Genomic DNA, 288,358 nt, shown 5'->3' with positions numbered 1-288,358 from the left:
GAGGAGGACACCATTGGCCAGGGAGAAGAGGGAGACCTGGTAATTGACTACGCTTTCCTTCACTCCTCACAAATGTCAGGCACACCCCCATTGCTGTTCTCCCCTCAGAACTCTCCGACAACGGCCCACCCTGCACCTACCACACCTCCTGCCAGGAGTCTGGTTGTGGCTACACTCAACCCCATCCAGGGAGCTGCGGGTCAGGCCCCGGCCACCATCACACCCACACCAGTGGCACCCCAGCCCACACAGCAGGGCGGCAGCAGCAGTACCCGGAGGCGTGCCATTTCCAGCACTGCAGCGCCGGCACGGGAGGGCAGTGTCTTCCAGGGCCTTGAAGGCAGCATGGTCAAAATCCAACGCCAACAGGCAAAGTCAATCATGGCCTGCCAGCGCCAGCTCCGCCAGCACAACCTGCAGATGGGCGAGATGGGCGAGATGGTACAAGGGTTCAAGGCTTTTGTAGACACAAACAAGGAGGTTGCTGCAGGTCTTGCCAGGCTGACCACAGCCATAACACAGTTATGCGGACGACTTGAGGAGCACGAGCACTCGCGCAGGCGGGATGCCCGCGTGCAAAACCGATCCATTAGCCGCCTTGCTGCTGCAACCGCGCAACTGTGTCAACGTGGTGCCAATATGGAGGCAAGTTTGACACAAAACACCGCCGAGGTCACCAGGGAAATGGCCCGCATCACAACAGCCATGGAGGCAATGATAATCTCCAACACTGCCGCCAATCCAGCCCTGGACCTGGGGGATGCTGGGGACAGCAGCAGCCGCAGCAGCCCGGCCAGCGCTGCGTCGGAGCCGCGCAGGAGCACCAGGCGCTCCGCAGAAGCCGCAGGATATGCGGAAGGGGGTGAGGCACACCCCAGTGGGGCTGCCAAGCGCTCCAAGAAGTAGGCTTGCCAGGGCGGGTGAGGCAACCGGGACCTTAGACATTTGTTTTCTTTACTTTTACATTTTATTTTGTTGCACATCAGTGCAGTAACGGTGTTGCAACATTATTAAAATTTGCTTTTCCCCACAACCATTTACCTGTCTGTACATCTGTACTCACTCAGAAATAGTTTTCTGTAATCTCCTCACGTCTGTATCTGCCATCACTTGGCGTAGACACCCCAGCTGGCTGTGTTAGTGGCACAGCATCGTCGTCGTCATGGTCCTCATAGTCAGACAACTCGACCTCAGTGCCCTTCTTCACCGCAAGGTTGTGCAACATTGCACAGACAGCTAAGGGCCCGATGTAGGTAAACGGGATTTTCCGATTTCAAAATACCGAGGCGGGCCGAATCGGTATTCTGAAATCGGAAAACGAGATGTAGGAAAAAAATACCGAATGAAAACCGATTCGGTCGGCATCGGTAATGAGATTCGGTACGTTCCGATTCAGCTCGGTCCGAATCGGAAATTACCGAATCGGCCAACAACGAATCGGAAAATACCGAATCGGCTACCACCGAATCGGATATTTCCGATTCGGCGAATACCGAATCGGTAAAAGCCGATTCGGTAAAAACCGAATCGGCAATCATAGACCCATGGCGAAAAAGCCCATAGGAATGCATTGCATGACCCGATTCGGCTTTTACCGAATCGGATAATACCGAATCGGATTTTACCGATTCGGATTTTACCGAATCGGTAAAAGCAGACTCGGCAATAGGCGATTCAGCCAATGAGGTGGCTCCCCCTCCCCCACCCAAACAGGGAGTGGCAACCCTGGCAGGTGCAGCCAATTAAGAAGTTTCTAGAAGTTTCTGGAAAGCCTGCCTGAGCCCAACACACAGTTAGCAGCAGTGGGAGAAGGAGGTTGCAGACTGAGCAGGAGCAAGAGAATATGGCAGATCAGGCAGGAAGCCAGAAGTCCTCCCAAAAGAGGAAGCCCAAATTCACCACCACAGAACTACAGGTGCTGGTTGAGGAGGTGGTGAGGGTGCACCGCCAGCTCTTTGGCAAGCTGTCCCTCAACGTGCCAGACAGCACCAAGAGGAGATTGTGGGCAGACATCGCCCAGAAGGTCAATGCTGCTGGAGTCACCCCCAGGTCCATTGAGGAACTTAAGAAAAGGTTCTATGACCTCCGCAGCCTCACCAAGAGGAAGCTGGCCGACCTCCAAAGGCAGGCTGGACTCACCGGAGGAGGCAAGAACCCGGCGCCACCCCTCACCGAGCTGGAGGAAATTGTCTCCAGCACCATCGAGAGGGAGAGCATTGTAGGGATCGGGACCCTGGACAGCACTGCGATGGCCACAGCTACAGGTAAGAAGCATGCGCATCATGACACACCCTACCAGACACCTCCCCATTAGACACAATGCATAGGCAAACACCAGCACTGTACTGTCACCAACATACAAGAGACAAGCATCATGGTACATGTAGTCAGCAGAAGTTAGCCAAATATGTCAGTGCAGAATCACAAGACAGGAAACAGTGTGACACGGTGTAAGGAGATGCAAGGACATGTGGAATGCCATAATTGTACTGACTGTAATACATCGGCACTCAGTTTACAAATGCTTCTTTGTACCTAGGGGCACCATCAGGCGGCACCACTGTGGCAGCAGAGGGAGCTTCGACATCACATACTGCAGTGGCAGGGCCGAGCACCAGCCAGCCTGGCCAGGAGGAGGAGGAAGAGGATGAGGAAGGAGACACCCCAGGGCTTGGAATGGAGGGAGTCCTGGTGATTGATTTCCAGGCAGTGCACTCCCCAGTACTGCCCAGCTCACCCCCCTTGCAATTTTCACCATACAACTCCCCAACAAGGCAGACCATTCCGCCGACAACAGCTCCTGCCACAACCGTGGCCTTGCCACCCGTCCTACCTGTCCTGGGAGCAGGGGCTCCGGGACCGGCCAGCACCACACCACCACCAGTGGCACCCCAGCCCACTCAGCAGGCCGGAGGCAGCAGTGCCAGACGCCGTGCCACCACCACCACCACCACCACCACCACTGCTGCACCAGCACGGGAGGGCAGTGTGTTCCTGGGCCTGGAGGGCCAGATGGTCAAAATCCAGCGCCAACAGGCCAGATCCACCATGGCCTGCCAACGCCAGCTCCTGCAGCACAACCTGCAGATGGGGGAGTTGGTGAAGGGGTTCCAGGCTGTTGTGGACAGCAACAAGGAGGTGGCAGCAGGGTTGGGCAGGCTGACCACTGCCATCACCCACTCCTCTGCCAGGCAGGAGGAGCATGAGGTTGCGCGCAGGAGGGATGCCCGGGTGCTCAACCGGGCCATGGCCCGCCTTGCAGCGGCGACCGCACAGCTGTGCCATCGTAGCTCAAATCAGGAGTCGGTGCAGAGTCAGCATACTGCTGAGCTGACCAGGGGGATGGCCAGGATCACCACGGCCATGGAGGCCATGTTAATATCAAACGCCGCCTCCAATCCTGCCCTGGACCTGGGTGATGCTGGTGACAGCAGCAGCCGCAGCAGCCCGGCCAGCGCTGCATCAGAGCCAAGGAGGAGCACCAGGCGCTCCGCTGATGCTGCTGGCCATTCGGAGGGGGCCGAGTGACACCCCAGTGGGTCTGGAAAGCGGGCCAAAAAATAGGCTGGCAAGGGGGGATGATCATACCAGAACCCTGGACTTTATTTGTTTTGACAGACTCCATTTTTTGATGCACTTCAGTGATGTAACTGTGGTGCATCACTATTAAAAAATTTATTTTCCAAGCAACATTTAGCTGTCTTTGCATCTGTACTCAGTCAGAAATAGTTCTCAGTGATCTCCTCACGTCTGTATCTGCCATCACATGGCGTACACACCCCAGCTGGCTGTGTCAGTGGCACAGCTTCGTCGTCGTCATAGTCCTCGTAGTCAGACAACTCCACCTCAGTGCCCTTCTTGACCGCAAGGTTGTGTAACATTGCACATACAGCTATGACCTTGCAGCAGGTGATGGGGGTATACTGCCTTGCACCTCCACTCTTGTGCAGGCATCTGAATCTACTTTTCCAGATGCCAAAGGTCCGTTCAACAACATTCCTGGTGCGTATGTGGGCACGGTTATACCTCCTTTGGCTGGGTGTGGAGGGGTTGAGGTAGGGGGTGAGTATGAATGAGCGGAGGGCATATGCACTGTCGCCTGGAAGAGAAAGGGGTCACATTAGACACATGCATACATGTATTACACCTACCTACTATGTGTTATGGGGGTCTGATGATGTGGCTCACCTAGGAGGTATCCTTCTCCAAAATCGCCAGCCATCAGCCGTGCATATATGCCGCTCTGTTGGAATATATAGGAGTCATGGGTACTCCCTGGAAATTTTGCTACCAGGTCTGTGATGGTGCACTTGGCATTGCAGATCACCTGCACGTTGATGGTGTGTGTCGATTTCCGATTGCGGTATATGTATTCGGTGTCCGCTGGTGGGCAAATCGGAATATGCGTGCCATCTATGCAACCGATGACTTGGGGAAAGTGTGCCATCTGGTAGAAGTCCGCTTTGGTTTGTAGCAGTTCTGCGTGGGTTGCAGGGAATGAGATGTATTGGTCCATCCTGTCTATCATGGCGTCAAGGAATATGTGGAAGAACCTTGACAGGCTGCTCTGGCTCACCCCTCCTGCTGCTGCTACTCCACTTTGATAGCTGCCAGACGCTACCAGGTGTAGGCTGCATAGCACCTGGACGTGCGCAGGGATGGCGTGTGCCCTTGGGGTGTGGTGGTCCAAGTATGGCTTAAGGTCCCTGATGAGCTCAAGTATGGTGTCAGAGTCCAGCCTGTATCTCTGTAGGATCTCAGCCTCAGTGAGCATGAACAGGGTTATCCTCTGTCTGTAGACCTGTTCATTTCTTAGCCATTCCCTCAGTCCTTCCTGCTGTAGCCGTAGCCGCCTCGCAATGACATAGAAAGCTGCCATCCTGCAAGTTGCAATGCATTTTGGGACTGTTTATATGGGTTGGAGTTGGTTACCACCTGATTGCAATCCATGGTAAATACCGAGTGAATTCTACCGATTTTGAGCCGATTTCGGTGTTTCTGTGCCTCCCTACATCTCCCCAACTGTCGGAATCGGGGAATTTCCCGATCGGAGATTCATACGAATCGGCATGTTTTCCGATTCGGAGCATGTCCGAATCGGTATTTTTTCCGATTCGGTACATGGACCGAATCGGTGATTTTCCGAATCGGTGTCACTAACGAATCGGTAGTAGGACCGATTCGGTGATTTTCCGAATCGGTGTCACTAACGAATCGGTAGTGGGACCGAATCGGTGATTTTCCGATTCGGTGTCACTAACGAATCGGTAGTGGGACCGAATCGGTGATTTTCCGATTCGGTGTCACTAACGATTCGGTACATGGACCGATTCGGTCTTTGTAACCGAATCGGTGTTTTTCCGATTCGTTACATATCCGATTTTCGGTATGTACGTATCGGATTCTTTCACATTCGGTACACATTCCGAATCGGTTTTCTATCCGATTCGTTCTGTTTTTGGTTCCCTACATCTCGATGGCTGTTTACCGATCGGTAAGGGCCAAAAATCGGTATTTTCGGCCGATACCGATCGGTAAAGCCCTACCTACATCGGGCCTTTAGATCTTGCAGCAGGTGATGGGGGTATACTGCCTTGCGCCTCCACTCTTGTGCAGGCATCTGAATCTACTTTTCCAGATGCCAAAGGTATGTTCAACTACATTCCTTGTGCTTTTGTGGGCCCGGTTATACCTCCTTTGGCTGGGTGTGGAGGGGTTGAGGTAGGGGGTGAGTATGAAAGAGCGGAGGGCATATGCACTGTCGCCTGGAAGGAAAAGGGGTAACATTACTCACATGCATACATGAATTACACTTTGCTACTTTGTGTTATGGGGGTCTGATGATGTGTCTCACCTAGGAGGTATCCTTCACCAAATTCGCCAGCCATCAGCCGTGCATAGATGCCGCTCTGTTGAAAAATGTAGGAGTCATGGGTACTCCCTGGAAATTTTGCTACCAGGTCTGTGATGGTGCACTTCGCATTGCAGATCACCTGAACGTTGATGGTGTGCGTCGACTTCCGATTGCGGTATATGTATTCTGTGTCAGCTGGGGGGAAAATCGGAATGTGCGTGCCATCTATGCAGCCAATGATTTGGGTAAATTGTGCCATCTGGTAGAAGTCAGCTTTAGTTTGTAGCAGTTCTGCGTGGGTTGCAGGGAAAGAGATGTATTGGTCCATCCTGTGTATCATGGCGTCAAGGAATGTGTGGAAGAACCTTGACAGGCTGCTCTGGGTCACCCCTCCTACCGCTGCAACTCCACTTTGATAGCTGCCAGACGCAAGCAGGTGTAAGCTGCATAGCACCTGGACGTGCGCTGGGATGGCGTGTGCCCTTGGGGTGGGGTGGTCCAACAGTGGTTTGAGGTCCCTGATGAGCTCCAGAATGGTGTCTGAGTCCAGCCTGTACCTCTGTAGGATCTCTGCCTCTGTGAGCATGAACAGGGTGATCCTCTGTCTGTAGACCTGTTCCTCTCTTTGCCATTCCCTCTGTCCTTCCTGCTGTAGCCGTAGCCGCCTTGCAATGACATAAAAAGCTGCCATCCTGCAAGTTGCAATGCATTTTGGGTCTATTTTTATGGGTTGGAGTTGGTTACCACCTGATTGTAATCCATGGTAAATACAGAGTGAGAAATACCGATTTAGAGCCAAAATCGGTATTTCTGTGCTTCCCTACATCTCCCTATCTGTCCGAATCGGGAACTTTCCCAATCGGTGATTCTACCGAATCGGTAGGTTATCCGATTCGGCTTATGTCCGATTCGGTGTCACTGCCGAATCGGTACATGGACCGATTCGGATATTTTCCGATTCGGTGTCAGTACCAATTCGGTAAATGGACCGAATCGGATAATTTCCGATTCGGTGTCAGTACCGATTCAGTACATGGACCGATTCAGTTAATTTCTGATTCTGTCTCACTACCGATTCGGTTCATGGACCGATTCGGTATTTTGATCCGATTCGGTGTGTTACCGATTCGTTACATTTCCGATTTTCGGTATGTACGTATCGGATTATTTTCAATTCGGTAGCCATTCCAAATCGGTATCTGTACCGATTAGGACGTTTTTCTTTGCCCTACATCTCGATGGCAGTATAACGATCGGTAAGGCCCGTAAATCGGTATTTTCGGCCGTTACCGATCGGTAACGGCCTACCTACATCGGGCCCTTAGTTTCAAGTGATTAAGAGTCAACCAGCTTTGTGTTTCCTAAAGAGTTGACGTGAGTTTAGGGACCTTATGTCCTCCGAGGAGGACACTTTCAGGCACATTCTGATGTGATCAGCACACATGTGGTAATGTTTGTTGGACAATTTCAAGAGTTCAGTTAGAGGCTCCATGAACAAGTTGAAGAGGGTGGGCGAAGCTGTGGATGCCTGTGGGACCCCAGAGTGAGGGGAATGGGATTTGACAGAGCTTGATTCACCTTAAGTCTTTGTGTTCTGTTGTGAAGGAATGAGGTTGACCAGTTTATCACAGTCCCTGATAGCCCCATCCTGAGAAATAGTAGTTCAATAAGGGTATCATGTTTGACTGTATCAAAAGCTGATGATAGGTCAAGGAGAATCAAAAGGCATGAATCATTTGAATCTAGCATTTGTAGAGCATCGTCAGTATGGTGAGTAAAAGCAGATGCTATGCCCCTGACAGAAGCCCAAATAGAATTGGTCCAGCAAGTGGAAATGTTAAATTGTTCAAAGTGGCTACATAGCTGGATGTATACGCATTTCTCTAAGAGCCAGAGTATGAATGTTAGAAATTGGGCAGAAAATGTGAGGGTTAGTGTGGTCTGCTGTAGGTTTTTTAAGGATGGAAACTGCTTTCCCTGATTTAAGGCAATCTGGAATCCTACCTTGAAGAAGTGCGGCATTCATTATCCTCATCCAAAGAGGGAGTATGGACAAACTGATTTCCTTGAAGAGGTTCGAACGCAAAGTATCACTAAAATGGTTGGATGGTTTCAGAGAGTCCAGAGTTTTGCAAATAGTGCTTTCATCCAAGGTTTAGAAACTGCTCCTAGCAGCATTGTTTTTTTTTTGGGGGGGAAGCCAAGTGGTGGGGGGAATCAATTCAATTCACGCTTTATTTTAAATATATTAATCATAAAAGCTAACTGCCATAAAATACAGTGTCCAATGATTCCAAAAATTAAAAACAATTTTTGTCATCAAACAATCCCATTAATGGAAATTACAATTCATAAATTGACAACACTATTGGGTGGGGAGAATCACTAATACAGAGGTAGGATAGGGGACAAGAAGGTTCTCCAAAGCTACACTTCGTTCCAGTTCAATCTTTGTGATATTTTCCTGGAAAAAGGCAGCAAATTCCTCACAGTTTGACTGCGCACATCGATCCATTGTTTGTGGATTGGGTTGGCTTTTAGATTGAAGCTTGATGAGTTCAAACAGTTTCCTTGGTCGGTTCATTGCTTGCTCCCGGTGCTTTCTGAAATAACTGGCTTTAGAGCATCTGATGCTTTCATTGTATTGATTTCTCAGTGATATCAGCTTAGTGAGTTGTTCGGGGAGGGAGAGGATCTCCACAAACGTTCCGCCAGAGTAAGATTTCTTCTTTCAGTATTTAAGCATCCATCATACCAGTGTTTAGAGATTTTGGAAGGAATTCCTTTTAACTGTGGAGGTGCCATTGAGTCTACAATGTTAGCCATGGAGCTATAGTAGTGATCAGTGAGTTCTTTAACATCGGACATATCCAAGGGTGGGGGCAGGCTATTTTCAATGTGTGAAGTCAGATCATATAGTTTAATGTTTCAAAGACTTCTTTGCCAGGGTCTAGGTTTCTTTAGATGACATTTATTAAGTCTCACCGATTCTGAGATGAGGAATGAGATGCAGTGGTGGTCTGTCAAGTCACATGGGGCGATATGTTCGAGATGGATAGTACCTCTCTTACCAATGACCAAATCTAAGTTCACTCCCTTGATGTGGGTAGAGATATCGCATATTTAAGTGAGGTCTGATAGGAAAGATTTGAGGCTGTTGACTGGCGAGTCATTCTTATCATTCCAATGTAGACTAAAGTCTCCAAGGAAGACCCGGGTGCCATGGCGGGGCACGTTCGATGAGATGATTTCCATGACTTGCACTAGGAAGGGGAGATTGTCTTGTGAAGGGTGGTAGAGCATGTGGAATTTACAGGTGTGCCTGCTGTTGCATAATTCTTCAAAGCACAGGTATTTGCATGATGGCATGGGGTCAGCATTCAGCTGTCCAACTGATATATTTTTAAGATGTATGCAAGCGATGCCTCCCCCTTGTCCACTGGATCTGTCAAACCTGATGATGTCAAAGTTACGGGGCACTAGCAAGTCAATAATGGATACAGAGGAGTTGTTGGGTCAGGTTTCAGTCAACACCAGAACCAGATCATGAGCCAGGATAAATGCAGGAAAGAGTGTAGCTGAGGAACCCAGACTTTAGGAGTCCGCTCGATTTCTAATTCTCAGATAGCTCAGCAGTGAGGTGTAAAAGGCTTGAGCAGGTGGAGGGTAAGCGTGAGCTCATCCAGTCTAGATTCAAAAACTGAGTGTGATCAGAAGTCTGATACTTGGTAAAGGGAGATATGCTGGTGGCGGGCTAGGAGAGGAGCAGATAGAAAGCTGAGTGGGCAATATGGGGATGTGAGGTGACCTATTACGTGGGAAGAAGATCTCCTGGTTTAGTAGAGGTGCAAGCCTGGCTTGGGGGAAAAGGGTAAGGGCGTGACACTGGAGTGGCTATGGGGAGAGACCTGGGCATAGTAGGCATGTCCACACTAATGAGCATGGGGTTAGGGAAGCAGAAGGGGTGAAGTTATGGCCTAATGGGTTGTTATACTCAAAGCTAGTTGCTCTAAGAGAGTGGTAAGCCTGATGACTCGCAGGGTAATGAGCGGAAAGGTATTCTTGTCCGAAAGATAAGATCACAGCATTGCTATTCAGACACCTGTCCCACTAGTGAAGCACGGAAGGGAAATGGAGGGATCATTTGATGTGCTGGGGCCAAGAGAGGCCACGAATATTGGATTTTGTGTGTTGCTAGAGGAAATAGGGAGATCATCAGAGGGTGAGGTTTTGTTGCTAGTCAATGAATTCTTGATGATGGGGAAGATGGAGTCAAAGATAGGCAGGTTGTGGGCAGATGATTGAATAAGGATGGTGCCATTGTTATATAGTAATGTTATGTTTCTATTGTGCACAGCGGCCCCAGCTAAGGGGCATCCAGGCGCTACCTAAAAAAGCAAAAGAAACAACTGACATCCAGCACTGCAGAGTTAACAACAGTGAGTTGGTTGCTTCAAGTTTGAAAGAGTGTGAGGGGGTCACTGAAAGTCTAATGCCATGAGGGGTTTTCTTGGATGTGGTGATTTGAAGGAGTGAGTCAAATGCCAACCTCCATTTAGTACGTCTTTTTGTAAAGTTCAGATCAGTTACAGTCTCACTGTTTCTCAAGCAGAAATAGGGATCTGAGACAAGGGTTTCAGGGTGTGATCTTAGAAGTCTGTGTTTGAAGTTTTTAGTTACATTGATAATGAGATTCGCATCCAAAAATAATTGAAATCCTGGCTCTGTAGAGCTGCTAAATCAAGGCTCGGACACTCTCGTAGTTCCTCCTCCTGCTTGCTGTAAAGCTGGGATGCCAGTTATTGACAGATGTGACCTCTCCATTTGTTTCACATAAAGACAGCAAGACTGACCCCAGGACTCATTTGTTGTGTTTAAGTTATCACTCAACACACTGCAGAGGTAGAGCGCTTACTCTTGGGGACTGCTGAAAGGACCTCCGAGCAGTGCCACTCTGTAATTGCAGTGCATGTAGAGAAAGGAATAAACTTAGTTCCACGTCCAATGATCACTTGAGTGCAGTCCTAAGGAAAGTGGTCAGGGCTATCTCGGTGCTCTTTAAAAGACAAATGCCTGCTATTGCAAATTTAAAAAGAATTATTCGCAGGAAAATATAGGTATTAATGCAGTCCATCCCCAATTCAAAAGATTTGGTGAAATTAACATACCCAAAGGAATTAATATAAACATTTCCTTTCCTTTTTCATGACAACAAAAACCCTCAAAGAAGGTTAATACTTTTTTGTAATAATAATACACAGTACTGGTGGGAAATGGGGTGAATACATGAGGGATCAGACATTGAACACCCCATCCAGTCTTTCAAATGTACACAATTCATTTGTTTAAATGTCTTAACTATATCCATTCTACCAGGAAAGCAGTCTTACACTTACACAGAATGTTTGACAATGGAAAACCGAAAGAAACTGTACAAAGTCCAGTAGAATCAACCATTGACTTTTAATTAGTAAGCATTTCAAATAAAAAAAATTAATGTATGTACCTTGACCCAAAGTATCAATCATATATTTTTTATTTTCCACAGGCAATTTGGTGAAACATGTATAAGAACATCCTTAGCATATGACTGCATGAAAGACAGCAAGTTGCAACTTGAGATAAAAAGACAAGTGGTTATTTGTCCCCTCAGAGCAAGTCGATGTTAGTCATGTTATTAATAACAAAATGAAAACATTTGTGAGGGGTATGTGAGCGCATCAAGTAAAAGTCTCTCTGACTCCCTCCTTTTCTAAAATGACTTCTCCTGCAGTTTACTCTCAGGAGCAGCAACTCTCTCTTTAGTAAATTACTTCTCGTTCGGGAGCACGAGCCACTGGACTTACATTCATCTCCCTGTGCTCCTCTCTCTTTTTAATTGCAGTTTTAAATTGCCATTTTGACCTGGCAAAAGCCTTTTGCCTGGCCCAAACCTTCCTGGGGGATACGTTTAAGTTACCCCTAACGTAGGCCCTGGTCAACCATGTACTTTAAAATGTTACATGCCCTGGTAGCGAAAAACTCCCACAGTTGTTTTTCGTTCAGCAAGGCCTTTTGATAACACTGGGAGAACCTTACTACATCTTCTAAGTGTAATTCTCAATCTGGAAGAGATACTTTTGTCACGTTTAGTGTCTCTGAACTCACAATCATGGAGAAAGTCCGATTTAAAATTGTAGTACTAAAAATACCACTTTAAGAAAGGTGGAATTTTCTTACTTTAGCCACTTGATTCCTGCTGCCTATCTCCAATACATGTCTGGGGAGGGGTGACAGCTGGGCTGTTGCATTCCCTCTAAATAGCCACACGTATAGGGAGCAGATGTGTGACTGATGGGCCATCCACAGCCTGATGAGTCTTACAGGGCATGATGGATGGGAGGGGATGACACTAGCACTTGAATAGGCAATCACCTGTCCCCACACAAAGGGCTGATTAACCCCCATTAGTGAGTATGGAGCTAGGGAGGTACTGGAGGACCTCTGTTCACTTTAAAGACCTTCCTTTAAATTATCTCCCAGTTTGAAGGCACAACTGGGTATAAGTACTGGACCTCTGACACTACCAATTCAGTACACGCTCCAGACCTGTGTATACTCTGCGGGGAAGAAGTACTGCTATGCTGCCGCACAGACTACCACTCTTCTGAGCTACTATACTGCTGGTCTCCTGCTGAGCTGTGTTGACCTGCTGGCTGCTTCCCTCTTGCCTTGAGAGTGAGAAATAGTGTTACCTTCATCTCAACTACCCAGAACACAGAGTAACTCCATGGGCAACTCACCCTGCTACAGCACCTGAACTATGCGTGCTGCAAGTCCTGCCCTTCCAAGGGCTGCCAACCCATTTGTGGGCCCTTAGAAGTAGTTATAAATTGAGGAATCAACCAGAATCCATTCATCCTCATAAATACCCCTGCATCTTCATATGTGCCTGAGTTGGATCTAGCACATCCTTGTCGATGCGTGGAGCGGAATCAGTGCATCACCTTCAGAACTAGAGCAGCGGCTTCAGAGCACCTCACATCTTCCTTGTTGATGGTGTATACCGGATCAAGGTACTTTGGTTCTGCAGACCCAAGTGGGCACTCTATTAGGCCGTGCTGGATCACGGTAGGCCTGATATTTTGTCCCGGTTCAGAGTGACCAGATGTCACATTTAAGCATAAATTGCTTCTTGTTGCTATTTTTGCATTTACTCTTTAAAAATGATAACTTCACTTCTACGAATTGAATTAGTTATTACATTAAGCTCTATTTTGTTTAACCAGGTGTGGTATATTGTTCTGTGGTGGTTTCACTGTTTTACCGTTTGAAGTGTTGCACAAGGTAATCTAGGATTTGTCTGTGACCTACCATAATTTGGATTGTGGATCCTGCTTGGACTGGGACATACCTCTGCCAATCAGAAACACAATTTCTATCATTCATTAACATTAACTGATGGGATTTGAAGTTAAAGTTCTGTTTCACAGCCCTCACTTGTTCTATTCCTATGTTTTTCCTATTTTGTCTCTGTTGATTTCTCTTGTAGGGAGAGGTAAATGCAATGCACTTGAATGCATAAGAACGGCGAACAGAATGTGTCTGCTTTACTTGTTGTGTATGTTGTATATGGACAACGATCCCAATTGATTTGGTTTGAGCTTGCTCATAGAGAAGAGTGAAGTAAAATAGACTGTGGGGCACATTTATCAAGGGTTTTTTGTCACCCTTGCACCACGCAAAGGCTCACAGGGTCACATAAAACAGAGAATGAGATGGACCAAGATATGCAGCGTTACCTTGTGTGGCTCTGAGTGGCTTGGTAAATCTGGAATAACTAAAGGTGTCCCAAGTCACTGCCTTGCATTACTCTGCTCCAGGGAGGCTTCCATGGGTGGAGTGTGAGCGTACCTGAGCACCCACCCGTGTATTCAGAAGCATTCCCAGATTTACCATCAGTGGAAGACCTCGGAATGTGTCAGAGTGTTACGACTTCCAAGGGGAGGCATAACGAGGAGAAATACCTCTATTTCAGCACACGCAGAAATAGGAAAAAGCCTTGATGGATTGTTTTGGTGCAGGAAGGTGTCTCCTCCTGCTCAAAAACAACCCTGTCTGTAAAGCAGGAACACGTGGACGGTGGTGCAAGGGTGCCTGTACTGGAGCTAAGCAGCCGTTTGTGCGACCGTGCAAGCAGAGAGCAGGGATATGCCATATCTTGATAGATATGGTGCATTCCAGCTCTATCAATTTCATGCTGTTCAGCGCGGCCAGGTGTGTTGTTACCGTGCATTGCATGAAATGTTGCTATATGTGACCCACAATGTCTTGAGAGCTGAGAAGAGGTTCACTGATTGTTACACACATTTTCTCTTGCAGTCCTGCATCTTATGGTTTATCTGCTTTCTCCAAGTGTTGTCCACTTGGTGGAAGGAGGAAATATCAGGGACCAGACAGGGATCAAGATACTTTTTTACAAGAAGCTATAATTAGACACTTCTGTTCATCTGATGAATTGTGAATATAAATGGCCAAACCCCATCCCAGTGGGTTTATGACTGACAGTGAGGGCAGATCCTACTCTTAACCCAGAGGAGACTGCAGTGAGAGGAGAGACAAGCAACATCACTCAAAGCGACAGATCCTAGTCTTATCCCCAACTGAGAGGATGCATATACACCCAGACTCTGATACGCACATCCTGTTATTACCCCTGACCGGGGACTAGCCTGAAAAATAGACATACATCTCTACTCACATGGATGGATCCTGGTCTTAACCCAGCAAGAGTTTAAATGCACACAACACCACTCAGAGACACAGGGTCTCACCACTCTCTCCTTACCTATGACAGGCGTCTTGCTCCGGTTTCTTCCTGTAGCTGATCTCACTCCGTGTCACTCCAGAGTAAACATCAACGATACCTCCGATATAAAGCTGCCCAGGTGTGGAGAGGGTTTCCAGGTCCGAGGACTGCAGCGTGCAGGCAGATCTCACCAGTGACTTTAAAGTGCAAAAGCTTAATATGATGATCAGATACCTATAGAGCTCCATTTCATGGGGTGCCTCAGAGCTGCACGTCCATGAGAATCCTCTCCAAGGAGGATGTAGGATGTGAGTTAGGCAGTAGTGTCAGAATGGCTGAAACCACCAAGTGAACCTGCCCTGATGCTCAAACCTTTTTTACTGCCTAACTTCCAAGATGTGCCCAATGTTATCTGCGGCTGGACCTTTCCACTTCAGCCTCAGAATAGGGCTGAAATGACACCACTCCCAGGTTCCAGTACAAGCATCTTATGAAGGCAAAATAATGACAGGTTTCAGGGCACCTAATGACACATTGGAGGTCCCTATTTTCCTGAGAGGGTAACACAGTTATTACAGAGGTGTGACCAAAACTCCCTTATGAGAAGTAACACTCACTTGAACTTTCCAGAAATTGTGGCTCTCACCTGGGGCCCTAGAAGTTCATTCTCTGAGGGGGATGCAGACAAGAGCAGCCCAAACTCAGCTGAATGTAGAGAAAAATCCATGAAGTTAAGGTAGATACATAAAATTGATGGCCAATAGTAATGAACTGATACTGACCTTTCATGCTGCTTGCACTTTGGTGAAATAGTGCTTTTGCTGATTTTATTATTACTATGAAGTCAATATCACCTCACCCACGCACCAGCATCTACATTAAGGGCGCTATTTATTGCCAGATCAGGCAGTGCAGCAAGTCACCTTTCTGCTGTGTGCTGTGTGACAGGGAATGGACAGGATTGCACTGTATTTTAAAGAATACGGTGCATTCCAGTCTTTTCCCTGCGCTGGTGCCATTTCAGGTACCAAGTGCCAACGGAGGTTCCCGTCCACCAGGGTGCAAGGTGCTCAAGTTTGTGAGGAGGATTATTTTGGTGCAAGAAGAATATATTTCTGCTTGTTACACCTCTCCTGGGAAAGTGTAGCAATCTGGCACAGTCCGTGCCTACCACTACCGGTAAATCTGGGAATATATCAAAATCCATGCTATATAGGAACACCCACACAACACTCAAGGAAGCAGAGTACAGAGTACAACAAAACAACGTATCCGTGTGCATCCGTGTGCAGCTCAGAGCATCTCTTCTGTGCCAGTGCCCGGCTGCCAGCCAAGCAGCACCGGTGATCGCCTAAATCACACCTGGTTCATTCATCAGCATCAACCATCACTCTACGATATGTGGTCCCAAATGTGTCATGAGACCTGCACCCACAAAAGTCCAGGACTTGTTAGAGACCTGCTTCACACCAGCCAGGGGACAATTAAGAAGAACGATTTACCATTCAACCCCTGCCACAGGTGTCGGGAAATTAAAGTCAAGCAGTTTGCAGATAGCTCTGCTCTGACGCCCTGTGAATCCTGAGTTAACAGTACACGCAATTATTGTTCTCATGGTATAGATACAAGGCTGATGATTGAGGGATGTGGTCCCAGGGAGTCCCAGGTATGCTGTAAGGGAAACATCTTTTACAACGCAAACCATTACAACGCATTGCGCTGGGGGGCGCTCTAGGATAGGGAATACATTTAATGTACTATCTAACACCTGCCCTAGTGTCCACGGGGACTGGAGTTGGAATAGTAAATTAAATTATTCACTATCCAGCACCCCAAAGCGCTATGCGTTGTAATGGTTTGTGTTGTAAAAGCATGCGTGGTAAAAGCATGCGTTGTAACGTCATACATCCATGCTGTAATCTTAAAACTCCAGCTCCTATGTCCCTGTTAGTGGCTCACCTGCTTGGTACTGCTACTGCGATGATAAAGCAAAGCCAAGCCTTCATTTCCAAAGTCCTTCACAAACCTTATTGTTTCTTTGTTTTCTCCAGGTGGCTTTCTCTGCAATGACCGTCCAGTGCTCTCCCAGAGAGGGAAAAGTCATCCTTGCACCCAGATAATTCCAGGTACACAGGTGCAATAACAGATAAAACACATTCAACAATGCCATACGTAGTCTGTAGGAACCTTGAAGGGCGGGCTTGCCGTGGAGGAATGTTCATTTGTGTTATAAAGCTAGGCACGTGTGTTGTTCATCTGTGCTGAGCATGTGTTGTTAAGCCACCAGAAAAGGGCAGCTGTGCATTTGTGTGTTAAGGACTCAGGTAGCACAGTGAGAATGTGTGTCAGCAAAGTGCAGCCAGAATCATTCCCATAATACTGGAGTGTGCTGCGTTCTCTCTCCTGGCATAGGTCCTATGCCCCCTTATTGCAAAACACAGTGTCAAGGTACCCAACACCTCTGGTCATGCTTTGGAAACACTGACACATGCATCCAAATAGGTTGGCTCACTCTTTAAGCTTGTTCTCTTGTGATGAGCTGCCCTTATGTCAATGTTCTTTTAGGTCAGTGTGTGATGGTAACTAGCACATCTTCTACAATATGGAATTTCATGAGGGCGGTGCTATGTAAATAATACATACCATTAATAACAACTGTTTCCCCACTCACGGAACTCCACAGAATCTTGCTGAGTTTTTAGGTAACACTGCTGAATTCTGTGGAGTAAAACCCTGCGAGTGCCACACACCACTAACAATAGCAGGTGTGTTTGGTTAACGGTTTCAACCAATTTCAAATGATAGAACCCCTCTTGACTGAAAACTAATTTATTAGGTTTAAGCTGAAACCACAGATTTTCCCAATAACTTTCAAATACTTTCTCTAAATACAATGTAATCATGTTTTTCTCATGGCCTCAGGAGATTTGTGTCTGGGGCTCGGGCGAGTGCACTGGCTGTAATGTATCCTACTGCGTAGGGCAAGTGATCGTCCTCTGAAGGTGTCTCGAAAGCTACCTTTAATAGCTGCTATCCTCCTACTTTCCATTTCATGATATACAATAATTTACAATGAAATGAAGTTTGAGGTTAAAGCGCACAGCATCTAGTTCAATCGTTAGCTAATTCAGAAAGTCTTCTATGTTCGAGCGTGCTGCCCGAGTGGCGCCTCTTGCCTATGGAGTCTTGATAATTGTAAAGAAAGTAGTGCTCACAAGTACAACATTGCGAGCATCCCCAGGCATACTGAACTGAAGTTCAGTTTCGGTTTTCCCGATGGCGAAAGCTTCTGCGATCCGGGAACAGCGTGGACTTGGTGCAAAGTCGTTAAAAAGGGAAGACATTCATTCGTTTGAGGTTCCGTGACAATTGTAAGTGGTGTTTTCGACTCGCACGAATATGGTCGAGTCTAGTATCTATGAACCGCAAATGACGAGTTTAGTAAGTGTGCGCAGTTTCGCTGTGCTAACTTAAACCGTTCGTTTGTTATGTGGGCTTCTCATCTGTACCCACGGGTTCCATCTTAGATACGGCATCCATTTTGTCTCTTGCCCTCAAGTAGCCAGCGAACGGACGCTGTCCGCTTCGCGACCCTGGGACTCCCAAGATATTTGCGGAAGACACATGTCCTTTGAAAGTGTCTTTATGACGAGGGGGTTGCTACTGTAAGGCAGGTGGCGCCGCTCGAGGCTCATCTTGCCGCACGGACTTATTGTCTCAGCCGTGCATCTCATTAGGCACGTCCCTTTGATGCCTGTATCTCGTGCTTCCCGGCACCTCCCCTTTTACACCCTTTCCGATCTCCCCACTGTCTCCGTCTTCCTCTGCACCTGTCTTCGTTCCTGTTTCGATCCACTTTACTGCTGATTGGAATTTGCTAATGGTGGGAAGATGGGTTTTTACAGTTGGGAACCGCCAAATGTTTCCGCACTTATGTTCCGGACCTTATATGTTTCAAAGCGACCAAAGCGACCCCTCTGGGAGCTCGATGTGGGAACTGAATTGTAAACCTTTGTGTTCAATGTTAGCCTATGGGTAAAAACTGTATAAAAGGAGCGATCCACAGAACCAATTTGAAGCAGTCTCCCCAAGTTGCACGTTGTGTGCTTGTCGTGACTTCTGTGTTCCCTGCAGTAAATAAACCTTGACTCTTTGACGCCGAAGGAAGTGTCCCGTGTCTCTGTGACTTGTACGCCGGAGCAGGTTACCCACGAAGGTTTCAGGTGTTGTGCCCTGGCACCGCTGGGTCCAAAAGAACCCAGTCCTTCAGTTGGCGCCCAACGTGGGGCTGCATCAGTGGTACCGGTCCAAGCCCGACGATCGTGAGGAACTTCGTGTGAAATCTCCGAGGGAAGGTGCACCCCGCTTCATCGATCCTGTTGTCGAAATAAGTGGCCCGAAGACTTTTCCCGCGAAGATTCCCGCCTCCTAACGGCTGCGACGGACTGCTGCCCTGACTGTAGACCTGTTTTGGCGCCTGGCGTAGACCTTGGTATAGCGAGACGATTGACGGGCCTTCCTGAGGACGCCATTGATCTTTGAGTTAAGTATTTGTGGGTCGCTCCCAGAATCCTTGGTTGTAGACACTTTAGCGAGTGTCTTTGTTGTAAACACTAGTGGTTTGTTGTTGTTGTACACGCTGTGTGAGTGTTTTTGTCGGTGACACTTTGCTAGCGTAACTTTGTTGTTGTATTTGTTTGACGACTGCAGCCGCCAAAGACCGAGGGTTTTGTTCTTGCTGGGACTTGGTAAATCCCGTAACCCTTGAAGTTTGTGAAACTCGGCTAGCGTGCAAGATGCCTGGTCGCAGTACTTTGTTCAGTTGCTTTAGACCTTGTGGTGCGGATTCCCTGCTGGAGGACTCGTGTCCGATACCTCCGGTAGGAACTCCTACTTATGACCTATATAGCAAACATGGGCTAGGCCCGATTGCTTTTAACGATTATTGGATAAAATATACAAAGAAGGACGGCGATCTTCGTTGGCCACCTCACGGTAGCTTCGAAGCGTCGATCTTAGATAATTTGGAAATAAAGTTGTTCGAACGTAAATCTAGGCCGGCCATGTTTGATGCCTTTCGGTTGTGGCGCAAAGAAGCCCGACAGAAAGAGATCAGACAGAATAAACGTAGTGAGCGAGATAATGTAGCTACTATTGTAAAGAAAGCTGAGCAGTTTCAGCGTGATAAGGAGGATAAGGATAGGGAAGTGTTTGAGAGGCTGCAGCGTATGACCATAGATAAATGCTATCCTGCTTTGCCTACGGAGTCGGATAGGAAGGAAGAGGCAGTTGAGGATCCTTTAATGTCCTATCTTATGAAGTCGCCACCTCCGTACGTACAGGGTACCGCAGCTCCTGTGGTCCCTGCCGTACCTGTTCTCCCTCCTGTTATTCCTCCGCCTATTCCTCAACCTACACCTGCTCTTCCGACTGTTCCTGCTCCTGTGCCTGTGTCTATTCCTACTGCTCCTCCGCTTCCACATACTCCTGCTCACACTACTGCTCCTGTGTTGTTAACCCCTGTCGTTGCTAATGTCTCTACTCCTTCTCTTGTTAGTCCTGTGTCTTATTCTTGTCCCTCTACTCGTAACCGTAGTTCTCCTATTGCGGCTAGCTTCTTTCAGTCGCTCGGACCTGTTTTTGGGTCCGCTGGTTCTGATGGCCCACCGCAGAGGCGTAGTCAGCTTCCTGGTAATAGGGAACGCGTTGCGCTATACAATATGGCGATGAGTTGGATAGACAATCCGCAGAGAAATCCACCCCGTGTTGTTCTTGAAACATTTAGTCAATTCAACATACCGACTCAGAGGTATGTGTTTGACGAAATGTGTAAACTTTTGCATGATCAGATAGCGGCTGTTGCGCCTGACGAGGTGCTGACCGCCCTGTCTAATCTTCGGCTTCAGTTCGCTACTGGACTGATAGTCGATACTAATGTCCGACGTGCTATCGAGCAGTTGCTGTCTTTCCGTCTAGCTCCTATTCCTCACGCACTGTTTGTAGAGGATCTTGAACGCCAACAAGCTGAGTCTGGCCAATATCCTATGCGTGAAGTTCCGCCAGTTTGGATGCCAGGTAATCCTGGGGCGAATCCCCCGGTTCCGCCATTCTTCCAGAGAGTATGGATACACCTCCCATGGAAACGATCGGAAGTGCTTCAGGTGAAACAAACTTTGCCTGATCCTCGCAAAAATCCTGCGGGGTATTACAAAGAATTATCACAGCTTGTGGATGCTACGGTAATGAATCTTGCCGATATCGACATGTTGTTCGGTAACGTTGTACCGCAACCGGTATGGGCGAAGATTCGTCAGGAAAATCACGCAAACGAACTAGGTGGTACTTGGGCGGCCATTGTAGCGGCAGATGGGTTGCAAGTCGGAGGCGCTAAACCTGAGCAGCTGATTGAACTTCTTCCCCAGCGAATCATTACATTAATGAAGACGCTTATGCCAGCTATGAGGGTAAATTGGGACAAATTGTCAGCCTGTAAGCAAAAGAAAGATGAGAGTGTTTCAGACTTCTTTACGAGGTTTGAGGAAACATTCGTTGATCATAGTGGACAGGATATGGGTACTGAGGGTGGACAACGGCTGTTTGTGGATAAATTTGTATCGAACTTATTGCCCGACTTGTGCAATAAATTGAAGAATTCAGAAAGTGCGTGGGCCGTTTCTACCTCAGCTCAGATTCTGGCTACGGCACAATATTACGAAAATAGAGAAAAAGAGGAAAATGATCGCGCTGATAAAAAGACGAAAGAGCTGAAAACTAAAGTGTTGTTACAACAAGCATATCCGCCGCGTTCTAATCAGAATGCGTCTCAGCAGAATAGATCACAGTCGCAATCGAATCGATCGCAATCGCGTAATGATTCCTCTTTCAACAGATCTTCCTTAGGGTACAACCAATGTGCTTATTGTAGACAGGAGGGACACATTAAATTTGATTGTCCTGCTTTAAATGATCGTAATAGTGGTAATTCGTCTAGAGGAGGCCGTGGTGGCTCGCAGAATGCATCACGTGGTAGAGGTCGTGGTGCTCAGAACGACCGCTCTGACAACTCATCAAATTCTAATAATTGTTTCGATCAACGTGGATCATCACAAGGACGATCTGCGCAGTACAATGTAGACGATTATTACGTCGATCAGGGAACTGACGACAGTAATTACTAGGACAGCCAAAGACAAGGAGAGGGAGTGGTATCAGTTCCGGTCGATCAGAGAGGGCCTTACGTCGCAGTTGCTACATCGGGCGTCGTTGAGCCTTTTCTGTTGGACACTGGTGCAGCGAAAAGTTGTATCATGCATTCGAAACTCCCTGGCGCACCTTTGTCTGGCTTAACAAATGTATCCGTTGGATTCTCTGGCGCCCCCGTTAGCAATCCAGTTTCGCGCCCTTTGCCCCTTAAAATTGGGCCTCGTGAGCTCGAAGCTCCGTTGATTTTAACCACTGGTTGTGGTGAAAATCTTTTGGGTCTGGATTTGCTTAAACGTTTGTATGCAACTTTGTATTGTTCTCCTGCGGGTGTAAAGCTTACGTTCGGAGAGAAAGTAGTCTCTCCCATGTATTTGTCCCTCGATAAGCTTCCACCGGAATTGGATTCTCTTCCTGCGTCTTTGTGGGCGACGGGTCCAAACGATGTGGGCCTACTTGATATCTCCCCTTATGTTGTTCAGTTGAAATCGAATGTGCGATTGCCACGTATTCCCCAGTACCGTATCTCCCTTGATGGTGAACGAGCTTTGTTAGCGATCATCTATGATTTGATCGAGAAAGATGTTATTGAGGAGACTCGGGGAAACGTGTGCAACAGCCCTGTACTGCCCATTCTTAAACGTACTGATCCTACCAAACCGCCTGTTTATCGTTTTGTTATCGATTTACGGGAGGTAAATAAAATTGTGGTTCCTCAATTCCCTGTTGTGCCTGACATCACGGCGCTACTGACTCTGATTCCAGCTACTGCTTCATGGTTTTCGGTGATTGATTTGAAAAATGCGTTTTTCAGCATCCCGATTGCCGAGGAGAGCAGAGACCTTTTCGGTTTCTCTCTTGGAGGACGTAGCTTCCGGTTCAAACGCGCTCCTCAGGGCTACTGTGAAAGTCCATCGATTTACAGTCAAGCTTTGAAGGGTCAACTGGATGCGTTCAGGTTGCCGGTTGGTGCGGCTTTAATCCAATATGTCGACGACTTATTGGTGGCTGCTGATACTCAGGCCATTTGCAAAATTGCTACGGTGTCGTTGCTGCAACATCTCTGTGAGTTAAATCACAAGGTGTCACCTTCTAAACTCCAATATTGTTGTCAAGAAGTAACCTATCTCGGTCACTTATTGTCAAAGGAGGGAAGGAGATTGACCCCAGAGAGAATTGCAGCAATTGCGCGAATGGCTGTGCCACAAACCCAAAGAGATGTGCGTGCCTTTCTAGGTATCACGTCGTACTGCAGGCAGTGGATTCCAAATTTTTCATTGCTAGCGAAACCATTGGTGGCTCTTACGTGCAAGGATGTTCCAACTCCTTTACCATGGACGGAAGAATGTCAGAAAAGTTTTTCTGAATTACGTGATTCATTGTGTTCGGCTCCTGTGTTAGGCACCCCTGATTACAGCAAGCCGTTCACGTTATATGTTCACGAGAGGGAAGGTTGTGCGTTGAGTGTCTTAACGCAACCTTTTGGTGGTAAGCATCGTCCATGTGCATATTTTTCCTCGACCTTAGACCCAGTAGCTAGAGCATTGCCGAGTTGTTTGAGGGCAACTGCGGCAGCTGCGGTCTCCATCCGACAATCAGCAGGATTGGTCATGGATAATATGCTTACGGTGATGGTTCCGCATGCAGTCGATACTCTTTTGAACCGAACGAAAACTCAGCACTTGACGAGTGCAAGGTTGTCTGGGTACGAATTGACGCTCTTGGCAAGCCACATTCAGATAAAACGTTGTAATGTCCTAAATCCGGCAACTTTGTTACCAATTAGTGCAGAGTCAGATGAAGTAGCAGAACATGACTGCTACTTGCGTACAGAGGAGGAAACAAAAGGTCGAGTGGACCTTAAAAACACCCCATTGGAAGACCCTGACGGCACCCTGTATGTGGATGGGTCATGTTTTAAATTGCCGAATGGTGATGTGACCACTGCTTATGCTGTTGTAACGTTGAATACTGTTGTTGAGACTGCGAGATTGAATCAGAATTCTGCCCAAGCTGCAGAGCTGATTGCTCTTACTAGAGCATGTGTATTAGCAAAAGGTAAACGTGTGAATGTGTACACCGATAGTCAGTATGCTTTCGGTGTAGCGCATAGCTTTGGACGGTTGTGGCGAGAGCGTGGTTTCTTCACGTCGCATGGCACGAAAATACAGCATGGCCAGCTCGTGAACGATCTTTTGGATGCATTGACTTTGCCTGCTCAAGTTGCAATTGTTAAGTGTAGTGCGCATCGCAAGGTGACGGATGATGTTGGTCGTGGTAACGCGTTTGCAGATGAGATTGCTAAGGAGACTGCCCGGAACCTTAGCACTCGAATGTATGTGACGAGTTCGGTTAGGTGGCCTACAGAATCGAGTATGTGTGAGAATACTATAGAGAGCGTGAAAGCAATTCAGAATGAGGCCACCGACACTGAAAAGACGAGATGGAAAGAAAGTACGGGAAGGTTGGATGCGAATGGTTGCTGGATCGATTTGTCGGATCAGAAAAGATGGATGTTACCGGATGCGTATGTACTAGCCGTTGTGACAATGGCACATGGGTTAGCACATATTAGCGCGAAAGGTATTTGCAAGTTGTTGGCTGATGTGTGGAAGAATGATGGTATTACGAAGTGTGCTGAACGTCTGGTGAAGAATTGTATGGTGTGTATAATGTACAACCCTGGCAAAGGAACCCCAACTCCCCCTGGCAGTTTTGCTCCTCCTTCGTATCCCTTTGAGGTGATTCAATTGGACTTCATCCATATGGAGCGATGCAATAACTTGAAATATGTTTTGGTTGTGGTTTGCGCATTCTCCCGATGGATCGAGGCCTATCCCCTCAAAGATAATACTGCTTTGTCTACTGCGAAAATCCTACTGAAGGAATACTTTCCTCGGTACGGAATGCCTAGAGTTGTGTGGTCAGATAACGGAAGTGAGTTTGTTGGAAGTGTGATGAAGAGTGTGTGTAAGGGCCTTGGAATTAATCAAAAATTCCATAGCGCCAATCATCCCCAGTCAGCTGGATTGGTTGAAGGTTACAATGGTACCCTTAAACTAAAATTAGCGAAGATTCAGGCTACGACTGGACTTTCGTGGCCTGACGCTTTGCCTCTAGCATTACTGTCAACTAGGGCGACTGTACACTCCCGAATAGGGCTTAGTCCCTATGAAATAGTGTTCGGCCGTCCTGCGAATGTGTGGGGGGTTCCTAGGCCAGGTATATTCGTTGATCTTGAGTATCCGATGTTGATTGACTACTTACATGACTTGACTGCTAAACTGAGGTTAATTCATCAACAGGTTTACGACGCCTTGCCGACGCAGACGGAGGGTCCAGGCCACCAGCTCCAGCCCGGTGATTGGGTTGTCACCCGTAATTTTTCGCGCAAGAAGAATCTGGACCCCCGCTTTGTTGGACCTCACCAGGTGCTCCTGGCCACGCGGACTGCCGTTCGTCTTGAGGGACGGAAGAACTGGGTACATGCTACCCATTGTAAGCGAGTCCCTATTCCTTTGCCGGCAGACCCGTGGGTGAGGAAAGGCATTGCGTCAACAGAAGCAGAGACATTGCCGGCGTTTGTACCTTTTAGCGACGCACAGCTTGTTGGTGAACACTCAGCGCAGCAGAAAGCCACTGTTGGAACATTGTCAGCAAAAGACTCAAGACCAAATCAACAAACTGATCAGCAGGACGCTGTCTCTTCAACGGATCCTTTATTTGACGAGCAGACACGTCCCGGGAAACATCGATATTCTTTGCGTTCTCATACTAAGGACAAATAAAATTGTTTTCTTGCTTTGCTGAAACTGATAACTGCAATATCCTCGTTTCCCCTGATCAACTTTGAACATTTCGTATGATTGAAAATTGTTTGTACATATATTGAGATTTTTGTATCTTTTTCCTTCCACAGCTGATTTTTGTGCTAAATAAAATACATATTGTGTATTGAGGGCCGTAGGGCCGCGCGCGTACTTCCTTCTGGACAGTAGGTCTTGACGCTAGGTTAAAGGCCGTCGGTTCCTAGGAACTCCTGGGGATTGACTATTGCTGCACAGAACGAAGTGCGTCAAGAAACGTTGCGGACGGTCGTAGGGAAATGGCATTTTCGAAGCTGAACGATTTGGAAGGAGCTCAGGCGTATAGAGTCAAACTGCAGAAACTTAGTCGTACTAAATGTGTTGTATTCCAGTTGTTTGTACTGTTTTTAACTGCTTCTGCATTCTTGGCGGGTGGGGTGTATTATGCTATGTCTTACTTTTTACTTCCTACCCCTACTCCTACTCCTTACTCTAACGTTACTCTTACTACTACTACTGCTTCTCCCCATTCCTTTCATATTTTACCGGAACACGAACAGGCTAGACGTGTAGAATTCCGCAACAATTCCTTTATCCAGCTCCACCATCAGCATCAGTTAGTGGTTAACACTACTAATTGTTGGGTGTGTGGGTTGATGCCACATACTACGGGTAAGGGAATTCCATATCTGGTGTTACCGTATAGTTCCCAAGGGTCAGCTCGAGCATACCAAACAATGCTTCGAAGCGCACTAGGTTTCCACCCCTCTTCAGAACGTTCCCCCAAACCGGGTCCTACCTCGTGGCAGTGGGTGGTATCGATGGCAATACAGGATTTGGAAGATGAGATCTATGATGCTTTTCTCATCCCTAAGGCAGAGGTACAAGCCTATAGGGCACCGGATAGAGGGGAATATAGTACGTTCACTAATGAAAAGCAGCTTAAAAGCTCGCCTCAGATATGGGTCGTACCCCACACTGGTAATCTTTGTATCGTGGGTCGTGGTTCGCAAGCCTCACTTGGAGTAAGTGCTTGCACTGAAAGTTACGTTCTGCCAATGTCCCCGATCCCTGTGTTTCTGGCTGCCAAGGGTACGTACTTCATCTGTCATGATCGTGCATATACATGGTTGCCCTCAGACTTCATGGGCTCATGTTTTGTTGCAAATCTGTTGCCTCCGACGTTTACTGTAGATGCCGATTACCATAAGACTAGAGTTGTACGAGGCGTAATTAGCGAAGAGGATACTGCCGGTCAAGAGGCAGGAGACTTTTTCAAGGGTTTCCTCCCGTTTTGGGGACCTATGGTTAATAGTAGGAACCTGAGACATTTGACTCGAGTGGTAGAATCGACAGCTAATGTTACTGCCAGTGCCCTTGGTAATATCACCACAGAACTTCAGGCGGAGAGACTTATGACGTTACAAAACCGTATGGTTTTAGATGTCGTCTTGGCAGATCGCGGTGGGGTATGTAAAGTGATCCATTCGAGCTGTTGCATTTTCATACCTGATAATGCTCCTACTGTCTATCAAGCCATCTCGAAGTTGCATAAGATCTCCGAGTCCATACACGTGGATGTAGGGGATTGGACGCTACTCGGTTGGTTTTGGGGCCTGATGTCAACTTGGGGTTGGAAGATTCTGACGATCATCGGGGTTGTGGTAGTGTTCCTGTTCACGTGTTGCCTTTGTGTGCAGTGTGGTCCTGCCTTATGTGGCCTCTGTGCTGCAACGTGTATGAGACAACCACCTGTTACCAAGGGGACTCGGTCGGACAGATCTATGCTACAACGACATCTTGATGGTCTGATGAATATCGAATATGATTCCGACTAGTGCTTGCCTACATGAGGGCAAAAGGAGCGTCTGAGGTTCCGTGACAATTGTAAGTGGTGTTTTCGACTCGCACGAATATGGTCGAGTCTAGTATCTATGAACCGCAAATGACGAGTTTAGTAAGTGTGCGCAGTTTCGCTGTGCTAACTTAAACCGTTCGTTTGTTATGTGGGCTTCTCATCTGTACCCACGGGTTCCATCTTAGATACGGCATCCATTTTGTCTCTTGCCCTCAAGTAGCCAGCGAACGGACGCTGTCCGCTTCGCGACCCTGGGACTCCCAAGATATTTGCGGAAGACACATGTCCTTTGAAAGTGTCTTTATGACGAGGGGGTTGCTACTGTAAGGCAGGTGGCGCCGCTCGAGGCTCATCTTGCCGCACGGACTTATTGTCTCAGCCGTGCATCTCATTAGGCACGTCCCTTTGATGCCTGTATCTCGTGCTTCCCGGCACCTCCCCTTTTACACCCTTTCCGATCTCCCCACTGTCTCCGTCTTCCTCTGCACCTGTCTTCGTTCCTGTTTCGATCCACTTTACTGCTGATTGGAATTTGCTAATGGTGGGAAGATGGGTTTTTACAGTTGGGAACCGCCAAATGTTTCCGCACTTATGTTCCGGACCTTATATGTTTCAAAGCGACCAAAGCGACCCCTCTGGGAGCTCGATGTGGGAACTGAGTTGTAAACCTTTGTGTTCAATGTTAGCCTATGGGTAAAAACTGTATAAAAGGAGCGATCCACAGAACCAATTTGAAGCAGTCTCCCCAAGTTGCACGTTGTGTGCTTGTCGTGACTTCTGTGTTCCCTGCAGTAAATAAACCTTGACTCTTTGACGCCGAAGGAAGTGTCCCGTGTCTCTGTGACTTGTACGCCGGAGCAGGTTACCCACGAAGGTTTCAGGTGTTGTGCCCTGGCACCGCTGGGTCCAAAAGAACCCAGTCCTTCACGTTGCTAAGGAAACCCACGTTGGAAATGACATTGTTAACATCATCTTTCAAGAGCCCGAGCAAAAAGCCCTTCACTCCCAAGAATATTCAATCTCATTTCCAGCATATATTAATTATTATCAGGGTCCACGATCATTGCACTGAAAATGTTTGTTGCAGTTTGGACGACTGTATCAGTTCAGTTGATGACATACTCATCGCAACCATTAATCCATCCTATTGTCCCCGATGAAGGGCACCGCCCGAAATGCATTGGACGAATTAAATTATGTTGATGGATATGAAATTAATATGATGAACTCAAATTGATTCTGATGATTTATGAAGTAAATAATCTCATTGGAAAACATGAATTTCTCGACTGGGTTGTCGATCATTTAAACGTGAAGGAATCCTGGTTGAACCCAGGAAATGATTGAGAAGTACGCCTGGGGATGCTCTCGATATTGTACTTGTGAACACTACTCTCTATACAATAATTTACACCATCAACAAGCGGGTGTTCACGTGCTCTGTCAAGAAGGTCAGAATGAGTAACAAACAGATTAAATTAAACAAACATTGGCATAGCCAATAGGTCTCGCCTTTGGGACTTTGTAAGTAAAAAAATAACTGAAGTGGAGACTTCACATTTACATTTACCTCACCGTAAATACGAAGTAAATGTAAACGTGAAGCCTTATACCTAACATTGCAAATAACAATGCTTTTTAAAACATAAATAAAAGTCATTGTCATTTACAATGTCAATAGCTTAAACTCACGTAAATGCGAGACCTATTACATTGCAAATGCTTGTTTTGCAATGTCTCTGGCCCCCTCACCCTGCACTCCCCATGCTTTTTATTCATTTATAAAAATTAGGCACGTCACTGCCCGCAGCTTAATATATGCAGCCTCTGGGTATTTACAGAGGGATTTTAGGTGGGTTACCAAGGTCCCTGGGAGCAGAGGTGGGCAGAGAATTTGAGGAATTGCTGGGAGTTGTTGCAGCTAAGTTGCAGAAGGAGGTGGCAGAAGGCAGTAAAGTGGGTCCATTCAACCACTGTCTTGATTATATCACCCCTGGGGGTGATGCCAAACAAGGAGCCAGGGAAGTAGAGGCTGATTCATCATCTGTCCTGGCCTAAAGGGAGGTGTGTTTATGACTTCATTGCCGAGGAGGATCCCAATGTGCTGTATGCTTCTGTTGACAATGTGATCAGTTTGGTGCGGGTGTGTGGGAGTGGTGCGGAATTGGCAAAGTGTGACATAAAGTCAGCTTTTCGCCTCCTCCCCATACATCCCGTGGATTTTCGCTACTGGGGATTCAGTTCAAAGGGGACGTCTTTGGGACAAGGTCTTTCCCATGAGCTGCGCAATTTCCTGTGTGTTGTTTGAGGCATTCAGCTACTTTCTGCAGTGGGCCTTTACGTGACGGAGCGGGCCTCGTGAGGTGTCTCACTACCTGGATGATTTTCTGTTCATCGGGAGAGCTCAGTCTGGTGAGTGCAGGAGGGCGCTTAGTCAGTTTCAAGTTCTGGGGCAAGACTTTGGGGTTCCTTTGGCACCGGAAAAAACAGCTGGACCCAGCTGCAGGATGACTTTCCTGGGCATTGAGTTGGATTTGGTCACGTGGGTGGGAAGGTTACCTGAACAGAAGGTAGCAGACATGCAGGCATTCCTGCTGCAAGTGATTGGGGTTTCTGAACTTGCGTGCCATGTGGTGCATGCGGGGAGGACATTTTTCAGTCCCCTCCACATGGCTATGTCGGGTGCGGTGCTGCCGCATCACAGAGTCAGGATCTCTATGCGGGTCAGGGCAGACCTACGGGTGTGGCAGAAGTTTGTGTCAAACTTTAATGGTGTTTCATTGGATTTTGTGGACGACAGGACGATTTGGCAGGTGCAACTTTTCTCTGACGCCCCAGGGGCTTCCGGTTTTGGGGTCTTCTGGGAGCGGTGGTGGTGCACGGGCCAGGGAATTGGTTGAGGCAGGGCAGAAGTATTGCATTCTTGGAGCTTTTCCCATTTCTGGGAGAGCTAGCAGCGTGGGGCTCTGAATTTCGAAACCGGTCAGTACCGTTCCACGTGGACAAAATGACAGTAGTGGACTTAGTGAACTGGCAGAAGGCAAGAGATCTGCATGTGTTGCGCTTGTTGTGAAGTTTTATGTTGTAATACCTGCATTTAAATGTGCTGTTTCGCACGCAACACGTCCCAGGTGCAAGTAATGACATTGCAGATGCAATGTCTCATTTGTAGTGGCAGCGCTTCAGACGTCTGGTGCCGGGAGCGGGTGCTTGCAAGACCAAGGTGCCAGACAGTATCTGGGCCTGGGGGGAGTGAGAGTAGTGGGCCTGGTAGAGAAATCCATAGCTGACTCTACGAGGCACAGTTACATGTTGGCGTGCTCTGAATTTGGCCTGTTTCTGGGATGAACCAGTGAGACATTGCACATGTCATGACAAGAAAGTGAACAGGGAGTCATTCATTTGGATTAGGACTGCATTGACAGGGGTTTGTCTCCAACTACGATTGTGGGAAAACTGGCAAGGATTTCTTTTGACAGCACGCAGTACATGGATTTTGATCTGGCCAAGAGAGAATTGTTGAGCAGGATTTTGAAAGGTTGGGGGGGGTGAGCGGGGTGAGGGGGGGCGCCTAGGGAGGCAATTACTTTTGACCTGTTGCAAGGTTTGTTGGTTGAGTTATCTAATTGTTGTTACAATGAGTATGAGGTTGCATTGTTTAGGTTGTGTATGATATGGATCTTCTTTGCGGATTTCCGGGTTTCAGAAGAGGGGTAAGGTGGGTAGAGTGTATAAGGACGTGCATCTAGAGGGGACGTGGTTGAGCATTTGGTTGGGCAATTCTAAGATGGGCCCGACTGGCATGGGCAAGTGGGTGTGGCTTGGTTAAAGTGGCTGCTTGGGGGAGTGTCCGGTGGAAGAGTGGCAAGGTTTTTGTTAGGAGACGCAAGGGTAGCAGGTGAAATTGTTTGTCATGTTTCCCAGAAGTGAGTGACGGCTTTTCAGTTACTGGCGGTGTTGCGAATGGCATTGAGGCATCTGGGCAAGGGCCCCTTTAGGTATGGGACACATTCCTTTCGCATTGGCACAGCAATGGCGGCGGCGTGCTTGGGCTAGTCCTGGGATAAGATACGATGGATTAGGCGGTGGAGGTCCCGCTGCTGTGAACGCTATGTGCGTAAATGAGTCAAGAGAAGGCTGTGGGGGTAGGCAGCAGGAGTGCAGGAGGGACAGTTGGGGTTTCTGTTCAGTTGGTGTGTCTCTTACATTTGATGCAATGTGATTTGGAGGCCATGAAGAACAAACTTGCAGGCACATGGGTTTGAGGCCGAAAGAGCCATTGCGGTTTCGTGATGATGGGGTGCACCTTTCACACATGGATAATGCATTCTACATTATGGAAATGAGGGACGTCATTAGTAAACTGTGGTACAAGTCCATTTGGTGTCGATGGGTTTGAGGGCAAAAGGTGCACCGGAAGATGGGTGGGACAGGAAACCGCCCCATGGGGGGTTCCGTGGTTGGCAGTACTTTGGAGGGGTGGGGAGTCTATGACAGGCATACTCACCCCTCCGGGGAGGCATATACAGGTGCATGATGGGGGCACGGGATGCAATAGTGCGATGGCTGTAGATGCTGGAGGAGGTTGAAAGATAAGTGAGGAAGAAAATGGAATAAGGGAGGAGGTCGTTGAGTGAAACAGTAGAGAGCAACATGAATGGATGATGGATAAAAAAAACTAAGATTTGGGACTGTTTATAAGTTATTGATGTTTGGTTAAATATTGTTGACAACCTTGTCCTAATAAAATGGCCTTTTATGCTAACATATAGGGTGGAGTGGTTATTGCACGAAGTTTGAAGGCAGGGAAAAGGCTACATTCCTCTCAGCAATCGACTCACTAAAGAGCCACATTGTGTCTACTTTCTCCATTGTGCATTACAGCCCCTCCCAAAAAACACAGGCCGAAGTCTACTAGTCATACTATACCACTGAAAAAGTTAAAGAAAGCTCAAAAGAGCTGCTTCTGTGCAGAGGCAAAGTCTGTGTTCTCCCCTCCCTCTTGGCATGTGTACAGGCAGTAAATCTGCCACGGGCATGCCTACGTGAAGCAGAGATGTGGCGGCATGGGCTCTTTCAAACACTCACACATGTTTGCACCCCTCATGGCCCAGGCACAGCTGACAGGATGAGTAAATGGAAACCAGGGAAAGGGGGGCGGCGGAAGGAGCAGTAGGCATAATGCTAATTAAACAGGCAAAACCCATCCATTCCAAACAAAATTTCACTTTGTGCAATTCGGCAAACTATAGTATTGATTAACCATATTTTTTTTTTATTTCGAATTCCATGAAAATGTCACTAGATGTCACTTTCAAACTGAAATGTAAAAAGCCTGCCTCTTGCATTACTTGTTTAACTGAGAAAGCCTCGTAAGATACTAGCGGGAGCCTGGTTCATAAGGAACATGTTCCGCAAACAGACATTTTCTACTCAAACCTGGTATCTCTCGACACACTGTTGCGCCCACCATTGATATCTGTGTGTGAGCGTGTGCTACAGTCCTACAATCCCATAGACCATGACATGATAAGAAACCAGGAGACTGAAAACTGTTTTGGATATGTAAAGAGGAGACTGATATTGTACAATGAGGCCATATCACATCTGTTAGTGCTTTACCCCACGCTCGTCAAAATCCATGCGGCCATTAGAATGGCATTTGGAACAAGTATAATAATAAATGGACATTCACGCATATTGTTTACAGTGCAATGGACAAATCCCATGTTCTCATCATATCACAATCACACTTCAGAGAGGGGTGCTTCCTGATTCAGAGATGTCATGTCAGGAACTTTAAAGATGAAAACAGCTAGGGCCCTTGTTTGCAAGGATTATTTTAATGCGAACTAAGGCATAAGAATGTTACAAAAATGAAAAATTATAATAATAATAGTGGAACTCCTGCAAGAAACATATAACTGGTTTATTTTTAAATACTACTTGTGGGTATTACCAGGCTCAGTGCCAACTTAAGGATTTTGAGAGTCAGGGCAATACACATTTTGAAGCCTTCGGTTTGGAACTAAACAAACTTGAATTATACGCTAAACTTCCAAAAAACGGGGTCATTCATAAACAAATGAAATATGTATTTGCTGAGGCCTGAAATATCCTCAAGACGGTACGTGTTATAGAGCGCAGGAGTCGAGGAAGGCAGGGGGAAGGAAAGTCGAGAAATAGACAGCAGTGGAAAAAAGTTCACTCTCTCAGGGAACCCCCTTAAAGGAGAGGGGCGCAATTGACCATTTACCCACTCCTTAAAACGTCTATGTCGGTAGTCAAAAATTAAATGTTTAATCTAATTGACAGAAGACGTGCTGGGGCCTCCACATTCTGCATCCCATAAATGACAACTGGTCCTGATGTATGACTTCCTGGTCTGCTCAAACACACATGTTTACGTCTTGGCCGGATCTTAAACAAGCATTTACAATGCAATGGTCTCGCCTTTGCAAAAGTTAGAGCTATTGGCATTGCAAATGACACATTTTTTATTTATGTGTTGGTTTTGAAAACAGATAAATAAATGGCATTGTCATTTACAATGCCAATAGCTTAATCTCTCGCAAATGCCCCACACAAACACACAGACCTACACACACCCAGAGCCCCACACACACAGCCTCCCCCACACACACACACAAAGCCCCCAACACACACACACAGCCCCCCCCACACACACATCTCCCCCCACACACAGAAAGCCCACCCCACACACACACAGCCCCACACACCCACACAGAGCCCCCCACACACACAGAGCCACAAACACACATAGCCACACACACACAGAGCCACACACACACACACACACAGCCACAAACACACACACAGAGCCACACACACACACACACAGAGTCACACACACACACACACAGAGCCACACACATACACAGAGCCACACACACACACACACACAGATTAATATTATTATTATTGCGGGTTGTATAGCGCTAGGATGAACTCCCGAAGGTGTATCTCTCTGCTGAGAAACAACAACAGCATAGGCCCAGACAATGACAATAATATTGCACCAGAGAGCACAAATTAGCTGAACTTTAAATATGTCATAACTTAACTAATTTTGGCTAAACGGGAAGGTTTTCAGTTGTTTTCTAAAAGAAAAATGATCGGAACACTGTCTTAGTTGGGAAGGAAGATCGTTCCATAAGATAGGACCTACTACTGACAGCGCCCTACCACCCAGTCTGGTCCTGCTGATCTTAGGTACCCTCAGCAGCCGCTGCTCACTTGACCTGAGAGTGCGTGTAAGAACACATGGAACAAATGTATTAGCCAAATAGGCAGGTCCCAAATCATGTAAACCTTTGTGTATAATGCAGCATGTCTTGAAATTCACTCTTTGGCGAATGGATAACCAATGAAGTTTATCCAACAGAGGTTTGGATGAGGATCTGGGGGGGGCATTGAGGACTAGCCTGGCTGCTGTGGTTTGCACCACCTGCAGTCGGTCCAGCACCTCTTCATTTGCCGACACCAGAAGACCATTACAATAATCAAGTCGGCTGATCACTAGAGTCCTTCTGATGGAGTCCGGGAGGTACGGGAATATCCTATGGAGGAGTCCTATTGCATGAAAACAGGACCCCACCGTAATATTTCCATGTTGTTTCATAGTCAGCTGTATGCTGTTCAAAACGCCAACACCAAATTTCATTTATCCTCATAGGCTCTTTAAAGCTAAATTCCGAATCCTGTGTGAACATTGCTCACACAGGGATATGAATTACGAAAAGGGCTGTTAAAAAAAAAAAAAAAAAGCCAGCCATGCGGAATTCAGTGTGTTTTTGCATGCTAAGTCTCATTTGCAAGTTAAAAACCCGAATTGAAGGAGTTTACCAAACGTGGTGAATACTTCAACGCATGAATAACTTTATTTATCAGCTGCTTTATATACCTCAATCTCTTCTGCTTAACTTGTAATGACGGCCAGTGTATCATATGGTGTGTGTCAACTCTATGTTCTAATTCAAAGGTATCTCAGGGAGCCTTTTGTATAGCTGAGACGCGAAGCCGGGGTAAATAATGTAAGAAACAAAGTACATTAATTCAAAAAGGAACGTGACAGACACAGTGGCACAACAGTAATGGGTAAGCAAGAGCAAAACTAAACGTAATGGTGAACGACCTAAAAAGTCTACAAGGAATGCTTCTTGGGGGAACTCGTGTGCTGTCAAATTGTGTCTTCTAATTCTGCGTAGTTGTATGACCAAATTTAAATGTTTTACAAACACTTTAATCTTATAGGTGCACATTTTAACTAGAGAGCTCATTAAAAAACTATCCTTTACTGTATAATAAAAGAGCATACTTGAAACAAACAGTGCAAACAAGTTTATTCAGCAGCATTCAGCACTGGGCCGCTCCTTCTTCAAAAAAATAGTAATACATTCAAACTGTCAGAAAGAAAGTCGGAAGGGTTCCGAGAATGGCATGGGGCTAGTGTACGGCTGCAAGAATCTCAACACCAGTAGCTCTCTAAGCTTGGCCTTTCAGTTAGAGCTTTATTATGCAGGTCACCTCATGTCCCACTGCGGAGACAAATGTGCTCCCTTACCACACCCACAAAGTAATCCTCCTGAAGGACCTCCATGAAAAATGGTTAGGGCAGGCAGCACGGGGTTCACACACACTGAGCTAATACAGGCAGGCGAAGGCTGATTAGAATCACAGATCAATTTATCCTTCCACGTCAGTTGCGCCGCGGAAAGAAGCTGCAGTCGAAGAGGTATGCTTTAATGTCAAGTATGTGGCTCCGAAATGCAAAGCCTCTCCCGTCACAAAAGACTGCTCAGAATCATTTCGGAAAGAAAAAAAAGGGAACCAAAGTGTGCACGCAATGGGGAGCCAAGAAGGGCTCTGACGTTTTGTAGAAAGAAAGGGCCTTACTTGTGTTCCTTCCTCATTTGTAAGGCAGCCAACACTGGCTACCTCCCTGCTCAGAAAATACGTTATTTAGAAAATCGCCACTCATAGCGTTGTTTTTGGGGGCATTTTAGGGTTGTGGTGCTAACATTCGTCCACAAAGGTTAAGGTGGCTTCCAATTTTTCACAACCCCAGCCTTATTTTTCTGACCTCTGCAAATGTCAACATTTATGTCTGAATTGGAGAACTAATTTGAGCTTTTGGTCTGACGCCCAAAAGGTCCACCTGGCCGCCCACCCAGCTGCGACAGATGAACACACAAGGGGACACCGCAGGCCAGCGTCTTCACAAGGACTGCCCCATGCACTGTTCTGAACTGCTTTCACTATTGCCTCACTGTATACATTCGGAGTCAAAGAAAGTGGAAGGTAATTTCAGTCCTGGAATTACTGGATGCATTCCTAGTAGGTTAGTCCTGCGCGAGTTATTATTGTCATCCTCTTAGTGATCTGTAACGTGTGTGTCATTGTTACACTTGGATGTTTAGATTTATGTTCGAGGGTATATTACCTTTGTTTTTTAATAAATAAACTCTTACAGGAATCTCTACATGGAAAGATGTGCCTGCTGCTGGTTTCCAGACTGATTGCTTTGTAAATCACGTGTTTTTGTGTCGAATCATTCCCTCCCTAGTAGAGAGCGTGTTAAGGGAGGATAGATTGCCCCGCGTAAGTTCTGATTTTTTTTCATAGGGGAAAATCTTTGTTTCCAGTTGAGAAACCCCTTTGCCTATCCCTAAACTACAAGAGTTGCTTATACTTTTAAGAACGAGTACAGTGTATTCCTGGAAAATTCTGTTTAGACTCTGGGCACCCCCATAGTTCGGTTTATTTCTAGGACATGAGATAAAACCGCCGTTATGCCTCCCGTACAAAAGAGTTATTGCGGCCGTGTGCAGCTTCTGGTCCAGAGCTGTGTGTGTCAGAACCAGCCCTCGCTGGCTGGTCCTGCACAGAGGAGCATTCAGAGTCGCAGCTGAAAGGCCAGCGCCGGGTTCCGGACAGTCGAGGGGGCCGTTTACAGCTCTGGCTCCGCAGTCAGTAAGTATGGTCTGCATAATTAAGGTAGAAAACCCCCCACAAAACCAATGATGCAGCTGGTCACGTGACTTTAATTGCATGTTGATGTCAGTGGGGACAGGCGCAGGGTGATTAGCGAGCACATGCCTGTGTTTTGTTAATGGCCCGTGTGAGCACTCGGCCAGCCATGTGAGGGCAGGTGAGCCGGGGATAAGGCACCCAAACATAAAGTTCTGGTCACGGGCGACGTGTCGGGCCGCTGCGCCCGGCGGCTGGCTTAAGCCGGGGCTTTTCTCATCCCCGCTCCCACTGGGACTGCTATTTTGAAGATTTCTTGCTGTTGCAGTAGGGGTTGCAGCGGCTGCAGCTCTGCCTGGCTCACACGGAGCGGCTCCGGGAGCCGTGGCTGCGCGCATGCCCCTCCGCCTGCCAGAGGATCCTCCGCAATGGCTGCCGGTGATGGCGAGTAGCGGCCGGTGGGCTAGTGGTTGGCGGGCGGCACAGTAATAATGTGTGTTTTAGTCACCCCAGGGCACAAGTCCTAAAAACAAGCGCTTTGTATCTAAGCCCCGTCCTTTTGCGATTGGGGGGCGTGTTTTTTTTACTTTCTTTCTCGTCTATAAACCCAGTCAAAAACACACCCCCCAGCCTGAAAAGGACGGGGCTTACAGACAAAGGGTTCCTCTTTCTATATAAGCCCCGTCCTTTTCAGACTGGGGGGCATGTTTTTGACTGTTGTTTATAGCCGAGAAAGAAAGTAAAAAAACACGCCCCCAATCGCAAAAGGACGGGACCTAGATACTCTGACATTCAAATGAAAGCAGTGTAGATACTCTCCCATGCAAACTAAAGAAGTGCATATACTATCCCATTCAAATTAAAGAAGGGCAGGCACCCGGGACCGGAGAATTCTATTGCTATGTAGCTCCTCACCAGCCCTGATAGTGCACAGTTGGCGCTATTGGAACATTGCTCCTGGCCAGATAGGTTACAACGGGACCTATATGGATCAAAGGCCATTTCCGCCCTCGCTGTCACCACATAAGGCACGCAGGACACTCTATTAAACGCTTCCCCAGCTCTGCAGTGCCAGAGCCGAACTTTGTTGGGGGGCGCGGCCCCGGGCTCCACATCTGCTTCAGAATTGCAATCTGATGAGCGCAGCTCAGCACAACAGCGCTTGTTTCTGGAGCTCATTGGCCCACCACAGCTATACCAGTCAGTGTCTGACATCAGCAGGCAGACACTGACCCATCTGCTGCGTACCATTGCCATCTTTAGCGGGGGTCGGGCTTCGGGGCGCTCACTGGCTGCTCTCCTCATAATAACGATCCACGAGTAAAATGCCAACCAGCGTGTCAATATATAAATCGCAGCTCAAATGAACCCTTACCACCTATGCCCACTGAGGTCCCTAATCTTTTAAAGGAACTAGCTACAGATGCTAGCCGAGCTTGGAAATATCATACCAACCCCAAACTCCGAGACGGCAGTGAAAAGGGTGGCAGAACAATGATTTGCTTAAAATTAAGTGGGATTGAGTAGGTCAAAATCCAGCAGCGAAAGGGAAACAAGCGCTCGCCGTGCTCTGTAAGCCCCGTCCTTTTCGGATTGAGGGGCGTGTTTTTCGGGGAGAGAAAGAAAAGAAAAAAAACACACCCATCAATCCGAAATGGATGGGGCTTAGCTACATCAAATGACATCACAGAAACCTCTTCTCCAATGGCTGGCTGCCGTTTATGGAGCCATCCAATGGAGAAGAGCGACGCGTTTAAACCTCCCTACTCTGGAGACATAAAATCACACCAGCAAGACTGCGCATGCGCAGCCTACGCTAGCCGAGAGCTAAAAAGGAAACACCAGCGAGAATCCTTAAGAACAGGAAGGCTGAAGTGAGAAAGGCAGCAAACAACAAAACTACACCTTCCTCCTCTCCTGCACAGGGATATTTGCTTCTCATTCATCGACCCCCAGGATAGGCTGCTCAGATGTGACGTTGATCTCCCCCCCTAGGGTCATCTGAGTACCGGCAGAGCTCGCAACACTGTGTGATGGTGTCGTGTACCCGTTATTCCTCTCTGCTGCATGAAGGGATGGAGCGCTTACCCGCTCCCCCTGCCAGCACCGTGTCAGTTACACACTAGTTAAAACCTGACTGGAGTGGTTACAGTTGCTCGCGACGTCCTGGTGAATGGGCGTACTAAACCGGCATGCTTGGCGAGATTCCTATGGATGAGCAAAGGCTTGCACACTGAGATCGAGGAATGACAGCTTTGGCTATATCAATTGTGAACGCTGATGCTAGGCACCATCAGCGTATATATTGATACAGTTGCGTGAGTAGGCAAGCCGCAGCACGATTCAAAGTTAAATGCCTAATAGAGACAGTTTTTGCCCTCTAACTATCCTCAATCATAACATGAAGCACTCACCCTCCTGCAAGGTCCTCTCTATTCTACTTAGGGCTTTCTTTACACTGTAGTCCATGGCAAAATTGGCCCGCTATTCCCCACTGGCAAAAGTGCACCAGGGCCAGTGCGACCGCAATCTGTTTCCATTTAACACAAACGCATGACTCTGGTGTAATAATTGGAAACTGATGGTGCTGCTGCTTGCTCCCGAGCTCCCTAGGTCAGGGAAAAGAGAAGGCGGGACATGCACCCACCTTTGCACAATTGCGTGCTGTCTTTATTAGTAAGACGCATGCAAAGGCCAATAGCGGGTGTGTTCAGAGTTTAAAGCCATTACTAAAAGCCTGCAGGGCAGCGCATGCTTGCTGGCTCAGGCGAGACCAGAAAATCACCTTAAATTACTTTCACTGAATGGTGTTTTCAAACAAATTACTTTCGGGGGGATGTTCTGTCATTATTAATTGAGAATAAGAATTTGTTGCTGACATGAATGTTTTTTCCCTTCATCAGAGTGCAGCACCTCTGTAGTAATCCGCATTATACAGAGAAACACATAGGACATTCGTTCTGTCACTCAGAATATGTTAAACACAATGCTAGACATAAGGTGCCAGCTGAGGTTTTAAGAGGACAAGCACAATCTGTTTACACTCCAAGGGCCTGATTACAAAGTTTACATTTGTTTTGCTATTCACAAAGTAAGTTTATGATTGCAGACACTCTGAGGTCGGGGGAAGAACTCTACACATAACACGATTGGAAAATCCAAACGTTTTACATGTGGTGTGTTCAGGGAGTTTTATTAAAGAAATCCGGTCACAGAACATCATCTGGCATATTTTCAAGATTTTGAATGACCTTTGCACCTTGCAAGGGGGTGCAGGGGTGATGCAAAACCTTTGTGAGATTTATCAAACCACGGAAAGCCACGTTGTGTGGCCTGCATGGCTTGATAAGTGTAAAGTAGAGCGAGGCAACGCATATTGAGTCCTTGCATTACTCTGCAAAAACAACAAACTGATGGATGGAATGATTGAATTAATCTCAGCCACTGCCAATAGCACCAAGCTCCATCTCAATCCAAAAATATTTACTCACCATGCCGCCTCAGTTTGGACCCAGACATATGCACATCAGTCTTGACCCTGCTCCTTATGGGAATAGTCAAGTATGAACTGCCAGGCCCGCCCGGAAGCAGGACACAAGCAACCCAGGTTTTGCCCCAGTTACAACTCTTCAGCCCGGCATAGCTAGGTTTGATTGCCTGGGATGCGACCCAAGCGATTGCCAGTGGATGATACTAATTCAAGCATTCCATCCGTCTCCTTGTTGTTTTTGTGTTACTCTGCAGCAAGACGGCGTTCCATGGGTCGATTTGGACACATTTCCAGATTTACCATCAGTGGTAAACCTGGAATGCGTAAAAATGCTACACCTCCCCAGGTGAGGCTTATAGGGAAGACATATCGTTATTTCTCGTTGATTTTTCCTCTTTATATGTGTGCTGCGTTCTGAGAGGAAAACGCCTCTCAGTGTCCCTTCCTGCACAAAAACTATCCTGCATACAATGCAGACACCCTTGAAACATGATGCACGGATACCTGCATTGACACAAATATGCACAAACAGTGACCCAGCGGTCCACCATCACTATGATGACTGGAGAACAAAGAGGGTAACAATTGGCGACCTTTCTCAATAATATTCATGAGGTAGGTTGAATTGCAACCCACTACGATTCAGCATATTGTGAACCAAAAAGTTTATAGGCTGGTTAACAACATACTACACTGTTCGCAAATATACTGGTCACAAATACACAAGTAATTGCACTTACTCATTTTGGTATTTACAGAAGGCACGTACTCATCAATGAGTGAGTGCCTTCTGTGAATATCAAAATGAGTACGTGCGTTCTGTGAATGCGAACATGGTAGTAAGTTTAGTTCTGTGAATCGGGTCCAGTGTTCCTGGGTCGCCTTCAAATCAGGATGACGAGAAAGTGGAAGAAGTTGTAAGTACAACATTGGTGAGTCTAGTCTTGTTGCAATTCTCTGCCAGGCCCTCGCAGTAGTGGGGTTGGCATCTCTCTCCCGGTTGTGCGTTGCTATGAATCCTAACAGTGGTGTTGGTCCCATATAACATGTCTCAACTGCAAGATGTGGCATGCATGGGGGGTGTGAACGAGAATGCCGCAAAGTGTGCCTGAGCACAGAGAAAATGCAACTCCAGGTCAGGAGCTTCAAACACACCCCGCGAGAAGGGTAGTGTAAGTGTTTCCAGCTCAATCTGGGCTGCTTACCTCCCCAGGTTTGTAAGGTATATTGATGAATAAGTATATTAGCTTAGGAATAATCACCAACTTCATCAGGGAGATTTGTCCCGCAGTAGACAGAGGAAAGGCAATCCATCTCATGACGGATGCCGTCAGGCTCTTCAGAGGCCTCCCATAATTAGATCTGATGAATTCTGCCCGGTCTCTAGAGCCGACTAACCCCAGATACTTCACCTTAGAGGGACACCATCTATTCATTCGGATAGTCCAGTGCATAAGGAAGGGCGGTATCCATGAATGGAAATATTTGAGATTTCTCCCAGCTAATATTGATCTCTGACAGTGCGCTAAAGGCTTTGAATTCATGTAGTATGGAGTTAAGACTGATCTGTTGTTCCCAAACGTATAAGATGGCATCGCCCGCATAGAGGGATACCAGAATGTGTCTGGAGGGGTAGCGGAGAGACCATTTGCGGTGATGATGATGTAATTTAGCCACTAGTGGCTCAATGGCCAGTGCAAACAACAGGGGCGAAAGCAGACACCCTTGTTGTTTGCCACATGTTTGCCATGCGTAAAAAGAAATGGGGGTGCATACTTCATTAATGAGGAATCTCACTGTCGGTTGTTGATACAGTAGTCAAATCCAAGATAAGAACTCATGTGGTATTCCCATTCCTTGGAGTATTCCAAAGAGTTTGTCCTACTCCACCGAGTTGAATGCTTTTGATGCATCCAAAAATACTGCAACAGCCACAATCTCTGGGTCAATGTGCGTAGATTATGCGAGGTAGCGGGCCCAGGAATAAAAAGCCAGCCTGGTCTGAGAGCACAAGCAAGTTTATGAAACCTGTTGGATAATACTTTAGCTGAGATTTTTATGTCAACATTGATCATAGAGCGGTCTATATGACTTACGTTTATTAGCGGGCTTCCCCGGCTTTAGTAACAAAATGATAGCTGCTTCTTGCATGGTTGGGGGAAGAGTTTCTACATCCTTAGCTTCCTCATATACTTTCTAGGTATTCGACATACGTTTTGTAAAAGTCAGCCTTTAGGCCATCCAGTCCTAAGGCTCAGCTCGACCTGAGCTGCATGATCGCTGCCCGGATCTCATCCTTCTCTATCTCCGTGGAGAGAAGCTCTTTGCGCCTCTTCCAATCAACCCATGGCTACCTGATCCAGATATGACGACAGTGCGACTGGTTGCTTTCTGTTTGGGGAGTGGAGAAAAGAGTAATAATTTGAAAATGTTTGGAGTATATCGGAAATGTCCTGAAGGGTCATGTCCACCGGTTCCTGAATTTCCAATACATAATTAGAGAATTGATTTTGCGTATCTGATCAGCTAATGCTCTTTCCGGCCTTTCCCCCTCGCCATACTGGAAGCCTGTGAACTATTTACCCCATAATAGTCATTCATGCTCTGAAGTATCCATCTACCTGGTCATTTTATCTCCAAGTTGTGTTGCTGTGGTCGGGGAATGAACAAGGTCCTGCTTCATCCACTTTATTTCTTCTTCTAGCCGATTCAGTGTGGATCACTGGTCTTTCAAGATCCAACTTCCCTTTGCAATGTAGCTCCCACTGAGTGTGACCTTAAAAGCCTCCCATTCTTGTATTTCTTGTGATGTCTCTGTATGTCTAGTAGTGCTGTTGGGTTTAGTCGCCAGGCCAGATTGGGGCCCATGTAATCGGGGAGGATAGTCTAAATTCCACTAGGGAGTAGTCTGAGTTTGTGCAAGCGAGATGTTCAACCCGAACAGCCTGGGGCTCAACCCCTTAGACACCACCCAATAGTCTAGGTGTGACCATGAAGAATAAACTGTGGAGTGTCGAGTCCCTTCTCTTTGCCCCTGGTGTAAGTGTCTCCAGTTTTCTAAAACGCAGTGTGCTGTAATTATACCTTGTACTTGATGTTGGGTGCCAGTGTAATGATGTGGTTTGGGGTACGATCTATCAAGTGCAGGTGTTAGCACTGCGTTGAAGACTCCTCGCCAAATCATATAAGTGGATCCAATGGCCATTATCTTGCCCCATAGGTTAGTAAAACTAACTAGTGTAACTGAACAGGTAGCCAGCTTGCCCCACATAATGCTGTAAATGCTCTGAGGATCTTGAAGAGAGGCCTTAGGTATGTATGTCATATGCTTTTTGACCAAGATCACCGTTCCTCTAGAGTAGGTAGAGCGAGAAGTGAAACACTAGTGAATGTGGGAGGTACCTTTGGGTTGAGATGTGTCTCCTGTAACATAGCTATACAAATGTGATGCCTATCTAGATGTGCTAGGACCCGCCTGCATTTGCGTGGATTTCCCAAACCCTGCCCATTCCAAGTCATAAAATGTATTTCTAGTGTCTTTTGTGCCATCATTACGGTATTAAGAGAGAGTATATATTTAAGCGTTGACAACAATGAACGATTTTAACATGTCCATGCTCCTGTTGATGCCATGTATTCCTGGCCACGTTTAACACTATGTATTCTAACAAACACTAACTCACGCCTTCCACACCAGCAACCCAAACTTCAGTCATTGTTCCCAACCCCCACAGAAGTGTCCACTAGCAACAGGCTAAGCAACAACCTCAACTCACCCTCCCCAGTCATAAGTGACAGGTAATGTTACTGCTAGGAATGCCCTAGGAGAGGGAGAGAGAGAAGGACACTGAGATTTAACCCAATAGAAGGGAAATAGAAGAAAAGGTAGTGAAGGATCTCCTGCTGAAGTAACACCAGTGGGCATCACAACCCATCCCCTCCCCTCCTGAAGATGAGAATAGAGGGGGTGGTTCCCGAGAAGTGTGAAATTGAATGCTCGATAAGCTAAGAAGGAAAGAGCAAAAATTAAGTAGCAATACTTAACACTTTAACATCGCCAACTTTATGCTCTTCAAGTGGTAGTCTGGCCATGGTGAGGCCTCATGAACTGTCATGGTAAAGTCAGGGTATACTACAAGGCTGTGACCATCAAACATTAGTTATTGTTTTGATCTGGCCAGCAGGAGGGCTGTATCGCGGCCACAAAAATTGAGCAGCCTGGTGATGATGGTTCAAGGGCCTGTTCCCGGGGGAGGCCGCTGCCCCAGTGATCAGTGTGCTTTTTCCAACATGAAGCGTGCAGAGAAGGCATCCGCTCCAAAAGAAACCTGCAACATTTGTTCAACATAGTTCTCAATTCTCCCAATGTTGGCACTATCCAGCAGTTCAAGGATACGGATATTGTTACACATGGAGAGCACCTCTAACTCTTCATTTTTGGCAGGTATAACCAATAATATTTAATAGATGGTCAATATGGGTGAATCGCATTGTTCTGGCTGTTGAAGTATCTTCTAAATCAGATATTCTCAGTTCCACTTCCCCAATGCATCCGTCATGTTTCTCTAACTTCTGAGTCATAAAGTCTATGCAGCTGCACATGGAATCCATTTTGGTTTCTATTGAGGTAAGGCTTTGATTGTTTTCAAGATGGTTTCAAGATCTTTATCTGGGGTCTGCGGGGCATCGGAAGACTGGTCAACCATCTGTTGATCACTATCTCCCTGAGTGCGGGCACTTTTCGGGGCTCAAATAGGAGTTTGGCCTGCTTTGCCTCTATTCTTCCCATCTTTTTCCGTAGGTCAATTCCACACTCCCAGTAGCCACTGTGATTGTAGTAGTTCCCCCTGTGTGTAGGCTCTCCTGGACAGCTGCTACCTGCATCTGCCGGGAGGTGCCTTTAGGGTATGTTTGTGATGTAGGCAGCCTTACCATCTGGCTAAAAAAGACCATCTAATTATTGTCCTGTGTCTGTAGTCACTATCGCAAGGGGTTACTTGGACTGACGTGTTCTCTCTAAATGCATCAGAATGTGGCTATTAATCCAAAGTAACTCAGCCTATATATCAAATGGGATGGTTAAGCAGGCTGAGATCATTAATCAGGTACCATCCAGTGTCAGGGATATGGCCCCCATGTGCTGCCTAAACTCTACACATCAGTGCTCCTCACCAGTGCTCGCTGGCCAATCAGTACTGCGGCCAGGCCATGGAGAGAACCAGGCCTCCATGCTGTATGTGAGTTCTGTCTGACCACTTCCCTGCAGTGGAACTTCCCAATATAGCTCAGTTCCTTGGTGGTTTGGGAAGAACAGGTGAGTATCTATTAGGGCCCTTCCAGCCTCACCCACTAGGCCTACTTTGTCAGTGACTTCCAGGCCACCTGTAATCTTAACCGGTCTCAGCCACATCAAAGGCGTGTCCCGAGCAGAGTTTGCTGAGAATAGGGCTATATCCTGCCTCTCGCCAGGAGGTCCTCTCACAGTGCACCAACCAGCAATACACTCTCACTCCACATGTTCCAGGGGGCGGTCCTGGAGTATACAGGAAAAATACTTGAGCTATGTGAAATAGCTCAGTTGTGGGCATGCCACACACACCTATTAGTGGAAACTACAAAAGTATGAAAACTTTATTAGCCAGCAAGGTACACAAGGATTAAGAGATCTGGGACATCTTCTTATACATGCCTGCTGAGTCCCCCAAGACTAGGTGGGGTGCTGGCCTAAGGCACGTAGGGTCAATGGGGGTGACAAATAGACTTCACATACCCTCGGGATTACCAAGCTCAGCCCCTGTTGCCACTCTGGCGCCTCACCGAGGGAAGGCATGGCACCAACCAGGTTGACCAGCATATTGTGGTTCATCCCGCCCTACCTACTGCTGAATGCGTTGCCCAAGTGAGTGACCATTGGAGGAAACTTGGCAAATAAAAATCCAATAGTGAGTTTCAAAGGTGGTTCAGACTTACATCATTTGAATCAGAACAATAATGATTATTTTTCACTTTAATGAAATCCTGTTATTAAGGCACAGAAGTCCTGCTATGTGATAAGGACACAAATTAGCCAGACAGACAACCAGCAAAGACTGATTGCCTCCCTGCAGCCGTCAGTTAGAATTGATCCTCTGATTGCATGTGTCTAATTCCCCTGGCTGTGAAGGTTAGCGCTAATCCTTAGCTCCTTGTGCACTGTTTCATAGGACAAATCAGAAGCTTTGTCCAAAAACTTCATTATAAACAAACAACAGAGAATGTTGAAAGGTCTATGCAGCAATTTTTTTTATTCTTTTGAAAGGAAAAACAATATGAAAAACACAACAATCAAACTTTGTAATTTAATAATAATGATTTTAAAACTAAGGAGCCAATAATGATGACGGGTGAACCGCCACCACCCAACTAGAGGTGGCGATCCGCCCACCATAACTCCCCACCCCACAGCGCTTTACCCCCGCCCTATTAGCATGGCAGGGGTACTGTGGTGGATAGAAAGACTGTCTGCCACTGTTCTGCCGCTGGGCAGAAAGGCACACAATATGGTAGCGGTGCCTTGCGGGCACAGCCATCCATATTATGATGTGTGCGTGAAGCATGCCTTTCCATGGTGGAGACTCTGCCATGGAAGGGCATGCAGAGAATGAATTTAGGGAACCATTGAGGGCACCCCAGGGTGTGGGGGGTAGATGGCTGCACTTGGGGGTACCCATGGTATCCCCCTTTATTGGCATGCACACGGTGATAGGCAATGTCAATGCACAACATGAATATTTTCATTGCGGCGAGTGCTGGTTACAGCACCGCCCACCGCAATGTAAAAGATGTGGGCTGCGACCACCACGGTGGCGGTTGCATCCTAATTGGCAGAGCGGGACCCCCGCACCTCTGGCGGTCGGTCCCGTTTGCCATTACTTTCCGCCCGCCATCGTAATGGGGCCCTAAATGTTTAGTTGTAATAAAACACCAGTGATATATTTACACAAGCTTATTATGGTTGTAGGAAAGAACAAGATAATGAAAAAAATTGTGCACTGATATATTGATTATTGCTTTTAATTATTTTATTAGCACATGTTTGCACAAAGAGAAGGTGTTAAAAAGAAGAATACATCATAGTTACGGAACTGTAATTTGGTTCTTATGGCTATTTTCAAAATTGTTTAATTTCCTGTACTTTCTTATTTGTTTATAAACATGCAAAGATTCCCCCGTGGTCAATTCTTACTTACTTATATGACAAAGTTCATCAAATTAGTCTGTTAGCCTTCTTGGTGACATAGGTGAGACAACATAAATACTTTCATTTTACATATTTTATTTATTTTCTTTTTCTGTATTGTATCAAAAATATATTTTTTTCTTTTTTAGATCATTTCTTGTGTATACATCAAGTTCATAAATATCAGTTCCAATTCAATTAATTTAAAATTTAGTACAAAATACCATGATTTTTACAGTGTTACTAAGACTTCAATCATTTATATAATACAAAGCAGTAGAACCCTGTCTATCACACATCAACCAACAAACACACTTACTCATTCATACATCTTCACATTTATTCCAATCCCAACAAAAACTGTTTCTAAGGTTGAGATGACACAGATATAATTTGTGTCTTTTCGACGCCAGGTCTACGCGCGTTTCGGTGGGTTGAGACCACCTTCCTCAGGACCAGATCAGAAAGAGTTTTATTCTCTCTTCAGCATGTGTGTGCAGGGTACCTAAATTACAAACAAAGTGTAATGTACCTATGACTTAACCTTTAGTAGAAGGACACATGACTTAATCTCTAATGCTTAGTGTGACAATTACTTTATACATTAGCTGTGAAACACCACATTGCACCAAGGATAGTTGAGTGTGGGGTTATGTACTTGTTTTTAAAATGTTCAGAGAACGAAAATGCATACAGGGTCATTTGAATAGAATCACATTGAGATGTGGCACTATCGCAAAATGCTTTATTATATCCTATAAAGGACACTAGTGACTAAAGGGACATGATGATAGTTCCTTCTGGGACATTTCAGGACATATTACATGTTTCTAATTCTGAGCTATATACAAAAGGTGTTTACAGTTTAGTCTCACCTTAGATTGAATAGTAACCTGAAGTATCTGGATTCGTTTATGTATAGGTATAGACTTATGTTCGTGGAGGGTAACTAAGCAAACAAAACCTGAAAAGGAAGGGGCGAGTATGAGTTTTTTTTATGGACCTCTTTTATAGCTGTGTGTAGCTAGTGGACCCAAATATTGGCACAAAGAGCACTCTTACCCCAAATTATATCACAAGTACCTCATCCGGGGAATGTTCCTTATCTTGATTTGCAGGGAGGAGGTAGGCGTTTTATAGTATGGCTCTCTTGACAAAAACGTCCTAAACAAAATAAGTTCAGATGTATCATATTATCCTACATTGCTATTGTTTAATGTTTATGTTACTCAAAGTTGTATTTTTTGACTGACCTGTTATTTTAGACGATAGGATGTGGTCTTTAATCCTCATTGATCTTCATAATGCATGTTTCAGGTCGATTCCTTTTTATATTCCTCACTTTCTTAGTAGAAATAGTCTACAATGGAAGAACTATATATTGGTATCCAGTCTCTAGATGGTTTACCATGCAGATTATTTTTTTCCAGTTCCATAGTCTTAGTCCTTTTCTCATATACACTCTAATTACAGATATACCCTTGTTTTCTAACGTATTTGTATCAATATACCGTACACGCTGATGGTTAAGATATGCATGTTGTTAGCACTCTCAAACTAACATATTTAAGAGATTGACGATCTATGTTGTCTATCAGATTATTATTCTTTAATAATGATTCGGCGTCTGTGAGCTAGTGTGACATGCGCGTACATGGTTTCGATATGCGTGTGATAAACAACCTCGGAATTATGCAAAGTATTGCCAGCAATATTACCATTCACGCTGCTGCTTTTTACCGGTGTCTGAGCTTGGCTATTGAGTTAGAGTTTCGAACATGGTGCTTCACAGGTATAGCTAAAGAACAGTGCTAACTCGTGTTATAAACAGTCTCGGATTTACGCAAAGTATTGCCAGCATTATTATCATTCACGCTGCTGCTTACTACCGATGGTAAAATTTCTAGTTTCGGACACGGAGCTTAACGGATATAGCTAAAGAGCAGTGCTCACACGGTGACATATTGACTACATGACAGACGTACCTTATTTTATTAGTTCTTTCGATGCGCATGGTCGTCTTGCCTCGTCTACCTTGCTCCAACAGGTATAAACAAGGATTCCAGAAACCTACTCGTTAAATAGTCACTTCAAATTCGCGCGTTTTGCGTTTGCGGGGTTCTATGAACCGGAAGTAATCCGATCCAACCCTGACAACCTATGGCGTTGCACTCTCGATTTACTAATGCAGTCGCCATTTGGGAGCAGGTTCAAAGTCATGCTATTTGGTGGTACATATATTGTTATCAACAGAGTTTGATTATTAGAGACAACATATAGTTCTTAATATTGCAATCCATAAACATATTTCTTGCTTCTAACTGAATTTGGACTTTCTGATAGTATGATAAAATAACACCCTATTGGCCCAAAGATGTTATACTTGTACTTCATGTGGCGGTGGGCGCCATCTTTGAGTGGAGTAGCGGTATAATTGTCAGATGATGAAAACAGGATTTTTATGCCTAGAAAAAAGGAGGAGGGATAAACTTAGTTCTTATTGAGCAGCATTTATCTCCTTAACCAGGGAAAGGCAGTTTAAAAGAGAAAATCAATTATGAAGATTTGTATATATAGGGTAAATCGAACTCTCTAATATTGAGTAGCTAGGGCTAACCAATTTACATTTGTTTCGTGACAAACCATGCTATATTTTCATTTAGCCCTCGACGTACACTATCAAAATGGAATATCCAGAAACTCTCTCGTTTTCTGCGAGTATGTTCCATGAGCTGTCCTGTTTTGTGTTGTACCTTCTCTAATATACACCACCGCAGTTCTGTTTCATTATGGTTCAAGTCTATGCAGTGTTGCACTAAAGGAGCTGATGTTTTCTTCATTCTCACTGCTGACGTATGTTCGCTGAATCTAGTGCGAAATTCCCTCCCTGTCTCCCCAATGTAGTCGAGGCCACATGGGCATAGGATGGCATAAATGACATTACTACTCCTGCAGTTTGTCAGTGATCGCGGAGTTACTTTATAGTTGTTATATTCCATAGAGTCAGTTATAACTGCGGCATCACAGGCATGGCAGGATCCGCATCTATGGTTGCCCAGTACTGGATTTTGTCCTGTTATAGATGTCTGTACACTGCCTGTCCTCTGTTTGTTCCTAGTATGGACTAGGTGATCCTTTAAGTTTTTATTTCTTCTGTAGGCCACTAAAGGTTTAGAAGTGAAGGTCTCACTCTCCTCTGTTTCCAGTATACTCCAGTTTCTGTTGATTATATTTTTGATCTTATAGTTCAACGATGAATGATTAATGACACAGGTTAATCTATCTGAGGGTTTCCGTTTGGTACTACTCAGTAGGGAGTCACGGTCATAGTACTTCGCTCGCTTAAAAGCGTGCCTGATCAGTCGATGAGGATAACCTCTATTGATTAGTCTGGTTTTTAGTGGTTCTCCATGGCGTTGATATTCCATTACGTTTGTACAGTTTTGGCGGATTCTAAGGAATTCGCCAAACGGTATTGAGTCCTTTTGACAGTGTGGGTGGAAACTACCGAACTGGAGAATTGTATTTTTTGCAGTTGGTTTCCAAAGGAGACTTACCTCTAATGCTCTACTAATGCCACTAATTTCTATATCCAAGAACTCTACCTTGTCTATGTGGTAATCAGAAGTAAATCTAAGATTAGAGTCGCTTGAATTTAACCACAATATGTATTCCTTCAAAAGGACCTCAGTACCGTGCCAAACAAAAAAATATCATCAATAAATCTGCGCCATAGGCGGACATTTTCAAAAAAGGGTGCCACCTCATTGTATATATTTCTTAGTTCCCCCTCGCCCATATAGGCGTTCGCTATGCTGGGGGCGCAAGAAGCTCCCATGCTGGTGCCCTTCACTTGTTTGTAGAGGGCACCATCATAGTCGAAAAAGTTGTTTAACAGAACAATTTCCAAACATTGCAGGATGAACCTATCTGGTCCATTTCCAGGGTATCTGTGTAACAAAGATGACACTGCTTGTAACGCTTGACATTGAGGGATGTTGGTATACAATGCCTCAATGTCAAGCGTTACCAGAATGTCAGTAGCAGCGTCAAATGCAGTGCCCTCTATTTTGGTAATCATATCTCCTGTATCACGGATGAATGATTCATATTTTTGTGTTAATGGGCACAAAAATGTATCCATGTATTTAGACAGTGGCTCCGTATTTGACCCAATCATGGAGATAATCGGTCGCATAGGGGGGCTGAGTTCATTTTTATGTGTCTTCGGTAGACCATATAATGCTGGAACTACCGGACAAGTTTTATTCAAAAAAATTAGTTCGTCTTCACAGATAAACCCTTCTTCAAAAGCAGTGTTAGTTATTTCTCTTATTGTGGCATTATGGTGTTGTAATTCCCTAGGGTGAGCTGGCCTATAATGTTCCTCAACACTCAGCATGTCTAGCATCTTTTTGTTATATTCATCTTTATCAGAAATAGTGATACCCCCACCCTTATCACATGGTTTTTTTATCAGATTGGTATTTCTCTCAATGTTTTTAAGGGCTAAATGTTCCTATTTTGATAAGTTAAAGCTAGATTTGTTGATACCTGTTAAGAGACGTGTGATGTCTTGTAGTACCCTCCGCTCAAAAATGTGGACTTCGGGTCCTACCACGTCTAAGGTGGGTGTGAAATTTGAGGGTGGTTTACAACCTGATAGATTGAGATTTTTTCCTCTCTTACTCTCCCTTCAAAGAATTTCTTAAGTCTGACTTTTCTGAAGAATGCAAATAAATCTTCATGAAATTTAAATTTATTCCAGGGGGTACAAGGTACAAATGATAACCCCCTACTCAAAAGTGTTGTTTCTTCATGACTTAGATTGATGGACAATGAATTGTATATTGGCATTATGTCCATTTATTTGTCTGCATTCATCTTATCAGTTGGGTCTACCAACAGTATTGTTGATTTCGCGTCTTTACATACTGTTGCTGAGGTTGAGGGCTCATCATTTGGTGTCCTCCCCTGTCTTGTTGCCAATGCACATTTTTCCCCTGTATGGGCCCCCCGACAAAAAACCCAGAGTATGGGTATTTTGATATCCTTGTCTGCCTCTGTAGGGAGGTCTGGCGTTATAACGTCCTCTACCTGCATCTTGGTAATTATCATTCTCAGAGTCAGAGGAACCAGTGTCTGAAAAGTTTGTGTAGTTTCTTCTATAGGTATTATCAGAATCGACCTGAAACATGCATTATGAAGATCAATGAGGATTAAAGACCACATCCTATCGTCTAAAATAACAGGTCAGTCAATAAATACAACTTTGAGTAACATAAACTTTAAACAATAGCAATGTAGGATAATATGATACAATCTGAACTTATTTTGTTTTGGACGTTTTTGTCAAGAGAGCTATACTATAAAACGCCTACCTCCTCCCTGCAAATCAAGATAAGGAACATTCCCCGGATGATGTACTTGTGATATAATTTGGGGTAAGAGTGCTCTTTGTGCCAATATTTGGGTCCACTAGCTACACACAGCTATAAAAGAGGTCCCTAAAAAAAAACCTCATACTCGCCCCTTCCTTTTCAGGTTTTGTTTGCTTAGTTACCCTCCACGAACATAAGTCTATACCTATACATAAACAAATCCAGATACTTCAGGTTACTATTCAATCTAAGGTGAGGCTAAACTGTAAACACCTTTTGTATATAGCCCAGAATTAGAAACATGTAATATGTCCTGAAATGTCCCAGAAGGAACTATCATCATGTCCCTTTGGTTACTAGTGTCCTTTAAAGGATACAATAAAGCATTTTGTGATAGTGCCACATCAAATTACCCTGTATGCATTTTCATTCTCTGAACATTTTAAAAACAAGTACATACCCCACACTCAGCTATCCTTGGTGCAATGTGGTGTTTCACAGCTTATGTACAAAGTAATTGTCACACTAAGCATTAGAGATTAAGTCATGTGTCCTTCTACTAAAGGTTAAGTCATAGGTACATTACACTTTGTTTGTAATTTCAGGTACCCTGCACACACATGCTGAAGAGAGAATAAAACTCTTTCTGATCTGGTCCTGAGGAAGGTGGTCTCAACCCACCGAAACGCGCGTAGACCTGGCGCCGAAAAGACACAAATTATATCTGTGTCACCTCAACCTTAGAAACAGTTTTTGTTGGGATTGGAATAAATGTGAAGATGTATGAATGAGTAAATGTGTTTGTTGATTGATGTGTGATAGACAGGGTTCTACTGCTTTGTATTATATAAATGATTGAAGTCTTAGTAACACTGTAAAAATCATGGTATTTTGTACTAAATTTTAAATTAATTGAATTGTAATTGATATTCATGAACTTGATGTATACACAAGAAATGATCTAAAAAAGAAAAAAATATATTTTTTGATACACTACAGAAAAATAAAATAAATAAAATATGTAAAATGAAAGTATTTATGTTGTCTCACCTATGTCACCAAGAAGGCTAACAGACTAATTTGATGAACTTTGTCATATAAGTAAGTAAGAATTGACCACGGGGGAATCTTTGTATGTTCATATTAATGTTGTCCTCTCTTTTCCCTGGTCATTACCTTAAATATAGAGGGGGTCCCATAATTTATGCGATTGCTTTCTTATTTGTTTAACCAATCTTTAATAATCTACATAAACCTGTATATTTTGAACCCACTATACATTTCTCATGTAATTAAGGGGCAAATTTAAATGTTTTCATTATCTTATACAAAGTACTTTTTTAATAAAAAAATGACCTTATATTTTTCCAGATAGCTCTGAATTCTGATATTGTTTACACAGCATATAACATAACGTGAATTTGTAAATTTCACTGCACACCTAATTGCATCTTTGGTGCTGAATATCCAATATTTATTGTCACCCAACTGATTTTAACAACCTTAGAATGATGAATGTCCTGAGTAAAGCAGAAATTTGTAAACATGAGGTTGAACACCCTTTCATTGAGTGAATGCATTTGTTAGAAATTGTTGGTTAACTGGGGAGTGAGTCCTGGTCAAGCAGCAACCACAGTCCTAGTCAGGGTGAGGCACAAGCAATCCCAAAACAACCTGTGCTTCCCTCTCGTTCTTGACACAGAGCAGTCAGGTTTAACCTGAAGGCAATGTGTAAAGCACTAGTGCAACACTTCAAACTGTAAAAACAGTGAAGCCTCCACACAGAGATCACTCACCAGGTTAAGAAAAATACAGTAGATTTGATTTTAATAATTAAAACGAAAAAAATGACAAAATCCAATAAGTTAGAAGACACAGGGGATATCTGGACTCTCTGGACCAGGACAAAGCCACAACTTCAGATCAACCTCAATGGAGCATGGGCTAGTGATGGGGACTAGGTTAGGCCTGCTGAAAAAAGTACCTTAAATCATAGTTGTGGAGAGTTGAGGGGGACTGAGGCAGGAACCATTGCGCAATCAAGTGATGTGTCAGTTCTGAGATGTGGCAATGCTGTAGTGTGAGGTCCTGAGCATCATTGTTGAGAAGTCTGGGCATCAAGGATGTGGCAAACAGCTGAGGTGTTGCGTCACCTATGTTGGCGGCAAGGCTGCAATGCGGAGTCTGATGTCATTGTCGAGCTGCCATGCTGTTGACAATGCTTTGGTTCTGAAGCTCAACATATAGGAAGGGGAGTTAGAGGATAGTCAGCTAGGTTCGTCCTCCAAACCATAAATTAAACAAAAAGGTTTCTGTTTCCAGATACCAAAGAACCCAGCTCAAAGAAAAAATATAGTACAGTCAGCACACAATGGGGTTGACCGTGCGGTATATGTTAATGTGTGTAAAAAGGGAGAATTGCTCCTTTTTTAGGTGTCCCCTCACTCACCGGGGTTGCCCCACGGTGACATGCTTCATCATTGGGGCCATCCCAGTCCTCTACGGGCTGGGGCATGCTACGACTTGCGGAGTTACGTAGGAGCACTTTTAAGGACTATGTGTGGTGCATGTGTTATTGTGGGGAGTGGACTATGTGTTGTAAGATAAAAATACCTGCCCAGTAGGTTGTCAATAAACTTTATTCTGGCCTCTAGGTGGTAATATTAAAAACGGGGTGGGGAGATAGGCTATCCTAAACTCAATGTGTTCAGATGTTCCTATCAACTCCTATCGTCGACATGTTTCGTGCGTACCCCAAGCACTTCTTCAGGACTACACAGGGACCAGCCCTGTGTTCGCCACTCCTTAACTTTCCAATTAGGATTTTCCAGAATTAATTTCTAAATGCAGCAAACTATATTAAGTTCATGCAAACAATACCTACGTATTTTGTTTCCAGAAAACACGTGGTTCTTTTCAAGAGACCTAACTGGGCCTCATGGAGTCGGAGGGGTATCGATATCCTAGCAACTTTGTGCACCGGATACCACCCGCATTCAGGCACCTACTTGTGTCCCTCCGGTCCGGATGTTGGGAGGAGCAATTCTCCCTTTTTACACACATTAACATATACCGCACGGTCAACCCCATTGTGTGCTGACTGTACTATATTTTTTCTTTGAGCTGGGTTCTTTTGTATCTGGAAACAGAAACCTTTTTGTTTAATTTTTGGTTCTGAAGCTGCCAGGGTTATGTGGACCTCCTGAAAAGTGCTTAATGTATGTAGCAGCAGCAATATTTGGTTCTGTTTGAGGATGCACCTCCAAGTAGATAAGATGTGTTGGTTCTACTGGTAAGCACCTTGGATCAAGAGACAGCCAACTAGCCCTTCGAGTCACTCTTGGTTCTATGTTTAAGAGATGCATGTCCAGTCCTTCTCACCCAGGCAATAGGGCAGCAGGTTGCAAGTCAGCACAGCAAAGCAGGAGTTGAGCAGAGTAGCAGTCCAGCAGCTTGGCAGTCTTTTCAGCAGCACAGCAGTTCTTTTTCCTGGCAGAGTATCCATAGGTTCAGAAGCGTACCACAGTGGTGGAGTCTGAGGTCCAGTACTTATACCCAGTAGTGCCATTGAAGTAAGGGAGACTTCAAGACAAGCCTTTGGAGTGGAAAGATGCCCTGACTGTCAGCACTGGCTCTAGACTAACTACAGGTGATAGGTAGCCCGTTGCATGGGAACAGGACACAGCCTATTCAGGTGTAAGTGAGGGTAGGTACAGCTCCTTCCTCCCATCCTGTCAGAATGGCCAACTCAGTCACACCTAAGCTTCCATTGTGTGTGGCTGTCTGGGAGGAATAGACAAAGCCCAGCTGCCAACTAAACACAATCATGTGATGAGAGACAGGCAACAGGTATCCAATGGCTAAGGCAAGAATATGCTAACTATCTAAAAGTGGCACTTTCAGAATTGTAATTAAAAATCCAACTTCACCATAAGTTAGAATTTTAAATTAGGATTCCATTGATAACAAGCTGTAACCAGGCATATAGCCCCACTTGGAAATTATTGAACTTATAACATGTGATAAGATATCCCAATGTTATCCCATGAGTGATATAGGCCTTGCTGTAGTGAAATACTAGGTTAAGAATTTCCAATACCAGGATATGTAAAACTTAGAATTACATTTACAGATTTCTAAATAGATTGAACCCTACCCTCTGGGCCTTCCAGGACCTTCAAGAGGGGTGACGTATATGTATCAAAAAAAAGATTTGGCCTGGAAAGAGGTTTAACTTAGCAAATGCTTGCTTACTTTGCCATTGGATTCAAGCTAGCCTGGCTGATGAGTAGTGTTACCCCAAAAACTGTCACAAGATGCTTCTTTACGGTCCAGGGAAGACCTGGCTAGGCAGTTCAGCCTGCACTGTTGCCATGAGGGACAAGACTGATTTCAATATGGCTGGGTCTGAACTAGGGTAACAAAATGATGAATTAAACCCGGGTCTGGTGACTAGGGGTGAGTGCCTGAAAAGTTTCAGCGTGCCGCCCATCATCTTATTGTGTTTGATAAGATATTTAACTTGCTTGGTCTACGTGGCAGTTTAGAATCAATCATGTTTTTTTGTGTGGTAGCGGATCATTATACACAGCTTAGCTGCCTACATCCAGGTGCCGGCAGAGCGTTATGGTATGGTTGATGCACAGCGTGTAGGTCTACAGCCCGGAGGGCAACCCCGCTAGAAAATTCAGACCACAGCGCATAGACAAGTCAACTGGCTAAGATACCAGGAACATGAAAATAGACAAACATCCAAACCCTCTACCCCACAATCCACCCCACCATCGCCCCTCTCCGCATCAGTCTCAATCCAGGATTTATAGGTATTTCGGGTACATGACTTCCCTCATTTCTTTTGTAAGGAGTTGCAGGAATGGGGTCCATACCTTCGCATATTCCGAAACCCTCCCATCGATGCTAAGCGAGAGGCGCTCCATTGCAAAATGTGCCAAAACCTCTGGATCCAGTCCCACGGGTCAGGGGTGGCTGAGGAACCCCAGTGTACTAGAATAACCTGTCACGCTGCAAACAATGCTAGGGCAGTATGCTTACCCCTCAATGAGCGTAAAGGGACGGACTTAGGATGGGGAAGTCCCAACAGGTGCCCATGGGAATGTAATCTGAAATGCAGCATCAAGGTCATCAAGAACCACTGTCCAATATTGACACTGATTTCGGGCAGTGCCACAGTGAGTGTATCAAGGTGCCAGGACGACCGCACCCCCGCCATCAGAGGCCTGACTTAGTTCCATCCCAGGATTTGATGCGCGGTGGGGTATAATACCAATAAGTGACTACTATATAGGCGGATTCCGCACCCGCGGTATTGGAGGCAGTGTGGTGTGCCCGGTAAAAGATGTGCTCCCATTCTTTGTGCGTAAAAGGGCGGCCTAAATAAGTCTCCCAGCGGACCTGCGCCTTTGTACGCTGCTTCTTGGGGTGCGCCATGATCATCGCGTACAAATCAGATATGAGCTTACGGTCATCCTTTTTGCAGACCAGCCACTCTTCAAAAGTGGTCAAGGGGCAGGATATTAGAGAAAAATTGGAGGGTTGGGTCACCCAGTGTGCAAGCTGTGTGTAATAGAAAGCGTCGGACTCTGGCAGATCATAATAATCCTTACGCAGTTGAGAGAATGGAATCAAGCCATCAAGGTGGAACAGGGAGCTCACCCTTTTACAGCCCTCCTCCCTCCAACAATGAAAGACTGGGGAGGCCCATCCTGGCGGGAAATCAGGGTTGTCCACGAATGGAGTCATAGGGGAGGGAAACTTAGTCCAGCCTCTGTGTTGCGCTAACTGATCCCATACTTTAAGAGTCGGTGAGGTCACCGGAGAGGTGTAAAGACCCCACGCTCTGTGTTTGTGCAGAAGCCAACGATCACGCCAAATATTACAACCAGCCACTGGTCCATAAAGTTCCAATGTTTGCTGGACAAGGGCCTTTTGCACTCCGTGATGTAGCGGAGACAGGATGCTTGATAATAAGCTCCCACTAGCGTGATGCCCATTCCCCACTCAGCTTTTGGCGAAGTGACGAGTGATAATGCGAGCTGCAGTTTTTTATTGCCCTACAAATATTTGTTAAGAAGCCCCTGCAATTTCCGAAGGGTGCCAGACGGAGGGCTCACAGGGAGCATCTGAAACAGGTAAAGGATACGCAGCACAGTCATTTTTACTGCTCATACCATGCAGGACCAATCAGACAATGCTTTGGTAGTTTGATCCACCAACAATTTATAGTTGAGGGTAATTGTTTTAGCGATAGATGAAGTCAACCGAACGCCCAAGTACGTAATGTTGGTGTGCACCCACTGGAAGGCAAAATCCTACTGTAGGTCCTGGACCTCATTGATGGAAATATTGAGAATCTGCTATAGCGAAAAGTTTACTTTAAACCCTGCGACCTTTCCAAACTCGAGGAGCTTTCCCTCCAGGCACCACAACGTAGAATGGGGTTCTGTGAGTGACAGGATGACATTGTCCGCATACATACTAATTTTGTGCACCGAATTTGATGCCTGTAATGTCCAGATTCGACCGTATGCGTTGGGCAAAAGGCTCCATATAGAGCACGAAAAGCAGCGGGGACAAGGGTCACCCATGCCGCATTGTCCTAGAGATGCGGAAGAGGGCTGATTTACACCATACAAAGTTATCACCAAATCCAAAAGCCCATAAGACTGCAAACAGCTACTCCCAATCAACTCAGTCAAAGGCCTTCTCCGCATCGATTGAGAGCAAAAAGGCCTTAGTGCGAAACCGGTGAAATAAATCTATAAGGTGGAGGAGCCGTTTGGTATTGTCCCCTCCTTGCCTTGTCAGAATAAAGCAGGACTGGTCCGGGTCAATAAGGCCATCCATTAAGGGGCTAAGTCGTGCTGCCAAGATACTCACGAAAAGCTTTGCGTCAATGTTCAGGAGGGAAATTGGCCGGTATGATCCGCATTCTTCCTAGGTTTAAGGATAACCGTAATTGCTGCCTCTGACATTGAGGGAGTCACCCCCCCTAGCATCGAGGAAGGAATTAAAAGGTCTTGTTAAAAGAGGAGCCAGCTCCACGCAAAAGGTTTTATAAAACAAAGTGGAGAAGCCATCCGGACCCGGAGATTTGGCCACCTTCAAATGTGCTATCGCTGATGTGACCTCCTCTATGCAAACAGCGGTATCTAAAGGGTCAGCCGACGATTTAAAAAGAGGAGTACCACCACTAGATTTGAGATAATCCTCAATAGCTCGCGGGCTTGTGTCCCCCCTGTGTACAGGCACTGATAGAACAGACGGAAGGTGTCAGCAATAAGAGTGTCTGTGGTATGCTCCACCGCCTGTGAATCCCGGATTGATTGGATAGCTGACATCTGCGCTCGTGCCCTTAGCCTATGCGCTAACATCCTTCCTCCCTTATCCCCGCTAAGGTGAAACTTATGTTGTAAGCACAGCAGGGCATGCTCTGCCCTATCTGAGTCTAAGTGTTTCAGCATATGCCGCTTGGTTTCCAATTCCCTTCACACTCTTGGGGCTGCCGTCCGCTTGTACAGTGCTTCTAGGGCTCTCACCTACCTCTCCAACTCTGCATGCTTTTCTTTGCATAACCGCGCAAAGGATGCGGCAAACATAATGAACTCTCCCTGCACTACTAATGTCAGGGCTTCCCATACCGCCGCAAGAGGTGTACCCTCCTGATCGTTGTTGACAAGGTAGTTAACTATAGTGTCTCGGATTCGAGTAGTGACCGACTCCAAGTGTAGCAGGGAGTCTCGAAGACACCAGCTGGGCGGTAGTGGACGCTTGCCATGAGAGGTAGGTAGAACCGAGATGAGGGACCGCGGGGTAATATGTGCTGCATGCAGGTGGGGAGGAGAGAGGATGTAGCTAAAAAGTGGTCTAAGCGTGCATAGGTTTTGTGTGCCGCAGAGTAGTAGGTGTAGTTGCACTCATTAGGGTGCTGGATGCGCCGCACATCACTCACTCCACCATCAATCAACCATTGTTTCCCATCCTGCGATAGTGCTCCTGCCTGATGTGAGCGTTGCTCTGTACATGGCAGTTTAAAACTGCGCACACAGGCTCTGCAGTGGCTGGCTGGAGACATATGTAAAAGGCTACTTAATTGGGGTCACAATCAATGCTGTAGGCCTACAGGCAGTGCATAGTACTAAGGATTTATATGTAGATTAAATAGGTAATATGTAGATAAGCCAAAGTTACTATGTAAGGAGAGAGCACAAGCAATTTAGCACTGTTTAGAAGAGAAGTAAAGTGCAGAGTCCTAAATCCAACAAATATGAATTCAGCAAAAAGCGGAAGAAGTTGGCACAAAGTTTGGGGGTGACCCTGCAGAAAGGGCCATTCCCAACAGCATTAGTCCAAAAAGCCACCAGACCAAACTGCAATGCTGGTCCCATCTGCTGCATACACGACAAGAAGAGAGGTTGTACAAATAGAATATTTTATACATTAATTACAGGTTTTTTTTTCATTTGGAAATAGGCCTTTGCATTAAGTACTGTTTTGTATTCATATCCGGCCTCCAAAGGATGATGTAACATTTAGGAATGAAGATACAACCCAATAGTCCTGCACTCGATGACAAGATGGCAAAGATCTCGACGGCCACCAAATACTTTCCATTTGTGCTGAGATACGCTGGGATGAAAGAGACCCAGACTGCCAGAAACACAAGCATACTAAAGGTGAGGAACTTGGCCTCATTGAAGCTCTGGGGCAACTTACGGGCATAAAATGCAACCACAAAGCTGACGGTGGCCAACAAGCCCAGATATCCCAACATCAGATAGAAGAAGAGAACCGAGCCCTCGTCACACTGGATGATGGTGGTGTCTCGAATCTGTATCTTAACTGGGAATGGGGGGTCAATAAGCAGCCAGACTGTGCAAATCAGGACTGGAGCAAATGAACACAGAAGCACCACTCCAACGGGCATTCTGGTCCCAAGCCACCTTGAAGAACGGCTGGTGGGATAGCGAGCATTGAACGCTATGATCACAGTGATGGTCTTGGCCAGAACGGTGGAGATGCTGATGGAAAAGATAATTCCAAAGGAGTTTTGGCGGATCATGCAGGTGGCCCTCATGGGATGGCCAATGAAGGTGAAGGACGAGAGGAAGCAGAGCATGAGGGCGATGAGAAGCACGTAGCTGAGACCTCGATTGTTTGCTTTGACAATTGGCGTCTCCTGGTACTTCTTGAAGATGCAGAGAACAAGAAGAGTGAGCAGCAAGAGGAGGCTGGTGAGGCATGATAGTGTGATTCCCAAAGGCTCCTCAAGGGAGAGGAACTCGACAGTTGTTGTATCACATCGGGTTCTCTCCGCATTGGGCCAGTGGTCTTCAGGACAAGGCCAGCAGTCAGCGGAATCTGATGAAAAGAAGAGAGTTGGTTACTGATTACAAAATCTGTACTTAAAAAGTCTCAGATGGATCTTAAAAAGAAACTGCAGTTTTTGTGACACAAAGAATCGACAATTAGTTGCCTTTGCTGTGTCTTCTTGGGGGTCAAAGAAAGATGTCTCATTAACCTCCCTAATGAAAGCTAATTTAAGAAGGAGGTACAGACTCAGAGTCATTGAGTAATACAATATATATCCACAAATCAATATTACATGTTATCTCAGTCGATAATTTTTTTTAAGTAAGGAGCACAATAATGAGTAAAGCGTTAGTACAGACATGCATTACTAAAGTAAATAATATTCGTAATGCATAAAACATTTATGAACATCCCCTATGATGCTCTGCTGTGATGAATGGATGTACCCAGGATCCCCTCACACCTTTCCATGCACATCTTCTCTAGGCTGAACAAAGCTTCTTAGTTTTAAGACAGTCCAGATCTCTGGTTATTGCTTTTTGCATTCAGAATGCTTCTTGACATAGTGACTCAAACCTCCTCTTTGCTGTCAGAAAGCATTGTCCTTACTCCTAGGTTGAGCCTCTCAGACAATGCAAGCTATCCAGTTGCAAAACATATATTATGAACTTAACAAGAACAGACTGGGGTTGCAACTCAACCATTGCCATCAATTGGCTTTGCTATCACATTCTTTTGCCTGCTTCTTTTTGTTCCTCCCATGGTGAATAGCCTCTTTACCATCTCTTTGATTGGGTCACTTTCACTCCTTGTTTTTAGGAGGCTACTATTTCCCTTTTTCTTTTTTAAGACTGCTTGAAAGTGCGTGTGTCTTCCACCCACCTCCCCTATATGCATTTCTCCCATCCCTCCATGGTACACTCCCTAGCAAATAAGCATCTCTTTCCCCTCAAAAACTAGTGATTTGACCCTTGACAGTCGTTACACCCTCTGTGGTCCATGTTATTCTCTTTCTTCTGTGTTGTTCTCCTCCATTCCTATGTGTTACTTGTCTCCCACGCCCTCTCCCAATCAACTCCCACAACCTGGCCATCATTTTTATTAGGGATCACGCCTAGCCTTGTAGCGTGCAGAACTGCTCACGCAGCTCAAGACCTCTTGTAAGGGGGTTTTAAAAGCTGACCACACGCTTGTACGTGTGGTTTTGCTCTCGCTGGCTGTCATTGGGTTTCGCGTGTTTTAAAAAAAAAGAATAACGATGTGCAATTGGGCAAAGGCGGGCGCATGTCCCGCCTTTGCTCTGCTCATTCCCACCAGTGTCTAGCACGCGCAGCAGCACACGCTTGCATCTCTGCCGCACGCCCTAGCCCCCGCTCCTCTGTGGTGCGCGTGCACCACTGATTTCTATTCCTCTATCTGAGAAGTATCTGCACTGTCCCAGTCCAAACAGTGGAGCCCTGGTTTGAAGTGCCAGTACTGTCAACGGAAGAGTAAATAATCGTGCTATCCGAGGTAACTTAGTGCCATTTGTTTAGTAAGTGCCGTAACTGCATAGAAGGACGGTACTACAGAGAGGTGCCTACGCCGCCCAAACAGCTGAAGTACAATCCTGCTGGCTGTTACTTCCACTGTGCTTGAAACTGTAAGACGGTGTTCCTGACAAGTGTTAGTACTGTGCCAGTGAGCGCAGTACGTACCAATACTGTACCAGAAAGGGTAGTACGTGCCACTACTGTGCCAGTAAGGGTAGCACATTCCAATACTGTGCATGTAAGGGTAGCATGTTGCAATACTGTGACACTAAGGGTAGTACTGCATTCCTGAGAAGTGTTGGCAGAGTCTCAGTGTCAGTAACACAGGACCGACCCAGTAACAGTGGTGCAATTTGATGAGAATAGCCTGTACTGTCCCAGTGAGAGTGGGTCATTTCTGCTATACAGAACTCACGCTGCCCCAACGAGAGCATGTCAGTCCCGCTAAAAAGCACTACACACAATAATAACACCACCCATCACATAATGTGGCATAACATATTTTCTACCTATGCCTCCCTAGTGTTTTAGCCTTGTCATTTTTCTTTTTTGAAAAATATTTTTATTGATTTTACATTCATACATACATGATTTGACACCCCCGTGCCACACGGCCACCAGCTGTTGTGTGTGCACCTCGGCTCGCTGCTGCCCGCAGCCTCGTAGAGCCTGCCTCTCCGCTGTATTTGCGTGTACTGTAGAATCTTTTTTGTTTCCCCGCTGTTTTTCCTGCATTTTGTTAATCTATTTTGTTTCCCTTTTGTTTTTCTTGCATTTTGTTATTCTCAGTGCTGTTGTATTGTCTTTCAGCCCCCCTGTGCTTGCCCGCCCCGCTCCCCGCTTCCCGCCGCCGTGCCAGCAGCCACGCCCCCTTTTCATTCTGTGCCCTCCCCGCTCCCGCCTCCCTGCTGCTCCTCCCTCCCTCCCACTTCACCATAAATGGTGACCGCGTGGACAGGCAGCGGGCGCGCCGATTGTGCGCCGAAGGCGCGCCAAAGGCAAGCCCCTCTGCGCCCATCCGTGCCTGGACCACGCCCAGTGCCAGGGCCCCTGGTCCCCAGCTATGCAATACCAAATGACGGACCTACGACGCCGCCACCCTCAACGCACTCAATGCCGGCCGGAACCCTGCCTGCTACCGTGCCGCCCCAAATCGCACCCACGGAACCTTCTCCTGCCAAGCCTGCTGATTCACCTGCCTCAGGACCTGCTCCACCCCCGCCAAGTTGAGCACCAGCAGTAACCACCTGAAGTGCATCCTGCTGAACACCCGCTCCGTCCAGAGGCACGCCGTGCAACTCTGGGACCTGCTTGACGCAACAGCACCGGACGTCGCATTCCTCACCGAAACCTGGATGAACGCCTCCTCAGCACCCGACATCGCCAAAGCCATCCCGGACGGATACAAGATCACCCGGAAGGACCGCGTTAACCAGACGGGAGGAGGCATCGCCATCGTACACAAGAACACCATCCGCATCTCAACCAACTCCGACGACACCTTCACCGCCGCCGAACACCTGCACTTCCAGATACACACTGACCCCAAGACCACCCTCCGAGGCACCCTCATCTACAGACCCCCGGGACCACGCACACAATTCAGCGAAGACATCGCAGACTTCGTCAGCCCGCACGCCCTGCCCTCCGCCAACTACATCCTCCTAGGGGACCTCAACTTCCACCTGGAGAACAACAACAACAGAAACACCACCGCCCTGCTGGACAACCTCGCCAACCTCGGACTCAAGCAACTGGTGAACACTCCCACCCACTACGCCGGCCACACGCTTGACCCCGTCTTCTCATCCAGCAAGCACATCTCCTTCAGTCATGCCACCGGACTCCACTGGACCGACCACAGCTGCATCCACTTCAGCTTCAGAAAAACTGCGACCCACTACCACCTGCAACATGTTCCCCGCCGGAGCTGGAGGAAGATCACCGTCGAGCAGCTCACCGCCTCCCTCAGCCAGAAAACCCCCACCAACACAACGGACCCCAACGAAGCAGCCAGCAACCTCACCAAGTGGCTGACCACCTGCGCCAACGACATCCCACCAATGAAGAACTCCCCCAGCAGACCCGCCAACAAGAAAACCCCCTGGTTCGCCGGCGAACTCAAGGAATCCAAGAAGAACTGCCGCACCCTGGAGAAAGCCTGCCGGCTCAACAAACCACAGACAACAGGACCGCCCTCAAGCACGCCACCCGCAAACACCATCAGCTGATCCGCGCCACCAAGAAGTCGGCACTCAAGAAACGACTGGACAACAACGCCCACGACAGCAAGGAACTTTTCAGCATCGTCAAAGAGTTCTCCAACCCCAGCGCCGGAAACAACGACATCACCCCCTCGCAAGACCTCTGCAACTCACTTGCCGCGTTCTTCCACCGCAAGATCGCCGACATACACAACAGCTTTGATGCACAGACAACTCACCCTATCACCGAACCAACGCCCGCCACCACCACCCTCTGCAACTGGACCCCGATCAGCACCGAAGACACCACCCGCACGATGAACTTCATCCACTCCGGATCACCAACCGACCCCTGCCCACACCACGTCTTCAACAAAGCCGACGCCATCATCGCACCCCATCTCCGGAACATCATCAACTCCTCCTTCCACACCGCCACCTTCCCGGAGAGCTAGAAGCACGCCGAGCTGACCGCCCTCCTGAAGAAACCAACGGCGGACTCCACCGACCTCAAGAACTACAGTCCCATCTCGCTCCTTCCCTTACCGGCCAAAGTCATCGAGAAGACCGTCAACAGACAGCTTGCCACCTTCCTCGAGATGAACGGATCCCTCGACCCCTCGCAGTCCCGGTTCCGAGCCAACCACAGCACGAGACCGCCCTAATCGCAGCCACCGACGACATCAGAACCGTGATCGACTACGGGGAAACAGTGGTCCTCATCCTCTTGGACCTCTCTGCGGCGTTCGACACCGTCTGCCACCGCACCCTAGTGAAGCGCCTCAGCAACATCGGGATCCGAGAGAAAGCACTGGAGTGGATCATCTCGTTCCTCCCCGGAAGAACCCAGAGAGTCCGCCTCCCCCCGTTCAGATCCGAGGCCACCGAAGTTATCTGCGGCGTACCACAAGGATCTTCCCTCAGCCCAACCCTCTTCAACGTCTACATGAAACCCCTCGCAGCCATCGCACGCCAACACAACCTCAACATCATCTCCTATGCCGACACCCAGCTGATCCTCTCCCTCACCAACGACCCCACCACCGCCAGAGCCAACCTACACAAAGGGATGAAAGACGTTGCCGACTGGATGAGGAACAGCCGCCTCAAACTGAACTCAGACAAGACGGAAGTCCTCATCCTGGGATCATCACCCTCCGCCTTGGACGGCTCCTGGTGGCCCCCGGCCCTGGGCACTGCTCCCAAGCCAACAGACCACGCACGCAACCTGGGCTTCATCCTGGACTCCTCCACTCGCACTTGCTGTAGTTCCCCGTATTAAGAAGGCACGTGTAGGCGGTCGGTCCTTCAGATTCCTGGCCCCCCAGTTGTGGAATTCTCTACCGCTGTCTTTACGGTCCACATCCAATCTGCTTGCCTTTAGTAAGGGTCTAAAGACTTGGCTATTCTCTGGTTAAAGCGCCTCTATCCTTATCCTCTGTTTCCTTTGTTATGTTTTTCAGTCTCCTTTCTGGGTCTGGAGCACAAAGCGCCGGGACACTCCTTTGGAGTAGCCGTTGCGCTATATAAGACCCATAAATAACATAACATAACATAACATAACATAACTGGGCCACCAGAAGTTAGATATTCCTAGATTACCTAGGGACTTGAAACATCAAAATCCCGCTGTAAAGATACAAATTCTATGAGCTTAGAGAGCCATCTAAGCTACTACTCGTCCTCTCTCCTCTACAGGGGTGAGCTAATCTAGTCCCCTTCACAGGAATTGATTTATATACAAAATGTAGAGAAAAACGTATTTCGAAGGACGTGTGAAAAAGTCCATGGGAAGCTCACCTGTCCGTCGGTGCCCCTGATGTAAAACCAAGCGGAAGTGGAGGTCCAAGTGCTACCGCCTCTGCCCCCTATATAGTCGCCGTTAATTGGGTCAATAAGCCTTCAGGATGTCTAGAAGGAGAGATCACGGAAGTAGAAGGGAGGAAAAACACTTCTCCCTCGCGCAGAGAGGTCGCCGGGTGAGGTGAGGTCTTCACCCACACAAAGCTGGGTGAGTATCACAATGAGGAAATGCCTCTATGTGATCGAGCTAATATGCTTTCTTCAATATGCAGAATGCCAATTATTCATGAATGTGTGTTTGTCTTTACGGGCCACTGTGTATTTCACGCGGCTGTATCTGTGTATTTAAGTGTTGTTGTAAATAATAAGACTCTTTCTCTTTTCATTAGGATGAAGACATGTCTTCCTCCAGTGGGCAAGACTAAACGCTCAAGGTTCCTGGCAGATATGTAACTCTTTCAAGTACATTTATTGATTAATTTCCTCACTTAATAAATAGTTTTTTCACTGAACACATTACGTGTATTTGCAGTAGCTGCTCTAAGTCTTAAGGTCCTGAAGAAAGCCGGGGCAATGCCCCTATGGCTGAAACATGTCGACCGTTCTGCATAGCGCTACAGGGTAGTCTTACTACTCAACGTGTTTTTAATCCTAGACACCTAGATTTCTTTTTCAATGTCACTAGAATCTATGTAGTCTATTTTAATTTTCATTATCATTTGAGCACTGCACCTTGTTCATACTAGTCTAGGATGAACACCAGAGCTAGACCACTGACATCCACTCCCGCACCGGCACTACATGGTCGGTTGCATGATGGAATGTTCAGCAATTTCTACATGACGCAACTTCCACCATAAGGGTGGTCTGATGGGAATCGTTCTAGCCTCTGTGTTTTCAACAACATCATGTTTTGAATCGCATTTTGTCTTCAACGGCACGTTTCTCACACATGTATCCAACTGTATCGCAGTCCGGTATAGTCACACACCATTCTCAGACCTGGTCTGTTCTATTGTGTATTGTATCTTGTGAGTAGGGGTTTGAGCAGACAGGTCATTAAATATTCCCCTTGACCCCCCACACTTAATGTATTTTCAACTACTGCACCAAGCACACTGGACCCCAACAAAGCTGGCAAAACTGAACCTCAGAGAGGATGGCCAATGTTGGAATTGCAACAAGGCAACAGGCGATCTATCCCATCTTATATTCGAGTGCAGCAAGGTCAAAAAATTCTGGGATAGAGTCTTCGCTTTTATTAGCCTTGTCATTTTTCATCGGTAAACTTCAAAAGAAACACGCGTAAAACCACGTTTCTGCACACGACCAACCATCGTATAGTGCGTAGTCTAAATAAATTCCGACCACGTCAGAAATATCTTCTGGGACTACTATTCATGAAAATACCCACCCACGAGCACAACTAGCCAAACCAGCTCCCGTGCTGCCTCGTTCCATTGTAGAAGAGGTGGGTGCTCAAACTGCAGCAAGTGAAGGGGGAGAGGTGCTTCTGTGCCTACTGCCGGGGTCTGGGGCTCCCTGTAGGGCTGCGATGGAGAAGTGTGGCTCAATGGTTAGAGCGGCAGACCCTGATGCAGAGGTCTGGCCTGGGACCAGGGTTCAATTCCCCGCCTCGGCGGGTCTTGGGCTCAAAAAATTCCACGGACCTGATAATTCTCGCCTCAGTGCCTATTCCAATCATGGAGTCCCACTCTGCAACTCGGGGCAATAGCTTGCTTAATCTCCACAACGTCCCCCACAACGCTAAGGATGCCTGGACTCCACCTTGGGGGTGCCCAGGAGTGGACGCCTCACAGGGAAAGCCAGGATGGGTTCCATAGCGGTATTCGTACAAGCGCCTTGAGACCCTTGCGGGTGAGTAGTGCGCTATACAAGTATCAATTTACATGGACGTTGACAGCTGCTCCTCTCCATGTATCGAGGTCAGCAGCGGGGCGCGTGGGTCTCGGTCGGTAAATCCGAAGACTGAACTCGCAGCCCGTGAGCAGCGGGGGACTAGTGGGGCGCTGCACATCCCCCATCTTGTTATTTTGGGTGAATGACCAGAGGGACAGCAAAAGGGTGGGTAGGGTGGATATGAGAACTACAGGTTTCTAGCAGGACAGCAGCTGGGGCATGTGAGGCCATGTTTTGTATGGCTCCTGAAAGGCTCTTCAATCCTTGCGCAACGGATGGGAGCAGGTGGATGGAGGCGGTTCAAGGGTGGGACATACATAACATAAAACTATAGATTGGTATCAGTTAATATCTGGAATCTTTTTTAACTCTGGTTTTGAGAGAAACCATTGACAACTCTAACTTCACAGTCTCCAATTTTAAATTACTCAAAAACACTCAATGGTTAAAAAAAACATAATCCACTGTTACTCATCTCCAATGGTTATATTTACATCAATTAATGTCAGAGGAATAAGTACAACTACAATTTTTAACTATAGGTGTAACTAATTTATTTATTTCATTTAGTTGAAGGTGTTATTAAGTGCATGTAACAGAAAGGTATTAGAGCACTCGACAAAGAACCAGTTTATATGAGGATGATGAATTTGGTCAATAATATAACAGAATTAACAAATAGATAAAGAAGAAAATCAGATTCAGAAAAAGAAAAGCCAGCCCTGGATTTTTGAATGAGCAATGCACTAACACTAAAGTATAAAGACAGTTTTCGCATCTACGCCTTCCATTTACTTGGCCATATACCTCTGCGGTGCTCAGGTCCTTCACCTTTAAACCACTTCTGAAAAAACAACCTTTTCTACCAAAACAATTAAACGTTTGGCCATGCATACCGTTTCTGGACTACCAAATCCCAAACACCACCCTAAGCAAGCCACATTCTATATACGCTCTAGGCCATGTAATCACAACGCGCCTGCTCAGACTTAAATCTTGGTGGCATGTAACCTTCACTCATTGACTACCTCAGTTTTGCCTTATTTTTCTGAAATAAATGTAGCACTTTCACAAACTGTGTGGCCACCACCATTATTTTATGGTTTCCCCGCTCTCTTGTAATTAGCTGCAGTGACCGGAATAAATACGCAGCGTAATAAACACTTGAATAATTCTTTAGGCTTAGGTGCTCTATATAGGCTGAAAAGAATGACTATATTTTATAGACATTGTGGGTACAGTGAGAGGACATAAAAAACACGCCCAAAATATTGAATCCAAGGATCAATTTTCTTTTAAATGCAATGAATAATTGTTTATAAGTACTACGCCTTGTTCCCCGCGCCCTCCCCCTGCCAATCTGGATGGGGGGAATCTGCATTACCACCAGGATCAGAAATAGCTTCTCTGATAGACAGGTGCATTTTTAGGTCTCGCACCTGGGATACAGGGTGAAAGCCCTGTCGCAGCGCGAGACCCATTGCTGTTGGCTCTGCTTACAAGGAGCAGAATCAAGCATCCTAGGAGTGCAAAAAAGATGGATTTAGGCCCAGATCTCTGTACTGGGGTGAATGTATGACATTGTTCTGCATTCTGTCCATCACCTGTGGTTTTTGCATTTGTCACCCCGAGTGGGATGGGTATGCTCAGAGGTGAGTCCCATGCACTCCACACCACTGGATTCAAGCAAGCCGGGTTGAAGACGGCTGGAATCCTCAGAAGCTTGTTTCTGGTCCAGAGAAGGCATGGCTTGGCAGTTCGGGCTGGACTGTTCCCATGAGGCACAGGGTCAGACTGATTTGCATATGGCCATGTCTGAACTGGGGTGGTGTGGAGTGCAAAAAACAATGGATTTAGGCCCAGATCTCTGTACTGGGGTGAATGTATGACATTGTTCTGCATTCTGTCCATCACCTGTGGTTTTTGCAGTAGAAGATGGTGGCATTACTTTAGGATGGCCAGCAGCTGCATTGTAGGTCGGTGTGGGCGCTGATGTCCCCAAAATGGTTGAGGACAATGTCTCCGGACATCATGTGATGAAGGTATGCACAACAGCAAGGGTCTGGTTAAAAACGTAGGTCACGGGACCACAGTGTAACCATGGGTTAATGCTTTGGCAAACCGGGTATAGTTGTTCGGGTGCTGGAAGAGTTGCTAGAGCATGACATTTTCCAGGAGGCTCTAGCTTTCAAACAAGGAGAATCCAGTTTGGCAATATTTAGGCCTCAACGCGGCATATAATGATTATCTCGGCTCCATTGGTTCGTAGTGCTAAAAATATCAAAGACTGTGTGGCTTATACGTTTTCTTGATGTGGATCCGAAACTGCAGAACAGCTGGAATTGATACATTGAGGGGGTCAGTGGTGACGGTCACAAATCGACTTCTCAGACACAGGCACTGGCTCTGCGCGTTGCAGGCATAGTAGGGGTTGGCATGGGAAAGCCTTATGCAGAACGCAAGCAGCAATGGGAGGCATCAGAGTCCCTCACGGTACCCCATCCCCATGCGGAGCACCAATGGGTTGCTTTTTTTTATAAGGCCATTGATATTGCGCTTCATTGTGACCCGTAGTTAGGCGCTTGAGCAATCGATGTTATTGGTATAGGTGGGATCTTGTGGCAGAGGAGGCTTGCTGCCATGCCTCATGTCATAGGCTGAGGTCAAGGAGAGATCTACGGCGGATTCCTTTGTCTGCCTGAGGAGCTGCGAGAATGAAAGTATTGGGACAGCAGTGTCTATAACTCCCCTGGGGCACCTGAATAAAGCTCGATCACCCCACCCCTGATCCGCCAGGCTCTCCCTGCACAGCGCCTCCCGCCAGATGAATGCTATTTCTGCAGCGAATGTGCCCCCTCCCGGCTCGCCCGGTTTGGAAATGACAGGCGATAGCAGCATGTTCCCACTCTGTGTTTTTGTTTATTTTGGGACCGCTACCGTTACCTCCTGGGAAGAACATTTCCAAAGTAATGTGCTCTTAAAAATTGAATTTTGAACTATTCAGAGGCCGCGTTGCGTGAAATTAGGATTTCTTTCTATTACCTTTCATAAATACTGTGTAAACATTGGGCGGGCAAGTGGAATTTATTCCGGCGTGATTTGAGGTTTACTACACAAGTTTGCATTTGCCTCACACACACACTATGCTGCCTCACACACACACACACACACTGCGCTGCCTCACACACATACTATGTAGTCACACACTGCTGTGTGTCACTCACACTGTCCTATCACACACACTGCGCTGCTACACACTTTGAGACACACACTGCACTGCCTCACACACACACACTGCACTGCATCACACACATACACTACCCTGCTAGACACTGAGCTGGCTCACACACACTGTGCTCCCTCACACACACACTGCCCTGCCTCACACACACTGCCCTACCTCACACACACACACTGTGCTGCCTCACACACACACACTGCACTGCCTCACACACACACTGTGCTGCCTCACACACACACATTGTGCTGCCTCACAAACAGACACACACACACTGCGCTGCCTAACACACACACACAATGCACTGCCTCAAACACACACAGACTGCGCTGCCACACACACACACACTGCACTGCCATACACACACACTGCGCTGCCTCACACACACACACTGCGCTGCCTCACACACACACTGCGCTGCCTCACACACACACTGCGCTGCCTCACACACACACACAGCACTGCCTCACAAACAAACACACTGCACTGCCTCACACACACACACTGGGCTGCCTCACACACACTGTGCTGCCTCACACACACTGTGCTGCCTCACACGCACACACTGTGCTGCCTCACACACTACGCTGCCTCACACACACACACTATGCTTCCTCACACATACACTGTGCTGCCTCACACACACACACTGCGCTGTCACACAGAACGTAGTCATACACTGCTGTGTGTCACTCACACTGTTCTATCACACACACTGCACTGTTACACACAAACTGCACTGTGAGACACACACTGCACTGCCTCACACACACACACTGCGCTGCCTCACACACACACTGTGCTGCCTAATACACACACTGAGCTGCTCACACACACACTGCCTTGCCTCACACACACACTGCCCTGCCTCACACATACAATGCGCTACCACACACATACACTGCACTGCTTCACACACACACACACACACTGTGCTGCCTCACACACACACTGCGCTGCCTCACACACACACTGTGCTGCCTCACACCCACACTGCGCTGCCTCACACCCACACTGCGCTGCCTCACACACACACTGCCTCAAACACACACTGCACTGCCTCACACACACACACTGCGCTGCCTCACACACACACACACACACTGCGCTGCCTCACACATGCACACACTGCGCTGCCTCACACACACACACTGTGGTGCCTCACACACACACACACACACTGCGGTGCCTCACACACACACACACACACTGCGTTGCCTCACACACACACACACACACATGCACACACAGCGCTGCCTCATACACACACACAAACTGCCTCATGCACACTGCACTGCCTCACACACACCCACACTGCGCTGCTTCACACACACACTGAGCTGCCTCACACACACTGCACTGCCACATAATTACACAGCTATCAATGCAACATACACTCCAAATACCACTCAGTGCCACATAGTTATATGCAACATAATTACACTGCACTTAATGCAACATACTCTACAAATACCGCTCAGTGCCACATAATTACACACCACATAATTACACTCTACTGAATGCAACACACACTCCACACAATACCACTCAGTGCCACATAATGACATGCTACATAATTACACTGCGCTCAATGCACCATACACTCCAGAAACCACTCAGTGCCACATATTTACACACCGCATAATTACAGTGCACTCAATGCAACATACACTCCAAATACCACTCAGTGCCACATAATTACACGCCACATAATTACACTGCACTCAATGCAACATACACTTGAAATACCACTCAGTGCCACATAATTACACACCACATATTTGCACTGTGCTCCATGCAACATACACTCCAAATACCACTCAGTGCCACATAATTACACACCACATAATTACTCTAATGAATGCAACACACACTCCACACAATACCACTCAGTTCCACATAATGATATGCTACATAATTACACTGCACTCAATACAACATACACTCCACACAATACCACTCAGTGCCACATAATTACATGCTACATAATTACACTGTGCTCAATGCAACATACACTCCAAATACCACTCAGTGCAACATAATTACTCTACTGAAAACAACATACACTCCCCATATTACCACTCAGTGCCATATAATTACACACCTCATACTTACAATACTCAATGCAACATAAATACACTCTATCTATTGCACTCACTATATCTATCGTCATCACTCTATCTATCTGTCTATTGATCTTTTGCCCTCCCTCTATCTATCTATCACCCTCACTCTAGCTATCTATCGCTTCACCACAGCATCACTCAGCACCACCACAGCATCACTCATGGGAAATACAACATCACTAGGCGCTACCACAGCATCACTCAACGCCACAGCATCTCTCATCGCCACAACAACATCACTCAGTGCCACCACAGCATCAATCTGTGCAACCATTCAACAACTGGTTCAAATATGTTCTCTCAATGTTTCAAGCTTTATTACAAATGTCACAAAAAGATGTTAATATTTCACTTCTGTTCTTGGATTTTCGTCACAATAAAATACAATTAACATAATCTTCACAAAAAGTATTTTAAAAAGTTTAAGCTATTGCCATTATAAATTACAATAACTTTTATTTAAGTATTAATTATTAAAAATGTAAAAGCCATTGTTAATTGCAATATAAATACAACACATATTGCATTATAAATGCTATAGGTGTCAAGTTTGCGAAAGTTGAAACTATTGGCATTGTAAATGACAACGCTATTAAGTTCGCTATTTTCAAAACCAACAGATAAATACAAAATGTGTCATTTACAATACCAATAGCTCAAACTTTCCTAATGCGAGACCTATTGCATTGCAAATGCTTGTTTATTTTTGGCAGAGCCTCCAGAACAAGCACCTCTGTCCGGTACACATGCACCACCTATTACCATTATGTTATGTTATGTTATTGCTTATTTGTATAGCGCCTATCACCGCCGGTCTCTAAGCGCTTAGAAACAGAACAACACAACACAGTGTTAACCCAAATCCCTCAGGCTACCCATCGACTATGCTGATGTCACCAATCTACCTAGAGACCTGCCCATTGACAAAGTGGCACCACACGTAAATGTCCACCCCTGAAGAGCTGCTGTCACATGGAGTCATAAAGTGAGCGGAAACTCCTTAAAGGAAGGGGGTTTCCAGTTTGCATGTGGAGTTTGGGCACCACTGAAGGACACTAAAAGGTTTGAAACCTTCCAGGGATATGGGAGAGGACTTCAGAGAGGAAGACGGAAGAGGCTGCTGAGGCAAAAACAGGCCTTATGCCCCACCCCTCGCCTTGGCGCTGTCTTGATTTGTTCTGCGCTCCGTCCATCATCTATGTGTCTTTCGCTTTCTCGCCCTAAGTGCGCCGGGTATGGCCAGACGTGGGTCCTGAGCTCAATGTGCCACTGGAATCAAGCTAGAAGAGCTGCTATGGGGTGATTCCCTGAGACCGGTCCCAGGATGCTTGCTTCTGGGCCAGTGAGGACCTGGCTTTGCAGTTTGGTAGGACTGTCCCCATGAGGCACAGGGTCAAGACTGATTTGCATAAGTCTGGGTCTACACTGGGGTGGCGGAGTGAGCTAAAGAATGATGGATTGAACCTGCATCTCTTGCCTGGGGGTGAATGTTTGATTTGTTTGAATCCTGTCCATCAATGTGTGTGTCTTTTGCTGCCTGTCCAACACCACACCACGACTGGTCAAACATTGACGAGGTGAAAGCCTCAACAATTTTTACAGGCCTGCCCCTTCCAATGCCCCTATTTTCTCTCAGTGACATTTGTGTTCAAAGTTGGCAGGTCTGTACCCAATGTAGTTCCCGGGTATGTTACCTGCCATGTAAAGTTGCAGAGTTCCCTATAGTAAAAAGTAAGAAGTGCAAGGTGGGATTATGTTTTTTTTTTTTAAACCAGCCAGCAAGACTCGAGTGTACTGGAATCATCATTAAGGTAATTTATCACTCTGGCTTTCCTTACTTCAAAACTCTCTAGGTAACCTTATTACATAATCCCAACAACGCTGGGAGAGGGAGATAACACATGCTAAACCGGGCTTCAGGCAAAGAGAATGGGCAGACTTTTCTGGACAAAGCAGCAACTTCACAGAAACTTGCGTTACCAGAAGTGCGGAAGGAAGCCAAACAGCTGCTGACAAAGTTGCGCATTGGAAACGTCACTAAATGACCATGACGTCTCGGAAGAGGATTAACCATTCATACCATATTCCAGGCTTACATTTGCACATTGCCAAGTTATGAAACAGCGCTGTGACCGTCCTGGCGCTTTCAGTAGCGGTCACTCCCCAAGCTCTCTGCTGCATTCCTGACATCGTTTGAGCTCCTTGCTGCACTCGTGGTATCGTTCAGCTGCGCTCTGTGCCCTCATTAGAGAAGTGCTCTTCTGCTTATAAGCGCGATATACAGAGATAAGCTTTGCCTAATTGCACCTTTATTTTTACCTTCAATCGCTCACTGTATTTGTTGACCTGACTCTCGAGTGTTGCTTTGCATTGTGGTAGCGCTTTATTGTTTGAGCGTATAAGCTGCTTTATTCTGGCTTTGTGCCCCAGCCTCTCGCCAGTTTCGTTTCTGTTGCTCCGGCCATTTTGTTGTTGTTGTGACCAGAGTCCGTCCCTTTCACCTCGCACCCGCTTCCCAGCTGATCCTCCATCCCACTGATCGCCTAGCCTGGCTCCCGCCCTCGGCAGCGCTGTGACCGTCCTGGCGCTTTCAGTAGCGATCGCTCCCCAAGTTCTCTGCTGCATTCCTGACATCGTTTGAGCTCCTTGCTGCACTCGTGGTATCGTTCAGCTGCGCTCTGTGCCCTCATTAGAGAAGTGCTCTTCTGCTTATTAGCGCGATATACAGAGATAAGCTTTGCCTAATTGCACCTTTATTTTTACCTTCAATCGCTTACTGTATTTGTTGACCTGACTCTCGAGTGTTGCTTTGCATTGTGGTAGCACTTTATTGTTTGAGCGTATAAGCTGCTTTATTCTGGCTTTGTTCCCCAGCCTCTCGCCAGTTTCATTTCTGTTGCTTCGGCCATTTTGTTGTTGTTGTGACCCAGAGTCCGTCCCCTTCACCTCGCACCTGCCTCCCAGCTGATCCTCCCTCGCCCCTCCCCCCACCATCCATTTATGACAGATGCATTTGCGTGCAGTGTTCACGCGCAGCGGTCGCGCCCCATGCGCGCCGAAGGTGCACCAGGGGTGGGTCCGTCTATGCCCGTCCGCGCCTGGACCGCGCCCAGTGCCAGACCCCCTGGTCCTCGCAAAACCCACTCCGCCCGCATAACGTACAACGCCGCCACCCTCCTACCCCTCAACCCGTGCGCACCCCACAATGCTGCGAGCTACCCCAGGACACACCCACGGACCATTCGCCTGCCACTCCTGCAAATTTACCAGCATCAAGACCCATACCATATCCAACAACCCCAAACGCAGCTCCGACTCTAACCACCTGAAGTGCATCCTGCTGAACACCCGCTCGGTCCACAGACACGCCAACGAACTCTGGGACCTTCTCGACACTGCCTCACCTGACGTCGCCTTCCTTACAGAAACCTGGATGAACGCATCATCAACACCCGACATCGCCATAGCTATCCCGGACACTTACAAGATCATCCGAAAAGACCGCACCAATCAAACAGGAGGAGGCATCGCCATCGTCCATAAGAACACCATCAAAATCACGACCAGCTTCGACGACAACCTTACTTCAGCCGAACACCTCCACTTCCAGATCCACACCGACCCTAGATCCACTCTCAGAGGCACCCTCATGTACAGGCCTCCAGGTACCCGTAAACATTTCAGCGAAGACATCATTGACTTCATCAGTCCACATGCCCTCGCCTCCGAGAACTACATCCTACTGGGAGACCTCAACTTTCACCTGGAAAAAAAAAATGACAGCAACACCTCCACCCTCCTCGACAACCTGGCCAATCTTGGTTTCAAACAACCCCCACCCATATAGCCGGACATACGCTCGACCCAATCTTCACCTCCAGCAAACACATCTCCTTCGAACGCACCATAACTCTCCATTGGACAGACCACAGTTGTGTTCACTTCAGCTACAAAACCACCTCGACCCACAACCCCCCACAAACTATTCCTCAAAGAAACTGGAACAAAATCACCACCGACCAACTCCTCACATCGCTCAACCAAAACCCTCCCGCCCTCTCATCGGACCCAAACCAAGCTGCCACCAAATTCAAACAATGGATCACTCACAGCGCTGACGAATTAGCACCCTTGAAAAACCATCACACCTAACAGAACAGCAAAAAGGCCCCCTGGTTCAACGATGACCTTAAAAAATCCAAGAAGCTATGCCGCACTCTCGAGAAAACATGGAGAAAAAACCCAACAACCGACAACATGACCACCTTGAAGGCAGCCACCCGCAAACACCACCAACTGATTCGATCCTTCAAGAAATCAGCATTCAAGAATCGACTCGACAACAACGCCCATAACAGCAAGGAACTATTCAACATCGTCAAAGATTCACCAACCCCACCGCAGCCTCAAACGACATCACTCCCTCCCAAAACCTCTGCGATTTGTTACCCTCCTTCTTCTACAACAAAATTGCCGACATACACAACAGCTTCAAAAACATTTCCAACGAACAATCCTCTCCACCCTCTCCGAACCTAAACCGCCCTCTAACAACCTCAGCGCCTGGAACCCAATCACCACCGAAGACACCATCCGCCTAATGAACTCCATCCACTCTGGCTCGCCAACCGACCCCTGTCCCCACCACATCTTCAACAAAGCAAACTCCATCATCGCACCCCACCTCCGTGATGTCATCAACTGTTCCTTCAACTCTGCTACCTTCCCAGAAAGCTAGAAACACGCCGGAGTCAGCGCCCTCTTGAAGAAACCCACAGCAGACCCCTCTGAACTTAAAAACTATCGCCCCATATCCCTCCTCCCATTCCCTGCCAAAGTCATTGAGAAAGCCGTCAATAGCCAGCTCGCTGCCTTCCTTGAATCCAACAATTCCCTCGATCCCTCACAGTCAGGCTTTCGAGCCAAACACAGCACCGAAACCGCCCTCATCGCAGCTACAGACGACATCCGAACACTACTGGACAATGGAGAAACAGTGGCCCTCATTCTACTCGACCTCTCCGCCGCCTTCAACACTGTCTGCCACAGCACCCTCATACAACGCCTCAACAACATCGGCATACAAGAAAAAGCCTTGGACTGGATCATCTCGTTCCTAGCTGGGAGAACTCAAAGAGTCTGACTTCCCCCATTCAAATCAGAGGCCACCGAAGTCATCTGCCGCGTACCACAAGGATCTTCACTCAGTCCCACCCTCTTCAACGTTTACATCCATCCGAAGCGCATCCATCGCGCTTCAACACAACCTTAACATCATCTCCTACGCTGATGACACCCAACTGATCCTTTCCCTCACCAAAGACCCTATCACCGTCAAAACCAGTCTTCACGAAGGCATGAAAGAAGTAGCCGTATGGATGAAAAACAGCCGCCTAAAACTTAACTCAGACAAAACGGAAGTGCTCATACTAGGATCATCCCTCTCCGCCTTGGACGACTCATGGTGGCCTTCGGCTCTGGGCACAGCACCCATACCCACAGACCATGCACGCAACCTTGGCTTCATCCTAGACTCCGCACTCTCGATGACCAGACAAGTCAACGCCGTCTCATCCTCCTGCTTCAACGTACTCCGTATGCTCAAAAAAATCTTCCGCTGGATCCCCTCCGAGACAAGAAAGACTGTCACCCAGGCACTGGTCACGAGTCGACTAGATTATGGAAACACCCTCTACGCCGGAATCACAGCCAAACTACAAAAAAAACTCCAACGCATCCAGAACGCATCAGCGGGACTCATTTTAGACATCCCTCGCCAAGATCACATTACCGGCTACCTAAAAGACCTCCACTGGCTCCCCATCAACAAGAGAATAACATTCCGCCTCCTCACCCACACACATAAGGCCCTCTACAAACTAGGTCCCGAATCCCTCAACACTCGACTATCCTTCTACACACCCACCCGCCAACTGAGATCCTCCAATCAAGCCCTCGCCGCTGTTCCGCGTATCCAAAGATCCACCATGGGAGGTAGATCCTTCTCCTACTTAGCGGCCAAGAACTGGAACTCGCTCCCCACTCACCTCCGCCTTACACAGAACCACATCACTTTCAGAAAAGAACTCAAAACCTGGCTATTCGATATTTAATGAACCCCCCCCAAGCGCCTTGAAACCCTCTGGGTGAGTAGTGCGCTATATAAATTCTTGAACTTGAACAAAAATCAACTTCACAGTTAAACAAGCATTTGCAATGCAATAGGTCTCTCATTTGCGAGAGTTTAAGCTATTGCCATTGTAAATGGCAATGCCTTTTATTTATGTTTTAAAAACCAACAAGTACATAAAAGGCATTGTCGTTTACAATGCCAACAGCTCAAACTTGAAATGCGAGACCAATTGCATTGCAAATGCTTGTTTGTTTAAGCACTTTTGTGCTGTGTATTAAAACAGTGTTTTTGTGATCCTTTTCTCATGGAATGAGCCATTTTGGTCAGGTAAAAAAAATATAAGAAACAACCACACAATTTTAAAGATGCATGCATCTTTTTTAAACATGTGTGTGAACCAAAAGAATTATATGTCAGGACCATAATCAATCTTTTTCTTCATAGCCATGCTGCAGAGCAGCCTTGATGCGACACAGAATAGCCAAAAAGGATTGGCAGAGTCAATTGGCCTATAAGTGGAGACCTATTGGATTTTGCAATGCTTGTTCATTTTGGCACATGGCAACTTTGCTTGGGGCTAAATGGTTAGGAGTGAAAAAGGAAAGTATGTATTATGACCTATGTCTTACTGAACATGTGGCAAGGCAAAGCATCCACTGCTTGATTTGTCAAGGACAGGACTTCAGGTAAGGAGTTGACAGTCGTATGTGAGTAGAGTTGGGGGCTGTTGATCCTAGCAGCTATTCTAGGTTACAGTTAACACCAAGAGTGTAACCATGATTAGGAAGGGATGGAAGGGCAGGATGGTAATTCGTAAAAGCAATATATTTGTCAGATGGTGTTTAGTTCATATTATTCTGAAATGTTGGCTAGGCAAAAGGGACTGGGGTCAAGCACACAGACAAGCGAGGGTGGGAAGGAGGAGTTGGCAGCAAGCAGATAGACAACAGAGGGTGATTGGGAGTGGCTGGGTCCAGCTCTCTTACAACAGAGAGGAGGCTGTGGGGGCGGGTCAAGCACACAGTCAGCAGAGGTTGGGAGGTGCATGAGGCAAGCACACAGACAATGGAGGTTTAGGCAGGGAGTTGGGGCAAGCACATGGACAATGGACATAGGGTAGGCATAAGAAGCAGGGACAAGGTAAATACACGGGGTAAGGTATACACTGGAGGCAGCTGAAAAACACCCATCCACCCCTGGCTGATGACGGCTGATTAGCCAGAAACCGGTATGCTTGTTTCCGGTCCAGGGAAGACATGGCTTGGCAGTTCCGGCTGGACTGTTTCCATTAGGCACAGGATCATATTGATTTGCATATAGCCATGTTTGAACTGGGGTGGAAAAGTGAGCTAAAGAATGTTGATGGATTAAACCCAGATCAGTTGACTGGGTGTGAGTGCTTGCAACGTTCAACATTCCGTCCATCATTCCCTTTGGTTTGCTTAGTACCAGCATGACACTGAGTGATGGAACGTGTGCATCACACACCTTGTAGGTCCAATCGCACACTTGCCATGTGTATCCCTCAATGACGCTTTCTTTATGTCCGTGATTCTGTGAAGGATACACCTCACGGGAAGTACACGTGGGAATTCCAGAAATGTTCAACACCCATTGGTCTTCTTGTTTTTGATGGTTGACAGTTAGAAGTGATCTGTCGGTTTTTGTTATAAGTCATTATTAGTCTTGTATGTTATTTTCCATAGAAATAGGTGCCCTCTTGAGAATTTGAAAAGTTATTGCCTTGCGGTCACTAAAACTAAAACAAACGAAAAAAGCACTGATTTGTTTTTTATTACTTTTAGCTGGGTGCTCCCCTAAGACAAAACTGAGGCAGGGAGGGTGGGATAAAAGGACTCAGGTCGGGGCAGCTGACAGGGGCGAAGAGATGAGGGACTTAAAGGACAGCAGAGGGTGGTCAGGAGGGGCTGGGGCAAGCAGATGGCTAATGGAGGATATGTAGGGATGCTGAATAAAGTTTTTCAGTCATGCATGGAATCCATTGTTGAGTTCTCTGATATTCAATCATGGTAAGGCCTGTAGAATGTGCACTGCTTATATTTAGAACTTTGGTTTACTGATGTACGCTGCTGTAAGTAAACAGCTTCTAATGTGGGGTTATCTCATGGACATCATTTGTGACTTGCAATTGCATATTAGCCCGGCAACAAGACCCTTAGGCACTGTTAGCACACCATGTATTGATGAGATAAAGCATCTACCTATGATTGGTTACTGCATTGCTAAAGCTTGGGAAAAACCCTACGGTCCCAATCTGGACACATGGGAAGGATGTGAACACCACCACCACCTTGCAACATGGAGGTAGAATGCAATATTAGCTTCTTCTGATTGGCTGTGTATCTAATAATTGTGTAACCTGAAATGTCTTGTTCTTGTGACATATAATGAAACGCCTTTTGTGGTTTAGGGGCAAAAAATATTGTGTTGAACTTCCACAGTTGGGACATTTAGTTTTTCCATCTCATGTTTTATGTTATATATATATTTCTTATTTCCGGTATATATGTATAAAGCTGTCTTTGAAATTCACCTGTGTCTGTGGTCTTTTTATTTAGCTTCCACAGGGAGGCCTGTGGGCATTTACACAGGCATCAGAGTGTAGGTGAGAGGGGTGTTGGCAAGCACAAGGATACTGGACCGGAGAGTCTGGGTCAAGCCGACAGACAACAGAAGGTGGTTGTTAGGAATGGGGGTAAGTTTACCCACAGCAGTGGGTGGGCTGCAGGGGTTGGTACAAGCAGAGAGACAGCAGAGTGTGGTGGGAGGGGCTAGAGGCAAGTACATGTACAACTGAGGGAGGGTAAAAGGGGCTAGGGGAGGAACACAGGGGCAGATAATTGCCAAAATTGAGAAAGCTGAAAAACGCGCACACACTTTTAGAGTGAACACAGTCTGAAAAAAGAGCATTGGATGGATACAAGAGCCAAGGTTCTCTGATCACAAAACCTCTGATTGGTTCAGTATGAGATTGCATCACTGTAAGTTGGTATTTTTCTTATTAGATTGCAAAAATGTGTAGAAACGCTCTGGTTTAGGAGGTGAGAGAGAAGGATTATTTCTGAGATCCTGCAGATGCTCTGTCAGTTCATATTTTGATTTCTTTCTGAGACCTCCATTTACAAGACTTTGCTGGTTACCTTTATAGTTTACAAGCTTCCTTATTCCTATACATGCTTAGGAGTATTAACATGCTGTCAACTTTGCTTCATAGATAGAGTTTGGGATTATTTACATTCTGTAGTTTGTATTATGGATTACCTTCATAACAACTAATTGTTCTGAACTACCTTTCTAAATTCTGAATGAATCTTTTTTGAGTACCCTAAACATGACTGATACAAAGATGTCATTTGATAAACTAACACAACAAAAGCTTTAAAGCAAGAGGTTCCTTAGGAAACTATAAAGACCTGCAAAGGATTATTTCCCCAATAGTATGAGACAAAAACAATGTGAAAACCTCACTCACCAAAATTGAAATGCTTCATAATATGGGATTCTACTCTCAAAGGAAAAACCTAGTTCCTTTGAGGGCTACAAACTCCTCTCTGAGAGGGAGGAGCTCTGTGATATTTTAGGTATCAACTCTATCAGGATATTCTAAATCCACATTTGATGAACAAAATAATGTGAGGGAGGGCACAGCACAAAGAAAATGTATACTGTGAGGAGAGTGAAAATAAAACTAGCTAGCGAGCGCAAAATGTAAAATTTATTCAGGTGCAGCCACTGCCAGGATTAAAAACAGTGCACCAGGGGTATGGATTTAAACTGCTTTTGTATGCTGAAAGGTGGTGGTCAACATGTTTCAGCTGGAATGCCCCTAGGTCGGGCAAGGCTTTCTATAGGACCTATATGGATGCTGCTGCTTAAGTGCACAAGTGAATAAACAAAAAAGGATATTGTTAGATCTGTATATACATAAAATGCATTCAAAATGGTTGTACACGAAAAGAGCATGTGTGCTGTATGCATTTTAAACCAATGTTTTTATTCATAGCAAATAGATGACATCTTTTTTTTTTAAACGAATTATGAAAATACAGTTTATGAAATGTCTCTTAAATACAGAAAAAAAAGTTGAGACCATTCTATATTAATAATAATAATAATAAAGGGCTTATAGAGCGCTCAGTAACGCCATCACGGCGTGTCCCCGCGCTAAAGCTATCAGTGAAGCAGCATAAAAACCCAGACTCTATGCAGAATATAAATGTGTTTTGAGCAAAGCCCTAAACCGCAATTCATTGCTCTCCAGTCGCAGCACAGGAGGGAGTTTGTTCCATTGTTGAGCTGCTTGGAGCGCGAAGGAACGTCCACCCATTCTAGCCTTCCTAATCCTGGGGACTGTCAACAGTCCGGTACCCTCTGAACGGAGGGTCCTAGTAGGTTCATAGCGGCTGACTAGATCCTTCAGATATGTCGGTGACTTGTCCCAGACAATACGGTGACATGAGGGGGGGGCACTTAAATAGCACACGCTTCTTCACAGGCAGCCAATGAAGCTCATCCAGCGCCAATTTCGAGCTGGCTCTCCTGGGTCTTCTTAACACCAGTCTGGCGGCGGAGTTCTGTATGACTTGTAGGCGACCTATGCTGCCCTCGGTTGCCCCAAGGAACAGAATGTTGCCATAATCTAACCGCGAGGTCACCAGTGCCTGCGTTAGTGTCCTTCTGGCCGATAAAGGGAGGAGGTCTAAGGTTTTGTTTAGGGTCTTTAGTACTCCAAAACATTTGCCCACAAGACGCCTTATGTGGCCATCATATGAGAGAGAAGGATTCATCCAAATTCCTAAATTCTTGGCCTCCTGACATGGTATGGGGGTAGGGCCCAGACATGAAGGCCACCACTCATCCGACCATTTTTCGCTTTTTCCCCCTACCACCAGCACCTCTGTTTTAGAGCCATTGAGTTTTAAGCAATGGGCATCCATCCACTCTGCTAGTGCCTGCATACAGGATTTAAAGTTGTTAGGGGTGTTGGAGGTGCTCTGCGATAGGGAGATCAGCAGCTGAGTGTCGTCAGCGTACGACACTAATTCCACCCCAAAAGAGTGTACAACTTTCGCCAGAGAGGCCATGTACACGTTAAAAAGAGTGGGGCTCAGAGCTGAGCCCTGAGGCACTCCCTGGTCTAGTGACATCTCCACTGAGCGGCAGGTCCCTTGCTGTACCTGGAAACATCTTTCCGTAAGAAACGATTGCAGCCAGCCCAGCGCAGGACCAACGACCCCAGCTTCGTTCAGACACCGTAGCAGGATGGAATGCGCTACGGTGTCAAAAGCCGCGCTTAGATCGAGCATGATCAGGGCCATTGTATGACCTGCATCTGCCCCCGCTCTTAAGGTCTCAGTGGCTCTTAGGAGGGCCGTCTCCGTAGAGTAGCCCGCCCTAAATCCTGATTGAGAGGGATGGAGTAAATTCCATTTCCATAATATATACATTGTTTGGTTGTAGACAAGGTCAAATATTGTCTTTTGGAAGTATTCAAATAGTTCTTGTTCTCTAAGAATAGTTCTACTTTAAGCAGATTACTTTGTGCCAAAAAAACTAAAAAATTTGGAAAAAGTCAAATCATTTATTAATAGAGTTCCAAAGTTAGAAGTTTGTTTTGGAAAGTGAAGGTCGAATACAGAGTCCCAACACTGTGTGCTAACTTCAAAAGTCAGTCCCATTGTTTGGAAAAAACATCAAATCTTCTAAGCTGGTAAAGAATTAGTCTACTACTGTAGGTGTAAGTTGGACTACCTCGTTAAGCAGATCAAGTGCAAAAAGATGAGAAGCATCGCCGTCAGCGTCAGCCACATCAGCAATGTTTGAATCAGATGGTACCTGTGCGCCTGTTGCTCCACTTAGCTCACCGTCTGCAGTTTGCGTCTGTGAGATCGCAATGAATGCTGTCATCAGAATTGGCAAGCTGCTGGGGACAACACAGTGCATGAGCCGTTACCGGTCCAAGCAAAGCATCAACATCCGTTGGCAGGACTGATGGGAGTGTCAGACAGATGTCTAGCACGCATTCTTTTCCACATAACATTCATCAGAGAACTGGTAAGATGCAATCTTGCCTGATTGGTCGGAATGATAGAAACCACGTGGTATTTAGATCTCTTAAATGAGCCAAACCCAGAATCTGTATCATGCGCTCACAACACTTCATTGCCCGGAGAGTGTTCTCTAAGGTAATCTGGGTGTCGATGGTGACTTGACTTGCCATATCGGAGCAGAAGGAACAAAAATAGTATTCCTGCTACTAGTCCCAAGATGAGAGGCAGGCCGCCGAACACAGAGTGCACAAAGTTTGGAAATATGCCTAGGACTGCTTCAAAGGGTGCTAAAAGTCCCTAAAAAATCGTCTTAAATACATATACAATACCACTCGTATCAGACATGTTTAAGATACGACCTAACATTTCTGAGACATGTATAGGGCAGTTTGTTGATAAAAGGGCATGTATCTCTGCAGAAGTCCTTGCAACATGCAGTTCATATGTTTCTATGGACGAGGTCAGTGGCACGTTTTTTTGTAAAAGAATGGCTTTTATTCTGCTTAAAGTATCAATTTGAATAAAAGAGATGTTCAGTGAAGGCCATAATGGCGACTCCCCATCTGTCTTGGTTTTAGGAAACAATACTTGCATACAGCAAGTCACCCTGGCTGACACACTTATGAGATAGGCTATTCCTGGCAGCATGCACAGCAGCTGTGATCATTCAACATAATATAACTTCCATTAGAAAGCTGCCTAAAAATTGGATATATCACTGCAGCTGGAGAACCGTGCAGGTGGCAGGATAAGTTGGTCGAAGAACCATCGCAGGCCCCGTGTAAGTTAATATTCTGAAATAAAAGTGTACCGCTTAGTGCGTTTTTGCAGTGTGTACCACTAAGAAACACTTGTTTACCCCCACTCCAACATCTGTGTGTATATGGTAAATCCCAGGTCGTCTTGATGTATTCTTTATCCAACCTTTCATATACACTTGCTGGTATATGTTTCACAGTACTTTTTGTGCCAAAGTGATTTGTTTATCTGTAAGGTTAAATTCAGAAAACAATGACGTGGTGTTGATTAGACGCCATGGCACATAGCCAGAACGAAGATTTTGTAACTTTCAGCCGAAAAGCATTATAGAACGCCATTGTGACTGTCCATGCTGTAACATGACCAAGTCATGTTCCATTTTGTCTATGGTAGAGGATACTATGCTGTCCAAAGAATACATTCTGGATGACAGAGTCGTTAACCCATTGTCAACTACAGAGAGAGATTTCTCTAAATTAATACAATACATTTCTCGAATTTGTTCTGCAGTCTCATCTTGTGTTGTTTTCCAAGCTTCATTGTAAATGGCATTGATACCAGCGTATATAAAACATTTATGACAGGGTTTTGCTGGTCCCTGCAAGAAGTCCTTTAAATCAATGCCATCTTTAAGTAAAGATAAGTGCTGTTTTACCTCTTTTAGTGTAGATTTTTTGAGCTATCAAGGCATAGTTTTCCTACACTGTATGCTGTTAATATCCCTGGATCTTGTCTCTGGAAAAATCTTGGATCTGGCCTAGTGAATGTGAACCCTTGTATTTTATTCAAAAATCTATCTTGCCAGTTGTTTGTGTCTGTGGGCCAGATTAACCATTTTTTCCAATCAGGATCAGATCTGTTTATAAGTAAAATTGTTTTTACGTCAACCACCCCCTCTGATGTGTTCTTATGATCAGGTGTAGGAATGGACGGTTTATTTAAATCTTTTATCTTAGCTAGGCCAAGACAAGATGTCTGCTGAATAGTGTCATTTAAAAACATTATTTGTTCTTGGATGATGCATGCTCTAAATAAAGCTTCCAATCCCTGCACCTACCAGTATTTTGTGCCCCAGACAGTTTAGGTCTCAATGTTGTCTTTCCAAAAGTCGATGCCTAAAGTAGACAGCTGAGCATAAAAGGCTGCAGAATAAATTTGCATGGCATTTGTCAACATACTTTTCATTTCTGTCTTATTAACATTTTTAAAGTAAAATGCTTCTGGATTTGAGACATCAAAACCTGAAAAGTATGAACATTTTTCATAAAATGTTTTTGTGCTACCCTTTGGTGGCGTTGGACAATGTTCCTATTGATTATAAGTGTAAACATTTCTAGAATTTACAGATTTGTGCAACAAATGATGACCAAAGTGATTATAACAGTACATTTGTTCATAATCTGATGAACTTTCTAAGTATTCATGATTTGTAAATTTTGTAGACATTTCTAAGTCTGACATCATATTATTAACAGTCTCAAAGTCCCAATCATCAGAAAAGTTACTAGATGAAACAAAGTCACTCAAGCAAACCTTGAATTGGTGTAGAATTTTTAACAGCTACGCCGGACCAAAGATGTCATAATCAGTTCTATACCAAGCTATACCACCTGGTATAGAAACGGCTGTGATGTTCACTGATGACAAGTCTCTTTTTTCACTATGAGATGATTTGTGTGGTTTAGGGAGTAAGTTGATGTTCTTACTTGCTGTGTCCTTTGTACTATATCTTCCATTTATCAACATTCCCAAAGTTATTACAAGAGTCACCCAAAGTCGAAGAAAAATTGTACCAAACACAACCCAAAGTTCAATCCATGGTGAAACCAGTTAAGTCTTTTCCAGTTCATGAACAAGTTCGGTTACTTGTTCTTTGAAAGTTCTTTTTGCTGCTGGCATTTCAGGTTCACTGGGATCCTCGGAAAATGTATCAAAGTTAATGAAATAACCAGAGGCAGTTCTGTCAATTGTAGGTATTGCATCAGGATTATTTGAGATCGCTGGAGCTTCTTCATCACTTGTCATATTAGTATAGTCAGATGCTAAATCATTGTAGACAGGCATTTCTTGACACACTGTTATTTGGGTCTCAAGAGGCACAAGTTCAATGGCTTTGTTGAATAGTCCTTCTTTTTAAACTTCAGATTCTTCAAAGGTGATGAGTCTCTCAGTTTGAACCTCTTGGATAGTAGCCAGATTTGGTCGTCTGCTACATCTTTGGAGCCCACTTGGCCTACTACTTATGATTGGCCACATGATGTCGTTTTTCCAGGTCGATAGATACGAACCTGTTCTCCTTTTTACCAGCAACGGGAGGCAGTAACACTGTTCTTGATCCATGGATTTCTAGTACAGGTACTGGTTGTCTGTAAAAAGGCCCAAATTCCTTCTTGTCCACGATTTTTTCTCTGACTAGACCCCCAATCTTGGAATCCAGGCAGGTCTTGCTGGGACGGGGGGTTCCCCTTCAGTGGTCGTGGCTTATGAAATGTGTTGCATTGACTTTTCCTTGTTTTATTCAAGTCCTGCAAAACAGCCAAACGGTCTTTGATATCAAATGTTTTTTTGTTCTACCACTGAAGTGTGATGATCAAGGTCCTGGACAATCATTCTAGTTCCAAAAAGGATTTCATATGGAGTTTTTTCACCCACAGAACCTCTTGGCAGATTATTAAGAATACATTGGACACTTATTAGATGTTTGACCCACCCGTAACCCGAACCTAATACCCTGGGTGTTATAGATTGCTTTATGTCCCAGTTTTTTCTCTCCACTACTGAATTTCCCTCAGGATGGAATGGACTAGAATACTGCAATGCAACACCCAGATTGGCCATGGCCTTTTTGTAAGCTTTTGAGCTAAACGCAGAACCCTGGTCAGAATGTAGCGTGCCGACTGCGTATGTGGCAATAAAGACTCACAAATCTTTTATAACAGTTTGGGAGTCAGCCAAACGCTGAGGCCACATCCAAATGAATCTGTCCTAATAGTTGTGGGATCACATTCGCCCATAGTGACGTCTGTGTGTAGATAGTGTAATGCTGTCTAACAATGGTGTCTGTACTTCCTGGCTACACAGGAGTCAGGTATCTGGTGGCGTTCTCTGCTGTGATCTCTATTGCAGTCATGGCAGTTAATTGCAAATGTGTGAATGTGACCATTCATCCCTGGCCACCAGTAAGTCTCTTTTATTTTTAATATAGATTTAAAGATCCCCTGATGTATCAGACCCTCTCCCAATTGTGCTTCGTGTATCAAAGCTACACTACGTCTCCTGTTTGGAATTACTCTATCCCCCACTCAAGGGATTCGAGTAAAAGAAACGGAATTGGCATCAATTATGTATGAATATTCGAGTGGATAACTTTGAGGTAACACTGCACCGCTGCCTTTGCTTGTCGCATTGACGGCTAGCATTAATTTGCTGTCTATTTTTGTTTTTGAACCAGTGATTGCAGCTACGGAAGCCGTTTGCAGAGCTGCCTTCGTGACTTAATGAGCCAATGAATTCCCGGCAACATGAACGCCATCACGTTGATGACTCAGTGTATGGATCACGTCAGTCTTTTGTAGTTCTTTTTGTAACTAAACTACTTGTTCCCAAAGCAACTTATGCTTGATTGTGCCACCTTTTGCATCTTTGAAACCGTTTTTAATCCAATTCTGAAGTATTTATTGTAATATTGAACTCAGTAATAGGATTCGCACACAATGAGTGTGGGGAATTCGTGATCAGTATTTTCAAGTGCCATCTTGAATGCTTGTAGTTCAGCTCGCTGAGCTGTACAATCTCTGAGAGATTGTGTTTTAGTGAAAATAGGTCAAAATTTACCATCGCGCCAGCAACCTTTAACGAACGCGCATGCAGCACTATAAGCTTGTTTGCCCCCAATTGCAGGCTGAGCTGATCAGTCTGTATAATTTGTTAATTCGTACTGTTCTAGAGGCAGAATCTCAGTGGGCAGAGGACATTCTTGTTTGTATTGTAGAAATTCTTGTGTTTTCAAATAGCGGTCAAAAACGTATTCAACGTCTGTTGCAGCAAGAGAATGACCCCATTGTATCCATCTCGGATGTAAAGCCTTTGCATTCGGAATGCTCTAAGGCAGGTACAAGAGTAACGACCATTATGCGCTGACCCTGTGCGAGGGCTCTCTCTTTTGCTACAGCAGTTTGAATCGCTGTCAGAATTTTTTCTGTAGAGGTGAATTTCATTTCAGCTTGTGTGTACAAGTTTGATTTATAAGCTATTGGTACCTTTTCTCCTTCATTGAAGGTTAAGTACATGAACCCGCATCTTCCTGGAATGATTCGGATTACAAGGTTGCGTACGTTTAGTGTAAATGTTTTGTTGCTAACATGTCTGTTTGTACTGAACACAACATTTCTGTGTGTTTTTGAGTCCAATTAACTGTTTTGAAATCAGTTTTGATTAATTCGTAGAGAGGTTTAACCGTTTTGTGTAATCTAGAATGTATGTTCTTCCGAAATTTAGTAAACCTAGAATTGACTGTAAGTTTTTCAGCGTTTTTGGAGGTTGGAGCAGCGCACACTTTTCTAAAAAGTTGGCTGCCAGGATTTTGCCTTCACTTGATAACTCATATTCCAGAAAAAGGACGTTGAGGTGGGCAATTCTCGATTTCTTAAAATTGAATTTGTACCCTTCAGAGGCGAATCCAATTATTATGGTATTCACTCTGTTCAAGTGCCTGTCCAAGTCATCGTCTGATAGATAGATGTCTTCGACATACAATAATGCCTCACCATCGTACATTTGTAGTAACTCTGTTACTCTGGCTGAAAATAACTCTGGACTATTCTTGAATCCCTGGGGGGAGACAACAGAATTGACAATGTGTCCCCATGATTGAGAAAGCGGTCAAGTACCTACTTTCTGGTGCAATGTTTTGAGAGGAAAAACTGTTCGAAATATCTAATGTGGTTTTATATTTTTTACGCACAATGTTATTCATTAGGGCTGCACTCTGTGCATTTTGTATTGCAAACGTTTTGCAACAAGAGTTTAGATGTCTGTAATCCAAAACGAGATGATATGTATTGTCTGGTTTGGATACAGGAAACAAAGGATTGTTCATTGACGAGGTGCATGTTTCAATCACCCCTTGGTATTCAAGTTGATCTAATATCTCCCTGACTTGTTTTTTAGCTTCTTGATCAACTGGGTACTGCCTTTGTGAGTTTTTAACTGGATTTTATGGTGAGGGGAATCTTTATCCAATCCTACATGATTTACATATAATGCAGGAGCCTGGGCTACAGCCCATTTTCTGGCATAGGTGTATTTGAAATGAATTAGAATATGATAGGAGAAGGCTGGCATAATGATGTCTTTGCCATGTGGGCACTCCCTGCCAAATTCAGGTGGCCAGTCTTGTTCAGCTAGAAGAATTTCATAACCCTTAGAGAGCTTTTCCCAAAAGGGTGCTCTTATTTTTTGGTAATATCCCCCTCCATCTGGAGTGTTACTTCACATAACTTACGGGGTACACTAACACTGGTATCTGCAGTTTCAACTTGGATGTACTCATTCAAGTCTACTGTCTGCAGGTGATCCTTCAAGATCTTGCGAGCTACGATTACTTCTGCTGCGCTGTCCAGCATTGTCTGAGCCCACTCCCCGTTCTTGAGTTGTGTCCTCAAGACCCTCTGCATGTCTGATTTTTAGACCTGCTACCTTCTTTTGGTGAATTGGGTTTTCTTATTTTTTTGTAACGTGCTGATCTTCTTTGAACTTCACGTGTTCTTCCTTTTGTTCTGACCGTCCTCTTCTTTCGAATTTCTGCAATGAAGTCTGAAAGGTACGAGAGGAACATGTATCAGTATCTTGATATCTATCAGGTTTTCTCAAATTATCCATGTTCCTGAGGTTATACCTTGTTTCAGAGGACTCATTTTGAGGAGACCTACATCGGGATTGAGAAATCTTCTCTTTAGAAGTTTGTTTAGTGTTCTCCCACTTCTTTTTAGGAACAGTGCAAGTGTTTTTATTAAAGACCTTTTCAGGTTTTTCAGTCAGTTGTGGTTTAACTGGTTTCACACCCAAACTGCCCATACCTAGTTCTTCATAGGATTTTTCAATTATTCTGGCCAGTTCATATGGTTGCTCAGTTACATCAAATTCTCTTAACTTTTGGCAGATCGCCACGGATGCTGCCTCACCTTTAATATTAGCTAATATTATTGTGGAGACCTGTTTAAACTCTTTCAGTAGTTTGATACCCAGATTTAAAGCAGACTCTGGCGCAGCATGCCATGTATTTTTGTGTAGATGGCAGCAATGACTGTACCTAAAGTGTCACAGTCATCCAGGTTAGATGCGATCCCCATAGGTAAACATTGTTAGAATTCTGTGTGTCTCATTAGGTTTAGTATCTGGAAATACTGCTTCTATTTGAGTAATTTTTTGAGCTATCCAGAATGGAATTTGTTCATGTATTGTGAGTAATTTACCAATGACTGGTTGTATAGTCTGTGGTGTAATTGTATTTGTGTTCCCCTGGTAAGAGGTGTGTTGTGGAATCCTTATAGGAGGTTGCACTGTTAGAGTCTGCATGACATATTGAACCAATTATCTATGGATTTTTATTAGTTGTTTTAGTTGAACTAATAGTTCTGCATCTGAAATGTTTTTAATGGCAGGATGTGGTGTATAGCTGGCTAATACCGGCCATGTTATGTTATGTTATGTTATGTTAGGTTTATTTATATAAGGCGCACAGATGCTCCAGCAAAGGAGTGTCCTGGCGCCCGACAAGGTAGCAACACAACATAACTGGTCAGAACAGAGCAGGGAAAATTCAGGGAAACAGAAAAGTTTTTAAGGCACGACGGAAAGAAAGCAGATCCCTAAGGGCATGAATCGCAGGGGCAAGAGAGTTCCACAACGTTGCGGCACGAACTTTAAATGAACGGCCGCCTGCCCTGCAGCGCTGGAAGCGGGGGACAACCGCAAGTTCTAAGTCCGACGATCTTAAAGCCCGGGTCGGAACATAGCGGGACAAAAGATTGGCAAGGATCATTGCAGGGGATCCCTTGAGGATTTTATAGGCTACACAAAGGACCTTAAACTGGATCCTTTGCGCAATCGGAAGCCAATGCAGCGTACGCAAGGTATTAGCAGTAGGGCAGAATCTGGGAAGCCCCACCACAGCTCTCGCTGCGGCGTTCTGAACACGCTGTAAGCGGGTGATTTCCGATTGATTAAGGCCCGCTAACAGGGAACTGGCATAGTCAAGCCTTGAGATCACGGTTGCTTGGACCACAAGTTGCCTGGTGGTGGCGTCAAAAAATTTGAGTATGGGCCGCAGTCCGCGTAGAATACCAAAACAGCAGGCCGCCGTGCGTTTGGTATGACAGACAAAAGAAAGCGTTGGGTCAAGCCAGACCCCAAGATTTTTTAACTCGATGACTGGGGTCGGTATAGGTCCCAGATCTGCCGGCCACCACCTGTCTCCCCAGAGTTCCGTTTGTTTGCCAAAGACCATCACCTCCGTCTTGCTGGCGTTCAGCTGGAGACAGTTGGACGTCATCCAGCTGGCGACCGCCCGTTTTCCTTTCTGGAATCTGGGGGCATCCACATCCGCATCCCCGCTGATCGTGACCGCTAGCTGGGTGTCATCGGCATATGACACCATGGTCATACCCCATTGCCTGACCACCTCAGCCAGCGGTCTCACGTACAGATTAAAAAGCGTGGGACTCAGCGAGGAGCCCTGTGGGACCCCCAGATCCAGAGGATGGAATTTGGACTGATGGGGCGGTACGGCCACGCAGAAGGAGAAGTTGGCAAGAAAGGAACGGAACCACTGGAGAGCAGTTTCCGTGACACCAGCTTCCTCCAGACGGAGCAGAAGGATGGGGTGGGACACGGTGTCAAAGGCAGCGCTCCTGGTCTACCTAATGGACCGAGCCTGGTAATGTGATTATGATGTTGTAGGGCACCTTTAAACCAGAGCGCATGCTCTTGGTATGTTAGTGGAATTTCAACATCCTCGAAAGGAGTGTATTCTGATGGAGGTTCCTCTTCTTTGTAGAAGTGAAACACATGTGTTACTGGATTTGCTTCTGGGAAGACAATCCATGAGCAGAATACTCCTCTCTGCCTATATTCATGTGCCTCTATGACAAAAATCACCCTACCACCTCTCAGTGATAGGCCATTTATTATAATTTTTATAGTCATGGTTTTCCTTAAATTGTTCGGGATGATTATAGCATCCGCATCGGTCTCTTAGAAACCTGTAATGTCCAATCCTGGTTAGGCTGAAGCTGCTGCGGCTCTACCGGTTGCGTTGTTGTCACTGTTAAGCGACACTGTTTTATGAAAGTTTGCAGAGCAAGTTTTCAAGGAAACAAAGATAAGGTGCACAATATTTTGGAACACTGTGTCCTTCAACGTTGAACAAACCAAAAAACGAATACATTGGATTTTCGTTCTACTCAGTCATGGCGGGTATTTTAACTTTTCACCCACTCCAGATGTCTATTGGAGTATTTTACGGGAAAAAGGGGTCTCTGTGAAAAGCACAACTTAGTTACTTTAGTATCTAGCGTTAAATTAGTGCCTTATATCCTATAGATTAGACGTATGACTGAGGTCGACTAAGTCTCTATCGAATATATTAGACTTAATAGTCAGTGCCAGCTAGCTCAGAGGTCACTAGAAACTTTCTTGAATTTACAAGAAGGGAATTGTTTCTGACAACCGCATAAACATGACAACTTTGTTTCCCAAGAATAAGAAATATATCTCTAGAGTCATGGAAACAATAGATAAGAATTTCACTTAGTCAATCGTTCATGCTTCGTTTCAACAGAGGTGCAGAGAAATAGAGAGACAGGCGTTTTCAATAAAAGGATTTATTGAACAGTCTTCTTTCTCATGCAAGTAAAGAGAACTGCTACAATTGTAATGCAGGCTGAAAAGTATAATGCGTACAGCGAGAACAATATTATAAAATAATACTGTAAAAGTATTGTAGGGTTTCTAAGCCACATAAAAATACATACATAAATACATTGACTAAAATACTCAACTGGTGCTTCTAAAATACGCCTACCACAATGTATCTAACTTAAGTCTAGTACGCGGATGGAGTAAGTATTGTGTAGCATAGGTTTTGTTTTTCTTTGCCAATAATCTATCCAAGATTTCTCTTAGGTTCTAATCAGCTCCATACCTTAGTTTGGAACGAAGGAGGTCTGGTATCTCTCGTCTTCGGACTTGTTTTCCCAACACCCCGCGAAGGGAGCTTGAAAACACTGGAGATGGATTCTCAATGAGAGATAGGACAGCTTTTCAATCAGTGCATCAGCTGGAGGGTCGGCTTCCTTCGGCACTTGCTGTAGCGAGCTGTGTCGGGCAAGTACATAGTCAAACTGCTCAGAACCACTCTGTCTTGCTAGAGCAAATGAAAACATATTTATACCTTGAAGGTGCCTAGTTTGACGTAAAGTCTGGCATAATAAAGTCATTAAAGAACCCCAAGGGAATAGTAGTTCTTTGTAAAGTACATGAGTTCTTGGACAAATCAATATTCAAGCAAGGGGAGGTCCCTGACTGCTTTAGCCGATTTTCCAAGAAATCGTTCTGACATTTTGGTAAGGGTAGAAGTAGCCATGCCTGTATTTGTACTGCATGGGCTATGTCTAAATAAGGGAATGATTTCTATGCCTATATTAGGGAAAAGTGAATTGTACCTATATAAGGGCACAAATCTGGAAAATGTACTCGGATCCTAAAACACCATGCAACAATATGTGAACCAGACTTGTTCATGGTTCGTCTGCTTCGTGAGGTAACTTTACCTAATGGAAACAGAACCAAATCAGATGATAGCAACCTATAGGAGAGTGGTTTAACTGGTTGATTTAATAATTACATGCAAAATGTGAGACTGAGAAAGTAAACAAGGAAGAAAAGAAAACTCTTACCTGCTACTGCTGGGTAAGGGACTCCACCTCAACCTGGTGACAGCTCAGGATGGGGGCACCGCTCTGAAAAGTAAATTAATAACGGTGCATGTGTCATTCACACAACATGTACCACCTAGAGTCTAATAGCAGTATTCCGAATTCATGGAAATAGGGTAGGCATGAATCAAGGAGCAGATGGAGTCTGGCAGTGGAAGGATCTCATAGGCAGAAACCAACCCACTGTGGCCTAACTCTCTGTAGAAAAATGATATATTAACCTGTGGGGATTCATAATTTTGGCATACCAGAACCTCTTACCTCTTGCCTCTTTCCGCACCTGAGTAGTCTTAGACCGGCCCGTTTGTGTTTCTATGTCAGATTTATTAGAACATTTATACAGTAGTCCTTAAGCTCAGCTTTGGGGCCTGTAAAGTGGGACATCCCGTGTTTTTCAACATGGAGGCACAGACACCACCTATATTGTGATGATCAAACAACTAGGATTTTTTGCGGCTAAGTCATATAGTGCTGTATGCTGAGGGTATCCTCAGTGGCTGCACCACCTGAGGTCTGGGGCAGATCATAGTAAGCTTCTAAACCTGGCCTGATTCAGGTCACTGTCAGGAAGTGTAATGGATCTCATAACCGGCATAAAAACATCTAAATAATTATTTAAACAGCCTGGTATTGCAGGTGGTAGTTGTTGGATTCCGCCCAGCCCGAGCACTGCAGGAACGTAGCATGCACCAGTCCCCTTCCCCTGCCCACTGTCCACTGACAGGACAACCACTATGAGTGCGCCAATGAACCTGAAAAGAGGGTGGTAAGGTTGAGGAGACACCAAGTCTTCCACCCTTATATAATGTTAGGACACAGCTCCCTCCTTCACGCTTCTGCACCTATGTAAAACAGGGAAAAAACACACCCTTCATATGCATATGTTCCACACCGCTATATCCCAACTCCAATGACCATGCCCTGTCACACCATTTGCCACCCCTCTTACTAGTGTGTAGCGCAGGCTCTGCTTCGTGAAGGCATAGGGCACAAGAGTAAGGCAATCAGGAAATGCAAGGTAATGTCTCTTGTATTAGATGGCCAGTCGGGAGTACGTAATGATTGTGTCCTTCGTTTTTTAACAATGCACCACGAGGGGAAAAAAGGACTTAGGACAGGTTTAATGATGCCAGAAAAAAAAACCTTCGTATTCAGTATGGGTGGCAAAGGGACAGGGACAGGTACGAGACGCTCGGGAATACCGAGAACCCTCAGAGTTTGTTTACAAGCCCTTCGCGGAATGACCCGAAACGTCACTTCCGCCTAAAACGAAGCAAAGAGGCGTCTAAGTAAAGACGCGCTGAAACGAAGCAGAACGCTTCGTTTACCCCTTACGAGCACACGGAAAACCTCAAAACAAGGGCACAATCAACTAGTGAGTGCAGCGAACGGGAGCCCCTGAACACCCAGAACCAAAAACAAACACTGGGGAAAATAAACAGGGGAGGGAAAGGGAAAGGGAAACCCCTTTGGAATGAAAAATATGGCCGATGATACGGGCAAGGAGGAGGGACGAATGAAACCCAACTGTAACATCTCATCGATATAACCTTTCAGATGTCTCTCTTCGGGTTCCGACAACGCGTAAACCCGACTGCATGGCAGCGGAACCCCTGGTACCAAATCGATCTTACAATCGTAAGACTGATGCGGTGGAAGACTTTGGGCACATCCTTTGTCAAACACATCATTAAAAGCTGAGTACTGTGGCGGGACCGTTCTCACATCAGTCACCGCACAGGACAAAGGGTTCACCGGCTCACCTGCCACGGTATAACAATTCCTCAAACAATGCACCGAGTCTAACGTCACCAGTCTCTGTACCCAGTCAATCTTGGGGTAATGCTTCTGCAGCCACGGAACCCCCAACACCAAACCAAAAGAAGGGGCATCAATCAAATCGAAAACCACCATTTCCGAATGCCCATTCTCACACAATAAGCGAAGGGGAGCGGTATGTCGGGTGATGCAACCAGATATCAGCTCCGTCCCATCAATAGCCCTCACTGGCTCAGGTTATTCTTTAAGGTGACACGGAACAATCAATTTCTCTGCCATAGAGATATCTATAAAGTTTCTGGTAGCACCAGAATCAAGCAACACCGACACAGGGACATGGTTCTGTACTGAAAGCAACAAATGGGCGTTGATAACAAAATGTCTTGGGGCTTGATCTAAGGCCTCAACAACCTCATACTGTTTGTTACGTTCTTCACCCGTACCCTGATCCATCTGTATACAGGCTACCTTTTACCCAAACTCTGCACCTGACGGCTTCACAGGACATTCCCGTGCAAAATGGCCTCCCTAGCCACAATACAGACACAGATTCTTCTCTCTGCTCCTCTTCTTTTCCTCCGGGGTCAGGGGTCCCCTTACCCCTCCTATTTCCATGGGTTCGGGCGCTGTCTTGCTCTCCCCTGTTGTCTTCGTCTCTGATTTCACATAACTACTCCGGGAAGTTTGAAACCGACTGCGTTCTCCACGCCGTTCCGTCACCCGATGATTCAACTTGACCACAAGGTCTATAAACGCCGCACAGTCCTCAGGTGGATCCACCACCTGTGACACTATGTCCTTGAGCTCCTCACAAAGACCCTGATAGAACAGGGACGTCCTTTTCTCGATTGGCCAATGAGTCTCGGATATTAACTGATTAAAGGAGGCTATATAAGACAATAAGTCCTGCCTGCCCTGCCATAATTTCAAGAGCTCTGCATCGCTCGCCTGCATAAACGCATGCTTAGCGAACAAACCCCGCATCAATTCCTTGAATGCTGAATAGTTATACAGCACACGATCATCACTTTCTGCCAAAGGAATCGCCCACTGGGCAGCGTTACCAGCCAGATAAGATAGTGTAAAGGCGACTTTCGCAGAGTCGTCGGGAAAGGCACTCGGTCCACACATGAAGTGCAGCTGACACTGGTTCATAAACATCCCGAAATTGTCGCTATCCCCTGTAAACCTCTCAGGGGGAGCTAAGGGCACTGCAACAGGAGTTGTTACCGTTACAGCTATTGGGTTGCTGCCACCAGCAGCACTTTGTCCCGCCCCACCCCCGTACTGAAAGGTGGCAGGCTGTATAACTGAACCCGTCCCCCTGTGTTGCGACTGCTCTCTGGCCCTTACCGCCACTAATTCTTGTTTTAAACCCACGTTCTCTTGCTGTAACTCCTGAACCCGTGCCTAAAGTGTATGTACCGCCCCCATTATGTCCTGCATTGAGGGACCACCCGTACCCCCACGGATTCCCATCCTCGTCCATGCTAGTCCGGGCAGTGCTATTTATCGTGGGCTTGATATTCTGTTGGATTCCGCCCAGCCCGAGCACTGCAGGAACGCAGCATGCACCAGTCCCCTTCCCCTGCCCACTGACCACTCACAGGACAACCACTATGAGTGCGCCAATGAACCTGAAAAGAGGGTGGTAAGGTTGAGGAGACACCAAGTCTTCCACCCTTATATAATGTTAGGACACGGCTCCCTCCTTCACGCTTCTGCACCTATGTAAAACCGGGAAAAAAACACACCCTTCATATGAATATGTTCCACACCGCTATATCCCAACTCCAATGACCATGCCCTGTCACACCATTTGCCACCCCTCTTACCAGTGTGTAGCGCAGGCTCTGCTTCGTGAAGGCATAGGGCACAAGAGTAAGGCAATCAGGAAATGCAAGGTAATGTCTCTTGTATTAGATGGCCAGTCGGGAGTACGTAATGATCGTGTCCTTCGTTTTTTAACAATGCACCACGAGGGGAAAAAAGGACTTAGGACAGGTTTAATGATGCCAGAAAAAAAAACCTTCGTATTCAGTATGGGTGGCAAAGGGACAGGGACAGGTACGAGACGCTCGGGAATACCGAGAACCCTCAGCGTTTGTTTACAAGCCCTTCGCGGAATGACCCGAAACGTCACTTCCGCCTAAAACGAAGCAAAGAGGCGTCTAAGTAAAGACGCGCTGAAACGAAGCAGAACGCTTTGTTTACCCCTTGCGAGCACACGGAAAACCTCAAAACAAGGGCACAATCAACTAGTGAGTGCAGCGAACGGGAGCCCCCAAACACCCAGAACCAAAAACAAACGCTGGGGAAAATAAACAGGGGAGGGAAATGGAAAGGGAAACCCCGTGACCAACTATCTACAGAGGGGATGGGACAGCCAAGACAGGGGGATGATAAATACTCCTCTCACGAGCCCGTGAGGAAGAAGGAAAAAAGACTCCAGAACAGCAGGAATCTTCCAATAACAGCAACCAGCAACCAGGAGACCAGGAGACCAGAATCCAAACAATGGCAATATCAAGCAATGAGGTAAAGGTAGGACCAGCATTTATCCTACTTGCCACAGGTCATGTGATGACAAAGCATGGTCACTGAGAGAGGACTAGCCCCAAACCCTAACAGTAGTGTGCTTCTATCTGGCCTATGGGGTTACCATCAGGAAATGTGGTAGATCTTCCCAATGAAGAAGACATCAATACATGACATAAACGGCATGGCATGGCAGTCTGAAAGTCAGTCATATCAATGATTTATAGTTGAACCTGCATTAAACCTGGATAGACAGCATCATAGACTTTTGGGAGGACCCGCTAATCCTACTTGAAGAAAAAGTGTGTGCAATAGTTAGAGGCGGTACAGGACCTAGGGGGATGGCATATTAAATTGTCCTCATAGAAGGACCCACAGAATCTCATCATTCAGACCTGTGTTGTCACTGTCTAGTGTGTGCACGCACCATTTCTCTTGTCTGTACAGATATGTAGCGATGTCAGTAATGTGAGTTGGAATAAACGGTTTTCCCAAAACTGTCCATCTAAGATCTTGTGGAGAGTGATTGGCTTCGAGAAAGTGACTGGTCAATTTAGTGGAGGATTTTCTACACCGGATAGTATTTTTGTGTTCCCGAATATGGGTTTTGACTTTACGTGTAGTCATGCCCAAGAATCGGAGTGTGAAAGGGCAAGTGATTATATAAATCAACTTCTCCCTATTACAATTTATATGGTTGGATAGTATCCAGGGTCTTGTTACGCCAATGTTAATATCAGTCATGTGAGTCATTTGCAGGCAAGCTGCACACAAGCTGGAAAATGTCCTTTCACAGGAAGAAGCCCCCAGAGAGTGTCATGTTGTCCTTTCTTGGTACAATGAGAACATGTGTGTACTAATCGATCTTTAATGTTGGTACTGTGTCTGAAAGCAAAAAGTGGGCGTGGCAGTGGTGTAGTCCCAATGCTCAATATCTTCCAATTAGAAATAAAACTCTTTTTGATTTTGATTGAAAAGCTGCAGAATGTGTTCACACAGGTCAATCTGTTGCGATTTTTCTTAGATTCACCAGGCTCAATAATGCTGCCCTATTATTATTGGCTGCTCGTTTTCTCAGATAGTGCCTAGCTTATAGCTGGACCGCCAATTTCTATGCATGATCCTGATATTTAGCAGTTGACGAACAGTTCCTCTTGATGGGTAAGAATTGCCCGAACGGCAAGTTATGTAGTAGAGCTTTAGGATTAAAGCTCTTGTATGACAATTGTGAGTTCCTGGCCATAGCTTTTCTATATAGCTCAGAACTCAGACCACCGTCCGAAGGAACAATTCTAACATCCAGGAATGGTAAGCCGGTCTTGCTATATTTGCAGGTGAAATTCAAGTAATCATTTCTGCTGTTTAGCCATGCTTTGAATTCAATAATTGATGTTGGTGCACCTCTCCAAATGCCCAGCACATCATTGATATAGCATTTCCATAGACGTATACGGTCTTTGTATAGTTTCTCACTGCTGAAAATGTGGTCTTGTTCGAAGATGTGAACATAGAGGTTCGCTAAGCTAGGGGTGAAAATGCTCCCCATAGAAGTGCCCCAAACTTGGAGAAAGAGTTGATTCTCATACTTAAAAAAGTTCTCTTTCATAGCCAAATGGGCACAATTGATGATGAATGACACTGGGGTGATTGTGTCTGGAACTTTATTCAACAGCAGTGTTTCTATGGTAGATAGCTTTTCATCTTGGGGAATACACGTGTATAGAGATTCCATGTAAAAAAACACAAGGAAATTGCACTTGATGTCAAATTGTATGTGTTCTACCAATCCCAAAACATCTTTTATGTCCTTCAAGTATGTTGGCATCTCACTTGCCAAGGTCCTCAGAAAATGGTCCACGAAGGTAGATAGTGGTTCGAGCAGGGAGCCCAACCTGGAGATAATGGGGTGACCTGGAGGCAGTCTTTGATTCTTGTGCACCTTAGGTAGTGCATAGAAATACGGAGTGACCGGGTGGGCTTTGGTCAGAAAAGTAGCTTCCTGTGTAGTTATCCAGCCATTCGTGCTTGCCTCTTTGACTAGTATTTTAATTACATTCTCTAGCCTCTTTGTTGGAACCTCTATCAAGGGTGTGTAAAAACAGGTGTTCTCCAGTTGTCTAAAACAATCTGTACGGTAGGAGGAGGTAACCATTATGACAATGGCTCCCCCCTTATCCGCAGGTTTAATTTGTATGGTGTCATCACTGGTCAGTGATTGCATGGCTTGACGTCCCTTCTTTGTCAGATTCTGGTGCTGCCTGTTGTTGTTGTTGTCACTGGCACCGATATTGGGGACTTGGGTTGTTATTGCTGTTTTACAAGTCAGGACCTGTGGAGAAATTTGATGTGAAAGGGGATCAAACATCGACTTATTCCTCAGTCCTGTGTTGGTTATGACCTCATCAGTGGCATCTTGCGTCTTGTCTCTGAAAAATAAATTAGGACGAATCTTATGAAAGAGCGGGCAAGTTCTTGCTTGACCACGAAAGTTTCACCTCGGTAGGAGGGAACAAAGCCTAATCCCTTATTCAGGAGGGCCTGTTCATCTGTATTCAATGTCTGACTACTCGAGTTTATGACTAAATTGTTTTGTTGCTCGATCCTGCTTGGGCTTCTGTCATGATCCGGGTAGACCGAGCTGGTGGATTGTCTGCCCAATGTACCTGGGCTTGTTGATTCTGACTTTTCCCTCTGGATCTGCCTCAGGCATACCCTAAAAAAGGCTGGTTAGGATACATCTGTGGTTGTTGTTGATGCAGAAACAAAAGTCCATGTGGGGTAAATTCGAATAGCCAAAGGGTCCTGGTGGCCACCTCTGAGGTGGCGGCGGAGGCGGAAGACGAGCTCAGTGACTCTCCAACCCCTTCTGTTCCTGCGGGCAATTCCTCTGGTCATGGGTTCACCAAGGTTAGAAGTGTCTGAGCATTTCTTCACCACGCAATATCTATTCTTCGACATTCGTTTTAAAATAGACCCAAGAATTTCACATTGTTTTTGTCATTTGATAAACTCCATGATTAGAATCGGAGAGTCAGTGGTATCGCGTGGGTGCCGGAGCAGAATTATTTGGGGTACATTTTGCACCAACCATGAGTGTGCGAATATGGGCTAAAAGTAATATTCACATTGTCACTGATTAGTATGAGTGGGTAACTTGTAGAGAACAATATAACAACATTATAACAATATAAGTTTGCAGCCATTATCGTGGTTTATGAATTTAAAAGTGCACATGTGTCAATTGTATTTATTTCATTCCCCTTAAACTTTCAATTATTTCAGTAAAAAAACTGAATACTTTTACCATACTACTAAATATACATTTGCCGAGATGCACCACTTTAGTTTTTTTTGTTTTTGTTTATCCTTTTTGTCTAATGCACTCCAAAATTAAAAAATTATATGATTGTATCTGAAAACTATTTTACAAAAACGAAAGCACCAATCTTTTGAAAGGAAATGTCAGAACTGTAGGCGGATGATGGGCAACCCATTCTCCTCGCCAATAAAACAGCTTGCCACATCCATGAAAGATGCTCCAAAGCTGCAACAATCAGAGCAGCAATGGCACACTTCTAGTTTCATACTGTTAAAGCTGAAAATACGTCATAAGTACTATTCTGAGTCTACTCAGAACAGATCACGCACTCTTCACTCACCACTTAATCACCTGCGTCTTAATGGTGCATATTCTACACTAGCTACAATAATCACTAGATTCGTCAATGTGTTCCTGCTGACATTTCCAACAGCAGCATCAATATGTGTCCTCATAGGAAATTTTACAAATACCCTGAGGAGATAACTAACCAAAAACATATGCCTGGCTTCCACACCATTGCTAACATTTCAGATGTGGTGGCCACCTCACAACATTCTGGTTACTTCAAGAGAAATTGCCTCCTTTGTGACTCTTAGTCTGATTTCAGATGTCATAGAGGAACCATATCAGCAGTAATGAACATCAGGTAAGATCTCTCTCACTCAGCCAAAAGCACCGATCTGTCTGGATTTGTCTGTAGCCTAAAAGGTGTTGAATCCCAATTGATCAAATTCTTCTTAGTCAACTGCGCTCTTAAGGTGAAACCTCTTTGCCTTCTGCTCAGTGATCAAAATGAGCAGATGGTTTTTAAAGGACTCTATAACTAAAGAACAACTAAAGACCGTGTCTGAAACCTTGGCATCATCTTGGGCAGGAAACTCACCATGACACAACAGATCAACACTGTCTCCACACTCTACTGCCACACTTTCTGCAAGCTCTGAAGAATTTACAAATGGCCCCCAATACTACCAGGAAACAGTCATGCAAGCCTTAATCAACAGCTGCCTGGACTAGGCAATGCACTGCATGCAAGTGCCACCAGAAAACTCATGAAGTGGCTCCATACAATACAGAACTCCTTGGCCAGACTGGTCCTCAAGCTGCCCAAACAGACCCACAACACCCAGCAGCTGAGTGACCTTCACTGGATCTCCATCCAGAGAAGATGCCAATCGAAACTACTGGCCCACGCCTTCAAAGCCCTCCATGACCAAGGACCAGGATATATGAACCACCAGCTAAGCTTCCACAAACCATCCAAAAAGATTTGCTCTTCCTCCTTCATCCTGGCACAGACACTGGGCATCTGCCGTAGCAGCAGCAGAGAAAGCTACGTCTTCCACCTCACTGCCAAGTACTGATTCACGCTCCCCCAGCACCTCTGAACATCTCCCTCACTGACGGACTTCAGGAAGAAACTCATGATCTGGCTTTTTGACACAGTATCTAAGTGCCTGGATATCCTCATTGGTGATACGCTGTGAGCTATAAGTACAGTTTAATTGATTGATTGAGAGTGATTAGGGAAGGAGGCTGGTGAGGAATGAAACTCTGATTTCCAAAGGATTCTCAAGGGGGAGGAACTGAAGATTTGTTAGATTACATCGGGTTCGTTCTTCATTGGGCCAGTGGTCTTCAGGACAAGGCCAGCAGTCACCGGAATCTTAAGGAAAGAAGGGATTTGGTTACTGATTACAATCTCTGTACTTGAGAAGTCTCAAATTGATGATGAATCTAGCTACTCGCTGACTCCCAAGCCTCTGCCTCCCATCAAACCCTTGTAAATATGGCAGCCGCATGGCTGTTATCTTTGAAAATGAATGCTCTTTCTCCTTTCAAGTTAATGCTGTGGCCACTAACTTCTTTTTGATGTTGTCACATACTTAGTATCCTCCCAGTACTGTATCTTGAAGAGCAAATGTATTTCACCTTAGCCACCTCTCTCTCTCATGTCGACTACTGTAATATAGTCACATGACAAACTCTAAACTCAGATCATAAAGGGCTCAACATCTGAAGGGCTCCTAAGATATCTCTCCAGTTCATAAATGTTTCCACTGACCGGCTATCAAACAAATAATTGGATTTTATACCCTTTCCTTGGTTTATAAAGCCTTTCTTGAAGTCACCACATTAGCTGAAGCATCCGGACATTGTACCTCAAGTACCATGACAAACCTTTCGAGAGAAGATCACTGCACCAACAAGACTTCGCCCTCTGGGGCTCTTTCCCAGTGCATATTCACCAGGAAATCTATTTTAAAGTATAGAGGTCTCCTTATAACCCTTGTTGATCATTTTTGAATCTGCTGAAAAAAAAGCAGAGAAAACTCAAGCAGTATTCATTCAAATAATTTAAACATATTATTTGTGACTACGATATGACTACATGAAACCTCTAAACCAGTTCTAAACCTTTGGGCCCCACTAGACTGCTCAATAATGGAGCTGTACCCAAGAAGAGAACACGTGAAGTCGTAGTGACAATTGACACATATGTTAACCACTTCACGTATTTTGAGGTAAAAACTTATTCCAAGACTGGAACTAGAACTTGGGACTCTGAACTCATATTATCTATCACCCATAGTATCTATCACCCACGCTATACCACCACATGTGCAGGTGCTCTGTAGCCTACCCATACTTGCATCTGGCAGTTACCAGGGGGTCATAGCTGCGGTAGGTGTTGTGTCACAGAGTTGCCTGTCCCGTTTCTTTAACAGCAGTTACCAGGGGGTCATAGCTGCGGTAGGTGTTGTGTCACAGAGTTGCCTGTCCCGTTTCTTTATCAAGTTCCTGGATGCCATGATGCAGAGAAGCATCACTACATAAGTTTCCCAACCACACAGAGACGAGTCTAGCCGGTGGCAGTGGCTGACTATCTGCTAGCGCTGTGTGACAAGAACTGCACTGCGAGCGCTGACTACAGAGCGTTTTCTTAAACTTAGCGATTGCTGCTAATTTTAATTTGTTGACAGTGAATTTCTTGTGTATTATTTTAAAACTTGATTGTGCTTCACCTGTGGGCTGACTAAAATTGCTCGGTGAATCACGCATTAGACTCCCGCCCCGGTCCGCCGCGTCCATAATGGACGTTTGAAGCGGAGGGTGGAGGAGGAGCCCAGCACCTCCGGGCTCAGGGCTACAAGGTCAGCGCTCTAGCAGCGCTGTATGCGAGATAGGATAAAAGACCTGCACTATCACACTCGCGGGGTGGAGACGAGTCTAGCCGGTGACAGTGGCTGACTCTATCTGCTAGAGTTGTGTGTGACAAGAACTGCACTGCGAGCGCTGACTACAGAGCGTTTTCTTAAACTTAGCGATTGCTGCTAATTTTAATTTGTTGACAGTGAATTTCTTGTGTATTATTTTAAAACTTGATTGTGCCTCACCTGTGGGCTGACTAAAATTGCTCGGTGAATCACGCATTAGACTCCTGCCCCGGTTCGCCGCGTCCATTATGGGCGTTTGAAGCGGAGGGTGGATGAGGAGCCCAGCACTTCCGGGCTCAGGGCTGCAAGGTCAGCGCTCTAGCTGCGCTGTATGCGAGATAGGATAAAAGACCTGCACTATCACACTCGCGGGGTGGAGACGAGTCTAGCCGGTGGCAGTGGCTGACTCTATCTGCTAGCGTTGTGTATGACAAGAACTGCACTGCGAGGGCTGACTACAGAGCGTTTTCTTAAACTTAGCGATTGCTGCTAATTTTAATTTGTTGACAGTGAATTTCTTGTGTATTATTTTAAAACTTGATTGTGCCTCACCTGTGGGCTGACTAAAATTGCTCGGTGAATCACGCATTAGACTCCCGCCCCGGTCCGCCGCGTCCATTATGGGCGTTTGAAGCGGAGGGTGGAGGAGGAGCCCAGCACTTCCGGGCTCAGGGCTGCAAGGGCAGCGCTCTAGCTGCGCTGTATGCAAGATAGGATAAAAGACCTGCACTATCACACTCGCGGGGTGGAGACGAGTCTAGCCGGTGGCAGTGGCTGACTCTATCTGCTAGCGTTGTGTATGACAAGAACTGCACTGCGAGCGCTGACTACAGAGCGTTTTCTTAAACTTAGCGATTGCTGCTAATTTTAGTTTGTTGACAGTGTATTTCTTGTGTATTATTTTAAAACTTGATTGTGCCTCACCTGTGGGCTGACTAAAATTGCTTGGTGAATCACGCATTAGACTCCCGCCCCGGTCCGCCGCATCCATTATGGACGTTTGGAGTGGAGGGTGGAGGAGGAGCCCAGCACTTCCGTGCTCAGGGCTGCAGGTCAGCGCTCTAGCTGCTTCTTCCTTCCTATAAATGTGTGTAGGACCGCGACAGCGCAGCGGACGCGTGCAGCGGGCGCGCCGGAAGCGCGCCGAAGTCGAGCCTAAGTCAAGCCCGTCTGCGCCTGTCCGCGGCAGAACGGGGCACGGGGCCATGAACCCTGGTCGTCCAGGGTTCCCCTATATACGGTATGGAAGACAGGAACTGCTGGATCTTTGTCCGGCATTTAGCTTACCCTGTAGGCACACTATGGAGGCGGCATCTTTGCATAGCTGCTCATTATGTCCTTTTAAACTTGAAGGAGCACCGCCTAATGACTCTGATAAAGGAAAGTTAAAAGCGGGACTGTTAAACTGTAGATCTCTTAGTAAACATAGTATTCAAATATATAACTTACTTCAAGACGAGGCACTTGACATCCTGTTTTTAACAGAGACCTGGCTAGGAGAACACGCTGACCCCGATATTATAGAGGCCATGCCATCTGCCTACTCTCTCTCCAGACTGAATAGGAAGGAGGGCAGGGGCGGAGGGATTGGAATTGCGATCAAAGCTCCAATGGAATGTTCTCTATCACACCTGACGATTGACCACTGTGAAGCTGGTTTATTCACTATTATACTGGGGCCTCAACATTCCCTATCGGGTATTCTGGTATATAGACCTCCTGGCAGGCTATTTGACTTCACGGCTTGCCTAGCGGAAGCCGCAGCCAACCTAGCCTTAAGAAAGAGTAGATTTATGGTGCTAGGAGACATGAATGTCCACTTTGACGATCTCCTCGACAAAGAAGCTAAGGACATCAGGCTAGAATTACAATCTCTACAATTAGACCTAAAAAACTGTGCCCCTACTCACAGACTTGGTCATTTGTTGGACCCTATCTTCGTGAACTGGACCGGAGTGCAAGTTCAGCCACCTTTACCGTTACCCTGGTCAGATCATTCCCTGATTCCGTTCCACTTACGGATATTAAAGTCTGACACAAAAAAAGACTGTGAACACCGTCACCAATGTGGGAAATGGAAAAACTTCTCTCAAGAAACTTTTAATAAAAAACTTGAGCTAGGAAGACCGCCAGGGGGCATGGATTGCGAAACCGCACATAGTAGACTACAGGATCACATTTTAACTGCTTTAGAGAGCACTGCCCCTATACGTACTATGAAAAACCCTAACAACAGGAAGAAGACCTCCCCGTGGTTCACTCCTGAACTACAGGCTGCTAAATCCTCATGTAAAAAATTTGAACGTGAATGGCGCCTAAACTTCTGCCCTACAGTCAAAACTCAATACAAAAAAGCTCAAAAGGATTACTACATTAAAATACGCACCACCAAAGCCATGCATTATAAATCTCGCATTGGGGAAGCAGAGAACTCCTCTAAGGAGCTATTTAAAATTTTCAAGGAAATCTCTGTGTTAACCAATGACAATACCTCCCAAACTGACTCTGTGGAAACATGTAATAAAATCGCTAACTACTTTTCTGGAAAGATAAAAGACATTTATGCCACTTTCTCTGGTAACCTGACATCTGGCCATGATTTTGTAGAAAGGGAAGGAGTTAGCTCCACAGAGATATGCTTACAATGTTTCTCGGTCCCCTCTCCAGAAATACTCAATAGCATATGTAAAAGCATCAAGTCAGGTTCCCCCGTGATCCGGCTCCTCCTAAGGTACTAGGAGCGAACTTGACAGTACTGGAACCATTCTTTAGACATGTGCTCCAAGTCTCCTTTGCCTCGGCCAGACTTCCGGAAGTATGGAAGAAAGCTATTGTTCTCCCTATTAAAAAGAAACCTAATGTGAGCCAAGATACCCTTGAAAACCTTCGCCCCATTGCTCTGCTACCCTATCTAGCGAAGGTGGCGGAGAAAATAGCCAACGATCAGCTAGTGGCCCATCTGGAAACCAACAATCTCCTTCACAACTCTCAGTCTGGCTTTCGGTCGGGTTACTCCACAAAGACTCTCCTTCTGAGAGCGACTGAAACCCTACGATTAGGAGCAGATGCGGGTCATACTATGGCACTCATTATGCTGGACCTCAGTGCCGCGTTTGACACTGTAGCACATTCCATCCTGCTACAGTGCCTAAACAAAGCCGGGGTCACTAAGTCGGCACTGGGCTGGCTGAAAGCGTTCCTTACTGACCGTAGCTTTCAGGTACAGAGGGGAACCTACTCCTCAGACATCATAGCCTTAGAACAGGGGGTGCCTCAGGGCTCTGCCCTGAGCCCCACCTTGTTCAACTTATACATGGCCCCTCTGGCAGATGTGGTGCAATCGTACGGTGTTGAATTAGTATCCTACGCCGACAATACCCAACTGCTCATCTCCCTATCCCAAGCTCCTACCACGGCAGCTGCCAACTTTAAAGCCTGTATGCAGGATCTAGCAGGCTGGATGAATCAACACTGCCTGAAGCTTAATGGCTCCAAAACGGAGGTATTAGTGATAGGAGGAAATGATGCAAGCTGGACAAGAGAATGGTGGCCAACTTGTCTTGGCCCTCTACCTACTCCATGTAAGGAAGCTAAGAATTTGGGTATCTGGATTGATCCCAAATTATCTTTTGATGGCCACATTCATAAAATAGTGGGGAAATGCTTCGGGGTACTGAAGACTCTCAATCGCACCCTGGACCTTATACCCTTAGAGGCCAAATGAACCATGACCCAAGCCTTAGTGACTTCCCGAATAGATTACGCCAATGTGCTATTCCTAGGAACCACTGAAAAAAACATCAAGCGACTGCAGGTTCTCCAAAATACCCCAGCATGACTGGTCCTTAGATTACCCAAAAGAGCAGCTTCCAAACCAACTCTGGCTGCTCTACATTGGTTACCGATAAAAAAAAGGATCTTATTCAAAGCGCTCTTAATGTGTTATAGGATTACATCGCACAGAGCCCCTCTCTATCTGGCAGACCTAGCCCTCACCTATGAGCCTAGCAGAACATTCCGCTCTAGAGGAACTGGCCTACTTAAAATCCCTTGTGTAAAAAAAGCCAGAATGGAGGCCGCTCTTTCAGAGTGTTAGCGGCCAACAAATGGAACTCCCTTCTAGTGAACATCAGGTTAGCGGATACTGAAACTAAGTTTAGAAAACTATTAAAGACCTATCTGTACACCCTATAGTTTTGGTCCCCGGCCACGGCTTCCTCTCTCTCCACAGCGCGGGGACACGCCGGGATGGCGTCGCCATGCGCTCTACAAACTCCTTTATTATTATTATTATTATTACAGGCGGAACTGCAGAAAACCAAGACAGACTTTTACCAAAAGGCACAGTTCCCGCATGTTATAGGGTGCATTGATGGGACACACATTCCACTCTGCCCGCCTGCAGCCAGTGAAAACATCTACTGAAACAGAAATTCCACCCACTCCATTAATGTGCAGGTAATCTGAGATGCAGCCAATTTATTCACTGACATTGTGGCTAAATTTCCAGGGAGCACCCACGACTCATACATTTTCCAGAACAGTGGGATCTACACACGCCTGGCTGTGGGAGAATTTATGGAAGGATACCTGCTAGGTAAATCACTGTGACACACCCTGATGTATACTGCAGATGAATGTGTTGGTGACTGTTATTAATGGCACTGTCTTCCCCACCTAGATGATAGAGCTTATGCTGTGCGGTCATTCATCCTCACTCCTTACCTACACCTATCAACACCAAGTGAGAGGATACAATGTGGCGCACAAATCAACACGCAAAGTTGTGGAGCGCATGTTTGGACTACTGAAAAGCAGGTTCCGCTGCCTCCACAAAAGCGGAGGCGCACGTCAGTACACACCCATCATCTGCTGCAAGATCATCGCAACTTGTGCTATGCTGCATAACCTTGCCACTAAGAAAGGTACAGCAGTTGAATTAACTGACTCTGAGGACCATGATGATGTATTTGCACAGCCAGAGCCCAACACAGCAGGAGAGGCGCCAGCACCAGATGGGAGACAAAGACGGGCAGAAATCACACGCAACTACTTTTGAGTAAGTAAGGAGACACAGCCAGTTGTAGTATTAAAATGACGTAGTTTTATATATTGGCACTACGACACCACATGAAGAGCTCAGCATGGCAGTCCTATTTGTAAACACCCTACAGTGTTGTCATGGGTTAAGTCACACAGTCAGCTAGACAAAGAGTGGCCTGCATTAACACCTGCGGCCACATGGAGCATAGCTGCCTACGCTTTGCAGACTGTTGTCACTGGCAACAGACCCAGTACCAGCAGCTTGACATCTGCTGCTCCTCCTGGACTCAGTTGCAGGGGGCGTTACACTGCCGTGACTTGTTGTCTCCTCACTGTCCCCCACATCATCTGCACCAGTATTAGCAGCCTGATAATTTAGGAGCACTACAAGTGCAGTGGTCACTTTCACAAGCCCCCTTGACACAGCACAGCTGCAGTGTGCCATCCCTTCCTGCATGGCCACCGAGCGCCTGCAGAGCAGAAAAGTGGTAGCGGAGAGCCGGTTCACAGCCTTTGTATGAGACTCCATTTTTTGCCTCTCCCTGCGCCGTGCCATCCTGTACTCATCAAGCTTGCTGTACAGCAGCCTCACTGACTGGGACATTTTCCTCATGCCCTCAGCCATGTCCTCCATGCCCTCACCCAATTTTGTGTTCATTGAGTAGATGCCTTTCTCTATATTCTGCATGTTTGCAGTCACGTGTTTCATCTGCCGCTGCTGGTGATGCAGGTGGTGGTGTTGATGCCGGTGGTGGTGTTGTTGCAGGTGGTGGTGGTGGTGATGCCGGTGGTGGTGGTCTGGAGTTGAAATGGCCTCCTCCATTCTCTCCCTCCGGGATGCCTTTTCTGCCTTGACGATGTCTCGCCTGTGGACACAAATTGTACATTAGCTCACTTGTCTGGCAGCATTTTGAAAAAATAAATGTTCATGTTTGCCAATCTATTTGACTGTCCTCTGCTTGCTTAAAACTGATGTGTGTCAATTGCCTTTGTGTTCAGTGGGATGACTGTTATGCTAAGTGCTACCCTGACTACATCTCCCATAATGCATTGCTGGATTTTACTAAAACATGTACTGGAGTGGGATTCTTAGTGCCTCATTGCGGATTGGGGTCAGGGAGTGGGGTCGCAGCTTAGTGTGCATGCATCTTACCTTGTCTGTTTCCAGCTCTGTTTGAGCTGTCTGCATCTCTGATCCCGCTGACGCTCTCAGGCTCAATGGTAGACTCCACCAACAGTTCCAATGGATTCAGCGCAGGTGCTCTAGTTCTTCCTCTACCTGTCAGGCTGCCTTGTTTCTTCCTTTCCACCATCATCTTCTTCTTTGCCAGGCTCCTGACGTCGTACCACCTTTTCTTTAGAACATCAATTTCACAGTGGGTCACTCCAATGGGATTAACATGTTCCTTTATTCCAGTCCATATTTTTATTTTCTGGGATTATGGCACTTGCAGTGACTTTTTCCCAAACAGCTTTGTGTGCTCTCTTGCCACCTCCTCAATCAGGACCTCCAGCTCCCTTTCACTAAATTTTAGTTTTCTTTTCCTTTCTGCACCTTTATTTTGGTTCTCCTTGTTGGCCATTCTGCAGTTTGTGTCAAGAAAAGTCCTTTCAGTTGCTCCTGTGTTCTCCTCTGCAATCCCTGCCTCTCCAGCAGATTCTGATTCAGTGCACCTGCATGGGTGTGCCCACTTCCTGGTAGGGAGGCGGTGTGGATGTACAGGATTGGCTGATTACTCAAGTGCAGAGATTTTGAATTACCGAATCGGTATTAAGGATTCGGGAATCATTTTTACGAATATTACCGAATCAGTAAATATTACCAATTTTTGACCTACATCGGAAATACTGATTTCTTAATATTGAATCAGTAAAATTCTGTATTAAGAAATCAGTATTTCACATTTACCTACATATGGCCCTGAGAATCAATTAGTGTACTTGCCCCAGACAGCATCTTCTTCAAAATAGTGGATCAGGCCTTACAAATTGAGCATCACCTACAAGAACGCAGAATTGGAAAACAAAGAAACCTCTCATCTTTCCCGACAGGATAATTCTCTGCAAGCCCCACTGAGTTTGTCTAAAACCCATAGAAATTGGTGTTGCCCATAAATTACTTTCTTGGTGTTGATCAGACATCATTAGAAGCATTGGCCGTGCATGTATTATGTGTCCACAGAACATTTAATTTGAGCCTGTTCAAAACTTAAAAGTACATGCCCAAGCTTTCAATTACACAGCATCCTGCCTTATGGGCTACTTAGGACCTGCATTAGGGCAACTTTATGTAATAAAAGGGGAGTTTGAGGCTTAGAAAGGGGTTTAAGTGCATGTCGACATGGCAGTGCATTGGCAAGCCTGGGACATGTTTTGAATTGCTACTTAAGTGGGTGGCACAATAAGTGCTTCAGGCCCCCCGGTAGTATTTACTTTACAGGCCCTGGGTATAAGTGAGGATTTAGGCAATATGTGGCCAAAAAGTGCTCTTAAAATGAGAAGGAAACAGGGATCAGCCATCTCGCCTATCCGCCTGAGATAGCTTGCCAGTTGAACCTTTTTGTGGCTTCTTGTGGGTTCCAGATCCACACTGACCCCACACCACCCTCAGAGGAACACTTGTCTACAGACCACCTGGACCCCGACCACAGGTCAGCGACTCCATCACCGACCTCATCAGCACCCATGCCCTCACCTGAACTTCCACCTCAAGAACAACAGCGACGCCAACTCCTTCTCGCTGATTAACAACTTTGCCAACCTCGGACTCAATCAGCTTGTGACGATACCCACCCATGCCGCTGGACACACACTGGATCCCATCTTCTCCGCAAGTCCCCATCTCTCCTTCAACCACAACACCAAACCCCACTGGACAGACCACAGATGCATCCACTTCACCTTCAGGAAACCCACCACACACCACCGCACCCAACAGATGCCACGCTGCTGCTGGGGCAAGGTCACCGAGGACCAACCGACCACCACCCTCGCCCTGGGAACACCCGCCGACCCCACCGACCCTTACACCGCCGCCATGAACTTCAAACAGTGGATCAACGACTGCGCCGACACCCTCACCCCACTCAAGACTTCCACCACCAATCACACCAACAAAAAAGCCGCATGGTTCACCGAAGACCTCCGGACCTCCAAGCGCACCTGTTGGAAGCTTGAGAAGACACGGCTCCGTGACCGAACGCAAGACAGCTACACAGCCCACAAGAACGCCACCTGCAGGCACCACCAACTCATCAGGACAGCCAAGAGGACCACCTTCAAGGGCCGCCTGGACAGCTTGGTACACAACAGCAAAGAACTCTTCAACATCGAGAAAGAACTCTCCATCCCCAGCTCCAACAAAAAGACATTCCACCAACACAAGACCTGTGCAACTCACAGGCCACCTTCTTTCACTGCAAGATCACTGACATCCACAACAGCTTTAACACCGCCACCCCCACATCCACCGCCGAGACCACCACCCCTGCAACCACCACCCGCACCAGTCGCCTAACTGCCTGGTCCAACGTCAGGGACGAAGACACCATCAAGACCATGAACTCCATCCACTCCGGATCCCCATCTGACCCATGCCCTCACCACGTTTTCAACAAAGCCAGCACAGCCATCACACTCCATCTCCCGAAAACAATCAACATCTCCTTCGAGACAGCAACCTTCCCAGAGAGCTGCAAACACGCCAAGATTAACGCCCTACTGAAGAAACCCAATGCGGACCCCAACGACCTCAAAAACTTCCGGCCCATCTCCCTTCTCATTTTCCTGGCAAATGTCACGGAGAAGATCGTCAACAGACAGCTGACCCGCTACCTCAAAGACAACAACATCCTGGACCCATCCCAGTCTGGCTTTCGCAGCAAACACAGCACCGAGACCACCCTCATCGCCGCTACCGACGACATCAGGATCCTTATGGACAAAGGAGAAACAGCCGCCCTCATCCTCTGGACCTATCAGCAGCCTTGGACACGGTCTCCACCACACTCTAACAGCACGCCTCCATGACACCGGAATCCAATAGAAGGCCCTGGCCTGGACCACATCCTTCCTCTCCATCAGAACCCAGAGCGTCCGCCTCCCACCCTTCCGCCCCAAGACCACCAAGATCATCTGCGGCGTTCCACAGGGATTATCTCTCAGCCCGACGCTGTTCGATATCCAGCCTTGCCCCCACCACCGTCCCACAGATTCGCAGAACCACCACGGGAGGAAGATCGTTCTCCTACCTAGCAGAGAAGACATGGAATTCCCTCCCAGCACACCTACGACTGACCCAGGACCATCTCACCTTCAGGAAACACCTCAAGACCTGGTTATTCGAGCAGTAGCAGCACCCCACCCTTTTCTCATTTTTCTCCAGCGCCTTGAGACCCTCACGGGTGAGTAGCGCGCTCTACAAAAGTACTGATTGATTGAATATCTACATGGCACCACTCGCCCACGTCGCACAACAACATTGCCTCAACATCATCTCCTAATCCGACGAGACATATCCCTCACCGAAGACCCCCACACCGCCAAAGCCAACCTCCACAGAGGAATGAAGAATGTCGCCGAATGGATGAAAGACAGCAGGCTGAAGCTGAATTCAGACAAGACAGAGGTCCTGATTCTCGGCCCCACCCCCTCAGCCTGGGACGAATCCTGGTGGCCAACATTGCTTGGAACAGCCCCAGAACGCACCGACCACACACGCAACCTGGGGGTCATCCTCGACTCTGCCCTCTCCATGACCAAGCAGGACAACGCAATCTCTGCTTCCTGCTTCAACACCCTCCGAATGCTCAGCAGGATCTTCAAATGGATCCCCTCCGACACGAGAAAACCGTCACCCAGGCCCTCGTCACCAGCAGACTGGACTACGGGAACGCCCTCTACGCGGGAACAATAACCAAGCTCCTGAGACGGCTGCAACGCATCCAGAATGCCTTGGCTCGACTGATCCTCGACGTCCCCCGATGCAGCCACATCACACCCCACCTGAGAGACCTGCATTGGCTCCCCGTCAACAACAGGATCACCTTCAAACTCCTCGACCACGCACACAAAGCCCTACACAACGCCGGACCAGCATACCTCAATGACCGACTCAGCCTCTACACCCCCACCCGCAGCCTCCGCTCTGCCAACCTCGCCCTCGCCACAGTTCCGCGCATCCAGAAAACCACCACCGGCGGCAAATCCTTCTCCTACCTCACCGCCAAGACTGGAACACACTCCCTACCCGCCTACGACAGACCTGCTGGCCTTCAGAAGACTTCTCAAGACCTGGCTTTTCGATCAGTACCAGCCCCCCCACCTTCCCCCCCAGCGCCTTGAGACCCTCACTGGGTATATAGCGTGCTTCACTAATGAAATGATTAATTGATTGATTGATTCTCCTGCCATGCTATCCTCCCCAAGATCAAATCCGTTTCAGGGGCCCTTCACCAAAGGGGTTTCTTATCTCGTGGAACTGTCTACAGCAACAGCCCTCAAAGTTACCCCATTCAAGGTTTTTTTACTTTCATTTTGTCGAATAGGTCTGAAGGTAAAAATCAGCAGCTTTGCTTCATGGCCATCCAACAGTGACATTCCCTCCTCAGACACTCCTGCAGTTTTGCCTCGCTGAACATCTACCTTCTCAGACATTTTTGTTTAGACATGTTTCTAAGTTAGAAGGTTAGGGCAGACCGGCCCAATTGACTTCTTGTATCTGAACCAGCACAGTTGGCTTTAACATTAGGCTTTGACCAAGTCTAGTGCAAACAGATATCCACAGTTGGTGCTTTGATCTTTTAAAGGCTACATTTCACTCAAAAATTTAAAAATGTATAACTCCTGGTTAATTGATTAGATTGTTGTCATGTTGATGTCAAAATAGTTAATAAAACTTTCTCTATAATTCTAAACTAGTTTGGGATTTTCCTTATGTTGTGTTTTCACTTTATTACTGTTTGTGTACTGCATAAAATCTTTACACTTTGCCTCTAAGTTAAGCCTGACTGTTTTCTGTGGCTGTAGCTTAACCAGAGCTCACACTCATTTAGCCAACAACCAGATTTTTCTAAATGTGCATATGTTAGCAGTGAACATATCATCTAAACTGCAAATCCCAAATGAGAATTAGAATATGACTCGTGTTGAAAGCACTTAGGATGAAACCATCAATAATATCAGAGATGAGGTGCTCATGTCAAGACTTGGCTATGGAAGTGCTCAACTCACAGGTACGCACAAGTTGCACATGGCTCTGAGAAGAACAACAAGACCGATTACAGAAGTGAAACACTTCGGTCACATCAACCCCTGGCTCCCTACTGAAGTCAGATGCATATTTAAAAGGACCTGCTTAACACACAAAGACAGGCTCCCTGCAGCCCTGAAATACAACGCCCAGAAATGAATCAGGTGAAGAGGCGTCCACATCTTTAAAACTCCAAATCAATTTCCTAGGGTCCACCATGACACAAAACCAGAGAACCAACTCTCATTCATTTTTGGTTCACCCCCTCGCAGACATTCATCGTACTCCTTATACTGTAGAACTGATGAGGAACAGCACTTAAGGGCATCACAACGAAGGGAGTTGCATCACTCTTGCAAGATTTACCAGAAGTTATAGACCTGGGATTGCCCTAGAAATGTTTTTATTTGTCCTTATTTGTTGCTCTTTCTATGTGTGTTGCAGTCTGCAGCTCATTTAGAAAGAGGAAACAGCCTCATGGGATATTTTTGTGTAGAAATGTTCCCCTTTCTGCACAAAAACACTCTTAAATGAAACAGAGACACCCTTACACCATTGTGAAGGGTGCCAATCAGGCCATTGTGCACCAGCATTGGGGAAAGGGCAGATGCGAGCCATACTTTGATAAATACGGTACATTCTTGCCCTCTGGGATGAAGGGTGGCAAGGTACCTTGCTGGGCTGTGCCACTTATCCATAAATATGGCCAACAGTGGTTAGTTACTCACCCCAGTCTACTGACTCTCATATGAGGCTATAGACGTCACTGCATCCTGTGGACCAGGCGATAATAGCTCAAAGACAAGAGGACATTTTGAACATGTTCCTTAAAGGTTCTAACTAATGCTTCATAGATACGGCAGTCTGACAGATGTTAATGTTACCTCCATGAACATGCTTGAGTCTTGAAATCAATAAAAATGCAGACCTTGGTCTTGCGACGTATGCTCGTCAGACTCAATAGATACTCACCTGTCTCATTTGAAATCTCACCAGCAGAGCAGGGAACACAGTCGAAGCAGCAGACAGGCCATCCTTTCCTCGCAGACTGTCTGTACCCAGGAAGGCAGCTCTCACTGCAGAAGGAACTGGGAGCCTGGGGAAAGGAACAGATAGAGAATGAGGAACAAAAACCATAAATCACATGATGAAAAATAAATGACACATGGCATGGTGCTACATAAGGATACTATCAGGTACTTAACTGTGCCATAGCATACCATAGCAAACCATACTTTTCCATACCACACCATAACAATCCATGCCATGTCGTACCCCACTGTATCACTTCAATCAATCAATCAATCAGGGAAATGCAAGCGTGCTACTCACCCGTGATGATCTCAAGGCGCTGAGGAAGGGGTATGTAGATCTGTCTAGCTGAACAGCCAGGTCTTGAGGGTATTTCTGAAGGTGTTCAGGGAGGGTGCATGTCTGCTGGTAGCTCATTCCAGGTCTGGATAGCTATGTGGGAGAAGGATATTACGCCTGCTCTGGCTCTGTGGATGCACAGGGTTTCAGCCAGTGCGAGGTTGGAAGATCGGAGGTTTCATTTGGGTACGTGGAAGTTGATTCTTTCATTGAGGTATTTGTGTCTGTCATTGTGTAGGCATTTGTAGGGGTGAGTGAGGATTGTGAAGATGACTCTTTTCTCCATGGGGAACCAGTGGAGTCTGTGTAGGTGTTAGCTGATGTGTTCGTGTTGGGGATGCCGAGAATGAGTCTGGCAGCGGCGTTCTATATTGTCGGGAGTTTGCAGACTAGGGACTTGTTGATGCCGGTGTAGAAGGCATTTCAGTAGTCCAGTCTGCTGGTGATGAGTACGTGGGTGACTGTCTTCCTTGACACAGGTGGGATCCACTTGAAGGTCCTGCAGAGGATGTTGAGGGTGTAGAAGCAGCTGGAGGTGACGGTGTTGACCTCTGTGTTCATGGTGAGTGATGAGTCGAGAACAAAACTGAGGTTCTTGATGTAGTCTGAGGGGGTAGTAGGGCTTCCAAGGGCATGCAGAAGGGGAGGTACTGAGGATGAGGACATCTGTCTTTTTGGCATTGAGCTTCAGGCAGCTGTTGATCATCCAGACTGCAATGTCTTGCATTCCTCTCTGGAAGTTGAGTCTGGCAGTGGTGGGGTCTTTGGTGAGGGAGAGAATGAGCTGGGTGTTGTCGGCCCAAAATACAATGTTTAGGCTGCGAGGGGAGCCATGTAGATGTTGAAGAGGGTCCGGCTCAGTGATGACCCCTGTAGGACTCCGCAGGTGTTTATCATGGGGTCAGAGAGGAAGGGTTGTAGTCTGATCCTTTGGCTTCTTCTGGTGAGGAATGATCAGATCTATCCCAGGGCTGTTCTTTCTATACCTGTATCATGTTGTCTATTGGCTAGTGTGTGGTGGGAGACAGTGTCGAAGGCTGCATTATAGGTCGAGAAGGATGAGGGCTTCATAGTGGCTTAGGTCCAGAAGGCTGCAGATGTCATCTGTGGTGCCCAGTAGGGCAGTCTCTGTGCTGTGGTTGCTTTGGAATCCAGATTGGGACGGGTTGAGGACTGTGTTCTCTTTGATGAATCGTATCAGGTCCCTGTTGACTGTTTTCTCTGTGAATTTGGCTGCAAAGTGGAGGAGCGAGATGGAAGATAGTTCTTGAGGTCGGTGGGTTCAGCTGTGGGCTTCTTGAGCAGGGCTCTGACTTCTGCGCGCTTTCAGTCATCTGGGAAGGTGCCTGTTTTGAAGGTGGTGTTGATGGTGTGGTGTGTGTAGTTCGGGTGTAATGGGGACTGTGGCTTTGTGGTTGATGTGAGGGGGCAGGGGTCGGTGGGGGCCCCCAAGAGAATGCCTTTCATGGTCAATGTGGTATCTTCGGCTGTGCTTGGTGTCCAATTGGTGATGGTGGGCTGGCAGGTGTCTCTTGGGGGTGGGGCGCATCTGTGGCACCCGGTGGATGTTTGACAAAGATGTCGTAGAGAGTTTTGATTTTGAGGAAGAAGTAGGTTCCAAGCTTGTCGCAGAGGTCTTGGGATGGGGTGATGTCTGTGGCTTCGCTGCATGGATTGGCAAATTCTTGAATGATGCTGAAAAGTTCCTTGGAGTTGGTGGAGTTGGCAAGGATTTTGTTATGGATGAAGTACCTCTTGGTGGCTCTGATTTGGTAGTGGTTGTTGTCATGGCAAGCTTACAGGTAGTGTGGTATTCGGTTGTCTTAGTGTTTCTCCAGTTCTTCTCCAGGCATCTGCAGATATGCCTGGCTTCTCGGAGAGCGTTGGTGAACTAGGCGGCTATCCTGGAGCATTGAATGTCGGGGTTGGAGATCCAGGTGTGGAGTTCTCTGACTGCGTTGTTTGCATCAGATGCCCAGGTTTGGTTGTCTCGGGTAAGGGTCGAGTTAAGTTGCTCATCGGTTACCTTTCTCTAGTTTCTTCGTGGTGGGTGTAGGGCTGGTTTGGGTACATTGGGTTGGTAGACGGTGTAGTGTACGCAGTGGTAGTCAGTCTATAATGGTTGCATTGTGTGGCTGAAGTGGACGCTGTTTCCTGCCCCAAAGATGGGGTCCAGGGTGTGTCCTGATCTGTGGGTCAGTGTGATGACCAGTTGTTTAAGTCTGATGTAAGAAAAGAGAGAAGCACAACAGGAGAGGCAGAGGGGCAATGGGGCCAAAACAAAGGGCGTGCCATAGGCAGGAGCCAAGGCTTGAACCCCTACCTGCCGAGGCAGAGACACAGCATGGCAGCCGGAACTACGGGGGAGAGATCTGGCCCCTGGCCAAAGTCGGACGTCCTGCTTGTGCTCACCAAGCAGCGGCCGGCATATCTGGGAGGCGGGAGCAGGAGACGGTAGAGGGGAGGAGCCAAGGGGGCAGCAGCGGCAGGTGGGGAAGCCGGAAGCAGGAAAATCAGGCAGACGGGGCGGAACGGCACAATAGCAAGCAGGTCATGATAAATAAAATAAAACAAGAACAACATGCAAAAACAAGGCCCAAAATAGAAGAAAAGAGAGAAGCACAACAGGAGAGACAGCTGGGCAACGGGCAAAAACCAGAGGGTACAACCTAGGCAGGAGCCAAGGCTCAAACCCCTACCTGCACTGAGTTCTACCTGGGCAAAGGCATGGCTGCCGGAGCTACAGGAGAGAGAGCAGCTCCCTTTCCGGTTATAACCAAAGGCTAGGTAAGGGGAAAGGGAAAGAGAAATGTTCTGCACATAGAGGCTGCCTTGTCCTGTAGTTCCTATAACCCTATACAGGATCTGAATGTTTAGACATCATACACTGTGGCATTGGTGTCCAGACTGATTCCAGAAACCCCCACTGAGTATGTTAGCCTGTATACCAGCGAGCTCGAAGTGTGACTATAAATTCCTCTTACCAAGTAGAGAATAGTTCTTGGCAACTTTCAAACATGACAACCTTGTCCCATCTCGGATCATAGAAACAGTACATTACTTTTTTTTCAGTCACTCGGGCTCACTATGTTCCAGAGAAAGACACAGAATTAACTGTGGGGACGTTTTCAATAAGTATTTATTGAACCAGCGTCATTCTAATGTAAAATAGGTGTGCTGAAACGACCATGGGACAGAAACAGATATAAATGAATATAAGCACCAATAGAGTAAATGGATGGTAGATTCTTACCATAGTGCTAAAACAATGAATACATGACCGAAATGATGCAGACTCCAGCAATGCAAATCTAACAAGATGTACCTAAGCAAAGCCAGCATGTATGTAGGTATAGAGTCCAGAAGCCCCCTTGGCTGAAGCCACCCCCATTATCTGAATTGAGAGACTGTGCGACCCCGTCTTGGTCTCGAGATGGACACCCTGCGAGAGATGTCAGACCACTGCGAGCTAGAGTGTCTGCATGCTGGAATCTTAGCGTCTTGCGTCAAGGTGTCAGCATGGAAGTCCTTTTTCTTCTCTCCTGCCTCAGCAGAGATGTGCTGTTTATATACCCAAAGTGGTACCCTCAGGAATATACCTTTCTGTGTCACGTCGGTCTAGGATGATGGAAGGAATGACCCTTATACATAGTTATTATGCAGGAGATGGTGTGCTGAAGTGATTCCAAGAATCCTCATGCATAATGAATGAGGCTAGTTTTCAGAGAAAACACCATGTCATGTTGGGCATTACTGTAACTATTTAAAAGGTCCGTACCATGAATGTTATGTAGTGTAATGGCAGGGGAAATGTAGGTGAAAGATGTATACACTACCTGAGCCTATATCGGGGTACCTGTGTGAAACACAACAGTCTACAGAGTTTATTATTACACATACAAATGTATTGTATGTTCCTGAGTTAAAAGGTCATGTGCTCAGAGTGAATGTGATCCCATGGAAGAGAACACATAGGGAACCCCCAATGGTTATTTTTGTAGACCCTTGTCTACTCCATAAGTTGTGTACCTCTTTATCAGGTCTCATTCTGGTCCCTATAAACCAGGATGAACACAGCCATATTCCATATTTCAGGGAACACTTTACCTACAAGTGTCTTCAAATTGGTAAAAATTCCTTTTGTGCCCCCAGCTATCCCAGCATTTTGAGAAGTCTGTGGTTGTCATAACGACAGTGATTGCATGTCTGTGGAATGTAGTGACTTTACACCCTACTGATGGTAGACCTGTTTAAGCCTATTTCCACACCTACCTAGGGTCCCAGGCTTTCAACTGTGCTTGAATTAGGGCCCTGAGACTTTATTATTGGTGGACAATCTGCACTCCTTTCCCTATTGTACCTACTCATAAAACATACATGAAACAAGCAGAGGGTGTACTCGCTTTCATGTCCTGAACAAGTATCAGTGCCACAAGGAAGGTCATGTTATTCTTGTTCACTTTTCATTTCATTTGCTTGCAAAGTCACAACAGAGTGCTCCAGCTTGCACTTGAATATATTGCTGCATCCATCAAGGATTGTACAAGCATCAGAATGCTATAACAGAGACACAGATAAAGTGAGGTCACTGTCTGTGGTATTTCACTGCAAAAAGCGCAAAACACAGTGATTAGTGTTATGTTATGTTAAATTAATTTTGTAAAGCACACAGCTACACAAAAAAAGGTTTCCCAGCGCCAGCCAGGAGGAACCAAGAAATAGAAGAAAGTGAAAATGTATTGTTTGAACAGCCAGGTTTTTAGTAGCTTACGAAAATGAGAGTAAAGTGTTTCTTTACAGATCACTATGGGGAGAGAATTCCACAAGAGTGGACCGAGAGAGATAAGAAAAAGAGCGTCCACCCATTCTTGTGAGTTTATCCTGGGAATCACAAATGTTTCCTGAGTCGAGGAACATACCAGACGGGAAGGCTGATATTGGCGAACTAGATTTTGCAGGTGTTGGGGAGCAGTACCAGTCTTGATCTTGAACATGTAGTTCAGAGCTTTAAATTTAGTTCAATTTTCTGCCCTAAGCCAAATCAGATCTCTCAAGGAATTAGAAGTAGGGGACATTCTTGGGATTCTGCAGAAAAATCCAGCAGCAGAATCCTGCACTGCCTGGAGCTTACGTAGCACATCTTTGTTAGCTCCCAAAAAAAGAATGTTCCCATAGTCCAGTGTTTATGTTACAAGAGCCTCAACTACATTCTTTTGGATAACATTCGGGAGCATCAAGATGATTTTCTTCAAACATTTAAGAATGGTGAAGCAGGTGGCTGCAGTTTCTACTGCCTGTTGCTTCATAGATAATTTACTATCAGTGATGAATCCCAGATTGCGGACTTGAGAGGTGGGCAGGGGTAAAGGCCCCATTACATTGGGCCAAGGTTGGGGGCCCCAAAGGTCTGTGTTTTTCCCAAAAATAAGGATCTCAGTTTTTTCACCGTTGAGCTTGAGTAGATTGGATTGCATCCAAGATGCGATGTTACTCAAGCCCGTTTGAAGGGTTGAAGGTCCTGGCAGCTTTTCCGCAGAAAGAGAAAAAAATATTTGGGTGTCGTCGGCATAGGAAAAAAGAGACAACCCTGCTTCTTCTGCAGTTCTACATATACATTGAACAGAAGAGGACCTAAAACCGACCCTTGAGGTACCCCATAAGGAGAAGAGTGGATTTTTGAAGTATCCCTAGATGAAAAAACTTGAAAAGTCCGCTTAGATAAAAAAGAGGAGAGCCAACCAAGTGCTGTTGTGATAATGCCAAGAGACTGCAAGGATTCAATTAACGCAGTATAAGAAACCGTGTCAAATGCACCCCTCAAGTCTAATAATATGAGGGCCATATCCAGTTTTCCCCACTTTCTGGATTGTGAGCGTGTTCCAGGTAGCGGTGTAACCAGATTCAACTGAGCTATATATTGAAACTGAACTGCAAAGTGATCTGACCAACATAAAGGAAGAGCAGGCGGACAATGGATGTGGGATAAGTTGGAAAAAATTGGATCTAGTAAGTGGCCAGCCATATGCATCGGGCAACTATTATGAAGTAGTATATTCATTGCAGACAGTTCTGCAATCAATGTGCTGCTAGTGGTACACTCATTATTATCAAGATGGAGATTTAAATCACCCAGAATGGTGAAATTACCCATTTTGAGTAGATGAGGAGCAACGCCCAATGACCAGCCGGTCCTGGGGGTCGATAAATCAACACAGCAGAGAGAGTAAACTGAGCAGTCAGGGTAAGTTTAAAAAGAGCTGTCTCACAATCAGCAAGAGGCAGACCCTCAAACGTACATATGTAACATTTTTTTAAATTAGTGCAATGCCTCCTACTACCATAGAATTTCTATCTTTTCTGACTATGGCATAGTTTGCAGGTAAAGCTGTGGCCACATCAGGTCCTGAGCTTTCTATGCAGCCTTGGTTCTGTTAAAAAGATAGCATCAGGTTGGTCACTGCTTAATAACTTATACACGTCTACCTTATGTTTAGGGAGGGATCGACAATTAATATTACAAAAGTTAAAAACTTTATTAGAAGAAGAGAAGCCATGGTTTTGCTGCAATGGAATTTTGTCTGTAATTGAACTTTCGGATTTAGTGCTAAAAGTGTAATTGCAGCAAGAGCAGATGGTAGTATCCTCTTTAGGACACAATATGCTACAATCCAAATAGTGCTTACCACGTAGATTCAGCAGTTGGTCAGAGGAATATTGAATTAACTGTACATAGGTAGCTAAAATTTGGGCATTATTCTTGGCCCCTGGTCCTGGTCGGTCTCGGACGGATGCAGACGGGCTTCCTTTGGCGCGCCCGCTGCGCGTCCGTAACATGGCCAATAAATAAAGGCAGTGGGCGGGTGGTGTGCAACAAGTGGAGCGCTGACCAAACTCAGAGTGTGAGGAGCCCAAAATTGCCGCCTGGGACGAAACGAATCCCGATAAGAATTTAAATTATAAAGAGTATAACACACTCCACATGTGGTGAAATAAAAACAAATAGCAACAAAAGTATTCAGCAAATAGCAGCACGTAAAATAGAATTCCCCAAAGCAATTTTGTTTTAAAGAATTCCCACAGCAATTAGCAGAAAGTAAAATAAAGGTTCCCCCAAGCAGTTTTGTTTTAGAAGAGATCCCCCACAGCAGATAGCGTGAAGCATTCAAAAGTAACCTCACAGGCCAGTTTCATTAGGATTTGTCACCCTAACTGTGTCAAACATAGAGGTTCAATCTAGAGGATGTCACCCCCTCGGACAGCATTATAAGAAAGAGATGGAATCAGAGACAAAGCTTTGGCTGCAACAAGCAAGGTGACACAAGGCAGCCAAAGCCCTTTAGTGAGATCTTCTAAGACATGAAAAGCCACAGTGCCTGGCCCTGCCTGGCATAGCAGCTCCAGAAGTAGCTCAAATTGATGCTTTAGATTCGCCTGTATTGGAAATGTGTTCCATGGGTAGATGCATTGGTCACCTATATATCATTGACACCCCTTTAAAAGAGTGAACATCACCATTGTAGTCCCGTTGGACCTGAAAACTGTCTCAGCTATAGGTTTAGCTTGCCTTTGGTGGGCCATGCTAATAGATACGCAGATGCCATCCCTCCCAGGACTGCACCTGAAGTGACTAGGGCACTAATGGGCACCAGCTATATGTCTGCATACATGAAGTCAATGTGGTAAGAGTGTGGGATAACATACAAGTTCTCTACACCCTAACATGTGAATGATTAAATAATTACCAAGCCTCTGTAAGGCATGGTTGTAGGGCTGCCTGAGCTTATGAGGCAGAAGTGGGGTGCCCTATTAACTTTCTGCTCTGCTAATTACAGAGCTTAAGACATTTTAACATTGTAAGGAACACCTCTTTGAGAAATTAAATACAAAAATTACCTTATCGCTCTCCATGGATTTATTTTCATAATTTGCATTGATCTGTTTCTTTTGTCAGGCGTTACTAACTGACCCTTTTCATGAATGAATCACCAAAGATTCTCACCTGGTTGTCCTCTGTGTTCCACATCATAGCATCATCCTCTAGCCTGACATGCCTCCCCTCAAGGGAGTTGAAATCATAGGTCCCCACCTTCACCAGTCTCACAGTGCTCTCAGAGGGGATCCGGATGTTTACCAAATCAAAAACCGGTGGTGCATCACCCTTCCCATCAAAGAAGAACTCCTCCCCAGAATTGGTGTTAAAGCGCACATGCCTCACATAGTGCAGCATCTGAAATTAGAAAAACCAGGACGCCTGTGAAAAAAATAAATTGGTCAAAATGATTCTTGTTTGTATCATGGTTTTTGGGTAAAGGGAGTGAAAAAAAACAACAGCCCATGTAATCAAGAAACATGCAGAACCCTAGTTCATGCATTTGGAGCTGGGGAAACCTCTGATCCACGCAAAGAGGTGTTACCCTAATATGCACCTAACATGGACAGGAGTGAAGTCTGGCTATCCTGCCTAGTTATTACTATCTGCTCGCAATGATGAGCCAATGCACAGAGTGTCTCATCATTCAACTGCTTCTGAGCTCCATCCACCCCATCTTGACGGATCAGAGGTTGAACCCAGACTGCCATCGTAGGAGCAGAAAAGCCGGCTGGATGCCAACATGCATCGATGTGCATAAAACCATTTCAATACTATCCCCCACATGGTTCTAATAATGATTTCTCAAAAACTATTGACTAGATATTCATAAAAGTAAGCACAGGCAATTTTTTGAGCTTATTGCATGAACACAAAGTTTCTTTTGGGAACGCTCACTAATGATTTCACAAATTATATACAAATAAGTAATTAGACTCAAAAGAATATCATTTTTTTTTAAACCTCATTCGCTGCCAATCTCACTTCAATGTGCACCCAAGTTATCTATGCTCTCACTCAGCAAGCTGAGAGGTCTAGGGATCTGAGATTGAAAAGACCCACCTACTGGTACCAAGACTTCCTCGGGTGGACATGAAGACACCAGCTGAGACCACTCTTCTGCTAAGCTCCAGGAACTAGATGGCCCTTATCCTAGGGCTACCAATACCGGACTGGGAGTTTCCAACAAAGCCCAGAGAGTGTGAAGGCAGCATAATCATAGGACGTAGGAAGAAAAAAAGAATTCTCTGAGCCCTATCTAGGTTGCAAGATGTTCCAAAATGCTTTCTTCTTCCTGCTTCCTGATCTCATAAGATCTAGCTTAGCGACCACCAAAACCGAGGTTTGCCAGTCAAAGAAAGAAGGCGGAGTTGAATCTATCAATCTTATGCAAATTTGTCTCCTGGCTAGGAAATTGGCATAATGGAGCAGGGATCTGTCAGGGCCCTTGACATTGTCTTCCAAGCCAAATATAATTAAAGGTAAGTCGATGTTAACAGAGCTTCCCAGGGTAGTTTCCAATTTTTTGCTTATATTGTCCCAAAAGGAGACGAGGGCAGGATACTCCTTAAACATATGGGTGTCGGAAGCCAAGGCCTGTCGTCAGTCAGTCAGTCAGTCAGTCAGTCAGTCAGTCAGTTTATTCGGCTTATTTAAAAGCCATACAAAGAAAAGAAAAAGATAAAACATTTCATACAAGGTTTTTTCTTAAAAACGATAAATACAAACAGACAGTTTAAAAAAGTATTTACACGCAATTAAAAGTATTTCATTCAGAAATGAGTATAAATGGTAAAACATTTGCTTTAAGGCGAATCTAGGCAGGCAGCTTTCACCCTTGAAGCGGCTACCAGAAAACTATGTAGGGATTGGGGAGTAATTGTAAAAAGAGCAGGGCCGGTCTCACTTGAGTGAAGCCTGCCTCTTTAAGAATAGGCAACAAGTATTTTTTTCTTGGCTCTAGATACAGCCCGCAAAACATGACAAAATGCATTGTATCTTGTACAGAGAACTGGTCGCAGCTACAAGGTAAGGCTAATTCCGGCTTCTGCCAACTTTAAAAAGAACCTAAATAAAAATGTATCAAATTAAATCTGAATTTAGTTAGGAGGAACCTGTGAAAGGGAATTGTCACAAAGCCAAGATAAGGTGCTAATGAAAATGAGTTAACAAGAACGCAATGTTCCCTCACTGACGGTTTTGCCAGTTCACATTCTTCATGGCACGCTTCCCTCCTTCCCATGAAGGACTTTTTTACAAAATCGATATCATGTACCTTGATCTTCTCAGGGGAGGAAAAAAGGTCCGGACGTCCCAGGTCTGAGAATACCCTAGCCAGATAGGCCAGCCAGGGAATCTTATTAGATTTGTCCAGAGACAGAACATCAGACATGATCTTATGGTTTAATGGGAGTTCTTCATTCATCCACGTTTTTAACCAAAAGATCAGAGGGGCCATGCTCAGCATATCATACAAAAAGTTTAGGCCCACTTCTTTGTGAATGGAATAGGTTGGGGTCGACTGTGGTACAGAAAGCAGGGTTCTAATGAATCTATTCTCTGCTCTCTGGATGGGTTCCAAGTTTACATAACCCCACAATGCAGAACCATATAGTGCAATGGCCACAGGTTTACTCTTATAGATTTTTAACAGAGCTTCCATAGGCCTAGCCCCTAGCCTACCAGCAAATCCCAAAAGTGCTGATGATGATCTAATGACAGTCAACCTCTTGGCTCTTACCTGCGGGCCCCAGGTCCCTTTCTGATCAAACAGTACGTCTAAATAGGGAAATGTAGATACCCTTGAAACCGTGTCCCCCCTACATGTGAATGTTTTGCTTCTCTTCTTGCTACACTCACGGCCCACCACCATTGTATGTGACTTGGTTACGTTAACCTTAAGATCCAATCGCTCCATAAACGAACCAAAGGCATTCAAGAGGCGCTGGAGGCCAACACCCGTGCGAGCGATCAAAACAGCATCATCCGCATATAGGAGCGCCGGGATTTGAACAGCTTCCTGCATGGGGGACGTCGGCCTCCTGCTCCCCTAGGTGCGCACCCAAGCCGTTGATATAGATGGTGAAGAGTAAGGGGGCTAATATGCAGCCTTGCCGTACCCCCTTTAATGATTTAAAGATGGGGTACACCTACCCTCATTCGTTACACGTACGGCTGCAAAGAGTTCTTGGTGCAGAGTGGCCATAAAGGTAACCAATAGTTCATTTTGGGAACAGTCACTAATGATTTCACAAATTATATACAAATAAGTAATTAGACTCAAAAGAATATCATTTTTTTTAAATCCTCATTCGCTGCCAATCTCACTTCAATGTGCACCCAAGTTATCTATGCTCTCACTCAGCAAGCTGAGAGGTCTAGGGATCTGAGATTGAAAAGACCCACCTACTGGTACCAAGACTTCCTCGGGTGGACATGAAGACACCAGCTGAGACCACTCTTCTGCTAAGCTCCAGGAACTAGATGGCCCTTATCCTAGGGCTACCAATACCGGACTGGGAGTTTCCAACAAAGCCCAGAGAGTGTGAAGGCAGCATAATCATAGGACTTAGGAAGAAAAAAAGAATTCTCAGAGCCCTATCTAGGTTGCAAGAGGTTCCAAAATGCTTTCTTCTTCCTGCTTCCTGATCTCATAAGATCTAGCTTAGCAACCACCAAAACCGAGGTTTGCCAGTCAAAGAAAGAAGGCGGAGTTGAATCTATAAATCTTATGCAAATTTGTCTCCTGGCTAGTAAAATGGCATAATGGAGCAGGGATCTATCAGGGCCCTTGACATTGTCTTCCAAGCCAAATATAATTAAAGGTAAGTCGATGTTAACAGGGCTTCCCAGGGTAGTTTCCAATTTTTTGTTTATATTGTCCCAAAAGGAGACGAGAGCAGGATACTCCTTAAACATATGGGTGTCGGAAGCCAAGACCTGTCTACAAATCTTGCAGCAAACAGGTGAACCTTCAGTGATTTTTGACAGTTTTAGTGGAGAAAAATATGCCCTACAAATATTGAGCAGGTGGTTCCTTTTTAGCCATGCAGGTTTTACCACTTCATATAAAATCTTACATGAACTCTGCCATAATGTATTGCAGTCTTGTGCTGGTAAGGGCCCTCCCCACAAGTCCTCGGCAAGTCTGAATTCACTGTCAACCACCTCAGAGATGGCGTGGTACCAAAAAGAAACATCCTTCCTCCCTGGGAGCTTAGTTACGAGCTGATGTTCCAGGGAATTGTCACCTCCGAGAAGACTTCCTCCAACGGTTTGAGAGTGTGAATGAGCCCAACTTTCTAGCTGACAGTATTTGAATCTAGAAAGACCAACACCCACTTTATCCCTAAGTTTCTCCCAAAAAACAAAAGAACCGTCAAGGGAATTGCCAGCTTATCCCTCAAGCATTCTGGTGCCCCAGGGGAATCCGAAAGGGGAGACTGACTGGAAAAGTAGTCAAGTGTGTCTGAGCTGCTTAATTTTACCCATGTTTTAGCTAAGCCCTGAGGAACCTTCAGCTTGATTTTTTTAAAGAACTTTGGATTGCCAAATTTAAATAGGAAACCTTCCACCAACAAATTAGCAGCCCTGAGTATAGCTAGAAACATTGTGCCCATCCCCGTATTGACAGGCATTTTCAAGAGCATGCGTGGATGAGAGAGTTGGAAGGCCCAGGCATAAAGCTGAATATCTGGCAAAGCAAGACCTCCCTTTTCTCTTGTGCACCTCAGTTTTTTCCAGGCGATCCTGGGTGATTTATATGCCCAGACAAACAAATGTATGTCCCTCTGCAATTTGTCAATTAAAGATTTCTCAAAATAGAGGAAGATACAGTTACAAATGAAAGTAATTTTGGGGAGTATTGACATCTTGACGGGATTGACTCTACCAATAATGGATAGAGGGAGTGAGGCTCAAGATTTCATTAGCCTCTGGCACTCCTTTGCTACCCTGGTCAAGTTGGTCTCAGCAATGCTCGAATCAGTGCTTCCTTTTAGAATTGATATGGTACTGATGCTGGTTTACTCCTAAGTTCCAAACCACAATCTCCGTTTGTGAGGCATTTATTCCATAGCCCGAGACAAGCCCAAACTCCTGAGCCAGACTAAGAACAGTTTGAAATGCTGCCTGTAAATTTGCAGAGAAACAAGAATATCATCTGCATAAAGGGTTACCTTCCTCTCCCACTCTCTGCATTTAAAAGGCTGGATATTAGGGTTGTCCCTAAGTCGTTGAGCAAATGGCTCTATGTATAAATCAAAAAGGAGAGGGGAGAGTGAGAAACCCTGTTTGGTCCTCTTGGAGATTTTAAATGAATTGGAGAGATTACCATTTACCAGAAATCTGGCTGTTGGATGCTGGTAAATAGACTGTATTGTGCGACAACATTTTTCTCCCAGATTACATTTCTTCAAGACCTCTGACAGGTAGATTCAAGTCAACCTGCCGAAGGCCTTGGTTGCGTTGAGAGTCATAGCTGCCAATGGGATGGAATATGTGGAGGCCAGATCTATCGCCCCTATGAGATCATAGGTAAGATGTGAAAGCTGTCGACCCCTGACGAAACCCTTTTGATCTAAATGGAGGAGATCCCCTGCCACCAGTCCCAGTCTTGCTGCCAATATTGAGGTAAAGATTTTATAATCGGCATTGTAGAGTGATATGGGCCTGTAAGACCCACAATTTGGTGGAACTTTCCCTGGTTTCAAGATCAGGACTATGATGGCCTCATTCTACGAAAGAGGGAGATGTAGTACCTCTTGTAATATCTGGTTAAAAAGAAGTGTCAGGGTAGGGACAATCTTGTCACTCATCGGTCTTTAAATCTCGGCTGGGAGCCCATCTGGGCCCGCCGCCTTACTATTCTTGGAGCGTGAAATTGCATCTCTAACCTTAGCGTGAGAGAATGCCTGATCTAGATGTTGCTGCTGGACTGAATTGAGTGAGGGGAGGGAGATATCAGCAAGCCACGTCTGTGCACTAAGGTTTTCCACCCTAGTGTCTTCATGATATATATCTTGGCAAAAGATCTGAAAAGCAACACGAATTTCATTGTCTGTAGATTGGACACCATTATTGTTAACACTTTCCTTGATGTAACTCCTCGCACAGTCTGATTTACTCTTCCATGTGAGGAGCTTACCTGCCCCTTCCCCATACTCGAAGTGAGAGATTTTACTGGCCTCCCATCTCCGAGTAAGCCTAGTATTGAGATCATTTTCTAGCTGAGCCTTTAAACTATCAATCTCTGCTTGACGTTATTGCAGGATTTCAGGGAAAACGTGGCTGGAAATATTGGCTTCTGTTTCCTTCATCCTGCTTTCAATATCAGAGATCTCTTATTTGTATTTTCTATTTCTGTAGCTGAACCTACTGGTGATTTGGCCCCGCAAAAACGCTTTTAATGAGTCCCAGACTGTCGTTATTGAAGCTGAGCCAGAATTTACCTCGAAAAACCATTAATTTTCTTGTGTAAGAAAGGAGATCTCCTCTTACTCCAAATGTAAGGTGTGGTCAAAAGATCATGTTCTAATCGAACTAGGAGCTGGTCATTCAGGTCCCAGAGGAACCCCTGAATGGTCTGAGAGGTGAGGGGCCAGATATGTGATATTTCTTACCCTGCCTCTTAATGAATAACTGATCAGCATGAAATCAATTCTGGATTGGTGCTGATACTTGTAATTAAGGTATGAAACACCTGACTGCTGGCCTGATCTGTCTCTCCAGATATACAAGAGAGTGAGCTGCTTCATAGCTCCGATTAAGAAATCTCGACATCTGGAAGAGACCAAAGCTCCGTTATTGGCAGTCGTGTCAAGTGTAGGGTTCAAAATAATGTTGAAAACCCCCGACAGACCCATCGGTTCCGGAAAGTCCAGCAAATGAGAGAACATAGTCTTAAGACTAGAAGGGTCGTCATGGTAAGGTCCATATTATCCTGCCAAAGTTAGCAAGGTCCCCATTATCAAAACTTTAACAGTGACCCATCTACCACATGTATCTACTTTCTGAGATAGAACCTGAGCTTTAGCCGCTTTCTTAAATAAAATGAAGACCCCTCTGATGTTTGCTGACTGGCTGATACATACATACAAGCCAACCCAACTCAGACGTTTAAAATGAGAGGTCGTCTCCTCCTCGAGCAAGTGAGTTTCCTGAAAGACAATGACATGCGCAGGAGAATCCCAGAGATATGGTACGATTGTGTCTCTTCTTGGTCAAGTGCGCAGGCCATTGGCATTCCAGGAAAAGATCTGTATACTGTTCATGGCGGATCAAACCTGTGCCTGTCCTCTGGAGAAAAAATCGGAGACACCAGCATCAGCATCAGCCCCAACATCGCAGTCGGGCTCGTTCCTGTATCCTTGCAGATTAGGTTAAAATTGGTGATTTAAAATGAAGGGGGAAAATGAGAATATTTTTTTTTCTCCCACTGCACCCACCCCAATGCCCTATGCCCTTCCTTCCCACCCCCGATCCACCCATGGAGACCCCTGACCCCAATCATCTGGACGTATGGAGTCCAGATAGTTGCCCCCTGGAGATACCCGCCAGCCTCATGCTTCCCAAAAAGAAAAAAGGTGATGTACCGGAAATAAAGAAATTGTAGAAAAAGAACATATCCAGCCCTAAACAATCCTAGGCTGAAAAAGGGCCAATCAAAGTGCTTAATTGTCAATTTTTTTGTTTTAATGTGTATAATTTTTTTTCTCCTTTACTTTCTTCCTTCCTTCCCTTTTTTTTACATTTCTTTTTTAAATTCTACCTTTAACTACCTATATCTAATCTTTACAGTGATTGACCAGTTCCAGCTAAACCTATCACACCTTGCTGCAGCCCGTAGTTATAGTCCAGGGGCACAAGTAGAAAGCTAGGGGAGACACGAAAGACAGAAACATGAGCTGGAAAATAGACAGAAGAGGGAATAACTATTTTTGTCTAAGCCTCGCCCATCTCCATATTGGGTAGCAATTCATCTGCTTCGTGTACTGATCTTACATTGTGCATTTTGTTCTTAAACATTACTTTCAAGGAGGCGGCTAATCATTTCTAATAATTTTAATTTTTTACAGATGAATTTGTTCTTATTATGATTATTCAAGTATTTATCATTAAATGCAATTATTCATGTTTGTAATCCAACAGTATTGCATAGTATATATGTATTATATTTATTCATTTTTATATTACCTATATAATTTACTAATAATGTATGTTGTTTATTTCTTTAATGTGTTTATGGCAATGTGGTATGCTATGTAGAACATATACAATTTTGTTTTATTTTATTATAAATTTGAATACAATTTACATATTTTGAATTATTGTGTTTGCTTTGTTATGTTATGTTATATCTCAAGGGAGTATCCCGACGTGAATCTGAAAAGGATCTGAGTCAAAAACAGATAAAAGAACTTAGAACTGAAAGGTTTTCAACTGTTTTTTAATGATCAGAGGGTCTTTGATGTCCCTCAAAGCCAATGGCAGAGCATTTAATGCCTGAGCCACCCGCCTGGAAAAAGAGCTCCAACCAAGCCTTTGGCGCTTGAATCGAGGAGTCTGCACCAAAAGTTGAGAGGACGAACGCAGCTGTCTTTCTGGAGCATAGAATGCCAACTTATTCTGTAGATAGAAGGGACCCAGCCCATAGAGGGCTTTGTGAGCAATGGATAACATTTTGAATTTTATCCAAGCCTTAGCTGGCAGCCAATGCAAAGATCGCAGATGAGTGCGCACACTGCACCTGCTGGAGAGACCTAGTAGGAGTCGAGCTGCTGAATTTTTAATCACCTGCAATTTATCCAACAGGTAACCCGGAATTCCAGGATACAATGAATTTAGCATAGTCGAGGCGTGAGAGAATTAAAACGCAAGCCACCGTCTCCTTCGCAGCCTTAGGCAGAAAAGGAAGAAACTTTCTCAAAGACTTGAGGATGCCAAAGCAAGAGCCCGCCAACTTCTTGACCTGCGAGGAGAAGATCAAGTTCTCACTGAACCAGACCCCAAGGTTCTTGACAGAACCACTCTTAGAGCTGGGAAGTGGGAACCAGGGGGCTATAGCTTCTCTCTGAAGGCGTCATGGAATGCGCCATACAAGAGGATCTCCAATTTCTCCTCATTGTATTTGAGCTGTGCCTGAGCGAGCCACTGAAAGACCAAGGATAGGCAGTGTTGGGCAGGGAGAACCGAATCCTCATCCCGACTCCAGGAAAACAGCAGTTGGGTGTCATCAGCATAGGCCATCACCTTAGCCCCTAATGCTTCCACAAGATAGACCAGCGGAGTAATAACGATGTTAAAGAAAAGGGGCTAAGGGATGACCCCTGAGGTACACCAGTGGCTACCGCTTGTGGAGCAGAAGCACACCGTGGAAGCCAAACCTGCTGAGAACAGCCATCCAAGAAAGACCTGATACAACCCACACAGATCCGAGACTGCCATCTCCAGGAGGCGATCCAGCAGCAAGGCATGAGGCACAGTATCAAAGGCCACCAAGAGGTCCAGCATAACCAAGGCTACCCCCCCCCCCGCCAGCATCGGGGCACTCTCGGATTGCCTCAGATACCTCCAGTAAAGCATACTGTGTGCTGTGCGCCGCCCGGCACCCTGATTGCGCAGGATGGAGCAGACCCCAGGCCTCGACATACTTAGTGAGTTGGTTGGTAACCGCATTTTCACAAACCCTAGACTGGACTGGGGAGCAACGAGATAGGGCAGTATTTACCCGGAGTAAATGGGTCCAGGGATGGTTTTATGAGGAGGAGAAGAATTTTAGCCTGCTTCCAAGGCATTGGAACAAGGGCCTCCCACAACGACATGTTAATAATCTGATTGACCTCCGGATTGATCCCATCTGTGACGGAGGCCAAGAGTCTGTCCGCACAGGGATCTGTGGTAGAACCTGATTAGAGAGCTTTCAAAATTTTAAGAGGGGTCGAAAAATCTACAGGTGAGAACAAAGAGAACCTATGTGAAGGATCAACTGAGGCAAAATACAGAAATGCCAGGCACAGGTTTAAAGCGCCGATGGCAAACGTTGTTTGAATAGCACAGATTTTGTCCTGAAAGAACCTGGCCAGGGTATTACACCAATCCTCCGAAACAGGAGCAGAAGGCACCAAGGCTGAGGGGGACATAAAGCGTTTCACAATTGAGAAGATTTCTTTAGAGTTGTTAATATTCTGGTCAATGCGCAATGTAAAGTACTGGCTTTTAGCTGCTGCGACAGCGGCGTAATAGCTTTTCTTTTTGACTCTCAGTGTATGTTTTGCCAGAGGGCAGTAACCTCTGGAACACAAGGCCCTCTCGAAAACGTTATACTCCTGGTTCAGCATTTTCAGCTCCGGTAGGAATCAAGGTTTGGATGGAGATTTCCTGGCTAGTTTAGGTAGACTAGGCGAGGAAAGTGAGGACACTGTTTTTTCTGTTTATTTCACGTTTATTCGGACCGTTGGTCCACAAACAATACATATCTTACTAAAAATACATCTAAAAGAACCTTTTATTAAACACGCATAAATACATCCTAAAAGCATATTCAGTCTAAAAACCCACTGTTATCTAAATTGCGGGTAAACTATTTGCTAAAACTCACTAAAAGGTATAAAATATGCCTTCACCCTTTGCATAAATTTCCCAATAGCAGTGGCAATATCTAATTGGGTCATTTCAGTCATCAGGGTCACTGCCTGGGCCCTTGTTTTAATATCATATTTCTCAAATATTGGTTTTAAGAACATAATTAGTAAATCCAGGAACTTCTGACAATCTATTAAAATATGTAGCAGATCCCATTTGGTGCCCAAAGTAAAGGTGCATCTTCCATCATTGCACACTTTACCAATTTGTTTATATAACAAGGGTTCAACCCCATTCTTATCCACAAAACCTCATTTCGTAGTCGACAGACTGGTAACCTATCACTATAGGATAAACATTGATAATTTTTCCATTCAGCAGTGATAAAACGAACTGAGGTTTTATTTACAAGATCATTTTGGTCCTGTGCATGCGATATTTCCTTCCCCAACAACCTAAGTATCTTCTTATCAATGTTAACCACAGAGATAGTGGGGCACACATTAACCTCCATCTTGTAACCCTAATCTGTCTTGCCCATTTTAGTTTGCTATTCTGTATTTCGTTTTTACACCATTGAGATATGTTGGTGTTTACGCCTACTCCTAGGCATTGCCAGAAGCGAAGTAGGGCCATACCGGCTAGAATACCCTATGAAGTCAATCCTAATTCCAGTCTTACAGCCTGGACCTTTGCAGACAAGGGGAGTGTAAATAACTTTTTTAAGTTTTTACCTTCCTTGACATCCCAGTCTTCCTTGCCACTTAAATATACCAGTTTGGCGCCTTACAGAAATTGCGGGGGTACGATAGCCGAATATGCTTTTTTAGCACTGGTCTATCTGACATTGCCCTGTGGTCTTTATTTAAAAATTTCAGGCCGCTAATCGATGCAGAGGTTCTTAGTTTTGACGCCTCTAGGTGAGTGTTCCATTTTAAACTTTTCTCAAACCATAGACCCAAGTATCTGTATTCAGTAACCGATTCCACTTTCTCTCGTCCCTATCCACCATGAGGACCCAGTTGTCCTGCAGTCAAAGCTCAAGGTTTTGGTCTTGTCCATATTAATCACAAGTTTTTTCCTGGAACAATAATCTTTAAATACATCAGTTTCCTTTGCAGACCAACTCCGGTCTGGTCCATAAGCACCAGATTGTCGGCATAAAGTAAGCAGGCAATATGCTTGCCATTTAGTTTCGGGCTTGCCCCAATGGCATTCCCCAAGGTCAATGGCAAATTTTCTAAGAACAAGGAAAACAGCAGGGGAGCCTATGTACATCCCTGCCGCAGTCCATTTCCAATCTCTATTTTCCCAGATAGTCTACCATTTTTATCAAAAATTATTTGGGACCCGTTTTTAGTATGGAGCATTTGGATCATACGTAGCAGATCATTTGGGATTCCATATCTAATTAGGGCCTCCCACAACAGCTCCCGGTCCACCAAATCGAAGGCTGTGTGGAAGTCTACAAAACAACAAAATAAACGTCCCCGTATTTCCGTAGACTTCCGTGGTATGGCCCAAAGAGCAAAACAATGGTCAAATGTGGAATGGCCAGCTTTAAACCCCCCTGTTCCGGGAGGATAATCTGGTTTTCCTCTGCCCAGTCTTTTAATAAATCCAGTATGGCTTTTGCAAAGACTTTTTCCCCTATATCTAGGAGGTTTATCAACCTATAAATTGTCGTTATTTTATGATCACCCTTTTTATGTATCGGCCTTATAATTGCACCCTGACAGATTTCTGGTACCATTCCCATTTCCAAGATTACCAGGAACATCTTTGCAAAAAGCTCAGCCCACCATTCTGGAATTGTTTTAATTATCACCGCCGGAAGGTTATCTGGGCCTGCAGCACGGGTAGGATTAAAGCTAGCTATGATTTTTTTTAATATTTCCTGGGGTAAAGTATTCCTTTATGTCATCCCTCACCTGTGGACAATCTTGGATCCTTGGCACTTCTTGTGTCAGCCATTTCCCATAGATTTCTCCCAGGTAACCCACCCAGTCATCTTCAGGGACCATACAAACCAAGGAACCTATTTTCCTACCCACACTTTCTTGGACTGATTTCCAAAAACCTTTAACATCTCTGGTTTCAATTAGCTCCAACATATTTACCCAACACTTATCTTTATTAATTCTTTTTTTGTTCCGTATTAATGTTTTATATTTTAACCTTAGTTACTGGAGTGACTGATATAAGTCCACCTTAAACATAGCCCTTAGTCTTCTCTCCTGCTGTCTTATCTGTGCCTTGGCTACCCTGCAATCTTCGTCAAACCACGTCTTCCTATTTTTATTAGCAACATGGCTCCCCAGCCCTGACTTTTTTGCCTTACATTTCTTCTTTAGGGAGTCTGCCAGCTTACCTATGATAGATTCAAACCAAGAAATTCCAACTTTAAGTTGAATTTCTTCACTTGAGATTGTCTGGTGGATTAGCTTTAACTTTTCAATATATTCATCCGTTATACAAGTTGTTAACCGTTTTAGATAGTCCACGTGTATCTGATTAAGTTTTCAATTAAATCAAAGCACCAAGCCTGGCAAAACACATAATCTATTGGGCAGAGTTGCTGGACCCTCACAAAGGTCTGTCCTGCTGGCCGATCTGGCTGCAATCTCCCATTTGCACTTACCATACCCAGTGACCCCATCAACTGAGTAAAAGGCTCGTCCTGTGGTGAGATCTCACCTCTTGGAAAGATGGCTACTTCAATATTATGAGATTTTAAAATGTCTATCTACCAGCTATCCACCCTTCGGGGATCTAATCTATGATTGAAATCACCTACCACCAATACTTTGTCCTTCTGATGCTTAACACTAACGGACTCTAAATCTTCCTTCAATTTACCCAAGTTCACCTTATATTCGTGATTCTTCCCCTTCTGTATATATACATTTATGATGCATATTCCATCGTAACAGGGATCTATCTTCTGCAATAGAACCCTGCGGCCTAATGCCCACTCACAGAGTAATTTTAACTTTTCAATGTTCCTGACTTTCAGTGAGGAGATCAGCATTAGTTGATATCCCAATGGCCTCCCCAGGTTATTTTTCTTTGCTGCTTTGGAATGTTGGGCAAATCCTTCTGTAACTAAGATTTCTAGGGTATCGTCACACAGCCAAGTCTCCTGTAGACACACAATGTCATTACAAGTTCAAGTTTCAAGTTTAAATACTTTATTCGACAACATTGTCATAAAAGCTTTCATCCCTATCTAAACATAATAAATACTAATCTAATAGTAAAAAACATATTAAATAACATGCATTAGTGCATTGTTGGCGAGTAAGAATCTATAAAATTTACACATTATTTTTAAAAAAGTATCATCACAAGCCAAAGGAAGTTCATGTAGTTCATGGGGGTTTTAAAGTGCGCGTGCGTATTATCCAAGGCCATCCCAGGAATTTGGCCACTGCAATTGCAAGTTGAGGGGCACAATTTGATTTCAAGACCCTGAAAGCCTCGACACATCTCCTTGTGCCCAGATTTCTACATGCCGGCTTCAGCCACCTATTCCTTGGGGCAGCATATAATGGGCATACGAATAAAAAGTGCAAAATGTCTTCTATATGAGATTTACAATGGGAGCATGTGTTAACATTACCAGGGGACCATTTGACAGTAAAAGCATTTAGGGGCAGGGTGCCAACTCTGAACTGGAAAAACAGTTTCCTATCTAGAGGCTTGGAGATTATATCCCAGTACTGTTCAAACATAGGGAGAGTTTTTATCTCTAAAAACTTGAATGTCAAAGCAGGAGGTTGGCTAGAGACCAATGCGGCATTATTTATCATTTCCCAGTATAACTTTTTTAATGTGTTCTTTGAAGGAAAGTCATCTGGGTCAGTTACTGTCCACAAGTGTTCAAGGTGCAATTTTTGAAGTAGTTTCCTCACTTCTTTTAACCAAAACTACTTTATGGAAGGTATCAGAGTTGCCAACATCCAATAAGGCAGCAGCATAGTGACTCAGTTCCGGGGTAGATTTTATACGCCTCCAATATAAAATGGGGCGAAGTCTGATCACGTCCTCAATCCTTTTCCTCCCCAGATCATAATGGAGAGGAATGGAGGGGGTACTCTGTGGGACTCCGATTAAGCCCCGCAGGAATTTATTTTCTGCCACTGATAGAACATTCAAGTTGGTAAAACCCCAAAGTTCTGACCCATAAAGGCATGCACCCAGCACTTTCATGCCAATCAAACTCAATCTGTGCCGATATTTTCTTGTAGCCATTTATATTCCATGATAGAATTGATAGGTTGTGTGACGACCCATGCTCCTAGTCGATTTAGCTCAGACATCCCTCCTCTTCATACTCCCTAAATTCTGGGGATGCTAGGGCGTTATACCAATACCGGCAAATATATCTTTTCATATCTTGCAAATTTACTGTCAGTTATAGTTATTGCAAGATCCTCCTTTTTATTCCAATTTGAGTTAATTAACCTTATATGCTGTAACCCTAGACCAGCATGGTTCGTCATGAAATACTGTCCCTGTATTTCCTCCTTTCTTACCAACCTAATCCCTTCCTTTTGCAACTCGTTTTTAGCTTTTTCCACCGCATCTTTCACCCAGGCAGAGTTAAAAAGGACCTTGGTCACATCACCCCCGTGCTACTTGTAACACACCCTACTTCTTTGCGGTCCTCTGTGCCAATATTCCTGAGACTTGGACATTTTGCCATAGTGAATAGAAGTTGAGATCGGTTTAATGGGTTTAGTTTTCTAACTTTTTTCCCGCCTTTGCCATTACTATCAGGTTCTAGGAAAACCCATAGATCGGGAGTACATACTTGCCTTACACCATAGGCCTCCCCCTTTAAACTAGGTTCCCTTCTCTTTATCATATAATCTCCCTTTTCTTTTTCAATGGGGGCCTTCCTGCATCTAGGATTTCCAGATCTCGCTTGCATCATTGTCCTCCTTTCTGTACTTTCCCCCTCTTTCCCCTCCATCTCACTCATTGTAGGTGCCAGACCACTTTTACTGATCTTTGGCCTTTCTGATCTTTTCCAGTGTGATTCACATTCCACTAGGGGCTTTACCTTATTCTCATTTGGTCTTTGCATTTTTTCCCTCTCTTTACCTACTTGTTCCGTCTTTTCTCCTTTCCCTCTTCTCAGCTTCCTTACATGGTGTTTTAATAGACGTCTTTTTGTGCGGGCGACCCTCCCTCTCCTTGACCTCGGGAATCCACTCATATAGTGTCTCTTTTCACCCCATTTTGTTACAATCATTGGCTGCCTGGATATATATATACAGATGGTCACTCTTTCTTTAAATTAGGAGCCCTTAACCCAGCGGCCTCCTCCTCTGTGCTACCTACCCCCTCCTTATCTCCACCAATTGGTCTAAGTAAAGCCGGCATTAAACCTCTAATTTGAGTCAGCTCACCCAAAATTGCTTTGGACTGCTCCTCTTGAGTCTTTAAAAGATAATTATTTAATACAGAGGCCTCTAGCAAGCCTTGCTGGGCTTTTTGGAGGATCCACATAACCTCAAGCATGGAATTACTCGAGGTCCCTGTAACCTCAAGCCACATTCTCCTTAGGCTGAGTCATTATTCCATTTACGTCTTTTGAACTTATTTCTTTACTACTTATGGTTACATCTTAGCCTTCATCCTCAATTTCACGTTCAAGTGACCGCTGGAACATTCTTGGTGAAGAAGATAACCGTGGATTCAGCGGAACCCCTGATAGTTTGAATATAGTCTGATTTAAAGAGGTTAAATCACCATCGCTCCTAGCCTCAGAGGTTGGGTATGGCACGACACTTGCCTCCTTATTAGTCATGTCCTTCCCCTCAAAATGTCTTCCCAAGAAGTCTTTAATCGAGTTAGATACTTACGAGCCACCCCTTGTTATTTATGGGTCACTGATTTAGAGGTTCATAACAAGGATTGCATATTTCCTGTAGTTTATTTCTTCCTTCCAGCTGGCTCACTCAGCACCCCCTTTGATTTGCCTACTCCACTCCCTTCCCCAGTCTCTGGAATGTTCTTCTCAGTCTTTTTCCCAGTTTTTGTAGTCTTACAGGCTCTTACTTTGGCCGGTGCCATCTTTTTAAATTCTCTTCTTCTTTAGTCCCCCTCTGGGCTCGGGACACCAATGATATGGCTTGGTTAGATGCTAATTCCCCGACCCAATGTCCGCTGGGGAAACATGGCTCCTTTTTGCCAATCTCAATTTTACAACTTGTAGACTTAAAACTGCAGCTGACGTTTATAGTAATAACCTCAGTTGTTGAAATCAGCAGTTTCAGCTCTTCCACGTTTTAAATTAAATAGGAGACACTGCTCTACACTTACCTCCGTTCCACGGTCTACCACTGCACATATTCAACCCCTGCCACCACCATCTGCAGATTAATTGTTCATGCGCTGTCTTCAGCTCTACCAACATTTAAAAATCGGCATATAAAGGGCTGATGCCAGGTGCCTGCAAACACTGCTTCTACTTCATTACCAAGCCCTGGTGAGGGAGGGAGCCCAGTGTGACGGAAACCTCCAGGTAAATAAGAACAAAGGGTGGGGTGACCACCGATTACATTTGGTCCTAAATGAGGGTGTGAGAAAGGCCTGTATCGACGTGCAGATGCAATGGTAGAGCTCTCGAGAATGTTAAACCGTGGGTAATATGGTCAGATCTGTCCAGTGTCTCATGGATGCCAAAAAGATGGGTGCCGATTAACGAAGTATCTCAATACTGTCTCCTGATCTGGGAGGAGACACTGGTCCCGTCGGGTTCTCCAGATGATTAACCCGGACAACCCGGATGAAAACCTGGTTCTGTCGGGGTCTCCGTATGTTTCATGCATGTATCATGATGTGCTTATTTACCTGGAGGTGCCCGTCACACTGGCCCCCTCCCTCACCTAATTGGAACCAAGAAGTCAACCAGATTTGGTCCTCTTGAAACCCCCTGTGCCGGGTTGGAATTATCACCGGCTCGCGACCTTGCAATATTCCCCTGCTTCGCCCTACAGCCCTGAAGGAGTCACGGGTTACTTCCCCTACCTGATGAAACACGTGTTGGCTTGTTGTTTTTTTTTCTTTTATTAAAGACATTTGAATTACATACTGGTGTTGACCACAGATATTACGAGCTAAGCACGACTCCTCAAACACTGTGATAACCCTATTACGAGTTTCGAGGACTGTATTCTCAGGTGTTATTTTATGTTTTATGTGTTGTATTTATTTGCTTCCATTTGATTTTCTTCATAATTTTGAGCTTTGTGGTAGGTGATTTCTTTGTTTCTATCTAATTGTGTTATTTTACTTGTATTTCAGTTTGACTGATTGTAAGAAATTGAGTTACTGTTTTGAGAGGGGTGAAACCATGCTCGAGCAGCAACCACAATCCGTGTTACAGTGAAGATACAAGCAAACCCCTAATTTAACCGGTGCTTAACCCTCTGGTAGTTTGGCATAAACACAATCAGTCTTAATTTAGAGGCAATGCAGTACTGTAACAGTAATAAAGTTAAAGTGCAATACAATAAATATTTCAAACCAAAGTAGAAAAATAGAGACAAATGAATGTGTTATTTGAGAATGAAACAGCAAAAATCCAATCAGTAGAACAAGAGTTATGAATCCGTAAATATTTAAGTTGAAATGGAGCCAAAAGCAAAAAGCCACACTTGCGTTTATCTGGTCGCCCAAGACCAAGCAAAAGTCATTGTAGGCTGGCCGTAATGGAGCACAGGCCAGGTACAGGGACCACTTTAGTCCTGCTAAAATCGCTACCTTCTCAGTCCAGTGCAAAGAGTTTTTTTTCCAGGTGGAGGGGTCTTTGGGGAGCAGGGAATGCATTTCAAACCGCCATTGCTGTGGAACAAAGATCATGCAATGGTGATCCCCATGATCAGTTTATGCTATAGCATGAAGACCTGGATCATCTGCTCCTCATGTTGGCGGGCAGTGCAAACAGTGTGGTCTGGGTGCAAAAGGGCCAGTTTGTGTTTGTGATGAGCCCAAAAACTTAAAGAGAGTTTCCCTGAAGACACCCCATGGGTCCAGAACCTGAAGGGCATCACTTGGGGCTCAGTATCTCACTCCAGCAATATCTAGGTCTTACTTTAAGGTGTTAGGAGATGTTATGTCCTGTGACTTTGAACAGGAGGCCAGCATATTATCCCTTTCAGTCACTCTGGTAACCCTGGGTTTAGCTGCTCGTCCAAACCGTCTGGCAAAGGCAGGAGGGCAGCAGGGCGGCAGGGCAGCAATCCAGCAAGTGCGAAGTCCGGCAAGGTAGCAGTCCAACAGAGTGAAAGTCATTTCAGCAGCACATTTCATTATTTATAACTGGTGCCTTCTTAAGAGTAGAAGAAGCTTCTACAGAATTCCCTTTGAAGTGCTCAGGTTTCCTGCCTTCCCTACCCTACCTACTACAGGGGTTACGCGTCCCTTTAGGTGAAGGCAGGACACAGCCTATTCAGTTTCAAGTGGGGCAGAGTCTAGATTTACCCCCAACCCGCCTGTTAATGACCCATCCGGGCAAACCTAAGCTTTCTATTGTGTGTGGTTTTTCTGATAGAAATACTCAAAATCCAACTGACAACTACACCCTTTCAGGTGTCCGAGGACAGACTGCAGGGTCTAAATTGCCAAGACAGGAAAATGGCACCTTTATAAATTTGCTGCAACAGCTAATGCTTGGTGTAGGGCGCAAAATCAGAATGGATTTATGCCAGATCACTTGACGGGGTGAATGTTTGATTTATTCAGCATCCTGTCCATCATTTGTTGCTGCAGCACTTTCTGTCCTTAGTGCGATGGGTCTGCCAGAACATGGGTTCCTTGCTCACTGTGCCACTGGATTCAGGCTAGCCTGTCTGATTAGGAGTGTTAACCCGAAACTGGTCCCTGGATGCTTGTTTCTGGTCCAGGGAGGACCCAGCTTGGCAGTTTGGTTTGGACTCATCCAAAGAAGAGAAGGGTCAAGCCTGATTTGCATATGGCTGGATCCAATCTTGTGATTCAAGGAGAGAAAAATCATGATGGATTTAACTCAGATCACTTGACTAGGGTAGAATGTTTGATTCATTCAGCATTCTGGAAAGCATGTGTTGCTGCAGCGCTTTTCACCCTAAGTCGAATGGGTATACCCAGACATAGGTCCCTTGCTCACTGTGCCACTGGATTCAAGTTAGCCTGAATGATGAGGGGTGCTACTCCAAAACCTGTCTCAGGATTCTTGTTTCCGGTGCATGGAGGACCCATCTTGGCAGTTCCGGCTGGACTGTTGTCATGAGGAGCAGGGTCAAGACTGATTTGCATATGGCTGGGTCCAAACTGGGGTGGCGTAGTGAACAAAGATTAATGGATTTAACACAGGTCTGTTGACTGAGGGTAAATGTTTGATTCATTCAGCATTCAGTCTATCATTTTTGGCACATAACGTTAAAAATGTGGCATTTTCAAAACTGTGATACAAAATCTGCCTATAGCATAAAAGCGAATTTCTCATTACAGTTCCAAAGACACCAAACATTACCCGTTCACCTGTTTCCTTCAATACTTAGCACTTATTAAATATTATCCCGATTCTATTCTATAGAAGAAGTGCGACTCATAGCAGTGAAAAATGCACTTAGGAGTTTTTCAACACCATGGCATGTAAAATGTAAAAGTATATGCCCAGCATTTTAGTTACATTGCTCCTGCCCATTAGGAAACCATGGCATACATTACGGGTCTATGTAGCAAAATGGGAGTTTAAGACTTGGCAAAGAGGGGGTAATTTGTAAAACTGACATGAACGGTGAAGACTGCATTCAAGTTGCAATGGAAGGCCTGGGACATGTTTTAAGGTCCTACCTAAGTGGGTGGGTCAATAAGTACTGCAGACTGACTATTAGCCTTGAAGTTACTCGTCCTGGGAATATATAGTGCCACTATACTAGGGACTAATACGTAAATAAAATATGCCAATTGGCAATTGGATATAAGCCAATTCTACCATGTTTAGTGGAGGGAGCCAAGCACTGTAGGACTGGTTAGCAGAGTCCTAAGGCCAAGAAAATTGAATAACAGAATGAATATTGTGTTAAATCCGGCACATTCCTGGCCTTTCCGTATCACGCAGCGCATTGAGGTGACTTGCTGCACTGCGTGATTTGTTCATTATTACGCCCCTTAATATGAAGACTGTATTAACCATAAGGCACTTCATTCCTAGCTCTGAATCTAGCCATCTGCGGAGAGCAGCGACAACCTTAGGAGATTATAGGGACTGATGATGAGTTTTGGAGAAATTGACCCTCCTCTAAGTTAACTCGGGATATAGAGGAAAACCCAACTACTGAATCTCAGCCATCATAGGGAAACAATCATGTACTAAACCAATCAGTTTCTGGAAGTGATTGTAGGTTTTCCAATGATTCTTATGCCTTTATAAGGATATGATTTGTTATAACCACACAAGGGCATACATCGGGAATGTCTTCATTAGGGTACTAGATACATTCACAACAGAGGTCTTACCTTCTCCTCCCTCACCACCAATTCCTGAAACGTCCTCCCCCACCTATGAACATCTCCCTAACTGGCAGAATTCAGAACGGGACTCAAGACCTTGCTTTTCGACCAGAGTCCTGAGAGACCTCTGGGCCTGGATACCCAGAGGGGTGATTATCCACGCCCTATAAATACTATTTGATTGATGAAAGAATTGTGGTGAAAAAACATTCTTCCCTTGTGAATATCTAGAAATGGTCCAAGGGATCAAGTCACAGCACAGTTGTCAATGTTACAGCCAATGTGGGCCGCCCAAGGCCATGGATCATTCAGGGTTGCCTCTGGGATAAAAGAAGAGGGAGTTTGTTTACTAGTCATTATTGGGCCTTAGGCTGGAGCAGTTCAAGGCTTGGGTTGTTCCTCTTGGTGTCCCTGCAATACCCATCATATCAAAGCGGATATTCTTTGGTCAGTTAGGGAGTTAGGGAGGCCTTTCACTCTCATCGATGAGGAATGGAGGCTTCATGTCTATGTGACCATGGCATCCACACTTGAAGAATTTGGCATTTCTACACAGTTTAACACTTTTGTTGGCCCCTGATAATAAAGCTCTGCACACAAAGGAGAAGATGGCCTGAAAGGTGAATTAACACTTATAAATAAATAATTATTCCCTACCTGCCATGGCTTTGGATGGTGTGTGTCAGCACAGCTGCTGTTCGGGAAGGGTCCCATCCCAGGTGTGCATGAGATCAGGTCCTGCAGAGCGTGGGCCAGGGCATACACTGCCAGATAAATGTGATAAGTGTAACTCATATCAGACAATGCAAACATTGACTCAAGATCTTCAAGCACCTCTGTGCCAGTGCACTGCAGCTCCCCATCCTTTGCGTCCACCTGCACTGTTCCCAAAGAGCTGGTATTGTTTGACCACTTACACCCAAAGGCTGCCTCCCAGAAGGAATGGATGAAAATATCTTCATGAAACATTGAGGGGCGAAGGTTCGCTAAGAAAGGCTTGAGGTTGGGCATGTCAGGGGCATGGAGTACTAATACAAGAGAACCATTCAGTAGACTCAAAGACGAACTTGGAAAATAATGTGGAATTATTGCTAAACTTGGAAAAATCCATATTCTATCCGTTACGTTTAAGTCATTCAGCTCCTGCAGAAGAGGTTTCAGTTCTGTCTCAGAACAGTCACAGATAATAACCCTGGCAGAAGAGCTCTGTATCCTCTCAGCGATGCTCCTCATCTTTTCCTTTGGGTACATGTCATGGATTTTCTCCCAGAATGAGACACAGACTCCCATACTCTTCAAATCCTCCTTCAGATCCTTGCCCCACATGTAGGCGATGTCACTATCTTCAAATAAAACTCCTATCCAAGTCCAACTAAAGTAATTCACTAAGAGTGCAAATGCCGTAGACTGAGGTCTCATGGGTGGAACAGTGCGAAGAAATGTCGGGAACTGTGCTTTGTCGCTCAGCACATCGTGCACTGCTGCATAACTGATCTAAAAAAAGAAGCACAAAGAACAGACCAATAATCTGTGTCCTATTATGATTTCTCTTCTCACTCAAGGCAGATAGCAACATTTTAATTTCAGTATTTGATGAGGTATCACAAGCTAAAACATGCAAAGCGTCATGAAGTATACGTTTTGCAACTGGTATCTATGTATTAGAAAGGCAATTTACAAGCAAATGCATCACATTTCCTCAAATTTAAATTCAGTGCTGAAATAAATTAATGTAACTGTTTAGGGGAATAAAACAATCTAATGAATAGGTGAATGTTGCCAGAACATAGCTAATACTCCTGATATATAAGGTAGTCATATCCATATACAACCCCATATAAACATTCCAATCACACACACATGCACACATACATGCAAACACAAACACATATACACATATACATACACACACACACATTTACAAACACCCATCTCCATCACACATACGCGCAATCACACACTCACACATACACGCATACATACACATGCATACACACACACAGACACACACACACATTTACACACACCCAACTCCCACACACTGAGGGGATCATTACAGTGGCTGTTGGGTGAGTGTCGGACTACCCTCCTTGCAGGATTGAGACTGGCCGATGAGTAGTCAGTGGTCCAACCAGCCAGATAAGGATGCAACCAATGTGTAGGTTGTCAGAAACATCCCATTTTTAATTGTGGCGTATCCTGCCACCCAGAAAAGAGCTGCAGCGCACGCCTTGATTGAAAAAGGGATGTTTTTAAACATCCATGGAGTGCCTGGCACACATTGCATGGATGTTTGGAGGGCACCACCTGTGCCTCCCTATCTACATAACGCTGCCAGAAGAGGGACATGGGCCATGCTAGGAGACCTTACTGTCCCTTTTTGGCTGCCTGTTCAGGCAGTCCGAAAGGGATATCTGAATCCCTGCACAGGCACTGCCCCATTGTAGTGATTAGGAATCCGACCGCCATCTCAATGGGATCTTTAACCCCTTCCATGCTTATGATGTAACTACTCTGTCACAAGCCACATGTGGCGTGTGCTCATGACTGAGTGGTTCCGTCATGCCGCTCCGCCCAATTGGCACTGATTCCCCGCCTGTGTGGGAAAATTTGTGAGTGAGCAGAGTCATGACAAAACCACTCCGTCATAAGCACAGCCCGTCCGTGGCTCGTGATGGAGTAGTTCTGTCACAAGCATGTCGGCGCCGCGTGACCCCCCCACACCCCCAGCACCGCAGCGGAATTAACACCGCGGACAAGGGGTTAATCCTGTCAGAGGTGGTAGTCCTGTCCCCCACCTCTGCTCTATGACCATTTGCATTGTAATGGGTTGGTTAGACCGATGCCTTAGATAGCCGGCAGAGCTCCACCAATGGCCTGTCAGTGGCGGTCCGCCTGATATCATAATGATGGCCTTAGAGTCAGTTTTATTGCTGTACTCTAAAACATGGATGCTGGCGACAGACTGTGTATCACTAGTTCACCAATATCTTTGTCCCTAATTTACAATTATATGCAGTTCCTTTGGGCTATTGTAGTGTAGTTCCTATTTTCCCAATAGGCTCTGCGCATTGGAATAACATAAACAATAGTTTAGACATAGGACTGAGGTAGACTAGGTCTCTATTGAATATGTTAGACTTAATTAGGTTTGCCAGCTAGCTCAGAGGTCACTAGAAACTTTCTCGAATAAACAGGGAGGAGTGAACTTCCCTGATTAGACAAGAAGGGATTTAGCTTCTGACAACCGCATAAACATGACAACTTTGCTCCCCCAGAATAAGAAGTATATCTCCAGAGTTGTGTGAAAACAATAGATAGCTATTTCACTCAGTCAATCGTGCATACTTAGTTTCACCAGAGTGCAGAGAAATAGAGAGACAGGCTTTTTCAATAAAATGTGTTATTTATTGAGCAGTCTTCTTTCTCATGCAAGAGAAATGAATTGCCACAATTGGAATACTTGTTATAAAGTAAAGTGCGTACAGTAAAAGGAGTATTATGAAATAATATTGTAAAAGCATTGATATGGTTTCTGAGCCATATTATACTTAAAATGCATAAAATATATACAATTACATACAATGACAAAAGTTGACTAAACGTACTCAACTGGTGCTTCTAAATACGCCTACCCCGGTGTACCTGACCTGAGCCTAGTACGTGGGAAGGAGTAAATTAGCTGCAGTTTAAGTTAAGTTAGTTTTGCCAAGAATCTGACTAAAGAATTCTCTAAGGATCTAATCAGCTCCATACCTTGGTTTCAGAATGAAGGAGGTCTTGTATCTCGCTCTCAGGACTCGATCTCCCAGTAACCCACAAGGGTGACTGGAAACACTGGAGCTGGATTTTCTCGCCAGGAGAAAAAGTTAGCGTCTTTCTCAGTGCGTCAAATGGGAGGGACAGCTTCCTTCGGCACTCAAGTCAGCTGGGCTTCGGATAAGTAGATAGCCGCTCTGCTCCAAACCACTGTGTGTTGCTTAAGGCAAACATTGGTATATTTATACCTTGAAGGTGCCGAGTTTGACGTAAGGTTGGACATAAGAAGTCAATAAAAGATGTCACTAAGAACTAGCCATTCTTTTGGACTTGCAGGAGTTCTAGGACAAATCAAAACAAAAGCATGGGGAATTCCCAGGTTGCTGGAGGTTTGGTTTGTTCAAAGAACTCGTTGTACTTTCTAGGAGTCTAAGGAAGTAGCCTTGCCGTATTTGGATTGCATTGGCTATTACTAAATATGGATATGATTCTTATGCCTTTTTAAGAGTATGATTTGTTATAACCACATAAGGGCATACATCGGGAATATTTAATTAGGGTCGTAGATAGTATCACAACACTATAACACCCATGCACAGTGTGAAAGACAGAGTTGGGTTGTGAAGTCATCTATCCTGAAGACAGATATTCACATCACACTCATTCTGTCAGAACTGCATTGACTCCTCTTGTTGATCCGCACCATCTTCAAAACCAGATACATTATTTACAAGGTTATCCCGACACACACCCTCACTTGTCTTGTAGAGAAGCTCTGCATCTCCGGTAGATCTCTGCAGTCCTGCAGTCAGGAACCATCAGAGTGCAAACTGAGAGAAAGAAAAAGCAATGCAGCAGGCCCTTTTCATCAATGTACTAATTTAGGAAAGCACCCCTCTTTGAGGAACACTACCTCACTTGGCTGCATGCTTGTCTTTGTGTACCGCTATCTGCTGCTTTCGAGAAAGAATGAGTTCTAGGAGCCCCAAACACATAAAAACATACATTTATATACCACATACCTAGGCCACTAGGCACTGTATGGGGCCAAGGGCAAACAGACAGTCAATGTATGATTGGGCTAATTGGTTACTAAGAGAAAAAGTAGATTGTTTTATAAGAATTGTTCCATCAAGTGGTGTCTTAAGCCCTTTACTAAATTGGGGCTGGGATGGAGCATTCCTGATGGATATGTTGATTCAGATTCTGAGTTCAAATGTTTAGAAGGCCTGTAGACTTCCTTTTTTGCTGGTATCTTGAAGGGAGGCATGCTGTGAGACACTGGATGTCACAAGAATTCCAGCTAGATGGGCTAGGATGCCTGTAGTAATGGGTTTGTTGAATAGATGATGCAGTTGGTTTTGAAGATAGTACAGGCCAGAAAGTGGAGGCACTGGAGTTCCTTAGAGGTGGGGGCCTGACTGATGAGAGGTGTTACTCTATACCCATCCCACAATGCTCGTTTCTGGTCCAGGGAAGACCTGGCTTGTCAGTTACCATTAGGGGCCGGGTCAAGACTGATTTGCATATGACTGGGTCTGAAATTGTGTGGCAAAGTGAGCTAAAGACCAATCATTGATTCAACCCACATATATGACCGGTATTAAGTGTATGAAAAGTTTCAGTGCTCAGTCCATCATCTCGCTCTGTTTGCTTAGTTTTATTTTCCTGTATATATACATCATTTCAGCACCATGGTAGAACTCTAGCTCCTACTCATGCGTTTGGTGCTTGTAATCACGTTTATTTGCTGCTGTCTCCTAATCATTGCAGAACACATATTTTATGGAAGAATAACATTGGTTCAATTAATGTCATTGAAAACGTCTTGCTGTGTATTCTCTGTATATTTCTCTGAGAATAAGTAAGCATGAGTGACTGAGTGAAAGATTCTGTACTGTTTCCACGATCCTGGAGGGGACAGGGTTGTCATGCTCAGTAGTTGCAAGATATCATTTGCTTTCTGGTAGGTTTCGGGGGCTTACAGTGGTACTGTGAGCTATCTGGGCTATAGGCCAAGATATCCTGCGTGAGTGTCTGGAATCACTCTTGATACCAAGCCCTTACTTTAGGTTGTCCGAACAATGTGCATGCCCTATACATTGGTAAGAAACTACACAACAGAAGAAGAATGATAACCAAATATACACATATGCCCTTGTCTTCTCTTGTTTTGGGGGCAACAATGTTATATTAATATTCGACAGATGGTAAAGTCAGTGTACACCTTTTTTAATTCACAAAACGCTACAGTTGTCATAAGTTGACTATTGGCTGTAGGCAAAATGAAGGTGATACGTTTCTTCTTTGTAAAGCTATTAAGATCTAGCCACACAGCATCTGGAATGCTGGCAGGATATTGTTATACTAATCTTTCAACTTATCAGTGAATTGTCACAATGTGTGCTTGTCTCAAATCCAAATTCGGGCTTATGCTCAAGATTAATCAAGTTTTATCTGGGTGAATCAGGGACTGTATGTGCTTCAATGCAGATCGTCCACCAGGAACTGTAGGATTATGTCACAGGCATCAGAAAAATGCGATCAGAAGTCTGCTTTTGTTATGCACAGAATTTCTCCTTCTATTTGTATTGCTACATTATAAATCCAATTGGGATGGCTCGATATCGGTCTGGAGTTTCAACCTGTATGCACTCCTTCGTTGGATTCACCACCAAAAACTCTGAAAGCGACTGATGCACTATTGCTACTTTTGTTGTGCTGCCTAGCAGCGTTGGCACTCAATGTTCAATTTGGCAGAAGTGTCCACAGTGTACACAGATTCTTTTTCATAAAGTTTATTTACTTTCTACTTCTTTATATAGGGGAATAACTGACACCAAGCTAACATTATGTTCCTTTAAATATGGAATCTGTTGAAGGAATCTACATCAATTTTACAAAGAGAAACACGCACTGGTGGGGGGTTTGTGGCCCTTTGGATCCTCCTTGATCAATGAAGGTTTGGACTTCCAGGCAGGGGATCTGCCCAGTAGCACAGCTACCTTTTCTGGTGTTTTCATGATGGTGAGTTCCTCTGTGTGGTGAGGTACATGTAGTATCCATTGATGCAGACAATATGCTGCTCTAGATTCAGTCTATCAGCAGAGACATTTCAGATAAATTTTGTAACACAAAAAGATTTTCAAGGTTTATGGAGTTGTGTGTTAAATTGGCCAAGTATGTCATGTTTGCCCTCTGTGTGGATTATCCTTCACAAGCGCTGAGGGCTGATGAGCAGAGTGTGATGCATGACCTTGATGTTTTTTGGTGCATATGTATCTGTAACCGTGATGATGCAAAGTATCTCATTATGTGAATCCTAGCAGGGTCAAATCCCCATTACCGCCACAGATGTATTATATGATCACTCTTCCAGGTACAGGGCAAGGCTGTATTTCACTTTCTGAGGAGATTCTGCTCCCCTACATATTGTGTTTTACCATCACCATACAGTGGTTGTGCCTGGTGTTTGCCAGGGAGTTTGCCACCATGCTGTGAGGTTTGATCTGCAATAGGGGCATGATAAGTGTGGCTCTGTGCATTTTCGAAGGAATGTTATGTGGCTTTACCAATGCAATGGCCAGCGCTAAGTTTGTTTGGTAGGCAGTTATACAAAGTGAACAAGTTCTCAACATCCAGTGCACATGCGATTGCGGGATCAGTTGGGAAGGACTGACAGCACAGAGAGACACAGGAAGGAGCTCAGTGGGGGACATAATCAGGGTCCAGGAGTGCATTACCTTTGTCTAGTTGTAGGAAGATCATGACATTTCAGAGGTCCATTTCCTGACACACTGGTGGCTGAGATGTCACACATGTGTAGAGGGACAGACACTAATTCCACACATTGGCCCCTTACCCACGGTCTGCGTGTCTTGGCTGGAGGTTGGAGACTGATGAGCTTTTAGTGATGTGTGTGGACAGATGAAGAAAGACCCACTTTCACCTTCCCGCTAGCTATGGGACACTGGTATATTCTGAGTTCTCCACGGGTGATAAGTGAGAATGGACTAGACACTACAGATGTACAGATGTACAGTAAGTCATAATGGCAAACTCTATTCCATTCAAGTTAACATCTGGCACAGGGCTTGTCTCACCTCAGCTGTTTGACCTTGTTACAGGAAGCGTGTTGTGACGTGATTCAGAGTTGAAATACTCCCCTTCTGACTTCTCAGACAAGGTGGTTGGTCTGACCGATTCAGCGCATATTAATTATGCCTCAAAGTAGGTTGGGTAGTTTCAGACTCGAAGGTGCCTCCAAACGGGCTCCATTTGTAGTTTCTGAAGGCTTCCTGGTCGGGATATCCAGCCAGATTCAGAGTAACCAAGTCAGTCAGAAAGCAATGGGTTTTGGGCATCATAATACGTTGGTCGAAAAAACCAGATCCAGGAATGAAATAGTCAGACAGTTCGACTCCGACAGGATCTCGGATGCCCTTCTGACTGACATCGTAATCAGCCCCTTAGTTGTATAAATATACAACTAATTTAAATAATGGGTTAAAATATATTTTTACAAAATAAAAATGAATACAATTCAATGTAAATTAAACCATTTTATTGCAATAAACAATGTAAACTAAAATTGTGGTTATGTGCTGTGATGTTTTGTTAATAAAATGTAGTCTATTTATATATCCGTATGGGTCAGGTTTATAATTTGGTGGGTGGCCTGTTTCTCCACCAGGGTGACAGAGTAAATTACTCAATCAGCTTGACGGAGATGCTGCCAGCAAAATTGAGAAATTACCAGCATGTGGTGATATTTTTGAAGCATTGACGACAACTTCATCAACCTTCCACCCAATGCACAACCAAAATCGGTTATTTTACCCATTTTAAAAGGCAAATGTTTTATACAGGCTAGACCTGCTTTTATATATTTGCAAATGTTGACCAATGTTTGGGAAATTTTTAACAAAAAAAGCTTTTTTACGACAGGAGTAAGAATACGGAAAAAAGGAACACTATTAATTAGTATATTTTAAATATAATGAATAATTCCTACGTATTTTCATGATTCAGATTTTGATTAATCAGTATTTTGTGATGTTTGTGATTTTGTAACATTTTTATGGAATTTATTTATTGCATTTCTAATGTGGTATGCTTTTATGATGTTAAATAACTGAATAAAGTGCAGTTGACTGACTGACTGGGCTCCTCCTGGATGGGAACAACCTGTTCGCACCAAGATTACCTGCCATTGTAAAGTTCTGACAGGCCAACCCTTCCTGCTACATCATTGACAGCCAACATGAAGCTCAGACCACGACTGCCCAATGATCTAACTGGATCTTCGTACTGATCTTCACACTACCATGACAGCCATCTGCAATGCTTCTCTGCTCCTCAAAGTCCCTCCCATTAACCGGAACTCTTCGTCCTAGACTGTGAAGGTAACTCTTTTGGTGTGATTCCTTTGGTCCCTGTACTAGGCCTGGGCTCCATCGCGGTCAGCCTGCACTTTTGACTTTCACCCAACCATATGACCATTACTAGCACTTTGTGTTGTTGGCACTAATGTCTCTTAATCTTTAAAAATGTAAAGCTCCTGTTGTACTATTGGAATTTTGTCATTTTGATACCAAATAATGTATTCAAATTGTTCAAAAGTAGCTTCGGATCTTTCTTGTGTTTATCACTTTATTATTGTTATTGTACTGCATAAATGATTTAAACATCGCCTCTAAGTATTTATTTTGTGCCAAATACCAGACGGTTAAGCACAGGTATTTGGGTTTCTTTATAACATCAACGTGACAGAGAATTCTGGTTGCTTCTTAAGAAGGGTTTAAAATTTTGTTATTTTGATACCAAATAATTTATAAACATTGTTAACAAGTAGTTTGGGAGAATTTTGAGAATTGTGGTTGCTTCTTAAGAAGGGTTTCACCCCCTCTTTGAGTAACCCAATTTCTTACACTGTGCCTGCAGTATCCTTCAGAGTGGACAAGGAACCAAATCCAGCAATGGCAGGAAGAACAAAACCAGCTCAAGATTTTGATTCTTGAGAAAGTATTATGAGTAGGCCTGACTTACTCCAGGACAGGATTACATTTCTGAACAGGAATCCAAAATACTGTGCTCTGAAAATATCGTAAGTAGAAAAGCAAGAATATCAGTTTACACAGGCATAATTAGATATACTATTCATGTTTCCACATCTGCATACCTTGAAGATTTCTGTAAAGTCAATGTTATCTTCAATGGAGAGTTATCTATGATTGCCCATATATACTCACTCTTTTGATTCTGATAGGTGCACTATAGCTATGATATTCTACTACCAAGGCTATGTTTATGTTTATGGATTTATAAAGCACCTGGCTGCCCGAAGGCTTCCCAAAGCTGAAGAGAAAGTGCCGTCATGACGCAGAGGTTTTTTCCTAAATGCTGGTTCAGTTGCATTTCTTCTCGTAGGGAGTTCCAAAGACGAGGAGCCAGATGTGAGAAGGATCTCCCTCCCAATCTAGATCTATTTATTCTTGTCCTTTTCATGAACAGATCTGATGAGGATCTTAGAGATCTACATAGATCATGAGGATCTACAAGCTTTCCTATTAAGACAGGGCCTCTGCCGTTCATGGCTCTGTGGGCAAAACAGATTGATTTAAATTTGATCCTGGCTTGGATCGGTAGCCAGTGCAGTATTTTCAGTGCGACCACAATGAATTTTGTCTGGGAATGCCTACCAGTTTCCTGGCTGTGGCATTCTGGACCAGCTCTAAACTGTTAACTACATATGTTGGGGAGCCAAAATAGAGTGAGTTACCGTTGTCCAACCGTGATATCACCATGGCCTGAACCACCTTTCTCTGTGTTTGTTTAGGGATAAGAAGCAGGATCTTCCAGATCATGCGAAGTATTCCAAAGATGTGGCTGATAATTTCTTGGCTTGTGTCTCCATGGAACGACTGTGGTCCAACCATATTCTCAGAATTGTTACCACATTTTTTGGATAGGAGGTCTCCTAGTTCTGGAGGCCACCAGATGATGTTTATTGGGACTGCCTTATTTCCCAAGAACATAAGTTCTGTTTTTTCTCCATTTTGTTTTAGGCTACATTTATTCACCCATTCTGCTACTTTTAACCATGCAGGTGGCTAATTTGGTGTGCTTGGATTGTCGGCCCTCTGACACTGATAGTATTAACTGGGTGTCATCTGCTTATGATACAATAGATAACCCAAATACTTGCACTAACTTTGCCAGAGGTTGCATGTATAGATTAAATAATATGTGGCTCTGTGCGGATCCCCGTGGGACTCCGCACAATAATTACAGGATATCTGAGAGGTGCTTGCCTTCCATTATCTGGAACGATCTATCTTCTAGGATTGAGGACAGATGTTTTAGCTGAGTGTCTGTAATACCTGCCTGAGGATCATATTGTTGTGATCAACCATGTCAAATACTGCAGTAAGATCAAGAAGCAGGATTGCAGCAACACACCCCAGATCCAGGATTCCCTTGAGTTCCTACGTGACCATCAGCAGGGCTGACGCTGTACTATGTTGTGGTCTGAAACCCATTTTCTTCTAAAAATTGTGACAAGGTCTATTGACATGTTTTCCAGCTATTTCATCTAACAGAAGAAGAAATTAGATTGAACGATTATTCACCTGCTTTGAAGGATTTAGATGAAGTTTTTTTAACAGTGGTCAAACAATGGCGTGTTTCCAGGTTTTGGGGTTGATCCCTTGTGTGAGAGAGAGCGAAAGAAGTGCAGCTGTTGTAGTCATTGTAGCTACACCTCCCTGCAATCGGAAATGGGGAAAACGGGGATTTAATGCTCTGCAAGATCGCGGTCATGGCTTCCTCACCTAGCCCTTTTAAAATTGTCTATACTTGACCCTTTTACCATTCCCAAGCCCACACCAGTACTTGATTGACCAGCAGTGTTGTTTGGGTCGGTGTTCCCTTGTATGGAATTACATATCTTTTCTACCTTATTTTTGAAGAAGCTTGCAGGCTCGTCGCATCTCTCTCTGGAGGAAGGTTGATGGGCCGTCTCATGATTAGTGGAGGTTAGAAAGTGCACCAAAATCATTTCCTTGAGGATTTGTGGGCTGAATTGGTTTTGTCCTCGAAATACATAGGTTGGGCTTGCATCATCTCAAAGTGATATTGCCTAACGGCCAGTTTATATTGACTCTTGATGGTGGGGTATAGTTTTTTTCATCAAGATTTGGTTTGCGTTAAACCAACCTGCCTTTTTTCTGGCTGGGTGAGTGCTTGGCCTGACTTTCTGAGAGCACTCTTCTGCTACTCGGTTGACCCAGTCGGCCCACATCTTATCTGCGTCCTCTGGGTTATCCATCAGTCTCGAGCCTTAGCTTCGAAGGAGCTGACCATGCTGGTCTCATTCTTGGCCATTTCCTACCAGCCTTGAAGGGATTACTGCATGTGGATGGTGAGTGGAGGTTGTCGAAGGTGAATGGTATGAAATGGTGATCTGACCATGGAACTGGGAATCCCTTCTCTTAGATTGGGTTCATTGACGAAGATTGCATCTAGTGAGTCCCCTTTTTCATATGTGCCAGAACTTACAAGTTGTCTAAGTTGTATAGCTTCCATATCTTGGGTAAATCTGTTCAGGGAGGTATTATCAAGTTCATCGAAATGTAGATTAAAATTCCCCAGTATGGTCGTAAATACTTCACTGGCTACAGCTTTTGCTACCAATCAGGGAAATCCTCTATGAAGGTTTTACAGGAAACAGGGGGGGTCAATAAATGAGCTTGCATGAAAAGGCAACATTGAGGGATAGTTTAATACTGAATTGTGTTGTATGACAATTGGTGATGGTCAGAGGGGTTGTCATACAATAATAATTGTGTTTGTATATGACTGCCACCCCCTCCTATCTTTTCCACCCGATCTTGCCTTCTGACCATATATCCTGGAGATAGTGCTTGATCTAGGTCAGGTGTGGAGCAAGCCTGCACCCAGGTATCTGTAACGGATATTATATCAAGCTCCTCATCCTCAACTAGTAGCCTAGTTTTTGTCATGTGTGCTGGTAGAGATCGGGTATCAATAAGTGCGATTTCCCACAGAGCCTTCATTACAGGCATACAGGAGGTGTGCCGCAGCAGCCTGGGCGACTGACGCCGGGCGCTGGGGATCACGGTTCGATCCCCGGCACCGGTGGCAGGTGACTGCCCAGCACCATGTGACTCTGGGCAATAGCTTTCTTAATCTTCCCGATGGACCCAAGCCAGGAAGCCTACGGGTAGCTGTGCGCTTTACAAATACAGGGTTACAAACCCACTGATACATTTTTTTGTCAGTGTTCCCTGTGCTTACCATGATCTGGCAACACTACGTGAGCACACTGGGGAGCAACTGTGTGCCTCCAAAGTAATATCTCTTTAGCATTGTATGCAATGTGTTAGAGAGGCACGATCTGGCCCTGAGGGTGTTTATTTTCAAACAGGATTAGTGACCCTTGCATATGCCAGCACATTTCAATCCTTTTGGATAGAATTAAACAAAGAACTTGCCAGGAGTTTAAATCCAAACCATTGAGATATTGCAGTACTTGATGCTCCACCACTTCACTTAGAAATAATATTTAGTGACTTAGGCTTCTTTAACAAAACCATGTGAAAGATAGAAACAAACTTGACACAGACAAAGTGAACATTTGTGCATTGGAGAAGCAATGAATGCCTTAAAGTGAGCCTGTGTTTCTCTTACTGCCTGTGTGAGTGTTCATTCCTATAACCTTACCCCCTATTCTTTGAGACAAGATAGAGCACTGCTCAGTAGAAATATGATGGTGCAGGGTCTGTTTGTAGTTTTTGTAAATTTGTATATAGATCCTCTTAGATGTTCATATCATTGTGCATAATATTATAGGCATTCTTATTCATATTACTATTCATATTACCATAAAAATGTCCCTGGTGTATATATAGAGCAGTAGATTATAATATGGAAGCCTCTAGATGTGCTTATAGTTGTGCGCTAGTGTGTGTGTATGTATGTGTATGTGTATGTTTAGTAATTTCTTGTGAAGTCTGTGATTGCCCAAAGTCCATTGCACTCCTTGTGTGTATAACATTTAGGTTCCTGCCTGGTTTTGTATAATGACTTCCTGGGTTCATGTTGGACTTGGGACTTCTGCCCAAAGATTCACGTGTGCAGATGAGGTGACCATTGAAGTCTTTAAAATTGTTACACAACCTCTTTAACTCTTTCTGTAATTTTCTGCATTCATTAGGATTTAGGCCTAAAGTCTGAGGAATTAAACATTGCTCATGAGCCATCTGAAAACTGCTCATGAGGGGGAACGTGTACCTTGAACCCTGCATACATTGCATGTACGGATTACCCAATGCCCACGTCCTTCTAGGATATTGAGGGATCATAGATTTCAAAATCAATCAAAATTATCAGATGCTTTTATTAGTCAGGTTTGAATACAGAAACGTGGTTCAATTATTCTAGGACCAGTATAGCTGAGAAGAAATGTGTTCCAAATGTAGAGTCTTTTTGATTGCTACCTCCCCTGCAGGGTAATATTGAGTCTGGATCAAGACCTTAAAAGAAGTGGTGCTAGAACTAACCTTCAAAGACATTTTTAAGACGTTTGCCTCAGTAGAAGGATGATAATGCTTTGCATCATTCAGACATAAAGTTGGCCTGCCTGCCAAGTTTAGAGCGCCATAGACTGTGAGGCACTCAGGAGTAAGGTGGAAATAATTCCCTCACTGGCAGTGCATGAAGACGCATGTCTGCAGAGTGGTGGAGAAAGGGGGCGTAGAAGTCATTATTGGACTATAGTGCGCGCAGTCATGAAGTTGCCCCCAGCCAATTGTTTAAAAAGTTATGTCATTGTTGGCAGTTGCTTCACCTCACAATCTGTGTCTGGGGGAAAAGCTGTCATGACAACCTTCCTTCATTCATGACCCTTCACCCCGTGCTACAATACGTCTATATCCACTGAGGTATAATGACTCTATGAAAGAACTTTCAAAGATAGGTAGATTATTAAGCAATATGTTATCAACCACAGAAACACAATTCATTTGGCCTTCAATGTACCATTTATCTACGTTATGTACACAGAGATTTTTAGCACTGTGAGTAAGACCTCCGACCCTTGGTCTAGGTCGACTCCCTCCCCACAGCTCTGCTGTGCCATTTCTTACCTCCAGACCTCAACCTCTTCCTTGGGAGGTTTGAGGCTGCTGTTTGCTCCTGTGCCTGCTGCCCGCTCTAACTGGGACCAGACTCCCATGCAACCACCGTAACCTTTCTCAGCCGTTTTTTTTCTTAAATTTTCCCTGTTGTGCCACTGTTTTTGTACCCATCGGACAGGTCTCCTGCCTCCACTGCTGCAAGACCACCCCGACCTCCAACACCACCGATGCCAGCACCGGCTATACCCTAAAATGCCTCCTCCTCAACATACGCCGCATAAACAAACATGCCATGGAAATCTGAAACCTACTTGACTCTTGCTCGCCCGACATCGCCTTCTTCACAGAGACCTGTAATAACTCATCCTCCGCCCTGACATCAGCATGGCCATCCCAAACAAATTCAAGATCCAGAGGAAAGACCGCCGAACCACCCAGGAGGGGGCCTCACCATTGCCCACAAGAGCACCCTCTACCTCACCACCTCCAGTGAAACCTTCCCCTTCACCGAACACCTGCACTTCCAGATCCAGACCACCCCCGAAGCCACACTCCGGGGAACCCTCGTCTACAGACCCCATGGCCCCCGAACACCCTTCGCCACCACCATCACCAACTTCATTGCACCCCACGCCATCACCTCAACAAACTACATACTCATTGGAGACCTGAACTTCCACCTCGAAAACCCCAGCAATCCCAACTCCACTATCCTTTGTGACAACCTCACCAGCATCATACTTAAACAACTGATCAACACACCGACCCATACAGCAGGACACACCCTCGACCCCATCTTAGCGGCTGGAAACAGCATCCCATTCAGCCACATAATGCAGCCACCACGGACCAACCACCACTGGGTACACTTTACCATCAACAAACCCAAAGCACCCAAGCCAGCCTCACGCCCACCATGAAGGAACTGGAGCAAGGTTACCGATGAGCAACTTAACTCCATTGTCACATGAGACAACCACACCTGGGTACCCGATGCAAATACTGCAACCAGAGAAATCCACAACTGGATCTCCAACTGTGCAGACGAGCTTGCCCCGCTATGCAACACAGACAGACAACGCCCCAGGAAATCCGTCTGGTTCACCACCACTCCTCAAGAAGCCAGACACACCTGCAGATGCCTATAGAAGAACAGGAGAAGCACCAAGGCAACTGAATATCACACCACCTACAAGGACGCCATGATCAGAGCCACCAAGCGGAACTTCATACACATAAAATCCTGGCCAACTCCAAGAAACTCTTCAGTGTCATTCAAGAATTTACCAACCCACGCAGCAAAGCCAGACATCACCCTTTCCCAAGACCTATGCAACAAGCTTGGAACCTTTTTCCACCTCAAGATCAAAACCCCTACAACAACTTCATCGACCATCCACCAGGCGCCACAACCACCCCTCTAACCCTCTGCCCCCCAGAAACACCAGCCAGCCCACTATCTCCAACTGGACACCGATCACGGCAGAAGACAATGCCTCGACCATGAAAAGCTTGTACTCGGGGCCACCACCGTGTGGTTCTGAAAATTCTAAACCTGTGTTTTAAATATCATAATTCTGTTATGAATTTGGTATCAGCGAACCGCAAATAACAAATGCGGTATGCATGAGTATTTTCATCATGTTACACCAATGGATTCACTGTGCATTTGAAGGTTTTGTATTGAACACTTGGGTTCCATCTTGTGAATAGCAGCCATGTTATGCATTGCCCTTACAGTAGGCTCTCACCATGGCAGAACAAGCATTTAAAGGACATAACCTTACCATGGGTTTTTCTGTGAGCTTGTATACAATTGAAGTTTGGAAACTAATTTTTGCTGCGTTGCTGGCATTGATTTAAAGTACTATTCTGTTTAGTAAAAGCAGAATAAAGTCCACTCTCTGTGGAACAGTATCCCTTTTCATCTGAGAGCATTGATCAGGAACACCATTGTTTCACTTAAACATATAATAAATTACTGAAATGCATAGGAAGCTACATAAAATGTTATTAGATAATTCTAGGATTTGCTTTCTGCTTAGGATTGTGCAAGTATTTTGCATTTGACTTTTGCTTTTCTTTTTCTCTTGCTTTTTCTGAAATTGTATTATGGTTTTTGTTAAATTTTTGATTGGTTACCATTTGCCAGTTGCAGGGTCACGTAGGAGTACCAACGGTTCAGTTTGTGACCTGAGTAGTGGCAGTAGGCCTGCAGGACTTGCAGTGTCCCTATGACCTGCTAATAATCACAGCTGAAGTACTCTACCAAGATTGCGTGAGCGAAATTAGAAAATGGAGATTGTATTGAGGAATGACGATAAAAAGCAAGAGATGAAAAACCGAAATGATAGAATATTGTTCTCTAAGTGCGGTATAGCTCTATCTATTTTAATACTTTTATGTATTTTCTTGGCTACTATATTTTGGTTTGTTTCTCCTACACAATTGACGTCTGCACCAACTTCTCAACCTACTCTTTCTTTTTCTACTGTTTCTTCACATGAGTTTCATATTTTACCTGAACATGAACTGGTTCGGTCAGAGTTTACTGATAATTCCTTTTGTACAGTTTCTACATCAACACCAGCTAGTGATGAATATAGACATGGACTCAGATTAGCATGAGTATAGGTTATTGCCTATGTAAGGGCAAAAGGATGCTCTGTGGTTCTGAAAATTCTGATCCTGTGTTTTAAATATCATAATTCTGTTATGAATTTGGTATCAGCCAACCGCAAATAACAAATGCGGTATGCATGAGTATTTTCATCATGTTACCAATGGATTCACTGTCTTGTGAATAGCAGCCATGTTATGCATTGCCCTTACAGTAGGCTCTCACCATGGCAGAACAAGCATTTAAAGGACATAACCTTAGCATGGGTTTGTGCTGACTTCTGCATGACCTGACGAAAGCTGACCCTGTTGCTTGAGGCTAACCTCGCCAAGCCAGTTCCTTGTTCAGCAGCTGGCGCAATAAAGATCAAAGAGCAGGACGTGTCCAACTTTATGGCCCACCATTCCCACTCCTCTATTTCCTTCCCATCTGTTTCTGCCTTTCCTTTAAGACATGTTCATCGATCTGGGTTGAAGGTTTTATGATGGGTTTGTCCGGTCTGATTGAACAGGAAACCAAGCATGTGTGCGATCCTTTTTTAGCCTGGACTTATCTTGAAAGTGGTGCTTTGTGTGCACGTCCTGGGAGTGACCAACATAATGCACTTCAAAGCAGGAATGTGTGCCGAGGGCACAATATTTTGTATAAAAGGCCTGTGCGTAGGCCATGCAGACAGACTCCCTCATCCAGTTGCTTTATGTGTGACTGGGCGACAGAGCCTCACAATTAATTATAATAAAGATGTCTTTTCATATTTCAGATTCTCTGTTGATTTCTTTGCCACTTTTGAATGGACTACTTATTGGTAAGACCCCTGAGAAGGAGTATTGTAAATATTTGGTTCTTCAACCGACCCCTGCCCCCTTTGGATCTACCACAAATCTGCGGCAGCCATCACACCCAAACTACAATGCACCATCAACACCACCTTCAAAACAATCACCTTCCCAGACAACTGGAAGCATTCAGAAGTCAGACCTCTGCTCAAGAAGCCCACAGCTGACCCCGCCAACCTCAAGAACTACCGGCCAATCTCGCTCCTCCCCTCCGCAGCCCAAGTTGCAGAGAAAACAGTCAGCAGGAAACTGACATGCTTCATTGAAGAGAACACAGTCCTTGACCCATCCCAATCCGGATTCCAAAGCAACGACAGCACAGAGACCACCCTACTCGCCGCCTCAGATGACATATTCACCCTCCTGGACCAAGGCCACTCCACAGCCCTCATCAAACTCTACCTATCTGCAGCATTCAACACCATCTCCCACCACACACTACTCGCTAGACTACATGATGCAGGCATACAAGGAACAGCCCTGGACTGGATCGGATCATTCCTCAATGGAAGAAGCCAAAGGATCAGACTCCCCCCCTTCCTCTCTGACCCCACCTAAATCACCTGTGGAGTCCCAAAGGGTTCATCCCTGAGCCCCAACTTCTTCCACATCTACATGGCCCCCCTCGCAGCCATTGCCCAACAACACGGCCTCACATTGTATCCTACACCCACGACACCCAGCTCATCCTCTCCCTCACCAAAGACCCCACCACTGTCAAACTCAACTTCCAGAAAGCAGTGCAAGACGTTGCAGTCTGGATGACAAACAGCTGCCCAAAGCTCAATGCTGAGAAGACAGAAGTCCTGATCCTCATCCTCGGTACCACCCCTTCTGCATGAGACATCACCTGGTGGCTGACTGCCCTTGGAAGCCCATCTACCCCCTCAAACCACACCAAGAACATCTGCATCATATTCGACTCATCACTCACCATGAACTGACAGGTCAATGCCGTCACCTCCAGCTGCTTCAACACCCTCCACGTCCTTTACAAGACCTTCAAGTGGATGCCCCCTATGTCAAGGAAGACAGTCACCCACGTACTCATCACCAGCAGACTGGACTATGGAAGCACACTCTACGCTAAAATAAACAAGTCCCTTCTCCGCAAACTCCAGACAATGCAGAACATTGCCGCCAGACTCGTCCTTGGCATCACCCGACACAAACACATCAGTCAACACCAACTACGCCTCCACTGGCTCCCAGTGGAGAAAAGAGTCACTTTGAAAATCCTCATTCACGCCTACAAATGCCTACACAACAACGGACCCAAATACTTCAACAACAGAATCAACTTCCACGTACCCAAAAGAAACCTCTGATCTTCCAACCTCACACTGACTGAATCCCCGCTAATCCACAGAGCAAGAGCAGGAGGAAGGACCTTCACTTACATTGCAGCCAAGACCTGGAATGAGCTACTGGCTGACATCAGATGCTCCCCCTCCTTGAAAGTCTTCAGGAAGACCCTCAAAACCTGGCTCTTTGGCTAAACAGATCTGCGGACCCCCCTCTCAGTGCCTTGAGACCCTCATGGGTGAGTAGGGTTCTTACAATTCCCTTATTGATTGATTGATTGATTGTGAATAATTTCTTGTTTCTTCTACCATATTTATAATAAAGATTATGCTGCACAGAAAACACAAAAATACAAAAAAAGATGACAAAATAGAATTAAACAATCACCAAGAGAATTTGACTCTTAAAACACATCTAAAATCCGTACCTCAGGAACACTGTAGCGGTCTAGTATCGAAGCCATTGCGATGGAAGTGGAAGATGTGCCACCTCCGACAAAGCCAATTATATTGGACAGAGGCTGGCAAAAGAAGTTTGGGACCGGCTTCTCCATTCCAGTTAGGATGGAAAGAACCCCTTCCACAGCTCTCTTTGGAGACAGACAGGAGTCATAGACCTTTAAGGCCAAGGTGATGTTTGGAAGCAGATAGGGGTTATCATTTACCTCAGAGACAGCAAAGAGTAATCCCAGCACGTTCCTGTAGTATTGTATCTGAAAACTAGCAGAGGGTTAAAGATATTAGTCAGGTAGAGAGGTGAAGATTGGCAATTGAGAGGATAAGCACATATCCATGTAAAACGATATAAATGATAGAAACAAAGTATAATTTAATCTAAATGAATACTTACTTTGAGACAGTACAAGTAAATCAAAGGTACAAACATGCATAAAATTAGATTGAGGTGTGGGGAACAACATATAGGGGCCTATTCCGATGTTGCACAGACCTAAGTCCATTTGACATCGGGCAGGAGCTGTAACCAACCGACCTGCTGTCGTCGGTTACTGCCCTGCTAATACGATGCGACCGAACAGGGTTTGGTCGCATTCATATACTTTACAATGCAAGCATGGTTTCTGACTGGAAAGCATGCTTTCAATGTAGAAAGCAGGGGTGCAGTTCATTCCTGTACCCTATGGCTGGCACCTAAAGGTGCCTGCCACTGGGTGCAGGGATCCACGGAGAGGCACCTTGGGTGCCCCAGACCATCATCCGGCAGCCTCACACCCATGGGGGCCCTGCTGGGTGCCCTCAGAGACAGCTTCTGACTGTCTTTTCATGCCTGACAGACCGGCATGAAAAGGCAGTGAAAAGCTATCATCATACTCCCTCGGTCGCACAAAGGCGATCGGGGGAGTACTGGAGGATTTCTGGACTGTGGACAGGCTCTCCGAGCCTATCGTCCGCAATGTGGAAATCCGAGTTGGATTCCTTCCCGACCGAGCCCATTGGAATGGCTCGGTCGGGATGGAATCAGGCCGGCACTGACCGATTCGGGTGGAAGGGCTCCGAACATGGTTCAGAGCCTTTCCGGCCGAAATCGGAAATGCCACTATAATGTTGCTTCCATCACCAAGGAGCAAATACCATAATAACAAGGCATGTCAATACAACATGGTATCTTCGAACGTGTTTAACCAAATATGTATAGACAATGCATTCTGATATATCACTATGCATTTGAATATAAAAAAACAAACTTTTGCATTGTCTTTTGCTGGAGATCTTTACAAAAAAATATATTTTAATTACAAGCAGTATTATGTTACTCTAGTAATATAATAATTAAAATACACAAATGAATGTTTATTAACATGATTCATTTCTTTTTAGAAAATCTGAACAAATATGGGCCTTCCATTCCCACACCTAACTAGATTGAAATCTTTGTTAATAAATATATAGTTTTCTGTAACAGTAAATCTCTTGTATTGAAACAAAATCCAGAAAAGTATTTACAAACAAAAACAGATGTGCTAAAAATATATTCTAAAAACAAATGACATTATTTTGTCATCAGTCATCTCTAGACCTCTGATGGGACAGATTGACTATGTTCCAGTGGGTGAAAATTGAAGACAAGCACATACTGCCAGCTACATACATAAATACATACCAATATAATCACAACTAATATTTACATACCTGAAACAGCTGGTTGAGGAATCTGCCTGAACATTTCCTTAAATTTGCCTCGCGGCGCCCCGGACCTTCCCTGAAAGTTTTGGGGGGATTTGTCAAGCGGGGGCCGAGATAAAAGGGGGGTCCCAAAACCTGTTTTCTCCATGTTAATTTCCATAGGGCGGTCAACCTCACTTTTAGCCCGAACGGCTGAATGGATTTCCACCAAACTTTGCAAAATTGTAGGGACTGGTAGCCCGATGTGCCTTTGCTATGTCTATTGCTATGGCTATAATATATATATCTATAAGCGCTCCCCGGTACGCGCACCAGGGCGCTAACCAGCGCGCTACGCGAGTTCGCGCGCGCAAAAGCTGAATGGCTCTTGGGTGTCTGTCAACATTCCAAACAGTCCGGAGCGGCCACCTTCTTGTGTCTCGGTAGGATCGAGACACAAGAGGTGGCAAAAACAAAGGGGGAAATGACCATAAGGGGCAGAGTAGACCCCCCCTGACCACCTAGGTTTGATGTGGGGGCTATAAAAGGGCCCTGCGGGGCAAAAAAAAACATATATATTTTTTTGATTTGCGCGGGGGGAGCGCCCGGTACGCGCACCGTGGAGCGTACCGGGAAGCGTTCCATGGGAAAAAAGAATGATAGAGTTTTTAAAAAATGTAGCCTTTTTTTTAAAATTGGAGGTAGTTCTAAAAAGAACTGTTTTTTTTCTTCTTTTTGTTGTTTTATATTTTTTTTATGTTTTTTGAATATTTTACTTTTTTTGGCTTTTATGAACTATTTTATATTTTTTTGTTATTTTTATGGGGAGAAACAAAAAACAGGGAATTGAAAATGGCTCAACTGGAGCAAAAAAATAAATCAGGAAAAAATTAGGGTTTTTTGGGGCAATTGTGGTTGTCACCAGCAAGGAGGATGAGCTTTATGCTCTGTTCACCATGGGAGATGGTCTTACCACAACAAATACATGTAATTCTGAATTCCCCAAACCGTGGTTGTATACAAGGGATCGTCTCCCTTGTCTCTGGTTCCGATGGAGTGGGTTGCTTTCTTTTGGAGGTGGTGGTTGGAGATTGGGGAGGGTTACTGGCCAGTTCTCTCACCTCTGCGGCAGAATAGTTGTCTGGATGCTTGCGCTGCATGTGTCTAATCATGGTATTATTACCAAAAGAATATTTTTTGTTAGGGTTCCCCCTTGAAAGTTCCATGCCACAGATTAGGCAAGTCACCTTGGGCGCATTGACTTTCTTCTTGCCCTCTGGGATATAAAAAAATCTCCCATACAATGTGCTGCCTTGGTTTGTATGGGGTATTGTCTTCTTGCAGCCACCTTCTCCCCTCCTCCTCCACCTCCTCCTCCTGCTCCTCTTCTTGACCACCAATGTAATGTTGTGGTGGTCCTCTTGGTGGTGGTGGTGGTGGTGCAGATGCTCCAGCTGCTGCTGCTACTGTAGCCATTTTAAAGTACAAAATATTTCTGATAGATTTCCAAACAGGTCTTCCTCAGTCAAAGGACAAAGTCAGAATAAGGAATAAAGGTGGGGTCTTTCATCATTTGGAAAAAAAACCTGTCCTGAACAAATGAAAAGTGTTATTTTCAGGTCACATGTCCCGGGCTTTCATCATTTAGAAACCAAAACTGTTCTGCACCAATAAAAAGTGTTATTTTTAGGTCACATGACTCGACGCGCTTACGCGACGCGCCACCGGGCGTGCTCGGGGGCGCTCTATGGGGCGCGCAACGGGGCGCGTCGCGTAAGCGCGTCAGATGATTATGTTGCGCGATCGTATTCGCTCGAGTATTTCCGGGTGCGCTTACGCCGTGCGTATCACGCGGACGCGGCTATGCGATACGTCATGATGTTTTCGTTCGCGGCAATAGCGCTAACGGGACGCTCACCGGTGCGCGACCCGGGGCGCTCCGAAAAAATGCGCTTTCCAGTGCGCACACCGGGGCGCGCACCGGGAGCGCACCAGGGCAAAAAAATAAATAAATAAATACCAAAAAAAAGTATTATATAAATATACAATATAGGATTCATTATAAAAAATATTACATTTCATAGGTTTTAGGCCTTATATATAATTAGGAATTAGCATTTAAAAAACCTTTGAAATTCACTGAAAAAACCATAGGTTTCACACCAGTTATAGTTAGCTGGAAATTTTACTCACATAAAACCATAGAAATTCCAACTTTATAGTTAGTTGGACTCACTATAACAAGCGCGCCTGCAATGCACTGCTGATGACATCACATATTACATCACTCATGACATCGTCAGTGACATCACTCATGACATCACTGATGACACCATCCTTGTGACAGAGTGACAGACCTCCTGTTAGTGTAATGTAACCCTTGAAATGGATATTCGAAAGTAGAAACTAACATTTTCAAAAAAATGGAGATACCCATACCAGTTACAACAACCAATTCAGTAATTCCACCATCTATATACACATCCACTTATTTACAAACAGTTCTATATAGTCACTCATACATATACTCACTCATCATATGTAGTGATACTCGCGCCAGGATACTATACTTTTTAGTAACAGAGCGCGCTACAAAAGCCTCTATAATAATATAATATACATCTATACATCCTGTTATACACCGACAGTCATCCAAAAGTTACTCACACACATACTCACACATGCAAATAAATTATTGAACATCCATTTATTTGCATATAAAACTATACACACACTACCTCTTTACTTCCAAGGAAACTTACACATACTTACTCTCTTAAACAATCACTTATATAAACATATACTTATTTAAACAGGAACTCTTACAATCTCTTACTCTCACATATACTCACTTATATACATCAAAACTCACATACACTAGATTAAAATATATGTTGTTACTAAAAAACACAATAGTGAGACAGTCATTCACTCACTAACACACACATATACATACTCATCTACCTATACAGTCCTGGACATATGCTGTCTTCAAAACACATACAAACAGTGAGTCAGTCACCAACCCATGCAGCTACTTATACACAAAGTGAAACACTGATACATATATTTCAATATTTAAAAGTTACTTGCTAATATATGTATTCAATAAAATACACTTAATAAGGCAGTTAACCAATCATGTTTTTTAAAAAAACATCCATTTACACACTTATTTAACCATTTATTCTTCCATCAACCTTTACAAATACAAATATTAAACATATTAAGTAGGTAATTTTTTTCCTATGGGATTTCTGAAAATTCTATGTCGAATAACTTTGGCGTTTGTGGACGGAATTGGCTGAAATTTTCAGGAAAACGGCACATTTTGTTTCTGAGCAGCCCCTGAAAATTTGGGGGGGTTTCGTCAAGGGGGGGCCGAGAATAAAAGGGGGGTCCCAAAACACTTTTTCCCATTCATTTTTCCATAGGGCGGTTGGACTCACTTTTAGCTCGAACGGCTGAATGGATTTACACGAAACTTGGCAAAATTGTAGATATGGTTTGCCCGACGTGCCTTTGCTATGTCTCAATATATGTGCTCCAGTGGATTTTGAGAAATTAACGTTTTAAAAAATAGATATATCTGTGACAGTGCTCCGGTTAGCGCCCCGGTTCGCGTACCTGACGCGTAACGGAACTTCGCGAAGTGAAGCTGATTGGCTCTCCGGTGTCTGTCAACATTCTAAACAGTCCGGAACGGCCGCCATCTTGTCTCTCGGTAGGATCGAGAGACAAGAGGTGGAGAAAAACGAAGGAGGAAATTAATGAAAGGGGGCAAGGTAGACCCCTCCTGACCCCCTAGGAATGATGTGGGGGCTATTTAAGGGTCACGTGGGGCAAAAAATAAAAAAAAATAAAAATTAAATTTTTCGCGGAAGAAGCGCTACCCGGTACGCGAACCAGGTAGCTCACCAGTAGCGTAACGGGAGTTCGCCATTTTGTGTTTCGGTCGAATTTAATCACAAGATGGAGGAAAAACAATGTGGGAAATGGGAGGGGGCCCGGGAGACGTATCCTGACCCCCTAGGCTTTCTAAGGGTGGCTGAGGAGGCTCATATATGTCGAAAAAAGAAAAAATAATTGAGTTTTTTGCGCGGTTAGCTGCCGGTACGCAAACCGGGTAGCGAACCGGGAAGCGAACATAAGTGAAAATTAGTGAAAAAAGGCATATTCGAAATTTTTAAAGAGTAATTATAGTTAAGGTAGCTCTGAAAAGAGCTTTTGGGTTCTGTGTAAGTTCTAGGTACTTATAAGTAGGTACCAATACACAGTCTTACATTTTGTATGAAAACTCTGTTTCCCTCATCTGAGAAGTGCACACCATCTTCTCTGTAGATATCTTGCATGTAGTAATGCAAGTTATTGTTGTAGATGGAGCCCATTCCATTGTCTCTCATGTAAGCTGAAACAGACTTATTTACATGCTTCCTCGCTTTCTCAATTTGTGGACAAAATTGATTGGACCACCTCCATTTCTACTTTGGCATATATTTGAATACACCAATGCAGTTTGAGGAAAAAGTGCCATAAATTGCTCAAAGGTGTCCTTTAAAAGCATTTCCAGACCTACCCCAGTCAAAGTGCCCAAATCATTTCCTCCACAGTGCACTATTATGAGGTCAGGGTTTGGCAAATGCAAAAAGGTTTTCACCAATGGTATCAATTGATGAGATCTCAATCCTCTCTGCCCAATCCATGTGATTTCCACATTTTGTAAATTGAGGTTGTGTAAATTTCTGTTATCAGCATACCTGTGAGCCCAGTGGATGTAGCTATGTCCAAGAATCCAGACAGAAAACATGGTGAGAGGAGGTTCTGCTGCAGTCAGATGAAGTGTGGGAATGAAATGGCAGTTGAAACAGTAGGAGTTTGTAAAGAAAAAAAACTGTGGAGTTTCAGTGCTAATGATTCACTAGTAGTGATTGGTGGATTTCCATTTCTGAAAACAGAAAGTTAGGGTGCATGGATGTGTTCTTTGAAAGATGTAATTTGAATGGTTAAGAAAAAATGATTTTAATAAACATTGCAGTGAATTAGCAGGTGTACTGAGAGTTCAGAGTTCATTTGAAACATTGTTGTGTGAACTTGTAAACATGAGAAGTCTATCAGGAGGTAGTTGCTATGGAAAAAGGGCAGAGGGGGGAAGGGTGTTGATTTGAAAAAAGTGAAGGAAGAGTTTTGATTGGGTGACATGAGAGATATGTGTGATGAAATACAGCATTTCTGTGCCTTTGTTGGTTGCAGCCTCTAGAGTGCATACCCTTTGCTCTGCTAAAGAAAAATTGGTGTGTGTCTGAGACAGTTTTGAAATTCAAGAAGCATTTGCTAAGGTGAGAAAAAATTCATTTAATTTAGATAGAGACTAGTATAGTTTATGGAGAAAATAAGGAAGCCAGCTGTGCATTAAAATGTTGTTTTGTGTCAAGTGTTTTCATTATGTTTTCTAAAAAGATTTTGCTTCTTTGACAAATTATAATTATAGATAATGTGAAGTATTAGTACTGACAGGGTGTGCTTGTACATAGGAGCTGTGCTGTGTTTTCAAATTATGACCAGAAAATCGGTTTAAAAAAAAAAGAAACGCTTTTTACATTTATGAGAAGGACAAAATGGTGTCTGCTTCTTTAAATACATATTTCACTTCCCACCATGAATATGGGAGAATAATTTGCTTGTTTGTTGGTTTAAAAACTCGTTTCTTGAAGTCATTTAGGTTTCACAATATGTTCTGCAAGAGTTACATAGTCAACATGGGGGTATATTTACAAGGCTTATAAGCCACATTCACGTCATTTTCCCCACTTTAAAAGTGACTTTAAAGGTGGTGCAAGGTCCTTGTAAATATACCCTCATGAGTGCTTGGCAAATTTAAGTCATTTTCCCCTGGTGCATGTGCCTTGTAAATACGCCCCTATGTGTGCTAGACAATTTTAAGTCACTTCTCCCATGAATCTGGGAGACTAATTTGCTTACATGATGTGTTTAAAAATCGTGCTAAGGTGAGAAAATATTCCTTTAATTTAGAAAGAGACGAGTATGCTTTTTGGAGAAAATAAGGAAGCCAGCTGTGCATTTAAAATGTTGTTTTGTGTCATTTGTTTGCATTATGTTTTCCAAAAAGATTTTGGTTATTTTACAAATTGTAATTGGAGATAATGTGAAGTATTAGTACTGACAAGGTGTGCTTGTACTTAGGAGCTGTGCTGTGTTTTCAAATTATGACCAGAAAATTGTTTATAAGGAAAAGGAATGCTTTTTAAATTTATGAGAATTTATTTACTTGCGATGTGACTCCTGCAATGCGTCGCTTTTGCGGAACAGATGCATGACGCATCTGTGCCGTTTTTGCCCCATGGTGCTCCACATTGTAAATGTTAAAAGTGACGCATAAGTGGTGCAAGGGCATTGTAAAGACACCCCCATGTGTGCTTGGCCATTTTAAGTCATTTCCCCCTGGTGCAAGGGCCTTCTAAATACGCCCTCATGTGTGCTTGGCAATTTTAAGTCACTTCTCCCTGGTGCAAGGTCCTTGTAAATTCGTCTTCATGTGTGCTTGACCATTTCAAGTCACTTCCCCCTGGTGCAAGGGCCTTGTAAATACGCCCCCATGAGTGCTTTGCCGTTTCAAGTCACTTCCCCCTGGTGCAAGGGCCTTGTAAATACGCCCCCAAGTGTGCTTGGCCATTTCAAGTCACTTCCCCCTGGTTCTAGGGCCTTGTAAATACGCCCTCATGTGTGCTTGCCCATTTCAAGTCACTTTCTCCTGGTGCAAGGGCCTTGTAAATACGCCCTCATGTGTGCTTGGCAATTTTAAGTCACTTCTCCTTGGTGCAAGGGCCTTGTAAATACGCCCTCATGTCTGCTTGGCAATTTTAAGTCACTTTCCCCTGGTGCAAGGGACTTGTAAATACGCCCCCATGTGTGCTTGGCAACTTTAAGTCACTTCCCCCAGGTGTAAGGGCCTTGTAAATACGTCCCCATGTGTGCTTGGCAATTTTAAGTCACTTCTTTCTGGTGCAAGGTCCTTGTAAATACGCCGTCATGTGTGCTTGACCATTTCAAGTCACTTCCCCCTGGTGCAAGGGCCTTGTAAATATGCCCCCATGTGGGCTTGGCCATTTCAAGTCACTTCCCCCTGGTGCAAGGGCCTTGTTAATACGCCCCCATGTGTGCTTGGCCATTTCAAGTCACTTCCCCCTGGTTCAAGGGCCTTGTAAATACGCCCTCATGTGTGCTTGGCCATTTTGAGTCACTTCCTCCTGGTGCAAGGGCCTTGTAAATACGCCCTCATGTCTGCTTGGCAATTTTAAGTCACTTCCCCCTGGTGCAAGGGCCTTGTAAATACGCCCTCATGTCTGCTTGGCAATTTTAAGTCACTTTCCCCTTGTGCAAGGGCCTTGTAAATACGCCCCCATGTGTGCTTGGCAATTTTATGTCACTTCCCCCTGGTGCAAGGGCCTTGTAAATATGCCTTCATGTGTGCTTGGCAATTTTATTTTAATAACAATAACATCAACAATGTCTGTTGTGGAACAATCTCTAGATGTGGAACAATCTCTAGATGAGGAACAATCTCTAGATGAGGAACAATCTCTAGATGTGGAATAATCTCTAGATGAGGAACAATCTCTAGATGTTGAATTAAAATTATATAAAAGTTTTCAAAAACACCCTGTGTGAAGTGTCTTTAATAGAACTGTGAAATAGAGTCTCGAAATTAGTTGAGATTAACATATAACAGAGCACAGGTCATATGTAGAAGCATTCCATTCCATTGCTACTATTTGAGAGTTTAAAATGTGTCTATGTTGTTAAATTACTGTAGGTAGAATTGACAACTAGTGTGTTAATTGTTTGCCTACTGTTATTGGTTTACTGTTTGGTAATAGTGGTTAATAACATTTTTTTAAAAACATTTTCCACAGATTCAACTGAAGATCTTTTGAAAAATTCAAAAATGCCCTCAAGGCAGAGGAGAAAAAAAGAAGCAAAGCGACTTACACTCCACCTTGGTAAAGATTTGCAGCAGTCCTCTACTATAAAATTGTTTCAAGTAGCCAAAAAAAGCTCCGGGAAAGAAAATGAAATCATTTTTAAAAAGTATCCGCTGCCAAAAAAATACCACTACAGAACATTTTTTAGTGCAGAAGAAGAGAGACAATTTAAAGGGAAAGGAAAGGCCCGTCAAAAAAGTTTCTGCTACAGCAGGAGATAACTCTGTGCATGGCAGTAGAAGGGAAAATCAGTTCAGGGACATTCGTAGACGAATGTTCCGCAACAGGATAATTGTCAATTTGTTAAAAAATATTAAGAAAGGTCAACAGAAAGTGGCATTTTATAAGAAAAAGAAAAATGTGGAGAAAATTATTGATCAGGCTTTCGAAAGTAAGCGAAAGTTATTTATTTTGGTAATCAATAGAATTAGGAAACTAAACAAGGTAATTTATGATTTCAAATCAAATAGTAGATGGAAGAGAGTAGTTAATCGTAGTAATTTTTGTGAAGTTTTCTCAGGAGAATGGATACATAGTTCAAGTTGTGAGGCATTTTTCAATGAGGAGAGTTACTTCCAGGACAATGATTTGGTGCATGCAGTTGACACCAGTGGTCGTGCATATGAGGTGAGAGACGGTTGTCCGGTTGAAAAAGAAAAACTTGTGTCTGCAGATGCAGAAGAGGTGTTAGGTGATGAGGTTTTAGGAAGACATCCTAAGGGTCCAGTGTACACCTGGAAGTGTAGTAGTGTTTGCAGTGTGCGACAGGATTCCATCAATTTGCTTTGTGATTTTGTTCGTACATTTAATAAGAAAAGTTTAAAACAGAAAATGAAGTTGTTGCAAGAATTAGATCCTTGCAGAGTGAGAGAAGTAACAGGTTTGCATGGTCATTCACTGGCTTGTCTTTCCAGAAGAGTATGCCAGAGTGTTTTTCATCATTTCAGGATGCTAGCAGTGCATCATAATAAAGTGAGGAAATTAGTGAGAATGTTGTATTATGCTAAGAGTCCAGCAATTATGCTTAAACAATTAAGCAGTGCTCTTTTGCATGGTTCCGAACTACATGTGAAGAATATTTGTGAAGAAATTGAGTTCTCTTACTTTGCTAGTAAAGAGAACAATGTTGAAATTGACCCAGTAGAAGAAGGTAATGTGGAAGAGAGTGTACAGATTTCTAATATAGATACATTTCACAAGGAAATTTCCATCTTTCAGGTGAAATCAAGTGAGAGGCCGAATTTCACTTGTGTGTGTTGTCGACGGACTTATTATAAGAATCAGACTAAGTTAGTGGGTTTATATGCAAAAAGTGAAATGGAAAACAATAGTGAATGGAAGGATTTTGTCACATACTTGATGGTAGAAAATAGTTTTGATTTGGGATCAGACCAACGTATGTGTACTTATTGTTTTAAGAAATTAAACCAAAACCGGATGCCTGCTAGAGCGGTTCATAATAATCTGGAATTGGTTGACATTCCTTCTGAATTGAAGGATTTAAATACTTATGAATCTATTTTGATTCAAAGTGTGCTTCCCTTTCAGGCTATTGTACGAATGGAGCCAAAGACAGGGAAATTGCCTCCAGCAGATTTACAGAGAGGATTAAAGGGAAGAGTTGTTTATTTGCCTTTAGATTTGAAGAAAAACATTAATACAATTGGAGTAGACAAAGTAGAAGATGAACCTCTGGTTATCCTAGTTAATGGGGTTCCAACAAAGAGTAAGAAAATCTGGCAAGATTTAGTGGATGTAAGGAAAGTCAAAAAGGCAACATTGTATTTGATAAAAAACAATGAGTACTACAAGAACGTATGTGTTGCAGAAGAAAAAAGTAAGTGAAGAAGAAGACAGCGAATTGTGTGCTGGACAAATTGAGAAAGTAGAAGCCTCTAAAAATGAAGAAATATATGAACATTATAGTGTTCATCCTTTGCATTCCAAGGAAGTCATGCGGAATGCTATTGAGTTGTTTCAAATGAAACAAGCCAAAGGGAGTCCCATTAGTGTTTGGGAGGAAATTTTGGAAGCTCAGTGTTTTCCACAGTTATTACACACAGTTCGAGGAGGACGATATGATGAGCGACCTGATCAAATTCCTGCTTCTGAATACCGGACTTTACGATTGTATGCAGAAGATCCTAGGTTTCGTCATTGCATTCCCTATTTGTTTCATCTACTGTTTGAAAGTGATCTGTCTGGAATGTCTTATGCAGTGAACCACATCTTGAAAAGTGGTGTACAACTGCGAAATATCTCGGCAAGGGACTTTATGGATAAAGTCAATGTGCAAGACAGTATTTTGGATTATCACCTGATTAATCTCATGGCATGTCAGCCTGGTACTAATGAGTATTGGTACCGTCATCATGGTGACTTAAAATGTATGCTGAGGAACTTAGGAACTCCCACATGGTTCCTCACTCTCAGCTGTGCTGAGTATGGCTGGGAAGACTTACTTGAATTTCTACGAGAGGCAAATGAAAATATTGAAAATATTGAATTCAAGACACCTGGAGAACTGTGCTCTTTGGATCCAGTGAATGTATGCAGGTACTTCAATTATAGATTTGAAGCTATGATGTCTTTCATCACGAACAAGAAAAATCCACCTCTTGGAGAGGTGTTGGATTTCTTCTGGAGAAAGGAGTATAAAGCAAGAGGTGCTCCTCATATACATATGCTGCTATGGATCAAAGATGCACCCAAATTTGGAACAGATCCGGATGACTTAGTGATGAGTTTCATAGAACAGTATTCTACATGTGCTGTTCCAAAGACAAAGGAAGACAAAAGTCTAAGAGAACAAGTTTTACGGTTTCAAAGCCATCGTTGTGGAAAGTACTGTCGTCGTAAATTCAGAAGCAAGAACAAGTACTACACCAAATGTCGTTTTGGATTTCCACGATCAGTGATATCTAAAGGAAGAGTAAACAATTTGATGTCTTCGCTGCAACATAATGTGACGAGGAAATCACCCAAAAATACATACAATTTGAAAAGAAACGAAGAGTCCAAGTACATCAACGACTACAACCCAGTGATTTTGTCCATGTGGAATGCTAACATGGATATACAGTTTGTGGCTGACAACTGTATAGCTGTGGCTCGTTATGTGACGTCTTACATCACAAAAAAAGAAAAGACAGAACTGAAGGATATGTGGGAGGACATTTCCCATGAAAAGAGCCTCAGTAAGAAGTTGTACAGTTTTAGTCTGAAGATGTTGTCGCATCGAGAAATCGCAGCTTACAAATGTTCTGACCGGTTATCTTCAGCAAGTCTCAATGCCAGATCTAGGAGTATCATTTGGGCGAGTCTTGGTCTTGCTGCAACGCGTAATCGAGTTCTGAAACCTGTACGGGAAATTGAGTATTTGACGGAGAAGGAGCCAAGCCGTACAGATATTTTGAAGACCAACATGTTGGATACATATTATCCAAATAGAAGCAGTCACCTGGAGAATGTTTGTCTGTATGAGGTTCTACAAAATTACATTTTCAAGATGAACATCAAAGAAGATATTGATAAAGGAGTGTATGCTGTAATTGGAAGTGAGGGATGTCTGGTCAAGCAAAGAAGCAATTGGTAAATCATCGAAAATGGAATTGCGAATCTCCAGAAAGAAAAGAGTTTTTCTATTTAGCTCTTTTGCAACTTTCTGAGCCTTGGCGTGCAGAAGAGGAACTGCTTGGAGATTTCCTCTGTTACGAAGACTCTTTCAATGCAGTCAAGGAGTCCATAGAATGTCCTGTTTTTCCAAAATATCTAGGAATGTTGAATGCAGAAATCGAGCAGGAAGCAACAATTGCAGCCGAGATTGCTAGAGACAGTTCTCAGGACAGTCAGAGTTCTGTTTCATTGAGTCAGGATCCACTAGGAGGACCAGTTATCGAAAATGAAGCTGCCACTGCCATGATTGAAGTGGAAAGAGCCATGGCACATGCTCAGGAGGATGCGGTAAATTTAGAAGATTTGGAAAGACTACTCATCGTTGAGCAGAGGAAAAAAGATGACGAAGTTACCAACCAAATTGATCATGGATTAAGTCATGAGAAGAATGAGTGCTCATGTACGTCGTTGAAGCCTGTCCGACTGTACGTGAGTGGAGAAGAAGGAACTGGAAAAAGTTTCCTCATTAAAGCAATTTCATGTTATCTGCAGAAAAGGACTGAGTCATCGCTGTCTTGTGTTGTCACCGCTTCAACTGGACTGGCAGCACATAACATTAAAGGTATTACTTTGCATCAGCTACTGATGCTGTCAGTGGAGCATGATAACAAATTACAATAACACAAGGTACCTGGAGATGCTTGTTGTGAAGAATCTAGAGTCCTGAAGAAGATGAAACTTCTTATCATTGACGAAGTAAGCATGGTTTCCAATGTCATGCTTGCCTTTGTGCATTTGAGAATGCAGGAAGTTCTTAAAACAGAGTATGATGTGTTATTTGGTGGCAAACACATCATTGTTTTTGGTGATCTTCTGCAGCTGACACCAGTGAAAGGACAACCAGTCTTTAAACTGCTTATGCATGAAGATACCAGGAAGTGCCTAGGGAGCATTGGCAACGTTAACATATGGTTAAACTTCAATTATGCTGAGCTGCGTGAAAATATGTGTCAGGCGAAGGATGAAGATTACAAGAATATTCTACAATCGAATCGGGAAAGTGACCGAGCGTGGGAAAGAAGCTTTACATGCACGATTACTGTCAAATTTGTATCCAGAAGAAGACGTTCTGCCAGATAATATTTTTCAGAAAATTACTGAGAAGAAATCTGGAATATGTTTGATGCCAACTCTTGCAGAATGTTCCATCTTCAACAACAAAATGTTGAATTTTGAAAACTAAGAGATTGTGAAACTGGAAGCTATTGCCAGAATAGAGCATATGGGAGCAACAATTACGTTGTCTGAGAATTTGAAATCTAAATTGGATTCATTAGAGAAGACTATATCTAAAACTGCTGGTTTTGAAAAGAATGTGTGCTTAATTTGCCGTATCATTTTGAGAAGGAATTTACATGTTGAAGGAGGTCTGGTAAATGGATCAATGGGTAATGTTGTTGATTTTGAGAAATACAGAAATAGAGATGGAATTGAATTTTTAAAAATTAAATTTGATGGTATTTAGGAAGTACAGCTAATTGGTCGTTGCACAGCTAGGTTTTGGCTTGTAAAAGACTTATATGTTCGCCGTAAGCAATTTCCTGTTTGCTTGGCATATGCGGTGACAATCCATATATCACAAGGTTTAAGTGTAGACAGTGCTTTGGTGAATATTGGCAGTTCTGTGTTCAAAGAGGGTATGGCTTATGTAGCATTGTCATGAGTCAGAACTTTATCGGGATTGTACTTGATTGAGTGTGATGTCACAAACATTTGGGCGGATGTAGATTGTGTTAAGGAATACAATAGGTTAAGAAGAGAGTATGCGCCACATTTGCCTCAATATCCTTTGTTTGAGAAAGGTGTGGTAGGCCGGAAACGAAGAAATGTCACCAATAGTAGGGAGGTTATAGCAAAAAGACCAAAAGTTGATGAACCCAAAATTGTAAGCAGAAAGAGAATGAATTCTGTTGAAGATGTTGTTGGTTTTCAATTTGAAAATAGTTCTGGTGTCAACTGCTATGCTAATGTAGTGGTTAATGTTGTCTTTTCTCTAGAAACTTTAAAAGAACAGATTGTGATCAATTCGGATCAAAGTTTTTGCTGTTTGTTGAATTCTGTGTTAGAGATATGTAGCGCTGATAGAACAAGAGTAGAAAGTGTGTCTGAAATTCGAAATCTGTTAGACAAATGTTCAGGTCAAACACAATTCTCTCAAAATATTCAGCAAGATTGTCAGGAGTTTTTAATGTATATGCTTAATGTATTGCAAGATGAAGGTGTAGATGTAGATCATCTGTTTGGCCTTTCTTATCAACTGCGAGAATTGTAGGGTATCAAGTACTACTAGTGTAGACTCAGAAAGATTTATATATTTAACTTTGCCAGACAGTAAATCAGTATCCTTTAATAAGCTAGTAAAAGCAGCCGATCAAAACATGGAGTGTAGCCAATGTAAGTCTGCAATGCTGTCCACATTATTTATACAGAGATATGGCCAGTATTTCATTTTAATGTTCCAACGATGTAGGCCTGTTGGAACAAAATTGACAACTTTAATTAAAAAATGTGTGGCTTCTCAGTTGTCAATATCAGGAAGGACTTTTCTAACTTTAGCAATTATATATCATGAGGGTCCTTCAACAACATCAGGACATTACACAACTTATTTGAAGTCTGGAAACGGCTGGTCATTCTGCAATGATTCTGTTTTAACTTTCAAAAAAAGATTGCCTTTTCACCTTAAGAATTCTTACCTGGTGTTCTTACAACCAAAATTTTAGGGAATGAATCTCGGGATTTGCTCTGAGGAATTTCAAGAGGTTCTAATGGCTCCTACACTATATGGCCTTGTGGATAAGTGTAGTACAGAGCGAAAACTGTTTGTTTTAATAAGCTAATTCAAGCAGCAGATCAAAACAAGGAGTAGAGGTAATGTAAGTCTGCAATGCTGTCCACATTATTTATAGAAACTTATGGGTGAAATGTCATTTTACAATTCCAACTATATTAACCGAATGAAAATAAGTTGTCAAGTCTAATTAAAAATGTTTTGGCTACACAGTCGTCGATTTCAGGAAGAACATTTGTAACTGCAGCTATTATATGACATGATGGTCCTTTGACAACATCAGGATATTACACAGCTTATTTGAAATGTAAAAAAGGCTGCTCTTTCGGCAATGATTACCATTTGAAGCAATGTTGCCTTTTGACTTGTTTTCAGAAGTGAGAATTTAGGGTAGGTAACTGGACTATAATGATTCTAGGTGTTGATATAATTTAGTGTGCTGTTTTAAATTGCTTTGTATGTCACATTTTTGTTGAAACGATGGAGCTTTTCTTTCAGAAAGTGGCGGGCACAAAATAATAACAGCACAACAGAGTATAAGCTGTTCATAGGACATCCTTTGACGTCATGGAAAGTAAGTTACTTTTGAGGAGTTCTGATTTCTGATTGGTAATATTATAAGGGTTTTTTAAACACAACCACTTTGATTGTGTTTTTTTTTCCCCGCTGTTATATGATGAATACCTTCAACTCACTGTTTTTAGTGAAATTTGATATATTCTGAGAACAGCAAAAATAAACCATTTAATATGTATAATTAATTCTGTACTTTGAATTGTGATTTTTAATATGTACTCATCTTGTCTCATGCTCACTCATCTTTTACTACCTTCTATCCATCCTCTTTAGATACTCACATTGCCTTTTGTTTTATTCTCTTTCACCCTTGTTCTCTAACTGCACTTATCTTTCAAACATTGTTTCCCTATTCTAACTCTGCTTTTTTCTTTTCTCCCTTGCACCATTTTCCAGCTTTTAGACCCTCTGTTTCGCTTGTCTTTTCCATCTTTCCTCCCTTTGTTTTCTAAATTAAAACATTTTAGGTTCTCCTTTTTTGGTGCAATCAGTTAGTATAACTCACCCTCACTTACTTTTTTTTCTTTCTTGCCTTACTCGGTCTATATCTGACAGTCTTTCCTTCACTTCTTCTGTCTCTTCTCTCCCTCACACTTTTTTCCTTATTCACCCCTTCCTTATATAGTTTACCTTACTCACTTTCTTTTAGTATCTTACACATCTTCAATTTAGTTTTCTCTTTCATCCTTCTTTTCTGTCAATGAAACTTTCTCTTAGTAATTTACTGTATTACAATTTCCTTTTGTCTCTATCTGTCTATCACCGTTTCTTTCTCTTTCTTTCTGCATGTTTATCTCTAACTTTATTTCTTTGTTAAATTGAATGATTTTTAATCTTTTCCCTTGTCTTTTCTAATTTTGAAATACATCTTTTAATATTTTTAAAATTTTTGTTCTTTCTTTCACAGATTGAAAGTATAAAAATAACAAGTGACTAAGTTAACGACAATTATAAGGTAAATGTTTTGTACTCTTTCCGTTACATCTCTATCACATTTAACTTCTATTAGTTCCACTGCTTCATTTCATTAACCCTCAGTTTCCTGCCTTTGCTACTTCCCTCATTCCTTTTCTATTACCTACTTATTCTACTCCTTCCACTCCTTTTCTCAGTCCCTCTGTTTTCATAGTTCCTCACTCATGTGCACTCAGTCTGTCTCTATTACTCTCACTGTCTCTGTCTCTTCACTCTTTCACTACTTGTTCATTATGCTTTCTCCCTGTAGTTGAAGCACACTATGTTATTTACATTTCTTTGTTGCTTCAATTATTCCTTTTCTGTCACTTCTTCTTTTCTGCTTTCTGTTTTTTCTCTCTGTTATTCCATATGTTTTAACCTTATTCACTGTCACACATCTTGTTTTATTCCTATTTACTTTCGCTCACTGTTTTATTAACACCTTCCCTCACGCTTGTTGTTTTAGTCCGGGTCTATCCCTACCTCTCATTCCACATTCTTTACTGTTTTTCTTCTTAATTTGAACATTCACTCACATTCTCCAAGTAACTCTTGTTATTATTCTTCTACTCTCCTTTTTTCCTTTCACTTCCTTATCTATTTTGTTTTTCTCAATTATACCCTCTTACATCTTTTCTTTGGAAAATAGATCTATTAAACAGTATCTCTGAGTTACTCCCTCTAGCTGTCTTTCTTTTAACATTACTCTCTGTTTCCTTCCCTTATACTCACTCTTCCTTTTTTTAATTTTTTTTTTCTGTTTCGCTTTCGGTTTGCGTACCGGCGTGCGAACCGGGAAGCGAATCAAAAGAAAAAGAGGTTGCCAGAGTGCTAAACATTGTAGCAATTTTTTATAAATGGGAGGTAGTTCTGAAAAGAACTTTTTTTATTGTTTTTGTTGTTTTAAATTTCTTTTATTATTTTTATGAACATTTTTTTACTTTTTTTGTATTTTAAGAACGGTTTTATATTTTTTTTGATTTTTTTTGGGGGGGGGGGGGAACGAAAATCAGCCATTATAAAGGGCTCAAAGGGAGCAACAAAAAAAAAGATAATTTACTTTCTGGGCCGTTTGGTACATTTATGATTTTCATAAGCTCTGTTAATTAGAGTTATACTTTTCTCCCCATAGGAAATTAATTTGCCGCAAAAAATACAGGTATGCTTCATGTCCCCGAAGTTCATCTGTATGTTTGGGACCGTCTCCCTCACCTCTGGTCCCGTCACTGCCTGTTCTGTTGATGTACTGGCCACAGGAGTGGGGTTTTCCTGCAGGTCACATACCTGTGCAGCACTGTAATTAATAGGGTGCCAGCTCTCCATGTGGTGATGCATGGTGTAATTCCCGAAGCTGTATTTTTTTTCTGTCCCTCGGGATAGTTCTTTGTCACAGATCAGACATGTGACATAACGGGCATTTACTTTTTTTTGGCCCCGGGGAAATGTGAAGAATTGCCAGATGTAATTTACTTTCACATGGGACCTCCTTGGTTGTTCAGGCAAAAACAGCCTGCTCACTTGCTCCTCTTCCTCTTCTTCCTCTTCTTCCTCCTCTTGATTAAGGAGAACCTGAGGAGGTGTTCCATCCTTTTTTGGTGGTGGTGGTGGTGGTGGAGTGGCTCCAGCAGCTGCAGCTACAACACTTGCCATTTTTCAAAATTTTGAAACTAGGTCTTTCCCTCATAAAAATGAAAGTCAGAGTGAGGAAAAAAGGTGGGGGCTTTCATCATTTGTGAAAAAAAATTGTAATGAACCAATGAAAAGTGTTATTTTCAGGTCACATGACCTAGCCTTACATCATTAGGAAACCAAAACTAAAATGAACCAATAAAAATTTTTATGAACAAGTCACATGACCTGTTATGCTTACGTTACGCGTCCCGCTACGCACCTGGAGCGCTTCCGGGGTGCTGCGCTTCGCGTCTCGGTTCACGCTCCGGAGCACTTCCGAATGCGCTAACGCGGCGGGTCATAAGACACATTACGCGGCAACGCGATACGTCGCGTTTACGCTACGTGTCACGATGTTGTTTTCTAGCGCGGCAGTTGCGCTAACGGAACGTTTACCGGTTGGCGGACCGGGTCGCGGCACCAAATTGAGCTAACGGGAAGCTACCCGGTGCGCGGACCGGTAGCGAAACAAAAAAAAATAATTAAAAAAAATATATACATAAAAAAATTATATTAAAAACACATAAAATATATTTTTCCATTAAAATAAGAATACATTTTACAGCTTTTGATATTTGCTATTAATAAACCATTGAAATTCACTGAAAAAACCATAGGTTATAGACCATATATAGTTAGGGATTAGCATTTACAAAACCTTATTTTACTCACACAAAACCATTGAAATTCGCATATATAGTTAGTTGCACTAACTATATATCGCGCACCCGCAATCCACTGCTGATGATGTCACATATTACATCATTCATGACATGGTCAGTGACATCACTGATGACATCACTGATGACATCATCCAGTGACTGTATGTTTCTGTAAAGTTAAAATATGTCTTACATATTGAAGAATGAGTGGATCTATAAGTGTCTGGATGAAGGATTTAGTAGGTGCATGACTGACTGTATGAGTGAGTGATTAAATGTGTCTCACTGAGTGCATGGGTTAGTGACTAAACTGTCTTAATTTGTGCATCATTATGTCTGTTGTTCTGTAAACTGCTGCATGTGTTGATCAGTAGCTATATGAGTAACTTTATGGGTTATTGATTGGTTGCCCAAGTATTTGTATGGGAGACTGAGTGTGTGTGTGGGTGGCTGGGAGGTGTATGACTCTGTACATAGATGTGTGAGCAGTTGATTCACTAGATGTATGGGTTCAAAAGTGCATGTGGAAACAGCTGTATGGGCGGTTGACTGTGTGCATGAGTGTATTGGTGAGTGAATGGATATCTCAGTGCTACATGTCAAAGTAAGTACATATGTAAAACACAGTACATGTGAGAGTTGACATATATAAATACCTGTGCATAAGAGCCAGTGAATGTGTGAGTGGCTGTATGGATCATTGTGAACTTGTATCAGGGATTGTATAAGAGAGTAAATATGTGTTAGTATATATTTGAATAAGTAAGGTGTGTATAACTGAATAGTTGAGGAAATGGAGGTGTGATTGATTCTTTGCGTGACTGACTAGGTGTGTGAGTAACTCCATGGATGAGTGACAGTCTGTGAGTGTCTGTTTACACTGATTGTATTTAAGGTTATATAAGAGTCTGAAGAGGTTCATTGTATTATCACATAAATGATATCATCAGTGATGTGATCAGTAATGTCAAATGAGATGTCATCAGTGATGCCATCAGTGATGTCATTTTAGATGTCATCAATAATGTCATCAGGGATGTCATTTAAGATGTCATCAGTAATGTCATCAGTGATGTCACTGACCATGTCATGAATGATGTAATATGTGACATCATCAGCAGTGGATTGCGGGTGCGCGATATATAGTTAGTGCAACTAACAATATATGCGAATTTCAATGGTTTTGTGTGAGTAAAATAAGATTTTGTAAATGCTAATTCCTATCTATATATGGTCTATAACCTATGGTTTTTTTCTGTGAATATATATATATATATATATATATATTACCTACTGGCGGTCGCCAGTAGGTATTTATAGTTAGGATTTTTTTCAATGCAAAATCTCAAAATTCTTTTTGGAATAACTTTGGCGCCGGTTGACGAATCTGCCTGAAAATTTCCTCAAATTTGCCTCGCCGAGCTCCGGTCCTTCCCTGAAAGTTTGGGGGGGATTCCTCAAGCACGGTTCGAGATAAAAGGGGGGTCCCAAAACGTGTTTTCCCCTTGTTAATTTCCATAGGGCGGTCAAACTCACTTTTAGCCCGAACGGCTGAATGGATTTCCACCAAAGTTAGCAAAATTGTAGGGACTGGTAGCCCGATGTGCCTTTGCTATGTCTCAAGATATGTGCTTCAGTGGTTTTTGAGTAATTTAGGTTCAAACAAATATATATATCTATGGCAGCGCCCCAGTACGCGCAGCGACTTGCGCACGAAAGCTGATTGGCTCTCGGGTGTCTGTAAACATTCGAAACAGTCCGGAGCGCCGCCATCTTGTGTCTCGGTAGAATCGAGACACAAGAGGTGGCAAAAACAAAGGGGGAAATGACCATAAGGGGGCAGAGTAGACCCCCCCTGACCCCCTAGGTTTGATGTGGGGCCATAAAAGGGCCCCGCGGGGCAAAAATGTTTTTTATTTTTTTTTATTTTTGCGGGGGGAGCGCCCGGTACGCGCACCGGGGAGCGCACCGGGGAGCGTACCATGGGGAAAAAAGAATGACAGAGTTTAAAAAAAATTTAGCCTTTTTTTATACTTTGGAGGTAGTTCTAAAAAGAACTGTTTTTTTTTCTTTTTGTTGTTTTTTCAGAACAAAAACAAAACTGCTCAACAGGAGCAAAAAAAAGGGGAAAAATTAGGGCTGGGGAAGGCAGCGGTGTCCTTGCCTCTTTCGTGCAATGAGCTTGATGCTCTGCTCACCATAGCAAAGCAGTTCATCGCATTGCTTGCACTTTATAGTAATGTCACTAAAAACAGGTTGAATGTTCGGAATCATCTCCAATTCCGCTGCACGTCCTCTCCCTGATGTTGTGGCTCCTCCTGAAGATGTAGAGGCACCATCCCTTGGGGGATTACATGCCAGGTCTCGGACACTCTCCCAGGCATAGTTTTGGGGGTGCCTGCGTTGGACGTGGCGAATCATTGTCAAATTGCCAAAACTGTACTTCCTTTTTGGGTTCCTCAGGAAAGCACAGTATGGCAGATTTGGCATTCTACTTTGGGAGCATTCACCTTTTTAAATCCTTCAGGTATTGAAAAAAATTTCCAAATTAAATGCTCCTTGATCTTGGGCTGAGGAGGCTCTTCCTGAATGAAGAAATCTGAGTCCTCACTACTGCTGGATGGTCTAGCTGCCATTCTTTGCACAAAAATGGTAGGAGAGAAAAAAACAGGTCTTGCTGTCTCCAAAGTGAAAGAAGAAATGAAGGTAATGGGTGGGGTTTTCATTAGTTGTAAAAAAACTGATAACAACCAATGAAAAGATTTATTTTAAGGACACATGACCAGGGCTTTCATCATTTTGAAACCAAAACTGTCCTGAACCAATAAAAAGTGTTATTTTTAGGTCACATGACCCGACGCGCTAACGCCGTCGCATGCTTATGTTGCTCGATCGTATTCGCTCGAGTGCTTCCGGGTGCGCTTACGCTGTGCGTATCACGCGGACCCAGCTATGCGATACGTCACGATGATGTTTTCGTTCGCAGCAATAGCGCTAATGGGACGCTCACCGGTGCGCGCCCCGGGGTGCGCCGAAAAAGTGCGCTTTCCGGTGCCTTTACCGGGGCGCGCACCGGGAGCCCTCCAGAGCAAAAAAAAATTAAAAAAAGAAAAGAAATATTACATTTCATAGCTATAGACATTTGCTATTAAAAACCATTCCATAATCTCTCATGTATGCAGAAACAGATTTATTTACATGTTTCCTTGCTTGCTCAATCTGCGGACAAAATTGATTGGACCAATTCCATTTTTGCCTTTGGCATATATTGGAATAGACAAAGGCAGTTTGAGGAAAAAGTGACATAAATTGTCCAAAGATGTCATTCAATAGCATTTCCAGACCAACCCCAGTCAAACTGCATAAGTCATTTCCACCACAGTGCACAATTACGAGGTCAGGGTGTGGGACATGTATGAAGGATTTCACCAATGGTATCAATTGGTGACATCTCAATCCTCTCTGGCCAATCCATAAAATATCTACATTTGGTAAATCAAGGTTTAAAATTCCTCTGTTTGTTGCATACCTTTTAGACCAGAATACAAAGCTGTGTCCTACAAACCATACTGAAAGCATCTTCAAGGCAGGTCTTGTTGTACTCAGGTGAGGGCTGTAAATGAAATGGCAATTGGAAAGCTTGCAGTTTAGAAAACAAAGAGGAGGACATTCACTGCACTTGAAGCTTAGGAAATGATTGGTGCTTTCTGAAAATGCAAAAGAGCATATTAGGGTGCATAGTTTTGTTTTTTAAAATAAGCAATGCTAATGGTTCAGAAAAGGTCATTGAAAGGAACATTGCACATGATTAGCTGTTATATTGAAAGCTCAAACAACCTTGATGGATTCATTTGCAACATAGTATTATGAACTTTTAAACCCTGTTCTTCCTTAGGTGGGAGTTACCATGGTAACAGGTTGAATGAGCAGTAGGGGGATGGGTGAATATAATGTGAGTTTGAAAGTGTGGAAATGTAGAACCAACTGAAATGTTAGTTTAGTTTTGAAATAGTGTGGGAAGACATTTCATTGGTTATGAGCAGAAATAAGTGAGAGGAATGAGTAGGAAACTGCCATTTCTGTTTCCAGTGTCTGAGCTGCAGTTCAGGGATTCTGCTTAAAAAAATCTGGTTTGTGTTTCACACTGTTCTACATTTTCAAAAGCGATTTTAAAGGTGAGTAATTTAGAGAGAGTGCTGTTTGCAGTATTGGGAAGCATAACAAGCATATTGGGCTTCATTCCTGTTGTATTTTGAAAATGCGTCATGTTTCTGCATTGTAGTGTAGTGCTCATTTAAATGGGTTGTGCTCTGTGTGTAAAATGATTTACCAATGCTAAATGTTTTTCGATAAAATGTGTGGCTTAAAGATTTTTGACAAGGATCACAGTGAGTGTCTGTGTGAATTAAGGAATTATATTTTCACCTTTTTCCATAATATTAACTGTATTTTCTGACAGTTTGCATCTCTTAGCTAATAGGGTATTGTTTCAATTTGGATTGTGTCTTATGTTATGTATATGCTAATGAAACCATTACACTATCTCTATACCAGCATTATTGGTAAACATTGCTCAAGGGGCTTGTAAATATGCCTCTCTTTTTTGTATATTGTATCTCAATTTATGCCATTAGAGGAATCCTTTATGCATCTCTCACAGCATTTCATATTGTTGTCTGTGTGCCAATTTTGTTAATCTGTATGCATGTTCTGCTTGCACCCATGTCAAACATTGTGCAAGGGGCTTGTAAATATGCCCCTCTTTATCTTATATTCCATCTCAATTGATGCCATTAGTGAAATCCTTTATGCATCTCCCACACCGTTTCAGATTGTTTTCTATCTGCTATTCCTATCCCTCTCCATATATTCACTGCGTGCACCCTTGTTAAAGGTTGCGCAAGACACTTCTAAAAAAGGAGCAATTCTAATTAAACTATTAGCACTATCTCTGTGCCAGCATTGGATCCAAGCATGAGAAACACTTTAAGAAGAAGTGTACCCTGTAAGCTAAAAGATACAAACTGTGAGCACACACAGCTAACATTATGGAAAAAGATGAAAATATAATTCCTTAATTCACATACACATTCAGTGTGTTACTTGTCAAAAAACTTAAAGCCAGACATTTCAACCAAAAAACATTTAGTATGGTAAATCGTTTCAGACACAGAGAGTGAGATGAGACACACACACACACACACAGACAGATGGTGTAGGCAGAGATTGAGATGACACACACATACAAACAGAGAGATAGTGGAAGGAGAGAGTGTGATGAGGCATGCAAAGAGGGAGATGGTGCAGGCAGAGAGTGATATGAGACACACAGAGAGAGATGTGAACTAGTGTTTATATTGTTTAGTTAATGTAATTGCTATGTGCTATGTTAGTAGTGGTCTATAATATGTCATATTTTTCTTCTCAACTGATTGTAAATATCTACAAAGTCATAATAGATTATGCCTACCAAGAACCGCAAACAAAGAGTTTATAAGCAAGCTTTGTCAATCAAGCGGACTGAATTAGAAGATTCATCCAGAAGACAATCTTCAGAGAAAAGAAAAAATGCTCCTGGTAATGCACCTGTGCTTCCTGTTGTTTTACAGGATAACTTGAATGGATTCTTGTGCAAAGGTTATTAGTTTCTGGCAACAAATGCATTACATCATCAAATTCTTAAGTTCAGGTGGGATATTTGCACCATTGATGCTTGCATTGGTGGTGCTGTTGCTTCAGAAGAAGTGCTAGGAGCCGAGCCCTGCTCCTCTGATGATCTTTTTATTACAGCTTTACTCCAATTGTTTGGGTGTATATTCCGGACATGGCATTCCATGCTATAAGTTCCAAAGCTGTACTGTTTCTGTGGATTCCCTCTTGAAAGTACTGTGTGACAGATTTTAGATGTGACAAAAGGCGCATTTACCTTTTTCTCTCTTTCTGGGTTTTTTAAAATTTCCATACTATGGACTCTCTCTGTGTTCTATGGGTTTCAGGAACAAACTCTTCTGAAGATGAAGTAGAAGAATGAACATTTTACACAAAATAATTGTTGTATCTGTGGTTCCTGTTCTTCTGCAAAATTACAATGGACTGTTGTCTGAAGACTACTAATTTATTGCAATGTATGCATTGCATCATTCAATTTTTCAGTTCTGGCTGAATGTTCGCCACCATTGAAGATGGCATTGGTGGTACTCTGGTCGTTGCTGAAGATGTACTAGGAGAAGAGTCCTGCTCCTGAGATCTTTGCACCACAGCTCTACTCCAATTGTTGGGGTGTATATTTTTTACACGGCGTTCCATGCTGAGAGTTCTGAATGAATATTTCTTATTAGGATTTCCTCTAGATAACACTGTGTCACAGATCTTGCAGGTGACCAGTGGTGCATTTACTTTCTTCTGATATTCTGGAAAGCTGAAAAACTTCTGGACTATGGACTCCTTCTTCTTACTTGGCCGAGGGTCCTCTTCAACAAAGTTCTCATTAGAAGAATGGTCAGACTCTGGATGTTCAGCCATTTGGAAGTATTTTTCTGTAGCTAGGAGCTGTAGAAAAAAGGTGTTGCTTCTCTGAAAGCCAAAGAAGAATGATGAACATGGGAGGGGTCTTTCAACAATTAGAGTAGGAAGTATTATAAACCAATTAAATCTTTTGTTTGAAGGTCACATGATTGGACGTAAGCTTTCGGAGCGCTTACGGAGTGTTTACGGAGCGCTTACGTATGCTTACTTTACACTTACGTTTTATTTACAGAGCGCTTACGTCATCTTATGATGTGCTTACGTGGTACGCACCCTCGTGAGATTTATAATTGTTTAAATAAAGTTATATATGTTGTTTAAAAGTTTAAAATAAACATGTTCTTTATTATCCCAGTTAATATGTTCCTTTATATTGTACAATGAATATGTAGATATAATGAGTTAGCACCCTCGTGAGATTTATAATTGTTTAAATAAAGTTATATATGTTGTTTAAAAGTTTAAAATAAACATGTTCTTTATTATTACAGGTAATATTTTCCTTTATATTGTTCAATGAATACGTAGATATAACGATTTAAAGTTTATCAAACTTTCGGAGGTAAATAATGAATTCCTGTGTACATGCATATCTGTGAATGTACGTTTATGCCATGTGCCACACATACATGCCCTAAAACCATGTATGTGTGTGACATGGCACACAAATCAGAATCAAGGGTGCAACAGGGTGTCAAAGTGACAACCTGTCTCCCTCTCCGCTCCTTCCCTGAACATTTGAGGGTGATTCGTGAAGTGGGGGCTGAGGAAAAAGGGGGTCCCAAAACATGTTTTCCCCATGCAATTTTCCTTAGGACCTTTAGCCAGGGTTACAGCCCGAACGGATGAACGGAATTACACCAAATTTGGCTAAAAGGTAGCGTTTGATTCGCAGATCACGCTTTTTGTAATCACGGTGTAAATCCGTTCAGTAGTTCTTTAGAAAATCAAAAGTAAAATCATAGATAAATCTATGGACAAAGTATTGTACACGTACGGAAAGTGTACCGAAAACCGTACAATTACGAACATGAGCTGCATGCTGATTGGTTATCAACTGTCTGTCAACACTCCAAACCAGGAAGTGTTGACACTCATCTTGTGCCTCGGTAGAACCAAGTCACAAGAAAACAGTAATTCAAAATTGAAAAATAAGAAAAGAGGGCAGAGTAGAAACATTCTGACCCCCTAGTCCTGCTCAGGGGGTCCCACATTGATCCTTAGGTCAAAACAATGTTTACAAAAATTGCGGGGTACGCATATGGTACGGGTACGCGGTGAAAAAGAAAAAAACAACTCGAAATCCGCTTTATTCTTAATTAGCCTCCGGGGAACCAAATTCCGGTGGCAATTTTTTCCATAATGGGGTGCCTGTAAGGCCCCCGAGCCCCAGGGACGGAAACCCCCTGGGGCTTTATTTTGAAGTATGCAGGGGTGGCTCACGCCTCCCTAGTAGCCCCGGGGACTGCCACCCCCCTGGGGCTTTTTTTTATTTATTTTCAAAAAAAGTATTTGTGGGGGGCTCAAAACCCCCCCATACGCCCCAGGGACCGCCACCTCCCCGGGGCATTATTATTTAAAATAGGGGGTCCGTGACAGACCCCCAGCCCCAGGGACCTCCACCCCCGGGGATTTTGAATGTTGGGAGGGGGCCGCAAGGCCCCCCTCCCGGAACCCTTGATGGCCCTAGGGACTGCCACCTCCCAGGGCCGGCTCTTGAAGGACGCAGTGTGCTGATTAGGTTGATGATGTTTAAGTGTACCCCATTTGCAGCTCCTTAAACATTCGAACAATTAATTTCTGCAAAATCTTTTCTGTGTTGGGCAATAAAGTGTTACCCCAGTGATTTTGTCATCCATGTATCTTTATAACTTTTTCTATTTTTGAACTCCGCTTTATTTACAGTATCTTTCTACTTCTCATCACAATGAGTTCCACAGCGTAGCATCCGTTGCAGTGTTCTTAGCCTTGTTGTTATTTTGATGACTTACAATTTTGTGTACAAGATCCTCCGTATTTGTGCAGCGTTTCTTTGTATATCTTTTGAGCAGCCCTCTTTTGTGTATCTTCTTTTGTATCTGACTATGGTTATTTAGTGCTTGATCCAGTGTCCTGAACATAGCAGTACATCTATAGACATGTAGTTTATTCCTTTCCATTCCCTCCCTCTACCCTAATTGACAACATAATGGGGGGAATGAAAGTAAGGTACTCCTGTCGTAATTTTTTTTAAGCTTTCAACATAGTAGGTTGGACACGGGTTAAGAAACCCAGTCTTCATCACTCTTGGACCCTCATGGCCCTTGAAGCCACCTCCTTTGCTACGTCTTAAGTATTAAATCTCTGTACTTGACAATAGTCCTCCTACAGTGTATTCTGTAATAGTCCAAGCACATATAATCCATCATTTATTCTGTCTTTGTCCACTCTGTGTGGTGGTACCTCCACCACATATTGCACATTATAGAACACCTTGAGTGTATTCGCCCTCAAAACGTCTCCACTGGCCATCGTACATGCAGACCTTGGACCACCCTTTTCATCCATTTTTGCATCCTGAGATGTAACCTCCTACCTCTGTTGTTCACTTTCTATTTTCCCCATTTAAATATTCAAATCTTCTTAGAAAGACATTACCAATCTTTATCATCGAAAAAATAACACGTTTTTGAAATCACTTTATATGTGAGCTCTGAATGCCATCCTAATACCCAACATTCCAATGACATATTTGCGCCATTATGTAATGCGCTTGAGTTGCAGTGTTCTATCTTGTCTTGGTTTGTGTGTCATGACAATCAAAGGTAAAATATTCCTGTATATTCTAAATAAAGCACTTGACACAATGCATAGTGACACTGTATTTATTGTAAATATTTTTAGAATATTTTCAAAATAATATACACTCAAGTACAAAATATTGTTGCTTCATTTCCAAGATAAATATTTAATACATTTCATATGAATCACCACATATGCCGATATTACAGTAACAACGTTGTAAAAATGTTTTCAATGTATCACATTTATTTTCTGTTACCACCTCAAACACTGATATTACAGTCAATAATTTTTTTAAATAGTTGCAATGTATCTAAAATGTTTTATGAAAGCACCTCAGACACTGATATTACAATAAACAAGTTTCAAAAATAGTTTTAAGGTATAAAAATATTTTATGTGTATGTATGTACGTATGTATTGGCATACTTGTATAGAGCAATGGCTGTCACCCAACGGGTATCCTGGCGCTTTAGACTGTTGTAAACCATACATGATGTTTCCAGCTACTGATCCAGTCTAGGAAAAAGGTGTGTTTTTAAGGCTTTCTTAAATGTGAGCTCCACAACCCTCGATATTACAGTAAACAAGTTGTGAAAATAGTTTGAATGTATCACAATAACTTATTTCACTTCACTGTGAACATGTTTCTTTACTATTGACAGATTGTATATCTTACAGATGGAAAATGTCACTTACACAGTATGCATTTCTTTTTGGCATGTAGTGCTGTAGATTTAGATGCTTTCCATAGTCCTGCCATCTAGTGTTGTGTTCGGCAGGGGTAGTAGCTACAACAAAAAGGCTCTATAAAGGGCCTTGACTTTGAATCAGAATATGAAATTCCAGAATATTTGATAACCCCAGCCATGAAAAACAGCAAGTGTGTAAATTTCCCACTGCCTTCAGCCGGGGTAGTTGTCACAACAAAAAGGCTTTATAATGGGCCTTGACATTGACTCAGGATATGAAATAGAAGAATAGTTGATAACCACAGCCACAAAAGGCAGAAAGTAGGTATGTGTATATGTGGATTATGTGTTGATTGAGAATTAGATGTATAAGGTGAAAAACTTGAAAGGTTTACAAGAAAAAGGCTTGATAAATGGCCTTGACTTTGAATCAGAATATGAAATTGAACAATAATTGATAATCCCAGACAAGAAAGGCAGCAAGTGCACAAATTTAACACTGCCTTCGGCCGGGGTAGTAGCTACAGCAAAAAGGCTTGATAAAGGGCCTTGACGTTGAATCAGAATATGAAATTGAAAAATACTTCATAATCCCAGCCAAAAAAGGCAGCAAGTAGGTGTGTGTATGTGTGGATGATGTGTTGATTGAGTGGAAGATAAAAAAGTTGCAAAATAAGAAAGGCTGCAGATGCGCAAAGTACCCACTGCCTTGTAAGGGAAGTAGATCTTTGGATGCTCAGCTCATTACACAGACTGTGCGCCAGATTCTGCAGTGGGAGCCTGAGAATCGGCAAGCGCATCTAAGCAATCAATGCAGGTGCACTAATTACACACACTGTGCGGTAGAAAGGACGCAAGAAAGGACGCAAGTGTGCAAATTACCCACTGCCATTCAGGGGTATTAGTTTAAAAGAAGGCTCAATAAAGGGCCTGCAATTTGAATTTGAATTACTTGAAGAATAATTGATAACCCCATCCAAGAAAGGCAGCAAGTGTGAAAATTTCCCACTGCCTTCGGCCGGGGTAGTAGCTACAAAAAAAGGCTCGAGAAAGGGCCTTGACTTTGAATCAGATTATGAAATTCAAAAATAATTGATAAACCCAGCCAAGAATAGGAGCAATTGTGCTAATTTTTTACTGCCTTCGGCCGGAGTTGTTACAGCAAAAGGGCTTGATAAAGGACCTGCACTGTGAATAGGAATATGAATAGGAATATGAAATAGAAGAATAGTTGATAACCATAGCTAAGAAAGGCAGCAAGTAGGTGTGTGTACGTGTGAATGATGTGTTGATTGAGGTTGAATGTGAAATTAAACAATAATTGATAACCCCTGCGAAGAAAGGCAGCAAGTGTGCAAATTTTCCACTGCCTTCGGCCGGGTTAGTAGCTACAACAAAAAGGCCTGATAAACGGCCTTGACTTTAAATCACAATATGAAATTCAAGAATAATTGATAAACCCAGCCAAGAATCGGAGAACGTGTGCAAATGTTTTACTGCCTTCGACCAGGGTAGTAGCTACAAAAAAAAAGGCTTGATAATAGGGCCTTGACTTTGAATCAGAATGTGATATTGAAGAATAATTGATAATCGCAGCCAAAAAAGGCAATAAGTAGGTGTGTGTATGTGTGGATGATGTGTTGATTGAGTGGAAGATAAAAAAGGTGAAAAATAGGAAAGGCTGCAGACGCGCAAAGTACCCACTGCCTTGTAAGGGAAGTGGATCTTTGGACTACCAGCTCATTATACAGACAGTGCGTCGGAGTCTGTAGTGGGAGCCTGAGAAACGGCTACCACATCTAAGCAAGCAATGCAAGTGCACTAAGTACACACATTGTGAGGTAGAAAGGACGCAAGAAAGGACGCAAGTGTGCAAATTACCCACTGCCATTCACGGGTAGTAGTTACCAAGAAGGCTCAATAAAGGGCCTGCACTTTGAATTACTTGAAGAATAATTGATAACCCCAGCCAAGAACGGCAGCAAGTGTTCAAATTTCTCACTGCCATCGGCCGAGGTAGTAGCTACAACAAAAAGGCTTGATAAAGAGCTTTGACTTTGAATCAGAATATGAAATTCAAGAATAATTGATAAACCCAGCCAAGAATGGGAGCAAGTGTGCTAATTTTTTACTGCCTTCAGCCGGGGAAGTTGTTACATCAAAAAAGCTCGATAAAGGACCTGCACTTTGAATAGGAATATGAAATAGAAGAATAGTTGATAACCCCAGCCAAGAAAGGCAGAAAGTGCGCAAATTTCCCATTTCCTTTGGTCGGGGTAGTAGCTACAACAAAAAGGCTTGATAAAGGGCCTTGACTTTGAATCAGAATATGAGATTGAAGAATAATTGATAATCCCAGCCAAAAAAGGCAGCACGTAGGTGTGTGTATGTGTGGATGATGTGTTGATTAAGTGGAAGATAAAAAAGGTAAAAAAATAAGAAAGGCTGCAAGTGTGCAATTTACCCACTGCCTTCAGCTGGGATAGTAGCTACAACAAAAAGGCTTGATAAAGGACCTTGAATTTGAATCAGAATATGACATTGAACAATAATTGATACCCACAGCCAAGAAAGGCAGCAAGTGCGCAAATTTCCCACTGCTTTCGGCCGGGTTAGTAGCTACAACAAAAAGGCTCGATAAAGGGCCTTGACTTTGAATCAGAATATGAAATTCAAGAATAATCGATAAACCCAGCCAAGAATCGGAGCAAGTGTGCTAATTTTTTACTGCCTTCAGCTGGGGAAGTTGTTACATCAAAAAAGCTCGATAAAGGGCCTGCACTTTGAATAGGAATATGAAATAGAAGAATAGTTGATAACCATAGCCGAGAAAGACAGATAGTAGGTGTGTGTACATGTGGATGATGTGTTGATTGAGGTGAAGATGAATAAGGTAAAAAATAAGAAAGACTGCTAGTGTGCAAAATAACCACTGCCTTCAGCCGGGGAAGTAGTTACAACAAAAAGGCTCGGTAAAGGGCCTTGACTTTGAATCAGAATCCGAAATTGAACAATAATTGATAACCCCAGCCAAGAAAGGCAGAAAGTGCGCAAATTTCCCATTGCCTTTGGTCGGGGTAGTAGCTACAACAAAAAGGCCTGATAAACGGCCTTGACTTTGAATCAGAATATGAAATTCAAGAATAATTGATAATCCCAGCCAAAAAAGGCAGCAAGTAGGTGTGAGAATGTGTGGATGATGTGTTGATTAAGTGGAAGATAAAAAAGATGAAAAATAGGAAAGGCTGCAGACGTGCAATGTACCCACTGCCTTGTCAGCGAAGTGGATCTTTGGATACCCAGCTCATTAAACAGACTGTGCATTGGATTCCGCAGTGGGAGCCTGAGAAACGGCTACCACATCTAAGCAAGCAATGCAAGTGCACTAAGTTCCCACTCCGGACGGTATGGCTGAAAAATTACAACATGGGGCCCTTTTCAGGGTCTCTACTTTGAATTAGAATAATGCATAGCAAAGGCAGCTAAGAAAGTCAGCAGGTAGGTGTGTTTCAGATAGTGGATGCAGAATAAGGTGAAAATTAAGAAAGGCCGCAGACGTGCAAACGACCCACTGCCTTGTAAAGGAAATGGGTGTTTGGTTTTCCACTCCATTACAAACTGTGAGTCCGATTCCGAAGTGGGAGCCTGAGAAATGGGTACCACATCTAAGGAGTTAAGCAAGTGTACAAAGTACACACATTGTGCGGTAGAAAGGACGCAAGAAAGGACGCAAGTGTGCAAATTACCCACTGCCATTCACGGGTAGTAGTTACCAAGAAGGCTCAATAAAGGGCCTGCACTTTGAATTTGAATTACTTGAAGAATAATTGATAACCCCAGCCAAGAAAGGCAGCAAGTGTGCTAATTTCTTACTGCGTTCGGCCGGGTAGTTGTTACAACTAAAAGGCTTGATAAATATCTAATCACTAATGTTGAGGATAGTGATGCTCCTGCTGCCTGTGTTTTATCAGGTCGATAGACTGTTCCCCATAACACAAAAGTTAATCGCAATAAATGCATAGAATTTTAAGTTTACCAAAATAAGGATCAATATGTGAGTATGGACTGCTTGCCAAAGATGCTGCTGCAGTAGTTGATGTGCTTAGTGCAGCAGCAGGTGGGTTGTCCTGCAACCTCCGTGTTGCAGCTCGAGCAAAGTTGTTGGGGTGCAAGTTGGTGACGTGTCACACCATATTCGCTGTGCCAAAGGAGTGTTTTTTGGATTGATCACCTCTTGAAAGAGTTGTTTGGCAAAGTTTACAGGTTACTAATCCGGCATTAACCTTTTTTTGCCCTTCAGGGAAAGTGGTGTAACTATATTTTAGATTCTACTGTCAGACGTCTACCTTAGTAATATTGGAATTACCACTACTTCCTAGACTACATTTGAACAATAACATGTGGATAAGCGGTATTGCTTGTTGACCTTCGAAGAGGAGTAAGATATAAATTCATATTTCAACACCGTAGCAAAATAGTTGCTCGATTTAGAAAAGAAAATTAAGTAGGAATGTAAGAAGAAGTCTGGCCCAATTTTAAAAGGATTGTGCAAGTCAAGACAGCTGAAGGAAGTGTGTCTCAACATTACTTCTTATGATAATCCGGATACAACACTAAATGGCAGGAGTATGCAAAACATCTAATTAGACATTTTGCATGCAATCACATCTTTACTTTAAAACATACATTTTGTACATGTGTAACCAGTAAAAGGTAACCAGGATGTTACATTTGTTTTGATACATTCAAATTGGACCCATCTGCGGCATTCGAAACATTGGGCCTGGTGGGAAGATAGTGAAAAGTAACTTGTTATTAACATTGCATTGTTTAAAGGTCAATAGCTTTTTGAAATGAAAACTTACATGTATTTATATAGTAAACATAGTGACCTCTCAACACTCAGTGGGAAAGTGGTAATGAATCCATAACTAGGAAGGGTGCATAGCCAGCTATCCAGCATGGAGAAGTGTGGCTCAGTGGTTAGAGGCGGCAGACCCGGAAGCTGAGATCGACCATGGACCAGGGTTCGATTCCCCGCCTCGGCGGGTCTCGGGCTCAAAATTCCACGGACTCGACAATTCTCGCTCTGGTGCCTACTCAACTCACGGGGTCACACTCTGTGACTCTGGGCAATAGCTTGCTTAATCTCCACTACGGCCCCTCGCGGCGGGATGCCTGGCTTTCACCTTGTGGACACCCTGCCGTGGTTTCTCACAGGGGAATACCAGGACGGGTTCCCTAAGCAAGCGCCGGGACGCTTACGGGCAGCTGTGCGCTTTACAAGTCCAGCACATTTACATTTACATGGCAGACTTAACTCTGAAAAGACCATTGCAAATGCCTCACTTATGTGAGTCATACTAACATACACCCTGCATCAGAAAAATGTGAACTGGAGAATGAATGCCACCAAAACACCCCAAGTACTTATATCACTTAAGTTTTGATCTTCAGCATCTAGAGTCATTGAGGGTACTTACCATTAAGGTTTGCATATAAATTGATGAAGTATCTTGGTTGCAGACACCACAATACTTTTCAACAGACTCTTAATGTAAAAAATGTACATTAGCACATCATAACAGCAATGCTAACAATTCAAAACTTATTTTGGAATATATCCTGCACGATTGTAGGTGTTTTCAGATCCAGGAATAGAGACAGTCACAACTGTTGCAAACATATTCAAATGGCTACACTACGAACATTCGTGAAAATTCCCAACTATTATGACAATATCTTACTATACTATATTAAAAATTAATGATATGCCTTTATCTATAAAAGACCTTCTATGAAAAACGAAAATACAGAATAATCCAATGGTCAGGACAAAACTACTGTGTGACACCTTATTTATCATTGAAATATTAAAGTCAAACCTGATGACTCCATTAGGTCCATTGCAATTTTCAGTCGATACTTCCCCAGAAATATTACATTAGTAAAAATCTGGGCTATTGGCTGCTGAGTTGGGTAGCATTCTGCAAACTGAAAACATACTAACAAATGTATATGTTGAGCAAAAGTTCAACCTGAATGTTAATGTACATAAAAACAAGTAATAAAAAAGGTTTCAGATTGAAAAACAATCATAGGTTTCAGAGCAACTGTGTTAGGACCATACGAGTGGTCAGACAAAGTCATATGTGAATAGCAATATGCTTCCGACGGGCCCTATGGACACTCATTACTAAAAGCCCTGTTTCCTATTTAAAGTAAGCTATTAACATAAAGTAATGTATCTTCAACAAATTTAGGTTTAAAAAAAACATAATGGAAGTATCATTACCAGCATGCAAAATACAGCACAATTGTAGCTGTCCAATTGCGTTTGGTTACAATGTACGACTAACTGCCATTGGTCATAATCGGGACACTTCAATTGCTGTAGAAAAACACTTTTTAGATATACGAATGGTTATGTTAAATATTTCACTATGTTTAATTACATAAAGAAGAATTATATTGACAATTTTATTATTATGCACTATAAGAAATAAAAAGAGATATAAATGAGGTTTTTTAGGGAAAGGTTACCTCCAATTTAGCAAATTAGTAAAAAGTCTGAATAGGTAAAAAAGTTGCTACTCAGTGAATCATGAACTATTATTGTCTTGGTTAAAGGTTTCAGAATCTGGAAAAAAAAACAAAATTGAAATCAGATTTTTAGTATGTAGAGTTTACATTTTATGGTAAACAGTGGTGTTCTAGATACATTACACAATTGTTTAGAAATGTTAGCATTTAAAATATTCCTTGGGCATTTTAAACTATTCTAACCAGTCATTTTCCAAGAAGAACTTTCAAAATAGATTGATAAATGTAAAAAAAGTTGCACTTGCCAAAAGTATCCAATGACAGTCAGTATTTGTCGAGCAAAGAACAGTGTCTATTTTGTTAAAAGGTATCTGAAGAGTTAAAAATCGCAATAATGAAAAACAGTATTATATTACATACCAAATACATACGTTTAGACTTATAACAATTCGAAAACATGAATCTCAACACAATTTATATTCAAAATCGAGAAACTTCAGTTGAAAAACAGCTTACATTTCCCACTCTTCAAAACGTTACTCAATTCTATCAAACATTAATTCAAAGAATCACTAACTTTCAATATTGCTTTGCACCAGTAACACTGAAAAGTCACATAACAGATATGAAAATGTACCCGAAAAGTAGAAGAACGATATTTGCTGAGGAAGATACAGGACGACACTTTTGCTGATATTGCTAAACACTAAGGTTAACATTAAAGAATTTCAGTACACACATTGATGGAAAAGTATTACTTAAAGATAGGTCACTATATTAGGAATGAAAATATACATACATTTGGTCTTGACAAACATATTGAGAGGAAGGCATTGATTACCTGTAAAAGTATATGAAAGCCATGAGCTTCTAAAGAGGAACCAACATGTACATCATATGCTATTAGCCATAGTATACACAATTTACATGTAGCAGAAACTAACCTCATCAACTATCCATTGGTCCATTTTAAGTGACCAAAAAGAACTGTTGTATATTTTAAAGCTCCACATTATTGCTTCCAAATGTTGTTTTTCTGGTTTCTTCTATACATTAAAAACTTTTTTCAGCAATATAGATTGACTAGATGCTGGAGATGGATTACGTGCTGTAGCTGGTACAGGTACTGAAGATGGTACAGGTGCTGAAGATGGAACAGATGATGACGATGGAACAAGTGATGAAGATGGAACAGGTGATGAAGATGCTAGAGGTACTGAAGATGGTACAGGTGCTGGAGAATTATCACTCGTCATGCGTCCAGCTAATTTTGAAAAGTTTTGAAAAAGTAACATTTCTTAAAGAAGAAATTACTTTTACAACCTACCACAAACCTTTCTCAAACACAAAAAAGCTAATCAGAAATACCTTTCTTACATTAATGTAGTTTGTAAAATATGTTGTGTGCAGAAAGACATAATCACATACTCTTCTTCAACCTACTAACTTCTCACCTATATAGGAGAGAATTACACCAGCCAATAAATATCATTAATCTAGACATCCAAATGATGTGCCATAACATAAAAAAGTATTCTTTAATAGATTATCTTTAATGCTCGATTTATAAGGCCTCATCATGTCGACATAGGTTGTATGTAAAGGCATGTTGCTACCATTGACTAACTTTGCACGCTTTCATTCCATTTCGGAAATATTGGAAATATTGTAGGGTCCAGTAAAGTTGTGCTCCAAAAAATTTCTCCTTCGCTGAAGGGGCTCGGCTTATATTTCTTTGAAACTCTATAGTTTTGTTTCTGCTTTTTCTGGGCAACCTCAATATATTGCTTTGTCTGCTTCTGCAACTCTGCTTTTCTTAAATTAGGATAGCAAAAAATAGATCTCATGTTTTAAACAAGTATTAAACAAGTACATATCACATACATTTGTGGATTAAAATACACATTGGAGTACTCAAAATTTCACATTTCAATGATAAATCAAGGCTGAAAAAATGATACTACCATCAACAGTGAATATTTTAGATAGTCTATGCTATCAATGCTTCTGGAATTTACTGAAACCATCAGGATACACATTACGGTATATATAATCAAGCTCTTGAAACTTAGTTGCATCCATTTCTATGGAAAATTAAGATAAACTGGAAAAAAGCATTATAGATGTAAAGAACACATTTTACGTGCTCACATTCAAGTATAAAGATATAAATAACTATAAAGGTGTGTGAATATACAATTAGTAAAAGAACTGTCACCCCGTCTTCACAGCTCGATACACCCACAAAGTTTAAGTGAGGGATATAGAGTACAGCCCATACAAAGACATGGGTAAGGTCTGTCAAATGGATGCAGTTTGAAAACATGACAGTTTAACAAAGGGCGCTCAGGCACTGCAGTTCCAGGCATGACTTTTATATTTAGGGTTACTTTTGTGGGTGGTACAATTACTGCTGCAGGCCCACTAGTAGCATTTACATGAGCTGCCCAGGTATACATAGTATACATAACTATCAAGACTAACATATTAATCATATTAATCATGGACAAACAATTACCATTACACTTTCAAAAGGCAGCAATTGCACTTAAAGACTGATCATGAAGTGGTGACATGTCTAAAACATCTATTTTGGCTAAAGCATGTCATAAAAAGATGTAGGATAGAGGGAAAAATGGTTAGGACCCTAAGCGAAATAAAGGGCCAGTACAACACCATAGTGCCAAGGTTACAAATCTAGCAATAGTGCAGCCGAGACACAGGATAAAAAAAACACTGGCATTAAATAGGCCACACTGAGGGACATACAGAAATGAGTAAGAAAATTAAGAAGACCCACAGGTCATAACCATGCAGGCGTCACAGTGAGGCACTACACACAGTTTTCTCAGATTGACAAACCACCTTTGAGCACAGGAGTGAGGTCCCACAAGTGCACAAATACTGATTAAATATCATCAAGTAAGACTATGCTAGTCTCAGGAGGCAAAACTTTTGTAGGCCAACTAGACCACATAGTCGCACGCAGTAATAAATATTAAAAGTCATGGGAGAATTAGGAGGGAGAAAATACGATGAAGCACAAAGCACTTACCCCAAAAAAATAAAGCAAAACAGAGCTGGGAGGGCCACATGACGCAGAATAAAATACGATCAAGCACGTAAAATTTATAGGAACAGAGACGAAAGCACGGGACACATTTCAAAAATACGACACACAAATTCATGCACGCACAATTTATTAAAGAGAGGCCGCAGAGGGCCCTGTGACGCAGAAGGAAATACATATTACGATCATCCAAGTACGATCAATAAGAATAGCGGCCTGGGAAGGCCATGAGAGGCAGTAATAAATATTAAAAGTCATGGGAGAATTAGGAGGGAGCAAATACGATGAAGCATAAAGCACGTAGCCCAAAAAAATAAAGCAAAACAGAGCTGGGAGGGCCACGTGATGCAGTAAAAAAAGAATACTATCATGCATGCAGTATTATTAGGAATAGCGACCAAACCATGTGGCATACTACAGAAATACGACACAGACATTCAAGCACATACAAAGGATGTGTGGCTGCTGTGCATGGGTTGAGGATGGGACTGCCGGAGAGTAGGGGCTGGGCCCCTGTGTCTGGTGTGGACTGGAGGCTGATGGTGTGATGGCTTCTCCTACCTTTGCTTCTTTCGTCTCTTTTCTTGTCTTCAAAGGCTGGGTCTTTAGCTGGGCTTTTGGCTGGGCTGGACTCGGGTGCCGCTGGCACCGTGCCTATGGTATCTTGGCAGGGCGGCAGCAGCAGTGACACCATGTTAAGTGTCACGAGTTATGTTATGTTATGTTATGTTATGTTAATTTAGTCTTTTATAGCGCATGGCTACTCCGATAGAGTGTCCCGGCGCTTTTATTGACAGACAAACACAACAAGTGAAATAAAAAAGAGAGCAGTGAAAATAAAAACAGACCCAGCAATAAAAATAAAAAGTGTGCACTAAAGGGCAAAGAGCCATGTTTTTAGGCTCTTCCTAAAGGTCAGTAAATTAGATGTGCTGCGTAATGCCAAGGGCAAAGTATTCCAAAGCTGTGGTGCCCGCAACCTAAAAGAGCGACCTCCAATGCAGGCCTTTTTTACTCGAGGAACCACAGCAAGGAACAATGATTCGGATCGAGCCAGATGGTAAAAGGCAAGCCTCCTTTGGAGATATTTAGCTCCCGAGGCATAAAGAGCCTTGTGAGCCAAGGTCAAGGCTTTAAACACTATCCACTTCCGGATAGGCAGCCAGTGGAGTGACTGCAAAAGGCCAGAAGCTCTGGCTCACCTGTGTAGGCCAAAAATGACCCGCGCGGCCGTGTTCTGGACCACCTGCAAACGTTGCAGGAGATACTCCGGAAGGACAAGGTATAGTACGTTGGAATAGTCCAATCCTGAACCAATTAGGGCCTGCACCGTAGTTTTCCTGTGGTCTTCTGTGAGCAGAGGGAGAAACTCCCGGAGCATCCTGAGGAGACCAAAACAAGTTCCTGTGAGAGCTAGGATCTGAGATTTTAGCGTCAGCCCATTATCAATCTTGATTCCCAAATTCTTTGCTAGCTGGGACGAGCGCGCTGGAGGGAACATATTAGCAGGCCACCATTCCTGCCAGTCTGGGTCAAATGGACAGCCGAAGAAGAGTACCTTGGACTTATCTGAGTTGCACTTGAGGCTGTTCAGCTGGAACCATTTGAAAACAGCCCCAAGGCACTCACGGATACTCTCTCCATCAAAATCTTCTCCTTTCCTGCAGGTAAAGAGGAGCTGGGTATCGTCGGCATAAGATACAATCTCGGCCCCAAAAGACTCCACCAATGCCGCCAAAGGGGTCATAAAGATGTTGAAGAGATTCGGGCTCAACACGGAGCCCTGTGGGACTCCGACTCCCAAAGGTAGCATCACGGCAGAGCTAGGTGAGGCCCAGACCATTTGTCGATGGCCAGCCAAAAAAGATCTAAACCAGCTGAGCACCGTCCCCCTCAGACCGATCTCATGAAGTCTGGCGAGGAGACCCTCAATGGGGATGGTGTCAAAGGCCGCCGACAAATCAAGCATAACAAGCATAGCTTTGCCTCCCGAATCCAGCACCTCTTTGATGGCTTCGGACACCTCCAAAAGCGCCGTCTCGGTGCTTAAATTGGGGCGGAAGCCGGATTGAGTAGAGTGAAGCAGATTGTGGGATTCCAAAAAATTGGAAAGCACGATATGCACATGCTTTTCCAGGATCTTAACCAGTGCAGGGAGGAGAGAGATGGGCCTATAGTTGGCCAGAACCTCAGGGTCGAGGCCAGGCTTCTTGAGGAGGGGAATGACCATCGCCTGCTTCCAAGCCTGCTGGACCACCCCCCGACTCAGGGAGAGATTCAGAAGCGGGTTTGCCAGCGGATTTACGACTGCCGCCATTTTCGCCAGAAATTTGGCCGAGCAAGGGTCAAGAGGCGACCCGGATTTAAGATTGGCCATAAGTGCCAGTGACGAGGAGACTGAAAATGACGGAAAGTCTGCAAAGATAGGACCCAAGGGGGCTAATGGAACTGACCCATCCTCGAGGCTGGGAGAGACTTTGACCACCCTCAAGGGAAAAGAGTCCTGGATCAACTTTATCTTGGTAGTAAAAAAGTTGGCAAGGGCAGAGACCCAAGACTCGGAAGGGGCAGCCTGAGTTGAGTTAGATCGTGGGGGCGTAAATACCCTAACAATCGTGAAGATCTCCTTAAAGGAGTTAGTTGCAGCCTCGATCCTCCTAGCAAAATAGCCTTTTTTCTCAAGGAGGATATCCCGGTGGTTAGCTTTGACCGTTGTCCTGTAGACAAGCCTGGCAGCGGAATCATACTGTGAAAGCCAAGCCCTTTCAGTCACCTTTCACTGCCTTCGAGAGACCGACAGCGCTTCAGTGAACTAAGGGGCAGACACCCGTTTGGATGTTGATCGGGGAGCCATCACAGGGGCTAGATCGTTCAGCCTATCAGTCAGCCACGTCTGCAGAGAGTCTAAATCCCTATCCAAGTCACCCGTAGACGGGCAGGGATGGTCTAGAGATGCCTGAGCTAGCATCTCTGGAGTCACCCGGTGAAACGCCCTAGGTGCTTATCCCTGCTGCCTGAGAGCCGTGCTCGATGGTTTCTCTGTGCCCGGCACATAAAAATTAGCTAGCCGATGATCTGACCAGAGCACCGGCAGAAGTGCCGTCACCTCTATGGGGGACGTGGAAAAGACCTGATCCAGAGTATGGCCTTTATCATGTGTTGGTCCAGAGAGGTAGGGGACAAGGCCTAGGGGGGCCGTGATGTCGATCAATTTGATCGTGTCAGGGTCCGATCCCTCATCCATATGGACATTAAAGTCCCCGGCCAATACACAGTGCTCAGCTCTCAGGACCAATGCCGACATAGCCGACTGGAGCTCATCAAAGAAGGATCCGGCCAGACCAGTGGGCCTATAGACTAAGAGCCCTTTAAAAGATTGTTGAGGCGCCAACACTATAGAGAACGCAAGTGATTCAGAACCCGTGATGGCATCCATCGGAATAATAAAGCATGCAACGGATTTATTCACCACGAGTGCCACCCCCCACCCCTCCCATCCGATCTATCTTGCCTAAAGATGTTAAATTCTGGGGGGATTGCCGTGGCGATGTCGGGATTAGAAGACTCTCCTAACCATGTCTCTGTCAGCATCGGGCATAACGGCTTTTCATTGGCAAGGAGATCAAAGATCTCCTGGGCATGTCTGCGGACTGATCTGGTGTTTAAAAGCAGGCAGAGATGCTTCACACTGTCCACACCCCTGATCGATGTAGTGGCCGGGGCGTTGCCTGGAAACCAACCGCAACCCGGACATTTCCTCTTACCCCTGTATCGACCCGAAAATACTTTATAACAGGCGCAGGAAGCCTTTTGCAGAGACCGGAGCTCCCATGACGTATAGCATACCATAGTGCCGTCAGGAGAAAATATTCCTGTAGAGCCAACCCCGCCCGCCGCTCCGATCGCCTCCGGAATGCGGACGGGCGCAGACGGGCAGGACTCTGGCGCGACTCCGGCGCAGGTCCGGCGCGTCCGCTGTACGCGTCTGCTGCGCGGAGTCGCGGCCGTTCTTTTTAAAGCGCTGCTAGAGCGCATCACCCGCCTGGCCCACACCAAATATGGCCGCCACTAACCGGAATCCCAGCCCTCGGCGAAAATACTCGCCCGAGGGCGGTCCGGAGGCAGAGAAGGCACACAGAGCGCTTAGGAGCGCTGACAAAGTCTTTAAAGTGATTGATTCTCTAGCGCGTATAATTCAGGAGCTACCCGTCACACACAGTTAAAAGACAAAGTTACAGCTAAAATCTCTGGCGCTTATTAATCAAGAACACCGTATCACGCGAAGTGAAAATACTAAAATGGACAAAGTGACAGAGAGAGACCTCCCGGGTTCCGCCTCAGGAGGGGAGAAAAGGCTTCTGATGGTTATCCCGAAGCTAGCTCACTCTCGTGTTTTTAAAGCGCTGCTAGAGCGCGTCACCCGCCTGGCCCACACCCAATATGGCCGCCACTAACCGGAATCCCAGCCCTCGGCGTTGATACTCGGCCGAGGGCGGTCCGGAGGCAGGGAAGGGGGATAGGCACACACAGCGCTTAGGAGCGCTGACAAAGTCTTTAAAGTGATTGATTCTCCAGCGCGTATAATTCAAGCGCTACCCGTCACACACAGTTAAAAGACAAAGTTACAGCTAAAATCTCTGGCGCTTATTAATCAAGAACACCGTATCACGCGAAGTGAAAATACTAAAATGGACAAAGTGACAGAGAGAGACCTCCCGTCTTTCGTGGAATATAGCTGGCCTGGCCGATAAGTTACGTGACCCAGTCTGGTTATCATTTATCAAAAAATTTAGTATTGTGTGTCTTCAAGAGACCTGGCTGGAGGATAAAAACGTTCATATTGAAGGTTTCTTAAGCTTTATCATCCCAGCGGTTGCCTCGATTAGGGGCAGAGCAAAGGGTGGCTTGGCCACCTTTATTAACTTGGGCTTGCTCTGCAAAATAAGCAACTGTCACAATGATAATTTGAATATCCAGATGCTAGACCTAAAAAATGGCAAGAATGTTTTGACCTTGGTTAACTTTTATAATGCTAATAGCAGTAATGGCGATTGTAACATTGCATCCCTAGCCGAATTACTGAGTAAAAATGTATACACTGTATCACGGCACCTGTTGATAGTAGGGGATTTTAATGTTCACCCATGTGGTAATCCAGGCTCTACCCCAATGGGCTTTTTGGGATGTAATAGTGTTGAAGGTTTCCATTTTTCTCATACCAGGGGAGGCAAGAACTTATATGACTTAGTGGATTATAATATTTGACTGTAGCTATGTCTTTGGTTCCTGATACAAACATTTTTGACACTCCAACCTTCAAAGGACATGGGCAGGGATCCTTTATTGATCATATATTAGTATCTTCAGATCTTGTACAAGGGGTCTCGCACTTTAATATCCTTTCCAGTGTTTATAGTGATCATAACCCCCTAGCTATTAGTATGGGCGGGTCTCTATTCACAAAACAACTGTCTCGCAATGATCGAGGCATGTTGAGTTGTATAAATGGTAGACGCCGCATTAAATGGACAATGATAAACCAAGACACCTTATACTCCAAAATAAACAGTGCTTGTGAAGAGGAGCTGTCTGCATGTTCATCTTTTGACTCATCCCCCACGAACATTTTGTCCGGGTTTGCGGGGCTGGTCTCTAAAATTGGTTCTATGCTAACAGCTCCAGCAAAGGGGCAAAGTGGAAAAAATTCTAAATGGTTTGACCATAACTGCTCTAAGGCAAGTAGGGATCTGAAAAATGCCCTAAAAATCAAACCTAGAGACTTTGACATGATAAAAAATCTTCGCCTGGCCTATAGGAAGGCACTAGCCGCTAGGAAAAAGGAAATAAAGGTTAACATCATAGAATCCCTCCTTGATCCTTCAGTGCTGGGGAACAGCAGCAAGTTCTGGCAAATTATCAACAAACCTTTGTTTGATAACCCTAATGACACAGCTCTCGGTACAAATATTTCAGAGGGGGAGTGGGTGACCCACTTCAGTACAATTTTTAAGAGTAATGAGCATTGGGCAGAAAATGCTTTTTTAAGACCATCTGTGAACCCATTATGCTTTACAGCTAATGAGGTTGCAAGTGGGATACAGGGTCTAACTAGCAACAAGGCCCCCGGGCCCGGATGGACTACCACCGGACCTGTTCAAGTCTAGTACCCCCTTCTGGGCTCCTGTTCTCACGGCTGTAATAAACGCAGCGGTGATAACGGGGTGCCCAAATACGTGGGGTCTATCGACTATAGTCCCTGTTTTTAAAAAGGGCGATCGCAGCAGTCCATTATGTTACAGGCCGATTTCTTTAATAAATTCAGTAGCTAAAGTGGTAAGGGGGATAATTCTTAACCAGACCCTCCAGGGTTTCGCGATTTCGCGATTTGCAAAAAAATCGCGAAATCGGCAGTTTTGTAAAAATGCCGCGATTTTTACAAAACTGCCCGCGAAATTTGGACGGTTGGTCAGTGCTTGGAAGGAGGCCCCTTTAAGTTGTCTGTGATGACAGAACAGCTGTCTGCAATGTGAAAATGTGGGGCATATTTCCGTCCGTCTATGATTTCAGGAGCTGGGGGGAAGTGTCTTTTTAGCAGATCTCGCCCGACCTGCTGGTATGCCGGCCCCACGTGTGTATTCTTACACATCGCCCTCCTTGGGAACAGAGCACGGCTTTACTCCTAGAAGTAACCCTGCCCCCCTCCCACCCATGGTGAATCTCTAGGACAAGTGAGATTTCGGACAGCCTGTGCATCGTGTGGTGGAGCATAGCAGAGAGGCAGGCGCAGCGGCGTCAGGAAGTGACCGGAGCAGGCAGGCTGCAGACAGAGCCACAGAGGCGGGATACAGGCCGGAGACCCCTCTAACAGCGGCCGGGCCCCCCTGCTGCCCCCCTCCGTCGGACCCGGAAAAAAAAAAGAAAGTGTGGTGGAGCAGGCTAAGGAGGTGTGGGGGGAGGTGGGCTGATATGACCAGCGGCAACTGCGGGCATTTAAATGAAGAGCAAATTGCGAGGAACGGAAAGATGTGCAGCGTGGAGAGGGGGGAGCTGTGAATGAGACGTGAGGGGGCCCGAACGGGGGAGGGCTGGATGATGTAGAGGCGAGGGGAAGAGAGATTGGAGGAGGGGGGAAGGTGAAGAGACGATAGGGGAGAGAAGTGTGAGATGTGAAGGAAGCGTGAAGGAGCTAGAAAGGGAAAGGTTGGAAAGACATGGAAGGTGTGAGTTGCTGAGGGTGGGAGGAAGATAGAGATGGCAAAGGAGAGATGGGATAGAAGAATTAGGTGTGCGAAAGGAGGCCAAGGCTAAAGAGGGGAGGGAAGGGAGAGGCCTTGAGGGGGCAGAACGAGGTTGAGATGGGGAAAAGAGGAACAGAAGAGATGGGAATAGAAGGGAGAAAGAGTACAAGATGTAGAGAACGGTGGGACAGGAGAATAGAGTTGCGAGGAGAATGAGTAAAAGGTTCCCAGAGAGGAAATGGAGGGGGGCGATGAGTTCTTGAGAGCTGAAGTGGGGGAGGGGGGCAAAGAGGAGGGAAGAGAAGAGGAAAGGTTGGAAAGACATGGAAGGTGTGAGTTGCTGAGGGTGGGAGGAAGATAGAGATGGCAAAGGAGAGATGGGATAGAAGAATTAGGTGTGCGAAAGGAGGCCAAGGCTAAAGAGGGGAGGGAAGGGAGAGGCCTTGAGGGGGCAGAACGAGGTTGAGATGGGGAAAAGAGGAACAGAAGAGATGGGAATAGAAGGGAGAAAGAGTACAAGATGTAGAGAACGGTGGGACAGGAGAATAGAGTTACGAGGAGAATGAGTAAAAGGTTCCCAGAGAGGAAATGGAGGGGGGCGATGAGTTCTTGAGAGCTGAAGTGGGGGAGGGGGGCAAAGAGGAGGGAAGAGAAAAGGAGGAGAGGTGGGGAGTTTAATATAAACGAGAGACAAAGATAGAAGACATTGGCAGGCAAAGGAGAAGTGCTGGAAGTGAATGCACGAGAGAGGCAGGAAGGACAAACTGAAAGCAGGAGGGAAAGGCATGAAAGGAAGAGCTATGCACTGAAAAGAACCGAGGCAGAAAATTGGAGTGAAAAAGAGTGAAAAAACAAGAAGAGAACTGAGCGAGTAAGGAGAAAAGACAATTTGAAAGAGAATGATAAGAAGCACTGGAGGGGGAATTATAGGGATGAGAATTGATGGAATCAAGAACAAAACTGAAAATGAGAAAAGAGAAAGGGGAGGAAGGAAATAAAGAGAAGAGAAAGGCAAGGAGCAATGAAAACAGAGTAAAGGAAGAGGAGCAGAAAGGATTGAGAAAAATAACAGAAAAGCAAGAAAACGAAGAGAGAGAAGGAACAAGTCAAAGGCTGAAATGGAAATAAAAGAATTATTTTAGGCCTGTGTTGATAGTACAGCTGTCTGCAATGTCAGTATGTGTTCCTTATTGGATAGGCCTTTGCAGGCATCAAAGTGTCAATACTCATGCTCACAAAATTCCAAGGAAAGGGCAGTGGCCATTGAACCTTGTTGCTGCATGATGAAAGGTTTCCTGTCTGTGCAGAATGCACTGTTCAACGTAACCAACAAGAAAACTACAATTATCAGGCTACATGAATTATCAATTTCTTTGGAGATGGCAACCAGTGCAGGAAAGTAGGGGGAATCCACCTGATCTCACTATCGGCAGATTTCCCTGAGAAAAATGCTGAATTTGTCCTGGTGTCTGATAACTCAGCAGCGCCTGCAAGCTGTTTGTATTCGGCTGGGTGCCGCAACGTGCAGGCAGTAGGAGGGCTTTCTTATTTCAATATTCAGCTGGGAGTAAAAGTTATCTTACCTCTATTAAAATCCCATCGAAATTGCAGGGCACACAATGGTCTCTACAACAGGTATCTTAACCCTGTAAGATATTTTAAAATGCAGCCTCTATGTAACCAATTGAGTAACCTAGAACATATTTACTGTCACATTTGTCATCTGTTAGCAATATCTTTGCAGCAAATTTAAAAAAAAAATATATTATGCTGCTACCAATGTTGCAGGGCATCAGTGGCACCCGCAATTGGCAAAAGAGGGTGCCTGAGGAAGAGGTGTCCTGCCTCTCGGAACCGTAGGCAGCGGTGCCCCAATAGGGGTGCATACATGCCACTAGAACATGTCAGGGATAAATACAGCTCCCTCCCACGAGTTTAGGACTGGTGCTGTGCTTACGTAGAGCTGCAGACACTTTAAACATGTCTATTTCAAAGTGGAAGAGACTGCTAAAACACCTACCATTGATTTCAGGCTGAAATGAAGGATTATGAGTAAAATAAAGTGCCGCAAAAATGCCGCTAAATTTCCATATTTGTGCCGCTAAATTTCCAAATTTGTGCCGCTAAATTTGCTAATCCATGCCGCAATATCCTGGGGGGTCTGCTTAACAGGCTATCCACATGGGCTAAAGATAACAACATTCTATCACCTATACAATATGGGTTCAGACCCGGCCACTCGACCATTACACAGTGCCTGAACCTATATTTGATCTTAAGTAAATATACCCTGGCTAGACAAGGAACTGTCTACATTGCATTTATGGACCTGTCGTCCGCTTTCGATTGCGTGGACAGAAGTTTACTATGGGCTACTCTGTTGAGAATGGGTGTAGAGAGGAACCTTGTCAACTTCCTAGCCGATTTGCACTCTGATACAAGAGCTAACGTCCGTTACACTCAAGATCTTAAAGTAACGGACAAATTCAGAATAAACCGGGGAGTTCGACAAGGCTGTATTCTGGCCCCATTTCTCTTTAACCTGTATATTAACGAACTGGAGGAATTCCTTTTAAACATTGAAGCAGATTACCCCCTTGTTGAGCGCAAAGGGGTGCCTGTGTTACTTTATGCAGACGATGCTGTTCTTATATCTAAAATAGCAATCGGTCTACAGAAATTACTAAATTCCTTCTTTAAATTTATGGAGTCACGTGGCCTAAGTATAAATAACTCCAAATCCTATGTCATGAAAACAGGAAAGGGTATTCGGAAAACTGACTCCTTTAGCATAAATGGGGAGAAAATCCCTTCAACTAACTCTTTCTCATATCTTGGGGTCCTCTTAGATATTAAATTATCGTGGGGCCCCGCTATCTCCAAAAAGAAGGGCCAAACAACACGGGTAAATGCGGCCATTCTTGGCTTTGCAAAAAAAATCGGCAACTGCCCTACGGCCGCATTGCTCAAAATATATCAGGCAAAAAGTGTTGCTGTCGCCTGCTATGGAAGCGAGCTCTGGGGCTATCGTAAGATAAAAGACCTAGAGGTCACAGAAAATGATGTCTTGAAAAAGATACTGAGGCTTCCAAGGGGTATTGGGAACTACTCTGTACATGAGGAGTTGGGCGTCCCCTATTTAGGCGATAGAATAGCAGTAAACCCGGTTCTGTGTTGGCTGAATTGTTGGCTAAAAACTGACATTCCACTCACACATGCCTTACTGAAAGAAGCCTTACTGCTAGATGGGAGGTTCAAAGTCCCGTGGATGAAGTACATAAAGGACTGTTTAACGGCAATTGGCCACCCTGCCTTGTTTTATGCTCCCAATTTGATCACAAAATCCGATGTTACCTCGGTAAAAAATGCTATTTTATTGTTAAGATGTACTGACAGAGAAGAGGTCGAGATACAGAAGGACAGTGTTAGGAAACACTTACTACTTAAAACCTGTCCACAAATGGAACCTTACCTGACATGGCCTATGACCAGCTATGAACGGTTTTTGCTAATAAGGTTCCGTTTTGATCTATATCATCTTCTACTGGCGGTGCCAAGTGGGGCTCAACGGGGTGAAGTGTTGCCAGCTTGTGGCTGCGACGGAAAGTCTCCTCAAGATCTGGCGCACTTTCTTTTTATCTGCCCCTATTTTTCCTCCCCACGGAAACTATATCTTAAACCGTGTCTTAAAAAATTGAATTTTGTACAAATCAAACTTGCACTTTACTACCTACTACTACTGAATAGCGACTGCACTTTATTTGTCTGTAACTTTTTTTAAAAAGCCATCTGTTTTAGGAAGAGTATGGATGGATAATTTTGCTGTGAATGTTTTAGGTGCTTTTTAAACAATATAGTTATTTATGTTTTTAACCAAATACTGCTCATGCTCATAGTGTCCGATGTACCACCTTTTTCTTTGTACTGTATACTGTGTCTATTACTTGCCATATGAAATGAATTGTTTGGAATGTTTTTAAATTTGTACTTATGAATTGTACTTTTATGATTGTAAAATTTACAATCGAATAAAGATTTTTGAATTGAATTGAATTGGATAGGCACACAGAGCGCTTAGGAGCGCTGACAAAGTCTTTAAAGTGATTGATTCTCTAGCGCGTATAATTCAGGCGCTACCCGTCACACACAGTTAAAAGACAAAGTTACAGCTAAAATCTCTGGCGCTTATTAATCAAGAACACCGTATCACGCAAACTGAAAATACTAAAATTGACAAAGTGACAGAGAGAGACCTCCCGGCTTCCGCCTCAGGAGGGGAGAAAAGGCTTCTGATGGTCATCCCGAAGCTAGCTCACTCTCGTGTTTTTAAAGCGCTGCTAGAGCGCGTCACCCGCCTGGCCCACACCCAATGTGGCCGCCACTAACTGGAATCGCAGCCCTCGGCGTCGATACTCGGCCGAGGGTGGTCCGGAGGCAGGGAGGGGGGGAAGGCACACAGAGCGCTTAGGAGCGCTGACAAAGTCTTTAACCTCTTCGCCGCTAATGACAAGGGTAACTCGTCATGGAGTTTCCATTGATTTCAATGGAAATTACATTGTGGCACCAAAAGCACCATAGCATCCAAGTGGTTAAAGTGATCGATTCTGTAGCGCATATAATTCAGGCGCTACTCATCACACACTGTTAAAAGACAAAGTTACAGCTAAAATCTCTGGCGCTTATTAATCAAGAACACCGTATCACGCGAAGTGAAAATACTAAAATGGACAAAGTGACAGAGAGAGACCTCCCGTCTTCCGCCTCAGGAGGGGAGAAAAGGCTTCTGATGGTTACGAGTCCTCCTTCGCTCCAGCAAACAGTTCTTAGTTCAATCGACGATGACAGGCAGGCAAAAGAGAGCGTGCTCACATCAGTGCCCCCATTATACGGCAACTACGGGGGCTGACCAAACAATGCCCAGCGCCGTCATTGGTAGCGTTTACGCGTGCTACAAGAATGACGGCACTAGGGGACCTCCTATTGGCTAATTTATTGGCTTCCACGCTTAGTAATAGCAAGAAAGCTAGGTGGTAACATCTAGGGAGTGTGGGCGGGCGTGCAGCGCACATATGCAAGTATTAGTGTGTGCTCCAAAAAATAGAAACAGAGAGAGACGGGGGCAAAGTTATCATGTACGCAAAGGCAGGCCCAGAATCGGACCTCCAATGAGTGACCACTTGTAACCACTTTCGTAGCGCGCGGTCTGCTCTGATTTGACACTGAGATGGTGTGATGGCATTAAGCTACGGTATCCTCTTGTGGGCGCTCCCCATGCCCGTAAATTGTGCACAAATACAACAATGTAGCCCAAAACTAAGCCCACCGCTAGGCATGGGTTTTTCCCGCACAACTGGGAAAAAAAGTCACCCAATTGTGCGGGAAATAGCTCAATCTGTCAACCTTATCTATGCGAGGTTACTTAAAAGTTTAATTGTACAAGAATAGGAGGTTACCTATAACTAAGGAAGACAGTCATTGGTTAACCAATATGTAGGAGGGTTTCATGGTTGTGATTGGTCAAACAGGATGTCCGATTGATGGACGGCACAGTGCCATTTCTAAAAAATACACATATGCGCACAGTGAGTGCGAATCGTTGGTGTACACACCCAGATGGAGGGGCAGATATGGTGCCTACGCACACAACATCCACTGAAACATACAGGCGGAACACATGTGCGAAGTGTAGGGGGTACACAGCTAGATAGGGTACACAGTTCGATAGATCACCGTCTCCCCCCCACAGTCTCCAATGTTTCAATTGAGCCCCAAAACATTCTGCTACTGCTATTTTAGTATTGTAGTGAGTCATACTGCAGTATGTTCTTATGTATGCACTGTTCTAAAAGTGAAGGTGCTATATTTTCAGTCAGACAGTCTCCTTGTAGAACTGTAATTATTCAGTTGGTTCCCAGTGGTCATGCACTTTAGTAGGCCTTAGGGCATGGACTGCTTCAAATCCCTATAGACTATGCATCCACTCTTATATACACAGGCCAACTTGCCTTTTATACCTTCAATTCCCCAGTCTGTATTGTTCCACTTTCACCAAACACTCTCACACTACTGTTTCAGTATTGTAATGAACCATACAGTAGCATGTGTTTATCCATACATTGTTCTAAAAGTGAAGTTGCTATATATTCAGGCAGACACTCTCCTTGCAGAATTCTAATCATTCAGCCAGTACCCAAGTTCTCATGGTGCAAAGTGGTCCTTAGGGCATGGACTGCTTCAAACCCCTATAGACTAAGCATGCACTGTTCTCTGCATTCGCCAATGTGCCTTTTATATGTTCAATTTCCCAGTCTCAATACTTCCACTTCCACCAAACACTCTGTCACTCCTGTTATAGTTTTGTAGCGACTCATGTGGGGCAAAAAAGGCACAGATACATGATGTATTTGTGTTGTGAAGGTGGTGCATTGCTTGACTTGCGTTGCAAGTGTAACGCAGCTCCAGCAATGCTCTTTGGGCCCTATGCTCACAATGCTGTGTCACTGCTTACACCTGCTTTAAGCAGGAGCAGGGTTTTGATGCAGCATAAGTCCAAAAGTGACTGAATGAAATCTTATAGATTTCACTCAGTCACTTTTAGGAGGCGTTCAAGCGGCAGAACACCCCTCCCCCGCGCAAGAAAACATCCTACAATGTGATGCATCATCTATATGCGTCACTTTGTAAATACTACAAGCCATGGCACGTCTTTTGCACCACCACTGCGTCACAAAAGTGACGCAATGGCTGTGTAAAGGAGGCACAAGGGGTTTGTAACTCAGCCCCTAACACTTACAAACTCACCCAGGCAGTTTCACCAGCAGAGCAAATTGAAGCATAGACTTGTAACATATTTATATGCATATGTTACATTCAAGTGCTTCGGAGGTACTACAATATACTATAGGTAAATACCTTATAGATTTATGCTGTAGCACTTCCACATAGTTCTGCACTTTCACATTCACCATACACTACTAATGTGTTAATTTATTCATGTATGCACTAAACATTCATTCAGACAATGTTTTACACACTATCATAGAAATGTAGCTCTTTCTTTGACCAGTGGAGGTAGTCCTGACAAGAACAGTTTTTTTTCGTCTTCTTAGTTTTGTATTTTTTTAACACTTTTTTTTTTTAACTAAAAACTGGAACACAAAAAGTGTCCAACAGTGATAAAATGGAATGTGAAAAAAAGCTAATGACGAGGACAGCGATGCTCCCACTTCCTGCATTTTATCAGGTCGATAGACTGTTCCCCGTCACATAAAAGTTCATCACAATAAATGCAAACGAATTTAAGTTCACCAAAATCAGGTTTGATCTATGGTTGTGGAATGCTTCCCATAAGTGGTGGTTGAGCAGTTGATGTACTTGCTACAGCAGCAGGTGGATCCTCTTGCAACCTCCGTTTTGCAGCTCTGGCAAAATTGGTAGGGTGCAAGTTCTTCACGTGCTGCACCATACTCACAGTGCCAAATTAGTATTTTTTTGCAGGATTTCCCCTGGAAAGTGTTGTTTGGCAAATTTTACAGGTCACAATTGGATCATTAACCTTTTTTTCCTCTTCAGGGAAAGTAAAAAACTTTCATATAAGTGCCTCTTTTTTCTTCCTTCGAGGTGCTTCTGCAATAAATTCTCTATCAGAAGAATGGCTGCAAGACGAGTCCATAGCTGTTGTCATGTTTGTCTTCCTTCTAATTTGACAGGCTTCAGAGAAGAGATGCTTCTTCTTAGAAAGTCAAAGTAGAATGATTAAAATAGGAGGGGTTTTTCAACAGTTAAAATAGGAAGTGTTATGAACAAATCAAATTGCTTCTTTTTAAGTCACATGGCTTTGCGTACACCTACGGTGCGCTTACTGTTCTCTTACGCTGTGAGTACGAACAACATACCTCCGCGATTTGCGGACTTGCTTTTAAAAGTAATATACACTTATTAAAAGTTTAAAATAACTATTTTCATGATTATCCCAGATAATGTGTTCCCTTAACCCCTTGCATGCCGATGACGGCCCCCATCCATCATGCACTATGGCACTCGTGTGCTGATGACGGCTGGGGCTAACATAAACCCACCCACTCGTGATTTTGCCACACAGGCGCAGAATCGTGGCAGCATGCAAGGGGTTAATATGTAATATGTACATGAAATAATAAATATATGTTTTTGTATAATTAGAAACTTTTGCGCCATACTCGTACGGGGCACTGTACATGATGTCACGCAGAAGCGTTGATTTGATGCGCAACATCAAAGCGTATCTGTACCGTGTGCTCGGATACGGGCAGAGGACGATTTACCGAACAAAGTATGGTGCGATCACCGTACGCGTAGGGTGCGATTACCCCAAAAAAAAAAGAAAAAGGAATTATAAATAATTTCATTTTAATATACTGGGAACAAATGTATTAATAAAAAAATGGAATTTAGTTTTGTTAATATTTTTCATTAAGAATATGAAATATACTTAAAAAATAAATACATATACATATTTATGATAAAAATGTAAGGAGTTAGTATAAAAAGAAAGAAATCTAATAATGAATTCGTTTAAGAATTATCATTTAAAAATCCTTTGAAATTCACTGAAAAAACCATAGGTTTCAGCCACGTTATAGTTAGAGATTAGCATTTAAAAAACCTTAGAAATTCACTGAAAAACATAGGTTTCACAAATGTTATAGTTAGCTGGACATTTCACTCATACAAAACCGTTGAAATTTCCCCGTTATTTTTAGTTCAGCTATCTTATAGACAAGCAGTGTCTGTATGGGAGAGCCTACTGTGTCAGATTTAAATTACAGATCAAGAGTTCTTTAAAATGATTCAGAGATGAGATAGAATTAGGTGAGAGATCAAGTCATTATGCAGGACAATATTCTTTAAGGCTTATTTACAAGACTCTTGCTCCAGTTTTGTGTTATGTTTCTCATGTTGAAAGTGACACAAAAGTGGCGCAAGAGGCCTATTAACAAGGTCTTTCATTTCTAATGAATTTAATCGGAGTCATTGTATATCTAGGTCGCTCTGCTTACCTTGTGTATACACTGTGGCCAACAGAGTTCACAACTTGAACTCAGCTTTGGTTGGTCACAGCAGAGTGGACAACAGCGTCCATAACTTTAAAAGAGAAAGAGAAATGATGGGAAAGGCAGAGAAAGAGAGAGAAAATGACATTAAAACTGTGAGAGAGTGAATGTTATAGATGGAGGAGATAATAATGGTGAAAATACTCGTAACTCACCTTTTGCCTTGGTTGTGTGTCAAAGTATGTGCTGGTTCATAGTGCACCCTCCAATTTAGTGATCTGAAATATAGTATATAGAGTTAGTCATAGTATAGTACATACAACAGTGGCGTAAGGGGCTTGTAGATTTGCCTCTCAGACTGTTGTAATCTATCTATTGTCACTGCTCGGAGGTAATTGTACATTCCTACGCAGTAAAGCTGCTGCACAATACCCACTCTCTCCTTTCACAGATGACTTGTTGTTGTTTCAGAAAGAAGCTCACCTTGTGCCATTGGCGTGAATCAAAGAGTGTGCACTACGTGTTGTAGCAGCCTTCTCAAACATTGTTACGATGGCCACGCATCATCGCAGAATCCTCGAACATTGAGTTTTAGAGGTGTTGGGGGGGACGCCAGTTTGTGAAACACAACCTGTAAGATAAAAAGGAAGCTAATATTCTGTGTAATTTTTTTTATCAAAGGAGAGAGGAAGTGAGAGAGTGACTGCAAAGAATATTAGCAGCTCAACTTTCTATCACCAGTGCGTTTTTCACCACATGCTGGGACATAATGCACCCTGAAGCTCTACATAAAAAAGATATTGAACGAAAGATGTCATGTTTGATAAATGTTACTATCTTAATGGGGAGTTGAATAGCATCGGCCTTTCACACACGTTCCCTCTCACATTTAAAATAACTATTTGTATGGTTTATGTTCCGGATGTTTGAGCGTTTATAAAAACGTTCCTTCTATTGGGAAAAAAAATGTACATGTAATTTGATACACTATATAGGAATGCGTTTGTCTAAATTGCTTTGTCGCTTGTTTGTATCCAGTCTGCTGCAGCCCATTGACTCCCTCCGATGTGCACCCAGGCCTCACTACTCACCTTTTCGTGGACAGGACAACTTCTGCACCATGTATTCCCGATCTGCCACTAAGAAGTCTCATATATGGTGCTGAGTATTGATATCGGTATGGCTAATGACATACTTGTGCTCCCATCATCATCTCAGAATCCTCACCTGCTCAGTGCTTCTGATAGCACTAACTCAGTGACCAAAGAGGTCACACACGTAGTGGTGGGCCTTCCTACTCGGTGGTTCTGGCCTACATGAGGCGTTTGAATCACTAGGACGGGGCATCACAGCGCTTGGGATGGGAGCAACTCTAAACTGGCGTAGAGCGCTTGCGCCCCATCTTTTTTATTTGATATTTGATATTTATTTATTTATATAGTGCTGAATCACCCATGAGGGTATCTCGGCACTTCGGACGGAGAAACAACCTCGTTCAGGAAGAGGATTTTATTTTATTATTTTTAGAAAAGGTGAGTTTTTAACATTTTTCAAAATTGAGACAAATTTTGTCCCAGGCGTAGCGAAGAAGGCAAACCATTCCAAAATCTTGGAGCCAGGTAGGAAAAGGATTTGCCACCACTCCGCGCTTTTTTTATTCTAGGAACAGCTAGCCAGTGCTCCTTGCTGGACCTGAGATTGCGTGTGACTGAATAGGGAGAAAGTTTGTTAGAGACATACTTGGGGCCCTTGCCATTACAGGCTTTATACATGATGCAGCTTATTTTAAATGTTACCCTTTTCTTTATGGGAAGCCAATTAAGCTGTTTAAGAAGAGGCACAGAGGATGTTCTAGATAGGACATTGCTTATAAGTCGAGCAGCGGTATTCTGCAGAGCTTGAAGTTTATTTATGGCACTCTCATTGGCCGAAAACAATAGAGCATTGCAATAATCCAGTCTGCTCAATATCAGGGCCTGAATTAGGGGTTTTTTGGTAGAAGAGGGCAAGAGAGGAAAAATCCTCCTCAGAAGGCCCAGGATAAAGTAGCAGGAACCTGCAATGACGTTAGCATGAGTATTATGTGTAAGTCTATGGTCAATCCTGACACCCAGATTTTTAACCACCTCTTTAGGAGTGGGGGCATTCCCCAACTCTTCCAGCCACCAGGTAGGTGACCAAAGAGTGGTGGCTCCTCCAAACAACATGATCTCCGATTTATCTCCTTTAAGTTGTAAGTAATTATTACGCATCTAGGACAGTGATAGTTTTCATGCCCTCAGCGAAAAGTGGATCAACATCAGGGGTATTTTTATCAAATGTAAGCAGAAGCTGAGTATCATCAGCGTATGAGATAGGTATGAATCCCAAAGATCGCATAAGCCTAGCCAAGGGGGTGACATATACATTAAATAGAGTGGGACTTAAGCAAGATCCCTGCGGAACACCCTTACTTACTTTGGTCATCTCCGATTTAAAAGATCCCATAGTGACTGTTTGAGTTCTGTCAGTGAGGAAGTTGGTAATCCAACTGGTAGGGTCATGTGTGTTGTGACGCCTGTGCTGGATGGGTGTGGTGTGGGTGTATACCAGCCATGAGGGAGTGTGTGTGTACCGTTTTAACAACTAGACCTGGAACTAAGAAATCACTACAATTAAATCTGGGCAATGTTTCGTTGTTATGTTTTCCTGGAAGCGTAAGTGGAGTGGGATGGGGTGACGTATGCTAATGCTGTGCGAGGCTCTAAACCATGATTCCAGACCTATGGGCGTGGTCCCGCAGTGAGATATATGAGAAATCAAGTGGTTCAGGTGTCCGTTTTTTAGTGCTGACGTCACCCGGTTCTTAAAAAAAATGTGTCATTATATCTGTAAAGTCCCACAATTTGGGCAACATGGAAGGTACAGGGTATTACTGCCTCTATATTCATTCATAGTTGCACAAATAAAAGATGGTGGACATGAAGCATTTAGTGTTGTAGCTGTAGTAATACAGGGCTGTCAAAGGTTTAAGTTGCAGTTTTTGGCATATGAAGGGCAGCTAATATATATATATATATATATATATATATATATATATATATATATATATATATATATATATATATATATATATATATATATACGTATGTGTTTAATTAGGCACACTGTAGAACTTGGTGCTGGAAATCAGTGTTTGAGCCTTTGGGTTGCGTCCACATCCTGTTTTTGTAGAGTAATGACGTAATATACGCGTGCCTGAAAATTTATTAGTTTTGGGTTGATTTTGCGCTATGTAAATATGCAAAAAAAAAAAGGAGGAATAGCCCACACTTACTGTCACAGGTTAGATGGTTGCATTCGTTATTTATAGCACAATATAATGTGGTAGGGCAGAGGAGCAGCATTTTACAAACATAATAAATACACAGACACAGGTAGATAGTTGAAGTTGGCATGTGTGCTCGACTCTAATATATTACGTTGTTGTTTGCAAGAAGTAGAATAGTAATCATGCTATCATATACAGATTTTTAATCATAAACAGTTTATGACTTCTGCTGTACAAAGGTAGGAGCATTGTATGTTAAATAATACTCAGCAGATTCTATCGTAAAGAGTTCATGAGTTGTGGTGGACTGAGGTAGGGGCAGTTTGTGTGGAGCCTGCGATGATGCGTGATCCAGGCAGACCGCACTGGTAAAAATGTGCTTTGACTATTGAATTTTGCCTTAACAAGGGCACGTGGTGGGACATTTTGGCGCAATCTTGTACATTGTTTGTTATCATAGTTAAGACGATGCAGTGATTGAATGTGCTTGCGTATACTAGCAGTGCAACAGCACTATTTTTTTCTCTGCTTTAAATCAATCGTGGCTAAATTTAATGCTGTCTGTATTGTAGACGAAAAAGTAAATTCAAGTTGAGAACCCTACTGTGCACAGTGTACATAGAAGCTAGTAGTAGGTACAGTCATAGAACAATGTTTTTTCCCTTATTTTAACATAATCTGAATACATACAGTATAATTGTCTCTGCATTAAATAAATCAAGGTTGAATTTCCTACTCTCTACAGTGTAGATGCAAAGGTAAATTCAAGTTGTAAACTCTGCTGTCTGCAGTGTAGATCTTAAGGTGGAGTGCATCATCAGCAATCATAGTGGAAGTGGAAGATCGAACATGTATGCAGCATGCATTTTATTATTCAACTAAATGTATAAGTGATATAAAATATGTTTTTCAAGGAAGCATAATAACGGGATATTGTGTAGAGTTTGATAGGTGTTATACTTAGTTTGGTTTCTACTGATTTAGTGGTATCTAAAACAAGAAGATTCTGTGGAGCTTGCAATGATCAGTGGTCCGGGAAGGCTGAACTGATAGTAATATTTTTTGTGTTGTGAATGACGCCTTAGTAAGGCCACGTGATAATCATTTTTGGTGCACTGAGTTACTAGTATCTTTGGTGCCCAGCGTGTACATATTCTGTGATGATGTGTGGTCTGGGGAAAAGGGGGCTTGGTTATTTGAGTAATGTTTTTTGTCGATTGGATTCTGCATGAATTCCACTTAAAAGTGATAGTATGCCTCATTGATGACATAAAACTGTTACATACTTTAACAAAATCTGATGTCACAGTACTATTTTTCTGCTTTAAATAAATCGAGACTGAATCTTATGTTGTTTGTAGTGCTTATGAGTCACTGGTATCAAGCGGTAAACTCTTTTGATCGCAGTGTACTTTTGAAAAACGAACTCACTACAGTCATTGAGGAATGTTTTTCGTTGCGTCCTTTAACAAAATATTCTTTGCCTTACATAAATCAAGGAAATCTTGAATGCTGTCCGTAGTGTAGATGAAAAGCTGAATTCAAGTTGTGAACCCTATTGTACGCAGTGTAGATTTAAGGCAGTAGTCAACACAAAGATCGAAGAATGCTATTTTGTGACAGAATCTGAGGACACAGTACAATTGTCTCTGCCTTAAATAAAGCAAGGCTGGATTCAATGCTGTCCGTAGTGTTGATGCAAAGTTGGATTCAAGTTGTGAACCCTGTTGTACGCAGTGTAGATTGAAGGCAGTAGTCGACAAAAAGATAGATGTATGCTATTTTGTCACAGTTAGCAGAATCTGAGGACACAGTACAATTGTCTCTGCCTTAAATAAAGCAAGGCTGGATTCAATGCTGTTCGTAGTGTTTATGCAAAGCTGAACTCAACTGGTATCAAGTTGTCAACTCTACTGACTGCAGAATGGATTGAAGGAAGTTCTCAGCACAGAAACTGAAGATAAATGTAGATCCAAAGTTGAAATCAATTTGTGTACCCTGCTGTCCGAAGTGTCGATGGAAACCAATAGTCGATACAGACATAAGTCTGCGGTCCTGTGGCCCTGAGTTTGCAATCAGCCTGTATCAAGGAAGCACGTCGTCATGGCGGTAGCCACGAGGCAGGGTGGGGACCTATGCTGCGCCGCAGTCTCTTCTCCTTGCAGAAGTGTATCACGCCCAAGCCGTAACCTAATTATTTATATTCGTACGTTGACGTTGTTTACATAGGACTAGTCTACTCCGCTTCTGTTTCAAAGGGGGGGTGAACACAGCTACATGACCGAAATATTCCCCAGTGTCTGAGATAATATTGTCGCATCCACTATTCAGTACTAAATATGGGCGTAAAATCCGTTCCGCTCGCGGATTTTTGGTAAATTTGCAATCCGCGAGATTCGCGAATTTCCCGCAAAATCCGCAAATTCGCACGCAGCGGATTTTTTTTTTCTTGGTGATACAATTTTGCGGCTCGCGGCGTTTACTTACCGTCATTCAGCGTTAGCCGAGTTGTTTTTCTTGATATTTTGCGAGTGCTGCGCCATTTTGGATCTTGCTGCGGGATCCCGCGAGAATTTGGCGAGCGCGATTACGTAATCGCGGCTTGTCAACTTGCACAGCGAGAGTTTGTCAACGCGAGTACGCCGTGATCACGTATCGCGGGACTTCGCAATTGCGAGCTTGGAGATGCGGCGAGCAGCAACAATCTCGCACTCGCGAAAATATAAAATTTGCAATTCTGCACAAGAAATCCACCAGCAAGCAGCATAAACCTTCTGGAAATGATGATTTTTATCTGAATAACTCCTCAGGTTGACATTTGCCTGCACTTTTTTTGCGAGGAGTCCATTTTGGGGAGGGGGGGTGGGAGGAAGGAAGTGCCCCACAGTCTTCAACTTCCTGTTCCTGTCCAGCAGGCTCCTCCCAGTGCTTTGTCCATCTCCTGGTCACTTTTCATTTGGATCTGGAGCTGGAAGGATTACTTTTTGTGGATGCTGCTGGATATTTGGATTTGAGGCCTTTTTGACTTTCTTTGGATCACTTTTGGATTAGAAATTTCACAAGTAAGTTTGTTTGGGGCATTACAGTTGCTGCAACTACAATTTTGGAATTTTCGATTTTTGGGCTGTTTTGGGGCCTTTTGCCCAGGGGTACTCAGTGGTGGGTGCACTGAGTCTTTCTGTGGGGTGTTTTGAATTTAAACATCATGGAGGGACTGGATGGCTTGGGATTGTGCTGATATTTCTGTGATTTTCGTTTTTTTGGCCTGTTGTGGCCTTTTCACCCTGGGTAGTGAGTGGTGCATGGGCCTAGTCTTTCTGTGGGTTGTCTTGAATTAAAACATCATGGAGGGGCTGGATGGCATGGGATTGTGCTGATTTTTCTGTGATTTTCGTTTTTTTGGCCTGTTGTGGACTGGCCATGTGGTTGGGGGCCATTTTGAGTGCTGCTACAGGCCCTGGCTATGTGCTGTGATGGAGGGGGCCATTTTGAATGCAGGCAGTGTTCTCAGGCCTGCACCCATTTTGCCTAGCTTTCATCCATTATGCCCAGGGGTAGTGAGTGGTGCATGGGCCTAGTCTTTCTGTGGGTTCTCTTGAATTTAAACATCATGGAGGGGCTGGATGGCATGGGATTGTGCTGATTTTTCTGTGATTTTCGTTTTTTTGGCCTGTTGTGGACAGGCCATGTGGTTGGGGGCCATTTTGAGTGCTGCTACAGGCCCTAGCCATGTGCTGTGATGGAGGGGGCCATTTTGAATGCAGGCAGTGTTCTCAGGCCTGCACCCATTTTGCCTATATTTTATGCATTATGCCCAGGGGTAGTGAGTGGTGCATGGGCCTAGTCTTTCTGTGGGGTGTTTTGAATTTAAACATCATGGAGGGGCTGGATGGCTTGGGATTGTGCTGATTTTTCTGTGATTTTCGTTTTTTTGGCCTGTTGTGGCCTTTTCACACTGGGTAGTGAGTGGTGCATGGGCCTAGTCTTTCTGAGGGTTGTCTTGAATTTAAACATCATGGAGGGGCTGTATGGCATGGGATTGTGCTGATTTTTCTGTGATTTTCTTTTTTTTTGGCCTGTTGTGGACAGGCCATGTGGTTGGGGGCCATTTTGAGTGCTGCTACGGGCCCTGGCCATGTGCTGTGATGGAGGGGGGCATTTTGAATGCAGGCAGTGTTCTCAGGCCTGCACCCATTTTGCCTAGCTTTCATCCATTGTGCCCAGGGGTAGTGAGTGGTGCATGGGCCTAATCTTTCTGTGGGTTGTCTTGAATTTAAACATCATGGAGGGGCTGGATGGCATGGGATTGTGCTGATTTTTCTGTGATTTTCATTTTTTTGGCCTGTTGTGGACAGGCCATGTGGTTGGGGGCCATTTTGAGTGCTGCTACAGGCCCTGGCTGTGTGCTGTGATGGAGGGGGCCATTTTGAATGCAGGCAGTGTTCTCAGGCCTGCACCCATTTTGCCTAGCTTTCATCCATTATGCCAAGGGGTAGTGAGTGGTGCATGGGCCTAGTCTTTCTGTAGGTTGTCTTGAATTTAAACATCATGGAGGGCCTGGATGGCATGGGATTGTGCTGATTTTTCTGTGATTTTCGTTTTTTTGGCCTGTTGTGGCCTTTTCACCAGGGGGTAGTGAGTGGTGCATGTGCCTAGTCTTTCTGTGGGTTGTCTTGAATTTAAACATCATGGAGGGGCTGGATGGCTTGGGATTGTGCTGATTTTTCTGTGATTTTCGTGTTTTTGGCCTGTTGTTGTGGCCTTTTCACCAGGGGTAGCGACTAGTGAGTGTTGCATGTGCCCAGTCTTTCCGTGTGGTGTCTTGAATTTAAGCATCATGGAGGGCATGGGATTGTGCTGATTTTTCTGTTTTTTTTTTCGATTTTTGGGGGGTCTATAACTGAACTGATGTTCCTCTGTCTTCCATTGCTTTTAGGTGCACAAGACTCAAGAGAACCACCAGTGCCAGGAAGAAGTCTTGCAGCGGTGTGTGTGTGCAGCATAACGTCACGCGACGTCACGTCTGACCTCAGACAACTCTACAATTCGTGCAACTGCGGCCTGCTGTCTGACCTGCTCTGAAGAAGATGGCCCCAAAAAAAGGTCTCCGTAGCTCCTCTAGCAAGAAAGTTGCTAGTAAGGAGCAGAAGAAGAAAGTTACCAAGGAGGCTGGTGTGCAGGCCGCCGCGTTTTTTGGGAGCAAAAAAAAAAGTACGCCTGCAGCAGCAGCAGGATCTGCTGGGGACCAAGCTGGGAGCAGCACCCCACTCCATTGGGTTCAGTGCCTCCACCACCACGCCAACTTAAGTCAAAGCCCTTGAGTGCTTCAGAGGCAGTCAGTGTACTTCTTCAATCACCATCGACCAGTGATGTTGGCTCATCGCAAGAAAGTAGCAGCAATGTCCCTGAATCAACACAGGTTGTTGTAACTCATCTGACAAGTGGTGAACAACCACAGCCGCAACAACAACACCATGTGCAAGTACAAGCCCAAGTGCATGTGGAAGGAGAGGCAGCGCAAGGAGATGCGCAAGCAGAGGTGCATGGAGGGTCACAAGTGCCCACAATAGTTGTTCCTCCCGAAGTAGGGGCACATCAGGAAATTGACAATCAAACCGAGGTATCATTTGAGGAAGCCACTCCTCCTGATGATCATTCATTGTCTTCCACATCCCTAGCAAGGAAAAGATCAAGGGGGGTGTCTACATCTTCTTCAAGCCCACCTCCTTCTGATGATCCCATTCTGGATGAAGATTGGGAACCATCATCATGGCAGTCTGAGAGTGAGGCACACCATGATCTGACAAAGATACCTAAGCGTAAAAGGTAGGTCGTCGAAAAACTCATAGCTATGGAGTGTGATGAGGCTCAACAAGAAGTGACGGATACTGCTGCTGATGAAGCCTCTCACGATGACGACGACCCAGTCATCATAAAGGTCACTGCAGCCCCAGCGGGCATGCAGCAAAGAGACATTTTGACCCTATCCCGAGAAGCTGCTGAGCGTGATGATGATGTCGACGAGGAGGCAATGGAAACACAACAATCATTAGATTTGGAGTTAACTAGTACACCAACACCTACCGCTTCCATATTTCTTCCTCGCAAGAAGGGACCTCCATCCACCTCAACCTCAATTAGTGGTGGTGAAAGTGCAAAACGTACTGAAGTTCGGCAATCCACATCCTCCACTTCATCTGGCATTAGCAGCAGGACCACCACCACCAGTATCGCCGCCTCCTCCGGCCCCCAAAGACATTTCAAGTCTCCAGTTTGGGACTTCTTTAGTGTTTGCCCAAAAAAGGAAAACATAGCCATTTGTAGCATTTGTAAGCTTCGAGTTAGTCGTGGGAAGTTTGGTACCAACTATGGTACCGGAGGCCAGAGAGGTCATCTTAGGAGAACGCACGCTGTCCAATGGTTTGCGCACCTAGAGGCGATCAAGGAAGCCCGAATTGCACGTAATGAAAACGTTGATTTTTCATCTGATGATGACGAGGAGGAAGAAGATGATTCAAACACTTCACTTACACCCAGTACCCCTGTCAGCAGAACACCCCATGTGAGCCACACTAAGAGTGTGGGAGAGAGTGAGACACCAATGCGAAAAAGTTCATCAGCGAGCATAACTGGGTCGAAGATATCATCATCATCATCATCATCCCGTAAATCCTTGGTCCAGGGCAACATTAAAAAGATGTTGTTTACAGAAGCGCAATATGAACGCAACCACCCACTGACACGTCTGTATAACACTAAGCTGGCTAAAATGCTAGCTCTGGACCTTCTCCCTTTTTCTTTTGTAGAAGGGGTTGGTTTTCTAGAATTAGTGGCAGCGCTCTGCCCTAAATGGAAGGTTCCTAGCCGGTTCTATTTTGCCCGAGTTGCGGTTCCAGCACTACATGAAGATGTTCTGGAGGTGATTGGGGCAGTTTTGTAGAAGAGTGCTGTTCACACTATACATCTGACAACAGACATGTGGACCAGTGGCGCAGGCACTGATTACATGTGCATCACTGCACACTGGGTCTCTTTTTCAGGGGCTAAAGCAAAGCTAAACGCAGGTGTTGACCCGGACATTGTTTTTAAAGCTGCTCGGAAACATGCAACACTAGCCATGTTTGGTTTGGAGAAACGTCACACAGCACAAAACATTTTGGATGTCTTTAACACAAAGGTCCTTAACTGGCTGTCCCCAAAAAAATGCCAGGTTGGTTATGTTTCCATGGACAATGGCGCCAATATAGTTAAGGCCATGCAGCTGAGTGACTATTTCAGAGTGCCGTGTTTGGCGCACTGTATAAACCTGGTTGTCAAAAAATTCTTGGTTGATAAAGACAGTGCAGCGTACAGAGTAGTGGACACCTGCCGAAAAATGTGCAACCATTTCAGCCATTCTTTTAAGGCCCGGAAGCATCTGAGGAGCCTGCTATATGAACGTCAAATGCCAGTGAAAGCACTCATCCAGGAGGTGGTAACACGTTGGAACTCAACCTTCTACATGCGTGAGCGTCTGTATGAGCAGTATACGGTACTCAATCACTATTTCTTAACACAGGGTACAGCTCAGAAGGAGGACCTGAGGATGGGTGCGGCGCAATGGAACATAGTTAAAAGCCTGAGACGCATGCTTCGTCCCTTTGAGTTCTTCACGCGTGCAGTCAGCAAGGAGGACTGTAATTTGGGAAAAGCTATCCCATTGTTGTACATGCTGGAGCACCAACTGAAGGAGGTGTGTTCTGTGTTTGAAAAAGATGAAGAAAACCAAGACCCTTTTGTTCTGGCTGAGAAATTATTAGAGCACCTAGAAGGTGATGAACGTCTTAAAATGATCCACTCAAACCAGCATTACATTTGTGCTACTATTCTGGATCAACGCTACAAAAAGGCGCTGGCAGGCCAAGCATTCTTTCCTTTTGCTGATGAAGATGTTACAAAGTACAAACAGTGGATAGTCTCCTCAGCCAAGAGGTTTGAAAGAGAACGGCAGCAAATTGAAGGAAAAGGCAGTACATCAGCATCAGCAGGCCATCCCCAGTCACAACAATCCACTTCTGCACCTGTGACTGCGGCCCAAGTGACCTCTCAGCCGTTAAAGAGACCGGCAACCGGATCATCTGCACCACCAGACACAACAGTAACATTGGAGGCTGAAGAGGATTGGCTAGCTCGGCTTGGGTTTGGTTCTCAAAAGGTCACAGCAACAGCTAAGCAAAGTGGAGGAACCTTGGAGGAGAACCTTGAGTCGATGGTGAAGGACTATCTGAATGACTAAACAGAGGTCTATGTTAATGCTGACCCATTGGCGTATTGGCATGGGAAAAAAGAATTGTGGCCACAGCTCACCAACCTGGCTTTAAACTACTTGTCTTGCCCACTCGCAAGCGTGTCTTTTGAACGTGTTTTCAGTGCTGCTGGTGGCATTGTAACTTCCAAACGGAGCCGCCTCTCGCCCAAAAATGTGGAGAGGTTAACAATGATCAAGATGAATCAGCACCTCATACCACCAGATTACAGAGTACGAGAAAACGCGCCGGATGAAGACGAGGTGGACAGCAACATAGATGAGGGAATTTCTTCTCTGTCAGGTGACACTGAGCTCACCCTGCCTGAATTCGCAGAGTATGATGACGAAGCCTTATTCTTATTCATGGACCATGATACCGAGCCCTGAAAATGAGACAAAGAATCAATAACTTTCTTTTTCGTCCTTATTCACTTTTATTCCTGTGTGTCTGTCTTTCTTTGTTGTGCACAGTTGATAAAATTCAAACTTTAATCAGATAATCACAAAAACAAGCCCATCAGCAGAACTGTCTTCACTTGTTTGCTAATTGCTTTGAAGGTGCCGCAGTCTGCATTCCTCAGGTTCACAAGTTCAGAAGAACATGCTCCTCTATCCTCCTCCTCCAGACTCCTATTTCCATCAAAGCAGAGGGCTGGTTTACGCCCAATGAAGAAAGACTCAGCACTTGTGGGGGTGTTGTTCTACCTCTTTGCAGGTGAGTTGACGGCTCTGGGGCCATTGCTGGGAAGCTCTAATACAGGATAAAAGTGGTTTGGACCAAATCCGAGGCGGAAATTTTTAGGTGTTTTTGCTGACTTGCTTGCCTTTGAGGTGCTCTTTGAGGGGGTTCCAGCTGTTTGTGGGTGGGTTTCGGGGTCTGGGAGCACTGCTGGGACACTCTAATCTTGATTGCATTTGCTTTTCAGGAAATCTGTGTTGGTAAACCGGACTTATGGCCTAGCTACACAGCGCGTTTGGACCGAAGGCCGAGAAATATTGTAAGTATGAGATTTTGCTTTTGGCCTGTTTGGGGGGGTTATGCTTTTTGGCAGGTGGGTTGGCGGGTCTTGGGGCATTCCTGGGAAGGTCTAATACCGGATAAAAGTGGTTTGGACCAAATCCATGCCGATTTTTTTTTGGCTATTTCTGACATTTTGCTCAATGTAGCGTTTTCGGGGGCCTGTTTGGGGGGCTTCCTGGTGTTTGTGGGTGGGTTTAAGGGTCTGGGAGAACTGCTGGGACACTCTAATCTTGATTGCATTTGCTTTTCAGGAAATCCGTGGTGGCAAACCGGACTTATGGCCTAGCTACACAGCGCGTTTGGACCGAAGGCCGAGAAATATTGTAAGTAGGACATGTTGTGGAGTTCTGGACTTTTTGGTTCCGTCCAGAGGTGAAAGGGAACAACACCCAAAGACCCCGGAGTTCCCACCTGCCTTGGTGCGCAAATGAACAGAAACACGGGCTTCTCGATGGTGGCGTCAAAGACCAAAGGTTTATTACTGCAGGGACACAGAAGTCACAGATACTACACACGGGCAGTAACCAGGAGCCTGTTCGATTTGTACAAAGAGGGCTGCTCCTTATATACTGTTTTTTATGCTAGGGGCAAATTCTTTACATGTAATACATTCCCAAAACCTTTGTGTCTAAAACAATAAATATTTGGCGTTACACAGGAACCGTCGATAATATCTGAGGCCAAACATTGCGAAAAGAGGGGTTCCCACTAGTTTGTCACAATTCCCTGTCAATATTGCATTCAGGACTCGGACCGCCTCATCGTAAAGTTCGTTACCTCCCCCTAATAAAGATTCAGAAAGAAAGAAACAGAGCCAGGTGTGGAAGATAGGAAAGCGGGATAAGAGATGCTTGTGGGTTGTAAATGGGCAAGGCTACCGGCTCCGGCCGCCTAATCATGATCAGGTACAATGGACACGAAGACCAGTTTGGCAGGGCTGGCCTCGGGCAGAGGAGGCAGCCCTTGTCGAGTCATGCAGCTACAGCGTGATCTGGTTTAAGGTGTACGTGTCATGTAAGAGGTGAATCTCCGGCTAAGGCTACGTGTCCTTAATCAAAGTGGAGTGATCAGAGTTTTATTGCGTATGTGAGGGCAAGAATTACAAAATGGCGGCCATGATCTAAGATGGATGCCATGGGTAGATCAGAAATATGTCAATAGAAGGAGTGCTCTTGCTTGTAGCGTAGCGAAAACACCAGGATATACTAAATGGATCATTTGCGGTTCGCTGATACCAATATTATGTATTTCCGACAAATTTGAAAACACGGGTTCAAATTGTCACGGAACCGTCACGGAACCTCAGACCCTCCTTTTGCCCTTACATAGGCAATTACTCAGTCTATGTCTGAATCTAGTTCTATGCTCATCAGGTCAGTGACATGCTGTTGTATCATCATCCTTTCTCGTACCTTTTCTCCAAACACAGGTGGTTTTCTGAGGCAAGTTGCAGCACAAAGACTACACAGAGCAGGACCACACTGGATAATCAGGCAACATGAGAATAGGAATACTAAGATGACACCAATGACCATTAGAACCTTCCATCCCCACGCTGATATCAGAGTCCAAAACCACTCCATGAAGGACCAGTTTCCCTTGTCTACATGTATGGAGTCTGAAATCTTGTGCAACTTAGAGATCGCCTCATAGACTGTTGGAGCATTATTAGGAATAAAGACACAGCAGCTCGATTGGATCATTCTGCATACCCCACCTCGATCTGCAAGTATAACGTCTAGAACCATACGATTCTGCAACGTCATGAGCCTATCCGCCTGAAGCTCAGCTGTCAGATTGCTAAGGGCACCAGCAGTTTCGGTAATAGTAGATTCAACTACCCGTGTTAGCTGACGTATGTTTCTACTATTGGCCATAGGCCCCCAGAACGGAAGGAAGCCTTTGAAGAAGTCTCCAGCTTCCTGACCAGCGGTATCTTCCTTGCTGAAGACACCTCTCGCTACTCTGGTTCTGTGGTAATCAGGTGAAGCAGTGTATGTCGGAGGCAGTAATCGAGCAATATAACATGATCCTGAAAAGTCGGCAGGCAACCATGTATAAGCTCTGTCTCGACAAATGAAGTAGGTACCCCTAGCAGTGAGAAAGGCAGGGGAAGAGTTAGCCGGAAACACGTAAGTCTCTACGCACTCACTCCTCCCTAGATGAGCTCTCGGATTTCTCCCGTTACCTTGCAAACAGACCTGACCTCGGTGAGGTATGACCCAGATTGGAGTTGAGCTTTACGCTTGCTTTCTCCTAAACTAAGGCGATACTCTGAAGTATTCCAACTTAAATATACTCGCAATTCGTCTCTAGGGTAAGATGGAGTATTATTGACGTCCTTGACCATGTCAATAATTCCCTGGACTAAAGCTTTGTTGGCAGAGTTATATTTAGCGGAACGCGGTGGACGTGGAGGATAAGTTTCAAGGGCATAAGCAAAGATGGTTTGGAAGGCCTGAAATGATCCATTATAGCTGTAAGGCAAAACCAGATAGGGAATACCTTTATCCATAGTGTGAGGTATCAAGCCACACACCCAGCAGTCTGTAGTGTTAACTACCAGTTGGTGTTGGTGCAAGAGCTGTACAAAAGTGTTGTTGGTGAATTCTGAGCGTCGGGCTTGCTCATGTTCTGGAAACGAGTGAAAAGAGTGTATAGAAATAACAGTAGAAATAGCAGGATCAAGGGGAGGTACTGTAGTAACTGGCACAAAAATCAAATTTATACTAAAGACGATTCCACCCACCAATGTTGCTAAAACAATCAAAAATGTAATGGCACATTGCATCAGAAAGCATTTGCTATGAAGAATTCTATTAAGTCTGTTTCTGCGAACATAAATCACATTTTCTCGTTGCAGCGCAGGAAGCTCCATCTTCTACAATCCGCTCGCGACCACTGATGATGTGTACGTAGATGAAAATGCCTCTATCAGCCCTGGGAGTTCCCAGAACCAACAGAAAGATCGACCTTGTGTCAGACCCCTGCAAATTCAAACTAGGCACACAGCCACGACCCTACGGCTACCCAGACGGCAAGGCAATTTTAAAAACAATAAACAATAGCAAACTTCCTGGCTGAAGGCAAAAGTTCAATATATATATCAAAATCACAATATGCAGTTGCCTGCTTTATTTGTCCATTTTACGGCTTCTTAGGTTGTATCTCTGCTTCGCTGGTACTGTCTGATCGGAAAATAGCGTATCACTAGCAGCTGTTGCAGAGTTCAAGTTCGCAGATAGCAAAGTTTCTTCTGATGCTGGAGACAAATGTTCAGTGTTCAAAGGAGTCTTTTCAGGAGGAGAGTCAGGTTTTGAAGTGTCAGTAATCAATTCGGCATCGCTGAAAGAGATGAACTTCGGTGTGCTTTCAGATTCGGAGGCACCAATTCCCTTTTTCACCCAGTCGTCGTAAGGGAGCGGCAAAGGAACACGCTTAACATGAGAAGCGTGTATCCAGTGCTTACGGCCAGCTACACGAACTGCTGTCCTCGTTGCCAGTAAGATCTGAAAAGGCCCCACAAATCTCGGCTGAAGGTTCTTCGTCCTCGCGAAGTTCTTGATTACAACCAGATCTCCTGGTTTCAGCTGATGCCCTGGACTCTCCGGAGGTTTTGGCAAAGCATCGAAAACCTGTTGATGAATAAGACTCAATTTAGCAGTCAAGTCGTAAAGGTAGTCTATCAACATAGGATATTCAATGGAGCAAAATTGTTTAGGCCTTGGCACACCCCAGACATTTGCCGGGCGACCAAAGACTATCTCGTAAGGACTAAGCCCTATTCTAGAATGTACTGTTGCTCTCGTTGATAACAAGGCCAAAGGAAGTGCGTCTGGCCAGGCTAAACCTGTGGATGCTTGTATTTTGGCTATTTTCAGCTTGAGGGTACCATTGTAACCCTCGACTAAACCAGCAGACTGGGGATGGTTTGCACTGTGAAATTTCTGTTTCAATCCTAAGCCGGCACACACACTCTGCATAACTTTCCCTATAAACTCACTTCCGTTGTCCGACCATACAATCCGTGGCATTCCATATCTAGGGAAAAATTCCTTGAGAAGAATTTTGGCAGTAGATAGGGCAGTGTTGTCCTTTAGTGGGTATGCTTCTATCCACCTGGAAAAAGCACAAACTACCACCAGGACATACTTCAAATTGTTGCAGCGTTCCATGTGAATGAAGTCTAACTGAATTACTTCAAAGGGACAGGAAGGAGGAGCGAAATGACCAGCTGGAGTTGGAGTTCCCTTGCCAGGATTATGCATCAAGCACACCATACAATTTTTCACCACTCTCTCTGCACACTTACTGATTCCCTCATTCTTCCAGACCGGAGCCAACATCTTACATATCCCTTTAGAACTTATATGCGCTACTCCATGCGCCATCGTCACTACTGCAAGCACATATGCATCGGGCAACATCCAACGCTGCTGTTCTGTCAAATCAATCCAACATCCATTCGAGTCCAACTTGCCCGTACTTTCTCTCCATACACGTTTCTCTTCCTCAGTTGCTTCTTTCTGAATCTCTTTCACACTTTCCATAGTGTCTTCACACATTCCGGACTCAGCAATCCATCTTGCAGACGTAGCAACATACATTCTGCTCAACGTGTCTCTAGCTGTCTGTTTAGTAATTTCATCAGCAAAAGCATTCCCACGACCAACATCATCCGTGATTGCTTTATGAGCACTGCACTTCACAATCGCAACTTCAGTCGGCAAGGTTAGAGATTCCAACAAGTCGTTAACTAGCTGACCATGTTGGATCTTAGTCCCATGGGACGTAATGAAACCTCTTTCTCTCCACAACCGGCCAAAACTATGGGCCACGCCAAATGCGTACTGACTATCTGTAAACACATTCACTCTCTTTCCCTCAGCTAAAACACACGCTCTCGTTAGAGCTATTAATTCTGCAGCTTGGGCAGAATTCTGACTCACTCTTGCAGTCTCCACAATCGTCTTCAAAGTCGTTACCGCGTAAGCAGCAGTCACATCACCATTCTCCAATTTAAAACATGACCCGTCCACATACAGCGTACCATCCGGATCTGATAGCGGAGTATCTTTTAAATCAATGCGTCCTTTTGTCTCTTCCTCCGTTTTGAAACAGCAATCATGTGGCTCGGAATCACTCGACTCTTGATCAGTCGGCAACAGTGTTGCTGGATTTAATACATTGCATCTTTTGATCTGAATATGACTCGCTAGTAATGTCAGCTCGTAACCAGATAATCTCGCACTAGTAAGGTGTTGTGTCTTCGTTCGGTTCATGAGTGTATCCACTGCATGAGGAACCATGACCACTAGCATATTGTTCATCACCAAACCAGCAGATTGTCGAATGGAAGCTGCAGCTGCCGCTGTAGCTCTCAAACAACTAGGCAACGCTCTGGCTACCGGATCTAATGTTGATGAGAAATACGCACAAGGGCGTTGTTTATCACCAAACTTCTGTGTCAGAACACTCAACGCGCAACCTTCCCTTTCGTGAACGTAGAGCGTGAATGGCTTACTGTAATCAGGTGTACCCAATACAGGAGCTGAACACAATGCTTTTCGTAATTCAATAAAACTCTCTTGACATTCATCAGACCATGGCACCGGACTCGGAACATTTTTCCCAGTCAAAGCTACCAATGGTTTCGCTAACAGAGAAAAATTTGGAATCCACTGCCTACAGTAAGAGGTAATGCCTAGGAAGGCACGTACTTCTCTCTGTGTGCGTGGAACACTCATCTGTGTAATTGCTTTTATTCTTTCTGGGGTCAACTTCCTTCCCTCCTTTGACAAGAGATGACCTAGGTAGGTCACTTCTTGGCAGCAGTATTGCATTTTCGAAGGAGACACCTTGTGATTCAAATTAGACAAATGATGCAATAGGGAAATTGTAGCTGCTTTGCAAGTTTCCTTGTCATCGGCAGCCACTAAAAGATCGTCTACGTACTGTACTAGGGCAGAACCTGGAGGAAGGACAAAAGAATCTAACTGGCTTTTTAATGCTTGACTATAAATTGATGGACTCTCACAATAGCCTTGTGGAGCGCGTTTAAATCTGAAACTGCGACCTCCTAGACAGAAGCCGAAAATATCCCTACTTTCTTCAGCTATCGGAATGCTGAAAAAGGCATTCTTTAGGTCAATAACTGAGAACCATGTGGCTGTGGCAGGAATCAATGTTAACGAGGCAGTAATGTCTGGCACTACAGGAAACTGCGGGATTACAATATTATTAACTTCTCTAAGGTCTATGACAAACCTATAAACTGGAGGTTTTGTAGGATCAGTTCGTTTCAGGATCGGCAATACAGGACTGTTACAGACATTTCCTCTAGTTTCTTCAACCACACCTTTTTTAATCAAATCGTGCACAATCAATAAAAGTGCACGCTCTCCTTCACTAGATATTTTATATTGGGGAATTCTTGGAAATTTTACATTCGCTTTCAAAGTTACCACATACGGTGGAATTTCTAGGAGACCTACATCATTAGGACCAGTCGCCCAAAGAGAATCAGGGAGTGAACGTAGCTCCGGCGGGAGTGCGTCCATTGACAAGTACATCGGAGAGGTGATATTTTTACCCAATGTAAGCTGTACTCCTTCCGGGGAACAGTACAATGTCGCATATAGTCGTTTTAACAAATCTAAACCAAGCAGGTTTTCATTACAACCTGTCGTCAAAATCAGGGGTGCTTTCAATTGGCACGGTCCAACAGAAATAGACAAAGGACCAGATATCGGGTTGTAAACAGGGGCGCCTGAAAAACCTACGGAAACATTTGTTGAGCCAGACAAAGGTGCGCCAGGGAGTTTCGCATGAATGATAGAACTTTTTGCGGCACCAGTATCCAACAGAAACGGTTCGACTACACCTGATGTTGCTACTGCGACATAAGGCCCACTCTGATCCACTGGAACTGATACTACTCCCTCTCTCTGTCCATGGCTGTCCTAGTACCCATTTTGTTGATAACCCTCATCTACTTCATTATAGTCCTCGACAAGATATTGTTGAGATCTATTTTGCTGAGTAGATTGTCCATTTCGTTGATCAAAGTGATTGGAGGGACGATCATTCGTTTGTGGGGGCATAGCACCTCGTCCTCGACCTCTAGAATTCTGCACAAAACCACCACGACCTCTCTGAGCTGCTGCTGCATTATTTTGCGCTAAAATCGGACATTCATTTTTATAGTGACCCTCTTTCTTACAGTACGCACACTGATTCCACTGATATTGAGGTCTTGATGAACCATAATCTGTCCTTTGGTATGAATTTTGCTGCGTATTAGTCTGATTCGTGCGAGGCGGATACGCCTGTTGCAAAAGAACTTTAGTTTTTAAATCTTTTGTTTTCTTTTCTGATTTTTCCTTTTCCTCTTTATCCCTATTTTCGTAGTACTGTGCAGTCGCAAGTATTTGCGCTGTCGTAGATACAGCCCACGCACTTTCTGAGTCTTTTAATTTATTGCATAATTCAGGTAACAAATTATGCACAAATTTATCGACAAACAATCTCTGTCCTCCTTCTGTACTCATGTCCTGACCACTATGATCTACAAAAGTCTCTTCAAACCTCGTGAAGAAGTCGGAGACACTTTCGTCTTTCTTCTGCCTGCATGCTGACAGCTTGTCCCAATTAACACGCAATGCTGGCATCAGAGTCTTCATTAGATCAATTATTCTACCTGGCAGATTAGCAATTAGAGGTTCGGGTTTCGCACCACCTATTTGCTGACCATCTGCTGCAGTGATAGCTGCCCAATCACCACCTAAAGCAGCTTGATGATCCTCTCTACGAATTTTAGCCCACACTGGTTGCGGAACTACGTTACCAAACAACATATCGATGTCGGCTAAGTTCATTATACAAGCCTCAACTGTCTGTGTTAATTCCTTGTAATATCCAGCTGGAGTTTTACGTGGGTCTGGCAAGGCCTGTTTCACCACTAGCACTTCTGCTCGCTTCCATGGAATGTGTATCCACACTCGTTGGAACTGTGCTGGAGCAGCTGCAATACCTGCATTATCATCACGTTGTATTGCTTCGCGCCAAATTGGAGGAACCTCCCTCATAGGATATTGGCGACTTAGCTTCACTTTACCTTTTTCTAAATCTCTCGGTGAACGAAGAGATGGATCATTCCTAAAACTTAAAATAAGTTCCATCGCTTCCTTTATATTCTCACCCACTATCATTCCAGCAGCAAACTCCTTTTGAACTCTAATTAAATCTTCCAAATCTGATTCGACATCGTCTTCTTCTATTTCTTCACGTAACAACGAGCACATCTCATCAAAGACGTACCGTTGCGTTGGTTCCTTCCACTGCATAAATGTGTCTAACACATCTCTCGTACTATACCTTCTACTCTTCGAAATCCATCTGAGAGCCGTGGAATCTAAAATTCCCCGTTCCTCAGTACTTGGTAGCTGACTACGTCTCTGAACTGAATCAGGAGTAGGAGTCTTAATCAAAGTTTTATATATAGGAGACAGCATATTAGTAACAGAATCAGTGATTCTTCGACGAACAGAAAGTGGAGTTAGCACACTCGCAGACGTAGAGAATGCAGTAGAGGTAGGAATAGATAACGGAACAGTAGGAGTATCGAGAAAAATAGTTTGAGGAACAGTAGGTACAGATGTAGGTATAGAGGCTGGCAGTGTAGGAAGAGGAGGAGCTGTAGGAACATTCACATTCATCACAGGAGGTACGGGAACTTGATTCTGGGGGACAGGAGCAGGAACACCAGGTTGTCCAGCAACCGGTAATTGAACATTCGGGACGAGTGGAGCCGCAGCACCTTGTGCATACGGTGGAGGTGACCGTAACAGATAAGATAACAGAGGATCGTTTTCGGAATCCTCCAGTATCTTAGCCATTTTCGATGGCAAGGCAGGATAGCACTTGTCGATCGCTAAGTTATGCTCTCTAATTGCTATATCTATGGCCTTCTCACACTCGTTAGCCTGCAACTGTTTAGCCGCTTGCTCTAGAGTTAACTCTTCTTGTTCTTTCTGTTCTTTCTTCAACCTTTTCATTTCTCTCTGTTTGGATTCTTTTCGCCAATAACGAAAAGAATCAAACATTGCCGGCCGGGCTTTCTTCTTAAACAATTTCGCTTCTAAGTTGTCGAGAATCTCTGGTTCAAAACTACCATGCAGTGGCCAACTAAGGACACCATCCTTCTTACAGTAACGGACCCATACCTCATTATAAGATATAGGACCCACGCCATGCTTACAATATAAATCATATAGGGGAGTCCCAATCGGAGGAACCAGACAAGAGTCCTCCAATCGTGAGTCACTGTTGCAACTAAAACAAGACAACATTTTCCGACTTACCATTTTCAGTCCGGAACACAAAACAAACAAACACGGAACAAATATGTGCACTCGAACCAAGAACTTAGGCCTACCAAAACGAACTGATGTATCGATACCCAAACTAAACCAAAAAGATTATCGTAACTAGAACAACCAGTGATAATCTTATAAGACTAAACCAAACCAAGAACCGATCAAGGATTTTAACAATCCTCACAAAAGTAACCAGCTAGCTATCACTAAATACTTAACTGAGTCACTGAAGACGTCACCAAGGAGAAACCCGTCACGTTTCGCCGTACTAAGGACTGCACCACGGGTCCAAGACAGGGCGACGGTCAAGGCAACGGCCCACTGCAGCCGTCCTGAACGGGAAACCCTCGTGGAAGAGAACTTCGGGCCACTTTTGCGATATGCCGGGATCGATGAAGTGGGGCGCCTCCCTCAGGAATCTTCACACGAAGCTTCTCGAACTCTTCAGGCTTTTGGACCGGTACCGAATGATGTCGCCCCACGTTGGGCGCCAATTGGAGTTCTGGACTTTTTGGTTCCGTCCAGAGGTGTCAGGGAACAACACCCAAAGACCCCGGAGTTCCCACCTGCCTTGGTGCGCAAATGAACAGAAACACGGGCTTCTCGATGGTGGCGTCAAAGACCAAAGGTTTATTACTGCAGGGACACAGAAGTCACAGATACTACACACGGGCAGTAACCAGGAGCCTGTTCGATTTGTACAAAGAGGGCTGCTCCTTATATACTGTTTTTTATGCTAGGGGCAAATTCTTTACATGTAATACATTCCCAAAACCTTTGTGTCTAAAACAATAAATATTTGGCGTTACACAGGAACCGTCGATAATATCTGAGGCCAAACATTGCGAAAAGAGGGGTTCCCACTAGTTTGTCACAATTCCCTGTCAATATTGCATTCAGGACTCGGACCGCCTCATTGTAAAGTTCGTTACCTCCCCCTAATAAAGATTCAGAAAGAAAGAAACAGAGCCAGGTGTGGAAGATAGGAAAGCGGGATAAGAGATGCTTGTGGGTTGTAAATGGGCAAGGCTACCGGCTCCGGCCGCCTAATCATGATCAGGTACAATGGACACGAAGACCAGTTTGGCAGGGCTGGCCTCAGGCAGAGGAGGCAGCCCTTGTCGAGTCATGCAGCTACAGCGTGATCTGGTTTAAGGTGTACGTGTCATGTAAGAGGTGAATCTCCGGCTAAGGCTACGTGTCCTTAATCAAAGTGGAGTGATCAGAGTTTTATTGCGTATGTGAGGGCAAGAATTACAAAATGGCGGCCATGATCTAAGATGGATGCCGTGGGTAGATCAGAAATATGTCAATAGAAGGAGTGCTCTTGCTTGTAGCGTAGCGAAAACACCAGGATATACTAAATGGATCATTTGCGGTTCGCTGATACCAATATTATGTATTTCCGACAAATTTGAAAACACGGGTTCAAATTGTCACGGAACCGTCACGGAACCTCAGTTGCTTTGGGCCTGTTTGGGGGTGTTATGCTTTTTGGCGGGTGGGTTGGCGAGTCTTGGGGCATTCCTGGGAAGGTCTAATACCGGGTAGAAGTGGTTGGGACAAAATCCACGCGATTTTTTTTTGGCTATTTCTGACATTTTGCTAAATGTAGCGTTTTCGGGGGCCTGTTTGGGGGGCTTCCTGGTGTTTGTGGGTGGGTTTCGGGGTCTGGGAGCACTGCTGGCTATGGATACTTTACTTTGCAAGAGGTTTGAAGCAAATCCATGGTGGCAAAGGGGAGTTAGGGCCTAGCTGCAGAGCGCGCGCGGAGTGATTTGGGAAATTTTGGAAAAAAATGACCCCATTTTTGTACTTTTGCTCTTTGGCTGTTTGGGGGTCTTCTACTCGTTTTCTCCTGGGTTGACGGCTCTGGGGCCATTGCTGGGAAGCTCTAATACCGGATAAAAGTGGTTTTGACCAAATCCGAGGCGGAAATTTTTTTGTGTTAATGTTAATGTTAATGTTAACAATTTGTTAAAGCGCAAAACAGCTGCCCCAGCAACGGAGCGTCCCGGTGCTGAACCTAAACAGTACCTGAGGGGAGGGGGAAAACCGCAGATGAATTAGATGACGGAGAAAAGGTGGGTTTTAAGTTCCTTTCGAAAGGTAGTCAGGTTGGTCAGGGTGCGGATATGCAGAGGCAGGGAGTTCCAAAGTTTTGCCCCTAAAACTTTGAAAGAGCGGCCGCCCATTCTGCAAAGCTTGGTTCGAGGGACTGTCACCAGGTGCTGTCCCAGCGAGCGCAAGGTGCGCTGGGGAGTGTAGGGTACTAGAAGCGGGCGTAGGAGTTCAGGGCCGTCTGAATTAAGAATTTTGAATGCAGTGGTGAGAGTTTTGAATTGAATTCGGGATTCAATTGGCAGCCTGTGTAATTTCCGGATTGTGGCTCTGGCAGAGCACCTGCGCGGACGTTCAACCACAGCCCTGGCGGCCGAGTTCTGAACTCGTTGCAACCGTGCTAGTTCTGTTTTATTTGCCCCTAAGAATAGAACATTGGCATAGTCCAGTCGAGCAAGGATAATGGATTGGATGATAAGTTGGCGAGTTCTGGAGTCGAAGAAACCGAGTATCGGACTGAGACTCCTCAGTAGACCCACACACGTAGCTGCCACTTTCTTTGTGTGGGACTGGAAGTTGAGTGAGGAGTCCAGCCAGACGCCTAGGTTCTTCACAACATTTTTTGGCACGGGAGTAGGGCCAAGCAGAGAGGGCCACCAATGATCGCTCCAGTGACCGGGGTTTTTACCGAGGAGAAGCACCTCAGTTTTCCCAGCGTTCAGTTGACGGCAGTTGCGCGTCATCCACTGTTTTTGCTGACTTGCTTGCCTTTGAGGTGCTCTTAGGAGGGGTTCCATCTGTTTGTGGGTGAGTTTCGGGGTCTGTGAGCACTGCTGGGACACTCTAATCTTGATTGCATTTGCTTTTCAGGATATCCGTGGTGGCAAACCGAACTTATGGCCTAGCTGCACAGTGCGTTTGGACCGAAGGCCGAGAAATATTGTAAGTAGGAGATGTTGTTTTTGGCCTGTTTGGGGGTGTTATGCTTTTTGGCGAGTGGGTTGGCGGGTCTTGGGGCATTCCTGGGAAGGTCTAATACCGGGTAGAAGTGGTTGGGACAAAATCCACGCCGAAAAGCGTTTTGGCACTTTTTGTAACTTAGGGTTTGTTAGGGTTAGCCCTAGCAGCAGGATTGCATGTGTTTCGGGGTGTTCTAGATTTTCGCAACTGAGTTCTGGGGTCTTAGAGCACTCGTGCGAATGTGTAATTTTGGTTGCAAGTCATTTGAAGAAAATCCATGGTGGGAAAGGGGGGATTTGGCATAGTTAAAGAAAGCCTTTGCCACTATTCTTAACTTAGGGTTCGTTAGGGTTAGCAGTATTTCTATTGCATGTGTTTGGGTGGGGGGGGTTTCGAGTCTTGGAGCGATGCTGGCTATGGATACTTTTGCTTGGTTGCTTGCAAGTGGTTTGAATGCAATCCACGGTGGGTAAGGGGGTATTTGCGCCTACTTTTACTTTCAAAGTAAGTTTTGTCACCAGTTTCCCGCTAGGCCTTGTTTTTTGCGATTTGATTGGGGGTCTTCTACATTTTTGCGACTGGCTTTAGTAAGGGTCTGGGTGGGAGCACTGCTGGGAAGATCTAATTTTGTTCTAAAACACAGTTTACAGTACACCTAGCTTGAGGGGAAAGATCCGCTACATTAATTTGCCCATACTTATTTATCCTTCAAAAGGTGACTCAGACAGAGTACGCACTGTCAAAAATATTGTACTGTCTACTAGGAAAATCAAAGTGTGACTTTTTGCACTCCACAGCCTACATACCTTATATTTATTTATCAGTGGTGTTGTAATATTATATCACTTCCTGTTTTTCGTTGAATAATTACAGGCCGGGTTTCAGTCTGTGCAATGGGGAAAAAAGGATGGAGTCAGGCTTCACATTAGCGAGCCGCAATTCAGCATCCGCCAGGCAGGCAGGGGACAGGGTGTCTTCTGGTCACCAACATTGATGGACGAAGCGTCAGATGGAATGGAGGAGTGCCGCTAATAAGAGGAATTTTTTTCTGCATGCATCTTACTTACCAAATTCAACAGGACAACCACAACAACATACAGATACAGGATCCATTGTTTTATTCTATGACTGTGAATGCATTTCTTGGATCTCTCTCTGCTTCTAAATTGATCCCTACAGCCATTCTATAGGTTTTACTTTGGCTATTTTTTAAACCTAATTTAATGTAAGGAGTGTTTCTCTGAGTGCAGAGATAGGCAAGTAAAAACGCTGCAGCCCTGTACTGTTACAATCTAGTACTACTTACTTTTCAGTAACAATGCATGCAGTAGTGCATGCACTTACTTTATGTCACTTAAAAGATTTATGGTTAGCTTTGTACCCAAAGATTTCGTTATCTTCAATTATTGTTTGTCCATGCTGTGCTTTTTTTACAGGGTGTCTTCTGGTCACCAACATTGATGGACGAAGCGTCAGCAGCAATGGAGGAGTGTCGCTAATAAGAGGAATTTTTTTCTGCATGCAACTTACTTACCAATTTCAACAGGACAACTACAACAACATACAGATACAGTATCCATTGTTTTTTTCTATGACTGTAACTGCATTTCTTGGATCTCTCTCTGCTTCTAAATTGATCCCTTAACACATCACTTAGTCCACTCCACTATCACATCTGCACCACACATAGTCATTTGTAAGTGCTCCTACATAATTCGCAAGTCGCAGCACGCCCCAGCCCGTAGAGGACGGGATTGGCCCCAATGATGAAGCATGTCACCAAGGGGCAACCCTGGTGAGTGAGGGGACACCTAGAAAAAGAGCAATTTCTCCTTTTCTATCTACTATACCTTCCAGACCAACTCCATTGAGTGTTGTGAATGGATTTATAGTGACCAGCAAGGCTCTCAGGTATCTGGCAACAGAGACCTTATGTTGAATATAGTTATCAATAATTCCACACACGCCCTGTACTGTCGCATTCTTTCTTCCACAGTTGTCGAAAGTACTACTTACTTTTCACTGACATGCATGCAGTAGTGCATGCACTTTCAAAGATTGATGGATAGGTTTGTACCCAAAGATTTGTTTATGTTCAATTGTTTGTCCATGCTGTGCTTTTTTTACAGGGTGTCTTCTGGTGGTGACCAACATCGATGGACGAAGCGTCAGCTGCAATGGAGGAGTGCCGCTAATAAGAGGAGGTTTTTTTCTGCATGCAACTTACTTACCGAATTCAACAGGACAACTACAACAACATACAGGGACAGTATCCATTGTGTTTTTCTATGACTGTGACTGCATTTCTTGGATCTCTCTCTGCTTCTAAATTGATCCTTTAACACATCACTTAGTCCACTCCACTATCACATCTGCACCACACATAGTCATTTGTAAGTGCTCCTACGTAATTTGCAAGACACAGCACACCCCAGCCCGTAGAGGACTGGGATGGCCCCAATGATGAAGCATGTCACCAAGGGGCATCCCTGGTGAGTGAGGGGACACCTAGAAAAAGAGCAATTTCTCCTTTTCTATCTACTATACCTTCCAGACCAACCCCATTGAGTGTTGTGAATGGATTTATAGTGACCAGCAAGGCTCTCAGGTATCTGGCAACAGAGACCTTATCTTGAATATAGTTATCAATATTTCCACACACGCCCTGTACTGTTGCATTCTTTCTTCCACAGTTGTCAAAAGTACTACTTCCTTTTCACTGACATGCATGCAGTAGTGCATGCACTTTCAAAGATTGATGGATAGGTTTGTACCCAAAGATTTGTTTATGTTCACAATTGTTTGTCCATGCTGTGCTATTTTTTCTTGTCTCACAAAACCTTTCCCAAAAACCCCCGTACCCATCTATTTTTCAAACCCTAACCCTCTTCCCCCAGGCTGTGTGGTTTTGATTGATGTGTGACTAAATTACAGCAATAAATCCACACACTTGCTGGGGAGGATAAGGTGATACCAACAGGCTGGTGAAGAAATCAGAGGATATATTCTTACTCTGCTTGACAAAGACCCATGGCTAATGTCAAAGAACTTCAACAGAATTAGTAGTTATACTTTACCATTTGTTAGGCTACAATGTGGCACTGTTCTAGTGTACTGTCACCTGCTATATTCTCTATTGTACCGTTGTATTGCTCAGGAGGACAAACCAGATTTCATTTTTCTTTTTTTCATAGGCATGCAACTGCCACTGTGTCACACCACTAGTACCACCGCTATGAGGAAATGTTATCCGCCCAGGATTGCCAACCTTATTCGCTGTTTCCCGTGGAGCCAGCCCTGGGCCTAGCCCTACTTGCAAACAGAAATTACAGGTAAGATAGGCGTTTGGTTGGAGGTAGTATAATGGAGTATTAGGAGAGACGAGGGATTGACGGTAGTACTACTAAAGTCCTAGGACTATTCAGGAAAACAAACTTACTGTTAAACCCCCACCCACCAGACTCAAAAGCAGTAAAAAAACAGGTATGGTCAGATAAAGTTTCAAAAAGTATATTTTTATAGCCCTAACAAAATAATCTCCCGCAAGACCCTCCCTAACCCCAACGATTGTCCTTCAAAAGTCCCCAAAAAACCCAACTCCCAATTCCAACCCCCCAAAAGTCTCTAAAAAAGGGGCAAGGGACACTATGGCAGGGTGCTGTTGGCTTTAGCAGTCAGGGCATCATGCTCCTTGCGGAGGTTGGCAAGTTCGAAGCGGAGGCCCTCCACCAAGTTCTTATAGTTCAGGACCTCCTGCTCCAGGTAGGACAGTCTGAGGGATAAGCAGCGTCGGTGTGCCTTGCAAATCCTGTGGGGGGCAGCTACTGTCTTTGCTGCTCGGCGTTGGCGTTTGGCTTTGGTAGCCCGGCTCCGTACCGCTGGAGCACTGCGCTGGCTGGCAGCCCGCACGGAGGAGGATGCAGCTGTCCCCGTGGACGTTGTTGTTGTACCAGACTGCGTCTCCTCCTCCTCCAGGGCCACCAGCCACCGATATTCAGCGACAGTGGCATCCAGCCTCCGTTGCCGGGCCATTCGAGCCAGCTCCTTCCTCCTTGATGGTGTCTTGGATTTGGAAGGAGCAACTACATGAAGAAAGAAAGACATAGTCTGTAACCAATGCTCCTTAAGATTGACACAAAATGATTGAGCAGAAAGTTGTCACAGTACAAGTAGCAAATTGAAAGCACAGTACATAACTATTGAGGACAGTATCTATGTAACCTCCGACTTCTTCATCCTTGCTCTAACATTAGTGGGAGTTTAAGGGACAAATTCTACAAGCACTAAAGACTTCCATTACAGTCGACTATGACAGTACACCAGTCTTATTCTTCTTCTTCTCTCTTGTTTAGGAAAATTGGTACGTTATCTTATGCAAGCCGGCATAATGCCAGCGCAGTGAACTTGCACCCGAGAAAAACAGACGCACACCATGGTGAGTGAGACAGACTTGCGTTACTGTACCGGTCCAGTACATGCAGGTGGTGAAGCTCTTACTTTTCTATTACGGGTGGCACTGAGAATACTCTGTTAAAAGGGCTACTGCTTAATTAATTTAGCTTTCACCCTACAGTGCAAATGAGTATTAGAAAAGGAAAATGAAGAAGCTAAATAATCTGATTATCTATCACTTCACATGGGATGTATTTGATGACATATGGGATGACTTTAGGTGCTTTGCTTATTATTGAGTGAACAGTGATACCCCCACACATGAAGACGTACTACTACTAAACTAAAGTTATTAAGAGAGGTAGGGAGTGTCCACCATAATAACCGGATATATGCTGTGCTTGCAGTTGCAATACAAACTACTGCTACTATTCATGGTAGTATTTGGACAAAATTCCAACTTCTTTTCCTTGCCTTTCCTACACTGGAACGGACGTGCGGGTGCGGTGTTACATGCTCTTCAAAGTAACACTTAGTTCATCCAGTGACCGTCTACTCTTTCTAGATACACATATGCTATCTAAGAGTCAGATAGTACCATGAATGATCCAGGCATCCATCCATTCAAAGTATATGCACACATACAGTTTCTGTTTCACCCACCCAGGCTGTTCTCCTTACACCCATCCTTGCTTCATCATTCACCCAGCCATGCACCATACCATATTCTTTCCTTCCCAGCCACCTCGGGGACCAAGCAAACACATATCATTCTTCTTTGCCAGTCATCATTACATTTCTCGTCCTTCCACACTTACTTACACCCTTCTTTCGCTTTTCGTTCATCCCTTCCATCAAGTTCACCTCAGATCTGATTGGGATTCTTCTCGCCAAAAACTTCACAGCTAAGTCGAAGTACATTTAGAGGAGGCTACTACCTGGTTTATTTATAATACACCCTTGCAGAAAGCACACTCTGCAGTCTTCAATCTCAAATGAGTAAGGTATGTATAGCTTACCTCTGCCCGCCACCACCGTGTAATCCCACACAGATTTGTCCGGCACTTCCACCGCCTCCTCCCCAGAGTTGTCCTCGTCCAATGCCACCACCACCTCGACGCTGGCCCCGCCTCCAGATGTTCCACCTACAAAGTACATTTAATAATGTTAGAATACATCACTCACTACTATATAATATTTGGTCTAGGAGGAAGAAAGAAATGTGAAAAAAACAGTATACAATTTAATAATTTGTGACTGTCTACTGTAAAGTAAAAATGTCCCTTTTTCCAGGGAAGGCTGTTGTCTTGCTGCACTTTTTGACACAACTGATGAATGCTTGCTTTTTATTTTTATGAAAAACAGTGGTCCATAGGATTAATTTTCACAAAAACAGATGCAAATATAGACTCCAATCAGTGCTATATTGACTCGTGTTTTCAGTACCCAGCCGGGCCTGAAATTTTATTTCAAATATAAACAAGTTTAAAAGACCATCAGAGAGGTCTAATGCAAAAGTTGGTAGGGTACAAGCCTGTACCTATCCAGAAGAACACTCAGAGAGAATTAAGGGGTAGGGAAGAAAGCAAGGAAAAGAGGGTAAAGAATATCAGGCAAAAAGAACATGGGAGCCAACTGTCCCTTGCATCAATAGCATATTCCCACAGCAAGTTCAGACAACCAATTCATGTAACATTATCTACACGATCTTGCCTGATATTCTTTACCCTCTTTTCCTTGCTTTCTTCCCTACCCCTTAATTCTCTCTGAGTGTTCTTCTGGATAGGTACAGGCTTGTACCCTACCAACTTTTGCATTAGACCTCTCTGATGGTCTTTTAAACATGTTTATATTTGAAATAAAATTTCAGGCCCGGCTGGGTACTGAAAACACGAGTCAATATAGCACTGATTGGAGTCTATATTTGCATCTGTTTTTGTGAAAATTAATCCTATGGACCACTGTTTTTCATAATAATTGACTGCCCAAGGTCCCTAGGTACTGATTGGGTCCCCCTTGTTTTTGAAAAATATATTTGAGCGCAAACGCTGGTTTGCAAGGGCTCTCTATTGTCCAAACCCCTAGTGGTTTTGGGTCCCCTAGTACCCCACCCTTCCTTAAACCTTGTCATCCCTCACCCTGTAACTCCCTAATCTCTCCATTCCCTTCACTCTATTGCACGATATCAGGTCATGCACCCCTCTATACAGATGAATACCTAAAACAACTTTGCTCTGGTCCATCCCTTCTGTCAGACAACTCAGACATCCCTAGTCAAGAAAATACCACAATCCCGGAGCAATTAGAGAAACTCCGTAAAAAACAAGTCAGTTTGCAACTGATGATATTGATGCTAACGGACTACCTAAAGGCCGAGGTAATTCCTGTAGGATTACAAGTCCGCAACGTACCAGGGATTTTCACAGACAACCCGAAGTACACAACTAGTTTTAGCTACATAGGAACCATCTGTTCACGTCATTGGCTTGCACTGGGAATTGATACCGCCGTTGAGACATTGAAATCACTTGAAACTGAGATCGCGGATATTCTAAAACAGATCCAAGACTCAGGCACCACTGAGGATAGTAAGAAACTCCTAGAACAGGTTGATAAAACCATTGCAGAGTACCAGAGAATAGAACAAAATAAAAAATCTAACAAAATCAAAAAAGATATAAAATCGTACAATATAGAAGTGACATACCCTTACCTACAAAATGACTTCTATACAAACCGGACGTACTCTAATCCTCAACAGTACAGGCCCTGGGGTAGATACAATAGACGGAGAAATTTGGTAAGTTTCTCAGAAACCTCAGCCGAATCTTCCGATAATTCGGACGCAGGAGAAGGCAGCAGTACATCCCGACGGGGCGGGTCACATCAGACCGGTGGCACAAATCCTTTTTTACAGAGAGGCCAACAAGGCACACCTCAAAGAGGAAAAGTAAAGAAACCCCAGAGATGGGTCAACCCACCGGGGGAACGTCGGACGAGGAACAATTTCTATCAATGGTAGATTCTCCGTCCGCAAATACAGAAACAATCCCAATTTTCAACATCTCCAATTATTCCTTAGGAGAGGATGAGCTTTCCCTTCTCAAAAAAGGACTTACTTTTGTGCCTACTACCCCTCCCAACTATTTGGAACTGCAAACCGAATTAATGAGGTTCTTTAGACGGATTCGGTTAAAGGCATTCTTTCAACTACATCCTAGTCAAGAGAGTAATGCCTTAACACCCTTCCGGCCACCGTCGACCTTTTCTCCCACCTCAGGGATGATTCCACCTGAGATAATCACCTTCGAGAAATTGGTATTGAATGATCTTTCTATACTACAAAATGACCATGCCTTCATCCCATATAATATCACGTTAAAAGAAAAACAGGCCATTACCACACTCAAAACGAATAACTCTTTGATCATCAAGAGTGCAGATAAGGGTGGGGGAATTGTTCTCCAAGATCTTGACTCTTACACTTCAGAAATACTAAGACAGTTAGACAATAGGGAACATTATCAAAGGCTAGCGTCCAATCCTACAAAGGAAATTCAGGAATTGATAAAGAAAATCACTACGGACGCATTGACCGAAGGGTTTTTATCTAAAAAAGAGTATAACTACTTAAATATCAAAAGCCCTAGAACACCAGTGATATACACTCTTCCGAAAATCCATAAGAGTCTTACTGCACCACCTGGACGCCCCATTGTTTTAGCCTGTGGGTCTATTCTAGAGCCATTGGGAGCCTTCATTGACTTCTTCGTAAAGGAGTTTGTCCCTTCCACCCCTTGTTATGTTAAAGACTCCATGTCCATGATTTTACTGGTTGAGAATTTACCTTTTGACCCAGCAACAGACACTCTTTGCACCATGGACGTGGAGTCCCTTTATACAAATATTCCCCAGATAGCGGCCCTTAAGGTGATTCAAAAGACTCTGGACACACGCCCACGCCCTCACGCAATACCAACATCATTCATTTTACAGCTACTTGAAATCTGTCTGACGAGAAACTTCTTCACCTTTAATGGCCTCTTTTATCAGCAGATTAAGGGGACAAGTATGGGGGCAATTTTTGCTCCAAGCTTGGCTATACTTTTCATGAATGAGATTGAAAAGGAGGTAATACTCTCGCCATCTAATCCCTTCCACTCAGGAATTGGACTATGGCGTAGATACATTGACGACATCTTCATGATTTGGAGATGTGAAGTTAGTGATCTACGCCATTTCCAACAATGGATGGACAATAATTGTTGTGGCCTTAACTTTACCCTCACATCAAATAAAACCTCCATTGACTTCCTGGATCTTTCCATCTTCCACCAGGATGGAGTTCTTCTGACACGCCTGTTCAGAAAAACCACAGAGCGTAATACACTATTAGACTATTCCAGCAGCCACCCCAGAGCCTTGCGGGATTCACTACCATTCTCCCAGTTCCTGCGAATCAGGAGAAATTGCTCGTGCAGGCAGGACTACTTTAAAGAAAGTGCCATTCTAGCAGACAAACTTAAAAATAGGGGCTATCCTAGACGTATTGTCAAAAATGCACTTAAAAGAGCATGGTACAGACCTAGAGAAACTTTGCTGACACCAACTCAAAAAACCCCACAGGAGAGAATAGCTTGTGTTACTACTTTCTCCCCAGTGTCGAACAAATTGAGAAAAATGATACTCCGCCACTGGTCTGTCATTAATGCAGGAGTACTAGAAATTGAGCGTCCTTTATTTGCTTTCAAAAAAAGCAAAAACTTGAAGGACCATTTAGTCCGAGCCGCATTGCCAAGTCCTAGTCAACCCTCCACACTTGAAACTATATGGGGTCTGTCCCCCGTTGTAGGACATGTGAAATGTGGCAATTGCAGTGTGTGTGATATAACTATTGAAGGAAAAACCAGAGTATTTAATAACATCACTTTTACTAGTTCTTCACTGTCAAACTGTAACACCTGCAATGTGATATATTTGGTTCAATATCCATGTTTAAAAATGTATGTGGGTCAAACTTCACAGAAGGTGAAAACAAGGATCTGCCAGCACAGGAGCTGCATTCGCTGCCAGACCCAGAATGCCCCGCTTGTGGAACATTTCATCAGTGCCAGGCACACAGAAAATGACTTAAAGTGGACTGTGCTGAAGGCTTTAAAGTTACCAGCTAGAGGAGGATGCATGGCTCAACTTCTCAATAAGGAGGAACTGAAATGCATTATATTGCTGGACACAATACAAAATGGTCTCAATCAGACCGAGGACTGGGCAGGATTGCTGTGAATGGTCAGACGCTGACCTAAGAGACTGCTTAAAATGACAAGATTGGATTAATAGTCAATTCTGTCTGTTGTTCGGATGTATAAGTTGTTCCAACATTATGTCTGCCGCTGCCCACCTTCGAATTCCAATATTAATATGGACAGAAACTGAACTTGGTTGATGGAAACGCCATGTAATGTTTGTCAAATGTTACTTTTCTATTAAGTAAATTAGGGTGCACTAACGAATTGCATGCAAAAGAGCACATTCACCCAGTTTACCTAGTCGACACCACTCTAAGATGGCCACCACTGGGACACTTCCCCCGCCCCCGGTCACTCCCACTCCCTCATCGATGTTCATTATTTCACGCGTCTTTGGGATTGAGCTCACTTCCGCATTATCGGGAAGCCGGCGGACTGCCATCGAGCACACCGCCCGTTCTTCGCTCGGATCGCGAGTGAGGGAGCACTGACTCCACGCTAAGGTAAGGGTTCCTGGCCCCCCCCTCTCTCTCCCTGCCATGGGCCCTGAGTGCCTTCCCCCTTAATTTCAATTCATTCCTGTTTACTTTCAGACCTGGAAACTGAAAGCGCAGACTTGCAAGCGGTCTGGATAGAGTATACTGGCCCGCGATTCTCGTATCCTTTCTAGCGGGACATTACCAGATGCTGGATAGGAACTTATGGCAACAACGCCAAACCTATCGGAATAGGACATCGAGGTAACGCCCTGTTCCCCCGCCACAATTTACCAACGCTTGACACTAGCACTTGATACTTACTTGATTCCCTTTCCTTTAGGCACCAGCCCTCCACCCTACCATCTCTCCTAGAATTATAGGAGAAACGTGAAGATCGTTTGAAAAGGTATGCACTCCACCTATTAATATTGTAATTTTATCAGGCACAGATAGAATCCTGTCACGCTCACGCAACGCATGGTTACGTCATAGTCACCACAACGGCAATCATAGGCTGACACACGATACTTTGGCCACAGCTTTAAGTGTCTGAAATCGTTTCAAGCGCACCAGGCTGCATGCCCCAAAAAAATGTGATTCTCACATGAGCCATCACCACGGCGCCTCTCTCGAAAGCGACACTAGTAGGCACAACCACGGTAGCGCCTAAAGGCTCACGGTGCAACAATTCGATTCGACTTTAGTTTAAACTGTTTTCATCTTTCCGTATAGCATGAAATTGGAACACTGGAAGACTCCTGATTGAAGTCAACATCACAATGGCATGATATAAATGAATAATGTGTGCATTGTACCTGTAATGAGTAATTGTAATTAGTGCCATATTTAAACGTATTTCTTTTTTTCCCCTTTTTTCTCCCATCTTTGTAAAATGTTATTTCCAACAGGTTTTTAAAAAGCACATACAGGCAATACATTGTTTATGTCCTGATGATGATCCCAGTTCACTAGGAGCCGGGGATCGAAACGCCGTCGACACTTTTCAAAATTCTGTAACTTTCCCATCGCGTAGATAATGTTACATGAATTGGTTGTCTGAACTTGCTGTGCGAATATGCTATTGATGCAAGGGACAGTTGGCTCCCATGTTCTTTTTGCCTGATATTCTTTACCCTCTTTTCCTTGCTTTCTTCCCTACCCTTTAAGTTTCTCTGAGTGTTCTTCTGGATAGGTACAGGCTTGTACCCTACCAACTTTTGCATTAGACCTCTCTGATGGTCTTTTAAACTTGTTTATATTTGAAATAAAATTTCAGGCCCGGCTGGGTACTGAAAACACGAGTCAATATAGCACTGATTAGAGTCTATATTTGCATCTGTTTTTGTGAAAATTAATCCTATGGACCACTGTTTTTCATAATAATTGACTGCCCAAGGTCCCTAGGTACTGATTGGGTCCCCCTTGTTTTTGAAAAATATATGCTTTTTATTTTTAACACGCACCACTTTTTCTCCTAACAGACAGAAGCTTGACTTCTAAGAACACGAGCAGGATCAAGTTCAAACCAGGTGAGAGCTCGGCTCGACCACAAGAAATGTGTCCAATTAATCGTCAGCACTAAGCACTTTTCCATTTCCAGTTAAACGTTTACTTTTATGACAAACTTTATTTCAATAAATGTGTTTACTTTTAATAAAGCTTTTAAACTCAAATAGACTCTGTGGTTTTTGGTCCTCCAGACTAGAGTGGATGAGCTAAAGGTTTTGGAATTTTTGCAAGCATAAGTCCGTGCCTCTGCCATCGGTGACTTTGGTAGCTAAATGACTTTGCCACACTATCTAGTCAGTAAGAAGATTGGGGGTTCAACTACAAAGTCTGTTATCACTGAGGTATGTGGAAAGTCTAACAGCACCTATTATAATTGATAAGCTAAGCAATGCATTATTTAGTGTCCATAGTTCTGTTTATGCAGATTTGTCCCTGCAACAGTAGTAGAATGGATCGTCCCTCTATCCAAACCAAAAGTAAAGTAGTATCTTATTCTTTCTTGGTGGTCATTCACCTTTTTATTGTTGGCAATTGTCAAAGCATAAACATTTAGAATACTTGAAAACACATTATGGACAATCCCAGAGGACTGCACTCAGTGCATAGAGCTATTGCTGACTAGAATGGGAGTCCAATGGAATTGCCAAATGTGCAATCTTAGTTAGCTACACAGACAGACTAATAAGAATAATCTAGTAATACCACACGGAGTCATAGTCGAGGCAGGATAAGAATTTACATCCTGTCTACAAGAAGATCAAAGACGATTTAGAAAAAATCGAATGAGGAACGCTAGGAAAAAATAAGTACTCTATATTAAAATTAAAACTTACTGGGGCCAGCAAAGGAGCCCTCGCCTGCCCGGTCCTGGCCTGCATCGTCAACAGCACCCTCCTCCTGTGTCCTCCTCTTGCCCCTGGGGGAAGCTGATGTACAACATGAAAGAAAGAAAAACAGAAAACATGGATGATATTTGTCAACCAAATCAAACATTTCAAAAGAACTAACAAAATATTTTTGCGAAATAGCAAATAGACAACTACTCCACGGGATATATTATTGACCAATCTCATGTGGTCGACTACGTTATTACTTTAGTATTGCTTGATTTGCGGACCGTCGAATTGGAAATTACCTAATGTAACTCACTAAACAAAGTACTAAAAAGGTTTGCCTAGGATTGGCAGGCAGCAGTCCGCAGCATCAAAGTGACAGCCAAAGTCCATTGTGATTGAAGATCAGCGACAACACTAAAGTTTCCTACTACATTAACCAGTCATTAAAATACTCAAACTATCAATCCACCACCACTATTTCTTCTTATCGCCATGTGTACAAAGGAAGGACTGGACTTGAGTCTGTAGGGGCTGATTTAGAAGCCCCTTGCGGCTCTTTTGCTCCATTGTTGTGTGACTTTTGTGACGCAGCGGCAGCACAAAAGAGGCGCATGGTGCGGCGTATAATAACAACGTGACGCATATGGGAGATGCATCACGTTGTAAAGCCATGCGCCAATAGGGGGCGTTCCGGCGCAAGGGAGCACGTTCCTGCGCAGGAACGCATCCTAAAAGTGGCTGAGGGGAATCTACAAGATTTCAATCAGTCACTTTGAGGACAATGATGCTTGACTCAAACCCTGCGCCTGCTTGAAGCAGACGTACGGCTTGACGCAGCATTGGGGAGATAGGGAACCCCAGAGCACTGATGGAGCTGCACCATCGTTGCGACGCAACTCCAGCAATGCGCCGCCTTTACGGCACAGATGCGCAACGCTTTGGTGACGTTTTGGGCCCATGGTGCGCCGCATTGTAAATACGGCGCACCATGGGTGAAAATGGCGTGACGCACAATTACTGGCGCATCCCTGATACTTTGCAGGGATGTGCCGGTAATTAAAAATCTGAACCTTAGTGTGTAGCATTACGCAGTTCTTTAAACTACACTCATACATAATTTCACAGGCCAATGAAATGAACACAAAATCTAAAACAAATAGGCATAGTAGCAACACTACTGAGAAGAAGGAGAGCAGTGTACCTGAAATGCACAGAAGAATTTGAAATATAATTTACCTACAATGTAATGAGCAGCATCATTGCTCTTGGTAAAAAACAAAAATTTGCAATATAATAACACAGCAGGAGAAAACATAGTAGTAAAGAAATAGCTACTACTACTCACCAAGCCCGGGGATCTCAAGGCCAAGGAGGTCGAGCAGATCTCGCTCACGGATCAGGACATCCGTCCAGCGGTGGGTGGCCTGGTTGTAGGTGCGCCAGACCCGAGAGTGGTGGTAAATGTCCTGGCACACGTTCTCCCACCGCTTCCGGCGCTCCCGGACCCCGTACTCGGCACTGATCTTGCCGCCTCCCATGATGGTCCTGGGGAGGCGGCACTGAACATAAAAAATGAGTTGGCCCACCTCCTCCGGGCTAAAGATCTCCCTGGGTACGACCTCCTCCCCCCTCAAACGCCCGCACGGGAGCCGGACACGGCGTGCGGGACCCTTCCCCTTCTCGGGATGCTTCCCGGCTCCCTTCACCATGGTCTGGGCGGAAAGGAATAAAGAAAATAGAATAGGGAAGAGAAGAAAAGAAAAGAGTTTAAAAAAGTAGTTTAAAATTAACCAAAAGTAGCAGTAAACACAAAAATATAGGGCTAGAAAAATAGAGGGATAGATAATGAGTAAAATAGATCAAAAAAACTTCAAACAAGCAAAGGATGGCAGAGATTTAGAGAGGATACAAAGACCATGCCCAGAACAATAGCAATGAATGAGAAACAAGATGGCCGCGCCCGTTCACGACCGCGCGGGTAAGTTCGCGCGAGATTTTCCTTGCGAACACTTGCGAAACTGTACTGGCGAGCCGCACACTTTGCGAGATTACACTTCGCGCCCAGAAACGGAAATACGTCAGGCAAACAAGATGGCCGCGCCCTTGAACAACCGCGAGGGTAACTTCGCGCCTTGCGCTACGAGCGGCTCGCAAAAACGCACAAAACCTTGCGAACTAACACGCCGCAAAAAAACAAATTGCATATTTGCACGAATTCGTGGCTTCCGAATCTGATCTTGCGAGTGTTCGCGCCCCGCAAATCCCGCGAAATTGCAGTAAAACGAGTTTTGCAAAACTGAAAGCACACGGCAGGTGCAAGAGTTCAAACTCATCATTAGTAACAATTCCCTGTAGTGCTTCCTGACTGGGGCCCCTCCAGAATTCAGTTGCTAGTTGCAACAATTGTATGACCCTGCTCTGACCCTCACAGCAGGCTCATACAATAGCTACAAGTAGGCCACAAAGGTCCTGGAAAAAAAAATGCACTGCAACAGAAAGCAAATTACAGATAAGGAAGCAGGTGCCAGACTGGAATTTTAAAACAGTGACACATTAATAAACTAACCCCAAATTAACTCATGTCAGTTGAAGCAGGGCTGGTGTGCTTGCTTTCCCCCCCCATAATCTACAGTGATGATGAACCAGAGGGTGGCATTGATGTAACAGAGGGTGGCAGTGGTGAAACAGAGGGTGCTGGGAACCTGTGATGATGAACCAGACGTAGAAACAACATAATCGCGACCGTTGCGAGCCGAAATGTAAGTTCGCAATTGCGAACTGGTACGAAACCCTCGCGAACTGGCAGAAATCCTTGCGAACACACAAAAAAAAAAATTCGCGAGAATTCGCGGATTTTGCGGATTGCGAGTTTGCAAATCTGCAAAATTCGCAAAATTCGCCCATACTTATTCAGTACACTACACGTATCATGGTATATCTACACACTGAAAAGTTTTTGATTTCTTTAGTGAATTGTGTATAGTATTTTACTGGTATTCTTAGCGTTGTGTAGATTATTGTTGGTGTTCGCGTTCTTTCCCTTATACATACTTGGTTGTCACATCTCTGTAGATTAAGCTAGTTTGCTGTTGAGGGGATATATAATTTTGGAAAGGTTTGTTGTCCTGTTTGGCCCCTGCCTCTGAGGTAGTGGGAAGGAGAGGTCCATGGGGTAGTTGTAGTGGTAGTGGCGCTGAGTATTGTGATTTTGTTGGGTGCCGTTCTTACAGTAGTTAAATGTTGATGTTAATATGTTAGTGGTAAATGGAACTATTGCCTGATTTTTTACGTAGCATTGCAGATTTGGTTTCTGGTTGAAAATATGGTGAAGTGGTCAACATAATAGGTAGAAATTGTCATTTTAAAAACCTTTGAAATTCACTGAAAAAACCATAGGTTTCAAGCAGGTTATAGTTAGGAATTATCATTTAACAAACCTTTGAAATTCACTGAAAAAAACATAGGTTTCAGGCAGGTTATAGTTAGGAATTAGCATTTAAAAAACCTTAGAAATTCACTGGCAAAAACATAGGTTTTAGGAATTGTATAGTTAGTTGGATGTTTCACTCATAGAAAACCATGGCAATCCCCCTGTTATATTTAGTTGAGCTAACTATGACTCGCGCCCCCACAAAGCACTGATGATGATGTCACATATTACATCATTCATGACATGGTCAGTGACATTACTGATGACATCACTGATGGCATCTCAATTGTCATCACTTATGACATCACTGATGATATCATCCATGTCAAAATCCGATGCACCTCATCAGACCCTAATATAGCACTTGATAAAACCAATCTACAATACAGACTTTAATTTTCGAAACCATGAACACAACAAAACCAGTTAGTAAATATCCACTCACTAATTCCTAGGTCTACACACTCAGCCATTCATTCACCCATTCAGTCACTCATACATACAGTCAGCCATCAATACAGCATTATCATATCCAGTCACATATCTATACATTCACTCACACACTGCCTCTCCCACACTACTCAGTATTGGAAATAATGAATCACACTTTTATTTACTCACAAGTACAGTTGTACACATACCACGTTACTTATTTAAACATATACTAACACATACTTACACTCTAATACAATAACTAATACAAGCATTCACAGATCCATACATGCACTCTCACAATCACTCACTCTCACATATAGTCATTTATACAGTCCAACACTCATATATACTACCTTTCACTTATGCAGTTACTCACACATGTATCCAATCGCTCACCAAGGCACCCATACATACACACGCAGCCATACAGCCATACAGCCTTACACAGATAAAGACTTGAACACATATACCCAGTAGTTATATACTCACAGATCTATGCACAGAGTCACACCCCGCACCCACCCACCCACCCACAGAGAGACTCAGATATTCATACAACCAATCAATAGCCCATATAGATCCTAATTTAGCTGCTAACCAACCCATGCAACCGCTTATACACGAACTGACAACCTAAACTATGTCAATGTCTGTATCAGTTGCTAAAACATCCGTGATGTCACTGACCATGTCATGAATGATGTAATATGTGATGTCATCAGCAGTGCATTGCGGTGGTGTGAGTAGTTAGCTCAACTAACTATAGCAGGGGAAATTTTATGGTTTTCTTTGAGTGAAATTTCCAACTAACTATAACGTCCCTGAAACCTTTGGTAATCTGTATGAATGTCTGTATCAGTCTGTCAGTTGGTGTGTTAGTGGCTACTTGGGTTGATGAGTAGCTACATGAGTATTTATATATCAGGTATAAATTGGTTATTTGATTACCTGAATAGGTGTGTCAGAGTCTGTATGGGCGGGCAGGGGTGTGTGTGAATCCCTGTATGGATGTTTGAGTGGGTGATTCACTGGGTGTATGAGTTCGAGAATACGTCTGTGAGGGGCTATATGGGTGAGTGAGTATGTGTATAGCTGTGTTGGTGAGTGAATGGGTGTCTCAGTGGTACATCTATGAGTAACTACATGTGAAAGGCAGTACATGTGAGTGATGGAGTATTTAAATGAATATATGTGAGAGTGAGTGATTTTGAGAGTTGCTGTATGGATAAGTGTGTGTTTGTTTCAGGGATTGTATAAGAGAGTAACTATGTGTTAGTATCTGTATAAATAAGTGAAGTGGTGTGTGTATTACTGCATAGTCGAGTAAATGGTAGTGTGATTGATTCTTTGCATTATTGACAAGCTGTGTGAGTAACTTTATGGGTGAGTGGTGGTGTGTGAGTGTCTGTTAGGGTGTATGACATATGACAGTATCTGTATTGATGAATGATTGTATTTATGAATGACTGTATGGATGAGGGAGTAGATGTGTATGTAGACCTATGAATCAGTGAGTGAGTATCTAGCAACTGGTATTGGTATGTCTATGGTTTCGAGATTGGCAGTCTGTATTTTAGAGTGGGTGTATCAAAGGTGGTATTAGGGTGTGAGGAGGTACATCAGATTATCATGTGGAGGATCTCATCAGTGACTTCATGAGTGATGTCATTTGAGATGGCATCAGTGATATCATCAGTGATGTCACTGGCCAAGTCATGAGTGATGTAATATGCAAAGTCGTCAGCAGTGCATTGTAGGGACGCGATTTATAGTTAGCTCAACTAACTATAACGGCTGAATTTCTCTGCTTTGTACGAGTGAAATGTCCAACAAACTATAACGTCCGTGAAACCTATGCTTTTTCAGTGAATTTCCATGGTTGTTTAAATGCTGATTCCTAACTTTAACGCTCCAGAAAAAGATGTTTTTTTCAGTGAATTTTTCAAAGGTTTTTTAAATGATAATCTCTAACTATTCTTACAGAGGTAGGACATGTGCAGAAAAAGGAAGAAAATCGGAGAAAGAAGCAAGAGAAATGCAGAAAGATGCAACAGAAGTCCAGAAAGATGAAGAAAGGAGCAGAAAGAAGCAAGAGACATGCAGAAAGAACCAAGAGAGGTGCAGAAACAGGTAGGAAAGGTGCAGACACAGAACAAGGGTACAAAAGAGGCAAGAGAAGTACAGAAAGAAGCAAGAAGGTTGCAGCAAGAGGCAAGAGGGGTACATAAAGAAGCAAGTGAGCTACAGAAAGAGGCAAGGGAGTTGAAAGGGATCAGAAAGAGGGAACTGATATGCAGACAGAGGCAAAAGAGGTGAAGAAAAACAGAAGATAGGTACAGAAAGAGGCAAGAGGGATGCTGAAATTTGCAAAAGAGGTGCAGTTATAAGCAAGAGCAGCATAGAAAGAACCAACAGAGGTGCAAAAAGAGGCAATAGGGGTACAGAAAAAAGTAGGAGAGGTGCACAAAGAGGCAAGACAAGTACAGAAAGAGGCAGGAGGGGTGAAGAAAGAAGGAAGGCAAGTGCAAAAAGAAGCAACAGAGGTACTGAAAAAGACGCAAATGTGGCAGAAAGAACAAGAGAAGTGCAGAAAGAAGCAACAGAGGTACAGAGAGAGGCGAGAAAGGTGCATAAACAGGCAGGAAAGGAGGAGAAAGAGGGAACAGGGATACAGAAAGATACAAGAGAGGTGCAGAAAGAGAATAAATGGGTGCAAAAATAGGCAAGAGGGGTGCAGAAAGAAGCAAATGAAGTGCAGAGAGAGGTGCAGAAAGAAGCACAAAAAGTGCAGAAAGAAGCAAGATAGGTCCAGAAGGAGAGAAGACGAGTGCAGAAAAAGGCAACAGAGGTACAGAAAGAAGCAAGAGAGGTTCAGAAATAGGCAATAGAAATGAGATGAGGCAAGGGAGTTGCAGAAACAGGTGAAAGGGATACAGAAAGAGGGAACAGGTGTGCAGACAGAGGAAAGAGAGGTACAAATTGGGAAGAGTGGTTCAGAAAGAGGCAAGAGGTGCAGAAAGAGAAAAGCGGGGTGCAAAAAGAGGCAACAGATCTGCAGAGAAAAACTGCCCTGTTCTACACTCTGCTCTCCACTGCCCTGCTTCAGGCCCCCTCCCCCTGTTCTTGTGCTCCAAGCCCTCTGTACATACTGTGCCAAATGATTTAACTGGTTTAAGCATATTTACATTGAGCCCAGCCACCATCCGCACTGCCCTTGTTGACTATGTAAGCGCTTATTCACTGTCTTGCTGTGTGTACCACGAAATTTGAGTGCCCCTCAATGACCAACTAGTGACCAACTGGAGCTTTGACCCCTAACTCCCAAGCAGCTTCAAAACTACTGCCCTGCTCCACGCTCACCCATCATAGCCTTGTTTCATACTCTGACCCCTCAATGCCCTGTTTGAGACTGTGCCCCTTACTGCCCTGCTGCAGACTCACTCCTTACAACTGAACTTCACACTGAAAACCTCACTACTGCCCATCTTGAGTCTAAGCCCTCCTTGCTCCCCTGGTCCAGGCTTTGCCCCTGACTGACCTGCCCCATAGTAAGCCAAGTCACTGCCCTGTGCCATTTTCAGCTCCCAATTTCCTGTTCTTTAGTCTGAGCATTTCTTGCTCCTGGTCCAGCCTCAGAGCCCTCACTGCCTTCTCACGGTCCGGCTCCATACTCAGCCCCTCCCAGCTCAGCTGAGTTCAACACTTAACTCTTGACTGTCCCGCCACAATATGATTCTTTCTCACCCCCTGATCCAGTCCCAGTCCCTCCTGCCCTGCTCCAATCTCAGCACTCGCACTGCCCCTCTCTATACTTAGCCCCCTCAAATCCATGCACCATACTCAGCTCCATCAATGCCATGCCAGACTCAAACCCACACTGCCCTTCTCTATATTCAACACCCTCACGACTTCACTCCATACTCAATCCCTCACTGTCCCTTCCCAGTCTGAGCCCTCCTCGCTCCCCTTGTCCAGACTCAATCCCTCCTGCCCTGCTCCAATCTCAGCCCCTCACTGCCTCTCTTCAGTCTGAGCCTTCATCACCCTCTGGTCCAGTCTAAGCCCTTGCTTCTCCACACCAGACTCTGGGACAGGAGGGGCAGCCTCTCAAAGTGAGCTGGTGGTCTCCTGGGCTGCTATGTGTGCAGAGTGACCCCCCCCCTGGCCCCAGCTCTTTATAATTTATTCCCCTCCTTTTATACTAGTGTAAGGTGTCGCAGACATGCCTCGGTATATTCGGGCTCCCCTTGCCCTGTACTGAGTGCCCGGCGACCCCAGATGTAAATGAAACCCCACTTGTCTCTCAAGGACCGGACAGTGTTAGTGTTAAATGTGACAGGGTTAGTATCATCTATTCCAGCCGCCAGTACTACAGAAGTATCCTTTAACATACAAAATGAACATGTGCAGATACCTGTAGAGAGAGTAGTGATATGTGCAATAACCAATTGTGAGGCTTGTAAGATGAATATAACACACACACACACATTAGTGAAGGTAGGGTATTAGAGGGCTGATGATCTTCAAAAAAAGATAGTAAAAAGAAGAATCCCCACAAACACAAAGATCACCCCACTAAAACACTTACCTCTATCATGGTGAGGAGGGAGGAACCCAGGACCTACAAAATAAAAAATTCAGGCAACCGATGTTCAGAATTTCACTGGTTGATAAAAGATGGCCAAACAGGGGTCCCCCATTCAGTACTGCACCAAAGATTATGCGATAAGGATGCACAGAAAAGTCCCAAGAAGGACAGGCAAAGGAATTTCTGAGACCAAGCATTTTTCTCTAACAAGCTAACCTAAAACCCACAGCTCCTAACCAACAGGTCTGCAATCAAGGCATAAATGCATAAGCTTTACTGATGCCCGTAACCTTTTCAAAAGCAACCTCCAAAGACAGAACAAGGACCGATGGTTCAAGCCAACAAAGTCCTCGACTACCTTTCATGGACATTTGTTACAAACAGACTCTTTACACTATGCCAAGCAAACACATGTGGATGCAAGAAACCTGCAGATAATCCTTCCAGACACCATCTCAAGACCTGCAATGTTCCAAATCGTATGTATCATTCCTTCTTTTTACATCATCTGTTTACCATGGGGTTGTCGGCATCCATCCGTAGCAAGAAATCTGGGTTGTCACATGGAGCCGACCTCAACATTTCTACAGCTCTCACATAGGGACATCTCTCACCTCACTCACACTTACACTGAACCAAACTCTAGTATTCTACATGCACTACAAAGCACACAACAAATGGTACCAGCACAAGCTAGCTGTGGGCGCCCAGACTTTGACTAAGGCATGCTATGTCTGCTCACTAATACCCCACTCAGTGGTGCGGACAGACTTTACTTATCCCAGGAAAAAGCCCCAGAGAATAGAAAATGTCCCATTTACCTCTTCCTGAGATGGATTAGGGCCACAATACAAACCAGTAATGTAGAATTCCATTGAGTAAGTATAAAACATGTCCCAGTATGAAAGCAACCCAAAACACTACATCATTTTACAAGCCTAGTGACATTCAAGCAAAACTAGACTGGATGTAAAGGTGAGGCCCTATAGGGAGGACACTGTGTGGCACTGATATTTACAAAGAAGAGATTCTTGGAGGTAGCAAAGTTACCGCACCAGTTCACAACCATACCCCCTCCCTCTGTCTGTGGTCCCAGGGTCATTCTTAGCGTATCTGGGGCAGTATTCGTCAATAACAAGTGCACCCCAGATATAGAGTTCTAGTGCAAGGACTTTCACCTTGATACTACCAGAGGAAGTTAGTCTAGATGGGAAGGGTTGAATGCCAGCCTAGATACCCCATGTCAAAATACTAGGACACTGAGCTAGACAGCTTCACATGGCTAGAAAGGAAATGGTCAGCCCTAATTGTTCAAAAATATTCACTGTATTCCTTGTGTTTCAGAGGTAAAGGACTGATACTGCTTAGCACCAGCGAACATTGTGAGTCAATTCTACACTTACCAAATATGCAATGTGGCACCTCCTTGTTGGTGGATACCTATTGGCACTGTGGGGAGCTTGTCTACACCCAGCTTACCATAGATGGCGAGCCTTTGCAGCCTCTTGACCACACACACTCCGACCCTGGTCGTCCATGGAGAAGACCTAACTGAGTTGCACCTACATCCACTACAGAAGAAAACAACTAAATTGCAACTCTGTTTGCTCAGTTTGGAGGACAGGTGATGAATAATGGAGGGAGGGCTGAGGAATGTAGTCAGTGCTAAAGATAACCTGGGTCAAAGATTACGCACTTTGAGCATACCTTCCTGCATTCCCTCCCAGGTTCCAAAACTCCAATCATCTCTTGGCCGCAAAACATTTGAATGATCTTCCAGTTATATTCTGTGGCATTGACAATAATATTTGCTTTAAAAAAAAAACAATTGAAATCCAGTTTTTTTAAAGATGCTAAATCAATGCTTGGACACTATCAAAGTGCCTCCTCCTATTTACTGTAGTGTTGGGATGTCAGTTTTGAACAGATGTTGCACTTTGCAAGTGACCTATCCATTCTTTTCATGTAAGGATCACAAGGCTGAACACAGAACTCATTGTAAAATTGACACTCAACCCTCTTTAGAGGCAAAGCTCCTACACTGGGGTTTATTGAAAGGACCTCAGAGCATTACCACTCTCATTGCAGTAGATGTGGAAAAAGGAGAAAATATTCTGCGCACAGCACTTGGTACCAGGGGCAGTTTCAAGGACTATCCTGGCGTACTTTGACAGACAAATGACGACCATTGCAAATTTAAAATGAATTATTAGCAGGAAAAGATAGAAGGTAATGCGGCCCTTTCCCATTTCAAAGAGTTGGTGAAATTAAGATGCCCAAAAGAATTAAAAAAAACATTTTGTTTCTTTTTTATGACAAGAAAACCCTAAAAATAATAATATTTGGGGTAATTCATAACATTGTAATATTAGAGAATGTTGTGTATTAGATGAGAGATCAGACTATCAAAAGAACATCCCATCCAGTCTTCCAAAATTATACAATACATGCAAAAATACCTCCACTATATGCATTCCACCGGGCAAGCAGTCTTACACTTACATAGGATGCTTGACTATGGAAAAGAGAAACAAACCATAACCAAAGCCAAGTGAAAACAACAAATGACTTTTAATTAGTAAGGATTTCAAATAAATAACATAAAATATCTTTACACAAAAATTCTATCACATCTTTCTTTTCTTTTCTACTGGTAATTTTGTGTAATATTTGCAAGAACATCCTTAGCAGCACAGGAGTGCGTGAAAGACAAGTTTCAATTTTAGATGAAAAAACTAGTGGTTAGCTGTCCCCTCCGAACCAGCAGATGTTTTGTACACAGTGATAATACAGTCAGGCTTTTACTCACAAAATGAAGAAAGATTGATCCATCCCTTTTCTGAACAATTTTGCACAGACCTGGATTGGCATCCAAACAGGTTGTGTCTTAGGAGAGCTCCACATTTTCAAATCAACTTGTGTAATTTATACTCAACCTTTTTTAGAGAAACATGAAGAACGAGCACTGCACTGGAGGGATAGCATAACTCCTTCTCTAATTCTATAGGGAAATCCCATCCTCATTTCAACCACTTGATGGAAATTATCAAAGAGGAGAATCTTTCTCAGGTAGTCTGCAGCCTAGAGTATAAAATAACCAAAGGAAATAACATGAAACTCCTCTTTCAATTTCAACAATTCGGATTGCTTGGTGTGAATTGACAACATAGAAATTATAACTCTTGTTTTACACTACTAATTTCCTATCACTACTAATAGTAAAAAAATGTCCTTTCATACAAATCAAATATGAAATAGGCTGAATCCTAACTGACTATAACAAAATTAAACACATTTTTAAATAACATTTGTGTTGCCTTTCCATTTTATGTTTATTTTATCTTACCTGTTATTGTCTTCTTTCTTCATGTAATGGGAGGAGCTTATACTCCTTTTACCATCACCCTTGAGGAGTGCAATTTCGGATGGCAAAATTCAAGTTCTGAACCATAAATAATTTGCTCCAGGAAAATCTGTCATTACTTAAAGGTAAAATATGCATCCTCAGAAGCAGAATCCAATGGGAAAACCTCGATTCTTCTTGGCTATTGAAAGTTGTGTTTGGGAGGAACATTAAGTCAACCTAGAACTCAACATGTCCCTAGCACCAGATTACATTACACCAAAAATATAGAATTATGTATATACTTTTGAAAAGGAAAGTATATACACATTCTGATGGTTTCTATTAATTTTTTCATTAAAGTAAGTTTTTTTTTGTTTTATTAGAAAGTATTCAAAAGTGCATATATTTTAATGTTTAAAAGCATATACAGATGTCTATGTTTTCTACTCATTTTTCAATCATGTCTTTGGATGTTTACATAAATAGAATCCACGTTTTGGTGCAATGTGGTCTAGTGCTTGGGACGTGTGTTCTTTTAATCCTTTTGCTGCGGCGGCTATTCCGCCGCAGTACTAAGGGGCGGGGGGGCGCTCAGCGCTCCCACGCTGGTGACGGAACCGCTCCATCATGCCCCTCGGGCGAGCTGTGCTTGTGACAGCACGGTTCCGTCATGGCCCCGCCCGCTCAATAGAACGCGCCGCGCAGGCACGGCAAGCGGCACGTGACGGGACCGTTCCATCACCAGCACAGCCCACTTGAGGGGCGCGACGGAACGGTTCCGTCACCAGCGTGGGAGGGGTTAATATGCTTTCAAGTTTACTTTCTTTCAAATATTTATTTTGTCTTTAAGCCATGAAAGAGGAATAAATCCTAGAATTAAATATTACAATCAAATAAACATACACCGAAATAAGTGAAAAACCTGCTTAGATCAAACATGCAGCTTTTCTAAGATATATAGATGACATATTAGTCATTTGGAAAGGCCTTACATCGCCATTTGAAGATTGTATTTTGCAATTGAATGAGCAAAATCCCAGGCTCCAATTCACATATGACATACAGAGTGAAAAAAATCAATTTCCTGGACATGGAGATTATCAAAACACCAACGGGTCTAGCAACATCAGTTTACAGGAAACCCACTGATGTGAACATTTTACTAGTGCACATCCCACATCATTAAAAGAACATCTTCCGGTTTCGAAATTCACGAGAATCAAAAGAATTACCTCTGATACCATCACTTGTAAAAATGAACAGATAATAAGATTTAAGGCAGGAGGATATCCATCTGAGATACTTGAGACGGCTGAAAAGAAAATTGCTCCAAGAAAAAGGGAAGAATTGTTACAGCCTCGCAAGAAACAAGAACAACAGAGAGAAGTGTTTGTAGTAAAGCACTCGACTTAAGCAGCACAGATCAAGACAATCCTAAGAAAAAGGTGGGAGATTATAGATCATGAACCAGATTTTGCTACAATCTTCAAGGGCCCACCATTATTTGCTCACAATTGATCAAGAAATCTACGGGAACTTTTGAAACCATGCAAGGCAAGCTCAACTAGCAGCGATAAAGGTATGCGTAAATGTTACAACTGCAGGCAATGTAGCAATGTAATTTTAGGCAATTTGTTTAAGCATCCACACACAGGGAAACAACTTAAATTGCACCATAAGTTTGATTGCAACACAGATAACATTATTTATGCAATGAAATGCCCTTGCGGTTTAGTGTATGTTGGGATGACAAGCAGTAAAATCAAAACTAGAATTGTAGAACACAAGAGTAGAATACGCAATCAGAATACCACATCGCCTTTAGCTGCACACTGGTTGCAGGCATCGCATACCATACCACAACTACGTTTCACGGTCCTAGAACATATCACCACAAGTTCAGGGACTGGCATAAACATTGCCTTAGCTCGTAGGGAGACACATTGGATCAAAACTCTAGGAACTGTGAGTCCGGGAGGGTTGAATGACCAGTATGAAATGTTATGCTGTCTGTGAGATATAGTGTGATTGGATTGGATTATGTACAGAATTTGCACTCCTATATTTTCCCTTCTTCTCTTCTTTTTTCGTTTGTAGCGTTCACCGGTCATTTTTGGTTACATCCACACTTAACATTAGCTCTTATATATTGGTGTGTATGACTTTGGTACATAAATTCATTGGGCCACATCCCTCACTATCATTATAATGGACTCTCAGGCGGCATACTAAAGCCGCATCACTTTGACTAGCTGTTTTTCTGAATGGGGCTTGTGCACCAATCAGCACGTACATTACTCTTTCTTTACTATATAATTTGAGGAGTCTGCCCTTTGTGAACTTTGTTCGTATCCTAGGAACATCGCCATTCCGACTCACTTTTAAAATATTGCTGTTTGTCCTACTGGTATTGAATTTGGATAAATAAAGTTGGTATTCAAATTCGAACCACATATCACATGCCTCTTAAATTTCTTTGAATTTTCCAGTGGTTAGGATTTCATTTTTTTTGAGCATCCCTACGTGGATTGCGCAACACGCAGATCCTTTCCTGAGCGTAAATGAATATACAGCATTGAATTATCTTCCTATCACAGAAATACGGTATGGCGCCTTCAAAAGCGCAAAGCAGGCTGGGATAGCTTGTATACGATCACGGAAGGGAGAGGTGAGTGGAATTGAATCACGGACGGTGTTTTAGCAATCTTACAGAATCGGTAAGGGGAGTTAAATCTTGTGGTCACACGGGCTGCGGTGTATTCGATACTGCTGAGCCTCAGAACATGCTGTATTGTGATTTTTTCAGACACGTTGGGGTTTTTGGGATAGCGCTCTGAGTACAACACAGCAGATGATGACCCTTCAATGCACTCATAGTTCAGTGGTATGCGTTTCTATTCAATGGGGTTTAGCACACAGCGTTTTTAAACATATTTAGAAACATTTCAGCGAGTCGTTTATCCTTTACAGCCCATTTAAACCTTGTGAGGTTTAACATCAAACCACTTGCTCACTGTCTGACGGACACTGCACATAACTGGTGCACCTTGGGGAACAACTTTTTTTACGCCATACCGCAATACTAGGATCCTTACATACTGACCGGTAAGATTTTTAACGCTGGTGATCTAGCATTTCACATGGGTGAACAGGGGCATTTTTTGATCAACACGTGATGCTATGATCACCTTTCACTTAAATTTTGTAGACAAAGGCATACATTTTAAACACACTAGTATGATATCAGCACATCTTTGGTTTTCTGGCTCCTTTTTGTTACTCTCATGTTCTTTTATATGTTGTTAAGGTCTCTCAGAGTGCAAATTCTAAATATAATTATGTAACACCTTCTCTGTGATATGAGGAAATGCAGTATCTTGTATCAAAACGATATTTATTGTGCTGTAGGTTCCTGTGGCCAGAATACTTGGATACCTCCTGTTTTCTACAAAGGTTTGATATGTATCCCCTGATGAAGGGTTCGGATTTAGAACCCGAAATGCATGGGGACTTTGTTGCATAAATGTTTGCAATTTGCTGGGTATTTTGCAAATTATTAATTTTGGTAATTTTTATGATTTGTAAAGAATTCCATGATGAACTTCAATGTGACATATAATGACTTTTGTTTGTAATAATGCATTAATGACAGATACTTGCTGGTGATGGCTTAGTATACACAAAGGTTTGATTAAATTGGAATGCCTTTGAGCAAAAGAGTCAAAGGTGATGATTTATGAGTAATGTATTGAGACGACCAGGTGCTCCATTTAGGTTGTGGTTGCCCACAGCCCTCTTGTGATAGATCTAACATGCATCATATACATGTATTTTTTTAATGTAGCCAAAACATTTAGTGATCTCAGTAAAAAGAGTCACAAAGGTTAACAGAAGCTGTCTTGGTCCATAAATTCTTATGGAGCAAGTGCAAAGCTGAAGAAAGAATCCTATGCTTTAACCCCTTGCATGCACATGATAGAACAACTCGGTCATGAGCCACAGGCGGCGTATGCTCATGGCGGCGTGGTTCCGCTATGCAGTGCTGCTCCTCCCACGCAGCATTAATTCCCCACCTGTGCGGGTGAATTAATTAGTGGGCGTGGCCGTGACTGAACCACGCCATCATGAGCACAGCAGCGCCTGTGACTCATGGGGGCGTTGTATAGTCATGAGCACAGCAGCGCCGTGCTCACCTCCCATCTCCCCGCGACCCAGCGATATTCGCACCGCAGCAAAGGGATTAATAATATACAGAAACAGTCATAAACATGAAAGTGCTGGTGCATGAGGTGGAGCAGAGACACTGTGAGCATCCTGTGCAGTTGTGATAGCATAGCAGGACCCGCATTAAGCTTGGACATCAAGCACCTTGTCCTCTTCATCATCAGAAGGTAACGACACATCTCGTATCTTGAAATATGAAGAGCCTCAACATGCCTTTTATACCCTACATTTTGGCATTCTGAGAGTATCCAATTTTTCCTCCCCTTCACATAGGTGGAGCAGAAGAACAGTGTATGCTCCACAGTTTAATTGCTGGCCCCACAGGAGGGGCATGTCCACCTATCCTGTTTATGTGGCCAAACCTAACCTGAGGTGATGGAGAGCAGGGGTACGGTGCCGTAACAAAACTGGAGGTATAGTTTTATAGCTCCCACAGTTTCAATCTTGTCAAGGAAACACTCCATCTTAAACTTATCCTTCACCGAGAGGAAAGTGTTGGTTAGGGGCTCGAGTAAGGATTGTGACAGTATTAGGTTAATTGATTACTGGCCATAATTGGCTTTCATAGTATTCATTACTATTAAACCCCACTGTCATCGGGTCTTCCCAGAACATCCCATTGATTGACTTTCTCTGTGTGTCCCTGATGTATCTAATCCATGGGATTTCATCAGAACCTGGAAGACCCAAGATTTATTCCAACCCCTGTCAGTATGATGTAAGCTCAGGAGTGGCCCAGATCGAGGATTGGTTTAATCACTATACCTTCTAAGATCGACTGAATACACATATCTAACCTGAGTGGAAGAAGTGAGGTGCAGCCAGGGAGGCCTGTCAGCAGGTGCAGAAGTCGATTTCCTACCAGAGTAAGGGCTGCTGCATCCTTGTGGACCGAGCGCTCCACTCCGTAAATGGCAGCCCCACTGGTCTTTTAACATATCCCCAGTATGGTGTTTCAGTTGAGGTCTGCAAATGTCAATGCGGCAACACCAGTCCAGCTGCTCATTAGGGATTAATACCAGGTACTCAAAAGGGTGCACGGGCTCCAGAAAGGAGCCTATAATCTTTGAATTTGGGCTAGTGGTGTGACAAGGAATGAGCTCAAATGCAGAATAAAGATCTACAAACAATGCATACAACCTCCCTCCGCCCATAACGACCATCTTCAGGAAAAGGCATTTGGAGGAGGAGGTCCTGATCCTGCATGCTGGTGCTGGTGCTGTCCCGCAGCCAGCCTGTAGTGTGTGAGCACTTCCTTGGTATCTAGGAATTCTTGTAACCTTCCTAGGAGGATTCTGCTGAATAACTTGTGGGAACAGTCAAAATGTCTTACATGCTTTTAATAGATGGAAGTGATGGACAGCCTTTTTTTATATAAGTGGAATATTTCTGCCCCAAACCAGGTAGGTAGAATGGAAGCCCGCTTCACTATAGCAATAAATATTAACTGTAAAATAAGGACCCCAAAGGTCCATCTCACTGCGATAGAGGTCAACTGTAACTTTTTGAGGACCTGGTGGTGTAATGCTAGGAGGCTCCTCTCTATCGAGCCAGTGTCTTAGTTCCACTAAGGTATCACAGTTATGGGTGCCAAAGGGGGACTAGCCTCTCCTATAACAGGGTATAGGCTAGAAAAGTGGGTGACCCAGTTGGAAGCAAAGACATTGGTTTCCACAATGCCGAATCCATCTGCAGAACCTGTTGAAACCAGGTTCCAAAATGACCGCTGGTCTCCCTTTCCCACAGCATCTAGAAGTTCTTCAACTGGATTGGATTGGATTGGATATGGTTTTTGTATAGCACAATAGCTACCCGCAGGCATCCCAGCGCTTAGCCAAGTACAGGTGTGTGGGCGTGTCAATTTTATCTGCTGAAAAGAAAGGTTTTTGTTTTTTTCCGGAAGTGAAGAAGATTGGGTTCTGAACGAATAGATATTGGGAGGGAGTTCCAGATTCTTGCCGCATTTGTTGAGAACATTCTTCCTCCACTCCTTTCTCTTTTGAACCTGGGTCTGATGACTTGAAAGGTATGAGTCGACCTAAGCTGTCTGTTGGGGTGATAGGGGGTAATCAAGGTATGGTTCAGGATTGCTCCTTTTCTCCAGTAGGCACGGTGGGCAATGCACATGCTTTTAAAATTGATCCTGTCTTTTACCGGCAGCCAGTGGAGGGCTTTTAGTTCAGACTTCACTGATTGGTGGCGGGGAATGCACAGAAGCGTGCGGGCAGCGCAGTTTTGAATCACCTAGAGTCTTTTCAGGGTTGATTCAGGGGCGCCTAGATAAAGGGCGTTTCCAAAATCCAGCCGGGAGAGGATTAGGCCCTGTACCATGATCTGTCTGGCTTTGTAGGGGAGAAGCAGTAGGATTTTTCGGATGAGTCTTATAATGCCCATGCAGGCAGTAGATAATTTGGTTGCCTGGTGTCCGAAGGATAATGTGCTGTCAAGCCAAATTCCTAAACTCTTAATAGTGTTCCTGGCTGGGGGTGCTGGGCCTAGATCTGGTGGCCACAGAGACTCAATGGATTTTTGAGGGGAGTTACCCAGTAGCATTAGCTCTGTTTTGCCGCCGTTTAGTTTCAGGTAAGACTGACTCATCCAGGTACTTACTGCTTCCATGCAGCCTCTGAGGTTGTTAGGACATGAAGAGGGATGATTTAGGGTAACCACCAGTTGCTTGTCATCCGCGTAGGACACGACTTGGACGCCGAAAGGACAAATTATTTCTACGAGGGGGTGCATGTATATGTTAAACAGTGTGGGGCTCAGGGACGAACCCTGGGGAACCCCACAACTGAGGGGTTTACTGGGCAAGGTGGTATCGCCTTCGCAGACTCAGAAGGAGCGTTCTGACAGAAATTATCATAGCCAGGCCGCCGCTGTAGATGTTATCCCTATTTCTGAGATTCTGTGAAGCAGAATGTCGTGATTCACAGTGTTGAAGACGGCACTGAGGTCCAATAAGATAATGGCCGCTGTGCCACCCTGATCCACGATCATTCTTGCTCCTTCTGTTAGAGCTTGTAAAGCGGTTTCTGTTCTGTGCATGGGGCGGAACCCAGTTTGAGATGATTCCAGTAGTTTATTTGTTTCCAGGAATTCTGTGAGGGATTGGTTGACGTGCTTTTCCGCGATTTTGGATATCCAAGATAGCAGGGAGATTGGACGGTAATTTCCCGGGTTCATCTGATCTAGATTGTGTTTTTTTCAGGAGGGCTTTGACTGTTGCCTGCTTCCATTTTGGGGGAACGAGTCCTGAGGAAAGTGAATTGTTGATTAAGTTCAGAATGGTGGGCAGGATGGTAGGGGTGATTGTTCTGGGAGACTGAGCTGGGGCTGGGTCGCTGGGAGATCCGGACTTATCTGGAGTAATATGGTTTCCAGGCTGGAGGACTCCATTGGTGGAAACTTATCTAGGGTGGTAAGTGGAGGTGGGCTGATAACCTTCTGTTCTATTTTGGGATGAGGGTGTGGGGGAAAGGATGAGTAGATTGTGGCTATCTTATTGAAGAAGTAGTCTGCCTGTTCATTGCAGCGAGTTTGAGCAGTGAGTGGATCTGGTGGTTTATCGGGAAGTTTGAGCAGGCTCTTCGCGATTTGATATATTTCCTTGGGTTTGGATGCTGCTTCGTTCATTTTGTTTTCGTAGAAGGTAGCTTGAGCTTTTGTATAGATTTTTATGGAGGCTCAATATTCATTTTTGCTGATTTGTGAGTAATCAATGAGCCATTTCCGTTCCAATCATTTGCATTCTTTTTTAAGAGTGCGCAGGTCCTGTGAGTACCAAGGAGCATTTTTTGGGTTTGATATCCTTAAATGGGATAGTAAGATCTAAGGAGGTGGCGATACAGTTGTTGAAGTTGTCATTATTAATGATCGGATCGGGGTTGTTTACTGGGGCAGAGGCTTCCAGAGTGGTTGTTCACAGGTTGGTGTTAAGTTGTGACCATTTGCGGTCCCTGCAAGTGGCGGTGGAAGGTTTAGGACATGGTCCGGACAGCGCCCAGATAAATGGGATCAGAAAATGGTCCGTCCATGGGAGGGGAATGGATAGACTAACTGTGAGATGGGTACAGTTAGTAAAGATGGGGTCCGGGAGGTGACCTTAATTGTGGGTGGGTTGCAGCACTCGCTGGGAGAGTTCTAGTGCCTCCAGATTGTTGCGTAGTTCAGCGGCAGCCAAATCTAGGGGGTCATCTAGGTGCACATTCAGGTTGCCTAATACGGTGTAGTTAGGTGAGGAGCAGACACAATTGGCTACCTCTGGTGCGAGTTGGTTTATAAAGTTAGTCGGGGTGCCCGGTGGCTGATAGATAAGAGTCCCTGAGAATGTGCATGTGGGGGAGAAGTCCAGCGAGAAGGTAAGATGTTCGCAGCTGGATAGGGTAGTTGGAGAGGCGCGGCAGGTGTAGCAATGCTTGTAAATAATGGCTATGCCGCCGCCTTTGCCAGATGGACGGTCGACCCGGAGTATTTGGTATCCTGCGGGAAGAGCTTGAATGATATCGGGGTCATATTCAGGTTGTAGCCAAGTTTCCGTAAGGAAAATGGCATTGGGTTCTTTGTCGGAGATTAACAGAGATTTTTCTGCAGCATGTTTAGGGAGAGACCTGCAGTTCAGCAGGAACATAAGGTATGAGGGAGGGGGTGTCTTTGGGCCGCTTTGATACGTGCACTATGGGCAGCAGAAGAGTTTTGAGGTGGGATTCCAGGACGCAAGGCATTGGTCGTGAATGGGGCCTCGTAGTTGATGTAAAGTGCTGAACGAGTATTGGATGGGTTTGTTTTGGCCAGCGGTTGTGGCCCCAGGTCCCGGTCGGTCGCGGATGGGCGCAGACGGGCTTGCCTTTGGCGCACCTTTGGCACCCCGCTGGCACCGCTGCTGTGCCCGTCCCCGCGCCTCCTGGGTAGAGTGATCATTTTATAGTGGCGAGGGCGTGAGGGTGGGAGGGGCATAGCCCTGGTCAATTATCTGGTATTCCTCACCCAAGATGGTGGGCCCAGAAATACTATTTCGGCAGGTGAGGCGAGACTCAATCAAGTTCTCGAGGGGGGCAGGATCCGCTCTCACTTCAGCGGTAACTGATAGTAAGTGGCGATTTGATTTTAGTATTTTTAAAAATGCAGTTTTCTCCAAATAAGCAATCTTTGGAGCGAGTTTAAAAATGATAGTAGGCTTTTTGATTCAAGCGTCAAAGTTTAAAAACAATGTCCCGGCTTCCGCCTCAAGACCAAAACAACACACCACACTCACTCGTAGTCAGTGAAGATGTGGAGAATTTAGGTGTTTTTATAGTGGTGAGGGTGGGAGGGGCATAGCCCTTGTCAATTATCTGGTATTCCTCACCCAAGATGGCGGGCCCGGAAATACTATTTCGGCAGGTGAGCCGAGACTCAATCAAGTTTTCGAGGGGGGCAGGATCCGCTCTCACTTCAGCGGTAACTGATAGTAAGTGGCGATTTGATTTTAGTATTTTTAAAAATGTAGTTTTCTCCAAATAAGCAATCTTTGGAGCGAGTTTAAAAACAATAGTAGGCTTTTTGATTCAAGCGGCAACGTTTAAAAACAATGTCCCGGCTTCTGCCTCAGGACCAAAACAACACACCACACTCACTCGTAGTCAGTCAAACTATCAGGGGCTTATAAAGTGCAGCTACTTACCAGTGAGGGTCTCAATGCACTTGGACTGGGGGCTGGGTCTGCAGTTCAGTCGAAGAGACAGGTCTTAAGGTCCTTCCTGAATTGCAGCAGAAATGGTGATTGACTGAGGTGCAGAGGCAGGGAGATCCAGGTCTTTACAGTGAGTTGGGAGAAGGATTTGTATCCCGCTGTGGTCTTGCAGATCTGTGGGATGGTGGCCAGGGCCAGTTGGGCAAAGTGGAGATATCTTGTGAGAGTCTAGAAGGAGAGGCAGTAGCTAAGGTACGCAGATCTGGTGTTGTGGAAGGCTTTGTAGGCATGTGTCAGAAGCTTGAATGTGATTCTCTTATTGACCGATAGTGAAGGATTCTCAGGTGGCTGGTGATGTCATTACGGCCAGATATGTTCAGGATGAGTCTGGCGGAGGCGTTCTGGATGGTCTGCAGTTTCTTTGTAGTTTCTGGGTGGTGCTGGCCTAGAGTGCATTGTCTTAGTTGAATCTGCAATGTCTTGGGAGCTGAGAAGAGATACACCGATTGTTACAAACGTTTTTACATGTCTGCATCTTATGGTTTATCTGCTTTCTCCAAATGTTGTGCACGTGGTGCTAGGAGGAAGCATCAGGAAGAAGACTGGGTTCAAGATACTTAGGGCCAGATGTAGGTAGCCTAATACCGGTCGGTAACGGCAGCAATTCGGTAATTTCAGCCGTTAACGACCGGTATATTGTAAATGAGATGTAGGAGTTAAAAATCTACAGATTCGGAAAATATGAGTCAGTATTTTTCCGAATCGGAATTTACGGAATCCTTAGTTACCGATTTCTTATTTACCGAATCGGTAAATAAGAAATGGTAAATAATGTTTATGGAGATGTAGGTAACCAAAAAAATACTGAATTTCATGAAATTCGGTATTTAAGAGTCAGTATTTACCATGGATTGAAAGCAGGTGGTAACCACGTGCAGGCCATAAAATAGGGCCCCAAAATGCAACAGTGTAACCAGAATGGCGGCATTCTACGTCATAGCAAGGTGGCTATGGCTACATGCAGCAGGCGAGAAGGAATGGAGAAGGGCGGAGCAAGTGTACAGGCAGAGGATAACACTCTTCCATTGACTGAGCCAGAGATACTGCAAAGGTACAGACTACACCCCCAAACCATCCTGGACCTGATCAGGGACCTGCACCCACTCCTGGAGGACCCAACACCAAGGGCGCACGCCATCCCACCCCATGTGCAGGTGCTCTGTAGCCTACACCTACTTGCCTCTGGTAGTTGCCAGAGTGTGATTGCTGCAGTAGGTGGTGTGTCCCAGAGATGCCTGTCCCGTTACCACAGGTAGTTCCTTGAGGCCATAATGCAGAGGATGCATCAATATATTCATTTCCCTGACACACCTGCGGAACTTGCAAAGACCAAAACAGATTTATATCAACTGGCCCACTTCCCTCATGTGATAGGCTGCATAGTTGGCACCCACATCCCACTCTGCCCACCTGCAGCCACAGAACACATATACAGGAACCGGAAGTCAACGCACTCCATCAATGTGCAGGTGATATGCAACACTGGCAACATCATTACAGACATTGTGGCCAAATACCCTGGGAGTACCCATGACTACTGTGAAACACCCTGATAGTAGTAGCATATGAATGTATCATGAGTATGTAACTAATGGCACTCTATTTTCCACCTAGGCGATAGTGCATATGCCCTGAGGTCCTTTGCGCTCACCCCCTACCTCAATCCATCTAGCAGGAGTGATAGGCGTTACAATGTGGCTCACAGATCGACTCGCAACATTGTTTAACGCACATTTGGACTCCTCAAGAGAAGGTTCTGCTGCCTTCACAAGAGCAGAGGTGCAAGCCAGTATACTCCAATCCTGTGCTGCAAAATGATAGCAAGCTGTGCCATGTTGCACAATCTTGCCACCAAGGAAGGCGCAGAGGTGGAGATCACACATCATGAGGACATTGATGACGACACAGAACAGGCAGAGCCCTATGCAACAGGAGC

At 44.3% G+C, this 288,358-nt stretch overlaps 1 protein-coding gene across 1 annotated transcript; it reads right to left on the bottom strand.

The window, feature by feature from the left end:
- Positions 1–62,062: 62,062 nt before the first annotated feature.
- On the bottom strand, positions 62,063–211,614 carry LOC147718191 (extracellular calcium-sensing receptor-like). The gene is made up of 7 exons (XM_086967155.1): positions 211,482–211,614; positions 208,972–209,114; positions 171,285–171,446; positions 151,836–152,672; positions 130,218–130,445; positions 121,820–121,943; positions 62,063–62,964 (listed from the first exon to the last, which is right to left on the bottom strand). Exons 1-7 carry the CDS (start codon positions 211,612–211,614, stop codon positions 62,063–62,065), a joined length of 2,529 nt encoding a protein of 842 aa, XP_086823281.1.
- Positions 211,615–288,358: the final 76,744 nt, after the last annotated feature.

The sequence above is a fragment of the Lissotriton vulgaris genome, chromosome 4_1 (assembly GCF_964263255.1).
Source record: "Lissotriton vulgaris chromosome 4_1, aLisVul1.2, whole genome shotgun sequence".
NCBI classification, from domain to species: Eukaryota; Metazoa; Chordata; class Amphibia; order Caudata; family Salamandridae; genus Lissotriton; species Lissotriton vulgaris.
This window is presented reverse-complemented; position numbering and strand designations above follow the sequence as displayed.

What these genes read in the sequence shown, in the direction of transcription:
- LOC147718191 (XM_086967155.1), bottom strand. Translation starts at nt 211,614, where the DNA reads ATGGTGTCACTGCTGCTGCCGCCCTGCCAAGATACCATAGGCACGGTG. An exon ending in AAGAGACGAAAGAAGCAAAG is followed by an intron (nt 209,115 to 211,481) that starts GTAGGAGAAGCC and finishes TTTCAAAATTAG; the next exon opens with CTGGACGCATGACGAGTGAT. An exon ending in CTGTACCATCTTCAGTACCT is followed by an intron (nt 171,447 to 208,971) that starts GTACCAGCTACA and finishes CTGTCTCCAAAG; the next exon opens with AGAGCTGTGGAAGGGGTTCT.